This window comes from Elgaria multicarinata, chromosome 16, assembly GCF_023053635.1.
Source record: "Elgaria multicarinata webbii isolate HBS135686 ecotype San Diego chromosome 16, rElgMul1.1.pri, whole genome shotgun sequence".
NCBI classification, from domain to species: Eukaryota; Metazoa; Chordata; class Lepidosauria; order Squamata; family Anguidae; genus Elgaria; species Elgaria multicarinata.
This window is the reverse complement of record NC_086186.1, coordinates 9,147,824-9,381,720: the sequence shown is the minus strand read 5'-3', so window position 1 is coordinate 9,381,720 and position 233,897 is coordinate 9,147,824. Positions and strand designations below refer to the sequence as shown.

Here is a 233,897-nt window from a genome sequence, read left to right as displayed (position 1 = left end):
AGCGCCCCCAGCCCTCTCCCCCGCCCCGCGCACTGCCCTGCTATTCTTACCACGGCCCTGTGAAGCAGGCTAGGCTGACGGCTTCTGTCTTGGCCCCAGAGCTGCGGCATCGGCTCTCCGCCCGCAGCCGCCGGGATGCGTCGCTTCTCCGCTGAGATCGGATGGTCACCCAGGGAAAGGCAACGGACGCAAAGCCGGGGAGGGGTCTTCCGAAGGGAAGTCGTGGAAGGTGGGCTGCCGCCATCCCGAGTGCTCCTTGCCTCCTCTTCCTCCGGCGCTCGGCCTTCCCCCCCGCCCCCCCCCCCCGCAGGTCCAGTTCCGGGCCACAGGGAGTTTGGACGGAGCCATGCAGCAGGCAGGGGAAGCTTCGCCCTTTTGGCCTTGGACCCCCGGGTCGTAGGCGTCTGCTACCCCCCTAAGAGGGAGGAAGGACAGGTGCGCCAGGCACACACCCATTTCTTCCCCTGCCTTGAACCAGGCAGCCGTAATGCAGCGCTCCCCCGCCCCCGAGACCCACACGCGGAGAACTGGCACTTCATTTTGGGCAGGCAGGAGCCGGCGCCGACAGGGAGGGGGCAGGGGCAGGTGAAAGTTCAGCGCAGCCGAGAGAAGCAGGCAGAGGCTGGGGTGGACGGTACAACTGCAGAGGAGAAGGGGAGGGGAGGGGAGGGTCCCCAGTGGAAAGGAACTCACAAGGACGGTAGACTGGGGCTAGACCTCGAAGGCCACCTCCCCAGCCCACCATGGCAGCTAACAGGAGGAGATGACAGAGGCTGGACGCCCATCTTGACACCTTTGAAAGAGCACCAATTCCATGGCCTGAAATTCCGGAGAGAGGCCACCAGCCTGCATTTCAGATTCCTCCTCCACCTGCCCCATGAACTGCACCGCCAGCACACACAAAAAAAATGGTCTTGGCACAGAGGGGTTGTGGTGGCTGGGCAAACCCAAACATTGAACCTCCAACCAACCGACCAACCCCCAAAGGAGGCACAGCGCTTGCTCTGAGTTCTTTACCACAGGGTCAAGGGTGCTTATTGGCTAGTGCTCGTGATGCTAAGGATACCCACTTCCACACTCTCATCCAATGCACCCCATTTCTTGAGTGGAATTCCCGAAGGGCCAAGGGCTTGCCTACTTTCCAGACTTCCTGTAGAATTTTTAAAGAAAGAGGAAATTTCCTCCAGCAAAGCCCACCCCCTGCCAACAATGCCTTTAGACATGTTTTCAGTTGACAGATATGTTTTCTCATCAGTGCAGAGAGAGAGAGAGAGAGAGAGGGAGACAGAGAGAGAGGGGGGGGGAGAGAGAGAGAGAGAGAGAGAGAGAGAGAGAGAGAGAGAGAGCACAATACCCATCTCCAGGGTGGGTGAGCATTTGCTTCTTTTTTAAAAAAAAATAAAGAAGTAGAGTCGCTACAGCAAAGCCACACAGATACAGTCACTAACACACACACACGCACGCACACACACACACACACACACACGTTCTCCCTCCAGGCTTCCTTTGTTCAGACAACTCTTGTGGGGAAGGGCTGACATCACCAGGGGCACCTAACCAGTCTGCTTATCAGCTAGAGAAGGGTGAAGCAAAATTCTAGCTACACTTCCTCACTTAGGACTAGAACAATGCACTGTGTACTGAGGAAGTCCATTTTGAATAAGAAGAGGGGGGTGATGGCCAATGATGGAAGAAGGTACCAAGCAAGGCCAAGACAGAGACAGTGATGGTGCCTGGGCAGTGATTGAAGGGCAGGGGCCTACATCCAGTCACAAGAGGTAGTGATGGCCACCAATCTGGATGGGTTCAAAAGGGGGTTGGATAAATTCTTGGAGGCAAAGGCTATATCACTGGCTACTAGCCCTGATGGTTGTGTGCTATCCACACAAGGTATGGATTCCAGGTATTTGAGGCAATAAGCCTGTGTGCACCAGTTGCTGGGGAACATGGGTGGGTCCGCCCCCTGCCCCGGAAATCTGCCGTGCAAGCCCGCACAGCCCGGAGCGCGGAGGCACCATGCCCTGCTTGTGCATCCTTGGCTGATGGCTGGTTGGCCACTATGTGATCTGAGTGCTGGACTAGATGGACTCATGGTCTGATCCAGCATCAGGGCTCTTCTTATGTTCTTATGTTCTAAGGTGGAGATCACACAGCATGTGGTTGTGATGTGATAGAGGCCATCATGTATGTCTGCAGTACATTCCCCCCCCCCCCCCGGAGATGGCAATAAATGAGGCATTCAGCATGTGAAATAAGCACTATCTTATGAGCACAACGAGGTGGTAACTCTGGGGAGCCTAGAACCCCTCCATGGTCTTTCCACACAGACAATAAGGCCATGGGTGGGTGTGTTTTGTCCTCTCCCATATGTGTCATTTGAGTGTAGGGCAGGATGTCTGTGGTGGCAACTCAAAGACAACTTTCAGGTCCTTTGTGAATGTCCAGGAGCAGGTTAGGACATCATCATTTCACTAAATTCCTGTTGGATTTATGAGAACCTCACTGTTTCTACAGCAGAAGCGACTAGGACGCCCATTAATGGTACAGGCAGAACCCAGTGATCATGACCTGTTTCCCTTGTTGAATGTTCCCATTCTCTTCCCCTCCTTATTGTTTTACTATGATTTTATTAGATTGTAAGCCTATGCGGCAGAGTCTTGCTATTTACTGTTTTACTCTGTACAGCACCATGTACATTGATGGTGCTATATAAATAAAATAATAATAATAATAATAATAATAATAATAATAATAATAATAATAATAATAATCTGGCAGGCAGAGACCTTTTGCCATTGTGCCATCACAGGAAATCCTGTCCTCACAAATTCTCCCCCTCTGCCTTTCTCACTGCTGCAGTGTAACATACGGAGCTGATGTTTTCACTGATTACCAGAAACACAAAGATAGCTCAGACTCCATTGGCATAAATATAATTTGAAGGGTCTGGACCTCCATGTGCATCCTTTTGCACTTTTTAATTATTATTTTTTACTGACTTTGAGTCTCATCTTCCAATTCACAGCCCATTGACCCTGATGAACGGAGCTCTGCTTGGTACACTTTGCTCTGCTCTGGATTCCTGTATGCCCTGGACTTAAATGGCTTAAATTGCACCAGTCAAAGGAATATCTTTGTGCTTTATTCCCTCCATTGTAAAAAAAATTAAAAATTAAAAAATGACCATTTATTCTTGACTGCTCTGTAGCATAATTTAATCAGTTACTGGTCCATAAAAGGAACTTGTGATTGTTACATTCTCTTAGGAGCCTTTGATGAGACTTCCTGAAAATCATTTGGAAAATCCAAGTGTAAAGGTTGACTGACACACTAAGAAGGATCAGGAAAAATTGGTGAGGCAGGATTTGCCTTTGGAGAAACTGCTGTAATTCTTCTTCAGGAATGGATGAGAACACTCACGGTAGTGTATTCATTGTGAATACGTGATGATAAAATCTGATGAAAAAATAATAAATCAATTACATACACATAGAGAGAGGAGTTGGAGGCCCAGAGACCTCACGGATGCATGAAGAGCTGGGCTTGCCTGAAGATGCAAAGGTTCTGAAGAACATCTGTAAAGGCCCTTCAGGTCTTCTTGGAGTAGATGTCATTTTTAAAGTGGAATACGTGTACAATTTCCATTTCAGATACATCGATGAATGTTCTTGACATTGCTTTTACAAGTTATTTTTCCATTCCACCTCCAGTAAAAATGAATAAATAAATTGTAATTTACCCAGTTTAACTCTAAAGGAAATGGTGGGCAACTTGCCACCCTCCAGGGGTTTTTTTTTTGGGGGGGGACTACAACTCCCATCAGCTTTAACCAGTAGAGCCAAGGGTGAGAGATGATGGGAGTTGCAGGCTCCTTTTGGAGGCCCACGAGTTTCCCACCCCTGACCTAAGATCTCAACCTGTAGCATGGGGTGGGCTCAGGGGTCCAGACCCACCAGGCAAGCAGGTTTTGCTAGTCTCTCACCTGAAGGAAATGTCAGCTTCAGCCAGAGGTCTTCCCTTGCTGGACTTGGTGGATATATGCAATGCATGCGAATGGAGCCACACATGAGAATCTGGATAATGGGGAAAGGGTTCAGCTGCTAAAATTTATTTATTTATTTTAAAACATTTCTTGGCCACCTTTCATGGCAAAAAAACTCACAAGCTGGCTTACCACAATAAAATACATAAAAACAGTTTAAAACATGAAAAGCAACAAAAACATACCCAGTAAAATAGCAGTTTAAACAATAAAAGCTAACTATAAAATCATCAAGAAGAACAGCAAAGCAGCATTCATCATGTGAAGGCCACGGGAAATGGCCTTCTTTTAAGGACTTCTTAAAAGCCTGCAAGGATGGTGCATGGCGGGCCTCCAAGGGGAGTTTGTTCCACAGGTGTGGGGCCACTGCTGAGAAGGCCCCCTCCCGTGTGGACACCCACCTAATCTCTCTCACAGGTGGGCAAAACCATGCCCATCCTCAGTGCTTCTATCCCAGCTCCCCATGCCCCTTAGCATCCTTTCCATGGCTCAGTGATTTGGAAGTGCCCATTTGTTACCTTGCTCTCCATGCTTAAGGGGAGGGAAATGTGAGGGGAATGGTCTCCTGTTTCCAGTGATGCATTGTCCTCCACACCCATTGGGAGTACTGGGCCTGCCCTTGGGGGTACTGGGAGCCCAGGCCTGCTCCATTGAGGCAAATACAGCCACAGTGGCATTGAGGAAGTCAATCAATAGGGCCCAGTGGCCTATAGGAATGTCACAAACATACAAGGAATCCAGAATTCATGTTGGGGTGGGGACTGCATTGCTGCTCCATGGTAGGGAAGTTTCTACCCATGAACACATGAACTGTTGGATTCCACCAGATCTGCTTCTTCTGGGTTTTGCAAGATTTATTTAGTGTCCTGGGCCCAGAGGACAGCCATGCCATGCAGCTTGAAGATACCACAGGGCATACCAGTTCAGGGGAGCCAAGTCACCTACTTGTGGGTCCCTGGTCAACAGCTGGTTGTCCACTGTGTGAACAGAGTGCTGGACTAGATGGACCCTTGGTCTGATCCAGCAGGGCTTTTCCTATGTTCTTATGAGGTGGAATCTGCTGATACTTCATGAGAAGACAGGCAAGAAGGACCAATCGTAGACACTAGTGGTCTATATTGGGGTAAATCATTTTGGTCAAAGTTAGAGGTGGAAGTTCATTAGCAGGATTCTTGGTTACTAATGGCACCTGCCAGACAGCTGTCCCAAAAGAAGGGGCTAGTTTGGGGAGAAATGGTGCCACAGAGTGCAGAGATGGCCTTTGAACATCCATCTTGATGTTGCTTGTTGGGCTTGTTCCAAGAATTCAAACTCCTCACTTGGCTGCTTGACTCCATGACGGTTTGTATAGTCTAGTACCATGTATTTAACAGAATGGTCTGGCCTGACCTTGCTGGAGTGTCTGCTGGATCATCAGCTCAGAGAAGAACCGGAATAGCTGAATGCACAGACGTTCAGCTTTACCACCACCAAACCGAGACGCAAGCAACCCATCCAAACCTTGGGATCCCCGACTGAAATGACCAGGTCCTGCCCCATGAATTGCTGTGGAGTGATAACACCGAAATGAACAGCGAGGGCAGCAAAATCTCCAGATTGTCATTCATTATTATTACAATCAAAGCACCCAGGAGACAGAACGTGGCTGCAGCATGTGTGAAAATAGAGCGAAGACGAAGGAGCAGATGAGGGTCGAGTGAAGGGGGGGGGAATCAGTGAAATGGAAGTGAGGCCTGGGCATTGTGCAGCGCTCCCCAATCAGCTGGCCTTTCCTGGCCCCCAGGCTTTGTGAGGGCTGTTTATTCACAGCTGATAAAAGATGACTTTGCTGCTCTTTGGTGGGTGACAGCTTGCAGTGGTCAGTGGATGGAGGCCGTTTCCCTTTGCAAAGGAGAAGATGTCAAAGGTGACGCTTGAAGACTCCAAAAGCCAACAGCTGCCAGAAAGAGATTAGCAGTGGTGACACTTTCCCCTGTTGAGAGGGGTGGGGCGGGGAAAGGTCAAGGGCAGGAGCAGGGAGCTTTATAAAGCTGGAACAAATTGGGAGGGGTGGGCCTCGGCAGCCCTTGATATATGCAGCAAAGGGAGCAGTGGCCAACAAGCCCTCCAAGCCTTATAGCAAAGGCCGCACATGGCTATAAGTTTCCAGCAGGCTAGATCTCACACCCTGCCACAGCCAGCATCCTCAACACTTTTAGGGATCTAAATCCTTCCGCTCCTGAGAAGTCCTCGACCAAATATCTGAAATGGACTGAGAAGAGAAATGTGAACTAGCTAGAGCAGGATGGACAGAATCTGAAGTTGCTCCGTTCTTCCCTGCGCACTCAAGAGCCCCATGCTGTACCCCGCACCAACTCCATCAAACCAGGTTTTGCAAGGAAATGACTAAGGCCACAGCTAGACCTAAGGTTTATCCTGGGATCATCCAGGGTTCGCCCCTGCCTGAGCACTGGATCCCCTTTGTGTCACCTAGATGAACACGTTTGACCCCTGGATGATCCTGGGATAAACCTTAGGTCTAGCCATGGCCTAACTCTGGATTAAGGGGTTTAATGATTCTATGTTTTGGAAACTATAAATCTGGAGACCACCCAGCTCCTCGTGGAACGATCTGGAAGTGTGACACCAATGTCATTTTCAAGACATATGGGGCTTGTTCAGACAACACGCAAAGCCATGGTTACACCGTTAACCCTTTTGCAGCAAATGGTTAGTGAGCATGTTTAAACTGTGGTTATGTAGCCACCGTGGTTAAGAATGGTTCACATGACATGCTAACTATAACAATTAGCTCAAAATGCTTAACCACTGTAACTTAGCGTGTCATCTGAACAGGGTCATGGTGGAATGACAAAGCATCCAGGAAACCAGATTACACTTTAAAAATGTAGGCTGTAATCCTTAACACATTTACTAGGTATTAAAGCCCATTGAACACAATGGGACTTGCTTCAGAATAAACATCCATAGGATTGTGCTGTCAAACAAGAAAAAGTTTTAAGAACATAAGAAGAGCCCTGCTGGATCAGACCAAGGGTCCATCTAGTCCAGCACTCTGTTCACACATCGGCCAAGGATGAATAAGCAGGACATGGTGCAACAGCACCCTCCCACCCATGTTCCCCAGCAATTGATGCACACAGGCTTACTGCCTCGAATACTGGAGGCACTTTATTTTATTTTTATTCATTTTATTTTTTATTACATTTAGATACTGCCCCATAGCCAATGCTCTCTGTATGGTTTACAAAGATTAGAGGCAAATTTATTATGGCAGACATTTTGTGGGCTCTAGTTAACAATTTGCTCTCTGGCTGTACTCCTGTGAGTAACACGCCTTGAACTCAATGATGCTTACTTCAGAGTAAACATGCATGGAGTTGCACTGTGATTCACTAGTCTATAACTCATATTTTTATGGAACATCTATAATAAAATGGCCTATGTAGCAGCTCAATGCCTTTTGAAAATTAAGCAAAAAACAAAAACAAATTCTACAATGTATAAAATGAGCATATGTTGGTGTATGCCATTTTGTGTGTTTGTGTGTTATCGTGTGTTATAACATTTTGTGTGTTATCACACTATAACTAGAGTACTCTTCGAGATGCCAACAGACCAGTGGCCATCCACTGAGGGGGGAAAGGGGGGATGTCTGACATGCAGGAGAGAGAATTAATTTGTTATTTAAATATGGTGTGCCTAAAAGGAAAAGGAGGGAGGGGAGGAGAAGGAGAAGAAGAAGAAAAAGGAGGAAGAGGAGGAGGAGGAGGAGGAGAAAGAGGAAAGAAAAAGAAAAAGGAGGAGGAGGAGGAGGAGGAGGAGGAGGAGGAGGAGGAGAAAGAAGAGAAAGAGGAGAAGAAAAAGAAAAAGAAAAAGGAGGAGGAGGAGAATGAAAAAGAGGAGGAGGAGAAAAAGAAAAGGCGGAGGAGGAGAAAAAGAAAAGGAGGAGGAGGAGGAAGGGATAGGGAAGGAGGGAGAGAAGGAAGGAAGGAAGGAAGGAAGGAAGGAAGGAAGGAAGGAAGGAAGAAAAGAAAAGAAAAGAAAAGAAAGTATAACCACAAATTATTATTTTTTTAAAAAAATAGTTTTCCCCTAAGGTAACCCTTTCCCCTTTTATTTCAGGAATAACATGTTTAGAATGTAAGTTCCAATGTAAAATATATCGTTATTTTTCTTTCAGAGATCTTAACGTAGGGGACACATCTTACCCACGTAGAAATATGCTTTGCCCTTTCTGTGCCCCTCCCCACTCGATTTTTTTTTCCTTGGTGCTCCTGCTACCATTCCCAAAGCCAATGAAGTACAACACGGAGCTATTTCTGCCCTCCATGGCCAGCACAATCCCCTGATAATGCCAGGTGTCGTGTTTTCTAGCCACAGATGCAACAGATATGAGGGAGCCTCCGTTATAGGGCAGTATAGAAATGTAATAAGTAATAAATAATAATACTGAACCTCTCTTTATAGTGTTATGAATAAGTTGTTTCTTATTAAAGACACAGGAAAAAGCCCTTTGAGCTGGAATATGACTGTTCCCTTCCCTGATCTCTCCAGGCACAGTATTGCTGGCTAACAAAGAGGAAAGACTGCAGCCCCCTCCCATCCCTCCTCTCTGCCTGGCTGCTGAGAGAAATTGCAGACATGGTTAACCCTGTCACCTGTCTCTGCTGTGGGCAGGCCAACCCCGAAGCCCATGAGGTCATGACAGCTTTGCCTTCTGAACGAAGATGTTGATTCTTTCTCCCTTCTTGTTATCTTTCTGATGCCAGACAAGACGGTTCTTTCTTTTCTCCCAGGCTTTTTAGATTATTAAAAAAAAAAAATGGCTGTTCCACCCTTTTTCTTGTCTTTTGTGTCCTATTCTTTGAGCTTCTTGTAATCCTCCCAGAGAAGTTTTGTTAGTGGGCAGATTAAAAATATCATAAATGATAAAATAAAACAATAATTCCTGTTCTTGAGCTCCTACTGATTGGATGAAGAAGATGTACCCAGTCGATAACTTTTGGCTAATGGTGGCGGGTCTGTTTGATGCCCATGAACTCCTTGCATGCTCCTGGCATGAGCAAAGCCTGCCCTTGTAAAATCCGGAGCGACAGCACGGGGCTGGGGGGGGGGGAATCAAATGAGGCAATTAGGCAGGTGGACATGGTCTTAACAGTTTCCCCCTTTTGCCCCTGTGCTGTTCCGTCTCTTGTCATTAAACTGCTTTTAAAAGAATTAGGGTCTGGCTGATTATTCTGAGATTGTTCTAAGTTTAGGGCTGATCATCCCTCTTCCCCCTGCAACACACACACACACACACACACACACACACACACACACACACACACACACACACACACGATTAATACAATGAATGTAACTGCGAGTAAATAGGGATCATGCCAGATCTACACCAAGCAGGGATACAGCACTTTGAAAACATTTTGAAAACTGTGTATGGAATGTGTTCTGGGCCCCAACGGTTGTCACTACTGTTATAAACCATTTTAAAGCAGTAGTCTAGATCCTGCCCCTCTCATGTCTGGGCTCAGAGACCGAAAGAGGACAAGATTTCTCAAATTGCTGTGATCAACCTCACGATACCTTCCTCGGGTGTTTGATCTGGAATGTTTGATGAAAGAAAGAAAGAAAGAAAGAAAGAAAGAAAGAAAGAAAGAAAGAAAGAAAGAAAGATTCTGCACCAAAGTTACTCAAATCTGGAGCCAAAATGAAATAAAATAAAGCTGGATTTTGCTTCTTCTTAGAGTGCCTTCTCCTATAGAAGGTTAGCTATCGTTACAGCTATTTTTGTTTTTGACGCTGCTGGATTTTGTATCCTGACTCAGTTATGCAATTTAATGGAATGCACATATATTGGCTCATTTAGCACAATTTATTTTGTTTACTGTATATGTGTGTGGGTTTGCAGAGTTATGCAGAGCTCTAAAGTGGTCCTGCTGCCCCAACCCACCCACACCCACCCACACACACACACACACACAAAATTTTGGAGATGGCACTACACAGTTCCCAAACAGTTTCAAGTCTTCCTTTGCTGCTACAAAGGTGGGAAACAATTCTCAGAACGCCTGTTCCGGAGCCCATCCACCACATCCTGCGTTTCTCCACATCTGTGTAGAATTGTGCAATACACATAGTCCTGTCCCCAAAGCTCCCGAGAAATCAAGAGGGGGTCAGCACTAACAGCCAAACTCCAGGGTGGGGAGGGGAGAAAGCGTGGAAGGACACAATAGACCGAAACCAGGCTTTTGACCCACAGCTGCTCCGGCATAGAACAACCAAAGCGAGGATGCGCAGACAATGGTAGAATTCAAGGTTTCAAACAGGACTGCAGTGGTTAATCGATTAAGTGCTTAATGCCACAATCCAATACGTGTCTACTAAGACGTAAATTGTGTTGTGTTTAATTGGACGTACACCTTAGTAAGTGGGTAGAGGATCTCAACCTTCATTTTAGAATTTTGGCAGGCTGCCTCAGATAGCGGATTTGGGGCTTCATGAGAAGGCAGCACATTCTTAGTGTATTATTTATTTATTTTATTGTATGTTACCTCCCAGAGAGAAATGCTTGTGAGAGTTTCTGCCTCAGTGCCAAAATGTCTTTCCTAGCCTTTGGCATTATTATGCACCTTGACTGAAGGAGATGGGGGGATGGGTTTCCTGTCCCACCTCAGGCAGCAGAAAATGCCTTGAGCAAGCGCTGACTGCACGTAAGTGGGTATAGGATTCCAACCTAGCAGTGCAATCCTATACCTGTCTACTCAGAGGTGGGTCCAACCATCTTACTCCCAGATGAGTGCGTATAGGATTGCAATTTAAACCCATGTCAAAGCTGTCCTAATTAACCGGGCAGCATATATTTCATTTTTTTAAAAAAAAGCATTAGAAAGCACCATTCTAGACAGAGGACTCATTCCTCTACACATTCACTCTCTTCAAGGCCAGAGAGGAGGGTCAGTCCTCTTCTGATACCTCTTATGACAAAAATCGTCTCTGCCCAAAGGAATTGTGTTTTTCGACTTCGGAAGAGATGGTTTGTTTGTTTTGATAATATACACACGCTTGCAAATTTACTAGATTAATCAACTGATCAAGAATGCAATTAAACGGATTTATTTTATTTTTAAAAAAATGGGGTGACGGCTCTCATTTAGACAGCTAGGAGCAATACTCTCCCACCGTATTAATTGCAGTAATGTCAGCTGAATCATTGAACAAGCTCTTTTCTGGCTTCCGCTTTTGTAGGTTTATTTTATTATTTCATATTGCAGCACCAAAACACCAGGCTTGGAGCTGCAGCTGCAGCAGCGGGCAGGCGGTAAGGGGAACAAAATAGCTCGATTTTTAACTTCACAGCGCCTTACTTGGCCTTGAAACCCTCACTCTTTCTTGCTCCGTGTTTGCAACTGGATTTTGATGCCTTGTTTATTTGTTTGTTTTGAAGTAGCCAGACACTGCCGACACACTAGAGGCAATGGGTTGGATCGGGAGATTTAGTCATGCTTAGAGCAGACCCACTGAAATTATTATTATTATTATTATTATTATTATTATTATTATTATTATTATTATTTGTGAACTGCCCTGAGAGCTTCGGCTATGGGGCAGTATAGACATGTAATAAATAAATACATAAAAATAGGACTCGTTAGTCATGACTAACTTGCCCCACTGTTTTCAATAAGTCTACTCTAAGCATCTCTAAGTTTGTATCTAACCCGGTATATTTTTTACCGTCTGATATACTACTAGCCAGAATTAATATTCCTCTGATCCTGGTAGAAGATTTTTTTTTGGAGGGGACACATTCCTTTCCCTTCCACCCGCCATCATCAGGTCCCTCTTTTCCTTCCGTGTTACCCACTGATGTCATAAGATCGTAAGAACATAAGAGGAGCCCTGCTGGATCACACCAAGGGTCCATCTAGTCCAGCATTCTGTTCACCAGCTGTTGACCAGGAACCCACAAACAGGACTCGACTGCAACAGCACCCTCCCACCCATGTTCCCCAGCAATTGGAGAACATTCTTCTGTCCCCATGCACCATCCATGAAGATTGGGCCCTCACCCATGTAAAGGGGACCCTGATACGAGGAAGAAGAGGAGGGAGCTTTGACCAAAGATGGGCAGGTGCTTCAGAGAAGGTCCCACCAGGTACAATTCTAGGTGCTTAGAGGATCCAGTTACACCAGTCATCCTGCCAGGGGCTCATTCACCTGCTCACACCCCAAGCCGATGTGTGCTAGCACCCGTGACAATGACCGAGGTCCACAGATGTCACATGGATCAGTCCCTGTGCCAGAGAAGAAAAATGACAGCTGACCTTTCCAAAAAAAAATAAAATGACAGCATTGAGAACTCCGAGGGAGAACTGGACACTGAGATTGTACCTCATAGTTCACTACTGTTAAGAATGTTCCAGCTCAAATGGTAGAACTAGACGGTGTTGGCAAATTCGATTTTATTCCGTTTGGACTTAATCGAGTCGGGATTGTGCAATGCGTTTGTGTGCCCGGAATCCTTCCAACTGAAGCTAACGCGCTATGCAAATGAAAGTGGGCTCTAGTCCACATGAAAGTTTCTTCTACCACAGAGGAAGGCAACAGAGTGCCCTGCCTATTCTACAACAACAGATGCAATCTCACATAAACTGAATAATTCAGTCCCAGAAACCCGGTTTTGCATGCCGGAGGTCCCAAGTTCAATTCCCCCCCCCCGCCCCCGCAGCCTCTCCAAGTGTGTGTGTGTGTGTGTGAATCCTAACTGTGGCACATAGCAATGCACTGTAAGTCGTTACTGAGGCGGTGGCATTTCCCTTGTTTTTGCAGCAACAGCTTAAAACGACTCCCCAGTTTGGGGATTTTACCCGAGAACGATTAACAGACCCAATTTCTTGCGGTGCTTGGAAAAGCCTGGGAGCCTGGGAAATCCAGCCTCCAGCCTCCACCAGCCTGACTGCCAAAGACAGGTCTCTGCTGAGCTCCAGGGAGCCTTTTTCCAGCCTCTGCCCCGCAACCACCACGTACCCCACATGCAGACATCTAGTTCGTGATCATGTTACATTTTGCCTTTATGGCCAGTATCCAAAGAGCCATCACGTGAAACGTTCAACTTCTGCTTCTTGGAATTCAATTTCCCCAAGAAAAGAGGGGCCTGAAACTCGGTGGTCCCAGTATTTAAAGCCCATCAGGGCCACGTGGACACACCCAAGGCAACTCGCCGGATTCACGGTTCTGTCTCCAGCATGGCGATTCGTTTCTACTATTAAAAGCCTATACAGAAAACAGTGTGGCCCTCACCCTGACTTTTTAATGAGATTGCTCCAGAGTAACTGGCCTGCATCCTGGGAACTCCAACCATTTACACAGAGTCCTATCTACAAATCCTGCGGACAAAGACAGCACAATTCTGGGCGGACGATTAAGAGGGAGGGGACAGACACTCCACCGCCCAAACTTAATCTGGTTCCCGGCTGGGCGAAGTCAGTCCCAGTGGTGGAGGTGGGGAGGGGGGCACACAGTTCCCATCTTCTCTTCCGACCTGGGCCGGGAAAGGGTGGACAGAAGCCATCCCTGCACATTTTGCCTAGTCTTTTCTAGCGCCCTAGCCGGCCTCTCAGTCCGTCCATCTATTCCTTGAGGATGCCCGCAGGTATCCTCATTCTGCACACACACACACACACACACACACACACACCCAGCCCCGAAATGGCCCAAGTGCAGCATCTGATAATGAAGGAACTTATAGAAGCTTGCAAAACAACGTAAATAATTTAGCATGATATTTCAGGGGGAAATCGCTATCTTAAATCACCCCCCTATAAATTGCAGACTTTATAAGTAGGGGGCTGGTGAGCCTACATTTTTAAAGTAGCCATATTCAAAGAGACATAGATGTCTGTATTAATTATTCATCGGCTGGTGCCTTCCTTCGTTTCTAACTTATTATTAATTAGGCGCCTCCAGTCTTTTCGCAGAAAGCTGGGCAGAGCCGGTTGCAGCTTTAAATATGAATTAAAAGCAAATCCAAGTGACTGTAATGCGAAAATTATTCCGTGTCTTCCTTGGCAGAGATGAAGAGGCGCGCGGATCAATACTCGGTGGGACTTGGCTCCCAACGACAGGGGGTTATTGATAGCGTAGATTAATGACGTTAATGATTGAAAAAGGGAAACAAAAAACCCGAGCAACTTATAAACTTTTTATCTGCTGGAGCTCCAGCCATCAAGCATGAATTAAAGGGCTGGTTGAGGAGGGTAATCAGGACATTATTTATGAACCTGGAGAAATTCCTCCGGTCCCTTCGATGCTTTTGTATTTCGGGATCTCGGCTCCAGGCTAATGGGGTTGCTACCGCACCGCGAGCAAAACCGGATCCCAAATTACATTCCGAAGTGCTAGAGAGGGAGGGGGAGGGGAGGAGCCTCATTTGAAGCCCCCCCCCCCCAAATGCGAACAGCAAGCGAAGCTCTGGCCCGTTCTACACCTAAGGATTATCCCAGGAAAATGGAGGGATCGTCCCTGCCTGCTCCTGGGATCCCTCTGTGGCATTTGGATGCACAAGGACGATCCCGGGACGGTCCCTGGAAAAAAGGCAGGTGTAGAAACAGCCTCTGAGGCCAACAACTGCACCAAGGGGCTGAACCCTCATGCCAAAGCGAGGGAGAAAAGGCAACCGGATGGAAAAGGAACCAGCGAGGGGAACAGAAGCACGGAACGACTTAATTCTGCTGAACTAAAGACTGAGAGAGAAATATCAACGACCGGCATCAATTGCAGAACACGGAAATGATAGGAAACAGAAATGAGACCTTGGCCCTTTTTACACCTAAGGATTATCCCAGGAAAATGGAGGGATCGTGTCTGCCTGCTCTTGGGATCCCCTGTGTGGCATTTGCATGCACAGGGATGATCCCGGGACGATCCCTGGAAAAAAGACAGGTGTAGAAACGGCCCTCGTTATCACGGTCTAGAGCAGCCTTCCTCAACCTGGGGCGCTCCAGATGTGTTGGACTACAACTCCCAGAATGCCTTCTGGGAGATGCAGTCCAACACATCTGGAGCGCCCCAGGTTGAGGAAGGCTGGTCTAGAGAGAGTGTTTAGCCTTGTCTCATATTTCAGCACCTGGACGGTGTCCTGGGCTGAAAAACACACACAAGACCAGCAGGAAGTCTTAGGAGCGAAAAGTTCTGGTTAGAAAGCGAAGGCGTTTGCCACCCAAGCCAGCCTGCGAAGGAGGCAAATCCAGAACACTAAAGTCCCATTTCCACCCAGAGGCTGTCCATTGGGAAATCTCACCCCATATCCTCAGCATATTATTATTATTATTATTATTATTATTATTATTATTATTATTATTATTGCCTGTTTCAGTCTTTCTGGCTGGCTGCATTTCATGCTTTAAATACCTGCTTTAATTTAACTTTGACTATTGGGAGGTATAGAAATGTAATCAATCAATCAATGGCAAAACACACAGATTGTGTGTCCAATATTGGTGAATGGTTGGCAAGAATTGAAACTCTAAGGAGGAAACCTCCCAGGTTTCAAGATGGCAAACTTACAGTAAAGGCTGACATATGTGGTTTCAAACCTATTTAACTCCACTAAGGATCAAGTGCAGAACTCACATTATACTATTAATAAAATGAGACTAAAGGAATAAATGAGCTCCCGGTACAGTAGGAAAATGAGTGATAACTGGAACAGAGCTTTGAATTTTTTAGAGACTACACACACAAAAATAACTTTAGTGATAGTTAAACAATGGGTTCCTTAATCCAGAATAAGGCAATCTGGCTAATTTGTCCCATTGATTAATTTCTACAGAGACTTTGCTCACTTCCTCTGCTGTCCTTCTGCCAAAGGTAAGGGCGGAACCAAGGAATCTTCTGCAATAATATTATTGGTAAAGGGTTTTCGCACTTGTCCGTCTGCCAGCCAGCAGAAAAGTTTTCTATTCAAGCAGGCCTTGAGCTCCTAAAATGCCCCATAGAGTGGGGTGCGGTCTTTATTCTATAATTTGTGTTGTGTGTTGTGTGCATGCATGTGTTTTGTGTGTGTGTGTGTGTGTGTGTGTGTGTTTTGTGTGTGTGTTTAATATATTTGTTTTATTATTGTTTTTGACTACAGTGGTGGAGTTGGTTTTGATTTTTAAAATATTTTTAATGATTGTTAGGAGCCTGGAACGCCATTTTCTTGGTGGCAAGGTGGGGGTATAAATCGAATCAAAAAATAATAAACAAGGGAGGATGGTATAGCATTTACACACACAGCGATAATGGCCAAGGCTGCCCCATCCATGGCGTAAGGTTGCCCAAGGAATGATGGGGCAGGAGGGAGAGGAATCGTATCATTTTTCGTTTTGGTTTGTTGCTTGTTTCTTTCCTTTCGTTTTCCCGAGTATGCACAAGAAAGGACACCCTAATACGTTTGCAATGGATTTTGTAATAAAATGCAAACGGACACTATTGTGCTTGCAAATCACTGACTCCAGGCTTCCTTTTCTCTTCAGTTTTGTATCTTTTAAAATATTGATGTCGATATAATTGGTAGGGATAGATCTGTCTTCGGAAAATCAATGTCCGCCCTTCCTTCCTTCCTTCCTTCCTTCCTTCCTTCCTTCCTTCCTTCCTTCCTTCCTTCCGTGGGAAAAGGTTAAAGCCTTCGAGCTGTGGCGTCCCGAACTAAAAATCGTTCACGACCAAGACGGCGCGTCCACAGAAGTGGCCCGTCTGGGAAAGCTGGTAGCTCCAGAGAACAGCGGCTGAGCCGTTCGCCATTTCTCACGCCTGACCTTCAGCCAAACTTTAAACCGCGGAGGTGTTCAAGGGCTCCCTTTGAAAACAGAGCTCGGGGCTCAGATGTTGGCCAGCCAGAGGTTTAAAATGAAAAAAAGAAAGGGGGGGTCTCTCTCTGTCACCTCGGAGCTGCACCTTTGACTATTTGCAAGGCGTTTGGTGCGTAAAGAGGCAGAATTAGATTATTCATTGAGAGGCATTTGGGAGCAGGGTGGAGGGTGTCCAACCAGGGGATCTGGGGTTGAACGTAGAACTAGTTCGAGAGGCTTACAGCCTGGGCAGGTTGGGTGGCGTTTCCTGGTGGACGGGAAATCTGAGACCAGTCCAACCTGGGCCGAATTTGCTAATCCCAAACCACGGAGAGCCAAATTCTCGGGATCCGGGGGCAGAGAGCGAGCGAGAGACCTTATTTTCCCCGTGGCTAGGAGGCGGATGCAGCAGGTCTTCGGACGCCCCCCTGGGCAAATCGGTTTCTCCCAGCAACAGACGCTCGCCCATTCGCAAACGACTGAAATGCCTGAGCTCTGAGACCATCCAGATCCCAACCAGGTGGAAATATGGGTATTTCAGCGGAACTTCCTTCCTGGTATTGGCTATCCTTTAATCCGCAAGGGGTTGCCGTTATTTTCTTAAAATCAAAGCGGCTGTGTGGTTTCCCCTGAAAAGAAGCGTGTCCTTTCACTTTCAAGGATGTTTTAAAATCCTCCCAAGAGCTCTCAGCAGCGTGTAAACGTCCTAGGAAGTTACACACAGGGAGATCCTTTTTTTCTCCTTCTTCCTTTTTTCTTCTGATCTATGCCTGGAGAATACTAGGTGTACTAGTACAACGGGAGAACTCGTTGGAGTTTGCTAATATTGTCAAATGTAAAAAGAGAGCCGACCTGGAGACGCATTTTTAGCGTGTTTATAAACACACAATTATCATGAAACTTTATTTTCCAGATATTGTGCCGCATACTAATGAATAGGTAGGAAAAGTTAACTTTACAATATGACCTTGGCATTGCCAACGTTTAACTTTGATTTTTTGAATGTCAATTACTACGAAAATATCTTGCAATTTACAATACCTGCCACCTTTCAACGACAAACGTTGAAATCGAGTTTCTAATTCATGTTTTAAAATCTGTTGTAGGAAAAAGGATTTTTTTAAAAAAAAAATCAAAAATCAAACACGAATTAACAACTGAAACTTTATCTGTCATTTCCTTCCTACAAAAAAAAAAAAAAAAAAAAAACAGTATGAAATTGTACTGATGTAGCACTGGCGTTGTTCAAGCATCAGAATAACTGCATCTCTGCTATATATTTGAAAAGTATAAAGAATACAACTTCTTCAACACGATTTGGGCTCCGTGTACATCAAAAACAATCGACCTTGGAGAAAGTTTGGCTAATCTTACGTGGCTGATGCCTTTTTCTGCATAAGAAAGAAACCTGGGGGGTGGGGTAGTGAGGGTTTAGTTAAGCTGCCATTTAAAAAAATCCCCTCCTGCTTTAGTGTGCAAATTGTGCATGACAATAAAGTAACAAAAGAGGTGGCGGGGGTTGGTGCTTGTAGGTAGTAATTTTTCGGAGGTTTAGCAAAGAATCCCCTGCAAATCCGAGCTTCATTCACAGGCCAGTAAAACCTCTAAACCAGCCTTCCTCAACCTGGGGCGCTGGGGCATTCTGGGAGATGCAGTCCAACACATCTGGAGCGCCCCAGGTTGAGGAAGGCTGCTCTAAACCCAGAGATCAGCCCATTCGGTTTGTTTCCTTGGTCTTAAATTCGCTACTGAGCCAGCACGTTGTGTGCCCAGAGTGTTTTTACACCAACCTGTGCTGCGGCTGTGTGCCCAGCTCTGCTCAGCTCACCTCCAGAAGGCTATCGCAGAGCTAAAAGGGGGGGCAGAGAAGAGCAGGGGTCTCTGCACCAAACTCCCTAAGAGGAAAGATTGCATCCTCTGGTTGCAGCTTAGGGGGAGGCAGGGAGTAAAGGGAGCAAAATCATGCCTGGGATGGAGACAGTGGCCAGGGAGAGATTTTTCTCTCCCCACCATAATTCTGGAAGCCACAGGGGTCATCCCGTTAAATGGGACATTCAGGACAGCGAACGTAAGAAGAACGTAAGAGGTGCCCTGCAGGATCAGACCGAGGGTCCATCATCTAGTTCAGCACTCTGTTCACAGAGTGGCCAACCAGCCATTGACCAGGGACCCACAAGTAGGACATGGTGCAACAGCACCCTCCCACCCATGTTCCCCAGCAACTGGTGCACACAGTCGTACTACCTTGGATACTGAAGTAGCACATATCCATCAGGGCTAGTAGCCATTGATAGCCATTGAAAAAGAAGGACTTCTTCACACATCCTAAGCTATGGCTTTAAGGATGTGGTGGCTCAGTCAGCTTTTTTAAAAAGACAAAACAAAACCAGGTGGCTGCATTGATGGAGGATCCACTTGTCAGTGGGACCTACTCAGGATGACTATGGATTAGCTCCAGTGTCGATCTCTGGGGAACATGGACAAGGAGGTGCTGTTGCCCTCATGTCCTGCTGACCACCAGGGCATCAAGTAAGTCACTGTGCAAACAGAAGGTTGGACTAAAGAGACTTCCCTCCCCCCCCCCCGCGGTTTTCATCCAGCCCAGCTCTTCTGTTGTTCTTAGCCAGACTGCAGGCCACTTCGGCAAGTGAAAGACAGTGCAGGCTGGTGGCTCCGATGTCAGTGAGGCAGTGAATCCGCTCCAGGTTTCAGTCAAAACCAGTCTGAGCTCTAAAGGAGCACCCCACCTTGGATAGCTCCTGACTGAAATCTGGAGCGGAATCGCCATCCCACTGACATTGGAGCCACCAGACTCCACTGGTGAAAGAGCCACAGGTGACCGGGTCATGTATGATGAATAGCAAGTCACTCATGACACACACACCCTCTTCTTGGGGTGAACACTAGAGGGATGACTCAGAGGCCGGTGGAAGGCTGAGCGGCCACCTCTCCACAATTCCTGCCCCAAGGTAGGCCAGCAAAGAGGCTGGCGCAGCGCCCCACTCGATCGGGGGTGGGTGTGTGGAGGCGTTTAGTGGGAACGCTTCCTGTTGGCACACTCACAATCGCGGGTTGCCTTTATTCAGTGCTCTGCTGTAGTAGCAGAAGCACCTCTGCGTTGTGCCATTTGTTGACTTTCAAACCCCTCGATTTTCAACACAGCTTCCTTTTGTATCCTAAACCTCTTCGATTCTATAGCCTATAGCCAGGCTCATGCTACAGCTACTGTTAGCTTTATGGGACTCCCCAGAGTGTCCTGTTAACAGTACGGGGATGCAGAGAGAGGAGGAGGAAAGATGGAAGGAAGAGGAGGAGGACACAGAAGAAACAGGGCTGGTTTCTCCCAAAAAGCAGGTTCAGAGATACCCAAGAAACACAGGGGAAAAGAGGGTGGTGGAAAGGAGGCACACACACACACACACACATGCACACCCAAGGGCCACACTCAGTCAGACTGCGCTCAGGTGTAGGTAGGGCAGAAGAGCCCTGCTGGGTCAGACCAAGGGTCCATCTAGTCCAGCACTCTGTTCACACAGTGGCCAACCAGCCATCGGCCAGGGATGAACAAATAGGACATGGTGCAACAGCACCCTCCCACCCATGTTCCCAAGCAACCTGGGGCAGCGGAAGGTGTGTGTGCCTTCATCCCTCGGCTTCTCTCTCCCATTCTGTGCCCCCTTCTCAATAAATACTCCTGCCCCTCCTCCAAGTCCATTTTTCACACTGCTCCACCACAGTGTATTGCCCAGAGCAGGCAGAAGGTGGGGAGGGGGGAGAGAGACAGTCCCTGGGAGGCAGGCTGGAAATCCAGCTGCCATTCCTGAATCCACGGCCCCTTTCTAGTTGCCAGCCCCTTGTGTCCATCATGATACTGGAATGAAACGTGATGAAAACTTGATGAGATATGAACTACCCACTTGAGTGACTTCTACCTTGCAAGAGGAACTAGAGACAAAAGAGCCTGGGAAGGCAGGAGTTAAACTCCCCCCCATTTCCTCATGTGCCCCCCCCCCGCAGGCCTTTGTCCTGTTCCACCTCACAGGCCACTGCAGACTGGGAGGGGGGTAAGGAGGAAGCGGGGGGGGGGAGATCTACACCAAGCAGGATATTGCACTATGAAAGCGGTCTATCATAGAATCATAGAATAGCAGAGTTGGAAGGAGCCTACAAGGTCATCGAGTCCAACCTCCTGCTCAATGCAGGAATCCACCCTAAAGCATCCCCGACAGATGCTTGTCCAGCTGCCTCTTGAAGGCCTCTAATGTGGGAGAGCCCACAACCTCCCTAGGTCACTGATTCCATTGTCGCACTGCTCTAACAGTCAGGAAGTTTTTCCTGATGTCCAGCTGGAATCTGGCTTCCTTTATCTTGAGCCCGTTATAAAAGGCAGGAGCCAGACTCCTGCTTTATAGCGGTGTTGAAGTGCACTGACCACTGTTGGGGCCTATTGACACATGCCATACACTGCTTTCAGACCACTTTCATAGTGCAATATCCTGCTTGGTGTAGATCTGGCCTGGGTCTGACTCTGCCTTGCTTAAATGCATATCAGAGAATCCCTTGGAGAAGGTGGGGAGCAGGGGCGTTCCCTTGATTGTGCCTGTCCTGGGATTCTCAGCCAGGCTGTGATCTACACCCAGAGGCCATGGCACTTGGAAAGCAGTTTGAAAACGGTTGTCGAAACCGCTGCAAAGCGATAGTGTGTAGACGTTGCATTCTATGCACTCTTTGCCCACCTCACCCAGCTTCTCCTGGGCTACAGGTGAAGGCCAACACGTGGCAGGGGCCCTGAGAACTGGCCTGGCTGCAACTCTCTCAAGGAATAGGCGGCCCTCGGAGGCACCCTGGAAGGCTTTCCTGGAATACCGAAGCCCATCGGAGGACCGTGGAGGAGGGGAGGGGACGGGAGAGCAAGCAGCGCTGAGCCCGATCCTCCTGTAGGCGAGGCGGAGTCCAGAAAGTGTCGCTTCCAGGGAGTAAGCTCTATTGAATTCAATGGGGCTTACTTCCTAGTAGACCCCTAGGGGGTTGCACTCGAAGCCTGTAAGCAATCCGGGGCTCAGGAGGGCCAAGTCCGAGCAGAAATGCAAAACGAAGGACCCCGCGCAATGCGGCCAAATGCAGCTACAGCAAGGACGTGCATTTTGGACGTGAAATAACGCCTCCACCCCCACCCCACCCACCCCACTCGCCCCTCAAGCAGCGCACAGCAGGGCGGATGAAAAAGAGGGGGGCCCACCCCGCCCCAATCCCAAGGACCTCCGCCTCAGAAGAAAGGCAACCCCGAACCGGACCCCGCAGTGCGGCACGAACGAGGCAGCCAATGGAAAGGGGAACCACCAGCGGCTCCAACGCTCAGGGCAAAAGCTCAAGGCCGCGTCGCTGCTTTGATTCTTTCAAAAACAATCCATAAAGCCAGGAATGGATTCTTGGCGGCTGTTAAGAACGGGAAGGAAGGAAGGAAGGAAGGAAAAGGAAGGGAAGGAAGGAAGGAAGGAAGGGCCCGATCCGACGGCACCCCCGGGGGCAGAGGCCGACGGAAAAAGGAGCGGACGCGCCCCGACAGCTTTTCGTTCCACGTCAGCGTTCGGTGTCTTCAATTCACATGGGTTTATGACGTCGTGTGTAATTTTTCTTTACCGAGGATGAAAGGCGCCTCTTTGCCTCCCGAGCTGGGCCTGGCGTGGGGGGGGGGGCGCTCGGGGCTCCCTGCGGCCACGCGAAAGGACGGAGGGGTGGAGGGAGGAAGGGAGGGGAGCGCAAAGGCTGGCCCGGAGGGAGGCGGGGCGCTCCTCCTGCTGGCCCCCGCAGCAGCGCCCAAGGAGCGAGGCGAGAGTCCCGGCCTCCCCAGCCCTCCCAGCCCGCCTGGCAGCCCCAGGACCCGGCCGCCTTCCTTCCCCACCTTCCCCGCCGCCCTGGGGAGCCGGCAGGCGCGCGCGCCCCAGCCCCCCCCCCCCACAAGGTCTCCGCCTGCGCTCTCAGCATCGCGGCCGAACTTCTCTTGCCCGCGCCCTGCAGGCAGCGAGGAGATCCCGAGACCGGAGCGCGCCAGGCAGGCAGCGGGGGGGAGGTGCCGCTCGCTTCCCCGTTCCCCCGCCCCCCACCACCAACCGGCCGGCCCGGAGACGCTTACCGCGGGGGGGGGGGAGGCTCCTAGCGCGGTCCCGGAGCAGATCTGGAGGCAGCAGGCGCCCCCCTCCCGGGGAGGCCCGTCGGCTCACCTGGCACGGGGGGAGACGGGGGTCCAGTCCCCGCCGTCGCGTTCCAAGCCTCCGGGGAGGGGAGCCCGGCCAGGCCTCGCGCTCTTGGAGGGGGGCAGCCGCTTCTGCCGCGGGACAGCCGCCCCCCCCCAAGGTCCCTCTGCGCCCAGCCCCAGCCCGACGGGCCCGTGGAAGGGCTGGCAGCAGCTCCTGCGCTGCGGGCTTCCCCGGTCCTGCTGCCGCGGAGCAGCGCCGCGGGCCCAGCCTCGCCCGGGCGGACGCGACGTGCCTGTGAATCGCCGCGGCCGCCTCCCTCCCGCTTATGGATCGGCGAGGCGCAGCCGGATCAGTATGCAAATGGGCGCACTGGCAATCGAAGCGTTCGATACCACGCGGCGGGGGAGGCGGCGGCGGCGGCGGCCCCACGGAAGGGGCTGTCAGGGCCCGGTCGCCCCGGCCTGCTGCGGGAGGTCCGGGGAGGGAGGGGGAGTCCCCCTCCCCGCCCCCAGTCAGGCTTGAGAACAGCTCGCTCAGTGGGTCATTAAAACACGCGCTGGCAAATGAAGAAGCGCCCGCTTGCACGTGTGTATGTGTGTGGGGGGGGACACGGGTTTGCTGCTCTTGGCAATTCAGAGGCGGCGGCGGCGGCACGTGTGACTGAGCGGCACCGGGCAGCCGTGACGTGGTACTTTTTGCACACACTCACACACACGCGCCCAACCTGGGTCGGATCAGTGGAGGCCCCGTCGTGGCAGAGCTCCGCGGCCGAGCGCTGCGCGTGGGGCAGCCCCGAGTCCCCTTGAACTGGGGGCAGGCGGAGGGCGGCATCCGAAAGCTCGGGGGCCCTCCGAACGCGCGCTCCGGAGGCCTCCCCCGAGGGCAGGCGCAGCGGGACCCTGGGCCCCTCCCTCGCCGGCAAGCATCGGTCCTGGCTACCTGCTGGCTCTCACCTGAGCCGGCCCGCTGCGCATGTGCAGCCATCAGCCAATCGCCGCCCAGCAGCTGCCCTGACCTCCGGCCTTCCGCCGCGACCCGTCGATAGACAAAGGCTGCGCCAGGAGAGGGGGAGGGGGCGGGCTGCCTCTCGGCTTCTTGGAGCCCACCGGGTCTCTCTCCAGGGAGTTGCTGGGGAACATGGGTGGGAGGGTGCTGTTGCACTCTTGTCCTGCTTTGGTGGTCCCTGATTGTCAGCTGGTTGGCCACTGTGTGTGAACAGAGTGCTGGGCTACGTGGACCCTGGGTCTGATCCAGCCTCAGGGCTCTTCTTATGTTCTTATGTCCCACGACCATCGCCTCCCCTTTCATTTCTCTGTCATTGGAAGCATTTCTTACTCCTAGCAGGGCTGGGACACTGTTGGCCTGAGATACCAGCCCTACCCTTACGCAGCCTGGGGCAGCTGATTTGGGAGTGCCATCAAAGGGCAGCAAATTGTTCCTTAATTTGTTGTTGTCGTTTATTGCCAAGTGAAGGTTTCCTTTGTCTTGGGTGCAAAAAATACCTTGACCAGCCATGAGTCGATTGGGAGAAGGCAGCGGCAGGGGAGGGGGATTTGCTGCTCTCCCCAGGCAGTCAAATGTTTCGAGCAGGCCCTACTCCTTGCACGGCGATGCCTCTTGCTATGGCGGACGCACCCTTGACTCACCCCACAGGTGCCTCCTGGGATGGGAACATGCTAAAGCCCCATATCGGTTGGCTCATTTTCTTCCGTACTTAGAATCATAGAATAGGAGAGTTGGAAGGGACCTCTAAGGCCATCGTGTCCACCCCCCTGCTCAATGCAGGAACCCATCCTAAAGCATCCCTGACAGATGGTTGTCCAGCTACCTCTTGAAGGCCTCTAGTGTGGGAGAGCCCACGACCTCCCGAGGTAACTGGTTCCATTGTCGTACTGCTCTACCAGTCATGTTTTCCCAGTTCTCTTGATGGCATCGTTGCTTTTTGAGACCGAACATTACATAGCATTCCAAATGCTTCTGATCCAGATACCTATTAGAATTTGAGCCATTTTAGCTTCAAATCCTTTGCTTAATAATCCCTAGCATGGAGATTGCCATTTTTCACCTCCACGGTGGTCACACCCTTGGATTATTAGAAATTGTTGCACGTGACACAATCTGCCTCTCTCTCTCTCTCTCTCAAAACTGTCTTAAGAATGTTTCAGAAGGAATCGATGAATGCCAGTTCCATGTTTATGTCCCTCCTTTAAAAGGCCTGTACAGACAACCTTCAGATTTTAATGAATGGGTGTCTGAGGAGTGAAGCTGACAATATGCAACTGTCAAATGGCTAACTATCCTGAAAAGATGACCGGCCCAGAGCCGCCCTCTTATTAAATGACACGATTTCAGATCAGCAAGGCTACAAAGCAATACTGGAAGCAGCAACCTTTGCTTTCCATTTCTTTGGTGACTAGGAGATGCCAACTAGCAAACAGAGCTCTGCAGTGGGGGTGCCAGACCCCCACCCCACCCAGTGGGAGAGAGACAGCAATTATGCCCCCAAAGCTGGGCTGAGCTTATAATTGCATTTGCCACTGGAGCAGCACACAGCAAGGTAGTTGCAGGTCCACAAACTCAGCCACAAAACCCACTGGAGAGATTCATGCCCAGGCCTCACCCTGGGCGAAAGAGTGGGGGAAGGGGGTTGTTATACAACTGCCATGAGAAAGGCACCAAGAACAAAGCACTCAGGAGGACCGGGATGCCTGAAATGTGTTTTGTTGCCAGAGGAACAGTAGGAGCAGCAGCTGTTTGATTGACTGCTGACATCATTAGGCACTTAGGTCAAGGTTCCTTTTTAGGGTTAGAAATTGGCTCCACCTGCAAAGGCCTTCAGCTGCAGGAGGCAGAGGCCTAGAAGACGCCAGCTTTTCTGGGTGAGATGGAAACAGACTGGAAGTCACAGACTGTTCAAAGAAGGTGCATGCTTCCCGAGGGCTAAGCATTCTGGGAAAAGTTAGCAGCTAAAGCGTTGGGGCGCTGGCCCGGAGCCTGCAGCCTCACAGTCCAACCAGCAAAAGGAAGTAAGGTATGAGGAGGGAAGAGGAAAGTGAGCGTTGGTGCCATCACTCCTTCTCTGGCTGATGGATGGGGCTGGTCTCCTTCTTTGCTGTGGAGGTCTTGCTTGCAGGCAAGGGATACACCCTCCCAGTGGCCCAACGCTTGGGGCAGAGGGGAGGAGTTTGTCTTCCTAAAGGCCAGGAAAGTTATCTTAGAAGTCCTTGCCTTCTGTTGTGTTTCAGCCCAGCCTGCAGTTTTTAGGCCTCTTTACTTCTTCATGGGCCGTTCATTAGAAATCTCAAAGGCTACTGAGCACTGCCCATCGCTTCAGTGGATTGGCATACAGTGACTTGGCAAATCATAGAATCATAGAATAGCAGAGTTGGAAGGGGCCTACAAGGCCATCGAGTCCAACCCCCTGCTCAATGCAGGAATCCACCTTAAAGCATCCCTGACAGATGGTTGTCCAGCTGCCTCTTGAAGGCCTCTAGTGTGGGAGAGCCCACAACCTCCCTAGGTAACTGATTCCATTGTTGTACTGCTCTAACAGTCAGCTTCTGCAGTGTGCCATTGCTTCACCGCATGGCTTGTCCCAGCTGGATGGGAGTAGTGTGTCTAGAAAAGTGATTCGGTCTTCTAAGTTTAGACATCATTCAGTGGGGATTCCTCTAGGGGACATGATGCCTCTAGGACAATTATGGCATTGTTTCACTCTTCCCATTTATTTATTTGTTTGTTTGTTATGTTTATATCCCACGTTTCTTCCATTGTGGAACTCATGGTGGCTACATGTGGTTTCCAGATGGTCTCCCCTCCAGGCATTGACCAGACCCAGACCTGCTTAGCTTCAGCAAGGTGGCAGCGTCATGTGCCTTCTTCAGACCATCAGCTTCATCACACAGGGGGAAATCACATTTGCTTGGCATCACTTCTTTTCAAAGAGGAAGTAAACAACGTGCACATGGCCCATTCAGTGGGCCATTTCGATCCCGCTGCTTCTTCTGCACACAGCAGGAGACAGCGGCAACTTCCATCTTTTAAAACAAGTCAGACTTACTGGGGTGTTTCTTTTGTGCAGTGGAGAAGGCTAGAAGGGGCGGGAGGCGAGTGGGAGGCAGACCACAACATAAGAGGGACCCGCGAAAATCCATGATTGCCCAGTAATGAGCATGCAATAAAACACTCATCTGATGGAGTTCCATGTCTTTGGAATTACAGGCTAGTTAATTCCAGATGTGGGTTAACTGTTTCAGAGTCATTTGTCCTTAGACAAGTGCATAGTGGAGCCCTGTAAGAGTTCTTTTGTATTAAAGCGCTTCACGTTGAGCGGAAGAGGAGCACCATTTTTGTGCTACAGAAGCACTTGTAGAAACTTAGGGACATAAAAAGTCATTTCTTTTCATAGGTCCTTCCCCTCTAGAGAGAAGGTGTTTTGTTTTCGAGTGGGAAAATCTCCTATAATGCACTCCTATGTTCTGGGCAATGCCTGGAAGGAAGGGGAAAAAACCACTTTGCAAAACAGGCACTTGCAAGCAATTACAAACAACTATGCTTTCAAAGAAAATATGCAGAAAACTGCTTAGATATTATGTTAATTGGGATATTTTCTATCAATTGAGAGTTTGGGCACTAATAATAATTAAGTCCTTCTTGTCAACAAAAATGGCCTTAAATGCCTATTTGTCTAATGTCCCCCGAGGGTGCCTTTGTTCTGAATGGGCTAGAAATGTAACAAAACAAAATAAAAAAACCTTTAGCTGCAAAATAAGCAGGTTATCTGGATCAATATAGCTAGAGGACTCCATTGATTACAATGAACTCAATTCCTTAATTATTAACCCTTCTGTGTATGTCAGAAGTTGCATAGGATTATTCTGAGCTGCTGCAATGCATCGAGAAGGGCTGGCTCAGAGATAGGAGGATGGGCTGGGATAATTGTCCTCCCTTTCACCCCTCCCTCCTCAGGTGGAGCCACCTGGTGGTGGCAGCAGAGGCACATAAGAAGATTAGGAGCTTCATCCCACATACCTGTTTCCTTCGAATTATCCCTTACAGCATTTAGCTTTCATTGTTGTTGTTGTACCCCAGGCCACAGCGCTTTGCATACCAGGAAGAGGGTTTAAGGGGGGAAATGTAAAAAAAAATATTAAAAAATCAATGGATGACCCAATCTGATTCAAATTTGGTATGCTTAAAGCTCTCCTTAATATCTATTACTGTGCCAATTTTGATGTTTCTCTCTTTAAAGCTTACGCAGATGTAAGCATTTGTTTATTTTATTTTTCATAAACCTGCTCCTGCACCCCAGTGGCCGCTTGGAAGATACGCTCAAAACTAGTGGCTAAATACAGCGAGGCTTTTCCCTTTATAGCATAATTAAAGTAGGATGCATGGGAGTACTTCATAGTCAAAGCAGATTATAAGGTGGAAAACTTTGGAGTCCTTTGCACGCAATTCACAGTGATTGCACAGTATAATGCTGGTGTGATAAAAGCTCAAGATGTGCCCTGCTGGATCAGACCAAGGGTCCATCTAGTCCAGAACTCTGTTCACACAGTGGCCAACCAGCCATCAGCCAGGGATGGACAAGCAAGACATGGTGCAACAGCACCCTCCCGCCCATGTTCCCCAGCAACTGGTGCACACAGGCTTACTGCCTCGAATACTGGAGATAGCACTCAACCATCAGAGCTAGTAGCCGTTGCCTCCAGGAATTGATCCAACCCCCTTTTAAAGCCATCCAAATTGGTGGCCATCACTACACATCCTGTGTAACACCCAACAAGAATTGTGTGTTAGGTCAAGTTTGTTTGATTGATTGATTACTGCATTCATATAGCAAAGCCATACCATACAATCTCCCCATCCACAGCCCTTTTATGGAACAGCAGGAGACGTGCTGCCCACTAGATAAAGGGAGATGGTTCAAGGCTTATAAAATGTGTTTGGCCAAGAAAGGCTGTGCTGGAAAGGGAGCCAATAGAATCTCACAAAATCATATTCCTCATCACTAATTGAGATGATCACTAATACCATTTCTACCAATGGAAATAGCCAGTGGCGTTGGAGAGGTGTCCATAAGGCTGTTGTGCATGCAGGCACCTTGAACCTTCTGGGACCTTCCCAGCTCCTCCATATTTAGCTTCACGGAAAATAGGAAACCTGCTTCTGAGATCGTTTTTCGGTTCCGTTAGCAGATGCCTTTCACATGAGAAGGAGCAGCTTGGGAATGCAGAGAGGCCATGTTTCACCAGAGGTGTGGTATGGTGGGTGGATTATATTCTGGTTCATCAGATTTTGAACTCGCCGTCCCAATTACAGCCGAGGGGGTGGCCATTTCATTGTCAAGCAATGTAACCTCCTGATGGATTTTAGGGCAGTAAAATCTCGGTGAGAGAAGTTGGTTTTGGTTCAGTCTGGGCTGGTTGGAAGATGCATCGTCATCAGCAAATGTGGCTCCTTTTGCCTAGGATCGAGGATTCCGACAGCGCTGAAAGAATGCAAACAAAAATCAATGATTCACTATAATCCTCTGGCAAAGGTGGCCTGCATGGAGCCAGTGTGGTGTAGTGGCTAAAGTGTTGGACTGGGAGTTGGGAGATCCAGGTTCTAGTCCCCACTCAGCCATGGAAGCTCACTGGGTGACTTTGGGCCAGTCACAGACTCTCAGCCCAACCTACCTCACAGGGTTGTTGTTGTGTGGATAAAATGGAGAGGAGGAGGATTATGTGTGCCGCCTTGGGTTCCTTGGAAGAAAAAAGGCGGAATATAAATGCAATAATAAATAAATGGTGTGAGCAAAAGAAATGGCAGCTGGTGGTAGTGGAAATGGACCACTCAGCAATACCCCCAGAAATGGACAGAGTTGGCAGCTAATACCGTATTTCTTCGATTGTAAGATGCCATTGATTGTAAAATGCACACTAATTTCAGTACCACCAACAGAAAAAAAAAACCCTAAGACACACCTGCAATTCTAAGACGCACCCCATTTTTAGAGATGTTTATATGGGGGGGAAGTGCGTCTTAGAATCGAAGAAATAGAGTAACTGCTGGCAATTATACATGAAAAAATGAAGCATTTGGAAGGGTGCAGTGCAAAGGATCACATGTCTGATCCAGATCCTTTACAATATGGATCTGATTTGGATCCATTACAGGCCAGGCAGGGTTTGGCACTGGAACATACATCTGTAGGAAGCCAAGGTCCTCTGGAGATTTGGGCTGAGTTGTCATCAGTATGCAGATGACATCCTGTTCTGTTTCTCTTCGTCATCAGTCAGGTGAGGCTGTGGAGGTGCCAAACCACTGTCTAGACACGCTAATGGGTTGGATTAGGACCAATCAACTGGAGCTGAATCCTGATAAGATGGAGGCACTGTAGGTTGGTGGTTGCTGGGACCACGCGGTTCCTGAAGGAGCAGGTGTGCAGTTTGGGGGTATTCCTTGATCCAATGTGGTCACTAGAGGCTAAAGTTGTCTCAGTGTCTTAGAGCTCCTTTCACCAGCTACAGTGGGTTCTTCAGCTGCCACCTCTTCTGGATCGGGATAGCCTGGCCACGGTAATCCATGCTCTGGTAACTTCCAGTTTGGATTACTGCAATCTTTTGTCTGTGGGGCTGCCCTTGAAAACAATTTGGAAGCTTCAGCTAGTACAGAATTTGGCTGCTAGAATTGTGGCTGTTATATCTAGATGGATTCATATTACATCACATCTGGAGGAATTACATTGGCTGCCGTATTTGCTTCAAAGCCCAGTTCAAGGCATCAGCACTTACCTGTTAGCCATAAATGGTTTGGGTCGCAAATATCCAAAGAAGTGTCTCTTCCTCCTATATCAACCTGCCTGTGCATTACAGTAATCAGAAGAGGCCCTTCTTTGTGATCCAGCTTTAGAAATGTATTAGGCATGCACAAAACAGGGCCTTCTCTGTGGTGGCACCCCCCAACTTTGGAATGCCCTCCCAAGGGAAGCACTCCTGAAGCCAACACTGGATTCATTTCAGCATCAAATTAAAACCTTTTTATTTGCCCAGGCTGCCTTCCTGTTAGAGCAACAGATATAAATATTCATGTGAGTGTATGATTGCACTGAAATAAAGCAATATCCAGGAAACAGAAACCTGATGTAGCAGTGAGCCTGCATTGTCTTGTGAACCGGGCTCTTGCACATATTCTTAAAATAAGCAGATAGTTGTCAGACATTTGTTCACATCTCTAGTTACCTCCCTTTTTCTCTTTCCGTAAAATAGGAAAACATGTCTAATATAATAATAATGTTGTGTAGGGGAAATAGGAAAGAAACTGCCATGCATGGCAAGAGGGTATTTGTAAGGGCTGCAAGGCAACAGAGGAGACAGAAGCAACCCCATCCTTTTGGGTGCTGAGCACGTCCATCCGCACCACGGGACTCCTGCGCCACGGTCTAATTCCTGGTTTGCCACAAACTGCAAACATTGCTTGGGTGAAGAGGGAGGGGCAGATCTATGCTGGAGCCAGTTCTGAGCGCCTTCCGCAGGCAGGCAAGAATCAATAAATCAATATGAAATGTTTGTTGGCTCTAAAATGGGTTGAGAAGCCAGTTTCAAGCTGCTCCCAAATGGAGGAATTGTCGGCAGGAGGCTGGAGAAGTCTGCCTCTCTCCTTGAAATGAGACCAGCACTGGAGATGGAAAGACTTGAAGACTTGAAGGGTCAGAAAATCTGCTGTGAAGGAGGAGGCCTACTTTGGCCTGGTGCGTGGTCAGCCAATGCCCAGCTGCAGCGGCTGGCCTCGCCTTCACCTGCTCGTTCAGTGCATTGCTTCTCCTGAGCCTTGTCTCACTTGCCAGCATTCCTCTTGAAGCCTGAGACAGAACAGCATTGCACCCATGACCTGACACTGGCAGGATGAATGGAAGCGATGTATCTCTTGCTAGGTAGGTGAGCAGGCATCAAGGCAGGACAGGGCCTTTTTGGTTATGGCGCCCAACTTTGGAATGCCTTCCAAAGGGAGGAGGTCCACCTGGTGCAATCACCGCTCACCTTTTGGCGATCAATGGACGTTCCAGGTAGAGGACTGTCTTTCTTTTTTGGATGCTCGTGTCTTTAACTGTTTAATATCATTTTACTGATCTCTTCATAAGCTGTTTTAACCCTTCTTTGGCAGGGAGAGGTGGGCTGTGAAGCACTGTAAATCAATAAATTAACTCACAGCACTATAACCCTTCATGCTCCTCAGACATGCTTCTTCTGCCCCAAGTGGCAACAGCAAGTGGCACCAGGAGGAGCTCCAGCACCACTCTGGGTACATCTGAATTGTCCTTGCGTTGTTGTTTTTCCAGTGAGCCATTTGTCCTGGGCCCATGGCTCCCTTGTGTAGTCTCTTTGGTCCACATCTTTTGTAGCTGCTTCCCTGTGCTCCAAGAGTCAGGGGGATGGATGGGATAGGACACGGGTGGGCCTAAAAGCCAGGAGATGCTGGTTCTGTGAGAAAGCCCATGCTGGGATTGAACCAGGGCCACTTGCTCTGAAGGATAGAAAAGCCAAGTGCTGGCAGCCCAGGTACAAATCTGGAGTTTCTACAGATATACGGTATCTTTCCAGGGAGGTGGGTGTCTGCTGCTGCTGCTGCTGCTGCTTCTCCTTCTCCTTCTCCTTCTCCTTCTCCTCCTCCTCCTCTTCCTCCTCCTCCTCCTCCCTCCTTTCTTCTCCTTCTCCCCATCTCCTGTCTCCTTCCTTCCTTCCTTCCTTCCTTCCTCCCTCCCTCCTCCTCCTCCTCCTTCTTCTCCTCCTCCTCTCCCATCTCCCTCCCTCCTTTCTTCTCCTTCTCCTTCTCCCCATCTCCTGTCTCCCTCCTTCCTTCCTCCTCCTCCTCCTCCTTCTCCTTCTCCTCCTTCTCCTCCTCCTCCTCTCCCATCTCCCTCCCTCCTTTCTTCTCCTTCTCCCCATCTCCTGTCTCCCTCCTTCCTTCCCTCCTCCTCCTCCTCCTCCTCCTCCTCCTCCTCCTCCTCCTCCTCCTCCTCCTTCTTCTTCTTCTTCTCCTCCTCCTCCTCCTTCTCTCCTGTCTCCTTCCTCCTTCTCCTTCTCCTCCTCCTCCTTCTCCTTCTTCTCCTCCTCCTCTCCCATCTCCCTCCCTCCCTCCTTTCTTCTCCTTCTCCTTCTCCCCATCTCCTGTCTCCCTCCCTCCCTCCCTCCTTCCTCCCTCCTCCTCCTCCTCCTTCTCTCCTGTCTCCTTCCTCCTCCTCCTCCTCCTTCTTCTCCTCCTCCTCCTCTCCCATCTCTCTCCCTCCTTTCTTCTTCTTCTCCTTCTCCTCCTCCTCCACCACCACCTCCTCCTCCTCCCTCATTTCTTCTTCTTCTCCATCTCCTCCCTCCCTGCTTCCTTCCCTCCCTTCCTCCCTCCCTTCCTCCCTTCCTTCCTTCCTTCCTTCCTTTCTTTCTTCTTAGCTCAACATTTAGGAATTCAAATTTATACATTGTTCTGGTTGGAAAACAAAAGTGCAGTGTGAAAGAGAGAAGTGTGGGAAATTAATGGGGGTTGGGGGGAAGAGGCAAGCCCTCCCATGGGCTCCATCTCCTGGGCACTGAGGCCTTTTCAACCTTCTGCACAGCCATAAGGGCTAGGGGTGCGGGATTCTCCACCAGTCACCCAATTCTGTCCAGTTCTGTGGAAAATTCCACATACCTGTTTATTATCTATGTATTTCTTTAAAGCATTTATAGGCTGCCTTTTAGGGCACTGCCCTGACAAGGCACCATAAACAACAAGACACGTTGGAGATGTCAAATCGTCCTGCAATTTTCAGCAATTCAAAAACCAGCAGTGCAAAAATGCTATTATGGTAAGGTGCCCTAGAACATATAAATCCAAAGGCCTACACCTCGGGGATCATGTGCAATACAGTTGGAAGGGAGTTCCATAAATCTGGGGCCACCACCAAGACGGCCAAGTCTCATGTGCCCATTGACCTAAGTTGGTTTTAGTGGGTGGGAGGCATATGAGGTCAGAAGCTGATCTTAACACATAGGCAAGATCATATGGGATGATAGAGTTCTGTCCAAACTGCTTGAACTTCAGGTGAGGTCACAATGGGCCACAGGTTAGAGCCAGAATGCATATCTTGGTTGGAAGGGCTGGGAAGGGAGGGGTGGTCAAGAGGAAGGAAGCGTCCAAAAGTGCACGATAGGACAGGAGGAGGAGTTCAGGTCTGAACTCCATGGCTGTGAGAATGTCAAAGGAAAGATATGAGAATTCGATAGGGGGAGATGAGGGCTAGTCAAGTCTTCAGAGGCCAGGCAACCCCTGTACATGCTCAGAAGCACTCTTGTCTTGACTATGGCCCTTTCTACACCTAAGGGTTATCCCAGGAAAATGGAGGGATCATCCCTGCCTGCTCCCAAGATCCCCTGTGTGGCATTTGGATGCACAGGAATGATCCTGGGACAATCCCAGGATATAGGTCTGGTGTAGACATGCCCAGAGATTTCACATCTTCCAAGGTGCAAGTCAAAGAGCATCTGGTCCTCACAAGTCCCAGCTTATTTTCAAATAAAGCCCCAGCAACAAAGAGCCAGTAGCAAACATTGATTTGTCAGCTGCAGGTAGATACCCCCTTCAATAGCCCACATCAACTTTCCATGCATATTAGATTTTCCTTGAATAACTCTTGGCAAATGCTTGACATAAGTTTTCTCTAATTAATTCCAGCAGTTCATAGACCTGTGTGTTGAAAAGCTTTCATGGCTGGTCATGCTTGCCTCCCACGCTTCAGTCCTGAAGTCTTGGAAGGCAAGCTGCTCTCCTCAATGGAAACATCTGGAGAATTTTTTTCTTTTAAGAAAGGAAGAGATGCTTGAGTGTCTGGCAATGTCAGAGAAAGGATCCAGAAGGACTCTTATCGCTGCATCCTCACCATAAAACCATGCTGCTACTGCTGCAGCTGCAGCTACACTGCTTGGACCTTCTGGTGCTCCTATTCCTCCTGAGCAGGGCTGGTGCCAGACTATTTTGTGCCCTAGGCAAGGCGAGCTACTTGCGCACACACACACACACACACACACACACACACACACACACACACACACACACACACTCACTCACTCACTCTCTCACACATACACAAAATGCCCCCAAAATGCCAACTTCGATTTTTAAGAACAGATATTTTGTAGAAAAAAAATAAAAAGCACAAAACTTGAACTTATTACGTTTTTTCTTAAAACAGCTAATTTGTATAAAACTGAGGTCCTTAATGGTCAGTACTGCACCCCTCTGAGGTCTGCACCCTAGGCGGCTGCCTAGTTGGCCTAATGGTAGCGCCGGCCCTGCTCCTAAGAATGGGTGGGGGCGGGGGGGATAGGAGTGCCAGCATGGCCAATGGTCAGGAATGCTGGGAGCCGAAACCCAAAACATCTGGACATCTACATTCTCCCCAATCCCTGCATTATAGGACTCTCCCAGAACCAAGTTTCTATCTTATTATGTGTTCTGGATGGGCAAATGATAACAGCAGCCAACGGCCTTTTAGGTGTGCATAAATGTACGTCCTTTGCATTTTTTTCGACAGCAGCTAAGAAAACTTGAGCAAGTATTGCGACGTGTCAGTGGATTGTAAAGATGATTCTGTTCATTTATTTATTTATTAGATTTCCACGCCGCTCAATAGCTGGAGCTTTGTGGGCAGTTTAAAGCCGCTTATCTGAGCCAGTCGTCTTTCTAGACATTTTAACGAAGGATATATTTTAGTTATTTTGTTTTACGTTAGATGAGGACTGGGAAGGCCAATGACTCGTGTTTTCTGCCTCTGTTTTAGGGATTTTCACAGTTATGTTTTCTGCAATGGCCTATAATTATAAGCAATACACATTGTGCTCTGTTTTTAATATATGAAGCAGTTACCAAAGGACAGATGAACTTCTGCACCATGTGCACAGGGGCTCTCTTCTGAGCAAAAGACTGCATGGTCTGTTAATTGTGTTAATGAACAACGGTGTTCATCTCCTGCTGCTCATGGTAGCCAACGCCCCCCCCCCCTTCCCCTTTGGGTGCTCCAGTGCAGCCTGATCCCACAGCTGCTCTTCACAGCATTCTCTTACCAATCTCATCTGCATGCCAAACATCCACTCAGCTTCCTGGCCTGCTGTTTGATCTCTCTCCATGCCTCCTTGCACCATCAGACTGCAGAGCGGGTATGATCTATAGATGCTTCCCTGAGCCTAGAGAGTGGTGGATTCATGCTAATAAATTGATTTAATGCAACCTAGCCTATCTATTCATATTAGTCTCCTGGGGAAAGAGAAATTGGGCCAGCAGATTTAGACAGCAAAGCTTATGCCACAATGTATTCTCAGTCTTGTTTTACATGGTAATCATTAACCATTCAGATGTGGGCGGGCGTATTTGTCGGTGTACGTGTACTGTGGCTGGTTTGCCCTCAATGTTATGTGCCTTGACAATCTGCTGCACTTCAAAGTGCACCCAAATCCCAGCACCTGAGCTAGCCACCTCATCTCATGATCATAGAACAGAAGGACATAGAAGAATACAGATGGCTTTTTAGGGAAACACATTCTACAATTCTGGGGCCACCACAGAGAAAGCTCTGGAGTTGGATCCAGACATAGTCATACCTAGAATAGGCTCATAGGCCAGGTTCACACAATATGCTAATTCACCATGGGTTATTGTGTTGTTTGAATGCAGCACATTTTCCACACAGTGGGTAAATGAGTTGTCTGAATGTAGTGCATTTTCTGCAAGATGGCTTGTTAATCATGCAGGTGATTTATTTTTCTTGAACAAGACACCTTGAGAACCCAAGGCTTGTTGCTGGGTTGTTCAGGGTGGTTAACAAGCCTTACTGCATAGTTAAAGAGCAAACTCATGGGAAATACACTGTGTTCAGATTACATGATAACCCACCCTGTAGAAAATGTGCTATGTTCAGATAACACATGGTTCAACAACAGCTCACACTGGGTGGGTTAGTGTGTTGTGTGAAACCAGCCATAGAAATTAATGGGATTTAAGTTAATAACTTTCTTGTCCTATTGATTTCAATGGCTCTACTCTAAGCATGGCTAAGTTTGGATCCACTTCCTGCTCTGCTAAATGACCATCTTATACACACACACCCCAAGGACAGGACCTCTTTTCCTTTATGCAAGATCCAGTTTGGTTTGTGAACACTGAAGGGTTAATTGGTCCACCCATGCAGAGCTCTAGCCACACCCATGACTGAGTACATCATCATGTGGTGCTTACCAGTGCTTCTCCACCCTGTGTGTTTGTCCCTCATTACTTCCTCTTTTGAAAGAGGAAGTAAGCAATGTGCCCATGTCCCATTCAGTGGCTCATTTTGATCCCACTGCTTCTCCTGCACACAGCAGGAGGTAGAAGCAACATCTTTAAAAACAAGTCAGACTTACTGGGGTGTTTTTGTTGTTGTTGTTGTTGTTATTGTTGTTGTTGTTGTTGTGCAAAGAAGGCTAGAACGGGCGTGAGGCATGCAGAAAGCAGACGATATTGTGAGAGGGACCTGCAAAAATCTGTGAGAGCCCAGTAATGAGCATGCTATAAAACCCTCATCTGATGGAGCTTTCAACTCTGCCACATGAAGGGAATTTTACATTTCCATTTTGATCACACACACAGATTATTTGCACTAGGGCTGTGCTCCGCTTCGCATCAGAGCATAGAAGCAATAGCGAGGCGGCCTGATTCGCCTCCGACAAAGGCGGAGACAAAGCGGGTCGGAGGGGCTGCGGATCGAGGCGAAGAGGATCGAGATCAAGCGAATCCTTCACCTCGATCTGGAGCGCCGAAAAAAAGGTAAGTGGGGGCTTACCTGGCGCTGCCACAGTCCGTGTAGCGATGGCAGCAGAGCCAGGTAAGGGGGCAGAGGGAGCGGGGCTTACCTGCCTCTGTCGTGGTCTGGCGGCAGCTTCAACTGAGGCTGAGACTCAAACTGGAAGACCAGGCTGCAAACGTGGCCTGGTCTTCCTGTTTGAGTCCTTGGGCTCAGTTGAAGCCACCGCTGGACCACGACTGACACAGGTAAGAAGGGAGGGGGCCTTACCTGGCAGCGGCACCACCACTGCGGAGCTCTGATTCGGAGCCGGAGCTCCACAGTGGAGCAAAGTGGCCCATAGGCGGATCGACGCTGGTCGGATTGGGGGCGGAGCGGATCGGGGGTCCGTGCACAGCCCTAATTTGCACAATGACTGGCAAGAACATTGTTAACAAATACGTGCAGCCAGGTTAAAAGGTAGATCGTCACTCTCACCATTTTATGAATGAACCTCCTGCTCCCTTCTGACATCTCTTTTTAGCATCTACGCTTATTGGTGCATTTTTTCCCCTACATCGGCACACCCTTCTGACATGACCATTATACTGGTTTTTCTTCCCTCTCCCCCACCCCGCCCCAGCTAATAAAGCCAATTCCTAATTTTCTCTCTCTTATCTTTTCTACATTTTTGTGAGTGTCTTTGGCCTTGTCAAAACATATCATTCAGCTAGAGACCAAAAATAATTTTCCTATCGATCAGAGCTATTGATTTTTTTTTTAATTGTACTTTGGCTTAGAGAGAGCCTTGTTGAAGAAAGGTGACAGTTCACCGCCGTTCCCTTCTCTCTTACCTGGGCAGCAGAAAAATTTATTGGTGCAGCATCTGTGATTTACCTTGTTGGCCAGAAGCAGCCTTTCCATCCAGTGGAAAAACAGAACCAGAGAGAAAGTGCGGCTGCGTGTTTGTACATAGAGCTTTATCTTGAAAGTCCTACCTGGCTACTGATTTCTCTTTCTCTTTTCAAAAGTCCATGTTTTCCTTCTCATTAACATGAATGTATCAGAAATTAGATACTTAGCAGAGCCATATTGATCCTTCCTAAACTCCAGAATACTTTGGCTGTGTAACCATTGGTTGGCATTGCCAATGTCAACCTAATTAAAGCCCAGGCCAGCTAAATGACATCTGTAATGATATACGGTGTGTTTAAAAAAAACAAAAAACACCATTACTATTTTTTGTTGCAAGAATTGCAATGGATTTGGAGGGAAACATCTCAAGGGAAAATAATAATAATAATAATAATAATAATAATAATAATAATAATAATAATAATTTATTTATTTATTTCTTACCTGCCTCTCCCTTTGGATCGAGGCGGGGAACAACGTTAGTACAGAAATAAACACATCTTAAAAATTCTTGATTTTACATTGATCTGAGTAGGCCTGCCGGAAAAAGCTAGTCTTCAAAGCTGCCTTAAAATCACAGCGAGAGTTAATTTTACGAATCTCTTCCAGCACAGATTAAGCCACAGATCTTAAAGCAGCACAGTTGGTTAAAATCTGCCACAGCCTTGTCCTCTTCCTCAACTCCTGTGCTCCTCAGCAGCACAAGTGTACAGTCCAGAGTCCTTCCCAGATATTTGCCTCTGGGCATGAGATGGTCCAGTGTCCAAGAGATGGCGAGGCAAGCTGGGTCTTCCAGCAGGTGTTTTGATTCAAATACGATTGCACAAAATTAATTACAGACTCTAAGCTTCATCCCACATACCTGCTTCCCTCGGATTATCCCCGTACCACTAAGCTTTCATGGTTGTTGTTGTTTTTGCTACCGGGCGACAGCGATCCTTTGCATACCAGAAAGTGAGTTTAAGAGAGGAAATGTACCAAAAATCATTAAAAAATCAATGGATGACCCAATTCAATTCAAATTTGGTATGCTTAAAGCTCTCCCTAATATCTATTACTGTGCCAATTTTGGTGTCTTTATCTTTAAAGCTTACGCAAATGCAAGCATTTCTTTAAAATCCTCCTCCTGTGTCCCAGCGGCAGCTCGGAAGATACGCTCAAAAAGTAGGGGATAAATACGGCAAATCTTTTGGCTTTAATGCACAATTAAGGCAGGCTGCATGGGAGTACTTCACAATCAAAGCAGATTATAAGGTGGGAAACTTCGGAGTCCTTTGCATGCAAGTCGCAGTGATTGCACAGTATAACGCTGGTGTGATAAAGCTCTCTGTAGCTTCAGTGATTGACCAAAGTCAAGCCAAATTTGGAGCCCTGGGCAAAGATTGTTTACTATCTAATCTCTTTAACCAAAAAGATGTGGGAGAACTAAAGTGGTTTCCAGTAGACATTGTAGGATCCTGACCAGATGTAAACAACATCCAAAGAAGAAAAAAAGCACGTGTCGCCTGCATCATTTCCATAACTGCTCGTGCAGAATTGCCTCTTTGAGACACCAAGAAGAGTCTTTTCAGAAACTGTTTTTGAGAAATGTAGATAAATAATGCACCTTGCTTAAAAATGAGCTTCAATATTTATACAAATTGTAGAGTGGGGGGGGAAAAATCAATGTCCTATTGACAGCTGGGGATGATCACATTCGTTTTGCCCTTTGTGGTTGGCGAAATCCACGCTGCAATTACAGAGACTGGCCGGCAGCAGAGGGGCTGTGTTGGGCTTTTAGCTCCACATTAATCCAAAACTCACCATTTGAATACAGATAGAGATTGCCAGGAGTCAATAGCTGACTACTTGAATTGTGAAGGAGCCGTTCCGTTGCTGTATTGGCAGGAATTGGCAGCGGCCACAGCTTCAAGCCTGTTTGAAATTTCAAAGTGTTTCTCCGGGAAAGCAAAGAGCTTAATCAACATCAGAGAAGACAGGCTTTTGTATGGGTGCCAGGGCAGTCAATTTTGCTTATTGGATCTCCAACTGTAAAACGTATAGTGTATGATAAGGGATCAAAGGCATGCTTCAAACTGCACAAAGCTTTGAGCGAAGTTGAGCAATCACTGGCAGCCTACACTCCAGAGGTAGACCACGCCACCCTGTTCCCAGCCTCTAGCATGTCAAGGGGTGTGTGTGGCCCCTGTTGCGATGGGGTGGCTGCAGGCCAAATGAGGTTGGAAGCAACCCTTGAGGCTCTTATCAGATGCTTTTGGCCTGGGTGATGCCAGTGCCCCTCCCTGCAAACTGTCAGATGGGTGAGAAAACTCCCACCCACGTTTCATTTAGCTGATGTCCCGCGGCTTCTACATTTGCACAGGGGCCTCTAGTGCACCCTCTGGTGGTGGTGGTGGGTGCGGCTGCTGTCCAGGTTAGACGAAAAAACCGAAGTCACTCTTGGGCAGCTGTTTGCTGTAAGCAGAATTGCTTGTGAAGTTTTCCTGGCAAACAGAATCCATCCCATTTTCTCAGACGCACATAATTCATAGCAGAAACGGTCTATCTTTTGAAAGGACCACTTTTCCTCCCTGCAGACAACTGTCAACATCAGACTTCTATAACTCCCCCCCCCCATTGACTTTAAAAGGGGGTTAGATAATTTCCTGGAGAAGGCTACCAATGGCTACTAGTCCTGATGGCTAGGTGCTACCTCCAGTATCAGAGCCTATAAACACCTGTTGCTGAGGAACATGGATGGGAAGGTGCTATTGCACTCATGTCTTGCTTGTGGGTTCCTGGTTGACAGCTGGTTGGCCCATGTGTGAACAGAATGCTGGACTAGATGGACCCTTGGCCTGATCCAGCAGGGCTCCTCTTCTGTTCTTCTATTCCTCTGTTCACACAATGCATAGTTAAACTATAGAATGTGCTACCACAAGATGTAGTGAATGTTACCAATTTGGACGGTTTTAAAAATGGGTTAGACCAATTCCTGAAGAAAGCTATCAATGGCTACCAGTCCTGATGGCTAGGTGCTAACTCCAGTATCACAGACACCAATTGTTGGGGAACATGGGCGAGAGGGTGCTGTTGCACTCCTGTCCTGCCTGTGGGTTCCTGGTTCAACAGCTGCTTGGCCACTGTGTGAACCAGAGTGCTGGACTAGATGGACCCTTGTCTGATCCATCATGGCATCTTTTGAAAGGTCCTCCTTTTCCTCCCCAACACCAGTCAGCGTCAGTCTGCTATAACTCTCCCCACTCCAAAGGGGTGTAAAAACATTTCCAATAACATTGTGGCAGATGTTGGGTAACAGCAAGATTTAATCATTCACAGAGAAGACCCACTGAAATCAATGGGGCTTTTTTTAGTCATGACTAACTGAAGTCCCACTGAAGCCTCAGTTCCAATGGATAAGTATCATAGAATCATAGAATAGCAGAGTTGGAAGGGGCCTACAAGGCCATCGAGTCCAACCCCCTGCTCAATGCAGGAATCCACCCTAAAGCATCCCTGACAGATGGTTGTCCAGCTGCCTCTTGAAGGCCCCTAGTGTGGGAGAGCCCACAACCTCCCTAGGTAACTGATTCCATTGTCGTACTGCTCTAACAGTCAGGAAGTTTTTCCCGATGTCCAGCTGGAATCTGGCTTCCTTTAACTTGAGCCCGTTATTCTGTGGCCTGCACTCTGGGAGGATTGAGAAGAGATCCTGGCCCTCCTCTGTGTGACTAGAGGAGGATCTAGTATGACTAGATCTGGACCCAATCCCTTCGTTTTAACCATCGCACAATATCCCTTTGCATAGCTTGCCAAGATGTCATTACTAAAATGAACAACTATTTGTTGACAGTCTTCACCAGCCTTAATTGCCCCATGTGATATGTGAAGCTTAATTTATAGCCTAGGTCTTGGCTCACTTCCTTGAGGCATCTGTAGGTTATTTCTTGTATTGCGATTCTGGCACAGTGATCGTCTGGACTGTGTTGAACTAGGAGTCCTGACGTAGTGTGTGGATGGAACCAGCACACACCCCTGCAATAGCTCCACCGCTGTGGTGCAAAGAAAGCTTTCGATGGGCCTTACAACATGATTGGCTGAACTCTCTAGGCTCCCCCACAGAATCCAGCCATTTCTTGCCATGGAAGCAGCTTGGCACGGCGTATGGAGGTTCAATGCCACCACTGGTAAGCAAGCCGGACAATAGATTTGGTTGCAATGATATAACCAAGCCTGGAAAGACCAAAAGGAATGTCAGCAACAATTTCTTTCCTGCCCAAACAAGCCGAGACATTGATGGGAGGCCTCCCTCCACTAGCAAAAGCAGGGAAACAGGCCACTGATTCAAGGGACTGTCAATAATCATTGTACAATTGAGGATTTTAACCGATGCCTTATTAAGTTACCCTTTCAAAGGAAACATAATAAACTAGAAGTTCACTGCCCAGATCTTTATGTTGAAAGTCCAAATGAGTAGAGGATTTATTTAGAAGTGGAAATAAATGAGCAATGTAGGATGGGGTCCAAGCAGATCCGACATGTTTTTAAAACAGGGTGGGGTTAAAAGATACTCCGGGGGCCCTAAATTCATCCAGGCAAACTAGACTCTTCCTCTTGCATACATGGCCCTCCAGGAGGATAGACAGCAGTGAGGTCTGGTCCTCACTTCCCATGATACTGCCACTACTGTGCCATTAGAAGCCAACCATAAAGCCAAGAGCAGCAATCCTAAGAAAACATTGTCTTCATTTTACTTTTCTGTTCCTCAGCCCAAGTCTGTCCATGCCTGGAGTCCATGGTCCCGCTGAGTGACCCAGATAATCAGCCTGTGCAGTCGGAGTTGAGAAACCGCATCACATAAATACGATCACCCCCTTGTTCGCTTCCCCAAAGTGCACAGTCGCTATAGGATCAGTTGACAATGGTCCTTTTAGGAAGAAATGTGTCGAAATGTTGCATAAATGGAGGGGATATCCAGTTTCATTGTCTCTCCCTTTTGTATTCAGATCTCGTGGATGGATGGATGGGTGGTGTTTCCCATAATGCCACATTGTCTCTTTCTGTAAAACTTCCAGCAAGAAGGCAGCTAATGTCTGACCCCTCACTCTCACATTACCACTCTGAGTGGCCATTTTCAAGCCAAAAGGTCACCCACAGCCACATCCCCATGGAGCTGATGTGTATCAACCCCATAACCTTTGCCACAGAGAGACGAGAACTCTCTGGGCAGCCGGCCCTTCATTGCAGATGGTCCTTAGATTGTGTGGTAGGTCAAAGGGAGAGATGCGATTTCCCTTCAAGACAAGGACCACTTCCCATATGGTGATGTCTTTGTGCCCACTAGACTGCTCACATGGTGTGTTCTCTGGGCGTACCCCAGGAAGTGAAATGTTCCACACGCACACACATGCTTGGTGGGGGGGGGACTACCATTTTAAGAATCTCTGTCTTTGATTTTCCTTTGGACGTTTGTATATTTTAACATGCTAGAACTACCTGCCCAGCCCAAAAGACACTAAATCAAACAAGAGACACCAATATTCCAGGGCAGGGTAGGGGAAAGTTTCCAGGTTGTTCATCTTGCATTTCATGTTCCTCCTTCTCAGCCTCCAATTGCCTGCCACTAGCTATATTCCCAAATGTGACCGCATTATTTAATAAGAAAATAAGTATCTTCCTATATTTTCTTTTTGCAAAGAAATGTGTTGCAGAAATGTGCATGCAGAGGAAAGGCATCCTATTTGGATGATTTCCTCTTAGTCTGCACAACATGACTGATTAGCAGCATATATTGACATCAGATGCTAGTGCCTTTCTTCTGCTGTTCTCAGGCCAGTGATAATGATTTTTGCAGTTAAAGCTTTGTCACACCAACGTTATACTGTGCAATCACTGCAAATTGCATGCAAAGGACTCTGAAGTTTTCCAGTTTATAATCTGCTTTGACTGTGAACTACGCCCATGCATCCTGCTTTAATTGTGCTATAAAGCCAAAAGACCCGACCTATTTTGCTACTAGTTTTGGAGCGAATCGTTTGTTGTTTTCCGAGCGGCCACTGGGGGCGCAGGAGCAGGATTTGATATGGTTCAAGTATAAATTAAACAAATGCTTACATCTGCACAGGTTTTAAAGATAAAGCCATCAAAATTGGCACAGTAATAGATATTAAGGAGAGCTTAAAGCATACCAAATTTGAATCAGATTCGTTCATCCGTTGATTTATTATGATTTTTTTTACATTTCCCCCCTTAAACACTTTTCCTGGTATGCAAAGGATCTTAGGAGCGCTGCCACCTAATTGCTGCCACGCTGATTTACCTAACAACAACAGCGACAGCTTAGCGCTGTAGCGGATAATTCAAGGGAAACAGGTACGTGGGATGAAGCTTCTAGAGGGTTTCCTACCAACAGAAGGCAAAAGACTATATCTTGAGCTCCATCAGAGAAGTGTTTTATTGCAAGCCCATTGCTGGGCATTCACGGATTTTCACAGGCCCCTCTCACAACGTCATCTGCCTCCCACTTGCCTACTGCCCCTTCTACCTTTCTTCGTGCCACAAAAAAAACCGCCCCAGTAAGTCCAACTTATTTTTAAAGATGCAAGTTGCCGCTACCTCCTCCTACGTGGAGGAGAAGCAGCTGGATCAAAATGGCCACTGAATGGGCCACGTGCACACTGTTTACTTCCTCTTTCAGAAGAGGAAGTAATGAGGGACAAAGTGCGATTGGAGAAGCGCCGATAAGCAAACACGATTTTCCCCTGTGTGATGTTGCTCCTTGTGTTTGAGTGCTCTCAGGAGATGGGAATTTCTCCTGGTGAATGTGAAAGTAACAGTTTAGCTTGGCCCTTGCAACTCAATATTTACATAAAGGACATAAGAACATCAGAAGAGCCCTGCTGAATCAGACCAAGGTACTATCTAGTCCAGGACTCTGTTCACACAGTGGCCAATCAACTGTGGACCAGGGACCCACAAGCAGGACATGGTGCAACAGCACCCTCCCACCCATGTTCCCCAGCAACTGGTGTATACCAGTAAGTTTCATTGTCACTGAATATAGACAATGAAACTTCACTCTTTCAGCTGCAGACCTACAGCCACTTCCCTGGAGGTAAATCCAATGGGTCTTCGGTCGGCATAGACATGTCTAAGTTTGCACTGTTTGTGATAGCAGTATGACATCTGATAATCAAAATGGAAATCTTTGGCTCTGATGTTAGCATAACCACCTCCATTTTTAACAGGAAACTGTAAAATCTCCATTGCACACCAAGCAAAATGTCATAATGCCCTGTATGAGAATGTCTCCTTGAGTGCATCCTTCTTATCTAATATAAACAAGAATCCTGGCTCCAGCTGTCTCCAAGTGCTGCTGTGTCGAAGTTAACTTCTATAACTTACTGTCAGGCCAAAGGTATTGTTCACAGGACTGTTTAGCATAATTAGCTATGCCTCAGTGTTATGTTCTGATTGGTTAATGCTGCTACTGGGCCCTGCCCCTTGAAAGCTCAAATACTGTACCATATTCCCTATGTCTTTTGTCTGATTGCTCCCTTTGAAGAGACCAGGCCTTGATTACTAATCAATAAAGCGCTTTTGAACCCTCTGTCGCTGGAATGGTGGAGTCGTGCTTAAGGGCTGTTTGGATCTCGTCCTTGGGTGAAAGAACATTGATCTAACACTGATGCAGACACAGAACTAGCCAACTGCAGCATTGCTAAGAAGACACACCCAAATATGCTAATAAGGATTTAATCCTTATTCAAACTATGGGAATAACGAAGTCTTCATGAATAGGTCCCTGGGGGACACAGGAAACTCCTCTTGAACATGCTCAGCAATGCACTACTTGTATGTGATAAAGAAAACACAGCCAAACACCAAATGTGCCTGTTCTTTGCAGCTTCCTATAGAAGTGACAGGAACAACATTTCCCGGTTCCCCCCTCCCACCTCCTGATTGAATTTTCACTTAATTTGATTTCATGGGAAACCACAGATGGTGTCATTGAGCAGCTAGAGGTTAAAAGGGGCATTTTACATACTGAAAGTCAACTTATGAAGTTATGATGAGCCGACAGAGCAAATGGGGGGGGGGGGATGAATTTTTCCTGTAAATAACATGACACGGACCCTTATTTCCTGTGGGCTCAGATTTTCCACTTTAGGTCATCATGTTGCTCTTGGAAAAAAAGCAAATGCCCCTGAAAGATTATCATTATATCATTAAAGGATTATGATTTGTTATCTGGGAAAGGAGAAGTGACTGTCTATACAAATCGATGGTGCGACCACACTTAGAATATTGTGTACAGTTCTGGTCACCACACCTAAAAAAGGGTATTATAGAGCTGGAAAAAAGTGCAGAAAAGGGCAACTATAATGATGAAGGGGATGGAGCATCTCCCCTATGAGGGATGGTTACAATAGCTGGCATTGTTCAGCTTGGAAAAAAGGAGGCTAAGGGGAGACAGGATAGAGGTGTACGAAATTATGCCTGGTGTGGAGAATGTGGATAAGGAGACATTTTTCTCCCTCTCTCAAAATACTAAAACCCAGTGGGGTCATCCCATGAAGCCGATTGGTGGGAGATTCAAGACAAATAAAAGGAAGGGGTTCTTCACACAGCGCATAGTTAAATTATGGAATTCACTACCACAAGTTGTACCGATAGCCACCAATTTGGATGGCTTTAAAAAGGGGGTTGGATAAATTCCTGGCATAACCTCGCATAACCTACACTGACCGGATTCACACAACGCAACAACATTGTGACCACACGTGCCCCACATATGCTGCAGCCTTACCATGGATTAAATCATAGAATCATAGAATAGCAGAGTTGGAAGGGGCCTACAAGGCCATCGAGTCCAACCCCCTGCTCAATGCAGGAATCCACCCTAAAGCATCCCCGACAGAAGTTTGTCCAGCTGCCTCTTGAAGGCCTCTAGTGTGGGAGAGCCCACAACCTCCCTAGGTAACTGATTCCATTGTCACACTGCTCTAACAGGAAGTTTTTCCTGATGTCCAGCTGGAATCTGGCTTCCTTTAACTTGAGTCCATTATTCCGTGTCCTGCACTCTGGGAGGATTGAGAAGAGATCCTGGCCCTCCTCTGTGTGACAACCTCATGTCTCCTCTCAATCTTCTCTTTTCCAGGCTAAACAGGCCCAGTTCTTTCAGTCTCTCTTCATAGGGCTTTGTTTCCAGACCCCTGATCATCCTGGTTGCCCTCCTCTGAACACGCACCAGCTTGTCTGCGTCCTTCTTGAATTGTAGGACCCAGAACTGGACGCAATACTCTAGATGAGGCCTAACCAGGGCCGAATAGAGAGGAACCAGTACCTCACGTGATTTGGAAGCTATACTTCTATTAATGCAGCCCAAAATAGCATTTGCCTTTCTTGCAGCCACATCGCACTGTTGGCTCATATTCAGTTTGCAATGTACAACAATTCCAAGATCCAGGGTGCACTGTTGTGTCATGTGAACAGCTCATACATACCATTTAGAGTTTGCCTAAAGTTTATAGCTCTCCCCACTCAAACATCTGCCATCCCATGCTTTACAGTTGCTTAAAGTCACCCCCCTTGCTCCTAGGAGCAGATGCCCACGAATATTTAGTCTCATATACATAGGGAACATATAGACAGCACCCACTTACTTTGGGGTGGCGCTATTTTGCTTCCACACTGAAACTCCCAACCGTCTGAGTTCGTGCCTTTAAAGGGGATGCCCATGGCCACTTAATGGCTCCACCTCCATGTTGAAAGGCAGAATGCCCCTCCGTGGCACGGGCTGGCAGTAAGGGAGAGAGGGTTGCAGCTACCAAGCCCTGATTCTGGAAATCTAAGAGGTGCCTTGCTTTCGCAGAGCGGTAAAGCAGCAGTTTCTGCAGCTGAAACTCTCCCCACGGCCTGAGTTCGATCCCAGCGGAAGCTGGTTTCAGGCAGCCAGCTCGGGTCGACTCAGCCTTCCATCCTCCTGAGGTCAGTAAAATGAGTACCCAGTTAGCTGGGGGAAAGGTAATAACGGCCGGGGAAGGCAACGGCAAACCACCCCGCTATTAGGCCTGCCAAGAAAACGTCAGCGAAAGCTGGCGTCCTTCCAAGAGTCAGTAATGACTCAGTGCTTGCACGAGAGGTTCCTTTCCTTCCTTTTCCTTGCTGGGAAATGGATGGATGCTCTAGGTGGACTGCTGTGGTCTTGTTAGACGATGATGATGAAGAAAGTTATTAATATCAGGACTCTCCCTGGTAAGTGCAGCCCAATTGGTGTGTGTGTGTGTGTGTGTGCTGCTGGCATAACTCACATCTCCATTAGGGTCTCTCTCTCACACACAGTTCACCAGCTATCTGCTATATTTTAGTCTTTATTTATCAGCCTGCATAATCTGATTATCTCTCATTAGCCCAAAAGCTGATTATTTCATTTATCTTTGTAAATGTGACAACAAAAAGTTCAATTAAGCTGATCAGCAATTAGCTGTTTTTATAGGCAGTCTTAAGCACCCTTGTACAAATAGCAGCTGGGCTGATTGGAATCAGCCACTCAGGAGGCGTTGTGAATGGAGGCGCTTTGATGGATGGCGCCATTTAGGTTAAAGCCGCCCGGGCAAAAGGAGCTTCCAAAGGAAGAAAGGCGTAGGAGCCACAACCCGGTCAGCAGGCCAAGTGGCCAAACCTGCTGCCAATCAGGAGAAGCATAGAGTTGTGGGGTGGAAGGGGGCCAGTTGGTCATCGATCCTGACCCCGATGCCTACGGTGGTCCTCAGCACCACTGGAAACCTCCTGTGGGACTGGAGTGGGAGGACATGTCCACAAGAGCAGCCTGCAATGGCAATTCCTTCCTGGACTGAGCTGAGTGGACACCTGGCAGTTCTTCCACCTTGTGTCCAACCTTTGCTTTGTGTCCTGCCAGTGGTAGCGAGGAGGGTGGCCTGGACTGGGGTGCGATCAAGAATGAATCTGTAGGGAGCAGATCTTAACACAGGGGAGACATCTTGCCCACCTAGAAATAGACATTGACCCTTCTGTCCCCCACTCCAGATCTTTTTTCTTTCTGATGCCACCACTGGTGGTGGTGGTGGCCAGGGATGTAGGTGAATTTAAAAAGGGATTCCATGAATTCGTGGAGGAGGAAGAGAAGTCAATCACCGTCCATCAGTCATGAAAGCTACCTGGCCCTTCCACATTGAGAGGCAGTGAAGGTCACTCAGTGCTGGATGCTGGGAGATAAAAGTAGGGCTCCTGCCTTGATACCCGGCTTGTGTGCTTCCCTTTGGGGCATCTGCTTGGCCACAGGGGGGGACTGGGTGCTGGACAGGATAGGCCCATTTTGGTCTCTTCCAGCAGGACTCTTCTTAATGAAGGCAACAGGGAGATCATGACGTTTCTGCCTCCTGCAAGTATCTTGCCCCCATGTCTAGACTGACCACTCTTCCCCCAGACCTCTCCATTGCCTTCCATGGGCAGCTTCTCTGCGCTGAGTCCTGGTGGCTGCAGGGACTGAACCGGCAGAGCTCCTTGGCCTGAGGTTGCCGCAGCAGCTGATTTGCTGCCTCTTTGGTCCCCTGGTCCTCCATGCCTTGGCTGACCTTGCGCAAGTGACCTCTGCTCGCTTTGTCTCCGGGGAGCTGCTCCTTCAGGAGGGGGGGAGGGCCCGCTGGCGTGTGCTCTGCATAACCTTCCACAGAGCCACACTTGGAGAGGCCGGGCCCATCTGCTCCTGCCTGCCCCACCCCGGCCTCTCTGCTTGAAATGTTGACCCGTGGAAGCAGAGAGCCTTCCGGAGAGATTTTACAATGGAGAGGAAATATTAAGAGCTCCTTGTTGTCATCCTATGGGCTTTTGCAGGGCTTGGCGCAACGCTGCAGCTCCTAACGCCCTGCTGAATCGAGTCTTGCTCTTTCACAGTTTGAGCTCTGCACATGCCTCTTCAGCCCAATGAGAGCAACAGATAAAACGCAGACACACACACCTCCTTCTGCTGCTGGGCTGCCTATATCTTCACATCCTCGCTCAAACAAGTCATGTCTTTTCCAAAATGCTTGCAGCTGAGAGCGTTATCACGCCAGCGTTATACTGTGCAATCACTGCGAATTGCATGCAAAGGACTCCGAAGTTTTCCATCTTATTATCTGCTTTGATTGTGAAGTACTCCCATGCAGCCTGCCTTAATTGTGCTATAAAACCAAAAGATTCGCCGTATTTAGCCCCTGCTTTTTGAGCATATTTTCCGAGCCGCCGCCAGGGCGCAGGAGTAGGATTTTAAAGAAATGCTTACATCTGTGTAAGCTTTAAAGATAAAGACACCAAAATTGACACAGTAATAGATATTAGAGAGAGCTTTAAGCATACCAAATTTGAATTGAATCATCCGTTGATTTTTTAAATGATTTTTAAAATTCCCCCCCCCCTTAAACTTACTTCCTGGTATGCAAAGGATCGCTGTCGCCCGGTAGCAAAAACAACAACAACCGCGAAAGCTTAGCGCTACGAGGATAATCCGAGGGAAGCAGGTACATGGGGTGAAGCTGAAGCAGGTTCTGGCCGAACATTCGGGGGCTTCCCTGCCAGTTCCCGGAACAGCTGCCCAGACAAGCTGCACGGATCACATTTCCCAGAAATCCTCCATATTATTATTCCTTTGTCCTGGTCTTGAGGCTTCCTCCTTGATGGATTTAAAGCTCCCCATTGAAAGACAGAGCAGTTTGCAGGGGAAATGACAATGGCATACCTTTAGTAATGATTGTATCGCAACAGTCCTATTTTAGAATTGCTTTTCTCATTTCTCTACCTGGTCGGACCGGCAAAATCTCCCTAAAACTCTCACCACCACCACCACCCCAAAAAAATCCCCAAAATGAATTTCGGAGCCAGGAAATATTCACAGGTTTACTGAAAAAGCAAGGCTTTTGAAAAGGAGAAGAGGAAAAGGGTCTCCTCTTTGCCATTCCTCTTCTGCCCTTGAGCCAGTCAGCGTTTGGAGAATGATGGCCTTGCATGTTGATTGCTGCCCCTGGGCTCTGATGCTCAGGACAGCTAGAAAAAGAAACAGCGGGTGGATCAATAGACCTGGAGGGGATCTACACAGCGTCGTGAAGGCGCTTGCGTGCGCCTCCAGTGCGCCCCGAAACTCATTGTGTAGATCCTGCCCTACCTGGCCAGAAGAGGCGGAGGAGGAGGAGGACGCTCCGCATCGCCCCTCGCGGGGACGGGGCAGCAGGAGGCCAGCGGGGAGGTGGGCGGCGGCAGCAAGGACTCCCCAGCGAAGCTGCCAAGCCTGGAAACTTTTCGCCCCATCCCCGCGAGGGGCGATACGGGGCCGCCGCTGACTCCTCCGCCTCTTCTGGCCAGGTAGGGCAGGATCTACACAATGAGTTTCGGGGCACACTGGAGGCGCACGCAAGCGCCTTCACGACGCTGTGTAGATCCACCCCTGGACAGCGCCTGCCGCCTGCTCTCAGACCTGCACAGCAGCCAGAACAGCGCCATGAAGAGCCAACCTTTGCATGCGTTCAGTGCACAAAAACGGTCCTCCGTCAGGTGGGTTACTTAGTGAGGCTACTGGCCATCCCATTCCAAAGGCAGCCATAAGGGCAGACCTTGCCTGGGACTCGCCCAGGCCTCCTCAGCCCAAGGACTAGGCGCAAGCAAGCCATCAGAGCCTTTGTTGCAGGGGTGTGCTTGGCTGCTCTCTGCTTGTAGCTAAATGTGGAAGGCCAGGATTTCCACAGCCCCAGAAGGCCTACATGGAGCATAACCTCATGCAGCTGCTGACCCTACAAAAGACTGGATCTTTGCAGCCTGCCCCAAATGGCCAGATTCCCTGCTTCACCCCCACCCCAGAATTAGAGTGACCTTTGCCTGCACCCAGAGCGAGCCGCGTATGACCTGACCTGACCCAACGGCCAGGGGGTGGAGGAGGGGGCTTGCTGCGGGAGGGGGGGCAGTGACACAACCGTTTCCCAAACGGCAAGGGTCATGTGTGGCTCAGGACTCTGTGCCGACACCACATCCCTCCTACCCCAGTGACAAACAGAATCCCCCCACCTCAAAGGGGAAATTCTATTTATCAATGGGAGAGGATGCCTGGAACTCAAGCAAAGCTATACTAACAACTGCATGTTTATTGAGCCAGATGTACGGAAGTAGGAGGAATATTTGTCTCTTAATCCTGTTGTCTCCGTGTCTACGGCCGTAGCTAGACCTAAGGTTTATCCCAGGATCATCCCAGGTATGTCCCTGCTTGAGCACTGGATGCCCTGTGTGGCACTTAGATGAACAGGTTTGACCCCAGGACAATCCTGGGATAAACCTTCGATCTAGCTACGGCCCTAGTTTATTTCTACAATTCTTTCGATCCAGTTTTCTACTGAACTTTTATACCTGCATGACAAAGTTTTGAAATCCCCTTTAGCGTGTTTCATCTTGAGGACAGAATGAGGTACCTCTAGAGACATTTTACTTTTGGATGATTTACAAGGGGTTTTGGTGTCCTTAAACATAATAACTTCCTTGATTCTGAAATAATATTCCTCAAAATGGATGGCTCGAACGTAGAGTTGCCTAGAGTGAAATCACTTGCCGGGTTCCGCTGAGGAATTCTCAGGGAATTCCGAAAAGGTTAGCCACATTTCTCCAAAGGTTTTTCACAGCTCCCATAGAAATCAATGGGTGCATGTTTTCCCTATGGACGTCCCCCTCCATAGCTTTCATTAGGACTGACTCCTGGCTAATACCTGCCTGGTTGTGCCCAATCTGGTTAGGTGGAGAGATGTCCTTCCTCTATTCTTCCCACCATACAAAGGAATAACGCACTTGATGGCTTTTTACTGACTCCTCCTTTGTGCTTCTAGTGGTAGCATGGCACAGAAAAGGCCTTTCACTCTCCGCTGCATTTCCTTTGACTATCAGGGCCATTTCTTTTAATCCACAAATGAGCCACCTGAGGCTCACTGATCCAGAGTGAGGGAGGACAGACTGAGAACTGCAGGGAACGTGTTGGTTACAATAGGAATTCAATTGTGAGTTCTTAAAGGGCTGCGTCTTGCATCTGTGATACAAAATGGCATCATAAAAAGTTTAGGGGTTTTCTTTTCTTTTTTAAGAGTATGATTCTGGTCCTTATGCCAGTGATTTGGAGCTTAAAGACATTTGGGCTGGATCTACACTACTGCTTTAAAGCGCTTTATGACAGTTTTGAAAACGGTATATGGAGTGTGTCCTGGGCCCCAACAGTTCTCAAGATTGTTATAAAGTGCTTTAAAGCAGTAGTGTGGATCCGGCCTTGAACAATGAAACAAGAGTCTTGTTAACACCTTAAAGACCAACAGGTTTAATTTGGCACAAGTTTTCATTGGTAGATTTATACGCACATGCTTGGGCGGGAGGATTGTAAACCGTGAGGTCCGAAAGCCACCTGGGGAGATCCTTTTGGGATCAGGTCTCCGGTGACTCTGCAGAGCCCTGCAGAGGACCACTGACCATTTCTCCCAGTGCCCACCATCTTTCCAGGCCCAGCCAGCAGCCACTTCAGAGAGACATTGGGAGCGCCATTAACCAATGTGCTTACCATAAGCATTCTCTGCTCCAAAGTGGAGGGAATAATATCTCTCTGCCTTTTAATAACGTTAAACCCTTGAATTGATTTCCTGCATTGTTTAACATCTGGATGAACTAAAGGGAGTTCAACAAACACCTCTTTCCCTCTACTCTGTTACTGCATAATTCATCATATATTGTAATGTGATGCCCTCTGCCCAAAGGCTTAACATGTACTCATTTAGGTTAACAAACAAACAAACAAAACCAGCAGTGACTACAGCATCATTACACTCTAATGCACCATGCCAGAGCATCATCTTGGCATCCAAAGCACTATTTCTATACTCACTCCAAATGCAAAAGGGAAACCAGAGGCGTGGCATCCCCAGCAGTGGCCGGTGGACCTGCCAAGTGCTGTGTTCTTCCGCTCGATGATTAGAAGACAAACGGGGAGGGAAGATAGGCCTCTGCCAGCATGCTAGAAGCAGCAAAGGAGGAGGAGGAGGAGGAGGAGGAGGAGGAGGAGGCGGTGGCGGCAGCGGCAGCAGCCTCCTGTAGCAAGAACCAAAGGGTTCCTCTAAACGAGCAATTTATTGCACACTCGTGATTGGCCACTCACGAAAGTTTGCGGGTCTTTTAAATGATGTCGTGAACAGCCAAGACATCTGTTGAAAATTCCTTCATGAAAAGAACTACTTTTAAAGTGATGACGTTCCGTGGGGGGGGGGGGGGGAGAGAGAGAGAGAGCAGGACCCTCTGCCACTAGATGGCGCTGTCTCAATGGAACTGAATGGAAGTGAATGGAGGGGAAGGATTTAATTCAAACCACATGGTCGCCCCTCTCCGTCCATGTAATTAATCCCATAACAATCGCGCCAAAAGCAGGAAGCACAAATGCCCTGAGTAAGCTACATGATTTCCCATTAATGTAAAGATGCCCAAAGAGGCCATTTCTTTAGCACTGTGCAGAAGAGACCCCGAACCAAGGCTTGTTGAGTCACTCTGTTGTGCAAGACCACACCACTCTGGGGTGGTGTAGGTGGAATGCTCCAGTCCTTCTGGCCTGGCTTCAAGTCTAGCCACTCTCGTCACTCACCCGCCCATCTCTGACGGGGCCTTGACTCCTGCTCCTGCCATTGCACCCTCCTTGAGTCACCTGCATTTTCCTTTCTTTGTTCCCTTCTCCTTGCTGCCACATTGCTTGCTGCGTCGCCCCCAGCTCCTCCAGTTTATGGGTTACAAGGATGATTGGTTCCCTAAGAACCGTGAGACCTCTTCAGAATGTTATTATTATTATTATTTATTTATATACCACCATCAATGTATTGTTTATCCTGGATGTATTTGTCTAATGCAGAGAGGCTGGGCCCATGACCATCACTGCCACTTCAGCATCAAGAAGAACATGTTTTCTTTTTGTTTAGCAATGGAGTTCTGTCCTCCTCTGCGTCTTCCTTGCTGCTTTCATGCCTGCTATCATGGGGCTGTGTAAACATGTTCAAAGCCCCATGGTGGCTGCAAATTGGCGACGCGTCAGTTATATGATGCAGCCACAGATTCGCAACCACCATGGGGCTTTTCTGTGAAGCGGTGCGGTTAAAAAGTAAGGGACTTATCCTGACTTTTTCGGTGGGAGCCAGGTCAACCCATCTGACCTCACTCTATGGCCAGTCCTGGCAGATGGCAACTGGTGACTCATCTCCAGAAGCCAGGAAGAGGGGGGCAGCTCCAGAACACAAATGACCACTGGAAACCCCACACTCCCTCCTTGGCGTGGGGATTAACAAGTGCAACCCCACAGGGGGGAAACCGCAAGTTTTAGGGGGAACACAGCACCAACGCGGTGCCATCAAGGCAGCCCCCATGTCTCAGGCTCAGCAAGGAAGAAAAGAATTCTTTTTTTGGAAGGAAGTCAGTTGGAACTATGCACAGCCCTTGGGGTGGTGATGGAGAGGAGGAGGAGGAGGAGGAACATAAGAACATCAGAAGAGCCCTACTGGATCAGACCAAGGGTCCATCTAGTCCAGCACTCTGTTCACACAGCAGCCAAACAGCCATCATCCAGGGATGGACAAGCAAGACATGGTGCAACAACACCCTTCCACCAATGTTCCCCAGCAACTGTTGCACACAGGCTTACTGCCTCGAATACTGCCTTGAATACTGGAGGAGGAGGAGGAGGAGGAGGAGGAGGAGGAGGAGGAGGAAGGCCCCAAGTCAGAAGGCAGCACGATCTGCACTCTGTGCTAATTGCAGATACTATATGTGGGAATGTCTGTCTTTGGCAGAAGCTGAAGCCACAGCACATGATTCCCAGCCTGGCTTTTGTGTGTCTCTGTGTTGTGTAAATGGTGCAATGTGAATTGATAATGTGCTTAAGCACGGGTTGTTTTTTAAGCCCTAGCGGTGGGTGTCAAATCAATGTGGGAAGGTCCCCCTCCCCTCACTGTAAATAGGACGAACAGATTGGTGTGCAATGGCTTGTATTTGTGTCGAAGGTCTAACAAAGGTGCTCAAAAGTCAAATAAAGGTGATCAGAGGTGCTGCTCGTTTACCTGTTTCAGAGCCAGGGCTTGGGCAATAATTGCAGCCAAAGTAGATTCCTCCCCAGCTGCCTCGTGCTCTATTGAGTTCACTCAAGATGTAATTGGGAAGCAAATACAGCCCCAGCAGCATTAAGACAGACACACACGTGCCTCCTCGCCCCGGGAATGGCTTGTTGGATAATGGGAGGGGACTTATTCCAACTGACACGCATTATTTGCAGCTAATATAAGAGCCGTGCGCCAGGCCAGGCCCAGTGACTCCCTGCATGGGAATTAATCCTCACCGAATTGCCATCCGGTTGAAAATTCCAAGGAGTATTTTAATAAGAGTTAAGGGAGACATAGAAAAGGGGGCTTCATTCATGATGGCTGAACTTTAGGAAGTCTTTTGCATTCATGAGCAATCTCTAACTGACAGAGAAATCCATTGTAAGCACCAGAGCAATTCAGCCAGAAGTGCAGTCCATAAAGCCACCAGAAAAGGTACCAGTCCATCTTCAAACTTCTGTCCTCACTCCAAGTCCCTTGTGCATGTGGGCAAATGGAAGGATTCACTCAGGCAAAAGGAGCAAGATGAAACCACCACATGGCTATCAGGTCTGTACAGGATGGGAGAATGAACTGGAAAGAATGAGATTTCCAATATCCGAGGCAGTAAGCCTATATTCACCAGTTGCTGGGGAACATGGGTGGTAGGATGCTGGTGAACCATGTTCTGCTTTGTTGATCCCTGGTCTACAGCTGGTTGGTCACTGTGTGAACAGAGTGCTGGACTAGATGGACCCTTGGTCTGATCCAGCAGGGCTCTTCTTATGTTCTTAGATTCTACAAAGCCATGTTGTATAGACAGTTGGGAAATGCAGCAAAACATGGGGTTTGAGAGATTTTGGCAGAGGAATGTCCATAACAGCAGAGGCATGAGACAGTTCTCCGAAATTAGCAAAACGCTGATGTCTGACCTTAGCCTAAACACGCAGGGACCTGACTCTTCTCTCTGAAGAACTAATTCTTCCAAGTAGCTGGGAAGAGCTTGTATCCCTCCTGACAGAGAACTGTCCAAAGAACAGCATTCCAATGCCTTCCACAAATGGGGAACCCGTGTTGTGACTTCATTGCTTTGTTAAAAGAAGACTTGCCGACCACTTACACAGACATTTTAAACTTTATGGCATTTGAAAGCGGGCAGCCTTATGAGTAGCGCAGCGTTTGCAGGATGGATAGCAAAGCGAGGTTTTTTTCTTAATCTCTCCTCCTTCTACTCTGAAACAATAATCAATTTCCCTTATCCACCTGCACCATCTCATCTAAGTTCATTTTCAAGATGAAGTTTCTACATTGGATAGTGGTTGTCCAATCGTCTCTCTGTCCATCATGGGCTACTTTAGAGCTGTCCCCAGATTGACAGCTTGAGAGTGAATCAATAATAATTATCAGGCTGCAACTGCTGTGAGCAGAGTAAGGACTGAACAGCCCCCAAACTCTCTCTCTCTCTCTCTCTCTCTCTCTCTCTCTCTCTCTCTCTCTCTCTCTCTCTCTCACACACACACACACACACACACACACACACACACACACACACACACACACACACGGGCCCAGGTCAGCTGCATTCCCCATGTCCACTTCAGGGGGCCTCAGACTGTTCCAATCAACTCCTGGGATCATGTGATTAGTAGGAGGTGCAACCCCCACCCCTCCCACACATGAAAACCTTTTAAGACGGGGTGCTGCTTTGGGTGATGGATGACGAGTGGCGTGCAGGCAGCGTTTCATTATATAAAAAGCTCTCTGCTGGTTGACACCAAATAAATCAGTGGGACACAGAAGAAGATAACCGCAAAGGAGAAGGATTTGCTTGTTTCTGTCTCTTGTGATGAAATGTGGGAGGGCAAGGGCCCCCAGGAGCCTGTGAACTTGGCCCCGCTCTCTAGGAGAAGAACTTGGGGGTCAGGAGCAACCCCAGCCTCCTGACCGAAACATGGTTCTCTGCTCTGTTCTTGGATCTGTTCATACAGTGGCCAGCTACCAGATGCCCTGTTGGGAAACTTACAAGCAGGACAGGAGCACAATTCCAGTGCCCTCTTGCTCATGATCTCCAACATCTGGTCTTCGGAGGCATAGCTCCTCTGATCCTGGAGGCATCTAGGGGTCCATCTAGTCCAGCACTCAGTTCACACAGTGGCCAACCGGCTGTCGACCAGGGATCCACAAGCAGGACATGGTGCAACAGCACCTTCCCACCCATGTTCCCAAACAACTAGTGTGTATATATTATTGCTTCTATTACTGGAGGTAGCACATAGCCATCAGGACTAGTAGCCATGGATAGCCTTCTCCTCCATGAATTTGTCTACTCTTTTAAAGCAATCCAAGCTGGCAGCCATCACCACATCTTGTGAGAAGGGAGGCTAATTTTCTCATCCCCCAGCACAGATGTCTTCATTATTTTATATGCCTCGGAAAACAGTATCATATTTAGCCATTCAGTAGGCATTCTTCTACTAGAAGAAGGTGATATTCTATCGCCAGAGGAAAGTCTTCGCGTTTTGAGGGTTCCAATCCTCCAACTACTAGGTAATACAATGGGCTTTTTTAAATCCTAAAATTAATCTTTGGCTGACACATTTCTCATTGCTTCTGCACCCTACTGACTGGGGAACATGTGTGTTTTAGACAAGGCAAGAGGCAAGTCAGAGTCCCAACTGTCGGTTATGTTTTCAGAAATGAGGCTCAGCCTTTGCTCCTTTGTCCCAGAATGCCAGGTGTCATCTGATGCCTGCAACACTTCTGAGGGACTCATTCATTCAGTCTGCAGTCTCCTCCTGGAGACCTTATGACCACAATATCCAGCCTAGTCTTTAGACTGTCCTACCACCCTTTGCATTGGTACCATCTGGCCTAATGAAGAGTTCTGGATAACCCCAAAGCTTCCATATTCCTTGTGTCATTTTAGTTGGTGCTAACAAATGGTGGATTTGGGATTTCCCCTCTCATGGACCAGTGCAGCTGTTTTTCATTTTCTGAAGAAAGCCTCTCTCTCTCTCTCTCTCTCTCTCTCTCTCTCTCTCTCTCTCTCTCTCTCTCTCTCTCTCTTATAGCTTCCTTGACTCTGCTCATCAACCCTGCTGGCATCCTTTTGGTTTGGGTCATTCTTTCCTGATCTGCAGCACACATTCTAGCTGAGAATCTATTATTGTGGTTTTGAGTAACCCCCAAGCATTCTGGACAAATTTGACCCTCCTAATTTCCCCTTTCAACTTTCCTTTTTCCAATCTCATTTTTGAGAACTTTTCTCTTTTGAAAACCTGGACTCTGTCATGACTCACCTTTCCATTGGGCTGTTGGCATCCAAGAGCCCTGGTCTTTTGCCCAGCACTGGACACTGACAGTTGAGCAGCTTCCTATCCAAGGCTGGTGACATGGCTCTAGTGAACAAGTCTTTGGCAACTAATATCCCAAGGTTGGGCAGCAGTGGAGGAGGAGCAATGGCCAGGCTATCCTGCTGGCACCGGAGGGCAGCTCCTGCCACTGATGGGTCCAACTCCAGCAAGACCCAGGATATGTTGTAGATCACAAGCTGAATATGAGCCAACAGTGTGATGTGGCTGCAAAAAAAGCAAATGCTATTTGGGGCTGCATAAATAGAAGTATACCTTCCAAATGGTGTGAGGTACTGGTTCACCTCTATTCAGCCCGGGTTAGTCTTCATCTTGAGTATTGCATCCAGTTCTGGGCACCATACTTCAAGAAGGACACAGACAAGCTAGAGCGTGTTCAGAGGAGAGCAATGAGGGTGATCAGGGGTCTGGAAACAAAGCCCTATGAAGAGAGACTGAAAGACCTGGGCATGTTTAGCCTGGATAAGAGGAGATTGAGGGGAGACATGATAGCACTCTTCAAATACTTGAAAGGTTGTCACACAAAGGAGGGCCAGGATCTCTTCTCGATCCTCCCAGAGTGCAGGACACGGAATAACGGGCTCAAGTTAAAGGAAGCCAGATTCCAGCTGGACGTCAGGAAAAACTTCCTCTTAGAGCAGTATGACAATGGAACCAGTTACCTAGGGAGGTTGTGGGCTCTCCCACACTAGAAGCCTTCAAGAGGCAGCTGGACAACCATCTCTTAGGGATGCTTTAACCATCTGTCAAGGATGCTTTAAGGTGGATTCCTGCATTGAGCAGGGGGTTGGACTCGATGGCCTTATAGGCCCCATCCAACTCTATTATTCTATGATTCTATGTCGTACACAAGGGGGAGGAGAAAGAAGAATGGGAGCTTTTGAGCTGATGAGGGGAGTGTTTTCTACACTACCCCAGCCATGCTACTCCATCCCTTTTCCTGGTTTCTGGCGGGGGGAAATATTTCCTGTGTTTTCATGCATGTGAGTGAGCCATTGCTCTCTATTGAAAAGGGGACGGAATGAAATGGAATCAGGCAGAAGCACAACATGAATGCTGAGTGGATTAGAAGGAAGAGTGATGACCAGGAAGGGGCAGTGACACATTGATAGAATCCATCACCCACAGTGGGGCTCGATGTCATGTTGGTGAAAGAAAAATCACCCTGTTTACATGTTTACATGAAGATCAATCATGGTTTCTTCTATTCTGCAGGACAGACACGCTTGCGTTTCCCTCCTCCCCCCTCCCCCTACATTATGACCGAGGCTGTGAGAAAAAATATTTTGTGTTCTAATCCTAATGAACTTATTCAGTAAGTATGGCTTGGACAGCAAGTCCAAGTTTAAAGCTTGTGCTAATCTCAGATTTTTTTGATTTTTTTTTTAAATGGACTTTGGGGCAGCGGTGGAGAGGTTTTTGAGAAAAGAAATTTAATCAAAGGGAGGCACAGAGTTTCAAGTTTCTGGGGTTAAAACCAGAACAATACCCCCCCAAATCCTAAACTTCACATTCTTGTTCTAACTGAGAAAAAAAATGGTAGATAAACAGAAATGCCAATAGATAAAACAGATAAACAGAAATACAAGGAGGCCTATCAAAGGAATCCCTAGGAAATCTGGCTTGAAGCAGGCATCCAGTGTGGGTTTTTCAGAGCTTGCCTGCTTGTTCATTCCTAGCGATGACCTATTGGCTCCACATATATACTAGGAAGAATGCACTGATGACCCATCTCACATCTCACAGTTCATCCCAAGAGCAAAGGGGAAAGAACCAGAGACTTTACTAGAGCTGCATCCCTGCTCCTGTGGCCACCCCTCTCTCTCCTTCCCCATTCCTCAAAACATCTTGCGCAACACAACACATCACTGGCCATGAGGTCATCAGTATGCTGCCCATTGCCCCACCCACTTCCCATCCTTGGCTGTCAGTGATGGTGCATCACACAGTAACATGACATCACAACATCCGCAGTATCCAATGAAATGTTACAGAGAAGAAGAACCATGGAATGGCATCTCATAATGTCTAGTTAGACCCTCACCCTACCTTCTGCTGTCGTCAGTGAGAAAGCAGGGAACCCATGCGAGCAGATACGATGACCCTCCTTGAGAAAGGTGCTTCTCTGGAAAGAGGTATACATGGTTTTGGTCCTCATCGTATTGTTAACCAAAAGTTTCTCAGGCCCATCAGGAGTGACTGAGCAAGAGCAGATGCTGCACACCCTCCGGGCAGGATTGTAGCCAGACACACCTGCCATGGTCCTGGCCTTGCATTCAGCGTCACAGGAGGAGGAGGACCTGTCAGAGGACTGAGCTGGGTTCCTGATGCTGAGATTCATTCATTATTATTTATTACGGTCACAGACCAGCAAAATCAACACCAAAACATACAAAGGATAGATAAAAAGTGACATCAAAATAAAACACAGCTTGGTGAGTTGCTTCTCTCAGAAGGATAGCAATGTTATTTTTCTAATTTGCATTGAGGTCATGAGAAACTTAGAGACCCTTTCAGTAATATGGGAGGACACATCCCTTAAACAGATAATACCAACGTTGTGGGGCTATATCCAGAAAAGGCTGTTAATAAAGGAAAGATTAACTTTTTTTCTGCATTCCTCATACATGTTACAATGCAAAATGACATGTTCAACAGATTCTATTGCTCCAGAACCACAGGGACATATCCGTTCATTAACCGGGGTCTTACTAAATCGTCCTTCTAGTAATGCTGATGGCGACACATTAAAGCAAGCAAGGGTAAATGCTCTCCTATACTTGGGAATGGCGAAAGCATACAGATATGAAGCTGCAGTGAGCCCATAGTTATTAAAATTATTGTAGAGCAGTGGAGAGCAAGATTTGTTAGCAGCAGTTCTTAAATGCTGTAGATCTAGATCTATTAGTCTTTGAACAACAAGAGATTGGGCCTTCTGGAGCCCATAGTTGCCCACAGCTTCCACAGAGAAGCCCAGCCTAAGTAGCTTCTTCTCCATCTCTCTCATCCAACGAGTGACATAGGAATCTGAGAGCAGTAGAAAGAGATAGCTACCCGGAGCTGCAAGGAAGTGTAGCCGTAGCCACCATTTAAAGGCCTCGATCCATGCCTTGTGTTCAACTGATCTAATACCCACTTCCAGATAAATAGCTGCATCCCCCACACAGGAAGGGAGGCCCAGTAGTTTTCTAAGAAATATAGATTGGACTCTTTCAATTTGGGCATTAAATCCCAGTATCCAAATAGGAATACCATAAGTAAGTTGGCCCAGAGTCTTAGCTTTGTAAATTTGAATTGCAGAAGGGATGAATTGACCACCTTGCATGAAAAAGAATCTTAGGATCAGCTGCTGACTAGAATTTGCTGAATTAATTGTCTGCCTTCTTTGTTCAGACCAAGCTTCAGTGCTCTGCATTTGTATGCCTAGATATTTTATATGGGCAACTTGCTCAATGATATTACCATTTAACGTCCATCTGTATTACTTCCGAGCTTTAGAGAACACCAAAACTTTTGACTTGCTATAATTGATAGCCAAACTATTCTCAGAGCAATAGGTCCCAAATGCAGAGAGTAATCGTTTTAACCCAACTGATGCTGAGATTGGGCCTGGTGCTCAGGCGACTGCAGAACCCAGGCCAGGAATTAAGAAGGAGTTTGAGGAGTTCTGGGATTAGAAGATGCTGTGGCAAAACCAGTCATCTCCCCGCTCTCCACCTGGGATGGCAAGGTGAATGCTGCTGCTGTTGCTAGGATATGCCACCATATCATCGCTGATCTCGCTTGTGAAAATTGGCGCTGTAATTTCCCAGAGGCCTGAGCTGCTTGTGACTTAGGCCTCATTTCAGTTAATCACCCTGTCATTCTGGCCGAAGATTGCCTTTTGACATCCCCATCGCCATCATCAGCAAACAGAGCCACTTCCAGGGGTCGCTCGGTCCTTCTCTAGGTGGTCTGCCTTAAGCAGCAGCAGCAGCAGCAGCAAGCGCCTCAGGCAGCCTTCAGGACTGATGCGGTGAAGGCCCTTTCCTATCTCATGTAACTTGTGAATGTTGGTTAATGTGGCGCAGAGTTGATGCAGGGAACAGCCATGTTGGGGAACAGCCATGTTTAAATACAAGTGCTTGTTCCTATGAATCCCTGTTGATGTTCTGAAACCTTTCTGAATGCTTCTCGTACAGCTGTCCTTGGAAACTATTTGGTATAGAACATGGCCATCAGTTCTCCTCCTCCGTCTCCTCCACCATGTCCTCCTCCTCCTCCATCTCCTCCTCACTGGGGTGTGTGCTTCATACTGGTATTCACCAGCACCCCTTCTCTTCCAGGCCCAGTTCAAGATTCAATTTCTGGGAGGGCCATGTTGTTATCTGCCTGCCCAAAGGGACTCTGGCAGGCATCCTTGTACATTGTTAAGAAGACCCCTTTAACCATAGAGGTTTCTGTATGATAGTTTGGAAAGACATCTAACAAAGCTTGCTAGTAAATAAGTGAATGGTTTGGGCCCAACAGTGCAGTAGAGACCTCCTCCCCCATCCAGATGTGCAGTTGTGATCCCTGAGACCAACCTTGGGCCCGTCTACACTTGTCTAGATGAAACGTAACAAGTTGGCAGAGATGACGTCAGCAGTCACGTGATGCTGTTGTTGTTACGTTTCTTCTGACTTTTAAAACCATTCCACTTTCTGTTAAAATCGTTTTAAAACTTACAATGTGCCCCAACCTTTCATTGTATTCAATGCTGTCTTTCAAAGTCATGTCTCGTGACCATGGTCTTTGCTTCCTGATTAGGACAAGTGAGGGCTTTTCTAGGGGAGGGAGAGCTGGCACAACGCGACAAGGGGGAGGGGGAGGGGGAGGGAGGGCGGTGAAAGAGGGGACAGAGGCTTAATTTTTTAAAAAAACTGCTTATCTTTCGGGGCGCACGTGGCCCCTTTAAGATGCTGCAGGGCTTCCCTCATCCCTACGCGTCGCCCCGCCTCCCTGCCGGCTTATCCCGGCAGGTCTAGCTCAGAGTCACAGGAAGAAGGAGGTTTACTTCAGAGCCGGTATGAGCATAATGAAGAACGTTCTAAAGAAGAGTGTGCCGGGGTAAAACGATAGAAGAAAAGGTATTTCGATTGACTGGGCTCAAGTTGCATTTTGTAATGTAGCAAGGGAGGACACAACAATGCACTTAAACAATGGTGTAATGAATAGTGTAGATCCTGCCCAGGTCAGCTTTCTAAAAGATGCCATCTATGCATCTGGAGTACATAAAAGGTGTAGAAGAAGTAGTGATGGGTGAACTTACCCTGGTCAAATTTGTTGTTTTCTTGGTGCAGGTGGTGAAGCCCCAGAAAGCAGGATTCTGCTGGAGCTGTCCTTCTCACAGGATAGTTGTTTCTGCAGCCAGCAAAGTCACATGTGCCTTTCGTAAACCACCTACAGAGCTTCAGCTATGAGGCAGTATAGAGATGACGATGACAATGATGATGATGATGATGATGATGATGATGATGATACCAAAATACATCCACACCAACATCCAGAAATCAGTCATACTTAAAAAATGCTCAATTGTCAGGAAATTCCAGAATCAGTAAAAGACAGCATGACCTGGCAAAGCCTGTCATGTCCATCTAGAAAAAACGCCATGAGCAAGAAAAGAGATTGATGATGATGATGATGATGATGATGATGATGATGATGTTGATGTTGATGTGTCTGCAGGGTTTGATTCCCTGATTCTGGGACTCTGCCTACACAGTGGCCCACTTCTACTGCCCTGAGCAAGGAACTCAATAAGAGCTGGAAACTCAGCAAAGGCCTGGGAGAGGGCAGAGGGCAGTTCCAGATTCAGCAGTTTATTTATTTATTTATTATTTATTTATTTATTCCATTTCTATAGTGCCCAATAGCCGAAGCTCTCTGGGCGGTTCACAAAAAGTTGCCTGGCATCTGGTTAGAAAGGAACGTCCTACAGCTCAGCATTTCTCCCCTTCCCCTGGAAGATGTGACTTGGGTCACTCACTTGAGGGAGTGGGGGTCCTAGCTTGGTGGTAGAGCCCCTGCTATGCAGTCAGAAAGTTCCTGGTTCAATCTCCGGCTTCTCCAAGTAGTGATGGGAAAAATCCTGCCCGAAACCGTGGAGCGCTGCTGCCAGTCAGTGTCAACAATACTGGTCTGGATTGGCCAAGGGTCTGACTCAGTCTACGGCAGCTTCCTATGTTCCACTGGTATTTCTACAAATCCCAAGCTGAAATAATGAAAATGCTTCACAAGTTTGGAAGAATGAAACAAGGCCTGGCTTTTGCTCAGAGGTTTTCGTGCTTTTTACAGAAAGTTCCTCTCCTCTTGTCTCTGGCTTGCGGCTGGTGCATTTAGTGGGACACAATGGTAGGCTCCTCAAAGGCACCCCCAGACTGTCCTATATGACAGGCAGGATCTCCTCAGCCTTCCTACCTTTTGGGCCCTTTTGGCAGATAAGAGTCCATTGAAGGCAGCATCACTTGATGGAACAAAAAAAGAAGACTTTCCTGCTGTTCTTGTGGAAAGAAATGCGATGTGATCGCCCTCCCTCTTCTCTGAGTTCAGCTTTAAGGGCAAACTTTAAAAAATACAAACAGCTGTTTCGGAGCACATCTATATGCACTGTTTGGGGGACCACAGAAGGCTGAGATGATCTTGTGGTGAAGACGTCTCTGTTCCAAAGGCATGTCGTTCTGGTGCAATTTGCTAATTGGAGTGTGAATGTGATGCCCCCTTTCACCTGGGACTCAAGCTCCCTCCCTCCCCCCCACCCCACCCCCTTTGCTGCATGATTTACGACAGGAAGTTAGTGGAGTCATTAACCCCCCAGTAACGTTGTGAAATGGCTTCTAAAGTAGGGTGACACTTTCAAATAATTAGATAATCATTATTAATTCATTTGTATTCATTTTAACAACTGCGGTTGCAAGCTGCTAATGTGACATTAGCACGTTGCTGAGACGGGGATCTGAAGGAATCCAGAAGGCAGTGAAAGACTGCGGGACGTGCATATGGGGAAGATCCTTGTTCCAGGGAGGAAAAGAGGCCAGAACGAAATGGAGAGGGAAGAAAGGACATCCCTTAATGTTTCATGCTCCGGTGCTGTTGTCTTCAGTGCAGCTTGATTATTTTTGTGGGAAGTTCTAAGCTCTTTATCCCAGAGTGCAGGACTGGAACATTGGGCTCAAGTGACAGAAAGCCAGATTCCAGCTGGACATCAGGAAAAAGCTTCCTGACTGTTAGAGCAGTACGATAATGGAACCAGTTACCAAGGGAGGTCCTGGGCTCTCCCACACTAGAGGCATCCAAGAGGCAGCTGGACGACCATCTCTCAGGGATGCTTTCACCATCTGTTAAGGATGCTTTAAGGTGGATTCCTGCATTGAGCAGGGGGTTGGACTCGAGGCCTTAGAGGCCCCTTCCAACTCTACTATTCCAACTCTACTATTCTGTGGGCAACAGGATGATCAGGGGTCTGGAAACAAAGCCCTATGAAGAGAGACTGAAACAACTGGGCATGTTTAGCCTGGAGAAGAGAAGATTGAGGGGAGACATGGTAGCACTCTTCAAATACTTGAAAGGTTGTCACACAGAGGAGGGCCAGGATCTCTTCTCGATCCTCCCAAAGTGCAGGACACGGGATAACGGGCTCAAGTGACAGGAAGCCAGATTCTGGCTGGACATCAGGAAAAACTTCCTGACTGTTAGAGCAGTATGACAATGGAATCAGTTACCTAGGGAGGTTGTGGCCTCTCCCACACTAGAGGCATTCAAGAGGCAGCTGGGCAACCATCTGTCAGGGATGGTTTAGGGTGGATTCCTGCATTGAGCAGGGGGTTGGACTCGATGGCCTTGTAGGTCCCTTCCAACTCTGCTAATCTATGATTCTATGAGTATTTGGAGTAAGAAGAGACCTTCCCTCAATTGCAATGGGGACACTGACAGAACACGCAGTTCCCATGGAAAACACATTGGAAAGTGACTCGGGGGCAGGCCAACGCCAGCAGAAGTGCAAACAGTGCAAGAACCGCCCAGAGAGCTTCAGCTATTGGGCAGTATAGAAATGTAATAAATAAATAAATCAATAAAATAAGAAGAGCAGCCGACGCAGCCAGAGGGCTCACAGGTCAGAGGGCCATGGACTCCTCTGGCATACTCTAGGCCTGCAGTTCGAGCAGGGTCCATGCCTCAGCCGTAGCATCCACCAACCAAGCAGCCGGGGAGGGGGGGGCTTGCATGTGCCAGACATGCAGCAGAGCTCTGGGTGCTGCCACAACCATGTGGAGGAGTGACCAAGGGGCTGCCTATATGGCGCTGGGTTGCTGCCCCCTGAAGCAAAACCCTGTGCTTTCTTTGCAGCGGGGTGGCAGCGGGCAGCTAATTCCGACACAGAGGAAGGACGCTGGGTTTCCAGCAGCCATTGGCACACCCGGGTGGGCGATGACCAATCAGAGGTCACCATCTGCCCGGGAATGCCTCCGCTGCGACTCCAGAGTGAGGATACATGGCAGCTGTACCATATTCACCTCGATCTGGAGGGGAAAGTTGGTGTTAAGTCCCCCACTTTTTAAAGTTGCAGCTTTGTGGGAAAGCCTGAGATGGCTGCGAGGCAGCGGCTGCGTCGTATAACCAATGCAGTGCCACTGCACATCCAGGCCCTCCCGAGCTGTGCTCCAGGTTTTGCCCCATTGAATGCTATGAAGCACCTGGTGTGAAGAGCCTTGCAGGTGACAGAAATGCACCTTCACTTTGCTCCTTGGCACTGGGATCCCTGAGTGTGGGGGCCAGACTCTCTGGAGGGGGGAGTGAGCAGGCCTCAGCAGGCTTGACTTAAACACCTGCAGGATCCCATCCACCCTGCTCCTAGCAGGTGAAATCATGGAACCAAACCAGCTGGGTGGGAGTTCGCAATGAGAACCCGATCAAAAGAGGAAGTCAGTGGCTTTGAGAAATTAAACCCTGCTTTCCATGTTCTATCTGGATCAGACAGGATACAACCCTCAACCCCATTCGGTTATAAAAAACACACAAGCAGTAATTTGCATTAAACAAAAGGGATGTACAAAATTTGCCAATTTGCAAGCAAATATTTTAAATGCAATTGTACACGAATCAGTGGAGAAAGAAGCAGGAAGCAGGCAGTGTCTTCTCTCCCACCAGTGAAGAGTCCCATGCGTCCCGGAGTTGACGACTTACTCCCTATTTGCCTCAGGTTGTGCTGACGCCTTCCATTAAATTGCCCCCCAGCCTATAAAGACCCCATTGGAGAATCCAGCCACATTAACTCATTAAGTCAATAATTCATGGATTCTTTTATCTAAAGTGGCAACATCACACCATCAATTCGCAAAACAGCCACTTCTACAAAGTGTGTGTGATGATAATAATGGATTTTCTAACTACACGCTCTCGGAACAAGGTCACGAAACGCCGGCGCGGCGGACGCAGGGCTCTGACCCGCGTTGGCAAAACAAGCTTTCGTATTGAACCTAATTATGAACTCTCAAGATAATGGCCCACACTAAACTGTTTCCTGGGGGAGTCTGTGGAAATGTGTCAGCCTTTTGAGGCTTAAATCTGCAGGGAGGAAGATGTAGCAGAGGAATGGAGTACAGGATACGTTATATGCAGAGTACATCAGAGCCTGTGTGTTAGGTTGGGTGGAATTCAAGGTGCTCATTGTGTCTGCAAAGCTTATTAATGTGCTAATGATGGAGTTAAGAAATATCACAGAAACCTTCCCAAATGTGTCAGAATGTTCATAGAATCATAGAATAGTTGAGCTAGAAGGGGCCTATAAGGTCATCGCATCCAACCTCCTGCTCAGTGCAGGAATCCACCTTACAGCAGGTGCACCTTGAAGGCCCCTAGTGAGGGAAAGCCACGATGTCCCTAGGTCTATTTATTTATTCATTCATTTATTGCATTTCTATACCGCCCAATAGCCGAAGCTCTCTGGGCGGTTTACAAAATTAAGACGATTCAAAGTATAAAACAACAGTATAAAACCATAATATAAAATACAGTATAAAAGTACAACCAGGATAAAAACAGCAGCAATGCAAAAATACAAATTTAAAACAGCAAAGTTAAAATTAATTTATGGATTGTTAAAATACTGGGAGTATTAAAAGGTCTTTACCTGGCGTCTAAAAGAACATAAAAGGTCTTTTATGCCAAGCGAACCTCCTTAGGGAGCTCATTCCACAGCCGGGGTGCCACAACAGGGAAGGCCCTCCTCCTGGTAGCCACCTGCCTCACTTCCTTTGGCAGGGGCTCACAGAGAAGGACCCCTGAGGATGACCTTAGGGTCTGGGCAGGTACATATGGGATGAGGCGTTCCTTCACATAGCCTGGCCCCAAGTCATTTAGGGCTTTAAATGGTTTTATTGTCATTGGTTTTATTGTCATAATGCTCTAGCAGTCAGGAAGTTCAGCCCAGGAAAGAAACGGGAGGAGAGCTGTGGAGCCGTTTGCCCACCTGTGCCCTGCTCCTTTCAGGAGAACCACCCTGGATGATATGACATCCACCCGTCTCCCTGAATGTGTCCTTTTGCAGTCCAGCACAGGATCAGCTTCAACCAAACAGGGGCAAGTAAGAACCCCAGTCCAAATGGGAGGACTTGCTTGGCTCCTCTCGCCATGTGAGGCTGGAGTCCACAGAGTAGATGGGGTGATGGCCAGTGTGCTAGAGTGTTGTACCTCCATGGGTATTCTCAAGCCATGTGGAAGCAGCATGGGACTACTCACACATGGCCATGAAATTGCTTTAGGCTGGCAGAGGGAAAAGGAATGTTTTCACTTCCAAACGGTAATGTTGAGCTCTTGCTAACTTATTCAGATCACAATATTATCAAGCAACTGCCTACCTAGAATGAATGTTGGTTCAAGATACAGGGATGGATTCATTTGGCCCTCCAGTGAAAGATTTTCCAATTAGAGTTTAAGCCATCGTGTTTCTTGTAGGCCACTGAATGATTTGGCCCATTTGTAGTTTTTAAGGCTGTATTTTTGGTGTGTGCGTTTTAATGTGGCATGCCCTCCCCCTCCCTCCCATGTCCCTGATGGTTTTAATAGGATGTCCTCCCAAGGCAGGAGATGTCTCCTTCCTTCGCTCACAGATGGGCTCCAGAGGACCAACCAACTGGCTGGCTGGCTGGCTGCTGTTGGCCTGCAGCAGCTGCCTCCACTTAGGCTGACCCTGCTGTGTGCCGTAGATGTGCCCACCGCCTCTGTGTTCACTTTGCTTCACTTGGCATGCCACACAATGTCACATCCCAAGTTTCCACGTGAGAGCACAATGTGCATCCAAAACTTTAGACCTGGAAGGAGGGAGGGAAGGAGGGAGGAAGGGAGAGAGAGAGAGAGAGAGGAGAGCTGCTCTTGACAATGACAGAAACACAGTTATTCTTCATTGTCATCAATTTCACTTGGGCCCTGATGGAATGCTGAGCGTCCTCTTTCATAGGAACTCGTCCATCTCCTGTTTGCCCTCTCAAAGTCCGGAATGGTTGTTAACTGTAAAGAGTAGGACATGTTTTCCAGTGGCCAATGGAATCTTCCTCTCATTTTAGCATTCAGAGTTGGATAGAAGCTGCTTCATGGTTGAGTATTTTGTTTGCTTTCAGTGTCTTGGTCTCTGATGTTTTGTACTGGAAGTATGATTCCCCCCTGGGTCCCTTTTTAAAAATGGGTGTTACATTGCCCATCTTCCAGTCCTTTGGTCCAGAGGCTGATCTTAGGGACGTGTTGCATATTTTTGTTAGAAGATCAGCAATTTCATATTTGAGTTAAGTGCCTTGCAAGGTGCATTTGCATTTGTAGTAGGCTGGTTTTTAAACTTGCAGTCTTAAAGCTTCTGCCCAAGGAATATGAGAGAAAGCTTCATCCCATGCACCTGTTTCCCTCGAATTATCCCCTACAGCGCTAAGCTGGCATCGTTGCTGTTGTTAATCACACCCCAGGCAGCAGCGCTCCTAAGAAGGAGGCTTTAAGGGGAAAATGTAAAAAAAATAATAAAAAATCAACAGATGATTTAAAGCAAAGGTTTAAGGGGGAAATGTAAAAAAAATCATAAAAAATCAACAGATGACCCAATCCAATTCAAATTTGGTTTGCTTAAAGCTCTCCTTAATATCTATTACTGTGCCAATTTTGATGTCTTTATCTTTAAAGCTTACGCAGATGTAAGCATTTGTTTAAATTTTCTTTAAACATATCAAATCCTGCTCCTGCGCCCCCTGTGGCCGCTCGGAAAACAACAAATGGTTTGCTCAAGAACTATTAGCAAAATACCTCGATTCTTTTCCCTTTATAGCACAATTAAAGCAGGATGCATGGGAGTACTTCACAGTCAAAGCAGATTATAAACTGTAAAACGTCAGAGTACTTCACAATAAAAGCACATTATAAGCTAGAAAACTTCAGAGTCCTTTACATGCAATTCGCAGTGATTGCACAGTATAACACTGGTGTGATAAAGCTCTTACACAGATGGCCCGATGGCCGAATGCCTCTCTGAGCCTCATATCCCTATGTAGTGGCAGCAGCAGCATTCAAAATACTACAATCCATGTGTGATTGCAGATATATTTTCTTGCATCAGGTTATCCTGCCTTTAATCTAGACAAACAGATCTTTCTTTAGTACCTAGGAAAGGAGCTGAAATGGTTTCTTCACATAAATCTGTAAGTGGCCTCCATTTAAAAGAAATTCCTACCAATTTTGGGATGCTCAAAATGGCTACGATTATTGCTGCCTCCTGTTGACTGGAGCAATTTGAACTTCATCTGACATTCTAGGCTAGTTTTCTGTCAATATTACCACTGAATGGCGACCACTATTCAGCAAAGCAATGCTGCAAGAAATGGATTTGAGCCTAAAGAAGACCGGGTGGGGGGGGGAATCCTCTTGTTTTAGATGTCTTTTTTCTGGACAGAACTCTTTGTGGTGCATGTGGGCCCTGCCCAATCCAGCCAGCACCCCAGGTGCTGGAGGACTCACTTTAAGAACAGACTCCAGAGCTCAAAGGACAGGTGCTGCACTTAGCCTGAGGCCACATCTACAGGCTGGACCATGTATCTGTGCCCAAACCAAACCCACACTGATTATTGCCTTGTAAGACTCTTGACTTTGTAATGAAAGGGTGTCCCTAACAGTCTGGCTTCCCTTCGGCACTTCTTGGGAGTGGAGGGAGAGAGTCAAGGGGGGACTCCTTAGAGGTCTGTCTCAGGTACTCACGAACAACCTGTTGGAAGCCCAAGCCAACTCTCCTCATCCCAGCCCTAGCAGATGGCTCGCTGGTTTCTGAATTGACGTTGATTATGCCAAATTTGTATCCTTTTATCCTTTTGCATAGAACTTGGCCTCTTTAAGCTTCATCACACCTACACATTTGTCCTGGTTTTCCCTTGAATTATCCCACTTCATTTCCATAGCGTATGAAAGCTCGCAGGTTCACCTTAACAATCACCATCGCGTCCGCCCATTGATGTCCTTTGTACCACCCCCTACAGTTTATTGGTGGTTAAAAGTTGGACAACTCCGCCCCCATTCATCCTGTCGGAAAACCTCCCTCCCCACTTCCATGAGCTTTCACATTACTGGAAGAACTAGACTTTTCACGCACCAAAATACGTCGCTAAGAGGGGGAGGAACAACCGTAATCACAGCAGGACATGGTTGACATCATCTGAATCCTTTGCATGCAATTCGCCATGACAGCAGACTATAACACTGGTGTGATAGAGCTCATTGTCCTACATAGAATACAGAAGAGCATTGGTGGCAGACACTGTATATATCAGATGGGAAGATGAACAAGTATATGAACTGCAGGGGGGGCACAAAGCGGTGCTTTGATTAGGGGGCTGTCTTCATGGCTCCAGGTTGGTGCTGCCTCCCTCTAAAACCCCACGCTTTCCCTCTCCCAAAGAAGGCATTGAGTAATCCCAGTGTCGAGGATGGAGATTGGGGTTTCCGAGTGACCATTTGGGTACCAGAGCTGCCCCCACCCTCGCCGGTCATCTTCCACCAAGCACTGCCCCTGCATTGATCCCAGAGCAACATCAGATGTCAGAAGTACTATATTGATTAGGGTGACCATATGAAAAGGAGGACAAGGCTCCTGTGTCTTTAATAATTGTGTCATTTGTAGGCATGCAGCACCTGGTGAAATTCCCTCTTCATTATAACTGTTAAAGATGCAGGAGCCCTGCCCTCTTGACCAGATACAAAAGAGGGCAGGGCTCCTGCAGCTTTCACTGTTGTGATGAAGAGGGAATTTCACCAGGTGCTGCATGCCTACAAATGACAACTGCAGAAATTCCCTTTTCTAAACAACTATTAAAGACACAGGAGAGCCCTGTCCTCCTTTTCATATGGTCACCCTAATATTGATGTTGCTCTGTTTGAAAAAGTCAGGGTAAATGCCCTCCCTTTCAAACTGCAGCTTCACATGAAAGCCTCACGGCGGCTGTGTAAACCTGCACCTGCATCATCTAACCAACACAGCGCAGGTCTGCAGCCCCCGTGGGGCTTTCCCCATGTATAGGCAGCCCCAAGGACCCTGCTTCAGTGCTTCAGAAACTGCCCCCCTTCTACTTGGAATGATTGGGGTGTTTTCTCTTCGAGGTCTGTCCACTAGTAGATTATTTCTAGGTAGCCGCCTGCCTTTTCTTTTTGACTTTGTTAGATGTATCCTTAAAGAATACAGAGTGCTATCATTGTTTCCCTGCCCGAAGGAGACATTCCTACCCCTCTGTTCCTGCATCTGGGGAAACATGCGTTATTTTCCTAGTTCCCCTGAGAGGCCAAATGGAAGGGTCCTTTCCACTACTTATCCATGCTGCTAGCTAATCCTCTGCAGCTGAAGGAAGCGAAAGAGCAGCTATTAACTTCCCATGGGATGGATTTTCTGCAGCCCTGTTTAAGTTCTTGCTAGCCAAAAGAGATATTTTCTGTCCCCTGTATTTCAGTACTGATTCGGCGGGGACACACCTTTTAGATCTGCCGTTTCTCAATATGGATCTCCAGCTTTCCTTTTGGTTTCTTGGATCTTCAATGCCTTAACCTGCAGTATCATACAGGATTGCTTGGTAGAAGCCCACATTCATCAGACATTTAGGCCATAGCTAGACCTAAGGTTTATCCCTGGATGGCCTTGTAGGCCCCTTCCAACTCTGCTCTTCAGTGTTCTATGATTCTATGAGTCCAATCCCCTGCTCAATGCAGGAATCCACCTTAAAGCATCCCTGACAGATGGTTGTCCAGCTGCCTCTTGAATGCTTCCAGTGTGGGAGAGTCCACAACCCCCCTAGGTAACTGATTCCATTGTCATACTGCTCTAACAGTCAGGAAGTTTTTCCTGATGTCCAGCTGGAATCTGGCTTCCTTTAACTTGAGCCCGTTATTCCGTGTCCTGCACTCTGGGATCATCGAGAAGAGATCCTGGCCCTCCTCTGTGTGACAACCTTTCAAGTATTTGAAGAGTGCTCTCATGTCTCCCCTCAATCTTCTCTTCTCCAGGCTAAACATGCCCAGTTTTTTCAGTCTCTCTTCATGGGGCTTTGTTTCCAGACCCCTGATCCTCCTGGTTGCCCTCCTCTGAACTCCGTCCAGCTTGTCTGCATCCTTCTTGAAGAACTGGATGTGGTACTCAAGATGAGGCCTAACCAGTGCCAAACAGAGGGGAACCAGTACATCATGAGATTTGGAAGCTATACTTCTATTAATGCTGCCCAAAATAGAATTTCCCATTTGTTTTTTTGCAGCCACATCACACTGTTGGCTCATATTCAGCTTGTGATCAACAACAGTTCCAAGATCCTTCTTGCTTGTAGTTTTGCTGAGCCAAGTATCCCCCTGTGTTGTAACTGTGCATTTGGTTTCTTTTTCCTAGTTGTAGCATTTGGCATTTATCTCTATGAAATCTCACTCTGTTGTTTTCAGCCCAGCACTCCAGCCTCTCAAGATCACTTTGAAGTTTGTTTCTGTCTTCCAGGGTATTAGCTATCCCACCCAATTTTGTGTCTCCTGCAAATTCGATAAGCGTTCCCTGCAGCTCCCCATCCAAATCATTAATAAAATTGTTGAAGAGCACTGGGCCCAGCACTGAGCCCTCTGTTACCCCACTCATTACCTCCCCCCATTTTGAGAAGGTACCATTCTGTAGCCAACTGTGGATCAACCTAATAGTTGTTCCATCTAGCCAACTTTTAGCTAGTATGCTAATCAGAATGTACTCAACATGGCTTTCAGTTATTTTCCATTTCAGAATTGGCTGGGATGCATTTTCAGGATGTAAGACCTCTGCCCAAAATACATTTCCGTAAATACAAGTCCCATTTAATTAATTCCACATAAATACATCCCTTGTGAACTGTTCCTTCCAAAGCCATTTCATCAGACAAAAGCTGACATCCCATTCTGAGCTCTGTGCTCAAACCTTAAGAATCTAGGAAGCTGCCTTAGACTGCGTCAGATCCTGGATTCATCTGGCCCAGTGCTGTTGACACTGACTGGCAGCAGCGGATCTCCAGCGTTTTCAGGCAGTTTTTCCAGCCCTACTTGGAGATGCTGGGGGTTGAACTGGGGGCCTTCTGCATGGAAAGCGGGGGCTGTACCACTGAGATGCAGCCCCTCCCCTATTGAAAGCCTTAAGAACTGGCTTTGGAATCTGCTCCAGTCCAAAGTTCGCTTCCTTACGTGGGCTTTGCTGTTGAACTTGCGAGGTGCTTGCAGAGTCAAAGTGAGCCCTGACGCCTGGCTATGAAGCAGCAGCCACGGTCTGTCACTGTGATTGGAATCAATAGTTCCTGCACTGTCATTTGTCACCTATTTACAAGGCTGAAACATAGTTAATTTTGTTCTGATCCCATAACTCAAAAGATTGAACCAGAACCCTGGAGGGTTTTGCCCCATGCTGCATTCACTACTGACAACTACTCTTGGTGCTGCTCCAATCACAGCTAGACAAAAGCAGAATTCATTTGCAGGTGCTCACGTTCCTGTGCATGTCTGCCTGTTCCATGCAATTAAAAATGACACAGGTCTCCGATGGCCATGGAACCAGAGAGCTGTAGGGGTCCTTGAAGGCCATCTAGACTGATTCTTTGCTCAGTGCAGGAGCATCCCTGACTCTGCTTGAAGACTTCCGGTACGGAAGACCACACTGCCCCTCTAGGTAATCGGTTCCATTGCCAAAACAACAATCCCCACATTGCATTTCTGCATGCAACGTGGGAATGACTGAAACTCTTTGGGCGTTGTCCCGTTTCATGTCTCGAGTAGCAGCTGCCAAGAACGGCTTACCAAAGCAGGGATCAGGCCCCAGCAGGTTGCAGGGAGTGACTTTCAGAAGGCTGGACTTGTTAGCAAGAGCGGTTGTGGTTCCAAATAACACTGGCCATCTTTTTGCCATTTCCGCCCATGGTTCAAATATTTCTTCCTATGATATTTCCTCCAGAGCCGTGCCTGCATCTGCAATTAGAGTGCGCTGGGTCATGTCGTTATGGATAGAGAGAGAACAAAAGTCGGTCATTAACTACTGCAAACCCCACCCCAAAACATTTTTGCTATTAAGACTGCTAGGTTCTAAGAACATTGGACAAGGACCGTATTGTTATGGGTCTCGTATGTTGCCTACTTTATTGTGGGCTGATGTTTTTGTGTTCAGAAACAGTCATTAACGCGCAAGACCTGGTGTCACCTTGATCTAAGATGGGCAACTTCCACCTTCCTCCTCCTCCTCCTCCCCCCCACCCCTTGACCTTCCTCTCCAGTCGAGCATGGCGCTGCGCCTCTCCCACTCCTCACAGGGTCTCCCTGGACCACTTCAGCTTTCCTGGTCAATGGGTTTGCATTTCCCTTACAAGCCTTGTACAATCGCTCTGTGCCGGGCAGACAAAGGCAAGGTTTTGAAAGTGGGACGGAATGTGTGTCTGCAGGGCAGAGTGGGGGAAGGCTCAAGTAGCCAGATGCAGAATGGAGAAAAGTGAGGAGGGGAGGCGGTTTCTTGGCTGGGTCTAGAAATGTGTCAGAGTTCAGAGAGGCTGCTGTTTTTCTTCGCTGAGAGATGGGCTGGAGCGGAAAAATGACTAGGGGTGTGCTCCGCTCCGTTTCGGATCCCTGAATCCAAAGCGGAGAGGGCTGATCCGGACCTGCTAAACCCGGTTCTGGAGAGGGTCGGGGGAGGTCCGGATTGACCCGAAGCGGTTCGGAATGGTCCAAATCAATTCAGACTCTTCCGAAGCTTCGGAAGCAGGTAAGTGGGGAAAGGGGGGCTTACCTGGCTCTGCTGCCACCACAGTCCATACAGCGACGGCAGTGGAGCCAGGTAAGTGGGGAAGGGCAGCAAAATGGCATCCGAATATCGATCCAGACCTCCGGATCTCGCTCCAGATCCAGTTCCAGAGCAGGTCGGGGGGGGGGGTGTCCGGATCGACTCAAACTGGTTCGGGCCCGATCCGGAAGGTCCAGATCAGGATACGAAACCGTTTGGGTTAGGGGCCTGCACAGCCCTAAAAATTACAGGGAGGTAACAGCAGCAGCCACAGCTGTTACATTCAGGCACTGTTACAAGAACGACTCTGATGGGGCAGCACAGGTGAGCACCACCACTTCGTCACAGTGCCAGTTCTGAAAGATCATGGGGAGGGGGGGGTGCAAGAGAGAAAGAGAGGGACCGGGGATCTGCTTGCTGAAGGACAGCCTGCTTGCATTCCATCTGAACCTGTGACAAAAGAGACACCTAACCAAGAAGGGGGGAAAAAAAACAAGAAAAGGAGCAGCCCACCCACCCACCCACCCACCATCTCTGTCAGCTCTTGCTCCCTCCCTTGTAATACGAACATAAGAAGATCCCAGAGGCTGGATCAGACCAAGGGCCCATCTAGTCCAGCCCTCTGTTCACACAGCAGCCAACCAGCTGTTGACCAGGGACCCACAAGCAGGACATGATTGCAACTGTATCCCCCAACTGGTGTACCTCGGCGTACCGTCTCTGCTACTGGAGGTAGCACATCAGGACTAGTAGCCATTGATCACCTTCTCCTCTAGGAAGAGCGATCATCCTTGAGCCCTGGGCCTCCAGACACGCCTACTGTCCTACTGCTTCCACAAACACAGGACTGTCAGGAGCAGCCTTCACAGGCAGGGCAGTTTCCTTTGGAATACAGAACACTGGAAGCTTCAGAGGCAATCTCTTTATTTGCAAGTAGAAAGGCTGAGCACGGGGTGCACAAGGAAGTATACAGGTGATACTGTATACTCTATTCATAACAACATCCCCAGATCCTAAAAACTAGCCACCGCCCCCCACCCCCAACAAGTTCACATCACTGCTCATGTTGAGCTGTTTTCCCAGGTGACAATGACTGAAGGTCTCATTAAACAAAGGAGAACCTGCCATCTATGTTGCTCAGGTTCATATCTGGAAAATCATTCAACCCTCTATAAAAGTGTGTTCTCTCTCTCTCTCTCTCTCTCTCTCTCTCTCTCTCTCTCACTCACTCACTCACTCACACACACACACACACACTCAATTGTTATCCAAATTCAGTTTCTGAATGTTTATTTCTGTCTGACCTGTTCACTTGCAATATTTTCTTGCTTCAAGAAGTACCCATAAAAGTGTGCTGTAAAGTAGAGACATGTCCACGCAGTGCTGATGCTGCAAAGCTGCCAGAAACATGTAGTTGAACTTTTGTAAACACATCTCACAGCTGAACTACTGCTACAACAACATTGCCTGGAGAGTGTGTGTGTGTGTGTGTGTGTGTGTGTGTGTGTGTGTGTGTGTGTGTGTGTATAAATGTGCAAACATCCACATCTTCAAATGATTGGCAATCACTTTTGCTGTGCAATTGCACTTGCTCCTAGTTGTATCATGTAGCAAAATTGCTTTGTGGATGAGACCTTTCCCACCTCTCCTGTGAGGGCTCTGTAATATTAGGCTGCCGAAATACCTAAAATACCTAAAGGAGGACAGGGCTCCTGTGTCTTTAACAGTTGCAAAGAAAAGGGAATTTCAGCAGGTGTCACTTGTATGCATGCAGCACCTGGTGAAATTCCTTCATCACAACAGTTAAAGCTGCAGGAGCCCTGCCCTCTTTTTTACCTGGTCATGCTAGGCAGGGCTCCTGCAGCTTTAACTGTTGTGATGAAGAAGGAATTTCACCAGGTGCTGCATGCATACAAATGACACCTGCTGAAATTCTTTTCTTTGCAACTGTTAAAGACACAGGAGCCCTGTCCTCCTTTCCATATGGTCACCCTTCCTAAAAAGAAACACAAACCACATCCTCAAATGTCCACAGGCAATTTGGTGACTTTGGAAGAAGAGACTAAATGCCTGTGCCTTTAGTACAGCCAACTTTCTTTCTTTTTTCTTTTTTTTAATTTTTATTTAATACTTCAAACAATACATCAATACAAAATAAAACAATACTACATAATACACAATAATATAAAATAAACATTTGATAACATATATTCTAACTTAATTCTCTTAACATAATCATACTTAACATAAAAGTGCTCCCCCCAACCACGGGATCTTATTCATGTTTCCAAAATCTCATTGCTTCCTCTGGAGGTGTTTTCCCTCTCCCCTTTGATAATACAAATTCTACAAACTGTTTCCATATTCCCTCAAAATCATTCATTTTTATCATTCCTCTTCTAACTTTTGTATTACATGTTAGTTTATCGTTAATAGCAATATCCCATATTTCTTTATACCAATCTTCTATATGATAATCCCCTTGAACTGTACAGCCAACTTTCAAACAGTCATTGCTTCCACCACCTCTTCTCAGTATCAGTTCCATTCTGAACTTTTGCCGATAGGAGCTGCCAAACATAGCTCACAAAAGACATTATGGGATGGCTGTGTGACGTAGGCCACTGAGCATTTTGGGCCAAGCTCTTTTGATAGCTAGCAAAATCTGACTCTTCAGCTACCAACACCACTCTCTTCTTGGCTGCATTCAAGCCTGATACATTTTATCTCTGTATTTTATATTATTTGAATGTTCCCCATGGATATATAGATGGCAGACTGGAAATGTCCGTCTTCAGTGACACACCCTCCAATAGTGGGAGGGGTGTTCCCCTCTCCCCCGGCCTGTTCTCAGCCTCCTTTTCCTGCCTCTGCAGAAAACAAAAAGAGACGAGACACTCGAGAAATAGCGATTATGTCCTACATAGGGAGACAAATTGGGATTCCCAGTTAGTCACAGATGTTTAATTTAATTACAATTAATGAATTACAGTTTACCCTAAGGGGGAATTGGCTTCCTTTGCCAAAGAGGTGTTTAGTGAAGAGCATTCAAATTCATGACCTAGACCTCAGATTAACAGGCTGTCCATTAAGAATGCATGAGTAGCTTTAAAGGCTGCATTTATCTGTTATGGTCCTTTTAATCACTTGTAATGTCTTAAAGAAGACCATCAAATGGTAAAATACTATAAATTAAGATTCTAGCTTACCCTGCCTGTTAAAGGGGCATTTTCCCCACTGACAAGAATTGAAGGGGGCAGCTCCGTAACATCAACAAAATTCGTGTACGAGTACAGGAACTCGGAAGCCATGGGCCCTTGAGCTTCCATCCCAGGGCATCTTCGAGCAAGGAAATGCACATGCTACAGAAATCATCATCACTCACACAAACCATAATAACTAAGCACCTCGAAGGCTGGGCAGCGAACAATAATTACGTTAAGAAGCATACATCCTGCTTGCAGATTCGTTCGCTAAAGAGGCCATGGCCTCAATCCTCACAAATAAAGAGGCTTCCTGTGCACAAAATTTGTAACATTTGAACAAGAGAGAAAATAATAATAATAATAATAATAATAATAATAATAATAATAATAATAATAATAATGGATTGGGGCGGGGAACAACACTAAATAAAATATAATACATAAAATTAGTTAAAAGAGCATATAAAACCAATACAGTATTAAAATAACAATCACAGTATCTTAAAATTCTTAGGTTTAAAATTCATCTGGGTTGGGCAGGCCTGCCAGAAGAGACTAGTCTTTACAGCTGTCTTAAACTCAGAGGGAGCTTTAAGCTGATGAATCTCCTCTGGCAGCCCATTCCACAGTCTGGGGGCGGCAGAAGAAAAGGTCCTCTGGGTAATCGTTCCCAGCCTAGTTGTGGCTTACTGGAGTAAACCCTTCCTAGAGGACCTGAGTGTGTGGGGCGGATTGTATGGGTGTGTTAGCCTCTTCTGGGGAGGGGGGTGCTCTGACTGGGAGAATATTTATTTACTTACTTACTTACTTACTTACTTACTTACTGTATGGATGTATGTTCTTTGGGTGGGGGAGAGGGACCGCTGGAACTTCATCAAGTCTTTAGGACCCCAGTTTGAGCAATTGTTGTCCCATTCTTCTGCAAGGATGTCTGAGGTGTGAAGGGTACATGCATTGCCTATAGACCCACACAGGTTTAATTCTCTAGGACTACAACCACAGAACTTCATGCCTTCAAGTAGACATTTCATAGAATCACAGTTGGCGGGAACTTTCTGCAAGAGCTCTGCAGGTGGCTGTTTCCCTCAGCATTGGGGCAGTTGGATGCCATCTACAAGGATTGCATGGACTAACCAAACACTGCCCCAGAGAGTCTTCCATGGAGTGGAGAGGGAAGCGGAAGCAGATTCCAGGCAAAACAGAATACTTGGCAACTTCACTGAGCCAGAACAGTGGCGTTAAGTTGGACTGGAACAGGGGAGATGCAGATTCTAATCCCTTCTCAACCCTGAAGCTCACTGGGTGTCTTTGGGCCAGTCACTGACTCTCAGCCTAACCTACCTCACAGGGTTATTGTGAGGAGAAAATGGAGAGGAGGGGGAACATGTAAGCTGCCTTGGGTTCCTTGAAAGAGGGGAAAAGCCAGGATATATGTGTAATCATCATCATATCATAGAATAGTAGAGCTGGAAGGGGCCTATAAGGCTATCGAGTACAACCCCGTGCTCAATGCAGGAATCCACATTTAAAGCATACATGACAGATGGTTGTCCAGCTGCCTTTTGAATGCCTCTCATGTGGGAGAGCCCATGACCTCCTTAGGTCATGGGTTCCATGCTCTGTCAGGAAGTTTTTCCTGATGTCCAGCTGGAATCTGGCTTCCTGTAACTTGAGCCTGTTATTCCATGTCCTGCACTTTGGGATGATCAATAAGAGATCCTGGCCTTCCTCTGTGTGACAACCTTTCAAGTGCTTTAAGATTGCTATCATTTCTCCCCTCAATCTTCTCTTCTCCAGGCTAAACATGCCCGGGTCTTTCAATCTCTCTCCATAGGTCTTTGTCATCATCATCATCATCATCATCATCATCACCATCTGTGAAGAAAGAGTCCTGGCAGGTTTGATGGAAGAAGTGTTTTTGAACACTTGCAAAATTTCATGTAAATGCTAAGCTTTCAGCTTTGTCTGAAGAAGATGGTGCATCTTCTTCAGTCCAAGCTGCAACCACAACCACAACCCCCAAAATATGCAATAAAGTGAGAGCCATGAGGCGTGAGGGTGAGCAGGAGACTCCCCACCCACCTACTTGATGCAACCTGGAAGTTTCCCACCTCTCTGATGGTGTGAACATGCTTCTGCTTCTCCCAAGTGGAAACAGAATGGTCTGGTGATTATTTTCCTTAGCCGTTGAGTATTTATATCTTTGCGGTCTTGGGGCCGGTGCAGGCATATAAAGAAAACACCCTCATCCGCATTCTGATTTCCCCTAGCTTTAGTCAAGGGACTTAAAACATGTAAATCAAAAAATATCCCTGAGGTGAATTATATTGACGTGACTCTGGCAGCAAATAATGCCCTTGTTAATGAGATAAAGGAGGGAAGCAATCCCTTTCCCAAAGAATACGTCAACTGCTGCGCTCTGCTTTTCGCTCTTGTTGCTGAAGCATTTCCTGACACAGTCACAGACGCTTGCCTCTCTACTGAAATTTCAGAATTCCTCCCCTTGCTGGCCAAGAGCAATAAAGTCACAGAGATGCATAATGTTTAATGATTAGAATCACCCACACTCACCCACAAACACACACACACACACACATCTATTCTGGAAGCCTTTGGACTGATGTGTATATTTTGGGAACTTCCCCCTGTGAACAAGACTCTGTTGTTCTTTCAGCACTGAGAATAGTTTCAAAAACGATATTGATACGTTAGGTGGCAGCCAGCCAGACGTGTTACAGGCTGCCCTGTGCTACTTTCCAGTCAGAGATCAGAATAAACGCACAGAGCCTAAAATGCAATGTGGGCACCAGCACCACCATTTATATGTGGGGCTGTGGGCCTTGTTCTGGCTCTTGAGCATAGCGCCCACTTGGATTCAGAGGGGAGGCTGTCCAAGCTTTGCAAGGGGCAGAAATAGCCCATGGACGCCTGTGCCAGTCGCGGAGGGGTCACGACCTTCACTCCTATTGATCTCCCCTCTCTAATTTCCAGCGCGGGCTGAGGCGTGTTCTTCCAACCTGCTGGTGTACATTAGAGCAGAAATCCATAACATGGCCCTGTTCATCCAAGCACAGGAAGAAACTAAATTAAATGGTAAAAAACAATCTCAGGCCAGGGTTGGAGACAATTCATCATGATCCTGAATGTCACCCAGGCGGGACAACCGAGGGGGCTTCGACCAACAGCCCCAAAAGAGAGGCCAAGCAAAGTCTGTAGGACAATCGCTTTGCCCCTCCCAGAAGGCTGACTTGAGATATTTTCATCACCGCTAGCCAAAAGAGAAGGAAATCCTGTGGGATTTACATTTTCATATTTCCCAAGTGAATATGACCATTTGTGTTCAAATAAATAAATGGAGACTCAAAGACAAATTTGACACAATGTTTTTGGGCTAAATTGAAGCAAGAAGGGGCTTGGGTTCAGGAGAGAGAAACGTTCAGGTGCTGCCCCCATTTATGTATGTATGACCCTGTTCGGATGACATGCTAAGCCAAGGTGGTTAAGCATTTTGAGCTAAACATTATGGCTTAACAATGTGTTGTGAACCATTCCTAACCATGGTGGCTACATAACCGTGGTTTAAACACTCTCACTTGCCATTTGCCGCAAAAGGGTTAGCAGCCTAACCATGCCTTAGTGTGATGTCTGAACAGGACCTACGTATGTTATCTAAATGTATATCCTGTCTTTCCGCACATTGGTAGCCAAGGCACAAACCCTAAACCAAAACACACCCTCTCATGTAGACACAATGTGTGGTGGCCAAATTCATTTCAACCTAGAGAAATGGTTTAAACAAAACAGTTCCCTCGATTGTCTGCCTACGCTATTTTCTGGCAAACATTTAGCATCACAGGGCCCCTTTGGGGGTGCAGACAGGGTCTCACGTGCTAAATAAAGGCAACGTCTAAAGTTTTCTATTGAACATCTGGAGGTGACCTAGATGCCAGATCTCATAAGGTTCAGGGAGCAGAGCCTGAGAATTGGTGGTGGGGGAGAGAGAGATGCCTAGTAGAGCCTAATGGTGCCCAGAGGGGACTGAGGGTGATATCTTGTGGGTGAAGGGGTGGAGCATATCAGGATAAATGCCAAGTTCTACATTTAGGAAATAGAAACCAAATGCACAGTTACAAGATGGGGGATACTTGGCTCAGCAATACTACAAACGAGAAGGATCTTGGAATTGTTGTAGATCGCAAGCTGAATATGAGCCAACAGTGCGATATGGCTGCAAGAAAGGCAAATGCTATTTTGGGCTTTATTAATAGAAGTATAGCTTCCAAATCCCGTGAGGTACTGGTTCCTCTCTATTCGGCCCTGGTTAGGCCTCATCTAGAGTATTGCGTCCAGTTCTGGGCTCCACAATTCAAGAAGGACACAGACAAGCTGGAGCATGTTCAAAGGAGGGCAACCAGGATGATCAGGCCATTGAGTCCAACCCCCTGATCAATGCAGGAATCCACCCTAAAGCATCCCTGAGAGATGGCTGTCCAGCTTCCTCTTGGAGGCCTCTAATGTGGGAGAGGCCACAACCTCACCAGGCAACTGATTCCATTGTCGTACTGCTCTAACAGTCAGGAAGTTTTTCCTGATGTCCAGCTGGAATCTGGCTTCCTTTAACTTGAGCCCGTTATTCCGTGTCCTGCACTCTGGAAGGATCGAGAAGAGATCCTGGCCCTCCTCTGTGTGACAGCCTTTTAAGTATTTGAAGAGTGCTATCATCTCTCCCCTCAATCTTCTCTTCTCCAGGCTAAACATGCCCAGTTCTTTCAGTCTCTCTTCATAGGGCTTTGTTTCCAGACCCCTGATCATCCTGGTTGCCCTCCTCTGAACACGCTCCAGCTTGTCTGCATCCTTCTTGAATTGTGGAGCCCAGAACTTTATGCAATACTCTAGATGAGGCCTAAGTATGATTTGATGACCAACTTGCTAGTGTGGTCACTGGAAGCTTCATCACACTTCCCCATTTCCCTCGAATTATCCCAGAGGCTCATGAAAGCTGTCGTCGTTGTTGGTTTTGTTAGCCCCATCACACCACCTCTGCCCTGCTCCTGTGCATGCCCCGGGAGCAGCCATTTCCCCCGGCAGAGGGGGAGGGAGAGGAAGGAAACTTCACACGGGCGAGAGGATCTCTTTATGGGGAGGGTTGGGGGTGACAAGGGAGAGATGCTCCCTCACCCGCCCGCTCTGCTTTTTCTGTGTGTGTTTTTACTCAAGTGTAAGCACACGCACACACCCCGCACACACTAGCAAAAGCAACTGCAAAAGAACTTACTATTTCTGTGATTGGCAGGGATAGGATTTTGCTGTTACTATCTTTACTCAAAAGTAAGTGCCTTCCTGATGTGGTGGGACGCGAAAAGGCGGGTCCCCGTGGTTCACTGAGTGGTGGTCACAGACTCTCAAGGCACACTTTCTCTCTCTTTAGAAGGTTTATTACGAGCAGCGCTGCAAGGTGACAGTCTCAGAAGACCTGAGGACCTGCCCAATAATTTCAGGAAAGGCTAACATATTTATAGGGTCAGTTCCCCTCAGATACAATGGCAGAACCTTCCCACCAATCATAATACAGTTCTGCAATATAATAACCAATGAGAAGCAAGGCATTTAGGCATGTACAGAGTGTAAGTACTTCTCTGCCTAGAAAAACAATACATAAATGGGTATTGAAATAGTTACAGCAACCAAATCTCCATCTGTTTCCTTTGCGGTTAGCTTGCCTTGAAAACATCTTACTCCACCCTCTAGCTGCCTGTGTTGACACCGACTTGTGACATGATTCCAACATCAGCTATGAGTTGTGAAAGTAGTTGCAGTCTTAAAAATATGTTTTGGTTACGCAGAAAGCCATGAATCTTATGATTATGATTTATAGAGCCATTTTCCTATACCTGTGGGCATAGGTAAAAGAACCACCCAACTTGATTTCCTCGACACTGAGTACCAGAACGCTTTGGCTGGGCGACTCCGCTCTCGTCATCCTCCTGCGCCCCCAGTGGCCACTCGGAGAACAACAAAAGTTTCGCTACTAAAGGGGTCCAAAATACGTCGCTTCTTTTAGGGAAGGAGCGCAATCACAGCAGGAGGCATCGGAGTACTTCACAATAAAAGCAGATTATAAAGTAGAAAACATCGGAGTGCTTTGCATGTAATTCACAGTGAACGCACAGTATAACGCTGGTGTGATGAAGCTCTTCGTGCCTTCTTCAAAGATATTTTCAAAAGGGGCTGATTACAGGCGGGTGCCAGGAACATTTGGTGAAATGAAATGCAGATTTTGGACAAACAAAGCAATGTAACAACTAGAGGGACAATTCAGGTGTGTGGGGGGGGTGAGTTGGGGGGCTGGCTGGTTTTTCTTCATTCAGTTGCTGACTGATATAAAAGTTACAAATTGGATGAGATTCCTTAAGAGATTCAGCTCTTTTTCACGACCAAAATGTCTTCTTTTTCTTTGTAAGCCAAATAGGGCCCCCTCCCCTTCACGTCTCTTGAAAACAGCAGCTTCTGCAATCAAAAGAACAACATTTACCATGGCTTTTATCAAAGATTTCAACTGCCTTCATCTTAAGGAAAATAACCCTTTTATTTTGTTGTGGACATAAAATTATGGCCTTGGGAAAATTGGAAGCATTTCTGTTGAGGGAAATCAATTTTCTCACTGCCACGTATGCTCAATATGTCACAGCCATTACCCAGAAAATAACAGCCAAGTACAACTGAAATGATGGGTAGAACAAACTCCAGCTTAGCCCACAGAGCAACAATCCCACCACCACCACACACACTTTAAAGAGGTGTATTTGTATCAAATAAAATGAAGGGGTATCAAATAAAATGAAGAATCCCCCCCCAAAAAAAAGGCTTTCTTTTTGATCAAGTATTTCCAGACATCCAAAGTATGAGATGTTGAGAAATTTGCTCTTTGGTTAATCCATCTCAGTGTTGCCACTGTGTTGAAGCAGGGCTTCTGTGCCATGAAGCAGCAGGCAGAAATTCAACAGGGAAGTTTTTTGCCATGACAGAAAATTCCAATATAAAGTTTTTTTCGTGGGGGGGGGGAACCCTGTGATGATCCAAGAAAATAAATGTTCCTGAATTCACAAGGATCCCAGTTCTACTCATCCCTGAAACTAAAGAAAAGTAAGACACTCTTGTTCTCTCCGCACTCCCTGTGTTCCCCCCTTCCCTGGTGATGGCTCTGAGTAGTAAACACACATTTTAGGTTTTCTCTTAGAACAGGAGTCTAAGAACTAAGGGTGCACACGGACCCCCCAATCCGCTTCGCGCCGCTCCGCCCGTCTCCCGCTCCGCTCCGTCCGTCTCCCGCTCCGCTCCGTGGATGGAGATCCAGCTTCGCCGCCATCACTATATGGATGGCAGCTGTGGCGCAAGATAAGCCACCCACCCTGCCCCTTTACCTTCCTCCGTCACGGTCTTCAATTGAGGCCCCGGTTGAAGCCGGAAGAGGCCTCAGCCTTCACTTCCGGCTTCAACCGGGGCCTCAATTGAAGCCCACGACAGAGGAAGGTAAATGTCCCTCCTCCCTGCTCCCTTACCTGGTGCTGCCGCTGCCGCCGCATGGATGGCGGCGCTAGCAGCGCCAGATGAGTCCCCCTCCCCCCCCCCACTTACCTGCAGGCGAAGCTCCGGATTAAGGCGATCCCCTTCGCCTCGATCCGCAGCCCCCCTGACTCTCTTCGCCTCTGCCTTTTCTTTTTGATCAAGTATTTCCAGACATCCAAAGTATGAGATGTTGAGAAATTTGCTCTTTGGTTAATGCATCTCAGTGTTGCCACTGTGTTGAAGCAGGGCTTCTGTGCCATGAAGCAGCAGGCAGAAATTCAACAGCCTCGCTCCTGCTTCTCTGAACCGAAGAGAAGCGGAGCACATCCCTACTAAGAACCCTGCTTTGACCTGCCTGCTGCTCCCAGAAGATCCAAGGCTGGTGAAGACTGGAGAAAGAGGGTCTTCTTAGTGGTGGCTCTGGGCCTCTGTCCTCAAGGAAGCTCACCTGGTGCCAAGTCTAATCTTCTTTCAGCATCTGTTAATCCACCTAGCCCAGTATTGCCTACTATTGAAATTGTGCATCTTTGGAGAAAGGGGTAATTGTGGGGCGGAAAGGGGAGGTCCCACATCTGTGACGACAATGGGAGCTGCCCCTGTAACTACGCGCACTAGATTAACTCTGAATTAAAACCACCACTGACACATGGACAAAAATCCACAGCGACATCGGAGCAAAGGGAAAACACACGTGGAAAATCGATACTTTGGAGAAGGGCAGTTGCTCAGGGAAAAGCCCGATGGGCTTGTGAGTTGGTGGCTGCGGCATATAGACAATGCACACCGAAAGCACTTCTGCCCTGTGCATTCAGAGGCCTCAGTCCCTGAAGCCACATTTCAGAGTTCAGGTTTATTCATTCAAAACCCAGTCCGTCGCCTGATACTGTTAGGGAAATTCCCCATACCTGGTAGGGAAGGGAGGGACAACTTCACAACCAGTCCAGAAATAGAGTCTTTATTTACTGTGGACACAGGAGAAAAGCCCCACGCCTCGTCCAAACCGATGGCAGAGACTGTTTAACCATTAGCTACATCAGCATACGTTTATACTTCATCCAAGTTGCTCTAATGAAGTCATACTTTTCCCTCCTCCCTCCTTTGACTGATCACAAGTCCCATACATGTTCCATAAACAGAAACCCATTCATACATAAGCAATGCCATATTTTGGCAGCCTATGACTGGTACAAAATGTTGCATTCTGTTTCTTGATAAGCACCACAGGGAGAGAGAGGAATTCTGACCCTTCAGTAATCCCTGGTCAGAGGGCTTTCAATGGTTTGGATGCCTCTATGTCTGGGGAATATGGAAACTTGCTTCTGGGCTCAAGGCCCTCTTTCTCTGATATGTTTTGCTATGAGGTGTGGGGCAAAGGGTTTAGGACAACCTGGAGCCTTAAGTGAAGACTAGGCACTTTATTATTTTCCATGAGGAGACACAAAGGTGGAGGCCAGGGCCAGAAGTGTGCATGCTTTTGTACTTTTATTCACCTTGGAATAAGGGGCTTCAGGTGGGCTTTTCAGATTTCTTTATCGATATGTATCAAGGAATGCTTGCTCCTAGCTAGTCAGGCTTGCTAAATGTTCAGACTAGGCAGGAAATACATGTGTCCCCAAATCTTTCATTCTGGAACCTCACCCTGCTGTTCTTGCAGTAATTTGTATGGATGCAGCCACAAATATTTGGCTTTGGACAAGAGGAGGAGGAGGAGAGAGAGAGAGAGAGAGAGAGAGAGAGAGAGAGAGAGAGAGAGAGAGAGAGAGATCCTTGCCCTGGCAGGGGAAACAAAGGGAAACTTTATAGCTGGCCTTGAAGAAAATAAGATAAAGTCTGGATATAATAGGTCTTTTTTCCCCTCTAGCCCAAATTAAGTAAATGTTCTCTAGTCAGCTATTAATCTTTTCATTGTAAATAAGTTTGTTCAGATTAGTAGGAGATCGTTTTCAAGAACATTTCCTAACATGCTCATTATGTTATCAGGAATTAGAAGGTAACATGAATCAAACATTTACAGCATCTATTAGTTAGGACAAAGAACAAACATAATGCACTCATAAATAGTGTCGCAGCAATTCCAGATAGCTATGCTATTGGCTTCTTGTGTTTTGGACCCTTCTTCATGGTGTGCTCTGTCAAACTGTGGCTATGGAACATCCTCAGCCACAATGTCACAGCCAGCCTCAGCAACTTCCTTATGCTGCCTCTCTCTCTCTCTCTCTCTCTCTCTCTCTCTCTCTCTCTCTCTCTCTCTCTCTCTCTCTCTGTGTGTGTGTGTGTGTGTGTGTGTGTGTGTGTGTGCAGTGCACCACCATCCACCCTCTTCCATCTCCATGCCTTCGCTCCTGCTCCTCTGCTCCTCCCTGCATGAGCAGCGGAGGTTTAATGCTGCATCAAATGGTTTGTAAACTTGCCAGGTTTCCAGACCATGTCATGCATCAAACATTGAAGCCTACAACTCTCAAGAGAAGCTGCCTTGAAGACAGTCAGACCATCAGTCTCCTGGGCCAATGATTGAGTTGACTACTTCAACTGGCAGGGGCACTCTGATGTTCCAGCTGGACATCAGGAAAAACTTCCTGACTGTTAGAGCAGTACAACAATGGAACCAGTTACCTAGGGAGGTGGTGGGCTCTCCCACACTAGAGGCATTCAAGAGGCAGCTGGACAGCCATCGGTCAGGGATGCTTTAAGGTGGATTCCTGCATTGAGCTGGGAGTTGGACTCGATGGCCTTGTAGGCCCCTTCCAACTCTGCTATTCTATGATTCTACTGCAGAAAGAAGACTTTTCCAACCCTGCTGCTACGTGGGTTTTTTTTTTTAACCGGAGAAACCACTGATGGAAGGAACTAGGGCCTTCATCTACTCAGAAGTCATGTCCCCTGCCACCACTGAGCTGGGTCACCTCCCTTGTGTCACAACAAATGTTGAGGTTGGTTTTATTGCAACTGGCCAACACGGCTGCACTGAAATCTCACGAGCTGCATGAGCGATGCAGTGCTGCGCAGGGCCAAAGGTTGACCGTTCCTGCAGGAAGTGTTCCAAAGAGTTATTGCCCTTGGCAAATGACAGGGATGTAAAATTAAAAGCAAGTGATGAAACATCATGTTGCAGAAATGTAATTATTAGTATGGCACCCAAGAATTCTATGGACAACTGCCAATTACAACTTGGCCACGGCCAGTCCTGACTGATCGTTTATATCATGAAAGTAGCAAGAAGGGATTGCAAGCTGGATATGTTTTTATGGCCTCAACATTGTACACAACTAGTTGTCCATGGACATGATTTCCAAAAACACATACATTTCAGAGGCCATATGCTAGTCATAGATAAGCTTTCTCATTCTGTGATGATGAAGCCCAGCAACTCCTATGAACTCAGAGCGCAGTAACCAAGATACTTGACTTTAGCTCAAGCTGATCTTCCGCATCAAATATTTCTTTTAGAATAAGAGCATAAACGTTAGAACATAAGAGAAGCCCTGAAGCTAAGACAGACCTCTCTAGGGAAAGGCCACAACCAAGATGCGAGGTGAGCAAGAGCCCTCTGGAACAATTGCTCCCCAGCAATGAGTATTCAGAGGCATGTGTTGGTGATAACCTCTGTTACTTGAATGGTTAAAGAGCCACTGATGTTTAAATAATACAATTGCTTAGGATGGGTATTAAAACCTGCTAATCCAAGGCCATAGGTAGATGGGGCGATATCCCGGGGCAATCCCCGGGATCATCCCTGTGTGTCCACATGACGCACAGAGTAGGGTGACCATATGAAAAGGAGGACAGGGCTCCTGTATCTTTAACAGTTGCATAGAAAAGGGAATTTCAGCAGGTGTCATGTGTATATATGGGGAACCTGGTGAAATTCCCTCTTCATCACAACAGTTAAAGCTGCAGGAGCCCTGCCCTCTTTTAAATCTGGTCACTCTAGTATAGCTCCTGCACCTTTAACTGTTGTGATGAAGAGGGAATTTCACCACGTTCTCCATATATACAAATGTCACCTGCTGAAATTCCCCTTTCTATGCAACTGTCAAAGACACAGAATCCCCCTGTCCTCCTTTTCATATGGTCACCCTAGCACAGGGGATCCTGCGAGCAGGGAGCGATGATCCTTCCCTTGCCTCGGGATCTTGCCCTACCCTTTGGCCTGTTTTTTCTTCAGTCTCAGGCTGATCCTGAGACCGTGGAACATGTGTGCGGGCGTTGCGGTTTGTCCCAGCTCCTCGCAGTTACTCACGAGGAGCCAGGAGCCGCACATGGGGCGCAGAGCTCCTCAGGAGCTCAGCACCCATCAGGGGTTGGGTGGGGGAGCGGGAAAACTTATTTAAAATTAAAAAAAACCTTACCTTTTGCGCATGAGTATTCGTGCGCTCTTCTTTGACAAAAACAAAAAACAAAATGGCGGGCGCAACGTCCTCTCTCTCCGAGGTCATTGTGCGCCATGTGTAAACAGAGGGGGAGATCTCATAATAAAAATATTGCCAGATCTCTTCACCCCTCCATCGCACTAGACCAGGTAGGTCTAGCTGAGACCCAAGAAACATGTAGAAGGTACCACTGCTTACCTTTATAATATAACACACACACACACACACACACACACACACACACACACACACCAGTCCAGGTGTCAGTGCTGAAAACATATTTATCATTTAATAGCATTAATAGCTCCAAGCCTTACAATGACATTGATGTGCTCCTCTAAATGTTATTTATTTGTTATACTGCTTTTCAGACAGATATTCAGTCCCAACATGGCTTATATTAATGCAAGAAAGAGAGACAGGTAACCAGGTGTGTCTCCTCATTTGGGGCCCAGATGCTCTTTCCTTTTCTTGGCGTTTTTCCTGGCAGGGGACAAGCCAGTAGCCTTTTCATCTCTGCCACTGGCCAGACGCACAAGTGTCCATCGCTTGGCTTCTGCAGTTCCAGGGCAAACTATTAAACACTCCTGTCCCAGAATAAGTACAGAAATCAATAGGAAATTAATCTTCTTGTTCTTTGTAATGTTGCAAGTAAGCCAAATCATGTTACTTTTCATGAAATGACATATTGCCATTGCTATTTTGAAACAAATGATCGCTAATAAAGCTGCGTGCTTTTGCTCAAGTTCTATTTCGCAGGGGCTTACCCATCAGCAAGGGGCTGTGGGTGTTTGGGCTGATGGAGACAGGAGGGAGTCAGACAGTGGTTTGCCCTGAAACATTTCTCAAGGGAGTGGACCTCTGTAGGGCTTACTGAAAACATCTAGAGCAGCCTTTCTCAACCTGGGGCGCTCCAGATGTGTTGGACTACAACTCCCAGAATGCCCCAGCCAGCTGGCTGGGGCATTCTGGGAGATGCAGTCCAACACATCTGGAGTGCCCCAGGTTGAGAACCACTGATCTAGAGGAAGCATTATATCAATACTGAGGATCATTATTCATATTCAACTTATTATTTATCTCAGGGGGTTCTATCGAGGACCACATTCCCTTGGGGGTGATGTGATGAGGGCTGTATGCTTCCAGTAGGCAGAGCCAAAGTGGGCTGAGAATCCCCAGTCTCTTCCTTTGTCATCCCCCCCTCTCTCCCCCCCATTCCTGTTCCTCTCCTTCTTCCTTCCCACCAGTGGACTCTCAGAGGAAGGACAGATCACTCATGGCTGAGGGTCTGAACTGAATGCCTGCAGCGAGAGAGCTTTTGAACTGAGGCCAAGGGCAACAGGTTGTCGCAGGTCGCCCACCTCTGATTTAGTGTCCCACTGCACTGTTTCCTATGCAGTAAAAGCCTACCAGTCATTCCAGGCCAGTAAGTCCTGAAGGTGCCACACTGCTACCAATGGAAAGAGGAAACTTGTTCCAGTTCTTAGGACATGGAGGATAAGGCTGTCAATGGCAACTAGTCATGATGGCGGTGTATTGCCTCCATCATCACAGGCAGCAGGTCTTGCTGAATACCCGTTCCTGGCAGACACAAGTGAGAAGATGCTTTTGTGCTCATGCCCTGCTTTAGGGATTCCCAGAGGCATCTGTGTGGTCACTGCAGGAACAGAATGCTGGACTATAGAAGCCTTGGGCCTGATCCAGCAGGGCTCTGCTGGTATTCTTGTGGCATTAGAACTGCATGGTTGATGCAGTAACTTGGAGCTGGGAGCAGGAAGCAGACACATGGGAAGTCTCACTGGGTAGAGCAGTTGAATACAGTTTGCACAAAGCTCAGGAAATGGCCAGAATCACCCAACAAATGGTGCATGTATTTCAACTTCTGCCATAGCCTTCCATCTTCCTAGTTTCCTTGGAAGAGTGATACTGTTTTCTAGCACACCTTGCAGGAACACACCTTGGACATCCAAGGATATGGCTTCTTCTCATCTGCAAAACAAAATATTAATTATATATTTTTTTACTTTCCCATCAGTTTTGGACTATTTAAAAATGTTATCTCTCTTTTACTCTCTCTGTCTGGAGCCATGTCTACACCAGCCCGATAATCCGGGCTGGTCATGGCTGACTCCCTCCTCCCATCCGGGATGTTGCGCTTCCATTTAGACACCCTGGGACGATCCCGGAAGCACTGTTTTTATGGGGTGGAGGGAGAGCAATACTCCCAAACCATAATCCTACATCATAAACCAGGCAAAAGTTTTATTTAAACGTTCTGATCTCACATAAGCACAGGGCTCCTCAAAAGGACCGAATGTATGAATGAACTGGGAGGACTTATCTAACAGTAGTGAATCTAAGTTTGTGAAAAATGATGATTCTCAAGAGGAACATTTATTGGCTGGATTCATTCACAGTAAACAAACTGTGTGATCCAGGTGACATTTCATAGTCAAAAGTCCAATGTAGCCAATGCTAAAAAGTGTGCCTGCCATCAACAAAATATGGAGGATAAGGCTATCAATGGCTATTGGTCATGATGGCTGTATTACTTCCAGTATCCCTCTGAATACCAGTTGCTAGGGAACAGAAGCAGGAAGATGCTATAATTGTACTCATGTCCTGCTTGGAGGCGTCCCATTGGAGCATCTGGTTTGTGAACAGAATGCTGGACTACATGAATCTTTGGTCTGATCTAGTGTGGCTCTCTATATGTTCTTAAAATATGCCAAATTATGGCACCCTTCCAACCCAGCATGGCAACTCTACTCCTGGTTGGAAGATAGTACAATATAAAATACTGTGTTTTGCTTGTTGCCGTTTCACAGGAAAGGATACCTGTAGTAGTGAAAGCACATCTACCCATAAAGGGTACAAAAACTGGGGAAAGTCTATCAAGAATGATCTGGGATGGACGCCTCATGACAGAAATGCTGCCCGCAAAGACGGCATGGTGGTTTGGGAGAGAATAGACAAACCCGGACATAAAGTGTTCTGCCTAATTTGTTCATTTGGGAAATCATTGTGTAGGGACTTGTTTGAAAGCCTAATCTGACTTTTTTTTTTTTACCTTATTAGAATTTGAATTTGGCTGGTTAATACTTGCCATGTAGAAACAAATGATACCACCTAATTAGCGCCATCAAATCAATAGAAGAAAATGAGTTTAGGATGGGAGGATAGATTTGACAAATGCTGTTATTTCTGTTTTGGGAATCTAACGTACAGGATGCCGAATGCCCATCCAGAAATGCACTTTGTCCCTTCTGTACCCTCTTTAAAAATATCCTGGTGTCACTACTGTCCTGTGGAGATGGGGATGGAAGGCAGAGATGGAGAGGCTCAGGTTAAAACATGGTGTTGCCAAGTAAGAGGTTTTGAGGTTTTGTTTTCTTCATACCAACTACACCTATCATTTCGCTGGATTTTGATTGCCAGGCCCCTCCTGACATCATCCACCACCACTTCCTGCCTTACCGTTGGGGTGGCCGCCCGGGGGCTTTCCTGCCAAGGAGTTGAGAGGCAGCCTCATGCAGGCTGTGGCTCATGAAATCACCTTTCCCAACGAAGGGCTTCTGACAGAAGTGTCTTAATTTCGGATCACACAATTCCATCCGCACAAGCAGCAATAAATAATTCATGCTCCCGGCTGGGCCTTTGTTTCGCGCCCCCCCCCCCAAACTGCACAGCCCTAGGAAGCTGACAGCTGCATCAGGACAAGCACCACAGATCCGATGTGACAAGTGACTAACAAGTATTTTTTTCCCACTCGACGGTAAAATAAAAAAGAGAGAGAGAGAGTCACCCATCGCACAAAAGCGCGAAAACAAAACCCCGAAACGAAATGAAGCCGTTGCTTTCTCTTTCTCTAGGCGTTGGCTATCGAGCTGATTTCCAACCCATAAGCTCTGGTCACATTAGGGGACTTGCCTGCCCTCTTTATTCTTCACACTCGCCTGTCCATTTACGCCTGTCCGCGGATCAATATGAGCAATTCTGGGAGAAATACGATGTTGCCAAGGCAACCAAGCCACAAATTCTCAGTGGGAAGCAGTGAGACCCGTAGAGAACTCTCCAGAGGTTTCCCGACCTATGAAGCAAGTTCCTTAAAATTCAGGAATGGACAGAGGCAAAAGCTGGAGGAATCCGTAGCTTATTGCAAAAGGTAACGACTGCAAAGAGAAAACGGGGCTCTCACGTTAAGCTGAGATTCTTTATCAGTAAATATTTTTCCCCCGCACCTTGACACCTCCTGTGTGTGGAATAATCCTCAACTCTTCTCTGCCACATTCTGCCACTGAACACCTCTCAGATTTCAAGTCATACATCATCAGAAGAGGGAGGAAGCAGCTCCATTTCATTGGAGATAATTGCAGCAAAGGAGCAAAATATTCACTCCTTGTTGCTTCAATCCAGAAACAATCAAAGAGAAGCAGTCAGTGCCTGGACATCATTTGCTGTTACAGACTATTTGATGCATTCAAACGAAGCCACAGAATGTGCTCTTTTTATTTTATTTATTTATTTATTTATATAGCACCATCAGTGTACATGGTGCTGTACAGAGTAAAACAATAAAATAGCAGAACCCTGCCGCATAGGCTTACATTCTAATAGAATCATAATAAAACAATAAGAAGGGGAAGAGAATGCACCAAACAGGCACAAGGTAGAGTAAAACTAACAGTATAAAAGTAAGATCAAAATCAAGTTTTAAAAGCTTTAGAAAAAAAGAAAAGTTTTTAGCTGAGCTTTAAAAACTGCGATTGAACTTGTCGTTCGCAAATGTTCTGGAAGAGCATTCCAGGCGTAAGGGGCAGTGGAAGAAAATGGATGAAGCCGAACAAGGGAAGTAGAGACCCTTGGGCAGGTAAGAAACAAGGCATCAGAGGAGCGAAGAGCACGAGCGGGGCAATAGTGTGAGATGAGAGAGGAAAGATGGGAAGGAGCTAGACTGTGAAAAGCTTTGTAGGTCAACAGGAGAAGTTTATATTGGATTCTGAGGTGAATTGGAAGCCAATGAAGAGATTTCAGAAGTGGAGTAACATGGTCACAGCGGCGAGCCAAGAAGATGGTCTTAGCAGCAGAGTGCTGAACAGAAACAAACAAACTGATCTAAGAAGAAGGAAGGCCAGTGAGAAGAAGGTTGCAGTAGTCCAACCGAGAAATAACCAATGCATGAACAAGAGTCAAGTCAGAAGAGACAGACAGTTTGTCAGTTTTTAATTATCCTTCTGAGTGTGGCTTGAGATGTAACTTGGCTGCTCTTGCCATTCACTGATGGAGCATCAAAACAGTTGCTCCTCCACTGTACATGAGCCATGATAGAAAAGAAGCAGAGCTCAGAGCAGGTAAATTACAGCTGCTCCTACCCATTCCTTCCTGGAGAGAATTGTGCTCTGAAATCCAATCGCATAGCAAAGGGCCCTCTCTAGGTTCTGAGACGACTTCAGGGACCTGACATGGATTTCAGGCTGCACCCTTTCACTGAAAATTAAATCTCATCCATGCTCCTTGGGGAAGGATCAGGGAGGCTTGGCAGCTGCCTGTGTCAAAGCAGGCTGCTAGATTTGGGGAGCTCTTAACTAAGCTGACAGACCACAGAGCGGACGGATTAAAAATATGATACACAGAATGGCACAAGGATGCAGAGGGAGGAAAAATCAGGCCCAAAATCAAGGATGTTCAATGCTCTCTACAAATTTCTCTGCATGCAGTCCTGGCTCAATTTGAAAAAGCAGGACCAATGCACTACATTTTCAATAAATTGTGCAGGGATTTACAGTGGATGATGGGTTTTCCCATTCCCTTGGTTTATTAAAATATTAATAAAGATTAATATTTTACTTAATCACTTAATATTAATCATTAACTTATAACTTTATGTAATCACTTAGGGCACAATTCTATGCATGTTAGGCAGAAAAAAGTCCAACAACTCCCACATTCCCCATCCATCCATGCTGACTGGGACATGCTGGGAGTTGTAGGACTTCCTTTCTGTCTCAACATGCATAGGATTGTGCCCTAAACCATGTTAATTTACAACTAGCAGTGCAATCCTATACATGTATACTCAGAAATAAGTACCATTGAGTTCAGTTGGATTTGCTCCCATTTAAATTGGTTAGCAACGATGCTTAAACAGAGTATTTATGACCCTGCTGTTTCTAACTTAGAACCATCTCTTTGTCCTACTGTATACATTTCCCAGCTTTTCCTTTTCCTTTTCTTTTTTACCTATATGGGAATGTCTTTAAAATATTCCCTTATAAGATCTTTCTTATTATTTATTTATTTATTTACCATATTTATATACCGCTCCCCATTGAAAATTTCGGAGCAGTGTACAAGATCAAATGAAAAAACAGAATAAAACACTTAAAACAGGTTTTAAAAGAAGCAAATACAGTGACTCATGGCTGGACATTAAGGAAAGGCTTCTTGGAATAAAGATGTTTTCAGGAGGCACCGAAAGGAGTACAAAGTTGGCGCCTGTCTGACCTCCAGAGGCAGGGAATTCCACAGGAGGGGGGCCACCACGCTGAAGGCTCTTCCCCTGGTGGACTCCAATTGGAGGATGGATCTATGTAGAGCCACCAGAAGCAGACCCTCAGATGACCTCAGTGACCGGGCAGGTTGGTAGGGGAGAAGGCGCTCTCTCTGGTATCCAGGTCCCAAGCTGTTTAGGGCTTTGTACACAAGTACAAGAACCTTAAACCTGGCCCAGTAGCGAATAGGCAGCCAGTGCAGTTCCCTCAGCAGAGGAGTTACATGCTGGAAAGGAGCAGCTCCAGACAATGTTCATTTCTTATGACCAGCACCCATGGTTACGTATGGGAATACAGGAACCTGCAGTGCACCGGAGATTTTTGTCCTCTCTCATTGCCTACAGTATTGCTTCTGTCCTGTTTTGCTCTGCTTTGGCCTAGCCCCAGCCTCACAAAAACAACATCACAAGCAAATGAATATGAAACACATTTCTGATAGGCTAAAGCAAGGGCTGATAGTTACCAGGCAGGCAAGGCCAGTTCATTTCCATGAGGTGAAAACGAGATGCCTTTGTCTGGTAGGTAGACTATAGATATCCGTATCTGAGAAATGATCAAATTGGTTCTTCATTTACATCGAAGAGTCTCCATTAACTCAATGGCAAAGGCACTGGTTCCATTTAGAGATTAATTGAAAGTCTAATATGCTTTATTCAGAGGATATAATATGAACCTAGTTATTATTTAAGAGAAACATAGCATTTTCCCTTTTAAAAAATAATAATTAAAAGCTGTTTTTAGTTTTTAAAATCAATATAATTTCTTTTTCAAATCCAACTTATTCACTCTGTTTGTTGCTGAACAGCCATACCCTTTGTTCAGGAACAGAAGGGACCATCCATTGGAATGTTTCATCATCCTGGTCTCCATTCAAGGGAGAATATTACTAGCGAACCAATTATTATTAGCCAAGTAATTTAGTCTAGAGCTAATTATTATAATGAACTTGCCATATCAGCTTTTGCCTGGCCTGGACCTAGAGAGGCTGGATGAAAGAGGCTCCAAGTCCTGAACTGCTTGAGCGGTGACTGACTGACTGACTGACTTATTTATTTATTTAATTTTTTATACCGCCCAATAGCCGAAGCTCTCTGGGCGGTTCCCAGACTTGATGCTGCTGGGAATGAGGACCGGGTTCACTGCAGTGACCTGCCTTGTGGCCTACTTTATCGTACGACTGCATTGAACTGGCTCAGCTCACCTGGGTTTTCTGACTCTTCGAAGACCTGTTTCTCACCACTGTCCTGTCCCTCTTGGAAGTTTGCAGAGGTGGTACAGCCATCACACTTGACCGTGCTGGTGGCAGCTGTAAAGAAACAGAACAATAAAGCTTTAGCAAAGATCTAACATTCTCTCTCTCTCTCTCTCTCTCTCTGTGTGTGTGTGTGTCTATCTATCTAGCTATCTGTCCATCCATAATATATAATAATAATAATCTATTTATTTGTTACCCGCTTCTCCCTCTGGATCGAGGCAGGGTACAACACAAATGAAAACACCATAAAATACATACAACTAATTCAAACGTTTAAAACCAGTGCATCATTAAAAGCAGCACACCATTAAAAAGGCATCTTAAAATTCAACTGGGTAGGCCTGCTGGAAGAGATCAGTCTTTATGGCTTTCTTAAATTCTGGAAGACTGTTAAGTTGACGAATCTCTCCCAGCAAGCCATTCCACAAACTGGGAGCGGCAGAAGAAAAGTTGTCAGCCTTGCTGGGTAATAGTTGTCAGCCTTGTTTTTGCTGGCTGGAGTAAATTCTTCCCAGAGTACCTGAGTGTGCAGGGCGGATTGTACGGGAGAAGGCGATCCCGCAGGTAGCCGGGACCCAAACCATGTAGGGCTTTAAAGATGATAACCAACACTTTATACTTCGCCCGGAAACTAATTGGCAGCCAGTGTAGAGCTTTTAAAACTGGTGTTTTAAAATCTACCTACCTATCTATCTTGATATTTAGCCTTTCCAATCCCAGTGGTTCTGAGTGGGTTACAATAAGTTCAAAATATGTGAACATTTACATGAGACAAGGGGGTGTCTTTATGTCTTGTTTAACCCACAGTGGGGTGTGCAGGTGAGACTATGGTCATCCATTGAAGGATTTGTGGTAAGAAAAGCTATTCAAGGAAAGGGAGTCTGTACCACACATAGTATAGTAAAAGCTACAAAAGTAGGAGCGAATGAAGTTAATTTCAGATACATTGAATGTCTCACTTGTTCGTTATATTTCAGTGATTTTAACATTAAGGTATTACATAGAACAGGTTTGTCTTAATTGTGAGCTGTAGAATCAGACATGTGACCAATACCATGTTGGGGTGGACACAGCCCTTGGAGGACAGCCATGTTGGAGTGTCGCCCTTTTTGGTTTCCAAAATATGGTCACCCTAGTCATATTCCTGTTGATGGAGGCACTCAAAGAAGGGGCTCAGTTGATAATCTAAAGATTTGAGCATGTACATATTCAGATCCTGAGCTCTCAAGATGAAAAGGGCCTTAAAGCTCAAAACCAGAACTTGTGGTGGATTCCTGCATTGAGCAGGGGGTTGGACTCAATGTCCATACAGGCCCCTTCCACCTATACTATTGTATGTATGTATGAGTTTTTCTTTTCTCCAAGGTCACCTCAGTTTTCAGCCATGGAAATGGGAAGTGTGATACTCTTCATCTTTTCCACTACTCCTTCCCTAGCCACTTCCACCCAACAAAGCTGTTTCCCCTAATCACTATGGTATTGCGTTCTCCAGCCTTGACTCATCTTCTCACTCTGAAGAGGACTCAGAAGCAGAGCAGACTCCATCCATTCATCCAACCCCAACTATGCCAGGGTCTTCTCAACCAGAGGATATGCAGAGGACACTCCCCCATTACAGCCTTCCCCACCACTACCCCGTAGGAGTCAACAGCTACAAATCAGTAGACCTTTAAGAAACACACTGCTTCTCTGAGGGGGTGGAGTTAACTACGTATCTTCAGCTTCTGGCCTTTTATAAGGTTTCAGAAAGGTTTTGACTGTTGCTGAGTTAACAGGTCCCCTTGCTTGAGTCTCAGCTATCTTGGAGCTGGCCAAGGTCCTGAAAGACCCTGCCTGGTCTAAATTGCCTGGCTATTCAGCACTGTAAACTGAACTTGACGGAATTTGCCTGACCTTACTTGCTAAATCCTTGCCTGGACATGCCTTGCTTGCATTAGCACCTCTGGGCATCATGTAACCAAGCCTTTTCCCTGATCCATTAACACAGGACCTTCAGCTTCTGAGGATGAGGGACAAGAAGCTAGGACCATAACAACTGTATCCTTTCTGATATGCAGAAAGTTTGAGTCAAAGTCTTCTGTTAAAGTCATCTAATGGGTCAAAGAATCCTGGCACTAGAAAAGTTTAAATAAAAGAGAACAAGCTGACCTAGATAAGCAATGATTTTCAGAGCAGTTATGCAAGAGCAGCACCAACTTGGGCAGGCAACTAAGAACTGCTGGTGTACCCATTCAGCACTGTACTTGAGAATCATTCTCTCAAGGTGATGTGGCCTCTTTAGCACCATTGTTTTCAACAGAATGGAGTCAGGACACAATGTTTATCCAAAAAAATGCTGCTGGAGACAACAGCAATCTCTGCAGATGCACAATTATTATACGTGCTGCTGAAATAGAAAAAAAAAGAAAGAAAAGGATTTTAGCTGAATATTTCAGCTTTGCCGTTTTCCACCACTTGCAGCCATTTATAAGTGTCTGATGATGAATCGGTCCATGAATCCCCACCATGTATATTTGAGATTAAACTGAAAGAAGGCAATGAATATTAAGAGCAGTTGTTGTGGCTATACCTTATCCTAAGCTAAATTACCTGTACAGTGAAAAATGTCCCCCCTTTTTTTGAAGCAAAGGCTTTTGACAACCAACCCACTTCAATAAAACCCATTCTGTTCATTTAAAGATTCTCCTGGACATTCAGAACACGTCATACATGCACCACTTCAGTCAAATTTATGACAAGGCTATAGAGGTAGGCTAGTTGTATTATCCTGCTATGATAGGTAGCAGAGAGGTGGCCAGATGTGGGCTTGCCAAAGATGACCCCCAGTGGCTCCAATACCCTCAAGTGAGATATCAATGGGACTTATGTATGAATGACTTCAGTTGGGCCCAGTGAACCCATGACCAACTGGATCTCAACTGGGGTCTCCTAAGTTCAGTTCTTAGGCAGCCTGCTTGCTAGTCCTATTCAAAGAGAAAGTAGAGCATTTAAAAATACATGCACTGGGAAAATCCAAACATGAATTCATGGACTCTTCCTAAGGGGATTGCCACAATGTTCATTCCTTTGCAATATGGCTCAAATTTGCAAGCTCTTCATATTGATTTGCAATACTGGGACATTATTGGGTTAGCCAGTATTACCTTCCAAAATATGAGGACTGGTTGGAGATTTGGGAGAAGATTTTACCATTTAATTTAGGGACTGTGTATCAGTTAGTGGAGTAGGCAGAGCTATTTGTCATTGGTCAACTTAAGTTTGACTCAATCATGCCCACTGCTTGGGAAGGAACCACAGTAATATTTTGCATTATGCACAAAATAGGGAGGCACAAATTATTCCCAAAAGTGATTGGCCATTCACAGAAGTTTTCAGGTTGATTTCATGACATTGTCAACAGCCAGGACATCTCCCACAGAATCCTCTAGAAATCCCAGGATAAAAAGAACCACTTTTATAGCTTCATCCCATATACTTGTTCCCCTCAAATTATCCCCTACTGAGCTAAGCTGTCGGCATTGTTGTTGTTGTTGTTGCTAGCTAAATCACACCCCAGGCAGGAGTGCTCCTAAGATCCTTTGTATACCAGGAAAGGGGTTTAAGGAGGGAAATGTAAAAAATCATTAAAAAATCAACAGATGACCCAATCTGATTCAAATTTGGTATGTTTAAAGCTCTCCTTAATATCTATTAATGTGCCAACTTTGATGTCTTTATCTTTAAAACTTACGCAGAGGTAAGCATTTGTTTAATTTTTCTTTAAACATATCAAATCCTGCTCCTGCGCCCCCAGTGGCCACTTGGAAAATAACAAATGATTTGCTCCAAAAGTAGTACCAAAATAGGTCGGGTCTTTTGCCTTTGAAGCACAATTAAAGCAGGATGCATGGGAGTACTTCACAGTCAAAGCAGATTATAAACTGGAAAACTTCGGAGTCCTTTGCACGCAATTCGCAGTGATTGCACAGTATAACGCTGGTGTGATGAAGCTCTTACAGTGGTAATAGCCAGAAAACAGCAGGATCTTTGACCATTCCTCAAGAATGGCAGTGATAGTGATCTGACACTGGCCTTAAGAGGTATGTGGACAGGTGGACAGCATGCAGCCCTGACCACAATCAGCGCTTGGACATTGGCGACATTCTGGAGTTGTCCTCTTTTGTTCCCAGTTTTCACTTTGCAGTTCACTGATCTGATCACTAACCCCAGGCAATTAGCATATGCTATGCCACTGTCTTATTTGTGAAAAATGTAGGGATTAATATACTGCAATTATGAATTATTAGTGGAATCGGGAGGTTGTTGTGTAGTATTATACACGCAAAGCATTAGCGGGAACTGGAAGCTGATGAAAAGAAAAACATGTGAATGACTGAAGCCAGGCCTCAGGGCACTTTAGAAAGCTACTCGTAGTGGTCTGAAAGGCTTTTCAGTGGACAGCACAGTGCTGGCATGGCAGCGTTTGGCACTGATGTTTGGTGATGCATTGTCCTTTCAAGGGAGTTCACTGACATGTGTCCCTGCTCTCTGATTGAGTAGCCGGCTGTTCCTATTCTTGTGATTAAATGCCAGGTTGTCAATGTCTTCATTACTATTTATTTATTTTTTGAGACAGATTAAGGAATTAATTCCAAGAGACCCTGAAATTAGGACTCTGAAGTGAATACAGCGCCATATGGCAGCAATAGGGAATATCTCTTAGTAATACCAATGTAGATGGGGCCAGACAGGAGACTGGTGTGAACATTGACCCAGAACAAAGCAGCAGGCGTGAGCCTGGCTGGGCAGGCAGTAGCTTTCAGCCTAATCTACCTCACAGGGTTGTTGTGAGGGGGGAAATTGAGGAAAGGGACCCTGAGCTTCTTGGAGGAACAGCTGGGTGCAAATGTGATACATAAATGAAGTCGCAATGACAACAGCAAATGGCTGAAAGTGCAAGTCTCAGGGTCCCAGAGGCAATGCATATACATGATGGTCCAGCTGACATTTTGGTGACACTACAGCATCCTTGGCCATAGTGGAGAGTTTCTTGCTAGATGGAGGAAGATTCATGCAAAGTCTAGCTAAACAATATGCATCCCATTTGAGTGAGGAAGGGTCTCGGCTTAGGCTTAAAGCACCACACTCCAGCTCTGTGGCAAACCATGGCTATATCTGCCGTTGCCCAAACCCTTGGTTTAAAAGACATGGGGGGCAAAGCAGAGCATGAATAAAGCCTCCCCTCCCCACTGCCCTAACCAAATAATGCACCCACACTCACACAGGTCCCCATGAAGGTAAGGCGTGCTCGTATTGTGGAGGGAAAGGGATGGGGTCTTGATTAAATTCACAGGTTCTATCCACATCACATCCTCTACTAAAAGCAAAAGCTAAGAAGGGGCATCACAAAATATACACACAATGCCCCCCCCCCATGGTTAAGCACATACTTATTGCCACCCAGCTCCAAAATTCAGTCTCCTTTCTTTTTCCTGTGGCCAAATTCAAGCGGATAGGTAGGTGGGGTGCAAGTAAGAACAGGACCCACCCCCATCAATTGCTAGGCAAACTTCAAGAGAACCGGCCACTTCCTACAAGCAAGAGGATGCTACTAACTACCATCACCGATCCAAGGATCATGCAAGGGGGCAAGATTCTGCTTGCAGGGCAGCTGCAAGCAGGCATGTTTAGCCTGGAGAAGAGAAGATGGAGGAGAGACAGGATAGCACTCTTCAAATACTTAAAAGGTTGTCACCCAGAGGAGGGCCAGGATCTCTTCTCGGTCCTCCCAGAGTGCAGGACACGGAATAACGGGCTCAAGTTAAAGGAAGCCAGATTGCAGCTGGACATCAGGAAAAACTTCCTCTTAGAGCAGTACGACAATGGAACCAGTTACCTAGGGAGGTTGTGGGCTCTCCCACAATAGAGGCATTCAAGAGGCAGATGGACAACCATCTGTCAAGTATGCTGTAGGGTGGATTCCTGCACTGAGCAGGGAGTTGGACTCGATGGCCTTTTAGGCCCCTTTCAACTCTAATATTCTATGGTTCTATGACCTTCCACTAAACCACACCAGCCAAATCTCTCATGGTCATGAATATCCAGCTGCCAGATGTGGCACAATCTCACACCACATGCAAACCAGGTGTTCAACAAAACTATATGGAAACTTGAGAATCAAGACATCATGCCTCTGAATGCCAATCCTTGGAGAAGAAGAGGGGGGGCTATTGCCCACACATCCTTCTTGTGTGCTTCCAAGCAGCCTCTGTGAAAACAGGATGCTGGACTAGATAGTCCTTTGGTCTGATGATACAGCATGGCTCTTCTGATGTTCTTGGGAGGTTTTTATTTATGTATTACAGTTCCAACCTGCCCTTCCTCCAAGGAGCTCAGAGACACACGTCCAGTTCTTCCTCTCCTTGTCCTTCCATTCAAGGCAATTCCATGAGGTAGGTTAGGCTGAATGAATGGCCCAATGTCACCCATGACTGAGTGGGGATTTGAACTAAGATCTCTTAATTCCAGCATGACACTCTCTACTCACTACTTCTGATACAGGTAGCAAGCTGACAACTGTAACATGAGTGGGGCAGATGGGCAGGATCTACACTGACAATTGTTCAGGCCCAGGACATATTACAAATACCATTTTCAAAGTGTTATGTCCTGCTTGGTGTAGATCTGGCCCTGTTGTCTTCAAGATTAGAAGAGGGGAAGGCTTGGGTACAAGATTTAAGATTCTAACTAAGAAGAGTTCAATGCATGTTTATGCTGTCATCAAGAGATCAGCAGTTTTCTAAAAGCAATGGTCCTTTAGAGAAAGCACATGGCTGTCTTAGTAATAGAGGGGAATTAGGCTAGTGTTCACCCTTGCAAAATGTAAAGGGGCAAGAGACAGACAGACACACACACACACACACGTGTGCACGTGAGAAACATGAAGCCAAACTCATGCTTTTCAGGCAACCTCCTTGGCCTACAAATGTGAACAAGTCAGAACACAATTAATAGACACTTTTGTGGTTAAAGACTCAGTGACAGCAGAAGCTGATGAAAAACTGGGATTAAGGCCTTAGTGTGAGTCTTCTTCGCATGATCACGTTATCTGTCTGCTGCCTTAAGCTCTGCAAAACAGTTGGGATCATCTTCTTACAGGCTCTAGCTCCAAGATGTTTCAGCCGCTCCCAATCCAATTAAATAGAAGTTAAATACAAAGAAGGGCCTATTGAGTCCGATCGTCTTAATTTCTTTTTAAATGAAAAGCTGTGTAATTGTAGGTTATACAACAGCTTAATCTGACTTAAAACCTAACATCAACCTGGTTCCTTATAATGCATTTGGTAAGCTAGTTTGTGATACCGGAGCACTCAGTTTGCAGGGGAACATCATTATCCTTCATAAAAGCAAACAAGGAATTTAAATGGTCTGGAATGACCTGTTTGCAGTTGGTGTGTTACATTTTGCATGGTCCTCAGCTGCAGGTTATAATCAGCTGGTTGGCCACTGTGTGAACAGAGTGCTGTACTAGATGGACCATTGGCCTGATCCAGCAGGGCTCTTGTGTTCTTAATTAGCCTCCTGTTAATTCTGGGAGTAAAGCAAATGTGTTGAGACCCAACAGCAATCTCTGCTCAAATCGGCATGAGACTGCAAGCTATAACATCAGGAATTGATTTTATTATAACCAAAAAGGCCTTAGCAACAGTGTATTTTTCTTTAAGAGGCAATAAATTAACTCAAAATGCAACCTATGATCTTGTTTAGGTAGGGTGACCATATGAAAAGGAGGACAGGGCTCCTGTATCTTTAACAGTTGCATAGAAAAGGGAATTTCAGCAGGTGTCATTTGTATATATGGAGAACCTAGTAAAATTCCCTCTACATCGCAACAGTTAAAGCTGCAGGAGCTATACTAGAGTGACCAGATTTAAAAGAGGGCAGGGCACCTGCAGCTTTAACTGTTGTGAGGGAATTTTAACTGAGGGAATTTCACCAGGTTCCCCATATATACACATGACACCTGCTGAAATTCCCTTTTCAATACAACTGTTAAAGATATAGGAGCCCTGTCTTCCTTTTCATATGGTCACCCTAGTTTAGGAGTAGAGCAGCCTATAACTTTTTAAATGTTCTTCACCAGGTAGACTATGTTTATGCAGGCATGTTAGCATTTTACATGCAGAGAAAGGCCAAGTCACATGTTGAGAACATGAACATAGCTTTGCACAAGACTCCAAAGTGCCCCATTAAAGCCTCTAACTATGCCCAAAAGTCAGAACATGCACAAACATTATTATTATTATCATTATTATTATTTACTTGCAAAATGCCTGGCAAACACGTTATCCTCTGCACTAGATAAGACTGCCATAGACCCACGACTTTGAATGGCTTCATGACTCCATGCAATAATAATGATTTTTTTTATTTTTATTTCTAAACCCGAACAAAGGAGATGCCATCAAGGGCAGTCCTTGAGACGAACTGTCACATGCCTGGTCAGAGGTCACATGACCCAGCTGGGAAGAAGCGTCATGACAGTGGCATTCTAAGCCAATGATGAAAAGGGAGAGAAACCTCTTCTCAAATGAACACTGAAAGAAGGGATGTCATGATGGCAACGTTTATCTTGGCACCATCACCTTTGCTGACAGTTTGGGGACAAAAGGAAGACATAATTAAAGAGACTGGATGGGGAAAAGTGAGAATACTGTTGGGAATATTGCAACCTCATTTGCACCTTACTGGAAAGGGGGAAGTGTTGCAGTTAGTTCATGAGAATTTGGACATAGCTAGCCTTATGATCTCTATAGGCTCCAGTGTAGTTTCCTGCTCATCTTCCTTCCTCCCCCCTCTCTCTGACCTCCTCCATTGTTGGGGGCTCATGTGCTTGGTTTCTGTCCTGCCAGTGTTATAGAAAACAAGGAAATGGACTGAACAAACAATTTTTGAAACTATACTTTGTACCTCCATTTTTATGCAAGAATATTGTGAGTAAACTATTTTACCTTTTCTTCACTAAGCATGGTGTGCATGAGGGACTGGTAAATGCTCATTCTGCCTTTTGATTTTTTTCTGTTAACTGCCTTTTTAACAGGAGACAGCAATATCAAATAATTCCCATCAAATACAATGCTGACTCTATTCTTTTAAAAACAGAAGTGTTGGGGAAGGATGTCTGATGTGAAAGACCTCTAAAAATGCAAGAACTAAGGGGTGAGAGTTTCAGAAGTCAGGTATACTTTCTGATGAGAATCACAAATGCCCAGATGTGGAAAACTCTTTGCTGTGTTAATGAAGTGATGTGCAATTAGTGCCATACAAGGTGTCCTCAGTTATTCCTTAAATATAGAGTAGAATCAGGTTTCCAAAGTCTGTTTTTAGCTTCTTGGTTTTTTTCTGGCAACGCATTACAGTTCATTTTGATTCTACAATAAGTGCTGGCTGTTGAGAGGCGCTACCAAACAGGAAGGAGAAATGAACACCAGCAAGGTTTTCCTACAAGCCTACAGGCTTGCAGTTTTAAAGGTCATCATCATCTTAGTATTTATATGTCAGAATTCAAATGTTCACATCACTCCACAGACTGTCTCAGGGTCAGATGAGGCAATAACCAAAACGAAATGGTAAAATTCCAGACCATCTTACTTTATGTAAATTTGGGCCTGGTCCATAACTGCACATGCTTGCCTCATTATAACGGGTTTTTTAAAAGTTCTGAGCCACCCTGGTTAAAATTAAAGTGACATAATACAGATTTCATAAGCTGCCTTGCCATTGCAGTAATGTTTAAAATGCATTTTTCTCAAGACGTATAATTCATCATGTGAAGATTTTTAAGAGCTTTCTATTACTCTGTGTGTGTGTGTGTGTGTGTGTGTGTGTGTGTGTGTGTGTGTGTGTGCATGTGTGTATGTGTGTCATGTGTCATGTGTGTTCAGTGCAGTGCAAAAAAATCTCATGCACAAGACATTTGTGTTTGGTTTATGGACCATCCGCTCAACTAGGTGACAACAGCATCCTTTGGCCTGGATGAGAAAAGGTCAGAAAGCAATTCTGAATAATAAACGAGACCTGCTGACCTCGTGACACAAGTCTGGCAGGGTCGGGGGGGGGGGGGGAGCCCTTTTCACCAAATGCTGAGAGCAGATACATGGACAGTTCCACTAATGAGCTCCTGGATAAAGCAGTTGCCAATTTGGTGACTTGGGAGGGAGACACAGTGCGGAGAAGCTGGCCTCCTCCTGCTGCTGCTGTTTCATATAAATGGGAAGTGATCTATTTCCATGGAAGTGCAAACCAAGATACCCAAGGATGCAAAGATTTTTGTTTCTCCTCCTTTTGTTTCTCCTCCACCATTTCTAGCATGGGTGTGATCTTGTAAGCAGGGAACTTTTTAAGTGGAAAAAGAAAAGACTGACAACACTCATTTGTGAAGTTGCCTTAGGCTCCCCGACTCCTTTATCTGAGATGCATCAAGAAGAGACATAGCACCCCTCAGATCTGTGCTGGATCAGACCAAGTGATCACCTGGATGCTTTTGTATCCAGCATGATATAAAAACACACACTGTTAACCTATTTCAATAGGCCCTTCTATGAGAGGGAGAGAGTGAAATGTCTCTCAGTCCAATCTCTGCACACCTGCGTGGTTTGATAGACTTACTAAAATTCCCTCCCTTGGTTGCTTTCTTTCTAAACCCAAAATCCCCAAACACTTTAGCCTTTCTTGGCAGGTGAGACACTTCAGCCTCCCAGCTCATTTTGCTTGCCCTCTTCCAGATCCGCAATATCCTTTATGATATGACGAGAGCTTCGGCTGTGGGGCGGTATATAAATGTAATAAAATAAATAAATAATAATAATCCTCTTTGCAAAGCAGGAACCAGAACTGTGCATTTAAGACAGAGTTCTGACCACATGATTCACTGGAGACCTTCCAGCTCCCTTGGGGATTTAAGAGACCTGGAGTCAAATTCTTCTACAGCCACCGTCTTTGGTGGATTTTCCTGGACACATTTCTGAGACTCACAAATTCATGCCACAAAAGGCGCCTCAGGCTAGCTGGATGAATGTGTGTGGCACTATAGAAATGATTAGTAATAATTAATCATTAGTTTATACCTGTGTGTCAATGGCACCACGCTATGTTCATTCTGCTCATGACAGGGAGTGGGAGGAAGCTTAGTTAGGTTTCCACCCATCCCACTACAGATATCATTATTATTATTATTATTATTATTATTATTATTATTATTATTATTTACATTTATATACCACCCCATAGCCAAAGCTATCTGGGCAGTTTACAAAGATTAAAAACAGTGAACATTAAAAACAAATATACAAAATTTAAAACCATAAAAAGCATAAAAATAGACAATATCCATTTAAAACAATTATTCTGGGGTCAGTTAAGAAAAAAAACTCAGCATATGTTGTTACATGCCTAGGAGAAGAGAAAAGTCTTGACCTGGCACCGAAAAGATAACAAGGTTGGCTCCAGGCGAGGCTCATTGGGGAGATTGTTCCATAATTGAGGGGCCACCAAGGAAAAGGCCCTGTCCCTTGTTGCCATCCTCTGAGCTTCCCTCGGAGTAGGCACTCAGAGGAGGACCTTAGATGCTGAGCGTAGTGTACGGATGTACCTGCAGTCCTCCATAAGCCCTCCCCTCCCACATGGCCTGCCCACCCCTATTTTGCAGCCAGTGGGTCACAGAGCAGCCTCACATCCAAATCTTCCCTCTTTTCCTCCGTCTAGTCAAGCAGCAGCCACACAGTGACAGGCCCACACTCCAGCTGCCCTCTTATTACCACCTCGCTGATCCAATGTTGCTGGGACCTCCTTCCCACTGCTAGCCCTTGTCTCAAATGACAGGCATCCTCCCTGCCCCCCTCCTCTTTTTATGCCAGTGGTGACAGGACCCCTTCACTTTCCAGGAAAACTCCTCAGTCTATCAGCTTCAACCTTGCAAAGATCTGTTTTTAGTTTGGAACACACACACACAAAAACACTATGAAAAGCACCTTGGGGGATTTTCTAAATGCAGATTTTCCACATCGACTAGCCGCTAAATTTTTAGAGTTCAAAGTAAGTGCACACATTGTGAGTTCTCTACTACCACCACCATCCCCAAAGCCTTCAACCCTGTTTGAGCCATTTCTGGCAGCAAGTGTTGCCAGGGCTGGTGCTACCATAGAGGCCACTCAGGCAACTGCCTAGAGCACCAAGCTAAGAGGGGCGCCGGGCACAATGCAGCACTCACGCGCGTTGGCTGTGAGCCGACCCAGCCCAAGGATTCAGCTGGGCCTGAGTGGGCGAGATGGCGCCCCACGCCCACCCAGCTGAAGCGAAGCCAGGGATGCCGGGGTGGGGCGGCTCCACGTTCGGACTTCCGGAATGCGCCCAGGAGAGAGAGAGAGAGACAGAGAGAGAGAGAGAGAGAGACAGAGACAGAGACAGAGAGAGAGAGAGAGAGAGAGAGAGAGAGAGAGAGAGAGAGAGAGAGAGAGAGAGAGAATGCATGGGTGAATGGGGTGCATGGGGTCTTTGAGTGAATGCATGTGTTCATGTGTGTGTGTGTTTGAAGTGAGTGATGCTGAGTGCGTGTGTGCGCGCATGCGTGTGAGTTGGGGGGGATGATTTGGAGGTGATATTCCTATTAAATAATGCATTTTAGACCCATAGACATTCCTTTCCAATTTGTTTGCTATAAATGGCATGACGTATTTCTTGCACTTCAAAATAAATTTAGCAGTTTCAAGTTTTGTGCTTCTTATTTTTTCCAGGAAAAATATATTCTTAAAAATCAAAGTTGGCATTTTTTGGGTGTGTGGGTGTGTGGGTGTGTGGGTGTGAAAGTAGCTCACCTTACCTAGGGTGCAAAATATTCTGGCACCAGCCCTTAGTGTTGCCTTGCGGTGTGGGTAACGCGAAGGTGCTGGTTCTATACAAGCCTCCTAACCTGTTTGAATCGAAGGCAAAGCGGGCACACAGGCAGCTGCAACGTCAGCCTCCATGTCCTGCCCTGGCATTGACCTCCCACCTGATCTGAAAGAGCTACCTTCGTTCTGAGAGCAAAGTTATTCATTTGCTCTAATGGCTTCCTAAGCCACAACAAACAGGCCATTGTGTCTAGATGGGGTTCTGTGAGGCTTCCAGCTTGAGAACCAGCAGGATGCTGCTGCAGCTGGGACAGCTGAAGTCACAAAAGTCAATCGTTAAAAGTATGATTGGTGAGTGGAATTAAAAGGGGAGGAAATGGTTCTCAGTGGTGTGTGTGTGTGTGTGTGTGTGTGTGTGTGTGTGTGAGTGTGTGTGTGTGTGTGTGTGTGTGTGTGTGTGTGTGTGAGAGAGAGAGAGAGAGAGAGAGAGAGAGAGAGAGAGAGAGAGAGAGAGAGAGAGAGAGAGTTATAAACAAGAGTTCCTATCATATCACCTGTCTTGATTCTCCATTTACTGTTCTTAAGAGGAAATCTAATCTTCTCTATTGGGAAATGAATGGGGAATCTGTGGTGCAGCTTTCAACTGGCCCAGATATAAATGCTCTGCTTCTTGTGCTGGGCAAGTGCAAAGAAATGAAATGCACTGGATGGAGAGAAAAAATGAGGCTTTCGTCCTGCAAAGCTGGGCTGCAGCTGACGGTGGAGGAGACAGTTTCTGAGGCATGGAGAGCATTTATCACATCCCCCCAGACAAGTTATTGAGCTGTCTGTGAAAAACAGGAAGGGTTCCCGCAGAATGCAGCAGTTGAAGCCCTTGATTGATAGAGTGAGATGATGCAAAGCTGTCTGATGGCCTCTCTGTGAAATAAAGCAGAGGAACTCAAGGTCTTTCGTGACAATCTCTGACCACAGATGAACAGCTACTTTATTACAGCACAGAGAAAGGTTGCACCTTGCTCCAGACTTGGCTACCTTCCGATGCACACGGTTAACTTCTCCAACAACCCACTGTGTGTTTAACGTGTCTGCCGTCTTTTTAGGATTTAGAGGGACAGCAGATTGCATTGGTTAAAAGGCTGGCCTTTCCCCCCACCCCTCGCTCACCTCTGCCTTGAACAGCAAGAGCTGGAAATAATAACACAATGCCTTCTCATCAGCAGGATGGGGCAGGTTGTTCTGGGCCCTGCCGAAATATCTCAGAGCTCTATCCCAGCTGCGGTGCTTGCTCTTTGTGAAATCTATGGCATTGTCAGCTTCTCTGAAATGCAGGGTCTTTATTTGCCTTTTAAACTAGGGAGTGAAAAGGGCTCTACCAAGGTTGGACGAATTCCAAGTTGCAGTTGCTGACCTGTGTAGCAACTCCGTTGTCACTGGTTTCATGAACTCCTTCCGAGTTACTTGGGATGTTGGGACAGAAGAGATTTTAAGAGCAAACACGCAGGACTGTTGCAAATAGATTAAAGAAATAAATGAAAGCAAGGAAGTTAAGGAAACAGGTTTAAAAAATGCAGTTTTAAAAACTAAAATATAATGTTAAAAGTAACAGTCTCGGGACTGACTTAAAACTTCCAAACAATCAGATGTCACTTCCCACAATATACGGTATAATTCCAAATATTCAAAGGAAGCCCATAGCAGGTATTCTAAACAGCCACTGCTCACAAGCACGATAATGCTGGTATCTCCCAAGAAAAATTAGCCCACGGTACTAATCAGCTTGGCACACTGGCCGTTGAGGAAGACCAAGAGTCGAAATGCATCTGGCCAAATTGATTAAGTCTACTGAGCATTTTCTGTCTAGCAGTTTGATTGTTTTATTGTATTATTGTACATGTGAAATGCTCTGTATATGTTACTTTTAACATTATATTTTAATTTATAAAATTTAACCTGTTTCATAGAATCGTAGAATAGCAGAGCTGGAAGGGGCCTACAAGGCCAGCGAGTCCAACCCCCTGCTCAATGCAGGAATCCACCCTAAAGCATCCCTGACAGACGGTTGTCCATCTGCCTCTTGAAGGCCTCTAGTGTGGGAGAGCCCACAACCTCCCTAGGTAACTGATTCCATTGTTGTACTGCTCTAACACTCAGGAAGTTTTTCCTGATGTCCAGCTGGAATCTGGCTTCCTTTAACTTGAGCCCGTTATTCCGTGTCCTGCACTCTGGGAGGATCGAAAAGAGATCCTGGCCCTCCTCTGTGTGACAACCTTTTAAGTATTTGAAGAGTGGTATCATGCCTCTCCTTAACTTCCTTAACTTCCTTGCTTTCATTTATATTGTGTTAGGTTAAGTTTATCACCTTTTTGTTGCATTTGCACATAGATAAACACCTGCAAAGGCTATTTGCTAATTCCAGCAAAAAGTCCCAAAACCGCTTGGCTGGGCTATGACAACATGCTATTGCCCTTCAAAAAAAATCAAAACAAAACACCACCTGGTGTACTACCATTGATGGCAGTGGGGGTAGGAGTCATTGACGACACATTGCATAAAGTCATTGAGATTCAAAGATCAAATATTGCATTCAGCTACCTGGACCCTCTGTGACATCAGAGAAGACCAGCCACTGACAGGAGTTTAGGAAGAGAGAAGAGCTGTACCTTCTACAAGAAGGTCAAATGATGCTCTTGGCTGAAGATAGTAAGGTAGGGTGACCATATGACTGGATTTGCCCGGATTTGTCCGGGTTTTTGATGACAAATCCGGGGGGGGGGGGAAATCCGGATTTTTTCAAAGAGCAGCTCTAATGGGAATTAATAAAAATGCTTATAACTCCATCATTTTTAAAGATAAAGACATGAAACTTGGCCCAATGGTAGCTCTTAGGAAGGGCTTTAGTCATACCAAATTTGAAACAGATCCATTCATCCATTGATTTTTTAGGAATTTTTTAAAAATTGAGGTTTTAAAATTATTATTTTTAAAATCGTCATTTTTAAAGTTAAAGAGATGAAACTTTGTACCATGATAGGATTTAGGTAGATCTTTAGCCACACCAAATTTGAAACAGATCTGTTCATCTATTGGTTTTTTAGGGATTTTTTAAAAAATTAGGTTTTAAAATTATTATTTTTCAAACTGTCATTTTTAAAGATAAAGAGCTGAAAGATGGCACCATGAAAGCTTTTAGGTAGAGCTTTAGCTGTACCAAATTTGAAGCAGATCTGGGGGCAGTAGCAAACCCTGTTAACAAGAACAACAGCTTGCAATGAGTGAAGATACAGTCAGAAAAGATATTTGAGGGAAGGGGAGAATGTAACACACAGAGTATAGCAAAAGCTTCAAAGTACAGCAAAACCTACAAAAGTAGGAGTGAGTGAAGTTAATTTCAGATACATTGAATCTCTCACTTGTTCTTTATTTCAGTGATTTTAACATTAAGATGTTATGTAGAACAGATTTGTCTTAAATGTGTGCTGTAAAATCAGACATGTGACCAAGGCTATGTTCGGGTGGGCACGCCCCCTTGGTACTGGACACGCCCCCTTGGGGGCGACCATGTTGTCCTCCTTTTTGGTTTCCAAAATATGGTCACCCTAAGTAAGTGGCTTTTTGAAACCTCATATATATAGCAGGAATGTGGACTGTTGCGATGCAGATGGTTTTGACTTCATAGAATTCAAACACGAACTGTTGACAAGCTCACTTGTAGTCTTATGAGATGTCCTTTATCTGTACCAGCATTAACCAGCATTTTATCTTTACCAGCATGGCCAGCTGGGGAATACTACAAGTTTTTGGACTTTTTTCTCTCTCTAAATTTGTATAGGATTGCACCCTAAAAACCTATTTTATTATACTGAGCTCACTGAGGCCTTAGCTAGACCTAAGGTTTATCCTGTGATCGTCCCTGTGTGTCATTTACATGAACAGGGATGACCCCGGGACAATCCCAGGATAAACCTTAGGTCTAGCTAAGGCCTGAGTCTTTTAAAACAATGGTACATGTAATAGAACTATTTATTTATTTATTTATTTATTTATTACATTTCTATACCGCCCAATAGCCAGAGCTCTCTGGGCGGTTCACAAAAATTAAAACCATTCAAAGTATAAAACAACAGTATAAAACCATAATATAAAATACAATATAAAAGCTCAACCAGATAAAAACAGCAGCAATGCAAAATTACAAATTTAAAACACCATGTTAAAATGTATTTATAGATTGTTAAAATGTTGGGAGAAAAGCATATAATGTAGGTGCCAAGCGAACCTCCTTAGGGAGCTCATTCCACAGCCGGGGTGCCACAGCAGAGATTTAACCCATCCCATTCTAAAAACTTGGGTCAAGAAATCATAGTGTTTTTTTTAAAAAAAAAAAACATGTATTCCATTAAAATAAAATCTGACTGAACAGTGAAAAATGTAACATTAAATTCACACCCATACAAGCAATGTGTTTCACCTCTACTGGTTATCTCCCAAAGAGCAGCTCAAATTGTAAAGGTCTTGCACTGATTCAAATCCATGTTCAACAAAAGCCCTGATCTTGCACATACAAATGAGAAAATGTGTAGTTTCTCAGGACAGACGTGTTCGTGTGTGAATGTGGATTGAGAGTGCATGAGTGAGTGATTCCCTTGTTCTGGTCTTGAGCTATTTTCAGAGCAATGGTTCTGTGGGGAGTGCCACGACGCAGGCTCTAAACAACAGACCCGGCCGCGGCTACTCCCTGCTCAAGCCAAGCACCACCGCTTGATACTCCTGAGGCAAGGGATAAAAACCATCTTCCTCCAAACTATGTGGAGAAAGGGGTTAAATGGAGAAGGATTTCAATATATAAAATAAAACACTGTGAGTTAAATGTGCTGAGGTGAATTATTGTCAGAGTGGGTGCTAAATGTATAAACTTCAGATGATAAATGCCAAACAGACACGTGGGATTTTTGTGGTAGTTAAAACAAAATAATTGAAATGAATTTTTAAAAGTTCACAAGCTTTGTTTCAAAATAAAAATTTTAAAAACTTTTTTGAAACCTTCCATCCAATCCTTTCACTCATTCACATACACGCTTTCCTTTCTCTCACACAATCACTCTTGAGCTTTCTTTATTATCAGTATTATTTAATATACATCAACTATGTGCACACCACACTCCAAAAACACCACTCTCTACACTGAACCTCAAATTCTCCAGACCCAAGTACTCTAAACACAGAGAGCTAACACAGAGAGAGCCCTAAGAGGACCCAAAAGTCTCTTCCAATCCCCTCAGTCATTCCCTTATATATCACTCCTCCTCCTCCCCAGACATTCTAACTCCGCCCACTCAGGCCAACATTCTAAAAACCACAGACGTACAAACTTCAGACATACATTTGGGAACTGACTTGTGAGGTGTGACGCCACAGGGAGTGAGTTGGTTGGCTGTTTGGTTGGCTTCCATTTTCCACAGACTGCCTGGCATAAGAGAAAACGAGAAAGAGAGAGAGAGAGAGAGAGAGAGAGAGAGAGAGAGAGAGAGAGAGAAGGTAGGGGGAGAGAGCTGTAGTGAACAGCCTTCCAGCCACTTTGGGCTGAGTGCCTAGCACATTAGCCATCACAGGCCTTAGCTAGACCTACCTTTTATCATGCGATGGAGAAGAAAAGTTCTCGCATTGTGTTTAACGCGAGATCCCTCCTCCGTTTACACACGACGCGCGACGACTTCAGAAGGAGAGGTGTCGCGCCCGCCATTTTAAAAATTTTCTTAAAGAGGAAGGAGCGCACGAACGCTCGTGCGCAAAAGGTAAGTGGTTTTTTTAAAATATAATTTAAATTCCCACTCCCCCCACTCTACCCCCCAAAATAAAACCCCATCTAGCTAAGGCCTCAGACTGACCCAAAGGAGGGGAACATCCACTCTGCATATATAGTAAAGGGGGGGAACGTAATCACTGTATTACTGGTTGTGAGTGGATTCAGTTGTAATACAGCTAATTTGATGTCTAAGCAAAGAGTTCTGAAATGAAATGGGTACCAATCACACTGTGGACAAAGTGTGTGTGTGTGTGTACTGGTGACTGTAAGCAGTTGTAACAGGCAGGAATATATTACCGGCAGTTTTAGCGAAGATAATTCAATAAACAAGATTTTTTAATGGGCATTACTCTGCAGGATTCTGAAAGATAGAGCAGACAAGCCTGGTGCTGCAGTGCAAACCTCGCTTTGGTGCATTAACTCCCTTTTCCCCCCAGTGCAGTGTGACAAGGACATCATCTCATCTTTCTCTCTATGGGAGGCTCTCTTTTCCTTCCATAGGGCTGGGCTGTGTGTCCTGGGTTCTGTCCCCAGTCCCAACTCTTTGTGCACATTTGTTGCACACACAAACAAACAAGAGTTCTTAAAATCCAGATGCTGGGGAGCACAACAACCTGGAAAAGACCCCTGCCTGACCTGGGAAGAAGAACGAGAAGAAGGAGGATGTTGCTTGATCTGAGAGTTTATAACAAAAATGCCTCTCTGAAGTGTTGCTGTTATATCTCTGTAAATGAGTCCTTAGAAGGACAATACCTGTGGCTGGTATGAAAATGTTAATCTTGTACAGTATCTGCACAAGATGAACATTTTCCAGTAACAACAGAGAGCCACACACACACACACACACACACACACACACACACACACACACGAGCCCCAGCTGACATTGAGAGAAGATAACAACAGAAGTAGAACAGTGCCAAAGCGCTCAGTGCTAACCTCAGCAACTCTGACTCTTAGAGCACCATCAGATGGGGGGAGGGAATCATGTTTCCCTATCGTTGCTTCCCCCTCCCCACTTCTGTCCCACAATATTTCCTCTTTCTTTACACAGGGAGAAAGAAGAAGTAAACAATGGCCACATGGCCCATTCAGTGGGAGTTTTTATCCTGCTACTTCTCCTGCACACAGCAGGAAATGGTGGCACATTTCACCACAGCCGAAAAAGTCAGATTTTCAGGGGGGGGGGTGCTGCAACAGAAAAATGAGGCAAAAGGGCAGGAGGCAGATGGTGGCATCAAAAGGACCTGTGAAAAGCTGTGAGTGGCCAGTAATGTGCATGCGATAAATCACTCGTCTGACCCAAAGTTTACATCCAATCTTATTAGTGAACCTTCTCTGTGATAGCTAATTTATAATCTCATGTTTTCATGCCTGTCATGAAAATTTGTGACTAGCATGCTCCCTCCAGGAATCTTAGGCCATAGCTAGATGGGGCGAAATCCCAGGGTGATCCCCGGGATTGTCCCTGTGCATCCACAAAATGCACACGGGATCCCAGGATCAGGGAAGGATGATCCCTCCCTTGACCCAGGATCTCACCCTCCCCTTTAGGCCCTGTTTTTCCGTGTCTTGGGCTGAGGCCAACATGTCTTGGCCAACATGTGGCCGGGTGCTATGGTTTGTCCCGGCTCCTCACGATTCCTCGTGAGGAGCTGGGACCCGCGCACTGGATGCAGAGCTCCTCAGGAGCACTGCGCCCATCGGGGGGGAGCAGAGAAAGTAATTTAACTAACAAAAAAATGGCGGTCGCAACGCCTCTCCGTATGAGGTTATTGTGCGCCGCGTGTGAACTGAGGGGGAGATCTCGCGATGAAAAAATCGCAAGATCTTCACCCCTCCATCCCGCTAGACCGCTAGGTCTAGCTAAGGCCTTAGAAAGGTTCCCTGTGTTCCAGGCCCTGCCCATACAAGTGCATAAACAGCAGGGAGGAAATGGCCTTTCAGTGCTCACACAGACCAGTGTTTCTCCACTGAAGTTTGGTTTGAAGCATAAGATATGCAGACATTTTGGCATTACTTTGCATAACAACAATTAAACATGTCTAATTTGCGTGGTGCTGCAGTAACAGCTATTGGGACAGTTCACACAAACACCTGTCCTGGGAAGGTCTTCGGAGAGGTATCAAACACCCATGAGAGAATTTTCACAATAGACGAGAGAATGTTTTTTTCAAGCAACAAATGCGATGCACTGGCATTCAAAATATATGCCTTCCATAGGGGGCTGAGCAACATCTAGCAGAATCGTATCCTTCCTAATGTTTTGGACGAGTCTGCTATGGCGCCGGTACAATTGGATTTTGTGTAAAAATACACAACAAATCTGATTTCTGCTGCATTAAGGGGTTCTCTGGTAAAATATATGAAGCAAAGAATGAAATAAGCTGCAGTTCTATAGAGTCTTCCAGTTCACTTCCTTCAATACTTGACCACTAATATTAGAGAATATTGGATCAAGGGTACCGTTTTAAATGAATGTCTATGAGATAATACAGTAGCCAAGTTAAACCACAGGTTAGACGATAAAATACAAAATTGAGTTGTGTTACTTTACAGGAAAGGGTTGAAATTTGAAGCAAGATCCTAATGGTCTCAAACGGTTGCGTATTCTACAGGAGAAAGAGAGAGAGAGAATGGACCTCTCTCTGCAAACTACATAATAAGCGCAGGGAGGTTCCACTTAGCTTTCAGGCCTGTTGACAGACTAGCTCTTTCTCCTCTGTGAATTTGCTGAACCCCCTTTAAAGCCCTCTAAGCCACTGGCAATCACCACATCATATGATTGTAGAAGTTCCACCACGACCATTATGTGCTATGTTAAGAAGAAGAGACCCAGCAGTCCAGAGGCCTGGCTCTGCTACCTCCAGGGCATGAACTCCTGGTAGACATCTTTCTGGAGCCAAGCTGAGAACAGGTACACAGGCATTAGTGTCACCTAGGAGCAGAAGCTTTATGGGGCACGGGCCAGTGTTCAACTTACCAAAGTATGGCAGGAGGGGACCAGATCTCCCCTAGCTACTGTTTTCAGAAGACTATGGAGGGAGGGGCACTGTTTTCTGAAGCCCCTTCCTCCCCCACTCCCAGAGGGATAACAGCTGCGATCTAAGCACCTTCAGGCTACAATCCCATATGTGCTTACTTGGGAGTAAGTCTCATTCAAAGCAATGGAAGTTGCTCCAAAATGCAGTCTGAGTTGCATGCAAAGTTCATAGACTTCCTTCCAAATGTATCGGGGTAGAATTAAGGTGAAACTGATTGAAGGCAGTGGGGCGGGGGCAGATCCAGTGTAAACAAAACATAATCCCTCACATAGCTTCAATTCTGGCACTATTACAACAATCTTGCTAATAGACAGCCATGTTCTTTATGGCTTCAAAAAAGGGGACCGTTCTCAGATTCCTGGAAGGAGCATGCTAGTCACAAATTTTCATGACAGACATACGCACACCATGAGATTATAAATTAGCTATAACAGAGAAGGCTCACTAATAAGATTGGATGTAAACTTTGGGTCACTTAATTTTAAGGCTCAGCTAATGGTCTAAAGAAAATTGGATATCACCTCGTAACATAAATTCAGATTCAGGCTTTCCTGCGCCATTAAAAGTTACAGCAACTAGGTCTGTTGTAAAATGAAATGATCCAACTGTAAAACTCATTTCCACCGTGTGGATTCTTCTATTACTAAAGCGTAAAGAGTCCACATTTCATATTACGAAGTTATAAAATGGAAGCAGTACATTTTTAGCATAAGTCTGATCTCATTGATGAAAGATAAATCTGAAAATGTTGGCTCATTTCCATATAATTTGTACTTCACTAAGGTTATCTATAAAATAGCAGGCATCAATTGTTTCCAATCATATTTCCAATAAGACGCTGACATCTAATAAGGAATAAATACCGGAAGCACTTTGAGCATTTATACAAAGCAACAGCCTCTTTGGTTCATGTCTTAAATATGCAGATAATCAACCAGAACGACAGCAAAAGTAACCTGAGAAAGCAGTGAGATTAGCAGCAGATCCAAAACAAGGTATTTGCTTGGCTCCTCTCGGAAAGAAAATGTTCAGAGCAGTAATTGTCCTCCTTAACCGGCCCAAATAGTCCTCACTCATACCTTACCCAACAAAGGATGGCTCTTCGTCATCTCTGGCTGGTCAGTCTTTGGCACCTCCCTGCTGACACTTCCTTGCCCATGGCCATTCGCCAATGTCTTTCGCCGGCTTCTCAAACCCCACTGAACTTCAGCCATCAAAGCAGCTTGGACAGCCGTTGTCATCTGTTGTAGATGGAGGTTATTAGTGAGGAGGGTGTTAGACTGTTCTTAAAAAATAATCCTACTTCTAGTTGTGTTTCATGCCTCCCCCATCCCTTCTTCCCCAAACAGAGTTTCTAGATTTGGTAGGGATGGGTGTGGTTCTTATCTCCAGTTCTGGGCCTGGGACCACGGTCAGATCAGGGGAAGGAGAATGGGACAAGGCCAGGTTTGGTAAAGCTGGTCTGCCCTTAACCTTGTGTGGCAACGGCCTCTGTGATGGATGGGAGAGCAGAGTGGAGTGAAGGAGGAGGGTTGTCAACATGCTACAACTGGAGGGGTGGGGAGAGAACTGGGACCTCTCTTGCCTATCAAACAGGACAGGCTGAGAATGTTTCAGCCACCAGTTGCGTGCAGCACAGCCAGTTCACAGTATTCTCTTTCTTTCTTCATACTTTGAGCTGTCAAAAAACACCATGCACACAGGAAACAAGTACATCAGGCTAACACTTTCTTCCTGATATGTCAACTTTTTACCTGCAGGGATATTTTTTTTTACCATGAGGTGTTTGTATGCTCCCCCAACATCAAATAATCTCCTTCTATACAAAACTAGCATAACCGGTGCCAGCTATTCTGAGTTGCTAGGCTTACATGTGTAGGGAGCATTTTCTGTGGGCCCCAGCTCCATGCTGGGAACTGTACTGGACAGCTACCTTTCATGGATGGTTTAACTGGTTTTTCTGCACATTGCAGAGGGTTGGACCAGATGATGCTTGTGGTCCCTTCCAATTCCATGATTCTATGAAACACCTGAGCCCAGCAGTAGCTATGTTGCTTGCCTGTTTCAGCTCTGAGAAGCTGGTGAGCTGGCCCTGAGCCAAGGCATGGATCAGAAGGCTGTGGTCCTTCCTATTACTACAGATCTGCTTTCTGTAGCAGCTTCTTCACTCAGACATTGCATGCCAAATTGCCGCTGCAGGCAATCAGACTCCAGACTCAGCCAAGAGCGGTCAATCTGGATGGATTTTGGAACTGCATGTACCATCTCTTGCATATGTCTAGGGAGAGGGTCCTCTGACAGTGATAAACTAGTTGGCACTCCAAATTGCCAGGCTGTCAGGAGACTGGTTGCCAAATTCCACCCAACAAGCCAACAACTGTCTGCGTGTATATGGGAATGACAAAAGAACATGCCCAGGGCTGTGCAATCCAGGTGGGCCATGGGGTGCCAGCCACTCAAGATCCCTTCCAAGGATACTCAAACCACTGTAACATTTTCTAAATTACTATTGCCAATTAAGCACTCTGAATAACATCACTTTCCTACCTCTATGGATTGGTCTCTCCAACAAGAAATAAGTTTGACAAGTGAACTATTATCCAATTCACGAACAGGAGGAAACCCATATGTGTCTGAAAAACATAGAAAGCATTACTTGTCAGATAGCATCTAGTTCAAAGAGAATTAACCCCAGAAACAGAATCCCTTGTCCCGATGACTATATCAGAGACCATGGCGAGAAGAGAAACGGGGTGACAAGGGGCCTTGACACATTAAAGATGGACAACTAAATAGGAAGCTCATGCAGAATTTAACAATCCTGATATCGTTGACTATGTTTGAACTTTCTGTTGGTAATATACACTTTAATTTTTGTGAACTGCCCAGATAGCTTCACCTACTGGGGGATATAAAAATGTATTAGATAGATAGATGGATGGATGGATGGATGGATAGATAGATAGATAGATAGATAGATAGATAGATAGATAGATAGATAGATGAGAAAAGAGAGGGGATGGTGTTATATATCAGGGAGGACACCTGGGGCCTCAAGGGCTTTGTGAGGGCTTTAGGGTCCAGAAGACAGAAGGATCCCATGGAAACCCAGGCATCCCCTCACAGCCCACAGCATGAAAAGGAAGTTGGTTTATGAAATACGGTTCCTCTCCTATCACACCTAGAAAACAAATACAGATTCTGTCTTCACCGCTCCCTGATACTCACATTCAGCAGACTCGTTGGAAGTGCTGGTGGTCCCAAGGGATGGTGTGGGTCTCCATTTGTTGCGTGTAGACTCCAGTTTCTGTGGACTAAAGAAAAGTGCTGTCACTATTTGTCAATGAGATCACTGCATGCTGGCAAAGATATCACTAGCTGTTATTGGAGTGTGCCCAGATAACTGGAGGAAAAGTGTCTTCTTCAGTGAATAGCTGTCTTCCAGATAGGCAAGAAAAGGTGAAACTGGACAGTCTGCTAACAACTCCCTCTTTCTAAAATGCCAATGGAAAATCCAGAGTGTCCAACAAGACATTTGCTAGAAAATACCTACCTTGATAGGTGTCCTGCTTGGTGTAAATCTGGCCCTAGTCCTCCCAGCAGCAGCATCTTAAAAGCAGGAGCCAAGCTCCTGCTGAGATCCGGAGCATCAGACGGGGCACCAACGGGCACCAACCCCTTTAAATCCCACCTAATGCCCTATCCAGCATCATGGCACTGGAAGTGGGGCTGGGACGGGGATTCCCTGCTGCTTCATCTGGTGCTCTGGAGTCAAGTGGGAGCCTGGATCCAAAATTAGAAGGTGATGGTGGCATAAGCTCAGACAGGTGATGGGTGGGCAGGGGTGGATGCTCATTTTGTCACCCTTCCCAACCCACCAAATGAGGCATGGGAAGCACTGAGACTGGTAGGGCTGAGACTATCCCCCCCATAGTAGCAAAGACCCTGTTAGAATTTAGAGTAAGATGCTGCCATTACATCAATAGCATCTGGCTCTGCTTCCCTCATGTTTTTAAAGCCTGGTCTTATGGTTTCTATACAGTTGAAACCATAAGCTTGCGTCTGAATCTAGGCAAGACTAAGGTCATGATGGTCTTATGGTTTCTATACAGTTGAAACCATAAGCTTGCGACTGAATCTAGGCAAGACTAAGGTCATGATGGTCTTATGGTTTCTATACAGTTGAAACCATAAGCTTGCGTCTGAATCTAGGCAAGACTAAGGTCATGATGGTCTTATGGTTTCTATACAGTTGAAACCATAAGCTTGCGACTGAATTTAGGCAAGACTAAGGTCATGATGGTCTTATGGTTTCTATACAGTTGAAACCATAAGCTTGCGACTGAATCTAGGCAAGACTAAGGTCATGATGGTCTTATGGTTTCTATACAGTTGAAACCATAAGCTTGCGACTGAATCTAGGCAAGACTAAGGTCATGATGGTCTTATGGTTTCTATACAGTTGAAACCATAAGCTTGCGACTGAATCTAGGCAAGACTAAGGTCATGATGGTCTTATGGTTTCTATACAGTTGAAACCATAAGCTTGCGACTGAATCTAGGCAAGACTAAGGTCATGATGGTCTTATGGTTTCTATACAGTTGAAACCATAAGCTTGCGTCTGAATCTAGGCAAGACTAAGGTCATGATGGTCTTATGGTTTCTATACAGTTGAAACCATAAGCTTGCGACTGAATCTAGGCAAGACTAAGGTCATGATGGTCTTATGGTTTCTATACAGTTGAAACCATAAGCTTGCGACTGAATCTAGGCAAGACTAAGGTCATGATGGTCTTATGGTTTCTATACAGTTGAAACCATAAGCTTGCGACTGAATCTAGGCAAGACTAAGGTCATGATGGTCTTATGGTTTCTATACAGTTGAAACCATAAGCTTGCGTCTGAATCTAGGCAAGACTAAGGTCATGATGGTCTTATGGTTTCTATACAGTTGAAACCATAAGCTTGCGACTGAATCTAGGCAAGACTAAGGTCATGATGGTCTTATGGTTTCTATACAGTTGAAACCATAAGCTTGCGACTGAATCTAGGCAAGACTAAGGTCATGATGGTCTTATGGTTTCTATACAGTTGAAACCATAAGCTTGCGTCTGAATCTAGGCAAGACTAAGGTCATGATGGTCTTATGGTTTCTATACAGTTGAAACCATAAGCTTGCGACTGAATCTAGGCAAGACTAAGGTCATGATGGTCTTATGGTTTCTATACAGTTGAAACCATAAGCTTGCGTCTGAATCTAGGCAAGACTAAGGTCATGATGATCTTATGGTTTCTATACAGTTGAAACCATAAGCTTGCGACTGAATCTAGGCAAGACTAAGGTCATGATGGGTTAGCAGGCCCTGAAGGAGGTCATTCTGACTGTCATTCACAATGCTCAGCCACCTTCATCACTCAGGCTCCCAGGCTTGGAGAGCCCTCTTTGTAACTGTGGCCTGGTGGCACATGTTTCACTAACTCCATCTGGCGAGAAGGCTGAAAGCCTAATGATCTTCATTCACGTTTTCAGAAATCTAGAGTGCTGTGAAGTGTGAGGTTGCCCTAGATCATTATTAGGCATGCTCTTTTTCAGTGGCAATCTACCTACAACGACTATACAACACAGTTCAGTCATGATTATGGCCCAGAGAATCATCTGAAAGGAGATGATACAGTTAATCTACTAAAGCAAAGGACGTCGGCTGCTGAGCAGCGCCCATATGGGGGACTAATACCTGAAAACCACACACAAGTTCCTCTAGGCACCTTGGATGAAGAGCATGGCATCCACATCACAAACTATATTAAGGAATAATATAAATCAATCAATTAATCAAAAAAATTATTTAAACCAAGTCATTGGCCATTGCAGTAATATAAATTATTATCCCCATTTAATGAAGCTGAAATTGGAATGGAACAAAAGGTATTTGGTGCATCAATGGATGGATGTGAGAGTTACTTAAGAGTAATTGGAAAAGCTCCTCTAAGAGGCCTCCAGGGTATAGCACTAGGCTATCACATGGATGTGAAATGACAGCAAAACGGAGGAATGCCTATCTAACAGTTCCATCCAACATAGCCTATTTTTATTTAGGGAAAAGTTAGAAAGGGAAAGTTCTTACCTGGTCTTTTCTAAAGGCATGCTAATTATCCTTTGAACTAAACATATCCTGCTCAATAAGGAGACCAGACTGGTTGATCTTTCTTTGGCATCAGTGCTTTTTGTGCCTCCCTTGATCTTCCCTGTTTGCTCCTGGGCTACAGCAACGTACTTATTACGCAAATCCAGCACTTTACTGGAAAACAAGTTGATCACCTTTTGTTGTTGTCCTACCACAAGATTAGCATTGCTCCATCCTGGCAACATCAGAGACAGATGATTGTCTTTTGAAACTAGTCCAAATGAGACCGGATAGAGAAGTCTCAAGATATCTAAATATTGAACACAAAGATCATCCAATTCCCTGTCGACACCCCAAGGCAAGAGACATGACAAGATGAGTTTTGCTGCATCTGTGGTGACATTCATATTGATTTTTCCTGATGGCTGCCTCCTAACCTTTTTTGAACTCTTCGGTTTTTTGTGTCTTTTGATGCCACCACTTTGTTCCAAAGATCTAACTGCATTGTTCTCCCCAAAGATTTGCTCTTCACCAGCAATTTTGACTTGCCCGTCCAACGGAGAAAGAGATCCAGAAGTTCTATTTCTTTTCAACATCAGTGTCCTTTTTTCTGCTGTGCTTTTGCCTCTCTTTAAAGTGTCATAGCTGTGGAATGAGCTGGAGGCCTTCAGTCCGCTGAGCTGAGCCGAGTGTAGCAATTCTACCAGTTTTTCCAGATCAAAGAATAGTACATGAAAGTTTATGTTCTCCCATTTTGTCTTCACTGGTAAGATGGTAAAAGGCCATCGGGTATGGCAGACAGTGGTTAGCTAAAAGAAATAATAATAATAATAATAATAATAATAATAATAATAATAATAATTGTATTCCACTCTTCTACTAAGATTACCCACAGTGGTGTACTACATAAGCATAAAAATATATAATAAATTAAAATGCAAATACCACAAACAATTTCTAAAAGTAACAACAAACTAGAAACCAATACTTAAAACAATGCAAAACACAACCCTACTGTCAGCAAAGTAAAAGCTGTTGTACATCAAAACTAGAAAGAATAAAACTGGTTGCTAAATATTAAAACCTGTCAACATGCTAGTTTCTTCAGATTCTGGTAAAGGCACACAAAGAGGACCCTTACACATTTCCATTGGGAAATGATGACACCACTAGGACACCATAGACTAGGACACCGCTACAGAGAAGGCATTGAGCAAGAGGTTGGCCTAGATAACCTCTAAGGTCCCTCCAAACTCTACAATGTTATGATTCACATGGTCACTCATCGCATCTCTTGAAATGGAACAGAGAGTAAAGCCTCTGACATAGAACTTAATTCTGGAACAGGTCTGTATGAGAACTAGTCCCTAAGACAACCTATTTGTGAGCCCTTTAGGACTTGAAAGGGTAGATCCAGTACTTTCAACTCAGCCCAGAAGCAAATAGGAAGACAATGAAGGTGACATAAAAACAGAGTTATATGCTCTGATCTGTCAATGCCAAATAATCATCTGTCTGCTGCATTTTGGACCTACTGGAGTTTCCAGACTGTCTTCAAATGCAGTCCCACATAGATTGCATTGCAATAATCAAATCTGCAGGTAGCTGACTCATGGAGGCTGGATGGAAAGTCTGCCTTTTCGAACTACCACCATAGCTGACATATCAGCTAATGCTGATAAAAGATAGAGTGTTAACTATGAGCCCTGAAATCTGATATCCCCTCAAAACAAACAAGCCAGAGAAATCTATTAAAAATAGCCGTGGGAAAGGGCCAAATGTGAAAAGAAAGAGAGAAAGAAAAAGTGGCACAGAGATTAGGTTCGTGACGTATTTCAAGAAAATCTCTTTATCAAGGGCACCTACAAGAAATACAAAATTATGTCCTCTTTAAAATATAGAACCAATAAATTATATGTTCTAAAAAGACTGCGCCCAAATTGCATCTGTAGTTGAACTTTATATTCAATTAAACTGCATGTAAATATATAATTTATAATGTTTAAAAGTGATAATCACAGTAGTTTCAGGGCTGGGGAGGGATATTATGTGGAAGTGTTTCTATGCTCATTCTCACGGGTGATTCCCCAGCTGGGAGTCAGCCCTCTCCAGAGCTTATCAAGGCCAAATCCTACTCACTCAGTGGGAAGTGAGTGCGTTCCGACAAACTAGCTGATGCTAGGGTCTGCCGGAAGCTAAAATGCACAGAGAGGAAGGAAGGTGTGAGAAAGTCGGTCCGACTAGGATTGCACCAGAACCTGCCTCCACACCAGGCTTTCTGAAGTTACGAGTGTTTGGGAAGGGGCTTCCTGTTCTCCTTGGTCAGACAATTGTCTCGCTTAGTTTGCATAGTTTTGCCTAGGGAGAAGTTTCCAAGAGATTAGACTCTCTTCAGGTAGAAGAGATGTTTGCTGCTTAATAAAAGCTTTGTGGACCTAGCAGGCCTCGTCATTTGTCTCCCACCGAAAGCAGGGGCTTTCTGAGAAACACGACACTCATGCTCAAAGCCTCCAAGCCAAGATGTGGGAGCTGGAGTGTTTGGTTTTACAGGAGAACATAGATAGTGACCATAATGGAAACCTGGCAGAATGCAGAGATCCAGTGAGATCCCGCCATCTCTGAATATAAACAGGATACAAACCAGTTGGATCCAGTTATCCCACCCCCATGGCAGTCTCCATTCTCCTATACTTTGCCAAAATCCATTTAAGCTATAACCAGTAAAAGTGTGGCCAGTTTAACCCACTCAGGTCTCTGTGCCATCTTGTTATGTCTCCAGTCCCCTTTCCTGAGCCAATCAACACTGCATCCCCAAGTGGTTTAAACTTTAAAGGCTGCAATTTGCCTTCGCTTTGTTTCTCCAACCGAGTGCACTTTGGTCATCCCACTGATATCTATGGGTTGGCCTGCCTTCTATTTCATATCGAAAGTTTCTTACCATGAGCCAACAGTTTCTGATCTACAGTCTTGATAGAAATAGGTGTATAAACGCATCCAGATTTCATTGTTTTCCACTGGTATAAATAACTAGCCAGTGGTAGTGCCGCTGGGAATCCATTCCTGTATTTAAAGAGCACTAGGGGTGAGGTGACCTCTCACTCTAATGGAGGGGCAGGTGGGTGGTTTACTTTACAGATCTACCACCTGATTCTATCTCTTGGCTCCCTTGTGGAAGGTGAAAGCTCTGGGTGCTCCCATAGCATCTCTTTTTAGCACTGATCCCACCATAGGATGTCTTGGTATGAGGAAGCCGGAATGCCTGTGGAATTCGAATACTTTGCTTCCTAATGGACATGTGCATTTTAAGTGGGCATGGTAGAGTTTCCTAGAAGCTGGTGAATCCCAGCAGCAAAGAGCCTTTGGAGATTAAAAGGTCACCTGGTTAAAAAAAAGAGAGAAGAATTTCCATTGTTCTTTCCATAAAATGTTTATGTGGTGGGTCCGACTCAGACCAGTTAAGGTTAATAGCACTTATTGATGTATTTGGGGATGAGGGAAAAGGAAGAGTGACCTTTTTCCTGCAAACAGGAGATTAGCTGTCTCTCTCTCTCTCTCTCTGCTGAGTTTTTCCTGAGACTCTCTTTCTCTGTTTAGTAATGGCATAAGCAGTAAGTGCAGCAGAAATGGTTGACTTTTGTTGAATTGCATGAAGTATCTCTCCAGTGAGGAATTGAAGCAGGAGGAACAAAAATAGCTGAAGATCCATTAGCTAACGCAGGCTTTTGTGTGCCAATCCTCCCAAATTGTCTTCACCTCTCAATGAAAACGCAAGGATGGTCATGATTTCACTGCCAATCTGTAGTTCTGCCCATTTTATAAATGGAGTTTTGGAAACATTTTAACTGCAGCTGCAACCTTACAATCCACTAGGAGTTGTGGTCTTCATCAAAGAAGTTGGACTGGCCCTGGATAATGAATCTTTAATGGTATAGTCAAAAATTATAAATTTTATTTAAAAAGCTCAACGTTTCGGATGCCAAGATCCTTGGTCAGGAGCAAATGTTAAAACTTTTTTCAGTGGCGCATCCTCATCGAAAGCTGCGTTTTCTATCCAAAAAACTGCTTGTCAAGGAGGACACTCCGCAGAAAAAGTGTTAACATTTGCTCCTGACCAAGGATCTTGGCATCCGAAACGTTGAGCTTTTTGAGCTTTTTAAATAAAATGTTTAATTTTTGACAATACCATTAAAGATTCATTATCCTGCACAGCACCAGAGCCAGTCTCTCTTCTCATACCACTTGGTGATGCTTTTTCTCCTCCCCCCCCCCATCCTCATCAAAGAAGAACTTTTTTTTCTATTCTATTTCTTCAGGGGCATTCCTAAAAAAAAAATTTTAGTGATCCAGGAAAAGCCAGAGAAAGTATTCCAGACAAGGCATGGTTTTATTTAAATGGTTTTAGTAGAAATAGGCATAAAAACCGAGGCCTACTTGAATTTTTCATGGCTGCCTAATCAGATCCACCTTGTAGGGGAAGAGAGAGATGGGAGTTGCAGTGCTCTAGATTCTGATACTGTATGAGGGCCAAATCAGATATGACATGTTTTGATGCTGCTTATTTGGCACCAAAGAGGAATTTCCTCCCAACACAACAATGATTTCAGAGGAGCAACTTTTGTCAGAAACACAACAGAGAAGGAAAGGGTTAAACTCCCTATCCCTGCCTCCTGCAATCCCAATAATTATCAGCCCCCCTCAAGCAGCTGCTGTTTGCATTTTTTAAGAATACGCATATTAGAAGAAAAGACACACTTAACATTGCATCTAGTTTGGTCTGTGTATCTACTAGGAAAGCACAGGTTGGACATTTATTTATTTATTTATTTATTTATTTATTTATTTATTTATTTATTTATCATATTTATACCCCGCTCCTTAGCCAAAAAAGGCTCTCGGAGCGGCTTACACTTAGCAAAAAAGACAGTCCCTGCCCTCAGGCTTACAATCTAATAAAGACATGACACACAAGGAAAAGGAGTCAAGGAGGGAGGGAGGGAGGGGAGAGAAAGAAAGAGAGAGAGAGAGAGAGAGAGAGAGAGAGAGAGAGAGAGAGAGAGAGAGTCCAGCAGGAGCAGGCCCCCGATGTTACTTCTGCCTGCTCCTGTCCCCTCGGTCCTTCTGAGCACTCCAGGCACCACTAGAGCAAAGGCACACTTTGTTTTTACTCCATTGTGGTTTTATTCTACATTGGTGGACATAGAAGCAATGCATAAATACTTCTAATAAATAATAAGGTGACCCTTCAATTAACTTTCTGATGACAGGAATTGCAGGGAACGGATTCCAAGTTGCAAAAGTGTTTTCACATGTGAGGCTTAAACCACATGTGAGCCTCTCTTGTCAATGTGGAAGGGAGGCTTTTTGTAATATATAGAATGAAGGTTTTGGCCACTGAGTGTTCTAAGTCCCAAGTGTGAAAATGCCCTGGCTGTGTTTTGCAAACCCTCTTGCAGAACTATTGGGTCAAAGAAGCATCTAAGAAGTCCGCATGCAAAATGGCCAGCAAGATGCATTTGTTAAAAGATTAGCGATTCATTCTGAAATCCTCTGGGCTTGCTGGCAGTGAAAAGCAAATGCAGAAAATGACCAAGTCCCCATTTCCATGAACTGTGTCCAGTGGACGGCAGCAGCCTAATGACTGGCAGCACAAATCAAAGGCAAACAAGCCAGCCAGCAATTGCAGCTGATGCACAGAGGAGGAGGAGGAGGACCTGGGGAGCTGAGCCGACAATAGCTAAAATATTATCAAGCTAATAGCAGAGGCAATCTTTGGAGCACCACGCCTCTCCACAACAGCAAGAGCCCCATTTCGTGTTAAGTGCAAGAGCACTGTTTTGATTTCTCCGGCCACGGCAGGGGTAAGACAACCAAGTGTGTGAAACCCACTGGCTGGTAATAAATTACTATATTGGATGCCTTTTGTTTTTTTCCAGCAATGGTTTTGCTGTGTATTCCTGCTATCATTACCAATTAAAGTAGAGACTGCTGCACCTCGTAACTGTGTCTCAGTCCCTCCGCTCCAATTGCGCTGGCAAGAAACACGAGGTCAAGATGCTCCTTTGACCTTTCCCAGCTAACTCCCAATGACCACTCGCTATGGGAAGCAATCTCCGCTGAACAGATGGACACTTTGGCAGACTCTATAAAGCTAAAGAATATCAAGATAAATGGAATTGCGCCTCCACCTTCCAGGCAGTTTATGAGCATAAAATATTGCTTCGCAAAATCAGCAAACATTTTGAATTGGAAAGCTCACAACCCGGCAAGCCATTTACTCTTGATTACAGGGGCCAGCAGAAATTTCATTTGGCGGTTTGATTCTTTTAACTAACTAAGATCACAAAAATAGGTCTGGATTGATATGATGAAGAAAGTTTGGGATTGTATTTTCAGGAAGGGGTTTACAAGCTGCATATATATACATATATATATATATATATATATATATATATATATATATTTACATCCATTTCCAGGTAGAAAGAAACTAATACCAACCCCATCATTAAGCATTCAAAGGCCAGATAATTTAATATAGAAATGACAGAGCAAGTGCCATGCTGGATCAGACCAAAGGTCCATCTAGTCCAGCACTCTGTTCACACAGTGGCCAAACAGCCATCGGCCAGGAATGGACAAGCAGGACATGGTGCAACAGCACCCTCCCACCCATGTTCCCTCACAAGCAGACTAGAAAAGGAGTTTTATTTGCCTTTCAAAAACCTTAAAATAACTACACTGTATTACCATTTTTTTAAAAAAAAAATGTTATAGTCAAATTCCATGTAAAATCATGTTCTTATAATTTCTCCTTTTAAAAAATGTTCATGTCCTTGGAGAGAAGTGTTTTGTTTGTATTTAAACGGCATTGCCCTTTTGTGGGAAAAGGACACCTGTGTAACCTCCTGAGGCTGAAAGTCTCTCTCTGGATTCAAACACGGAGCGTTTAGGAAGCTGTTCCAAATTTTAGGCCCTACTTCAAAAAGGCCGACTCTCTCTCTCTTTTTGAAGAGAAGATTGAGGGGAGACATGATAGCACTCTTCAAATACTTAAAAGGTTGTCACACAGAGGAGGGCCAGGATCTCTTCTCGATCCTCCCAGAGTGCAGGACACGGAATAACGGACTCAAGTTAAAGGAAGCCAGATTCCAGCTGGACATCAGGAAAAACTTCCTGACTGTTAGAGCAGTGTGACGGTGGAATCAGCTACCTAGGGAGGTTGTGGGCTCTCCCACACTAGAGGCCTTCAAGAGGCAGCTGGACAACCATCTGTCAGGGATGCTGTAGGGAGGATTCCTGCATTGAGCAGGGGGTTGGACTCGATGGCCTTGTAGGCCCCTTCCAACTCTGCTATTCTATGATTCTATGATTCTTTCACCCACACATCATACACCCAACAACAGCCAAACGGGACCTGTGCTCAGGCAGGATAATAAGGAGGTTCTTGAGACACTCTAGTCCCAGGCCATTTAGGATATATAATGCAAATATGCACATTATCGCGTTAAAAACTGCGACGAATGGACGGCTGCATCATGTGTCCTAAAACGCAAATCTGTGCATTTACATCGGGGTAAAGAAGCGGTATAGACGGGGGCCACGTGATGAGCTAACCAGTTTGAGGAATGTGCAGGGAAGAGCTGGAGCATCTCCCCTATGAGGGAAGGTTACACCAACTGGGATTGTTTAGCTTGGAGAAGAGGAGGCTAAGGGGAGACAGAGTAGAGGTATACAAAATGATGCGTGGTATGGAGAATGTGGATAGGGAGACATTTTTCTCCCTCTCTCAAAATACCAGAACCCAAGGGGATCATCCCATGAAGCTGATTGGTGGGAGATCCAGGACAAATCAAAGGAAGGACTACTTCACACAGCACATAGTTAAATTATGGAACTCACGACCACAGGATGTGGTGATGGCCACCAATCTGGATAGCTTTAAAAAGGGGTTGGATAAGTTCCTGGAGGCAAAGGCTATCAATGGCTACTAGCCCTGATGGTTGTGTGCGATCTCCAGTATTCGAGGCAATAATCCTGTGTGCACCAGTTGCTGGGGGACATGGGTGGGAGGGTGCTGTTGCACCATGTCCTGCTTGTTCATCCCTGGCCGATGGCTGATTGGCCACTGTGTGAACAGACTGCTGGACTAGATGGACCCTTGGTCTGATGCAGCAGGGCACTTCTGATGTTCTTATGTTCTTAAAGAGGTATGTGAACCTCTTCATGTGAACTGTACTCATTCATTCATCTCGGTGCATGGAGAATGCTTCCTTTGATGCCTCTTCCATCCAACTTGCTTGTTCATGGCTCTTTGCAGAAGCCCCCTCCCCTGTCTTTAATTTAACTAGTTCTCTACAACAGTGCTAATAAAGAGAGACACCTCACCTGGGAGCCTGGGATTTGAAAAGGAGAAAACGAGTATGTTGTGATTGTCTAAAGCATTATTTTTTGTTTCATAGCAATGCTGTTCCAAAAAGAGTATTTGTCTCTTTTTTAAAATAAAATATAATAATAATAATAATAATAATAATAATAATAATAATAATGAAAGCATTCCCTCCTGTATCAATTTGTTTCAGTTGTCCTAAGCACACACATAGCTCTGCAATGTCTGCAGACATACAGAGGGATCATGGTCAGAGGAGTCAAATTCTGGCACATTTAGAAAGGAGATGATTCCCTTGTGCCACTGTGCTCTTGTGCGGTCCCCTCCCCACCCCCATTTGAGTGGCACTTCCTGAGGCGTGGATGATGAGCAACATCCCCATCAGCTGTAGGTTGCTTTAGTGATGCTCATGTTACACCTGGGTTCTAGAGGGAATAGCTAATTGAAGATCCTTTTTTTTAAAAAAAAAACTATTAACTATGGGGCTTTTAACCAATGACTTTAAAAGGGGATTAGGATTAGACAAATTCATGGAGGAGAGGTCTATTGATGGCTACTAGTCATGATGGTAATACACTGCCTCCAGGCTTAGAGCTAGCATGCCTCTGAATACCAGTCGCTAGGGAACAACAGTAGGAGAAGGCTGTTGCGCTCATATCCTGCTTGTGGTGGGCTTCTTGGAGGCATCTGGGCCAGATCTACACCAAGCAGGATATAACACTTTGAAAGCAGTTTATGGAATGTGTCATGGGCCCCAACAGTTGTCATTACCATTACAAACTGTTATAAAGCAGTAGTGTCAAAAACACTGGACTAGAAAGATAGGCCTTTGGTCTGACAGAGCTTCAGGGGTCTTCTTGTGTTACTAATCAATAAAAGTAGATGTATGGATTGCCTAAAGTCTTTTTGAGAAACCTTCAGGAAGAAGATTGGTGGGACATTCAGGACAAATAAAAGGAAGGACAGCTTCACACAGCACATAGTTAAATTGTGGAATTCACTACCACAAGATATAGTGATGGCCACCAATTTGGATGGCTTTAAAAGGGAGTTGGATAAATTCCTGGAGAAGGCTATCTATGGCTACTAGCCCTGATGGTTATGTGCTACCTCCAGTATCTGAGGCAGTAAGCCTGTGTGCACCAGTTGCTGGGGAACATGGGTGGGAGGGTGCTGTTGCACCATGTCCTGCTTTGTTTGTCCCTGGCTGACAGCTGGTTGGCCACTGTGTGAACAGAGTGCTGGACTAGATGGACCCTCGGTCTGATCCAGCAGGGCTCTTCTGATGTTCTTAAGAAGATAGCTCTCTCCCTAAGTGTCAGAGAATATGATGGCGTAATAAACAAAGGTTTATTCATCTGCACTTGTGATTAGTTCATTAAAACCCCAGAACTAAAATAGCTTCAAAAACAGATCCATTTGGCATCCGGGTCTGTAAATGTACTGGCACATCCAGATTCAAAACTTGTCATGATGAACATCTATTTTTGCTCGTTTGTGCCTGGCTAGAGAGAGTATATAGCATTTCATTGCTAGAAGAAAGGAAGGAAAGGAAGGTCATCCCTGCCAGCTCCAGACAATGCAAAGGAGGAGACAGATTGACAAGCCTACACCAATGTTGAAATCTCCACTGCTTTCCCCTCCTGTGTCCTCCAGAGACAATGCACTGACAAGAAAATTAGGGTAGAGGCTTTAATACTTGCATAAATTCAGTTCATATTCCTGGAATATGTGCCAAAAAGCATAAACACTTAAGCTGCTTGACAAGTCAAGTACTAAACTCAAGCATTATTCAGCTCTGCTTCTAAAACACCATCTAGGCATTCTTGTTTGTAGGCAGAGGGGTTAATTTTGGCATTAAGAAAGTTTGCTAAACCTGAGTAGTAAGATCTGTTCTGGTTTAGCATGGGAGATCTTGCAACATGCCCATCAGAATGTCAAAGGGTGTGTGGGTGTGTACGCGCACACATGGAATCTGTGTCTAGAAAATTGCACTCCTGTGTACCCTGAAACAGAACTCAAAATGCTAGTGATCCGTCATGAGATGGAATAGTTACTTTCTAAAATGTTTCTCCATTGAATTTCAATTTTCTTTTTCCTGGATTATCAAAAAGAGCAAGATGGAACTTAAGAGGAGCAATCAGAAAATTGGATGTGTGCACGCCCACACATGTGAGCACACAAGCATGTGTGTATGTAAGAGAAAGAGAGAGAAAGAGGTTATACATGCAGCTGTTAAGCTGATGTTAATATACAAGATATAACTAAATGTACCCCAAATTGCAAAACTATAGCAGGGGCCATATTAATCAAAACCGAGGGAGAAAACCTTCTGCTAAAGTAAGCACATTTTTTATACATCTGGAGCACCAGAGTTTTCTATCAACCTCCTCTCTTCTTTTCTTGGGGAAGGGGAGGATTTTTAAAGGTTATCTACCTGGTATTTTCACAATCAAATTCTTCCAAGGAAACAGCAAATCTGCTGCTGTGCTAAAGCAGACCAAAAATCTGGTCTCCCTTATAGACTCTCTGGTAATTAAAGCCCTGTTTCCAACCCCTCTTGCTACTGGCCAGGTACCATAGCAACTGAAGAGAGCCCAGCCATAGCTCCGCACTCCCAAGGCACCTCCCTGCCATATGGAGATCAGCACAAGAGAGATCCTTGCCACTGCTAGAGGCACAGAAGAATCCTCTATTTTTCGCAATAGTCAGGAAGGAAAAAGAGGGAAACGACTTTGCCAGAGTTATGGGATTGCTCCCATTCTAAAACTTGATTATAGGAACAACGGATCTTATGTGAAATTGTGATAAACACTCCCAACACTCCACTCTTTGGTTTCAGATTTTCATGAAATGATGTTTAGGCTTGCAAATCTATAAACTCGCTACCTCTGTAGCATTTGTCTCTTGTTTTAATCTGAATAATATCTAGATCTTGCTTTCTAAATAGCAGATCACCTTATATAAACCCAGTAGGAAAACCGAACAAGAAAAAGAGCAGGTTGCTCTGAACAAGAAGAGGCCAGTATTGATTTTTCCCCCCCTCCCATGCAGCAAAGCCTCACCATTCTATTCAGCGGCTGTCAAAGCCTCGCTTTAACAGCTGGAGTCAAATTGCGCTATTTACAGCAAAAGCTCTTGTCAAGTGGACCATAAGTATCCTAACAATACCCTATTCAAATGGGCCTTCGACGCACAAATTGCTGACTCTCCGCCTTGTCAATGACTGAGGCCGGTCAAACATGTTTGATTTTGTGAAAATACCTCCGTCCGTGCCTTTATGCGCTGAAGTGGAGCTTTCTTGCGCCAGCGACCACACTCCACATGAGTGGGGTCTTTGGACACCGAAAATTAAAATCTGTTTAAGTATATCAAGGGGGGGGGGCGGAATTTGACAACGTGCCCGTTTTATTTTGCATTGACCGCATCGGTCACACCAGGAGGAACAGGGCCTTTCTCTTCTTGGCACACGCTCCACACTAAAAGGGCTCCGAGCAGCATGAAATCGGAGCAGTCATCCTTGGCGGCTGCAATTTCCATGAGAACAAACAAGTTAATACGGAGGAGCCGCCTTTGATGCTGCACCGCGAGGTGCATTAAGGGCATGATCCACCCTGAGTTAAGCACTTAATCGTCCCATTGATTTCCATGGGAGAGATTTAAGCACATGGTTAACTCTGCCCTGGGATTCCGTGGGACTTGGAAGCACTGAAATTTGGTTTGATCATATCCTGTCGTTTTAGGGGGTTGTGCAATTGTGTTTTCAATGCATTGTAGACATTTCCAACCTTAAAACAGGTTCATTATACTCATTGTTCTAGTTTTTAAATACAAAACCTAGTCCAGATTCATTTAAATAACATCGTTATCGAACTACTACTGCTTTACACCTCCCACTACATAAATAGTTTTACATTAAAGATGGCGATGATCATACTGTACATTGCCATCTTTAAGGTCCTTTCAAAAAGCACCTTCATAATCCCATTCTCATGAGCTAAACACATTTTTGTGTCTCCCCTTTTTGGGGGGGGGCGGTTCTCTGTTTTCCTTCTCAATACTTGATTCACATATTTTAAAATTTCACTGACCTTGCTGAAAGATTGGAGGAATATAGCAAGAAAGTTATAACTCTCATGTTGCCACCACTTCAGTCGGTCTGAACATTTGCCCTCTGAAGATGCATGTGCTTTAATACACTGATGGACAAAGATGCAGCCAATTTCTTTGTAGATTAAGAAGCTATTGAGTTCACAAGACTTTCTTGTAGTACACAATGTTAATTTTAAGTCAACGTGTTTTTGCAATGGAACATTGGTGCCTTCTCCCCTTTCCCCCCCCCCTCAAGGATGCAGCAGTGTCCTATTTATGAGCCCTGTTGTCATGGGATAGCTGTTATTGATATTGGTATAGAAGAGGTAGAATCATAGATTCATAGAATAGTAGAGCTGGAAGGGGCCTCTAAGGCCAGCGAGTCCAACCCCCTGCTCAATGCAGAAATCCACCTTAAAGGATCCCTCACAGATTGTTGTCCAGCTGCCTCTTGAATGCCTCTAGTGTGGGAGAGCCCACAACCTCCCTAGGTAACTGGTTCCATTGTCGTACTGCTCTAACAGTCAGAAAGTTTTTCCTGATGTCCAGCCGGAATCTGGCTTCCTGTAACTTGAGCCTATTAATCCATGTCCTACACTCTGGGATGATCGAGCAGAGATTCTGGCCCTCATCTGTGTGACGACCTTTAAGTATTTGAAGAGTGACCCTGAGAGGACTTTTCTCTAGAGAAGTTTCCTCTGGCTTCCTAGTGAAGAGTAGCAAATAGTGAGAGTGGCAAGGCATGAAATCAAGGAGAGGGGATGTAGCATGGTGGGAGAAGGCAAAGGGGAAAGAATATCTTAATGGAATGCATGTATGGGACACTATGTTAAGGTGGTCAAAAGACCCCGTTCCTGGGGGGAAAGTGTACTCAAGGCTCTGCCACCAGACTTCTCCTCCTTTCCCTCTGTTCTTTAATAAAGAGTCATCAGAAGGCAGTTGGCAAGTTGCTCAAAGTTGCCTTGCACTCACCACCCCCAGAGCAGGGTTTAGTCTGCTCAGCAAATGTAGCAGTTTCCAAAAACACAGCTGCTAAGGCTTGGATCCTGGATCCATGTTGTCATTATCCCAGACACTTCGGCGCACCGCTCCTTGTTATCACGGGGGAAAAACCCCAATGGTCAGCAAAGTCAGCTTTGCCTGCCCTTGCATGGGGGGCTTACCTGGTACAGTAAGTTACATAAACAGGGCATAGTTGTCCACAATATTATGTGTTGTTAGCTGTTAGAAATAGTTTCATTTATGGAAAATGTATAACTCTGCAATCAATAAGGGTTGGGAGGAGGGAGGAGCAATGAGCTCATCAGGAGGGTCATGGAATGTTATAAAAGATGTTGGTTGTGGATGATGGGGAGGGATGCTCGTCTTCAATCCATCAAGGGTGAGTTTCCTCCTACACATGTAGTTCAGTAAAATGGTCACTGAATCTGGACTTGCCTGGTTTTCCTGTTCCCTCCCTTCTGGTTGGGTTTTTTACCCTAACAACTGTTCACATTCCCAGTGAGGCCACCTGGAACAGTGTTCAGAGGAGTCCATTGCCCCTGTCTACGTACTCACCCTACGATGGGACAACTTTTCTCGATGATTGAGACTGCTGTAGGAAATGTTGCCGGATTTATAGGAGCTGCAGGACTGGCCACCTACATATTCCTGCTTATCTAAGTCTTCTCCAGAGATGGGGAGCACAGAATCTGCAACAGCTAGAACCGAATCTTCGCAGCAAGCGAGGATTGCCTTGGCCATTTCTCCACTTTCATGGCGCTCTAGAATTCCTAAACAAAGAGCAAAAGAGGTCTGAGACATTTCTAGCCAGTATTATTCCATGTAATATTAGCACATTTGCTGCAATTTGCAGAATCAAGTCAAGCCAGTAAGGGACTCAAGAGCTTCTCAATGGGGCCAAGAAGAGGTAAACAAATATTCAAAGCCAGCAGTGCTGCCACAGTTGAAAAGTCAAGGCAAAAACCCAATTTATCTCAGGGCCTGGTAGAACTAAGCATGAGAAAAGGGAATAATTTAAGTTACTCATGGGGTTGGTTGTCTCATACGCAGCTGCTGCAAAGCTAGAGCCCAGCCACGAGGAAGTGGATTTTTGGTGGCTACCAACTCACTATGAGAATGTAGGTATGATCGGATAGGTATCAGTGAGCCTTAGTGGGATGAAACTCATGGATGGACTATAGCAACTGAAACTCATGAATGGACTATAGCAATTGGTTCAAAAGAAATAAACCCAATAGAAAATGTAAAGGGTGCATGTACATGCATGCATCTGAGATTGGAAACCCCTGTTGAATGCATCTGCATAAAGATAGAAAGAAAGAGAAACAAAAGTGAGATTGTGGCAGTAAACTATGGATTTACTGATATATATATATAAAAATAAATAGCAACAGTAATTAAACTATTCAGTACCTATTTTGCCTCAATCTTCTCCCACAAACAATACAAGGAGTGCATTGCAAGGTAGGGTAGGTAACATGGTGGTCAAAGAACACAGCTTCCCACCACAGAAACAGCTAAAGTGGATAGCTAGGAAGCTGAGATTCTTCTTGCATCAAATATATCTTGTGCATTTGTGAGTATTGCATGAAACAGGGCCATGCTGATTAGCACGTATTGGCCAGTGACTGTAGAATCACCAGTGACACAGTTCCTTCCCCTCTCAATCCCAGCAGCAGGGGGTAAGTAGGATGCCAGTTTTCCACAGGGGAAAGAGGAGGGAGAAAAAATTTCCAAATCCCCACAAGCACATCTTTGCACTAGACATATAAGAACATAAGAAGAGCCATGCTGCATCAGACCAAGGGTCCATCTAGTCCAGAGCTCTGTTCACACAGTGGCCAACCAGCTATCGACCAGGGATCCACAAGCAGGACATGGTCCAACAGCACCTTCCCACCCATGTTCCCCAGCAGCTGGTGTATATAGGCTTACTGCCTCTGATACTAGAGGTTTCACATAGCCATCAGGACTAGTCGCCACCACCACCCCTTTTAAAGCCATCCAAATTAGAGGCCATTACTATATCTTGTGGTAGCGAATCCTATAGTTTAACATTTGTGCTATGTTAAGTAGCACTTATTAATTATTTATTTAGAATATTTTTATCCCGCACCTCAGCCAAAAAGGCTCTTGGAGTGGCTTACGATTGATCAGTAAAGAAGACAGTCCCTGCCCTCAGGCTTACATTCTAAAAAAAGACATGGCACACAAGGAAAAGGGGTTGGGGAGGGAAGAGGGGAAAAATAAAAAGAAATTAAGGAGACTGTTCAGGCTGGTGGGAAGGCCCTGCTCCGTCCTCTCATCTCCCAATAGAGGGGCAGATCAACAGCTCCTTCTTCTTCCCCACAGGGTGAAGATGACAGTTAGCCCTGGGGGGGGGGGAGGGCAGGGAATGAGGTCCAACTGAAGCAGGCTCTGAAGGTCTCTGCCTGCTCCAGTCTCCCTTGCTTCTTCTTCCCCACTTCCTTTTATCTGTCCTGAATCTTCTACCAATCAGCTTCATGGGATGATTCCGGGTTCTAGTATTATTCGAGAGTGAGAAAAATGTCTCCCTATCCACATTCTCAACACCATGCATAATTTCGTACATAGTTTTCTGATCCTGCTCAGGGCAACCAATTGGCAAGTGAGAGGCTGGGAGGATGGCGCTGACAGAAGGCCTATTTCATTCTCCCATTTTTACGCTGAAAACTGCTTGCCCAAATTGTCGCCCATCTCTCTGCAGAAATACTTCATAATTTATACATTAGTACAGATACTATGATCAATAGCCAACATTCATACCACATTTGAATGCTGTCCTCTAGTGTTCCAGGTATCAAATAACAGGATACAGGAGATCACTTTTTACTGTTTCCTTTCCTTCTCACTCACATCTTTTCCATTAGCAATAAGTGCTTCTACTTAGTTATATTTGCATAGAAGTCAAGGCCAGGTTCTGACTGCAGGAGTCTAATCAAGATACTCTCTGGTTCACGCCTTGGTTATAATTTTTTTGCAGGCAAAACAAAGCCCCTCTTAGGGAGCTCTTCCTTTTTTCCTCCTTCCATTTCTGCATTTCCCCCAACCTATATTGGCTTTCTCTGCTTCATTAGAGCCTTTCTTCATGAGGCTTTTATTGTACGCTTGTGATTCCTCACTCACAATAGTTTGCAGATCCTTTACACAAGCTCTAGAACCTCCTTTACACAACTTTCAGTCATCCTCCAGGGCCTCTCCTGTGCTTTACAACCATTATTGTGTGTCCCCCCACCCCCAGGAAAGGCTGGTATTTTTCTAATTGGTGTTATAGAATGCTTATGTATTTCCACAATTCCACTGTACCACAGCACCACCTAGAGGTTGTGTAATGGAACATATATACTGTACAGCACCATGTACATTGATGGTGCTATATAAATAAATAATAATAAATAATAATAATATACAAAGGCCAAAAAAGATCCACCCACCCAGAAAAAAAAACACATGTACAGAAGCTTATCTTAATCCTCATGTAAAAATCCCTTTACCTTTCCAATAATCTCTCTTAGCTGTAGGCAGAGAAAATGTGTGTGTGTGGGTGTTTTCCTACAAAAACTGCTGCATGAAAATTCTGGCACAGCACATATATATATATATATATATATATATATATATATATATATATCACCATCAGTGTACATGGTGCTGTACAGAGTAAAAAAATAAAATAGCAAAACCCTGCCGCATAGGCTTACACTCTAATAGAATCATAATAAAACAATAAGGGGAAGAGAATGCACCAAACAGGAAAAAGTTAGAGTAAAACTAACAGTATAAAAGTAAGATCAAAATCAACTTCTAAAAGCTTTAGAAAAAAAGAAAGGTTTTTAGCTGAGCTTTAAAAACTGTGATTGAACTTGTAGTTCGCAAATGTTCTGGAAGAGCGTTCCAGGCGTAAGGGGCAGCGGACGAAAATGGACGAATCCGAGCAAGAGAAGTAGAGACCCTTGGGCAGGTAAGAAACAAGGCATCAGAGGAACGAAGAGCACGAGCAGGGCAATAGTGTGAGATGAGAGAGGAAAGATAGGAAAGAGCTAGACTGTGAAAAGCTTTGTAGGTCAACAGGAGAAGTTTATATTGGACTCTGAGGTGAATTGGAAGCCAATGGAGAGATTTCAGAACCATCTCAAAAGGCATAAAATGTGAATTTGTTCATTTAAGAAAGTTTAAACGTGGGGGAAATGCGTGTCTCACAACCCAGTAAAATAAAAAAGTTTCTTTTAAAACAAGCAGCACAGGAAATGTCGAAGTTCTCATTTGCCTGGGTTTCTTAAATATCAGTTTCGGTGAGGGCAATGAACATGTAATTAATTCCCTGTACAAGTTTGTGTCTCTGCTCCTGTGCCATTGCTGCACTAGTTGAGCTGGCCAGGCCAGCCTTCGTGACTGATGTGGTAGAGAATGAAGCACTACCCCAACAAGGTAAAAGAGCCATTGCCACCACCATCCTGTGACTCACGTGAACCAGAGCTCTCAGAATTCACACCTAGTTTGCTATATGTAGCTTGGATGGTTGTTTATTTGGGTTTGTTTGTTTTTTTAACGAAAAGCATTAGTATATAACATAAAGTTGAAACAATGACTAAAAGTGCAAACAATAGACATGCAAAAGTCCAGCAAACTCAATGCACACAACACAGACAGACGCTGCTACAGTCAAACACTCTTAAGTATCACAATGTAGATGTTTCGTCCAGGCTCGCTCCAAATAAAGCAGAGTGTGGGGAGATGCCGTAAGCCTGCAAAGCTCCCAGGGAAGACCTAATGGCTTCATAATTGGATTTTGCACCTCTCTAAAAGAATGTCAGCTTTCCCATCAGGGCAAAGTTTGTTAATTCAGTAGGCTGGATGGCGGGGGAAGAGGAAGGTATATTTCCAGCTTCTAAAGATTATCTGCTTGGAATGGAGTGCCGGAATTCACCTTTGGGCATTGTTCTGAACCAGTTTCAGGCCTAGAGTGTAGTATGCCATAGTAAGAATCTGCCTTTGAGCATGTATGGAGTGTATTTCCCTTTACAGCTCACTACAAACAACCAGCTCCTACATGCCCAATGTTAGAGGTCCTGGGCTTCTACCAGAGCAGGTTGTAATGACCCCTGAAGTTTGAACCTTCTTGATACTTCATAATGTAGCACCACAGCTTGAGCAAGGGAGATGGGTGGGAGAGGTCTGACTCTTTCACCCAAGCCCGGTCTTGTCCTAATGGCTTCTTTCTTTGCATCAAGAGAACTGCAGTCCCATTGAGCCAACAGCCTGGTATTTGGCAGGAAATGGCCCAACAATGTCAGCAAACTGAACCTTTTAAAATAGCACAGCTCTTGCTTGCCATGACATTATATTTCTATTCTTTATTTTATTTTATAGATTAGCAAGCATATCTCGTCTTCTTCTAGATGGTAAATAAATAGCGTTGGTAGGCAGACTATAAAGGTACTCCTCATTTCTGCGCTGAATTATGTAGGGTTTACTTCATCAGTCAACCCTCTCCACGGTGCAAAATACAGGCAGAGGCCCTGATCCATGGATTATTGGGTGCAGCAGCAGAGCAGATTGTGTTCACATTACAGAACGTGAGGATGTCCCCACCGGACAGCACTTACTGCCAGTGTGTCCGAGGGGTACCTGGACTGTGTGTTGTATTCAAGCATTAAAAAAAACCTGTCCCCTCCTGCTGCCATTGGCACAAAGCAGCCTCCAAACTCCCCCCTCCTTCTTTTCAAGGGAGAAACTCAGAGGTAGGCTCCATTAGAGCCCTCGCAGGGAGCCATATGAGACCCTGGTAACTGGCTGATGAAGTTTCTAACACTAGTGCTGAACCTGAACCAGTTGTCTCAAAGTTCAACACAGCACAGATAGCTTCCCCTTCACTCACCTACCAAACCAGACTGCTGCCCATCGTTTTGATCAGCAATTGTGAGCCAGCAAAGAGCACTATTTAAGCAGCAGGGCAAGCTCTCAGTTTATGCGGACCCTGAGCAAAGTCTCCTCTCCTTTGTAAGCAGGCCCTAGCAAGCTCAGTGAGCAGTGCTTCAAGTCAGCTAGGTCTATCCACCCTATTAATTTCCCTCAAAGCCCCAGAGTGATGCCCTTGGACCCCCCGGTGTGCATCAAAAGATTCTGATGAGGATGAGACACAAGCAATGTCCTTGGTATAGGACAGTTAGGGCCTAAGTCAGGGTCCTCCCAGCCAGAGGAACCAGCCCTGCTAACATCTTCTGGCTCAGCACCCATCTCCCTAACCTCACAGAAGTCTCAGGCTCCAGTCAGCTCCTCCAGTAGGGGGCAGAGTTGACCACACTACAGGTCCTCTCAACCTACATATGGCTTCAGTTGGCTTTACCTCACTACTGAGACAACATCCTCCTGGTGTTGTGAGTTTCAGCCACCAGGATCCTCTTGGAGCTACCCATAGCCCTATTTTCTCCTTCTCTTGTTCGGACTGGCATTGGATTGCTATTCCTGCAAGAGTCCTTTGTATATTGCAAACAAATCAAAACAGAAGATGGTGCAGAAGCAGAGAAGCCTTTCATTTACCTGTCTCAATATCCCAAATATAAATGGAATCGTTTTCACATCCAATAACCAACAGGTTTTCCACTGGGTGCCACCGTAACATCTTCACAGGGAAAAGATGCTTCCTGGCATGTAAGATGCAAGCTCGCTCTTGAATGTGTAGAAGCACGACAGAGTGGTCACTGCACATGCAGCACACAATCCGGTGACCTTTAAACTGCAAAGACAGATCAAAATAATGATTCTAAGGTGTATTATTCACTGGCCTGCACAAGTGCACATATGGTCACACACACCATGGAAAGTAAATAACCCCTCTGTCATTGAGTGAATTACCTGACTACGCCACACCTCTAAGCACATTGAGTGAATATGTATAGATATGCTAAATTCATAAAGAGATCTGACCTCTCTTTAATGGAGGAAAGAGACCTTGGGATATTTAGCCATCAATATGAAGCCACTGCAAAGAAGTCAAATAGAGGTTTGGAATGGGTTGCATTAAGCATAGCATGCCAGGTGGGTCAGAAATGCATTTGCAAATGGCAGAGACCAGGCCTGAAAACTGTTCTGCAGTGCAAGAGGGGGGAAATTTCTGATTTCTGCCAAGTTGCCTGCTTCTGCCTATGCTTCCTGGGATCCAGGAAGAAGAAGAAGAAGAAGAAGAAGAAGAAGAAGAAGAAGAAGAAGAAGAAGAAGAAGAAGAAGAAGAAGAAGAAGAAGAAGAAGAAGAAGAAGAAGAAGAAGAAGAAGATGATAAAGGTCTACTGAAATCTGGTCTTAACATTTAGAATTGTATTGCTATCATTTTATTACATTTTCTCACCATTCTATTTTAGAACAAGATGGGAAGGAAAACGTTACAAAATATAATAAAAAATAACAATGAGATTCTAAATAATGGGTAAAAATTACTACACCTATTAACAGAATATACTTACTACATGTAATAGCTCCGCATAAATTATATTGATCATAGAACTTGAACCACCTTGCCAGATATATTTAAGGCACTGAGAATGAGATCAAGCAAATAATTTTATCCTTCTGTCCCAAGATAGGAAAGCAGACCCCACAGAGACATGACTTACTCTGGTTGTCACACAGAGGAGGGCCAGGATCTCTTCTCAATCATCCCAGAGTGCAGGACACGGAATAACGGGCTCAAGTTACAGGAAGTCAGCTTCCAGCTAGACATCAGGAAAAACTTCCTGACTGTTAGAGCAGTATGACAATGGAACCAGTTACCTAAGGAGGTTGTGGGCTCTCCCACACTAGAGGCATTCAAGAGGCAGCTGGGCAAGCATCTGTCAGGGATGCTTTAGGGTGGATTCCTGCATTGAGCAGGGGGTTGGACTCGATGGCCTTTTAGGCCCCTTCCAACTCTACTATTCTATGATTCTTGAAATATCAAAGGAGGGGGATAGTGCAACTCAATTCCCTGTACAAGAGGTCTCACATTTGAACAGCTTGAATCCGTCCCTAAATATAAAATGATCATCAGCAGAAGCAAGAAGATGGCAGAAATCACTCTGCTAGCCCTTCCTTTATAAAATCTTTTTTTAAAAACAAACTTTAGTGTTGTTCATAGTTCTTTGAAATCAATTTTAAAACATAACGAAATCTAAATCTGACCAGATGAGGGCACCCTTGCAAGTGCTTAAGCACAGAAAGAAGAAGTGAAGTCTTAATCCTCATAAATTCCAATGTCAGGCCATAAGCTTTATTTATTAATTTGTTTATTTTGATTTATTGCGTAGTACCCTATACCAATGGTTCAGAGCACAAAGTAACTGCAACTGCAAGCTACTTCTCCACTGCATAAGGAAGAAGCCTAGTGGACATAAGAACATCAGAAGAGCCCTGCTGGATCAGACCAAGGGTCCATCTAGTCCAGCACTCTGCTCACACAGTGGCCAACCAGCTGTCGGCCAGGGACCCACAAGCAGGACATGGTGCAACAGCACCCTCCCACCCAGGTTCTCCAGCAACTGGTGTATATAGGCTTACTGTCTCTGATACAGGAGGTAGCACGACTAATAGCACGACTCCTCCAGGAATTTATGCAACCCCCTTTTAAAGCCATCCAAATTAGTGGCCATCACCACATCTTGTGGTAGCAATTTCCATAGTTTAACATCGCACTGTGTGAAGAAGCACTTCCTTTTATGTGTCCTGAATCTCCCATCAATGTCTTCCTCTCCACATTCTCCACACCATGCATAGTTTTGTACACCTCTATCATGTCTTTTCTCACTTGCCCTTTTTCTAAGGTAAACAATCTCACGCATTCTAACCTTTCTTGGTAGTCACTCCAGCCCCTTGATCATCTAAGTGCAGTGACCAGAACTGTACAACATATTCCAAGGGTGGCCGCACTATAGATTTGGGGAAGGGCAGGATGATATTGGCCATTTTATTTTCAGTTCCTTTCCTAATTCTGCGTAACATGGAATTTGCCTTTTTCACAGTAGCTGCACACGGGGATTGATATTTCGATCGAGCTGTCCACCACAACCCCAAGATCTCTTTCTGGAATTATCGGGTGCTTCCAGATGGAGGGATCCTAGCATTAACCATCTAAAGGCACTGAGAAGCCATCCCGTCTTTTCTTCCTTAACTAATTTTTCTGGGAAGGCATAAAGGTGGAAAAAGCAGTGGGGAAACACTGGAGGGCTACAGATGACAGCGTTGTCATCTATGTGGAACACCTGTCATAACAGAAGCCTCACCTGGGGCTTGTCCACACGGACGCTTTGCCCCTGGATTGCTTCAGAGCGTCAGCACATGATTTACATGATGCAGCCACCACTCTGAATCAATCGAGGGGCAAAGCCCCGAAGCTCCGCACTAAAGAAGTTGTGGAGTTACTCCAACTTTTTTAGATTGAAGCAAGGCTCCGCGCCTCTGCAGAGCCTTGTTAAGAAAAAATAAATAAAATTTAAAGGGAAGGTTGGAAATCCTGCCAGGGAGGGAGCACCCCATTCCTCCCCCCTTGTCCCCCCCCATTAGCTGTAAATGCAATCCTTCGCATTTACAGCTAACAAAAAACAAACAAAAACACGTCAGCCCCATTTTCATAGAATCATAGAATAGCAGAGTTGGAAGGGGCCTACAAGGCCATCGAGTCCAACCCCCTGCTCAATGAAGGAATCCACCTTAAAGCATGCCTGACAGATGGTTGTCCAGCTGCCTCTTGAAGGCCTCTAGTGTGGGAGAGCCCACAACCTCCCTAGGTAACTGGTTCCATTGTCATACTGCTCTAACAGTTAGGAAGTTTTTCCTGATGTCCAGCTGGAATCTGGCTTCCTGTAACTTGAGCCTGTTATTCCCATTATTTTCCCATTAAAACCCCCACTAACCAGCACGGATGCTCCCAGGCACCCCCGGACTAGCCTCGTGAGCGCTCAGGTGGGCGGGCACAGTGGCAGCAGCTCCTGGAAACCCTCAACTGTAAATGCTGGGAAGGAGCATCAATGCGGATGCGCACCGTCAGGCGCAGCGTTATTTAAGTCATATAGACAAGGGCCCAGAAGGACCCTATGTACTTAAGGATGCAATCCTAGGCATGTTTAGACAGAAATAAGTCCGACAACTTGTAGGTATTATTTCAGTCTAAACATGCATAGGAATGTGCCCTGAGCCACATGTGGGTGACAGGAGTGCAAAGAATGGTGGTTTGTACTTGGGGAGTGTGTAGTTTCCTCCTCTTCACATGTGGAGGCTTCCTGAGGGAAATAAAATCTGAGCTGCTGCTTTCTGTTTCGAAAAGAGGACTAAAGAACCGAAGGGAGAGAAAAAGCTATGGTTCCAATCCTCCTTGCTGACACACTTCCCTCCTCCTCGTCCTCCTCCTTCCACCACTACTCACTCTGTAATTCTCTGAAGACAGCAGCAGATTCATGACGGGTCCAGCCAGCAGAGAAAAATGATGCAACATTTCTCCGGTGAACATGTCCCACCAGATCACACAAGAGTCCTGGCTACCAGATAACAGCCAGCTGGAATCAAACCTGGCAGACTGGCCGTGGAGATAAAGTAAGGAAGTCACACTGCTGCTGTGACCACTGAGTATCCTGTGAGGCAGGGTGTCTGGAAGGAAGGAAAGGAAAGGAAAGGAAATAATAAAAAGGTCAAACAGTGGTTGTACCTGTCCTGGCAAAAAGGAATCCTGTGGCAAGACAAGAGAGGATCATCAGATGGGGGGGGGGGAATTGAGTTTCCCTACTATTTATTTATTTATTACATTTATATACCGCCCCATAGCCGAAGCTCTGTGGGCAGTTTACAAAAGTTAAAAACAGTGAACATAAAAAACAAATATATACAAACTTAAAACCATCAAAAGCATAAAAACAGACAATATCCATTAAAAACAACTATTCTGGGGTCAGTTTAAAAAAAAACTGATACAGTCGCTCACTTCTGCATTGCGAATGAGCTCAAATTATACGAGGGAGTGTGCAGAGACCACATGGCCCCTACAGAACAACGGGAACAGAACACTTTATAACGGAACTTTCCATCACATGGCAAGAAATCCCGATAAATCCCGACTCATTTAAAAGAAGTCGGGTTTTCTGTGGCTTATTTTAAGACGCAAAAACAGGGAAATGGAGGGGGAGACGTATGGAAGGATCACTGCGTCATCAAAATGACCCGCGAAGGTCTGTAAGTGGCCAGTCGCGAGTGTGGGATAAAACGTTCGTCTAATGACGCAGTGTAACAAACCATTCATTCACTTTAATTGCTGTGCTCACTCAAAGAGAAGTTTAGAATTTATTCATTCATTAAATTTATATCCTTCCTTCCTGCCAAAAATGGTGCTTAAGAAGGATGGCATGAGGAAAGGAGCGTGACTTCGTATTTATACAGGACCATGCATTCCCCACTCCTGAATTGTGTATTCATGAACACAATTGCAGCATAGGATGCCGTTGAGTGTCATTACACAGGGGAAAACCGCGATTACTTACCGTCGCTTCTCCGCCCCACGCGTTTGTCCCTCATTACTTCCTCTTTTGAAAGAGGAAGTAAACAATATGCACATGGCCGTTTTGATCCCACTGCTTCTCCTGCACACAGCAGGAGAGAGCAGCAACTTCCATCTTTAAAAATAAGTTAGACTTACTGGGGTGGTTTTTTTGTGGCGCGAAGGCTAGAAAGGGCGAGAGGCATGCAGCAGGCAGACAACATCATGAGAGGGATGCACGAAAATCTGTGGGTGCCCAGTAACGAGCTTGCAATAAGTCGCTCATCTGATGGAGCTCATTTTCTGCCATGGGTGAGTGACATGGCCCCATTCCGAAAATCAAAGCAGAGGAGAATTTGGGGATATCTCAATGCACACACCCACACTCCTCGTCTTCAATGAGTACCATTGTCCGATGGGGACAGGTCAATCCCCTAGACTTCTTCCCCCATGTCCAGTTTCCATGGGATCTCCTCAGAGGGGAGACTGAAAGCTTCATCCCATGTACCTGTTTCCCTCAAATTATCCCCTACAGTGTAAAGCTGTTGTCGTTGTTGTTGTTGTTGTTGCTAGCTAAATCACACCCCGGGTGGCAGCGCTCCTAAGATCCTTTGCATACCAGGAAAAGGGTTTAAGGGGGAAATCATAAAAAAAATCAACGGATGACCCAATCTGATTCAAATTTGGTAATCTTAAAGCTCTCCTTAATATCTATTACTGTGCCAATTTTGAGGTCTTTATCTTTACATCTTACGCAGATGTAAGCATTTGTTTAATTTTTCTTTAAACATATCAAATCCTGCTCCTGCGCCCCCAGTGGCCACTCAGAGAACAACAAATGATTCGCTCCTAACAGATAGCAAAATAGGACGGGTCTTTTGGCTTTATAGCACAATTAAAGCAGGATGCATGGGCGTAGTTCACAGTCAAAGCAGATTATAAACTGGAAAACTTCAGAGTCCTTTGCATGCAATTCGCAGTGACTGCACAGTACAACCCTGGTGTGATGAATCTATGAGTCAGTCTCTCTTGGAAGAGGGGGCTTCCCCTCTTTTCTTAGCCCATGTTCGGTGGGGCAGGAGTTTGGGGAAATACGCAGTTGTGGAAAGAAGGTTCTAAACTGTGGAATGGCCTGCCGGAGGAGACTTGTCAACTTAAAAGTCTTTTTGCATTTAAGAAAGCTATTAAGACTGATCTCTTCCGGCAGGCCTATCGAGTGGAATTTTAGGATGTTTTTAGGCTGTATTAATAATGTGCACTATGTTTTTAATCAATTTTATGTATTTATACTTATTGTTGTTCCCTGCCTCGATCCAAAAGAAGAGGCGGGTAAGAAATAAATAAATTTATTATTATTATTATTATTATTATTATTATTATTATTATTATTATTATTATACCTCCCCTAACCATGCATGGTGGCTTCAATCTGGATGGGGGTGGGTGGGCTTCAACTTACTGCTGAGCAAAAAAGAGAGGGTGGGAGCGGCACGCTACATGCTTAAACATATTATGTGGTGTGATACTAGGTCCCAATATTTGCCTCACACCGATAAGATTTTTTCCTCAGCCTCAGCCTCACCTACTTCCTCACCCATCTCTGTTTTGTTTCAGCCAGTATCAACAAGTCAAGTGTATATTTACTTTTTCTAGTGTTTACAGTAATCTTCTTTCCTTGTATTTAGTTACTCTTGCAGGGGAGCCTCTCCCAATATCTCTCCCCATATCTACCCCCACCCCGTGCCTCACAGGAGCTGCCTCTCCTTCCCTGACTGGATTTTTGCCTCAGGAAAAAAAAAGGCCCTCCCCCCTGCCGCCATAACTCACCACGCTCCCTATTTTTGCCTCAGCCAGTGTGGCAGGCCAAGGGTTTCCACTGTTTTCTAGTATTTTAGAGAATAGAAATGGGGGTTTGGTTCTGGTCGTTTTATTTGGTATTTTTCTAGCATTCAGCCATTTCCTGGTCGCCAGTGTTTACAGCACAAAACAATCTGTTGTAAACAAATATCTCTGCAAACGTTGATGCAACCCTTTGAAGAAGGTCTAACAATAAAGAAAGAAGCCAAAACACGTTGGGCTTTCCATCAATAAAATTGTGTTTTGCAACCTAAAGTCCTTCAGTTTTGGAGAAAAACTGTGGTGAAGGCTTTCACATCTCTAAACCATGCCTATTCCCAGATGTAATACATAAATAAATGGGGTTGGGGGTTAGCATCCTGTAGAACACTCTGAATACAACAGATACAAGTTATAAAAAAAACTAGGGTCATGGTATTTGAATTCATAACATATTTAGCAGAGAACATTTCAGTTAAACCTGCTTTGTTGACCATATTTGTGACAATTCACAACTCACTGGGCCTCTGAATCCCTGTTGCTAAGGAGCAACAGGAAGGGCTTCCCATGGGGCATCTGGTTGCCCACCATGGGGAAGAGTAGGCTGGACTCAATGGCCCCCCTTCGGTCTGATCCAGCTGCAGGGCTATTCCTATGTTCTCGAAGGTGGATTTCTGATCTAGATTTGCCATGGTCGGTTTCATTAGCTGCCTTACAATAACATCACAGAAATGAATTGAAGGCACACAGAATGGTACATTGTTGGTCTCCATCAAAATTGTTTCCAAAGAATATCAGCTCAGTCCTGAACGCCATCAGGCAGCAAGAAGAGGTCTTCAAGAGAGATCTCCAAAGTGCCCCACCTTGCCTTTATTCAACATTAAGCAGTGGTTCCCAAACTTTTTCAGGTAACTCATGCCCAGTGTCCCCTACCCTACACTATAAAAATCATTATTCAGAATAGCGGTTTTCAACGACCCACTAAGGAAGATAATAACAATAAAATTCAAAACAGTAACAATTAATTGAATATTTATTCAAAATCCAATTACATTTTTTTAGTTTATTCCATTAAACATAATTGATGAACTTGATCCAGTGATATCATCTTTTCAAAGTCTGATAGTCATTTAGCAAGAATATTAGATATCACATTTAGTAACTAGGGTAGAGTACCTCACTATTCTGTAAATTCTTAATGTGATTGGGTGGGCTTGATGAAGTGATACCAGTTTCCCAATGTCTGGTTTAAAGTCACTTAACATAAATCACCACGTTTAGTAATCTGGAGTCGATTTCTTTGCTTGGAGAGAAGTAGGCAGACCACACTAAAACCACATTCCACCAAATATGATGTTGGAAATGCAACCAGGAACTTCTGAACCACTCTCCATAGTGCAGGATAGTGATCAGAAATTTCCTTCTGTAGCCAAAACTCCTGGTACGGAAAAGACCACCTTGAGCACCCCCTTGCCGCCCCCCTATGCAATCCCACCCACCCCAAGGGAGCGGTACCGCCCACTTTGGGAACCACTGATAAAGCATCAGTCAGAATTCTGACCAACCTAAGTTTCTACAAGTTTCTCTGCTCAGCAACTCACCTTTCAACAAGGAAATATCTTCCAACAGCCAGGCCTTGGCAGCATGCAGAGCTAAGACTATGACAATCCTGCCATCTTCACATCCACACACCAACTTATCAAGGCTGGGAATAAATACAGAGGAAGTGATGGTGGTACTTTTATTCCCGGCATCAGCTCCAGAGAGGTGATCGACGACCGTTGCGGCCATTGGACTGTGGCCATCAAAGTCATTTTGAAGAGTCCAGGATGCTGCTATGGGGATCTCTACACAGGAAAACACATGCAGTGAGATTCACAAAGCCTAAGTGCTCAAGGATGTTGAGATGAAATTCACTCGGAGATCTGCCTGACTTTTCCTGATCAACTGCAGGCCATACCTCCAAAACTCAAAATAGTGTTTCTTCCAATCCTGCATTTAAAGAACGTCTTATGCCTCACTGTGACAGAAAAGTCCAACAAGAAGCCCCTGTGCCCAGCCTTGTCTCTCTGTCCAGTGCTTGTACTGTGTCAGTCTTGTGTCAATTTTGGTACCCCAAATTTTGGCACCCCAAAAACAAGCAAATCGATTTGAAAGGTTGGGGCTTTAAAAAAGATAATAATGTTCCATCAATCAAACTCTGGCATTTCTGCCCCTCTAGATCTGCTCCTCTTCCTCCTGAGACCTCCAGCCTTCACCCGTTTGCAGTTCTTTTAGCTCTGCAACTTCTGAGAGATTCCAAAGTTGTCCTAACCTTTTGGTGACCCATCTAGAGTTGAAACTGGTACATCAGGAATATGCCACAAAGTGATTCTCCCAGAAGCTTCTCCAGAATAAAGGATCTTATAAAAAGGTTCCTTTCTTTCATTCATGAAGCCCATAACGTAAGAGAAACTCTGTTTAAAAAAAAAAACAGGCGTAACTGTGTTAGTCAGTTGCACAAAAAATAGCAAAGAGTCCTGTGACACTCTAAATGTTAACAGATTTATTGCAGTGTAGGCTTCTGTGGGCCACAGGCCACTTCATCAGATGCATCAAGAGTTAACTACAGTTGCCTATCTACATGGATGGGAGAAGCAGGACTGGGCCCACTGTTCCTGTCCTTTATGCCAGCCTGCACTTTGGCCATATCCCAATCATTCATGCACTCAGCTGAATGTGCAGCTTTCAGGTGTGGCCGAAGGACTGCGTCAATGTCAGTCTTGCTTCCCACCACCATGTACTGTCTGAATGCACAGAGGAACAAATTCGCAGTGCTTCGATCTACAAATACACAGGCATAGAAAAGGAGTTGTTATTACAACGTGAAGTCGGAAAGCCCAGCTATCCAAGAGAGATGCATGTCCCATTGCTGTGCAGAGTCAAAAGCAAGCAAGGTGCAATGAAAGAGGTGAAAGGCACTGCCAGGCTTGAGGGTCACTGGAGCAGTGAGGGAGCAGTAGGCCAAAGGGGCTTGGCCCAACCCTAATTGGCTGTGCACTCCCAAAGGTGTTGGCTTGGCTTGGCTTGCTGCCACGCTCCCAGGCCAGGAAAAATGTTTCGTATTGAAATCGTCCATGGTGGTAGCTTCAAAAATCAGCTGGTGTACCACTTTGCTTCACAAAACGTGCCGGCATGACCTCATGGCTGCTAGACCACCACCTTCACTCTGGTGTCATTTGGGGAGCCCCTGGGCTGCAGGACCCTGGACCTCTGCTACGGTGCCCAGTGGTAACAGCACCACTAGAAAGATCCAGCCACAGGAACACAGGAGGCTGCTTTATATGACATTGCACTATTGGAATGCAGAAATAGCCTGGCCAGCTGACACAATGCCCTGGTTCAGATGACATGACAGCCCACTGTGAGTTAATTAAACCTCAGGGCGTTGTGCACGTGCCATCCTCCGTTATGAAAATGCAAGTCCTAATCAGGAGTTGCCATTGCTTGTCGTGTTGTATGAATAGGGTGACCATATTTGGGAAACCAAAAAAGAGGACACCTAGTGTGTGTGTGGGGGGAAGCAGCTTTCTGAGTCCTGCAGAAAGTACGTTATTCCCCCGCCACCTTAAAGAACCCGATTGGAGTGGAGGAGGGGAAAGGATTTCATTCTGCACCACCACCATCCACTCCAATTGGGGCCTTTTCTATAATGTCCACAAATGACCCACTTTCCCCCTTAAGACCTCAATTGGAGCTCGGGGTGGGGGAATGATGTGCCTCAAGAAAGCATGTCATTCCCTCCTGCCATGCTAATGGCAGACTTAAAGAGGAAGGTGTGTCATTCCAGGACATTATTGAAAATTATAGAAAATCCCCCCTGACACCATTGAAAGAACAAAAACCACGACAAATCCTGGGAAATCCTGACAGTTGGTCACCCTATGTATGAACCCAACCCGTGGGGGTTATTGGAGAGTTAAGCAACCTTTGCTGAACCCATGGTCTGTTTTGTTTGTTTGTTTGTTTGTTTAAGTATGACCTTATTGGAAAGAAAGAACTAAATAGCAGTACTTGTTTAAAAAATGTGTCTAGGTGGCACTTGTGAAATTGCCCTTGGGTTGCCTTCCAGTCTCAAACTGCATAGTTCATTTAGGTTGTTCACTCAACATGGGAAGTGCAGAATGGAGCGAGATGCTTTGAAAGAAGTGGTGAAGCCATGCTGAGTGCAGGGTTGCGCTTTTGTTCCAGATACACAGGCAGGAGATTCATGCAATTTGAAAGTCCTTTGTGAACCACCCGCACCACCCCCAAGTTGGTGACCATATGGAAAGGACAATAGGGCTCCTGTATCTTTAACAGTTGCATAGAAAAGGGGATTTCAGCAGGTGTCATTTGTATGCATGGTGAAATTCCCTCTTCATCACAACAGTTAAAGCTGCAGGAACTCTGCCCTATTGACCAGATATAAAAGACGGCAGGGCTCCTGCAGCTTTAACTGTTGTAATGAAGAGAGAATTTCACCAGGTTCTGTATTTATACAAACGACACCTGCTGAAATTCCCTTTTCTATGCAACTGTTAAAGGTCCAGGAGCCCTGTCCTCCTTTTCATAGGGTCACCTTACACTGGCAGTACCTGCATTTAATCGCCTTTGGTCTGCCATGGATGCAGCAGCGGCTTGCCATCAAGGAAACACAAATTAGCATTAGAACCCCAACCATGTTACCTTGTTATCTTCCACATCAGTAGAACAAAGTAAAAGAGGATAAACAGTTTCTTTGAGGACTCTTCCATTGGATGGCTGTATGCTCCGGGAAAGGCCGCTAAATAAACAGGAAGTAAAGTCAAAAGTTTGGAAATCCATCTTTGGGACAAGCAGGGAGCATCTCAGCCTCCCAAGGCCAGTTCAACATAATGACATGCCCTTCCTCCTTCTTCTCCGCGCCCCAGTGCCAGCTGCCTGTGCCTCACATGGCTAATCCCACCCCCTGCCAGGCCAAACAAAAAAACGACGGCTGGCAGACCCCAAGGAAAACCTCTCGTGCCAAAGTGTGTTTGTTCCACGTTTTGATCACTGGTAACAGGGGAAGGGTTTTCCATAATAAGCCTCCCAAAGTTCAGCTGGTGCTTGAAACTGTGTGCGTGCGTGTGTGTGCGCGTGTGCGTTTCCCATCTGACCCCACCTGTTCAGCAGCTGGTAGATATAGCCACAGCCATCTTCTGTCCAAATGATCAGCCTGTGCGCAGCAAGGACTTCACCTCCAGCAAAGCACTGGCCACTTGAGCTAAATTCAGTCCACAGCAAGGAAAAGTCGCAGTAATCATACACCTAAAGTCACACGGAATGAGAGAAAAAGATGTTTGCTTTCCTACCAAGATGCTTCCATTGGGCAAGGTACAATAAAGCCAAAAGGAGAGAGAGGGGGGTTGTCTCATAGCCTAATCCAGATCCCCACTTGGAACTCCTGCATGGGGCACATGGAGTGCCTCATTAATTACCATAGCAATTCCAAGAATTCAAAGGGCAAAGAGAAGTGCACATAATGGGGCATCTAAAACTGCACAAAATTAAAGAAGGCAGTAGTTGATATGAATAATAGCAATCAATGAGTGCCAAAGGCACACAACTACTATAATATAAAATATTCTAAATACTAAACATATTAACAAAGAGGTGATAGAAAATCTCAATACTGTTGTTGTTTTTTAATTTGACATAGACTTCTTTCAATAACAAAATCTCACATTATTTTTTGAATTAACATAAATTTCTTTCAATAGGCTTTTTAGGCTTTTAATATAAATTTCTTTCAATAGGCTTTAACAGGCTACCGGTGTAAATTAATCCTGTTTTCGCAGATTTGCTTCTTCAGAATTACACCAACCATAGGGATAATGCCGTGGCCAAAAAGGCAGGGGTTCCAGACATCGTTCTGTATCTCCACTTGAATGCTTAAGCCCGGCAGAAAAACTTCAAACAGATTTTTTTCTTCTAACAGCTGTTAGAAGCTGTTAGTATTTAGAGTCTAAAACTGCTACATATCTTTGCCCTGATCCAGAGCTGCATTTGTGGCATACAAGGAGCTCCTGCTTGGACAGAATGCTTGCGTGGTATTGCCACCTCCTCTATAAGTCACAGGTGTGTTGTAGGTGAGGGGGAGCTCTTTGGGCCAGAGAGTGTCATGTAAACATTGGAACTCCCTGGCCACAGTAAATTGCTTGGTCCAGGTGAAAAGCTCTTGCACAGAGACATTAATTCATAAAAGCTGGAGGAAAATGCTCAGACTCGTAGACGTAGTTTCGTAAAGTTGACAGATTTAACCTAGAGGAAAGGCTGCTTCAATTCTCTTACAGATAAACAAATAGCATTTGAAGATTTAAGCCCCGATAATGCTTTAGTTTAGTTTCTCAAACTGGGCAAAGTTTGATCTTTATTTGAATTAAAGTAGCACAAAACATTAAATGGTGCAGTTTGTCATCTTATGGTTTTTTAATTTCATGTTACAGTTTTTATATGCAGTCATTTCACTTCCCACTCATCACCACCACCACTCCTCATCGCCTGGGATTCCATAAGCTCTTGAAATTCTGTGTGAAGGAGAGAGATAATATTTCATGTACCTTCCAGCAGGTGGAGAACACAACTAAGAGAAGCCTTTCGGTATAGGTGCAAAATCGGATTGCTTTGCAGGGGACACAGTCCAGAGACTTGGATTCCCTTTCGTTAATACTTTGCTTCTCCTGCGTATCACAAGCAAAAAGAAAAAGAACATGGCAACAGTCTGAAACCAAACAGCAAATTTCCCCTTCCACAAACAAGGCTTCATCACACCAGGGTTATACTATGAAGTCACTGCGAATTGCGTGCAAAGGACTCCGAAGTTTTCCACCTTATAATCTCCTTTGACTGTGAAGTACTCCCATGCAGCCTGCTTTAATTGTGCTATAAAGCCAAAAGACCCGTCCTATTTTGATACCCCTTTAAGAGCGAATCATTTGTTGTTTTCCGAGTGGCCACTGGGGACGCAGGAGCAGGATTTGATACTTTTAGGCATTCAAATTAAACAAATGCTTACATCTGCGTAAGTTTTAAAGCTAAAGACATCAAAATTGGCACAGTAATAGATATTAAGGAGAGCTTTAAGCATACCAAATTTGAATCGGATTGGGTCATCCGTTGATTTTTTATGGTTTTTTACATTTCTCTGCCTTAACCCTTTTCCTGGTACGCAAAGGATCTTAGGAGCGCTGTCACCCGGGGTGTGATTTAGCTAGCAACAACAACAACGACAGTGTTCTGCTGTAGGGGGTAATTCGAGGGAAACAGGTACGTGGGATGAAGCTATCACACACAGCAAGGATGCTAGAGCATGAGGATAGGGAGAGGGAACCAAGTCTCTAAACTCTGTGATGAGTATATCATCTCTTCCTTGCATCCTCCTCAGTTCTCAAAAGCCACTGCAGTTGCGGAAAGCCAAGAGGATGGTGTTCCAGCTGCATTATCATTACCATCACCACCAGTTGATTTTTATGTAGCTTTTCCATTGTGAACCAATTTCAAAGCAGCTCACAGAAACATCGGAAGAGTTTGCATAATAAAGCAAGTTCACTAACAGCTAAAAAGCATACCAAAATTTAAACAGCCATGCAAATATTAATAAGCCAATCAAAACATCTCATATTCACAAATATACGCTAAGATTAAACAATCCACTAATAATTCATACTGAAGCCCAACAACAGAAATGTGAAAATATACTCCAAATAGCAAAAATGAAATTTGACCAGGGAAGAAGAGGCTACTATGAGAGTAATAAGAGGTGTAGGGTGTTGTAGCATTCAACAGTGAGGGGTCATTCATGCAATAACTTCTGGGGGCTGCTGCCCATTCTGGTCTGTTGCCCGGCCTCAGTAACGCTGTTGGCTTCTACACAGTCTTGGAAGTGCTGCTGTAAAATGTCTGGCTGGTTACTGGGAAAGCAACAACTATCTATGAGCGTGTCCAGGAAGAACATGGCAACTTGGCATATGCAACAGAAACCTGGTTAGATGAAGGAGGAGAAGTGAATCTCTCTTTCCCCCCCCCAAAAAAAAAAGATGTGTCCACTGGGTAGCAATCAATCAATCTAAATTTAGCCTTCAGAATTACAATGGGAGCCACACAATGGGAGGAGCTCCACAATGGGATATGCTCCACAATGGGAGCCACACAATTACAGTGGGAGCCACACAGCAAAAGACCAAAGAAGTCTCCAGATTTCAGACGCGTCAGAGGTGCATGCCCTTTCCCTTGTGGCCACTAGTGATGCTTTTTCATCCTCCTTCTCCTGTCCCTGTGCTGCCAATCACAAATGACCCCCAAAATCTATGTCATTAATTGTCTGATTCAGAAGGTGGGGGAAAGCCCAAATTAAACAGCTCTGCACAGCTCTGCATAACATTTCACACCTTTCAAAATTTGGAATGTAGAACTATGGGGACGGATCATGGCCTTTTGCAGCTGCTCACCTGTATCCTGCTGACTGAAGAGGACAGATCCCAGACTTTAAGGTCTCCTGCTGCAGATACTGCTATTAAGGAATCCTCTGTGGGGGGGGGGGAACAAAACAGGTGCGCTCAGTATGGAGAGAGAGCTGTGCTGCAGGGAAAGGTTCGAGGTGGGACACAGGTGTAAGGCAGAGGAGCAGGCGAGAAGATTTGCGTAAGTCCCGAATGTCGGTGGTGATGAGGAAATGGAAGAGCAAAGATTTCTACTCAGCTGAAGCAGGAGAACAGGGGCTCGTGCCAGTGCTCACCTGTGCATCCCCACCCAGCCCTGTCTGCCACCCAGCTTTTCTGTCTGTCTGCCAGTGGAACAGGCCACCTCAGGAGGTGGTGGATTCTCCTTCTGTACAATCTTGGGTCAGGAATGCTGTACCCACGTCTTGCATTTCAGATCCTACATTAAGAAGGGGGTTGGACTAGATGACCTTCAAGGTCCCTTCCAATTCGATGATTCTGGAAGGGAAGGGAAGCTAGGTCTCTGTTTCAACAGTGGCTTAAAAAAGGAGGAGGAGGAGGAGGAAGCAGGGGCCAAGGCAAGGGAGATGGCGATAGCGAGGGCTAGAAGGGCAGGAGTAGGGGAGTCACCCCGAGGCCTAGTTTCAGTGCAAAGGCAGCACATACATTTCATTAATAAATACAGGATGCAACAAGAGTAGGAGGAACAAAAGCGGGCCCAGAAGAAAGCAGAGAAAGCTGAAGTGAAAGCCAGCTCGGAGAGACGAGGCAACGGCAATGCAGGTGGGTGCCCTTGCCCACTCACTCAGCCCTGGCCCCTCTTGAGAGCCCTCGACACCCCATTGCATGACACATCGCACAAGTAGCACAACAGGACCCCCACCCCACCCCACCCCCACTGCAGTTCCTTCCAACTCTCGTGGTTTTAACAGCAAGTGTACCTTGGATCCTGGGTGAATGTACTAAGCACATGCAGCTGATCCAGTCCGAAGAGTGAGAAGATGTTAATGCGTGAAGCACGGCCAGTGTTTTGGCATCAATGATGAGGATGTTGTTATATTGCCCACAACACAGGAGCCAGCCCTCTCCCGTCATGCGGAACGAGCTGTGGTAATACTGAGCAGAGGGGGGGGGGAGGAACCACAACAGGTTAACCAGCAAGACCACACAAAGCCGTTTCCTCTTATAGGCTCCAATCGGTGTGTTAGAAAGCAAAACCTCGTCAAGCACATTAAAATGCCTTTTGGCTACCCTCAGATATGGAGGCAAAGAACTCGCTCACTCCCAAGAGGGATGTGGCTGCCCAAGCCCTGGTTGGCATTGTGAAGTTCCTTTAGCAGAAGACCACCGCCAACACGTGCCCAGTGTGACCATTTCCCTTCCCATGCCAAAGCCCACCCCACCATCATGCCATGCCAAAGGTGGGCAATGAGGAGATTCCTAATTGTGGCATCTCCCTGGCAACTGCTCACCCCTCCATAGTGTTAGGATCAGGCCTGATCTCCTTAGTGTGGGAACGGGCTTTCAGAGCCTCCATTGGACTCAGAAGATGATGAAGATGAAGAAGGAGACGTAGACCAGTCAAGACAGGAAGCAGGGAGGGAGAGTCTCCAAGACTCTTTAGGGGTCAAGGAGGAATCTTCCCAGGAGCTTATCGGACAGGATGCTCAGGCTCAGAGATCGCCCTCCCCCGCCCAGTTCCTGGGAACTCAGTCTTTGTTGGAGGGGGAGGGAGAATCGAAGTTGACAGACCCCGGAGTCCGCTGCAGGTTGAACTGGGCAGAGTTGAGAGGGGATAGAAGGTGGTCTACTAGGTTGGCCACTCAGCAGAGGCTTCACCTCGGAAACCCTTCCTGTAGGAGGGAGTTAGAAAAGCCTGTTGGGTCCTGTGGAAACTACCCCTTGGCCCTCAGCCAGTACACATCTTCTCACGATCCCATTGTTGAGAGAGAAACCCCAGTGCAACACTGATAGGCACCATGAGCATCTCCACATTTAGCAAAACTTCCACAGCCCCATTGGGTCAACAGACAGGTGGGCTCCATCCAGACGCTGCTGCACTTACGCAGATTGCTGTGTGCCTAAAGGGGAGGCTCGTATTCTCGACACACTGTCCGCAGGTGACGTTCCAAATGCACATTTCCCTGTCAAAAAAAAGAGGGGGGTATCATTTCTAGTCAAGTGGCTGGAATAATAATCCCATGCAGCCCTGGAGGGTTTTCCTCCGTGTAGATGGACCATTCTAGGGTGACCAACTGTCAGGATTTCCCCAGATTTGTCCTGGTTTTTGTTCTTTCCATAGTGTCAGGGGGGATTTTCTATAATTTTCAATAATGTCCTGGAATGACACACCTTCCCCTTTAAGGCTGCCATTAGCATGGCAGGAGGGAATGACATGCTTTCTTGAGGCACATCATTCCCCCACCCCGAGCTCCAATTGAGGTCTTAAAGGGGAAAGTGGGTCATTCGTGGACATTATAGAAAAGGCCCCAATTGGAGTGGATGGTGGTGGTGCAGAATGAAATCCTTTCCCCTCCTCCACTCCAATCGGGTTCTTTAAGGTGGCGGGGGAATAACGTACTTTCTGCAGGACTCAGAAAGCTGCTTCCCCACACACACACTAGGTGTCCTCTTTTTTGGTTTCCCAAATATGGTCACCCTAGTATAGTCGTCTTGCAACTGAAAATCGGGATGAAAATGCTGCTGCTTTTAGTGTGTGTGCAGGGGGGGATCTGACAGAAGCACCAGCACCGCTTCTGGGTCCCTCTTTCGTTTTGTTTTGATTAACACACCCTGCTGCTACCTTGCAGCAAAGCAAGGCGAGCCTAGGACGAAACAGCCCTTATGGTACCCCTTACAGCTCATCAACATGTCACCACAGCTAGCATTTACTGGAAGAGCAGAAAATGATTTTCCTTTCACTAAACTTAAAACTGCATGTTTTGCAAAGCATCATCTGCCTGGTTCCCCCCATACCAATCTGGGCTGAGAACAAACAGTGACCCCCAGAGGACAGCAGGGGAATAATTTGTGCATTATAGAGCACAGCATCTCAGAGCATCATCACACAGGGGGGAAATCACGTTTGCTTACCGTCGCTTCTCTGCCTGCATCTTTGCCCCTCATTACTTCCTCTTTTGAAAGAGGAAGTAAACAACTTGCACGTGGCCCATTCAGTGGGCCGTTTTGATCCCGCTGCTGCTCCGGCACACAGCAGGACATAGGGCCAACTTCCGTCTTTAAAAATAAGTTGGATTTAATGGGGAGGGTTTTGTTGTTTTTGTCGAGCGAAGGCTAGAATGGGTGGGAGGCGCACGGGAGGCAGATGATGTCATGAGAGGGACCCGTGAAAATCCCTGCGTGCCCAGTAACGAGCGTGCAATAAAACGCTCGTCTGATGGAGCTCTCAGACATTCCCATAAAACATTATAGTTTGTTTTTTTAATAGTGACTCCACTTTTGGCATATAAATTTGATAAATAAATCATCTTGGCCCCAATCCCCACTCTTACCCCCACCTTCATATAGAGGTTGAAGCCATTCAGCTATTGGACGGCATAAAAATGTAATAAATAAATAAATAAATAAATAAATAAATAAATAATCCTTGGACTTCCCCCCCCCCACCTTGGGGAACCCATAAGCCACTTAGGGGTTTATACCTCAAAACCTCCACCTTGGTGACAAACAGGGAGCCAGTGCAACAGGTGGGATCCTTCCTTGCCATTCTGGGACTTCCCACCATTGAAATAAAAAGGTGAATGTTTATAGGAAATGCAAACTGACTGACCCGTTCTCAGTAGCACTGACCACGTAGGGCTGCTTCTCAAAGTCCCTTGCCTTGGCCAAACATGTCACAGATGCAGTGTGACCAAAGAGCATTTGCTTTGATGAAATCTAGAATGGAGAAAAAATAATAATCATGCACTAATGTCAATAGGGCTGTTTTCTTATGACACATTTCTTACATAAGAAGAGTCTGAATGCTGGTCAGGCCAAGGGTCCATCTAGTCTAATATTCTGTTCTCACAGTGGCCAGCCAACTGCCCAATGGAGGGCCCACAAGTATAGAATCATAAAATTGTGGAGTTGGGAGGGACCATAAGGATCATCTAGTCCAACCCTCTGAAATGTGCAGGAAAACCAATTAAACCATCCATGAGAGGTAGCTGTCCAGCCTCTTCTCCAGAGGAGGATCCACAACCTCCAGAGGTAGACTGTTCCACTGTTGTACGGATCTTGCCATCAGGAAGTTTTTCCTTATAGTTAATCAAAATCTAGGTAGCTGTAACTTTTAGCCATTATTTCAGGTCCTAATTTCTGTGGCAATGGAGGATGTGAGTGTTATAGCACCTTCCCGCTCATTGATAGCAAGACTTGTCCTCATGGATGAGAGAATAGCCATGGGGAGTGGTGTTCTTCTAAGAGGAAATGAAGAGGGGCTGGAGACAGGCAGTGATGGGTTCTGGTGTTATTACGACACACACACACCTCACGTAATAGCATAACTTCATGCGTTTTAGGTACCATTTCCCACCCACCCGAACTCATGACCTTGCTGTGGAATATGGGTATTCAGAAATACAACTAACACCAGGAGACCACGGTTTCTTCAGCTACTGGGAGGGGGGCAGGAATGAGAGGGTGCAAGGAAAGGAAGGAGGACAGGATTGGGTGGGGGGACGGAGCTACAGCTGGCCTGCGACATCTCATACCTTTAGTTCCGATGACATATCCCAGAGACATAATTGCCCCTCTTGACTTCCTGTAACGATGGTCCTCTGGTCCTCTGTGATCAGGATGGCTGTGATGCTATGGGCCGGGGCTCGTTTCCCCCACAACGTCACAACCTGAACAGAGCCCTTCATGGTGAGTGAACCTGGAAATAAAAGGAAGGCCTTTCAGCAGCAGGTGGAGCAGATAGAGGTATGTCATAGGCTTGGTGAGTGGCCATGAGTGGCAGGGCCTTATCAGTCATGGCATCACCTCTGTGGAATGCCCACCCCTGGGGCACGCCACCACTAACTGTGTGTATTCCATTGCCCGGGAAGAAAATATGGTTATTTGGGAACAAACCTTATTTGTTTCATACATTTATGGTGGAATTGAGGTGGTGGGGCGCTCTCGTGGGGAGCCTTCAGATCCTGCCTAGGATAATTTGGGATTTTTCCTTCTTCATGGAAAAGTAAGTGGAATGGGGGAAAGAAGTGGGAGCTATTACTCCCTGACAATTTGCTGGAAAAGGGCACCAGGGGATGGGCAACCCAGAATGGTTCCCACACCTGAAATAAAAGGAAGGAGGTGTGAATGGATCAGAAAAACAACTCGGTGTGTGACCAAATAAATGTGATAGACGAATGGTTGGAGAAGGCAGAGTTCTTGGGTCCTTTTCAGACCACAGGAGATGGGAGGGGGTGAGGAAATAGTTCAGTGACTTCTTCCCTTTTGCTCTGTAGCTTCAGTCCTTCTACACTGATCTTTGTCCAGGAGCTTCATCACACCAGCGTTATACTGTGCATTCACTGCGAATTACATGCAAAGGACTCCGATGTTTTCTACTTTATAAGCTGCGTTTATTGTGAAGTACTCCGATGCCTCCTGCTGCGATTGCGCTGCTTCCCTAAAAGAAGCGCCGAAAATAGAATCGGGGAAAGAGCGACTCTTCTTACTCCCCCACAATCCCAAGGCTAATTTTAACATACTTCCTTGCCCTTCTCCGAGCGGCCACTGGGGGCGTAGAAGGATGATTTTTAAACTTCAAATTAAACAAATGCTTACATCTGCGTACGTTTTAAAGATAAAGACATCAAAATCGGCACAGTAATAGATATTAAGGAGGGCTTTCAGTATACCAAATTTGAATCGGATTGGGTCATCTGTTGATTTTTTAATGATTTTTTACATTTCCCCCCTTAAACCCTTTTCCTGGTATGCAAAGGATCTTAGGAGAACCGCCACCCAGGGTGTGATTTAGCTAACAACAACAACAACAACAGCTTTACGCTATGGGGATAATTCAAGGGAAACTGGTACATGGGATGAAGCTCATCCTTGCTGCTCTCCTTTTATCTTGAACCCAGAGCTCTTCTAGCTTCATCCCACGTACCTGTTTCCCTCAAATTATCCCTACAGCGCTAAGCTGTTGGCGTTGTTGTTTTTGCTACTGGGCGACAGCGATCCTTTGCATACCAGGAAGTGGGTTTAAGGGGAGGAATGTAAAAAAATCATAAAAAATCAATGGATGACTCAATCTGATTCAAATTTGGTATGCTTAAAGCGCTCCTTAATAGCTATTACTATGCCAATTTTGAAGTCTTTATCTTTAAAGCTTATGCAGATGTAAGCATTTGTTTAATTCATATCAAATCCTGCTCCTGCGCCCCAGTGGCCGCTCAGATGATACGCTCAAAATCTAGTATCAAAATACGGTGAGTCTTTTGCTTTTATAGCACAATTAAAGCAGGATGCATGGGAGTACTTCACAATAAAAGCAGATTATAAACCGGAAAACTTCGGAATCCTTTGCATGCAATTCGCAGTGATTGCACAGTATAACGCTGGTGTGATAAAGGTCTTCCTCTCCCTTAGATTCTACTCTAAGCATGCACACACACCCTGGAGCCTGAGGAAGTGGTCCCATAATTGGTAGTTTTAATCTTTTTATTATTTCCAAACACTAGTAAATAAAAAACACTAACAAAACAGAATATACATATAAACACACGCCCACAAAAATAAGTCAAAACAAAGCTAAACAAACAAACCAAACTCCAAATAAAATGTTCTTCCAATATTCTCCTCAGCAAAAATATATAACAATGTTGTCGTTGTTATTATTGTTTTTCTTTATCACTGTCAAATCCAAATCTCTAATTTCTCTCTCCACATTTTCTATACTATTGGTTGAATCCACAGATATACAAGTCATCTTTTTCTCGTCCCTTCATAAAGTTTACAAAAGGTTCCCGTTCAGTTATAAATCTTACAGTCGATTTTTCCCTCATTATTGCCGTGAGTTTCGCCATCTCCGCTAGCTCAAACATCTTCAGTAGCCATTCCTCTGTTGTGGGCACTATTTTGCTCTTCCATCTTTGTGCATATAGCAGTCTTGCAGCTGTCGTCATATATAAGAATATAGTCCCATGGTTCTTTTTCATCTGCTCATCCATAAATCCCAAAAGAAAGTATTCCGGTTTCAATTGGATATTAATTTTTAGGATTTTTTGGATTACAGAATGGATTTGTATCCAGAAAGTCTTTGCTTTTTTGCAGGTCCACCATGCATGGTAGAATGTAGGAAGTGGTCCCATAATTGGTCAGAGGAGTCCCTACTGAGTGGCAAGACCCCCAGGCAACCACACATACATACACACACACACACACACACACACACACACACACACACACACGGCAGTCAGCCTGAGCTGGAAGCCGGGTCCAGGAATCAATACAGGCTATTTCAACTAGCCTGGGCCTGCTAGTAATATCTTGTTTGTATTTCTAGAATGAGTGGCACAAGAAACACTTATTTCATTCCCCACAATAATTCACCACAATCAGAAGGAGCACTGAGAGGGCAAAGCCCATCCTGCAGCTGCTGATTACATCAAAGGTTTGAAGCACAAATTCAATTTTATGATGTTAATCTCAGGCCTGCCACTCAGAAATTTTCTCAGAGGGATATGATTTTTTCTCTGGATTTCATTTTAAGAATGATTTTCTTCTCCGACAATCAATAAAGATATGTTTTCATCAAAATACTCTATCTTGGTGGAATTCAATTGGCCATCTCGAGCCCTTTTGGTGACACAATATTAATTAAAATACTTTATGTTGCTCCTAACCTGGGAAACAGGGCAATGAAAACAGAAACATCTCAGAACACGTCTCCTACAACCATGCAGTACACAAGACAGGACTCACCCACACCCACGTCCAGGTTCTAAGAGTTGGTTCTATCTTTCTGCATCATTTAACTGTTGCCCCCACCCCCCAAATGACATTTTTTCAATATCCAAAGTTTGAACACAGATGTGGAGAAGCTGTACAGCACCGTAAAATGGGTAATGAAAGATGGTAATGTACGAACTAGTCTCTCTCTTTGGATACTCCAAGATGGTTTCTGCAAACTCTTAAAAGAGGGCCATCTGTTTAATTAGGGTGACCATATGAAAAGGAGGATAGGGCTCCTGTATCTTTAACCATTGTATTAAAAAGGGAATTTCAGCAGGTGTCATTTGTATATATGGAGAACCTGAGGGAATTTCCTCTTCACCACAACAGTTAAAGCTGCAGGTGCCCTGCCCTCTTTTAAATCTGGTCACTCTAGTATAGCTCCTGCACCTTTAACTGTTGTGATGAAGAGGGAATTTCACCAGGTTCTCCATATATACAAATGACAGCTGCTGAAATTCCCTTTTCTATGCAACTGTTAAAGATACAGGAGCCCTGTCCTCCTTTTCATATGGTCATCCTAGTTTAATGGCAGCTCCTGAGTGTTATTCATGTGGGAGATCTGTGCATTTCTTTCAAATAAAAGCTTAAAAAAGAATCAGACTCATAGAACAGTAGAGTTGGAAGGGGCCTATAAGGCCATCGAGTCCAACCCCATGTTCAATTCAGGAATCCACCTTAAAGCATCCCTGACAGATGCCTGTCTGGCTGCCTCTTAAATGTGTGGCATTCAAGAGGCAGCCAGACAGGTAATTCATTCTATTGTAGTGCTGTTTTAACAATCAGGAAGTTTTTCCTGATGCCCAGTCAGACAGCTTTATCACACCAGCGTTATACTGTGCAGTCACTGTGAATTGCATGCAAAGGACTCAGAAGTTTTCTACCTTATAATATGCTTTGATTGTGAAGTACTCCCATATGCAGCCTGCCTTAACTGTACTATAAAGCCCAAAGATTCGCTGTATTTAGCCCCTACTTTTTGAGCGTATCTTCCATGCCGCCGCTGGGGCGCAGGAGCAGGACTTTAAAGAATTGCTTACATCTGCGCAAGCTTTAAAGATAAAGACACCAAAATTGGCACAGTAATAGATATTAGGGAGAGATTTATGCATACGAAATTTGAATTGTATTGGGTCATCCGTTGATTTTTTAATGATTTTTTTTTTTTACATTTCCCCCCTTAAACTCACTTCCTGGTATGCAAAGGATCACTGTCGCCCGGTGGCAAAAACAACAACAACCACGAAAGCTTAGCACTACGGGGATAATCCGAGGGAAGCAGGTACGTGGGATGAAGCTCAGAATCTGGCTTCCTGTAACTTGAGCCGTTATTCCGTGTCCTGAACTCTGGGATGATGGAGAAGAAATCCCAGCCTTCCGTTGGTGTATAGACATCCCCTGGGTTATCTCTAATACAAGTTCTGAGGGATTCTGAAATTTGTGGGATTTGACACCATCCTCACCTTACTTGTTCTCAAGAGGAGAGTTGGGCCAAGTCCAATCCCCACCCCCAAACACAGACCCACTTGAGATATTAAATTGGGGAGGTCTTGGTATAAGGTATCCGTTGTTACAACAACGGATGGCTTGCAACAGAGGGATGGCTTGTTCATCTGCGGTGTGAGCAGCAAAATCAACTTTTGTAACAGCCTCCCTAAAGATGTTTGCCTGGCGCCTTCATTGCATTTTTGGTGGCAGGCAAAGACCTTCCTTTTCTCCCAGGCATTTCAGAGACTCAGTTGTTTTGTTTTAGATTTTATGGCTCTTTGTCCCATGCTCTTTCTTGTTTGCATTGTACTGTATTCTTCTAAATATTTGCATTGTATTTTATAGTTTTAAGTGCTTGCATCACACTGAAGTGCCTAGCTGTTTGCCATCCGCCCAACCAAAGTTAGTTATAGGATGGATTGAAAATATAATAAATAAATATAGCCAGGGCAAGGAGGAAGCAGCAGCAGCCCGATGGAAACCACGAAGCGTCCGAAGCAGAGCCCCAGTTGGCCAAGAACACACACACACCCCGGTGCCATGCCCTCCCAGGTCTCCAGCCAAGGCCGGCCATGGCGGGGCACAGACAGAAGGGTGGAGGGGGGTGCCCGCAGGGCCGGCGCTACCATTAGGCCAACTAGGCAGCTGTAGATCTCAGAGGGGTGCAGTACTGACCTTTAAGGGTCACAGTTTTATGCAAATTAGCTGTTTTAAGAAAAAACATAATAAAAGGAAAATATAATAGTTCAGAAACTCTTCTTGAACAGCTGAATTGAAGTTGGCAATTTGGGGGTGGGGGCAGGTGCAAGTATCTCGCCTTGCCTAGGGCACAAAATATTGTGGCACCTGCCCTGGGTGCCCGCCTCCCCTGGCCTTGAACCTGACTCCACGCCCCTCTACGCTGGGCGGTGTTGGTTCCTGCTGCATCGAAGTAGCCACCCTCAGCTCCTCCATGCACGGGCGCTCTTCTTCTCCTGTTGTGATGAGTGGGTAGGTGGGAGATGCAGCTGCATCCCCCTCCGCCCCTCCCTCTCTGGGCAGCCGCTCTTGGGCGTGGGCCCCTCACAAGCCAGCGGGCCTAGCCTCCAAGCCTGAGCCGGCAGTCCCTCTGCAAGCCAGAGCGCCGCGCCATTGGAACTCTACAAAAGGTCGTTTGAAACCCAGAGGGTCAGTCGAGGAAGAGAGCGCCCCTTCCCATGTGCAGAGTGCTTTTCGTCTGGGGTTAGCGAGCGGGCAGGCAGGCAGGCAGGCGTGAGCCCAGCACCTCTCTCTTTAGAAAGCAGCCCAGAGGGGAATAGATCGGGCCAGGCCCTCGGAACACGATCCCTCCCTGGCTTGAAAGGGGTGCACAGCGAAGAAGCCCCCAAGTGCCTGTGCCTCTCCCGGCACCATGGCCTCCTGGAGCCCCCTTTCCCATCCCCGAACAAAACCCACAGACAAAACTTGACAGCATCAGCTCTTCTAGGAGAAGCGTGTGTGTGTGTGTGTGTGTGTGTGCGCGCGCGCGCAGAAGGCGGGGGAACCTGGACAAGTTTCCGACAGGTTTCTGGACCTGCCTGAGTTCTCCACCACCACCCCAACCTGCACTTCTGTCCAGAACACTCTACCTCCCTTTGCCCCATCCCCCAAACGCCCCAGCTACATGCAGAGGGCAGGCAGGATGCAGAGTGGGTGCCTGTTTCCTTCCCCAGGGGAGCAGCCCCTGCTTAGCTACCAGGGGGTGGGCGGGCAGGCAAGCACAAGCAGTCCCCTCCTGGGAGGAGTGGGTCTGGAGCTATGCCCAGAGGCGTTAGCTGGGCGGTGGCCCAAACCACTCAGCTGGGACCCTTTTCCTCCTGACTCTCCTGGGCTTGTGTTGACTCTGAGCCGGAGAGGCTACTGGGGCCGGAGGAATCCTCGCTGTCTCCAGGCTGGCTCTGCGATCACCACTCACCAGCATGCAGGCTGGATGCGTGCTTGTGGTCCTGTCTGGATGCTTTCCCAGGCTTGGCAGAGGATTCTCCTCCCGACGTCTAGCCAGATGTCCGAGGAATTGCCCGTGGCCTCTCACCCTTCCTTCTCCTGAATCTCGGCCTCTTCTTCCTCCACAGTGGCAGAGGTTCTTACTGTGACTGTTCCTGCTGCTGGCTGGAATGCTTTCCACCACCCAGAAGAGCCTCACTCCGCCCCTGGACTGGAGCTGACCTTTGCTGGGGGTAGAACAGGTTCTGAAGCAGCAGTCCCAACTGGTGGGAACTGGGCTTTGCCGGCTCCTGCTTCCTCTCGCTCTGCAGCTCAGCTCTGGCTGAGTCCTAGCCGGCAGGGGTTCCCTCTTCCGCTCTCCTTGAGTTGCAGGAGCTCAGCTGAGCCCACCTAGGCAAAGACAGGAGTTGTAGGTCCGTGCGCATGTGATGACTGTTGGGGTCAGCATTAGGGGTGTCCGGCCACACCTATGTTTTACTGGATTCCCTTGCTCTGTTTCGAAGCCATTAGCCTCGCGACGGTGGCATTTCATGTTGAAAAACGAAGCTGGGCAAAAATGCCCTTTTTAAAGCCAGATTTCCATAACCTGTGACGAAAGAGAACATACGTTTCCATAATTGACAGTCGCTTAAGAAGAAAGGGAAAGAGTTTGTGTGGGACCCTCAATAGCCACAACAGATAGGCCCCAATGAACTCCGGCCTCTGGAGCTTTGGGATACAAAAAGCTTTTTGCAAATGCCAGGAAATAGTTTCTCCTGAACCACCTCTGTATATATGTGTTACTCTTACACCGTTTGGAAAGAGTGACGAGCCAGAATTTCTCTTTGCATCCAGAAGCCATGCTGACTCTTCCTTGGCAGGGCTTATTCTCCCTTAGGTCGAACAGTTCTAGCCTTTACCTGAGACAAAAGTAGGGTGGGCAGGTCGCATCCTGAATTTTCTCCATGAGGTTGATTGGTGGGAGATTCAGGACAGATCAAAGGAAGGACTTCTTCACACAGCACATAGTTCAACTATGGAATTCACTGCAACAAGATGTGGTGATGGCCAGCAGTTTGGATGGCTTTAAAAGAAGGTTGGATCAATCCCTGGAGGAGAAGGCTATCCATGGCTACTAGTCCTGATGGCTAGGTGCAACCTCCAGTATCAGAGGCAGAAAGCCTATATACACCAGTTGCTGGGGAACATGGGTAGGAGGGTGCTGTTGCACCATGTCCTGCTTGTGGGCTTCCTGGCCGATGGCTGGTTGGCCACTGTGTGAACAGAGTGCTGGACTAGATGGACCCTTGGTCTGATCCAGCAGGGCTCTTGTGTCCTTATGATGGGTTAAAATACTTGTAATAAAATAATCAGCATTCCCTAGCTCTCTCTGACAAGCCTTGAAGGTCTCCATTGAAGTTACCTTGCTGATGCCACCTCTCTAATGAGGTAGCGGGGAAGGCTTTAAAGAAATGTGTAAATGGTCAGAAGATATAATACTTATTTGTAAAGGAAACCATCCCTACCCCACCCCACCCTACCCCCTCCCTTCCTTTGGTAATCTGGGCAGGTTTTCTTGGGCTGCACAACACCAATTAGCGGTTAACAACCTTGTTGACAGATGACAGCCCCCTGAAACATGAAATAGCCTTAGCACGGATTCCATCAGGGAAGACGGCGTGTCAAGGGCAAAGGATTTATTGTGTGATCTTTTATATAACGTGATGAAATATTGATGAAGAATCCCCTCACCTGCTTTTTATATATCAATACTTTCCCTTGTTTTGGAAACATAAACAGAAGGCCTGCTGCACCCCCTAGAAGCCCTCCTGGGCATTTCCCGTAGCTGTTTAAACACCGTTGGGTTTTTTTATGAAGGGAGATATAATTTCACAAATTGACACGGGATAAATGGGAGCAGCATGTAGTGACGGCCACAAGATGTAGTGATGGCCCACCAATCTGGATGGCTTCAAAAGGGGGTTGGATAAATTCCTGGAGGCAAAGGCTATCCAGGGCTACTAGTCCTGATGGTTGTGTGCTATCTCCAGTATTCGAGGCAGTAAGCCTGTGTGCACCAGTTGTGGGGAACATGGGTGGGAGGGTGCTGTTGCACCATGTCCTGCTTGTTCATCCCTGGCTGATGTCTGGTTGGCCACTGTGGGAACAGAGTGCTGGACTAGATGGACCCTCGGTCTGATCCAGCATCAGGGCTCTTCTTATGTTCTTCTGTCTTTCCTGCTTTTTGGAGTTAAAGCGACCCCATCCTAAAAACTCTGCATCACAACTTGCCTTGCTTCTTGCATTGGGATCTTGAGATAATACAAGTAGATAAAGAGGGTGGATTTAGGATGGATTCCATTTTTCTAAAGGCACATAAGTGGTGCTTGCTTGGGAGATCTCTTTGCCTGGAAGAAGGACTCATTTCCTCACCACCTCATCAGCACCTACCTACCTCCTAACTAAAAGATTAAACCCTAACCCCCCTTTCCCAAACTCTAGATTTTTTTTAAAAAAAAAACAATTGTAAGGAAAGGAAAGGAACCTCTCGTGCAAGCACTGAGTCATTACTGACTCTTGGAGGGACGCCAGCTTTCGCTGACGTTTTCTTGGCAGGCCTTATAACGGGGTGGTTTGCCATTGCCTTCCCCGGCCGTTATTACCTTTCCCCCAGCTAACTGGGTACTCATTTTACTGACCTCGGGAGGATGGAAGGTTGAGTTGACCTGAGCCAGTTGCCTGAAACCAGCTTCCGCTGGGATCGAACTCAGGCCGTGGGGAGAGTTTCAGCTGCAGAAACTGCAGTACTACATTACACAGCCAGAAATACAAAATGCACAAGGATCAATCACAGTGTTACCAACTGTCCTGCTCACATTAAAAGCTCATACATTTATTATGGCAGACGAATTCATGGATTAGAGCCATCTAACCCAGTATTGTCAACAGGAATTGGTAGCAAGAGCCCTCAGGCTGAATTCCTTCCTGGCCCTGTGTGGAGATGCCATGGGATCATACCTGGGCCTTCTGCATGGAAAGCAGAGCTCTTTCACTAAGCTATGTCCCCTTCCCAGTGAGCACATGGGTGTGGTGGGGAGAACATAAATCATGGGGCTTAAATGCCATCAAATGCAAGAAGAGCTGCATCCTTCATCATTTCTGTGCAAAGCTCAAATGTATACAGATTAGTATAGTGACCATTCACAACAGGTGTAGGTGATAATGCAGTCTTGTTTATTGGTTCAGTCAATCGATCAATCAACTCAGCTTTGCTGTGCTAAGTAAGACACCAGTCTGAAACTGCCAAATCAGAAAGTACCAGGAAGTTTCATTAGCCTTGTTTAGGCCTTGCTCTAGACAATGGCTTCCTCTCCAACTACCCAGGTTGAAAGATCATATCTAAGAAGATAGCTTTGCATAAAAAATGTCACAGGTTCTCATGGGTTTTGTGTATCCCTGTTAGTCTGCGGTAGCTGCAAAACAATAAAAAGTTCTGTGACACCTTGAAGAGTAGGTTTTGCAACCCTGTATAGGGTGACCATATGAAAAGGAGGACAGGGCTCCTGTATCTTTAACAGTTGCATAGAAAAGGGAATTTCAGCAGGTGTCATTTGTTTATATGGGGAACATGTTGAAATTCACTCTTCATCACAACGGTGCAAGCTGCAGAAGCCCTGACCTCTTTTGTATCTGATTACTCTAGTATAGCTCCTGCAGCTTGCACTGTTGTGATGAAAAGGGAATTTCAGCAGGTGTCATTTGTATATATGGAGAACCTGGTGAAATTCCCTCCTCATCACCACAGTTAAAGCTACAGGAGCTATACTAGAGTGACCAGATTTAAAAGAGGGCAGGGCACCTGCAGTTTTAACTGTTGTGATGAAGAGGGAATTTCACCAGGTTCCCATATATACAAATGACACCTGCTGAAATTTCCTTTTCAATACAACTTTTAAAGATACAGGAGCCCTGTCCTCCTTTTCATATGGTCACCCTAACCCTGTACCCATTTACCTCAGAGTAAGCCCCATTGAACCCAATGGGACACAATTTTGAGTCAACATGTATAGGATTGCACTGTTGTTCTTGAAGGTGCCAGAGAGCTCTTCCTTGTTTTTGCTGCAAAAGACTTACAAGGGTATGCGTTTTCGGAAGTCAATCACAATATGTAAACACACTCGTATATATGCATTTCTAATCTAAGCACATTGCTCAATATATTCCTTAATAAGGAATGTGCTAGATATGCATATAAAGGAGTGTGTTTACATATTGTGATTGACTTCCAGAAGTAATACACGTTTATCATATAATCAACTAGATCCAAGAAAGGAAGTCCGGTTCTGTCAGAACCATTTCGGGCACACTCCAGTCTGGATTGCACAGCAAGCTCTTCCTCCTAGGATGCTATGTTGCGATGCCATCACACACGCATACACACACACACACACACACACACACACACACACACACAGAGCTTCATCTCACCTACCTATTATCCCCGCAGCGCTAAGCTTTCGCCATTGTTGTTATTTTTGCTACCAGGAGGCAGCGATCCTTTGTATACCAGGAAGTGAGTTTAAGGGGGGAAATGTAAAAAAAAATCATTAAAAAATCAACGGATGACCCAATTCAACTCAAATTTGGTATGCTTAAATCTCTCCCTAATATCTATTAATGTGCCAGTTTTGGTGTCTTTCTCTTTAAAGCTTACGCAGATGTAAGCATTTATTTAAAATCTTCCTCCTGCGCCCCAGTGGCGGCTCGGAAGATACGCTCAGAAAGTAGGGGCTAAATAGGGAGAATCTTTTTGCTTTGAAGCACAATTAAAGCAGGATGCATGGGAGTACTTCACAATCAAAGCAGATTATAAGGTGGAAAACTTCTGAGTCCTTTGCGTGCAATTCGCAGTGATTGCACAGTATAACGCAGGTGTGATAAAGCTATCTTTCTGGTCCTTCTGGTCCCTCCTCAAGCTACGCTGAAAGAAAGAAAGATTGCATGATACCCCCAATAACATATATATGGATCTGTATGGCTGAAATTGCCCCTGACGAAAATGCAACCTGAGGGGGAAGACGGGCAAACAGTACGGGCAAAGGAGCCCCATTGGACTTGGCTTGATGCAAAGACGGCTGTCTAAAGCCTCTAGAACCTCTGCCTCTCCAGCCTCCATTCCACTTTCCCACCTCCAAGGGAGACAGTCTTTAATTCTATTCATCCCAGGGCTGCCTTTGCTCCACATGACGTGAGGGGGAGGGAGGGAGGGAAGAAGGAAGGAAACACCCACAAACACACACCCACACTGAGAGAAGAGAGAGGACCAGCTCAAGCCCATCCGAATGGGCTGCTGGTTTTGGTGGCTCATTTGAATAGTCTTCTGCCAGAATGGAACTTCTCTGCATTAAAGGTAAGCTTTCAAATTGGCCTCATCATCCAAGTTCTGGAGGACTCGAGTTCTTGACATGTCTCTCTGTTGAGATGCTTAAGTGGCTTTTTAGAGCGGGATGCACACCACGCTCGCTCCAAATCTAAGCATCCTCCTGCCATTTGGAAGGGCAGTGAGAAATTGAGATGGGAATGGAGGTGAAATGATCCACATTTTGAAGAAACTCTAAACTGGTACTTAGAAGAACAAAAAGCTTCCACAACGGACAACAGGGAGTATATGCTGTGGAGGTCTTTGGACCCAGATGCATGAGGGGCCACGATCCTCACAGCCCTCCTGCATAAGGAATACTTTCCTTTTAAAAGCCCTTCCCTGTGAGAGCTACAAGTGTCCTGCTTTGACAGACTGGGCCAAGTGCCATTTAAAACATAATTTAATTGTTCCGATGGAATGAGTGTTGTTGTTGTTTATTGCATTGCAAGGTGTTTGCCATTGAGGTGCGATGTTCTATTATTTGCTCACTTGTCCTAATAATATATCCAGTGGGTGACCATAGGAAAAGGAGGCCAGGGCTCCTGTAACTTTCACAGTTGTATTGAAAGGGAAATTTCAGCAGGTGTCATTTGTATGCATGCACCCCCTGGTGAAATTCCCTTTTCATCTACAATAGTTAAAGCTGCAGGAGCCCTGCCCTCTTTTGTATCTGGTCACTCTAGTATAGCTCCTGTACATCTAAACGATAAAAACCTACACTCTGGAATGCCTGGGCAATGCACATTATATACAAAGAGAGGTAGAAGGGATTGGGGCCATTTTGATGAGAAACTCAAACATGACGTAATGATGCCCTTTTGATGGCCCTGAGGAGTCCCCTGTGGTGGACAGAAGTATGCCAAGACAGCCAAGATGGAGGACTTGTGAGGGAATTGCATATAAAAGGCAAAGAGAAACTTTGCAGCAGTTTGTAGCCTCAGTAATTCCTGTGAGTTGTTATTAGTGATGTGGGTTTTCTGGGTGGGGGCGGGGAGAATTGAATGGGAAAATATCAAAATAAGGCTAATTGGCCCATTTCTCTTGTTCTGATGGATCACTCATTATGAAAGGGGTGGGAGAGAGAAAGAGAGAGAGAGAGAGAGAATAATTTAATTAGGCTGTCCAGGGTTAAGAGTTCAAGCGGCTTGTAAGACTTTTGCCACATTAGGCTAATTTGCATTGGATATTTTTTTTCCTGATGCTCTAGAGAGCGATCTAATTTAGTTTTAAAACCCTATGCCCACGCTTTCTCCAAATCCGATTCTCTGGCTTTGCTGGAAGTGAAAGCTCCTTGTCTGTCAGCCAGTAACCACCTCCTGCTTCTCTAACTGTTAATCAGTTCTTTGCAGCATTCAGGTCCTGCAAATTCAGTGTCCTGAGCATTCCTCTATCCAAGGCCTTAGCTAGACCTAAGGTTTATCCTGTGATCGTCTCTGCCTGCTCCCGGGATACCCTGTGTGTCATTTACATGAACAAGGATGACCCCGGGACAATCCCGGGATAAACCTTAGGTCTAGCTAAGGCCCAAGTCTCTTCACACTCGTGTGAATTCTCCTCCTCCTCCTCCTCCTCCTTTTCCTGCATCCCAGGGCCTCACCAGTGTTGGCTTTTTCATCTCTCTGCCTCCCTCCCTGGGGCTTTGGCTCTCTTCACCGTCTCTTTATGTGGGGCATTGGGGGTCCTCCTCTCTGTCCCCTCCCTCCCCCCACAATGATACCACTCTCCTATTAGCGGGAGGAACAGGAGAATCCTTCAAGGATAACATGTGGTTGGAGGCTTATCTTATGGCCATAGGCTTACAAGCTGCTTGAACTCCAGTCTTGGACAGTACAATTAAACTTCTCAATCTCCAGGCTCCTCTAAAAGAGCTAATTCTTGTATACTCATGGAATTTTTCAGGTCAATTTCATGACGTTGTCAACAATCAGGACATCTTCCTCTGAATCTTCCAGAAATCTCGGCCTAAAAAGAACTACTTTTAAAGTGGTAATAGCCAGGAAACAGCAGGATCTTTTGCCACTAAATGGTGCTGTCTTGATAGAACTCAATAGAACTGAATGGAGGGGAATTATTCAATTAAAACTCCTTGTTGCCCCTTTCCTCCCATGTAATGCAGCCCATAACAGTTGCACCAAAGAACCAGGAAGCAAAAAAAAAACCCTGGGTAAACAATGTGATTTGCGTTAATGTAGAGACATGCTCTCTCGCTCGCTCTCGCTCTCGCTCTCTCTCTCTCTCTCTCACACACACACACACACACACACACACACACAGAGAGTCCCTCAATCCCCTGTTTTCCTTCCCCAGGAACTAAATATTGACCCACCGACTTAAGCAGAAGGATTGCACTGAAGTTTCCCTCGCTGCCTCATAAACGTGGCCCAGAGCCAAGGCAATGAAATGTCATTTGATTACAGAATTTAAAATAATCTAAACATCCATCACCAAGTGGTGGTATCATAGGAGTGTGGGAGCAGTAAATATTTGTTTCTCTGGGCCTGAATGTCATCATCTCTCAGAGCAACAATTTGTTAATTAAAGAGAGCAAAATGAACCGTCATTAACGTATTTATTGCATCTGCACTCCAGTCTTCTTCCAGCCCTCCTCCCTTCAAGGAACACATGTGCAAGCTAAACACAGGCTGGGACTGAGCCAAGTTGCTGGTGCCTCCACAAAAGCAAGAGCAGCAGAAGTGCAGCCTTTCAGGGAGACCACAAACCACAAGCCAGGTTCGGCCGCCACGCCGTGGCTCCTCATGGGTGATTTAACCCATGGCAAGCCACAGCACCCACAGGCCCCAAACTGCATATGCAATCCCACATAGGGGTTACCGTGTCGTGTTAACCTGGCGAGCATGAGTCAGCGGGAGTTAAAACAGACCACAAGTTATGTGAGGGTTCTTTAAGCCTCACATAACCCATGGTTGCCGGGTTCACATGGCACAACAACCCTCGGGGGGGTGTTGCATTTTCAAAATGGCGGCCATACACATGCCGCTGCCTCACCGTGGGCTGTCGTGTTGTGCAAACAACCCCAGTGTGCAGCAACACCTTTGCACATGCTCATTTATATGCACAGATGCAAGTTTAGAAATAATTATTATAATTTAAATAAAAATCCATCTCTGCATAGTGTGGAAAACAGTGACCAGGTGATCATTTGTGTACCTGGCTGTACAGTCCTCTGCACAGGTGCTGTCAATGGTCCAATTCTAGGAAGCTAAATCTACACTACTGCTTTATAGCAGTATTGAAGCACACTGATAACTGTTGGGGGCACAGGACACATTCCATCTGCCGCTTTCATAGTGTCATATCCTGCTTTTTAGTCCACATTTGTAAAGGTTTGACACAAGGGGTAGATCTGGCCAGAGGCTCCTTGGACAATGTCTCTTACGTTTCTTTTTCTTTAAACTGGAAATGGACAGGGCGACCTTTCCAACAGAGGACTGTTCTCTCTAAAAGAGGAGCTATGGCAAATGTGCACAGTCGCTTGGCCCTGCTCTTACTGGAGGTGGGGAAAGTGAAGGGATGGCCATTGGGGGGGGGGGGGGAGCCAGCAATGAATGCAATGGAGAAATGCCCCCAAAAGTGAGGGGATGGCCATGGGGGTGGGGGGGAAGCCGGCAATGAATGCAATGGAGAAATGCCCCCAAAAGTGAGGGGATGGCCATGGGGGGGGGGGGGGAAGCCAGCAATGAATGCAATGGAGAAATGCCCCCAAAAGTGAAGGGATGGCCATGGGGGGGGGGGGGAAGCCAGCAATGAATGCAATGGAGAAATGCCCCCAAAAGTGAAGGGATGGCCATGGGGGGGGGAAGCCAGCAATGAATGCAATGGAGAAATGCCCCCAAAAGTGAAGGGATGGCCATGGGGGGGGGGGGGGAAAGCCAGCAATGAATGCAATGGAGAAATGCCCCCAGAATTGTTGTTTTTAAATGGATATTGTTGTTTTTATACTGTTTTTATGTTTTTTAATTTTTTGTATACTTTTAATATTTACTATTTTTAATTGTTGTAAACCGCCCAGAGAGCTTCGGCTGTGGGGCGGTATATAAATGTAATAAAATAAATAAATAAATAAATAAATAAACTCTCATTGATGATCTTGCCTTCTCTCTCTCTCCTTCCTTTCTGCAGTGAAAAGAGCACGGCTCTACGGGGATGCTGCAGGTGAGTCCCCAGGTCTTTGCCTTGAGTTTAGGCAAACGTATTTTCTCTCTCAAAATAGCAAACTGAGCTGGCATTCAAAGAACAGCCTAAAGTCGCCGTTGTTAGGGTTCAGCACAGACCAGTTTTTAGGAAGCTAAATATAGGCAGTAAGCCTGTGTGCACCAGTTGCAGGGGAACATGGGCGGGAGGGTGCTGTTGCACGCATGTCCTGCTGGTGGGTCCCTGGTTGACAGCTGATGGCCACTGTGTGAACGGAGTGCTGGAATAGATGGACCCTTGGTCTGATCCAGCAGGGCTCTTCTGATGTTCTTACAGCAACGCTTTCCAATCAAGTCCCAACAGTGGCAAGGCAGAATATCCCACAATTTCCATCCCGACGGAATAAGGTGGCAGGGAGGATGGGGGGAGGGGAGCACTTTCCCAAATCAGGCAGGTGTCTCAGCAATATACATAAAACTGAGCAGGTGGGCTCAGAAATCCTGCCGGGCAGGTGTTTTACCACCTGGCAGAGCAGTATTCTGTATTTCTTTACTTATTACACTTATATCCCACCTTTCCACCCAAACAAATGGCACTCAAGGTGGGTAATAAAACACAGATTAAAAACAGAATTGTGGTTAGAACATCTCATAAAAGCAAATCCATTAAAAACATAGCAATAAAAGACCCAGCTGGTACTCAGCTAGTTAATGCCCCCACCCTGCCTTTTCAGCAGCAAACCAGCTTCTATGCCAAAGGGTGGCCCAAATTAAAAGGGCAATGGAGAAGGGGACAACCCAGCCTCCCTTAGAGGGAGTTCCAGGGAACGGCCACCAAGAAGGCCCTGTCTTGCATCCCCACTGAGGCATAGCAAGCGAGGGAATGGACACACCTAAGCCTAGTGAAGTGGGGCAGGGAGATGCCAGCTTGGAGGTCCAGAGGGACCCCCTCAGCAGTGCATCTCAGGGCAAGGAGTGGCCCTCCACATATGGAGGTTCTCCAGAGTCTTCACCTGAGCCTTTCTTGCCAAATGAAGGGCTTATAGGGCAGCAAACGCTGGCTGGAGTTTTGTATGACTCACAGGCTTCATGTGGTGGTTGTGCAAGTAACTGTGTACACACAACAGTGGCGGACAGTAAAAAAAGGGGGGGGTTGGGTTGCTGGCCAGAGATTCCTTGATGGCCTTTCCCTCCTGGGCAGGTCTTTGCCAGTGGTGTGAACCGAGCAGTGCGGTGGCCTGGGTCCTTCTAAGGCCGCTTTCTTCACACCCATTTTCCCTACCTCTCCCATGACGTTGTTGTGTGATCTCTGAGATGTTGAGTGACCCCCGCTCCTCCTCTGTGTTGACAAAACCGCAGGATGCTCTCTAGTGAGCATCAAGTTACAGGTGCAGAAGGAGAAACGCCGAACCCACAATATTTACTTCTAAATACTTCTGTTCCTGCCCCTCCCACCCCTTGCGCAGAATGTTCCCAGCCACTCCTTGGAGCCGGCTCTTTTCCTGGAGTGGGGAGGGAGGGCTGATTTGCTTCCAAGAAATGGCCAGTTCCAGCCCTCCAAGCTCCTGTCTGCCAAACAGGGTGCTGCTGAGCTGTTTTGGGGACATGCTGCAGAAGTCTAGAAATAAGCAGGTTTCAGCAGGAGTTCCATGAATTTGCAGTGGTTCTGGGTGGGGTGGGTGGCGCTCTATAGATGCTGGAAATAGCCCTGGACGTTGCTGAAAAGCCCCTCCCCAATGTTCTACTTCAGGGTCTGCTGTGGAGGGTAGAGGGTGGGGGGTCATGGTGAAACCACCAGAACTGAGGAAGCTCACTTGTACCAGATCTGTATTTATTTGGAAAAACACGGGGTGGGGTGGAGGGGTGCCCCCTTCACGTTGGCCCCTCCAAGGATTCTGCAATTTTAGAAATGGTCATGCCCGCTCTCCAAAAGACATGACCAGCTCCTCTCAACCACTCTCACCTGTACCCCATGCAGACCAGTGGCTAACACTGTTCCTCCCAAATAAAATGGGAGCAAGGGCTCCTTCTTACCTCCTGTGGAGGCTGTAAGGATGGAGGGGGGCGGTCAGGGCTTTGGAAGCAACCTACACCCCAGATTGACTCCACCTGAAGTCTCCCAGTACTGGTAGGATTCAGAGCTCAGGTTGCCTGCAAAGCAGCCTCCTTCGAAGACAAGTCTGACCCATGAAGTCCTCCAGCTGTATATAAGAGGCTGCACTGTGCGTGGGGTGGCAGCCCTTAGCCTGAGCCCATGCAAGCTTACTCAGAAGGAACTGCCATTGTGTGCAGTGGGAGCTGCTGCCTAGGAAGTTAAGAACATAAGAGGAGCCACGGCGGATCAGACCAAGGGTCCATCTAGTCCTGCACTCTGTTCACACAGTGGCCAGCCGGCTGTCGACCAGGGACCCACAAGCAGGACCCAGGTGCAACAGCACCCTCCCACCCATGTTCTCCAGCAACTGGTGTACATAGGCTTACTGCCTCTGATACTGAAGGTAGCACGTAGCCATCAGGACTAGAATCATAGAATAGTAGAGTTGGAAGGGGCCTAAAAGTCCAGTGCTCAATGCAGGAATCCATCCTACAGCATCCCTGACAGGTGGTTGTCCAGCTGCCTCTTGAAGGCCTCTAGTGTGGGAGAGCCCACAACCGCCCTAGGTAATTGGTTCCATTGTCGCACTGCTCCAACAGTCAGGAAGTTTTTCCTGATGTCCACCGGAATCTGACTTCCTGTAACTTGAGTCCGTTATTCCGTGTTCTGCACTCTGGGATGATTGAGAAGAGATCCTGGCCCTCCTCTGTGTGACCACCTTTTAAGTCTTTGAAGAGTGCTATCAGGTCTCCCCTCAATCTTCTCTTCTCCAGGCTAAACATTCCCAGTTGTTTCAGTGTCTCTTCATAGGGCTCTGTTTCCAGACCCCTGATCATCCTGGTTGCCCTCTTCTGAACACGCTCCAGCTTGTCTGTGTCCTTCTTGAAGTGTGGTGCCCAGAACTGGACGCAACTGGACTAGTAGCCATGGATAGCCTTCTCTTCCAGGAATTGATCCAACCCCCTCTTAAAGCCATCCAAATTAGTGGGCATCACTAAATCTTGTGGTCGTGAATTCCATAGTTTAACTATGCGCTATGTGAAGAAGCCATTCTTTTTATCTGTCCTGAAACTCCCACTAATCAACTTCATGGGATGACGCCGTTGGGTTCTAGTATTATGAGAGAAGGAGAATGGTGAGTGGCCATTATCCCCCCTCCTGCCTTCACACACATTTAGGGGGCCCAATAGGACTAAAGAGATGCCAAAACACCTGTTTGCTTTGATCCCTTTAAGTTTGCATCTCCCTCTAGGAGTAAACACCACTGCACATAGCGGGACGTAATTCTGAGTAAACATGCATAGGATTGTGTTGTTCATGTATTACAGCCTATTCAGGGAGCAACTTGTGGCCTTCCAGCTGTTTGGGCCCATGATTGCCATCTGCCTCACCCAGCAGAGCCCATGCAGCTGCAGGCCAAAACATCTGGAGGGCCTGAAGTTGCTCACCTCTGTTCTAAGAGGACTACGTGCCCTGAGCTCAATGGGTCCCAATCTGGAGAACCACAGGTGTACCAAAAGGGCCCATGGTGGTGGTGGTGATGGTAGTGGTGGCTGCACCGCTCGTGGATCAAGGGGGGCGCAGCAGTGCCCAGCCACGGAGCACGAAGCCCACTTCCGCTCCCACATGGCAAAAATCTCTTTCCACATCTGGCCTCAGGGTGACTCCATTTAAGGTGGTGCTGGTGGTGGGAGAATGCGCCACGCCGCCGTGGTCCTTGAGGAAACCTGTTCAGCTGCCAGTTTTGCTTCCAGGGTCGCTGAGCACCTTTGTGGTCGTCAAAGTCCAAGATGCGAAAAGCCTCACAAGAGACAGGCGGGGAGCCGAGCCCTGCTGGGAGCAAGACTTCATGTTGTAAGTCAAACAAAGTCTCTTCCTTTGCCCACCCCCCACCCCCACCCCCATCCCATCCCTGCCGTATTTACAAAATCCCAAGATGTATAAGCAGTGCTATGGACAAAGCAAGGGCCAGGAACAAGGAGCAGAAGAGTGTGAGCAGGGGAGGGAGGCCAGGGCCCACTCCGCTAGAGCTAGAAGGTAAAGAAGTGTCACCTCTGCAAAGCCATGGTTTCGGGGGGGGGGGGGAGATTGAAGGAAAAGGTTTCCCATCCCAGAGGCAACCCCCACCCCCAGCAGCTAGCTGAGCCGGAGCCAGAGCAGCACCACATGAAGGCCAACAGAAGATAGAGGCACCCTGGGGTGAAAGCCTGCACAGAACAGGTATCAGCACCCAGGTAGGTTGGGCTGAGAGTCAGTGATGGGCTCAAAGTCACCCAGTGAGTTTCAGGGCCGGCTGGAGACTAGAACCCAGATCTCCTGAGTTCCAGTCCAACATTCTAGCCACTACACCATGCTGGCATATATATACACACACACATACATACATTATTTTTGTTTCCTAGTGAAATTAATGGTGCTGGAAAAGGATTTGTGGTAGAGCTGTGGAGCAAAGGCTGGCTCTGGGACCGTCTTCTCGGAACGGCGTGGATCCCTCTGACAAGGGTGGGATACGCTTCAGATGTAAGTGGAGACTTTTGGCAGGGAAGCTGGATCCAAACTCTCTGTGTGCCTCCAGGCGAGCCTGCTTTGAGGGGTCTTCACCCTGTCTCCTTCACAGGACCTGTAGAGCACGCCGTCTTCCACTTGGAATGCTCCCATGTTTTTCCACCACTTCTTGCATCTTTTTCTCTTAGCACAGATACAGATGATGATGATGATGATGATTGCATTTATATACCACCCCATAGCCAAAGCTGACTGGGCAGTTTGCATAATATGAAGACCCATAAAAAAAAAATCTACAAAACTTAAAAACCACAGAAACATACAATATACACATACATTTAAAACCAATATAACAACTTTAAAAACTATGAGCCTAAAAAACAGACCCAGGCTCATTTCATATTGCTAAATGCCTCTGAGAAGAAAAAAGTCTTGACCTGGTGCTGAAAAGATGACAATGTTGAGGCCAGGAGATTGTTCTACAGTTGGGGGGCCACCACGGAAAAGGCCCTCTCTCTTTTTGCCGTCCTCCGATCTTCCCTCAGAGTAGATACCCGGAGGAGGACCTTAGATGTTGAATGTAGTGTTCGGGTAGGTTCATGTCGGGAAAGGCGTTCCGTCAGGTATTTTTAAAGTAAGAATAGCTGTTAAAGTAGGAATAGCTACATGGTATCTTCGAATCAGTAGAACTGGGAGCGCTCTCTGTGGAAGCCCCTTCCCTCTCAATCCCCTTGGGGAGGGGGTCAGCAGGATGTTGCTCTGTGCCATTGGTAGTGCAAACCTGTGCACGCTTGCTCAGAAGTAAGTCCCACCGGGTTCAGTGCAGACAGGAAAACGTGCATAGGGGTGCAGTCAAAAGATGGCAACAGTCGTGACTAGGCCTGTTCCCCTTAGGCTGGGGGGAGGAGTTGTAGGCGATCAATCGGAATCCAATTCTGAAGCAGAAGAGACAGTGCCAGAAACGTACCCGCCTACCCGGGAAGTGGGGGACGTGACTCTCATGGGCTCTTCACCAACTGGGAATGAACCTTCACCAGACCTTATCACTGAAAACGTTAGCAACACACAGTCTGTGGGAAATCAGTGTTCTTCAGAGGGGGAGAGCACTTCAGAGCCAGCTGATCCTAGAGTCCGCCATAGACTCAAATGGGCGGAGCTAAAGGAAGATGAGAGAAGGTCTGCCCAGCTAGCTTCTCACCAAAGGCTTCTTCAGAACCAGCCTCCTTGAAGTTAAAAGGTTCTGGGGAAAGGCTTCCCCTTTTTCTTGAAAGGACAATTGTCTCGCTTAGTTCACATAGTTTTGCCTAGAGGAAAGTTCCTGGAGGTTAGACTCTCTTCAGGTAGGAAGAGGGGTTTATTGCCTGAATAAAGCTTTGTGGATTACGTGGCAGACCTCTTTATTGTCTCCCATGAAGGCAGGAGGTTTGGGGAAACACGACAGCAACCGAGTGGGGCGACAGCTAGAGGCCTCCTCTGTGCTCCTGGGTACCTCCTGTTCATGTCAGTTCCCCGTGAATCATCCGCTGTGTGTGTCTGTGTGTGTTTAGGGACAATCTGGATTTTCCACCTCCAGCACCAAATTGCCAGCTCTTTCAGGTTTCAGCAAGCTATGTCAGTCCCTCCCGTTCTGTTTATACAGCAACCCTTTGCATGCTGCCCTTGTCCTGTGGCATACTTTTCTTTACATAAAAAGGGCTGCTACTCAGTAAAGCCTGAAAAAGGTAGGGGATTCCATCCTTCTCCCATCCTTCTTAGCAAGTCCTGACTGACCACGTTTCCACCAGACACTGAGAGCGAGTTCGGGCACAGCTTGGCTAAACCCCAGGATGGTGGATCTTGAGCCTAATTGTCTGCATTTTATTCCCCGGGTGATGGAGGCAGGCAGGAGCACATGGAGCTGGCTGTTGACTGCTCTTGTGTGGCAGATGTTGTAGACTAGCTTTAGCACATTTCTACATTAAGGGGGGGGGACCTGCATCCTTACCAGGCTTTTTTTCCTCGGGTCTTTCCACCCTCGCTACGGGCACCTTTAGACAGCGACCAACAGCAATCACATGATTTCTAACTGAAAACTTCCCCTCTGGGCAAAGCTCCATAAATTTCAATGAAACAGCACCATCTAGTGACTGTATTATGGCACAATGCCAACTTTACACACTGGGGATATCCCGCAATATCCTATGATAATTTGAAATAACGCATTGTCTCTGATCTTTTTAAAAGTGAGAGTACTGGGGGAAGGTGCCGGAGAAATCCCGGGAGCTTGATGGCATCATGTAAAGGACCCACAAACATCTGTGAATGGCCAATCATGGATGTGCAATAAATCGCTCATGTAGAGAAGCTCTTACTGTTGCCGACTCAGCAGATCATCAGGGAAGCCATGATGATGATGCGGCATCTTGCACCAGTGGTGCCACTAGGGCTGGTCTTCAGGGCAATGTCCAGGGCCCCACAGGGTCCTCCAAGTAACAACCCAGGAAGTGGTGGGCAATGGGGCAATAGCCAACGGAAGAAGAAGAAGAAAACAGTTTGTGCTTGGAACCAACTTAAACCGAAGCCACTTTGTATGTGAAAGCAACCTACATCTGTGCGCCCTGTCTCTGCTGCTGGACAGCCTATGGGAAGGAAGGGGCAGCCTCTGAAAACTTGCTCTCTTGATCACTCCCTGTGTGGTTTCTGCAGGAAGGACCAGGAGTGTGGCTGGCGTTAGACTCTAGCACTGTCAGGACAGGAAGCAGCATCTTGGGCCCAAAGACACCAGTTCCCCACGAGCTCTTATTGGATGTTCACCTCACACGGCTGGCAGGTAAGTGGCATCAGGGCTGGCAGGTGATCATGGGAAGCTTTTCCAGCCCTCTCCTGGTTTGTGATCTGAAGGGGATCTCCTTGCACTCGCTAATGCAGCCAGTTTGAAGCAAATGGGTTTCTTTCTTTGCTCTCACCACCCCTGCTGACACTCATTGTTTTGAACTCAGGCCAAAAAGTTTAGGAGACGCTGGAAAAGGGAAAGTTTTGTTCAGAAACTTCTTAACTTTTCAGCAAAACCTGGGGTACCTAGAAACCTCTTCTATGTTCCTGGGAATTTGTTACGGCCACACTTAATGGGCAAACGAAGGGGGAAACTAAGGAACCTGGAGGGAGGAATCATGTCTGTAAATTGAGGTTGAAAGGAAAGCGTAGCTCAAGGACCCCCTCTGCCCAAATCGCCATGGAAACGCCCAGATGAAAGCAGCTATTGAGAATTCAAGATAAGGCTGGGGGGCTTTACCTAGAGACATAGGCGTGCACAGCACATTTCATTAGGTGGTTCGGCCAGGGATTATTCTTTTAAGGTAAACATTGATTGAATATACAGTAATAAAGAACTTTTTTTTATTCATCAAACAAACGAAATAAACAAAAACTGAAGTAAACTGTATTTTTTTAATTAACAAGTAATCTGTACTGCACTGTTGTAATTATTTGATTGGGACTGAAGTAGAGGAGCACTAATTTTACTGTACTTATTGTCTTGAAATATCCCACAGTTACCTTGCTATTCTATTTCTACAATTCTTTTTCTCCTGTCTTTTCTTCATCCTCTCTTCGTTTTCAGGTTGCATCCTATGCACATTTACCTCAGAGTAAGTTTGATTGATCTCAGTGAGGTTAACTTCTGAGTAGACGTACATAGGATTGTGCTGCAGCTCTCTTTTAAAGTGACACAAGATACACACATACCATGTTTACCAAAAGAACGGCTTGAAAAAAGGGGGTTGGACACCCTAAAATAAGCAAAGGCAGATAGGAATTGTTTTAGCAAGCATTCTGAAAAAGGTGCTGCTGAATGAACCTTCCTTAGCCAGGAGGTCCTGGGGGGCATTGCAGTTCTCCCCCCTTCCCCCTTCCTTTTCTCTTGCTGGAGTCCAGACTGGGGTGGGCAGTGGGGCAGCGATGAGGATAGAAGGCACGTAAACATACAGCTTCTCTCTCTCTCTCTCTCTCTCTCTTTCTGCCAAATATTACAGTACCTGCAGGGCTGATGAGGAGGAGGAGGGCAGCAGCTCCAAAGGGGGGAGGGCCCCAATCCACAGCTCTGGGCAATCTTACTACTTACAGAAACAGCCCTGCTCCTCACCCGGTGGGCCAGCCTGCCAGCCTGCCTGCCTGCCTGGGCGCTTTACCTCCCGCCTCCCCTCCTCAGCTCCACCATGTGCTGCTTCCTGGCCCCAGCATGGCTGCTGCTCCCACCTTGTTCAGCAACTGTCGCGAGAGGTCAGGCAGAGCAGTTGGGAGCAGGGAGTGGCTGATTGAGTGAGTGAAAGAGCGAGCAAGTGAGCTGGGGGGGGGGGGGGCAGCGGCTGCACTGGTGAAAAAAGCCTTCCGGAGGAGGAGCAGGGTGGGGAGCAGCTGAATTTGTCACTCTTCCCTACAGCTAGCACCACGGCCATGGCAGCGGATTAGGGTGTTCAACTGAACCCTTTGTACCTGTTGTCCGCATGCCAATGCCTAGAGATGACTTTGGGCTCCTTCTAACAGGTGCTCCAGATGAAGCATCTTTCCTGGCTCTCTGTAGCGGGCTTGGCGGTATGGAAAGATCAAAATGCCGCCTGGCCTAGCTAGGCCAGTTCCCTCAGGATCTGGTTTGTTTCTCCTTCCCCCACCCCATCTTTTTTTCTTTGGTGTGGTGGGGAGAATTCCCAGTCTCCTAATTCTACAGCCTATTAACACTACTCCCCCCTCCTTCCCGGGTGCCTGTGGAAAGCGCAATTCTCCAGTAATCCACCAGGGGTCCCTCCAACATTACTTTTCCGGAGAATTCCACTCCAGCACCCAAGCTTCTGGGGAGGCCTCTTTTCTGCGTCGTGATCTACACAACTGCTTTTAAAGCACTTTAAAGCACTTTGAAAACGTTTTGAAAACTGTATATGCAGTGTGTCCTGGGCCTCAACAGTTGTCAAAACTGTTATAAAGCGCTTTAAAGCGCTTTAAAGCAGAAGTGTAGATCCCCCCCTGCTTGCAAGATGAATTATTTCCCTCTCTGTCTGGTGCAGCAAAGAACTTCTTTTGCCTTCCTGATGATTGTAGATCACACTAGTAGCGTGACCATATGAAAAGGAGGACAGGACTCTTTAACAGTTGCATAGAAAAGGGGATTTCAGCAGGTGTCATTTGTATATATGGAGAACCTGGCGAAATTCCCTCTTCCTCTAGGGTGACCCTATGGAAAGGAGGACAGGGCTCCTGTATCTTTAACAGCTGCATAGAAAAAGGAATTTCAGCAGGTGTCATTTGTATATATGGAGAACCTGGTGAAATTCCCCCTTCATCACAATAGTTAAAGGTGCAGGAGCTATACTAGAGTGACCAGATTTAAAAGAGGGCAGGGCACCTGCAGCTTTAACTGTTGTGATGAAGAGGGAATTTCACCAGGTTCTCCATATATACAAAGGATACCTGCTGAAATTCCCTTTTCAGTACAACTGTTAAAGAAAGAGGAGCCCTGTCCTCCTTTTCATATGGTCACCCTACTTCATCACCACAGTTAAAGCTGCAGGAGCTATACTAGAGTGACCAGATACAAAAGAGGGCAGGGCACCTGCACCTTTAACTGTTGTGATGAAGAAGGAATTTCACCAGGTTCCCCATATATACACATGACACCTGCTGAAATTACCTTTTCAATACAAGTGTTAAAGATACAGGAGCCCTGGTCTTCTCCTGCCACCCCTTACGTGCTTGATCCCAAGGAAACCTGCAAATGGACTGGATAGGCCCATTAGCATTGCACCAGCACCACCATCCTACTCCTGTTGCGGCTATGTCCTATTGAGCGTCCTATTTTCCCCTTGGCAAAACAGCTCCTTCCTTGTACCAGTGTGTGTGTGTGTGTGTGTGTGTGTGTGTGTGTGTGTGTGTGTGTGTGTTTCCCCCTCCCTAAGCTACACCCAATGAATGATGAAAGAGGCCAAACCGGACATGCTGGTAGGTTTTAGTCAAGCAGGGGAAGCCGCAGGAGGTGCAGTCACAGATCTTAAAAGGGGGGCAGAAAAGAAGACGGTAGTCAAAGGACGGATCACCACAGACCTGCTGGGCTTGTGGCCAAGATGTCTGGACCCAGCAGTCCTGGCCTGGCTCCAGGCAGCATTTCTTGTCATCTTAAGCAAGACAGCAGACTCGGGAACTCTTGAGAGGGATTAGTGATGCCTTGATGGGCCACAAGATCTTGAGTTGCGCGTTCCTCCTTTGTAAACCTAAACCGCATTGCTGGATGGATTCTAGGCACGGGATACAAAGAAACCCATACTTTTTATCTCACACTATTGCATTTGTGGAGAGGAGGTAACTGAAGATCTATCTATCTACGTTTCAGCAGATTCTTTATGTAAATGTGGTGCATTTATGTATTTATTTATTTAGGACATTTAGATGCTACCCTATAACAAAGCATTCTCAGGGCAGCTCACACAACGAAGCAGCTTACCATCAGGTCAAAAACAACAAATACAATAAAAAATGTCGAAGGCCCCAGAAATTGAAATTGCAATAATAATAATAATAATAATAATAATAATAATAATAATAATAATAATAATAATAATAATATCTGAAGCGGGTGCTTTCTACTCTGCAATAATCCATCACTCTTTCTGGGGCATCATCTACTCATTGCCCTCCTGGTCTCCTCAGGGCTTCTTCGGTCTCTGCTTGAATGGCTGATTGGGGGCAGAGGTTTCCAGAGCATGCACAAGTTCAGAACCAGGGTGGCTGGAAGGCCAGGAACAGAGTCCAGGACTGCTGAGGTCAGGAAATGCAGCTGTCTTTTCTCTCCTTGCACCTCAGGTCAGGGACAGGCTCTGCTGTTGCTGCATTACGTCTTCTTCTAGGTTCAGCCCACAGAGATGCAAATGCCAGAGAAAGCCCAAATCTGCTCATTGGTAGCCACACACCCCTCGGAGTTTGATGCACAGGGTTGCTTTACAGTCAGGCTGCATCAGAGAGTGGGGGTGGGGTGGGGGGTTGAAATGTCATTTTTAGCTGCTAAGTTAAGAGAGCACATTCTCCGTCCCCGGGTGGCTCAGAAATTTCCAGAAGTGCCAGTCACAGCCTGAGTTTTGTCTCATGCCCCTGTCAAGAGGAAAGTGGTCCATTTCACTGTCAGTGGGGATCACATTCTGAGCCCTACAGGAGATGATTAATTCAAGGAGAATCAGCCCAGGCAGCGGAAAGCAAAACTTTGGCTTTTGCAGCTCATGGGAGGAAGAGATGGGAAATTGGCATGTGGGAAAATTGGACCTTTGGAAAGTGAAAGGAGAGGATTTTGCCAAGGGGAAGGGGTGTCACAAACTCAGGAGGGAGCTTGCTACCCCAAAAGTCCTCCAGCAGGGGATATTCAAAATATCCCCTACTGTCTGCAGAGAAAAGTTTGAGCAGTGTCTGGAAGAATCCAGCAAATGCTTCTGTTTCATTGGCCAGGAGCTGCTGGTGTTTCCTTGCCCTGAGTGGCTCTTTGGCTGTCTCCAGGGACTCCCATTATCATTACCTGGTTGATGCAAAGCAAGCCTGGGGTCAGTCTCTGCCTGGATGGGAGACCACCAGGGATGGACGCACACACACACCCCTCATGTGCTGCCTTGAGTCCCATGGGATCTGAATGTGGTCCCTGAATAGCTTATCATAGAATCATAGAATAGTAGAGTTGGAAGGGGCCTAAAAGGCCATCTAGTCCAACCCCCTGCTCAATGCAGGACCCCAGCCATGCCTGTCCAGCAGCATTCACAACCCAACTGATGCTATTCAAGCAAAGGAAGGATTCACACACAGTAAGCCGTTTACCAGGGAACAGGCACACAAGAGATGCGCTGCCTTTCCTCTCCTGGTTGTGGGCTTCCCAGTGGGCCATCTGGTTTGCCACTGGGGCAACCTGATCAGTTTAGTGCCGAACACAGGGAGGTTTGCGCATCCCTCTTTGCAGGCAGAGAAGGAGGTGGGGGTGGAAAGAAAGACTCCAGCTGCTGCCAGAAAGACACTTGGGGATCTTGAAAGCTCTTGGGATGCTGACGGAGAACAATGAGGAGCAAACACAACTGAGAACTCTCAGGTAACTGAAACAAGCTCTGTTAAAAGGAGGAGGTAACAGCAGATGACGTCTATGTCTCATCTACAATTGTAATCACAGAATTCTATGTGTAGATCATTTTTGTGAACTGCCAGTGAGCTTCAGCTATTGGGCAGTCTAGAAATGAGATAGATAGATGATAGATAGATAGATAGATAGATAGATAGATAGATAGATAGATAAGATGTTGATGGAGTTTGACCTGTCCAAGCATTTTCCTACCATAAATATATCTAATCAAACCCTCAATGTAATTTCATTACTACCTAAATTCCCTTATAATGACAACAGCCCTAACCAGATGGGACAATGGAATAATCCACCCAGTCTTTCTAAATAAATATTAATGTCCTGCCCAACGTACCTCTGATGAAAATCCAAAGCCAGATGGCAATGTTCTGTTAAACGCAGTATTTTAAAAGATGTAACTTCAACAGGACAAAGATTCCAAAACTTAAACCACGAAGGTAGCTGCCATCTGTCACCGCTATCTTATCTTGGTCTTGCAGCCATATTCGTCGGCCAGAGAGAAGAGATAAGGCTGCGTTGCTTTCTCTAGCAGACAACTCGGTGATTTGGCAATCTGTCAAGGGAAGTGGACACCCAATTTTTGCTCCAACTTGATCAAACAGAAAGACCATTATATGATTGACATTAGATGGACTTCTATCATGGATGCTTAAAATGCTTAGGAAATGGAACACCTTTAGAGGGTCCTTATCCTATACAACCAAGTACATTTCCTTGCCTAGCTTTGCAGTGTGGTCTTCGAGGTTACACGATTGGGTGTGTATCTCCAGAATGTGAATGATCCATTTCTAGTCCAGTTCTCCTAGGAGGTGTATAATAAGGCACAATGAGTACCAAAGCCCATGAGCAGGTCTAGCAATTGCTATGGGCCTTTCCCCCTGATGTTTCCCAGCTGCTTCCTTTGACCTCACGAGTCAGAAAGGAAAAGGGAAGTCCTCCAGCCATTTTTGCTTCCTTTCCCTCTCTGGCTCTGCTTCTTTTACCCGATTATGGCTGCAGAGATGTGCATTTGACGAGCATTTGGGGCCAGGCTATCTGAAGGAGTAGAGCCTCATGTGGCGCAGAGCAGTAAAGCAGCAGTTTCTGAAGCCGAAACTCTCTCCACGGCCTGAGTTCGATTCCAGCGGAAGCTGGTTTCAGGCAGCCAGCTCGGGTTGACTCAGCCTTCCATCTTCCCGAGGTCGGTGAAATGAGTACCCAGTTAGCTGGGGGAAAGGTAATAATGGCCAGGGAAGGCAACGGCAAACCACCCTGCTATAAGGCCTGCCAAGAAAACGTCAGCGAAAGCTGGCGTCCCTCCAAGAGTCAGTAATGACTCAGTGCTTGCACGAGAGGTTCCTTTCCTTCCTTATCTGAAGGAACGCCTCCTCCCATATGTACCTGCCCGGACCCTAAGGTCATCCTCAGGGGTCCTTCTCCGTGAGCCCCTGCCAAAGGAAGTAAGGCAGGTGGCACCGGGAGGAGGGCCTTCTCTGCTGTGGCACCCCAGCTGTCGAATAAGTTCCCTAAGGAGATTCACCTGGCACCTACACTATATTCTTTTAGATGCCTGGTGAAGACCTTTTTATTCACCCAGTATTTTAACAGTCTATCAATTAATTTTAACTTTGCTGTTTTAAATTTGTATTTTTGCATTGCTGCTGATTTTATCTTGGTTGTGCTTTTATATTGTATTTTATATTATGGTTTTATACTGTTATTTTATACTTTGAATGGTCTTAATTTTTGTGAACCGCCCAGAGAGCTTCGGCCATTGGGCAGTATAGAAATTCAATAAATAAATAAATAAATTTGTGGCATACTCACGACTGGCCACTCACGGATCTTCGCAGGGCATTTTTATGACACAGTGATCCTCCCGCACGTCCCCCTGCTCCTTGTGTCATTTTGCCCCGCTTCAAAATACCACCCAGAAAATCTGATTCTTCTGGCAGTAATGCTAATCGGCGCTATTTCTGGCAGTTCACAATGCGCCAGGTGGTTGTTGCTTGCTTCCTCTTTCTTCCCTGTGTTAGCAGAACCACCTCCATTTTTAACAGGAAACTGTAAAATCTCCATTGCACTCCAAGCAAAATGTCAAAATGCCCTGTATGAGAATGTCTCCTTGTGTGCGTCCTTGCATCCTTGATTACTAATATAAACAAGAGTCCTGGCTCCAGCTGTCTGTGTTGAAGTTAACTCTCTGTAACTTACTGTCAGGCCAAAGGTATTGTTTACAGGACTGTTTAGCATAATTAGCTATGCCTCAGTGTTATGTTCTGATTGGTTAATGCTGCTACTGGGCCCTGCCCCTTGAAAGCTTTAATACTGTACCATATTCCCTATGTCTTTTGTCTGATTGCTCCCTTTGAAGAGACCAGGCCTTGATTACTAATCAATAAAGCGCTTTTGAACCCTCTGTCGTTGGAATGGTGGAGTCGTGCTTAAGGGCTGTTTGGATCTCGTCCTTGGGTGAAAAGAACATTGATCTAACACCTGTGTGAAGAAAGAGGAAGCTGCTGGTAGAGAAACATGACTCCCCACACACACACCCTGGTCTGATGATTCTAATTGATTGCCAATCTCTCCCTTCACATGTAGATATGATTTTAAAACTCTCTTCCCAGGGAAGGGGCAGAGAAGGAGTACTAGGTGATGGAGCAATATATATATACACCCATTTTTCCTAGGTGATTTCTTGGGCATCAGGCTTTCTAATCATGCAGAAAGCAATAACAGTTTGCAGACATCTGGCATTGGGAGCATGAGGAGTTATGTCTAGTGCAAGGAGAGGGTAATTTGTTTTTATTTATTATTTATTTATTTTATTTAAAATATTTATATCCCGCCCTATATCACTAAGATCTCAGGGCGGCATACAGATAAAAACATACAGTATAAAACAATAAATATACACAGTTAAAAACAAATTACACCATGATCCAAGTTAAAACAATATATAATTTAAAAGCAGTTCAAACAGTTAAAACAATGTGCCAGTGAGTTTAACCATCAAAGGCTTTGTTAAAAAGCCATGTTTTTACTTGGCATCGAAATGAAATCAACGTTGGCGCCAATCAGGCCTCCAAAGGGAGGGCATTCCACAGTTGGGGTGCCACCACAGAGAAGGCCCTCTCCCTTGTCCCATCATAGTGAATGTGTTGCATTGGTGGGATGCGGAGAAGGGCTCCTCCAACAGATCTAAGGTCTCGGGCAGGCATATATAAGGAGAGGCGCTCCCTCAAGTATCGAGGTCCCAAGCCATTTAGGGCTTTAAACATCATTACCAGCACCTTGAATTCCGACCGGAAGCATATAGGCAGCCAGTGCAGTTCCTTTAAGATATTCACATTATTTATATACCACTCCATATCTAAAACAGATTCTGGAGTGGATTCCAGAGCGATGAACATAAGAAACGAAAAGTTTAAAAAAAGAATTAAAAGAATTAAAATACTATTTGTAAAATTATTCTTTTAAAAACAGAATGCCAATAAAAACGTGGCTGGTTAGTTAAGGAATGTGACCTGGGGAAGAGCTGCTTTCATGAAGCACTGAAAGAAATACCATGTTGGTGCCTGCCTGAGCTCTAGAGGCAGGGAGTTCCAAAGAAAGGGGGCCACTACAGTGGAGGCCCTTCTTCTGGTGGACCCCAATTGGGCCATAGGTCCATGTGCAATTCAGCATTGCATTCTTTCCAGATGTGCTTGTCAACATGCTGGATGGCTGAATTCATACTAACATTAACAGCTGTTGCTCCTTGCTATAAAGGGAAAATACCTTCTGCCATGTAGAACATGGGCACTTCTGAGGTGTCAGTCTCATAGCATGTGAAATCTGTGTTGTTGTTCTTCTTCTTCCTTCCAACCAGAGCCAGAACACAGAAGCTACACTGGGTGCAGTGGTCCCCCACAGGGAGCAGAAGGTCTCTCCCTGGCCACAGGCAGAAGTCCAGCCTCCATGAAGGATGCTCCCTGTGCCCAAGAGAGCGCACAAAGGTACAGACTGATGACCAAGGGGGCAGCCAGCAGATAAGGGTGCCCAAGATGACCCCCCACTTCCTTCCTCCCATACCCTGCTCCGATGCTGGTAGCATCTCCATGGCAGGACTCCCTAATTTCTCGGATGGCAACCAAAGGATTCTCCAGCTGACTCAAACTACAGAGTCATCCTCTGCCCCCTGGCCTCTTTGAGGCCCCTGGGTCTCCAGTGCTCTCTGCCCCTTATCCTTTCCCCCCTGCCTGTAGCACCCAAGAGCACAGCATGGTGGGAAGTCAAGAGAGGTTTGCCTTTTTGGCAAGGATGTGCTGGTATCTCCTTCCTTGTCAGGTCCCCTACCTTCAGTCAGATGGTTTGGCTGGATGAGTCTCATTCATCTAGGGTGACCATATGAAAAGGAGGACAGGGCTCCTGTATCTTTAACAGTTGTATTGAAAAGGGAATTTCAGCAGGTGTCATTTGTATATATGGGGAGCCTGGGGAAATTTCCTCTTCATCACAGCAGTTAAAGCTGCAAGTGCCCTGCCCTCTTTTAAATCTGGTCACTCTAGTATAGCTCCTGCAGCTTTAACTGTGGTGATGAAGAGGAAATTTCACCAGGTTCTCCATATATACAATGACACCTGCTGAAATTCCCTTTTCTACACAACTGTTAAAGAAACAGGAGCCCTGTCCTCCTTTTCATACGGTCAGCCTAATTCATCTCTATAATCTGATGGCGACCCTCTGCCTGGTCAAGCCAGGACCAAAGAGGAGCTCAATCGAAGGAAGGGAAGTGCTTGCAAAGGGGGGATTGTGAAGAAGAAGGGACCCCGAGTCCAGTTTGGTGTCACAGCCAGGCAGCAGCCAGACCCTACAGATGACTATGGCCCCATTCAGACAACACGCTAAACCATGCTGCTTAACCACAAAATGGTTAATGATTGCATTCCGTTAACCATTTTGTGGTTAAGCAGCATGGTTTAGTGTGTTGTCTGAATGGGGCCTGTGTGGGTCAGGATTATTGCTGCTGTTGCCCCATAGGATTATTATTATTATTATTATTATTATTATTATTATTATTATTTATATAGCGCCATCAATGTACATGGTGCTGTACAGAGTAAAACAATAAAATAGCAAGACCCTGCCACATAGGCTTACATTCTAATAAAATCATAATAAAACAATAAGGAGGGGAAGAGAATGCACCAAACAGTAGGGCTGGAGACTGCTCTCTCTCTCTCTTTCTCTCTCTCTTTCACACACACACACACACACACACACACACACACACACACACACACACACTTACTTTATCCAGCAGAGTATGGGGGGGTGGAGAGAGTTGGCAAAACCCTCCGCATGAAATGCATTGTGTTCAGCAGTTAGGAACGGATGGAGATGATCAAAGTGCCTTATAGTTTGCACAAATCGCTTCTCAGAAATGATCTTCTTGCAATCCTTACTCCATCCTAAAATGTCAATCAGGAATTCTTACAAGCATCTTGCAGAACGAGTTACTGGAACCAAAAGAGCATGGTGCGACTTAAGGTCACCTAGCACGTTCACAACAAGAGGCGAGATTTGAACAGGGGATATCCTGATTTGTTGTTCAATCTCTTAGCTGCCACAGCACACAAACCTTCCTGTAATTCCTAAGAATAAATATGGATCTGTTTGTGAATGGGAGGAATAAATGTTGGTCTGAATGATGAGCAATGGATGCTACTCATCCCACAGCTTCTACCCCAAGAAGAGATTTGATCCTCAAAATGGGGGAACAGACCTGATGTTCTTCTTTTTTCTGAGTCCCATGATAAATCAGGCAGGGTGGTTTGCCTAAGTGTCCCCAAGGAACTAGTGGTGCAGGCAGGATTTGAATGGGGGGCTTCCTGATTCATAGCTCGGTCTCTCAAGGGAAATGGTTCTGTCTTTGGCCACGGCCCACCTCTATAGGCAGTGGACTTTACAGGGCTGTTATTCCGCTGACCTCCAAGGGCCCTCAGATGAGTTCAACACCAGCAAGAACTCCTAACTCCCAGGGAGAATGGATCAGGGCCCACTGATGGAACTACCTCCTTGAAGACGTCCAAGGAGAGGGCTGGCTGGCTTCTGATACTGTTTCTACTTTTAGTTCAGCGGAAACAGGAAGGACTGTGAGAGGGCCAGCTAGGATCGGAGCACATGGGCCTCTCTTGCAGGTCACCCAGCCCTGTGCTGTTCTACATTTTTCTCCCCCTTTTGAAATGGTAATTTGCTCATCATTAAATGAACAGCTGGAGTTGCAAACATAAACCATCTATTTAAGGATTGGGAAAATACTACGGGACAGGCAGGTTTAATTGCAAGAGTAGTAAGCGCTAAAAAGGCAATTATCAGAGAAACTCATAGAGGTATAGAATCATAGAATAGCAGAGTTGGAAGGGGCCTACAAGGCCATCTAGTCCAACCCCCTGCTCAATGCAAGAATCCACCCTAAAGCATCCCTGACAGAGGGTTGTCCAGCTGCCGCTTGAAGGCCTCTAGTGCGGGAGAGCCCACAACCTCCCTAGGTAAATAAATGAGTTGGTACCCTGAGACAAAAACTCACAAATGGGGAATCCCCCAAATGAGAGCACAAAATTGATACAAGAAAAAGAGAGGCATAAACATAGACACACACACCACACCACCATATTTCTTTCCTGTCTCAAAACACGGTATCTTTGGACCATTGTATCTGTGAGGGGGTCATATTCATAATGGCGCCTGCAGTTAGGTCTTGGTCTCTCTCTCTCTCTCTCTCTCTCTCTCTCTCTCTCTCTCTCTCTCTCTCTCTTTCTCTCGTGGATGTGTCACACAAGAAGCTTTTCTGCTCTATGTTGGATGTACCAGCACTTGCCTCTGGTGGCAATTGTCATCCCACAACACTCTGACTGGGTTCAAACAATTGCAAAGGCAAAAGAAGTCTGGACGACGAGGACTGCATTTTTAAAATCCCAACCTTCCTCCAAGGAGCTCAGAATATCTACAGTGGACCCATTCAGAAGACACCTTAAACCATGGCTTTAACCGCGGTGGTTAAGCCAGAAAGCCAGGCTGTGTTCAGAAGACACTTTAAACCACAGCTTTAACCACAGTGAATAAGGCTTTTTGTTTTATTCACCATGGTTAAAGCCGTGGTTTAAGCTGTCTTCTGAACACAGCCTGGCTTTCTGGCTTAACCACCATGGTTAAAGCCATGGTTTAAGGTGTCTTCTGAACAGGGCCAGAGCCTCTCCCAGCCACTACCACCACCATTTTATCCTTACAACAAAGCTATGTTATGCTGAAAGATAAGAGTCTGGCCTAGGGAACGTCCGAAAATATGTCACAATGTCCCACTAAAGAGAGACAGAGACAGGCTGGGTTTACATGTCATGCTAAACCATGGTGGGTGGCAAGCTACGCTGGGTAGGTGGTTACACAAACAACCTACAGATAATCAGGCAAACAAATGGTAGTTTATTTCACCTCCCCTATACCTTGACCCTCTTCGTCCTGTAGTTCTCCCACCCTGCCAGGCTGCTATGCCAGGTTCTTTTGTGGCAGGAATAGAACAGTGGCAGATGGCCTTTGGCTCTTGGTGCTTTTTCTGTGCTGAGTTCAGAAAGACTTGCAGAAGCCATTTGTTGAGCTACCTCCAGTATCAGAGGCTGAAAGCCTATATATACCAGTTGCTGGGGAACATGGGTGGGAGGGTGCTGTAACACCGTGTCCTGCTTGTGGGGCCCTGGTCAACAGCTGGTTGGCCACTGTGTGAAGAGAATGCTGGACTAGATGGACCCTTGGTCTGATCCAGTAGGGCTCTGATGTTCTTCTGCATCTTCTGCTACGTACAACTGCTGTTGCCTTTGCTTGTGCAGACATCCGCGGCCACCAGGCTGAGACTTGACTGAGGATGCACAAACATCTTTGGAAGCAACACTTCTGCTTGGCCATGTGGCCAACTGTATCTAAGATGTCCTTCCATCAGCTCTCCTCTCCTCTCCTTTTCTGATTGTTTAGCTGTAAGGTTTGGTGCTTGAAATTGTTAGTTGCTTGGTGCTGATGACATTTCAACAGGAATGATGCAATTGGAAGCTTAAGCTCTTCTGCAAAGATTAAGAACTTAGGAGCACCAGAGCTGGCTTATATTGAGTCAAACTTTTGCTCCATCTAGCCCAGTATTGTTGAAACGTACAGGCAACCACGTCTCTCCTGGGTTCCAGGTAGAGTTCTTTCCTCGCCCTACATGGAGATGTCAGAGTTCAAACCTGGGACCTTCTGCATGCAAAGCAAGTGCTATATCACAGAGCCATAATCCCTCCTATGGATTGCCTGTACCTGATTGGGTACCCATTATCCCTCACCATGGGCTCTGCTGGCTAGGAAAGATGGGAGGTGTAGGTGGAGGACACTAGGCGGAGGACACTACATCTGGAGGACACTAGGTTGCACAGCCCTGGCTCCTTAGCCAATTGTTGCTGTGAAAAACAAGTGTTAATTGTCAAGTTGGTCCCATAACTGCATGACTCTTAAGACCCTAAACATTAAGCTCTTCTCTAGGGTTCATAGAATCATAGAATAGTAGAGTTGGAAGGGGCCTATAAGGCCGTCGAGTCCAACCTCCTGCTCAATGCAGGAATCCACCCTAAAGCATACCTGACAGATGGCTGTCCAGCTGCCTCTTGAATGCCTCTAGTGTGGGAGAGCTCACAACTTCCCTAGGTAACTGGTTCCATTGTCGTACTGCTCTAACAGTCAGGAAGCTGTAACTTGAGCCCGTTATTCCATGTCCTGCACTCTGGGATGATCGAGCAGAGATCCTGGCCCTCCTCTGTGTGACAACCTTTTAAGTATTTGAAGAGTGCTATCATGTCTCCTCTCAATCTTCTCTTCTCCAGGCTAAACATGCCCAGTTCTTTCAGTCTCTCTTCATAGGGCTTTGTTTCCAGACCCCTGATCATCCTGGTTGCCCTCCTCTGAACACGCTCCAGCTTGTCTGCGTCCTTCTTGAATTGTAGGACCCAGAACTGGACACAGTACTCTAGATGAGGCCTAACCAGGGCCGAATAGAGAGGAACCAGTACCTCACGGGATTTGGAAGCTATACTTCTATTAATGCAGCCCAAAATAGCATTTGCCTTTCTTGCAGCCACATCGCACTGTTGGCTCATATTAAGCTTGTTGGGTTGGTATGATTTTGTGCCCAAAAACTGGGAAATCTGCAGGGTAGGAAATATTTTTTATTCATTTGAAAGTCTTGAAAGGACTAGGAATTGATCAAACCAAAGCTCAGTCCAAGGCAGAACCTGCCACATTTAGCTCCCTTTTTGGTCTCAAGAAAACCATTGAAAATCTCTGTTTCTTTATTTCATCAAAGCTTTGTGTTGCATTAGATCACAAACTCCAGTATGCACTGTGGCTGTGAATGAAACACACATGTGGAAGGTGTTGGCAAAACTCACTACATGCTGCCACAGCAAGCAAACATGAAAGATCAATCGAACTGAAACCTACATAGAACCAGCCAGGGTTAGGGAAAGGAGTGGGTGGGTGGACGTTGTGTAGAAATACATTCCATGCTTGTGGAAATGAAATTGGCAACAGAATTCCTCTGGGAGCTTTTACATTTCCCTAGAAGCACATAAATGGGTATTGCATTATAAAAGTGTTCCTAGAAAGAATTAAAATCATGCAGTTCATATTCACCTCACATTTGTATGTGCTGTACAGAAGAGAACACTGGGTGTGCTTAAAGATGTTACAAAATGAGCAATGACTATATTCAGATATGCGGATTCATATTTCTGGATGGTTGTTCTGTTTTCTCTTCTAGGAATGTAGTGCATGCAGCAAAAGCGAACTGGGCCAGAGCAATTCAAAAGGTAAGGAATATTATCATTTGTTTTATGACATTCTGCTGCAATTTCAGGATGTTCAATTGAGGGAAAAATGCATAGTGTTTCATCTCCATCATAATTATCTGTGTTCAAGCCCATTCTACTTGGATGTCTGTGGTTGGTGGAAACACGCCTCACTTCCTGCTCTTTCTCAAAGATGATCATTCTCAAGGAAATGAAATTACCAGTTCATTTATTCGGGAGAGAGTCAATTGGCCCTAAGAATCACTTCTGATATATAAACACGGGCTGTATCTGGAAATTTTAACCATGGTGCACAGTGATTTAGGATTTTATACCCTGTTTGGAAAGTGGTTTTGAAATGATAAGAGAATGGTTCAGTATCTCTAATTTTAATGTAGTTGAAAATAATCAATTGCTCTGAGATACTTTGTTTTCCACCTATTCCTAATAAGCATATATTGACCGGGGTATTGAAGGAAAATCCATTTGGCTGATGCAGACAGTATTGGAAAGGACTTAACGCCACTTACTTAACTCTCCGGCTTCTTTTAGTGGTTTCTGACCACTGTATAAGATAAGAAATATTTCAGTTATAAAGTGAATGATATGTATGCAAGGCAGAGCGGTGGTTTGTACAGGTTTTGTTAGCTGCTGTGTCTGTTCTCCCACATGTTAGGGCTCTGCACCCTCTTTGGTCTCTTGAAATTTGATTTCCTGGCTGTGCCTTTGCTCTGATAAATTCCACTGACATAGAACAAGGCTGAATGCTACTGCTAATTAGACTGTTGAAGTTGCAACAAGACACTTTGCTACACAGCTCAGTTCTGCTGAAAGTGAATGAGTCACTTTCTGTGTGGCAGAATGCCCAGCTCAGCTCAGCTTGAGGAAGTTCTTTCTGGGTCCTTCCTTAATAACCTACACAAGAGTCTGGGGCCATGGCTAGATGGGGTGATATCCCGGTGATCACCCAGAATCTTCCGTGTGCATTCACATCACACACAGGGGATCCTGGGGGCAGGGACGGGTGAGCCCTCCATTTCCACAGGATATCACCCTACCCTTCTAGCCTGCTTTTTCCACTGTCTCCGGATGATCCCGAGACCGCGGAACATGTGGCCGGGCGTTGCAGGTTGTCCCGGCTTCCATCGGGGGTGGGGTGGGGTGAGTGGGGAAATTTGGGGGGGGAAATACTCACATTTTGCACAGAAGCACTCGTGCGCTCCTTCTCCTTTAAGAAAAAACAAAATGCCGAATGCGACGTCCTCTTCTCCCTGGGACGTCATGCACCATGTGTAGACGAGGGTGACGGTCTCGCGATCATAAAATTGTGGAATCGTCGCCCTCAACCCCTCTCATGTATCCATGTCCTTAGAGGCCAAAGCAAGTAACCCTCAGCATCTCTCTTCTTTCACAGACCTCTAGCCGTTTCAAGTTAGGTTTTGCTATTGAGCAGGTGTTGTTGACAGTCATCGGAGTAAAAAGTTCGGTGATGGAAGGAAGTTGATGGTGGGCTTTTCTGTGGGGCCACAGACTGTCTGTATCAAGGCAGAGGATGCTGATCGATGCATGAAGATGACCATGATTTGGGGTGCCCTGGTGATATGGCTGATTTGGCCTCAAAGAGTCAGGGAATGTTTCCAGTTGAGGGAATGCAGGAGGCTCACCCTTGCTTCTTTCATTTGCACATGGCAGGGTCTTCTAAGACTCTCACCAGCCTCTTCCCAGAGAGAGGACTGGCAGGGAGCCAGTCAGTTGAAAGGAAAATAATTGAGAAGTGATCCTGGAAATTACTGGCCTGTCAGCTGCAGCTCTGCTCTAGGTAAATTGGTAGGAAGCCTCCCTGTCTCGAAGGCATGGAATCCAACTGGCACTGCATGAGGGGAGGGGGAAGCACAATATTTGGGCATTGTTGTGGTACTAATGAAATCCTAGGTGGTAGTGGCACCATGAGGGGGGGAGTTAAAGGGGAGCCCAGCTCCCCCAATGAAACAGGCAAGCCACAGTGTCAAAGCATTGCAGGTTCAAAACCTTACTGTGTGGGCCTTACTGGGTGCTGGGGATGAAATTGCCTCCAGAGATGATGTTGAGGAAACCAATGGATGCATTCTGCAATATGTGAACGCACCTTGGGTGCTTATCTAGTTTCACCCTCTGGGCCTGTCCTCAGGGCTGGCCAGCAGCCTGGTAGAGGGGTGTGTTCCTATTTTCAGGTGACATTGGGTCATTCAGGAGTGGATTCGAATGGCCGTGGGTGATTGCAGTAGAAGCGTCACATCAGGCTTGAGTGTTATTTCAACGCCGGTCGTGCTATTGCCGTTAAGACAGGATGGTGCCATTCTTAAGGGCAGGGACGCTCAGCTATCCGTGCCCCTTGACGTGCAGGGCCAAATGGCAGGATGCCTGGCTGTCTCTTCTGGCACACTGAGTTGTGGGATGAAGTTAGGTAGAAGATCTGGTTGGCCAGAGCAGATTCTGCTGCTTGTTTTCGGTCTGGTAGTCAGGGCCCCTCCAGGGCCAGCAACATGTGCTGTCCAGGGTGCTGTTCAGGGTAGAGCTCCTCTAACTTTTGATGCATATTTTTCAACCAGGTGTTGGAGAACCAAGCCTTGGTCAATAGTAGATTGCCCAGACCTAAATCCTGCCTGTTCGTCTTCTAGAATATTTTCTTGATCCAGCCACATAACTAGTTTTTCATGAAGATAGCTGGCATACAATTTACTAATTATACTTAAAAGGCTGATAGGTCTGTCATTTGCAGGGTCCGATCTTTTCCCTTTTTTGGATATTGGGATGATAATTGCAAGCCCCCAGTCTTCTGGGATGCAAGCTGAATGACCGATGCAAGTGAATAGGGCTGCCAAAACTGGCGCCCACCACTCTTTATTGGCTTTAAGCAGTTCTGGAGGGATGTTGTCTCCACCTGGTGCTTTACCCTGTTTAAGTTTCAGGATAAGGTTATTTATTTCAGAAACAGATACAGGGGGCCACTCGGGAGCACTATTAATTAAAGCTCTTGGAAACTGTTGGGAGACTTGCCCACTTGCATACATAGTATAGAAATGGGATTCCCAAACTTTAGCAGGGATAAGATACTCCGGTCTAGCTTTTATATTTGGCCAACCCCTCGAAATAACTTTCCAAAAGGTGGCTGAATCACCCGCCCTCGATGCATCTATTAAACACTGCCATGCTTCCTTTTGGGCTTGCTTCTTTTTCTCTTTAATCAGAGCTTTATACCTCCTTTTGTGCTGTTCAGGGTATGTCTGAGGGTGCTTCTTCCTGGCCTTTCAAGAGCATCACATGATGTCATGCAGAACACACACACACACACACACACCCTGTCTGAATCTGGCTCAGTGACGATGCGGCATTGCCATGTCTCTTTGACAGCACTAACTTCCAGTCATAGAAAGCTCTTTCGTATGCTGCATTGATGTGCTCAGGAATTCCTGCATCATTTATATACCAAACATTCTTTTATGGATTGCCGTTCTGTGAGCTTTATCAAACCTAATGCAGTCGGGAGTCCTTTAGGAAGATGGATTAGCTACCTTGAGGGATGTTTGCCTACAATAAGCAATAACAACTACAGAATTCTACAAGAGCCAACAAAACAGCACAATGAATGCAGAACTTTGAAGACCTTCATCTCACAGCACTCAGACAGCAAATGGGCAGTTTTTAGGACAGTTAGGACTGAGATGCTTCCTTAGTTGGGTCCTTTTCATAAATCCAACCATGCAATTGGCAGCAATTGGCTGGCTGCTTCCTTCTGGTGGTACTCTGGTGACTTACGACCAATGCTTAGAAGTTCCAGCAAATGTAGGTTATGGACACCATCCAGCCAAAGAGAAGCACTGTGAAGCCACAGTGTGGGAGAGTTCTGCACATGTGAAATGTGGCTGATCGTAGTCATCTGTGTCTGCTCAGACACTCTCCTTTTCTGAATTAGAGGGACCCTTTGCTCTTTTACCCAGAAAGACTGGAAGGGCCCCTATGATGACAGAAATTCTGCCTAGACGATCCACTGACTCCCAAACATCTTAAAGACTCATCCAGCTGTTCTCCTGGAAGGCAAGACAGCGGCATCATCTCTGGTGGCTGTTCTACAGCAGCCATTCCAGTCAAATCCGCCATGGTGGGTGAGTTGTTATGGTGCAAACCATGGCATGGTGGAGCATTCTTCAGGCCCAAGAACATCACTACCAAAATGCAGGGGCAAAAGCGCCCCCCGCCCAGTACCCTGAGGAACAAGGCTGTTAGCTCTGAAAGCTGAAGGGAGCTTGCAAGGAAATGGAACCATGCAACAGTCAAATATATTATTCCACATTTGTGATGTTTGACCTCCCAATGGGAGAGAGAGTGGGGTTGAGAGAACAAGATCCCCACAGAGTTGGGGGTGGGAACCCCTTTGGAGGAGAGAGAGAGGCTGGCTGGGTGGACACTCCCCCACCCCCAGGGGCTCAAGCAAGAGTCTCACTTTGTGGCTGGGCAGCAGGGCCTGGGGTTTGAGAGTAAGACTAGACCTTAAGCAGGTTCTGGAGAGGAACACCCAGACAGATGCCCCTTTCTAGCGAGGCCTGTGCTGAACGGATGTTATGCCATGCACTGAATGGAGCTTTCGGAGCAGCTGCACCAGCTGGATGTATTTCCATAAACTAACAGATGAATGGTGATGGCAAATACAAGAAGTGCTTTCCCTGTTGATTATTGTAATGTATTATAACATGTTTTGTAATGAAAAGGCATGGGGAGATGAGTTGTTTCGAAACACTTTTAAACATTTGAAGGGAAATGGTTGGCCTGCTGTTCCCCATTCAGTCAGCTCAGTAAGAGACAACTCCTCTCACACTATCTTCCAAAGAGGGAAATAAAAATAATGATGATGATGATGATGATATACTGACCTATTTTATAGGATTGTTATAGTCAGGATTGCTGAAAGGATGCGTGAGAAGCCAATGCAAGGCAGCAGGCCTTTCGCCCTTTGCCTGTGCAGGAGGAAGGGAGACGGGGGAGCCCAGAGCCCTAACAGCCATCAAAGCTTGCAGGAAGCTGATTGGTGGGAGATTCCAGACACACACAAAAGGAAGGACTTCTTCACACAGTGCATAGTTAGACTATGGAATTCACTACCCCAAGATGTAGTGATGGCCACCAGTTTGGATGGCTTTCAAAGGGGGGTTAGATAAATTCCTGGAGGAGAAGGCGATCCATGGCTACTAGCCCTGATGGTTAAGTGCTACCTCCAGTATCCGAGGCAGTAAGTGTGTGTGCAACAATTGCTGGGGGACGTGGGTGGGAGGGTGCTGTTGCAACTTGTCCTGCTTTGTTGGTCCCTGGTTGACAGCTGGTTGGCCGCTGTGTGAACAGAGTGCTGGACTAGATGGACCCTCGGTCTGATCCGGTGTGGCTCTTCTGATGTTCTTATGAAAGGAGGTGCAAAATGGAGCTCCGGCTTCATTGAGCTGCTTTGTTCCAAAGAGGGTAGACCTAAATTCAGCCAGCCAGCCATTTGCTGGAAGGCAAACTGGCTTGCTGCTGCTGCTGCTTCCTCTGGCGTTGGGCTCAAGGGAGCCTGTCCTCCTGGTCTGCGTGGGTAGAAACGGAGGTCCCCTCCAGGATGGAGGGCCTGCCTCCCGTGGAGCCCTGGACAGGCTGCCTTGAGGCTTGCTTGTTTGGTGGGAATGTCCCCCAAAGGCTCATTTTCCACCTCCATGCTGGGGAGAAGGTGCTGTGGACTTGCACTTTGCTCCAGCCTGGCTGGAGGATACCTTTCAGCTCCTCCTTTGATCTAGTTAAAGACCAGACACCAGTCCATTCCATCAACCCTACATCTCCCACCCCCACCCGATTTCTGTTTACACACGCTCTTTGATCAAGATTTGTGGGGTGTTATTTATTGCTGGTTTTATGGTCAGTCAGTATATTAGAGTGTTGTATGGCTCCCAAGGCAGATCTATAATTGAATTACTGGCTGTCTAGTGCATGTTCTGGATGGCTGATATTCCCAGTGCCCGGCTGCCACCAAAGGCAGACAATCCGTTTGCCTCTGTGAGCAGAGACCGGGGCAGGGGAAGCACCGGGAACCTGCTGGGATCTGTGCCAGTAAATGAGCCAAAGCAAGACGACTCAGCCACCCTGCAGAGATTAGCTTGCGTGGGGGAATCCCTCACGGCATCTGCTGGGGGAAAGCCCCCTCGTAGTAAGGAAGTGATCTGGGACTTTCATAGATTTCCAATTCATCTTAGAGAGAAGAAGAGATACCATGCACAGTATTGGATAGGGTTGGAAATCCAGCCCCCTAGGGGGGGGGGTTAATGAGTGGTGGGGCAAATACACACCTTTGCACCCATTCAAAACCTACCATTTGGAGGATTGAATGTGAAAAGTTTGCAGGCTTTACATTTGTCAGCAAATCTTGACTGCTTTGACTTGGACAATGTGGAATATGAAGGCTTGGCAGCTGTCAGTTGTCACTCCATACAGGAAACTGTTTTATGCAGTCAACCCCACCTTGGCCCATCCGGCCCAGACTTGTCGACACTGACTGGCAGCCGTGGTTCTCCAGGAAAGCAGGCAGGATTCTTTCGCAACCTTACCTGGAGACGCTGCCGGAGATCAAACCTGCAGGAGATGGGTGGTGTGTGGGTGTGTGGGTGCAGGTGTGGGTGCGTGTGTGTGTGCGTGTGTGTACAAAGGTGATATTGCTTTAGTTCCCACACAGACCTTTGTTTTGCTGGCAAAGGGATTCTTCCTGCTGGTCATGATCCAGCGCATCACAGCACGGCTCCTGGACTCTCTCTGGGATGGGCCAAGAGGGTTGTGCAGACAACAGATTTAGTTTTGGGGATTTATTTATTTATTTATTATATTTCTATACCACCCAATAGCCGGAGCTATCTGGGTGGTTCACAAAAATTAAAAACATTCAAAGTATAAAACAACAGTATAAAACCATAATATAAAATACAATACAAAAGCTCAACCAGATAAAAACAGCAGCAATGCAAATTTACAAATTTAAAACACCGAGTTAAAATTTATTTATAGACTGTTGAAATACTGGGAGAATAAAAAGGTTTTCACCTGGCGTCTAAAGGCATATAATGTAGGCGCCAAGCGAACCTCCTTAGGGAGCTCATTCCACAGCCAGGGTGCCACAGCAGAGAAGGCCCTCCTCCTGGTAGCCACCTGCCTCACTTCCTTTGGCAGGGGCTCGCAGAGAAGGACCCCTGAGGATGACCGTAGGGTCCGGGCAGGTACATATGGGAGGAGGCGTTCCTTCAGATAGCCTGGCCCCAAGCCGTTTAGGGCTTTAAATGTTAATACCAGGACTTTGAATCGGGCCCGGACCTGGACTGGCAGCTAATGAAGCTGGAAAAGGACTGGCGTAATGTGGTCTCGTCGGCCAGTCCCTGTTAGTAAACGTGTTGCCCTGTTTTGTATCAGTTGAAGTTTCCGGACCGTTTTCAAAGGCAGCCCCACGTATAACGCATTGCAGTAATTGGCCCACAGGGCTGGGGGTGGTCACCCCGATGATACGACCACATCCACGACCTTGCTTTTCTAGAAGGCTTTGAACATGACTAGAACCTGATGTAAGAGTTGTGTCTTATTCACCATAAGAGACACACAACAACCATCACCACTGAATCCATACCAGGAAGTGGAAACGTTTTATCACCAGTTCTGAATGCAGGAAAGATGTAGGCAGACCTGACCTGTAAAGTGCGGTGGGGGGAATGGGATGTGGGGGCACTTTGATCTTCATGGCCACGACTTTCTCTTGCCCTGTAATCTTGCCGCCTGAGCCAGGTTCCATCCCCAACATTTTGCACATGGAATTGCCACAGAGATATTTCTTCCCTGGGGATTACTAAGCCTTTTTTGGCTTAGTTCTCTCCAGTAAAGGAAACTGATGTGTAAGAAGGCATTCTCCCCCATCCCTCCCTCCCATCCTCAGTACACATTTTGCTCCACGTTTTGTGAGCTGGTGATACTGATGAGGTTGGAAAGTTGTCTTTTAGAGTTAAGGATCAACCTCGGTCTTAATTATGCTGACAGCAGTTGCTTTCTGTAGGGCTGCTGGGAGGGAGGGGAGATGAGTGGGTGTCCCTACAGCAGGTGAAAGGGAAGATTTTATTTCCTGCGAACTATTCAGCCTTCCAGGCTGGAAGTCAACATAGAAAAATCTGGCTTCGTTACATCTAGAATTTCACTTGCAGTAGAGCGGTTTTGCTGCAGCAGTGAACCATGTAGAAATTACTCTAATTGTGTAGTATAAAATGCCATCTATTAGTACTTGATGACAGAGTATTTGTCCGGGAGAGCTGCTGGCTTCCATGCCTGCAGTGTAACTGTTTTTATTAGGATGGCAAGGGATTCCAAGTTGCCTTTGATGCTGAAGTCCCTGAGCAATGCAGCCAGTTTCCACAAACTCTCTGAGGCTCCTGGCCAGGCTGGCTTGCAAGGGAGCCGCCTCTGAGAAAGCCGCTGGGCTGCTGCCACCTTTTCACTCAGTAATTTTTACACCATCCAGCATCTTCATGCAAAATGACAAATCATGTTTCTCCACCTCTCACAAAGAATAGGGCCATGCAGCCGGCATTCCTTGACAGCAACACCCTCCAGGGCCTGGATTCAATGAAGTACTGGAAAAGCCATGACTTAAAGGAGTGCTCTTGGAAACAGGAGGGATTTCTCCCCACAGAAATCAGAAGCTCTGCAGTTCTGTTGCTCCCACAGTGAGTTTGTTTGGACTACACGCTAGCCCATCGGGGGTTAATTCACGCTTGAGGATCTGCAACCCGTGCCGGCCCCTGCTATGAATACGCAACTCTAGACCAGAGGTTGTCATGTCAGGCAAACCTGGCCGGGGGGGCGGGGCTGCTTGAGAGCTAAACAGCCCCTGCATAACCCTACAACAGACTGTGGGTTATGCGAAGGTTGTTTAGCCATCAAATAAACCACACCGGACAGGTTGTCAGGACAACCCATGGTTAGGGATTGCATATTCATCATGGCGGCCAGCACATCTTGCATCTCCTCCAGGATTCATTAACCCACGAGGGGCTGCTGTGTCATCCAAACCAGATCCGTGGGTTTGGCCATCCCTGTTGGAATGACACCGATCCAAATGCGACTTCATCTCTGTTTAGCATTGGTGATATGCAGGGATGTAGAATGCACAAATGGGATGACATTCCTTGCAGGTATCAGGCAGGCCTATCAACACCTTCCTTTGATCCACGTAGACAGGCAAGCGAGGTCAGTTGGAAGATTTGGCCCTGGCTGTCTGGCTGAGGAGGGAGGCATAGAGCGGGACTCCCCTCTTGGTCCATCTAGGCCAGTAATGTCAGCACTGACTGGCAGCTACGGCTCTCCGGAGTTCCTGGCAGCAGTTTTCCTGCCCTACCTGGAGAAACCAGGGATCGAACCTGGGGCCTTCGGCATGGAAAGCAGGACTCTACCACTGAGCTACGCCCCCTCCTTACAGGGTAGTCAGATCCTTTAGGGAAGAGCAGGGATGGTTCACAAAACGTAGCTAATCACAAGGTAAGCAGGGTCTCTGCAGATGTCAGTAAGTGGCCTGAAATGCCCCCCCTCCCCATGCACAACCCTTTTACAAGACTCTTTTACAAGTCAGAGGAGGCCCCTCCCCTTCCAGGCCTTATCTTGTTACATGCCATCCCATAAAACTCCCCAGGCAGGAGTGTTATGATTGAAAGAGACAGTTTGCTGGCAAGACTACTTCTCAATGGTCTTTTAATTCCAAGGCAGATCAATAACCTTGTAATTGACTTTAACAGATGCTCTTATATACTCCTTGGGGTTCTTTTATAGCCCCTGAGCTGCAATGGTGCCATCAGGGCAGGACTCTCAGGGCCGCTCTCACAAGAATGACCAGGAAGCTGCCCCTGTCCCCACCCCGGGAAGCACAGCTGTGTTGGCATCCACGTTGGGATACCATCTGAACAGGTCTCTTCCATTACGTCTGGAGCCTAAGAGCATCATCAGATGGATGTTTTATCACACACTCATTACCTGCCACTCATGGTTTTTCATGGGTCCTTTTGACGCACTCGTTACCTGCCACTCATGGTTTTTCATGGGTCCTTTTGATGTTGCCATCTGCCTCCCGTACGTCTCCTGCTCCTTCTGGTCTTCTTTAGACATCAAAATAAGACCCCAATAAATCAGATTTTTGGATGGGGGAAGCGAAACATGCCACCATTTCCTGCTGTGTGTAGGAAAAGCAGCACGATAAAAAATGCCCACTGAATGGTTCTTGAAGTGTGGTGCCTCATTGTTTACTTCCGTATCATGGGACCGAAGTGTGTGTGGGGGGGAGTGATGGTAGGGAAATGCGACCCCCACCATCGCCTGATGAAGCTCTAAAACTGCTCAGCTACAGTTGATCTGACAAGCTGAAGCCCAGGACACTTCTATAGAGGAAGATTCAGCCAATGAATGGAAGTGATGAAAACTCAGGACAACTGATTGATGCAACGGTGTTAGTTTTACTTCTCTCTCTGAATGCTGAGTAGGTTATAGCAAGCTATTTATTTATTTGTGTAAAGCCATAGCATGTAAGGAAAAGGAGAGGGTAGGAAAGAGGAAAAATGAAACAGTTTTTACCTTTTGTACAGCATACTGGAAGGGCTGCTGGAGTTTTATATTAAAACAAATCTCTTCCATGTAAGTGTTGCACCCCTAGGATGTTCACACAGTACTTCCCATGAATTTTCAGGATGGGGAGGGAAGGAGCTCAAATAGGGAACAGTCCCCAAGGAGTTTCATGGCTGTGGGCATTTTCCAGTGCAATCTAGCTATGGGTCTTACTCTCAAGTAGGGCTGTCCGGATTTTGAGAAATCTGTCCCACGCATGTTTCGTGGCTTGTGCAGCGTTGTTTGTTCCAGCATCCGTTCACAGATAGATTCGAAATTATTATTATTTTAACGTTATGTGGGAAAATATGCAAATCATTTAGGGTGACCATATGGAAAGGAGGACATGGCTCCTGTATCTTTAACAGTTGTAGAGAAAAGGACATTCCAGCAAGTATCATTGGTATGCATGCAGCCCCTGGTGAAATTTCCTCTTCATCACAACAGTTAAAGCTGCAGGAGCCCTGTCCTCTTTTGTATTTGGTCACTCTAAAATGATTCCCTAAGGAAGTTCACAACAATTTACATAATTTTTATTAGTGTGTAACATTTAGTGTATTCTCCCCCATTCTCTTATGTTTCTGAGCTAAGCTGGAGCCTCAAAGGGGCAGAATCATGCACAACAGTTCAGATTTCTTGTGTGTGTGTATGTGTGTGTGTGTGTTTCAAAGGAACTCCCAGCATTCCCCCTCTCCCTGTCTATTTGGTTTGTTAAAACCATCTGAGGCATGGGCTCAAGCGATGGCTCCTGAGGGTCCCAATTCGGATCCTCCCCTTGTGCTTCAATGACTCTCCTTTTGCTTACAAATGACCGTGGGACTTCACTGGTCTCCCTTCCCTAACTTCACATAAAAATACATTCGTAGAGGCATCACCCTAATCCCACAGAACAGCCGAAGAGAGCTGGGTGAAGTAAGCAAGTGATTAAGGGCTTTTCGGCTACATCCAGGGGTGTGTGTGTGTGTGTGTGTGTGTGTGTGTGTAATGGCATCATCTGTTGGATTAGAGGAAGAAGCGCCTCCCGAAAGAGAGATAGGTGGCAGCTGCAAAGATGTGCCTGCCCACTTCCTCTTCTTCAAGAGAGGACAAGAAAAGGCAGATTTTCAGCAGAGGGTTGGAAGAGATGGCTTGTTTATTTAATTTACTACTACACCTCTATAAGGAAGGCCCTTTGATCCAGTTCCCAGGGAGGTTTACACACAAGCATTTACAATTACTAGTACCCATAAGAGAGAAAAACTAACAAACAAGCGAACCTCCACCCAGCAGAAAGCCATCAACAGAATTCAATTTAGACTAAAAAGCTTGGTGGGATGGGAGAAGAATTTTCTCTGGCACCGAAAAGGCGACAGGGTCCAAGGAGCCTCTTCAGGGAGAGCCTTTCCCCCAGTTTGGACCCGCTGCATCTCCGAGGGCAGAAGACGCTGGGAAAGGGTCACCAGTGAGGCTCTCCAAAGCACAGAGAGGCACATGGGGCGGCAGGAGGTCCGTTGGGTCTCTGCCCGATCCAGGAGTCTTTGGCGAGCCTGCAAATGCATCCCATGAAGGCAACAAAGACCAGGCCTTCTAAGTCCTGATGGCTATGTGCAGTAAGGCTGTATACACCAGCTGCTGGGGAACATGGGCGGGAGGGTGCTGTTGCACCATGTCCTGGCTTGCGGCAGCTGGTTGGCCACTGTGTGAACAGAGTGGCTGAGTTTGGACGACACGCTAATCAATGGTTGATTTCCATTTTGTTCCTATCACACACACACACACACACACACACACACACACACACACACACACACACCCGTTGATTAGCGTGTCGTCCGAACTCAGCCAGGGTTGGCCTAGGCGGCCCCTTGGTCTGATCCAGCAGGGCTGCTCTGATGTTCCTGCCCTGGCTACAGCGCCGCTTCCTGTGGAGGATGCCGAGGCTTCGAGCGCCAGGGAGGGCCCCGGGCTGCCTTCGCGACGCCGGACCCACCCAGCACGTGGCGCGCCTGCCCAGGGCTCGCGCTCTCCGGCGGGAGCGCCGCCTAGTCCACGGCCAGGCGCGCCGGGGAGTTCCTGGGCTGGCGGCGAGGCGGCGCGGCCAGCAGGGGGAGGCGGCTGCGTCGGGGCGCCCGAGAGCGGCGCGGAGGAGGCGGCGCTGCAGACGAGGGCGGCGAGGAGGCGGCGCTGCTGCTGCTCAGCTCGGTTCCACTACGTTACGCTGCTCTGCTCTGCTCTGCCTACCGGGCGACGCACGAAGGAGCCGCCGCCGCCTGTTTGCGCTGCCGGTGCGCTGTGAGCGCGGAGGGCTGAGGCGGCGCTTGGCGATGGAGGTGCTCCCGGAGCAGCCGCCGCCGCCGCACCAGGAGCCGCCCTGCCGACGGCGCACGTAGCTGAGCGAGGCGGCGGGGGCTGCCGCCTCCCCTCCTGCCAGCCAGCCCCGGCGGCGCCTCGTCTTCGCCTCGGAGGCCGGCGAGCGCCGGAGCCCCTTCCGCCGCGGGGACGCGCCTCGCCTCGCCTCGCCTGCCTCCTCCCGGCTCGAGGGAGCCGCTTTGTTTGTCGCCTCGCCGCCCGCGCCCTCCCCAGGTGGAGGAGAGCGACCCGCCGCCTGCGGCTGCCCAAGTTTGCCCGGTAAGTTGGCGGAGGGGCGCCCGCGGCTGCCGCAGCGAGCCGGGGCAGGGCAAGGCAGGGCAGGGCGGCGTGGGAGGGGGAGTCGCCCGGGAGCCCCCTCGGCAGCCCGGGTCGCGTCCTCGGAGGAGGAGGAGGCGCGCGCGCGGCCGTGGCCTCTGGCCCGGGGGAGAAGCGCGGCTTCGCCGGGGAAGCGCTCCCAGCCCCTGGCCCTCGCCAGGCGCCCCGGCAGGGAGCTCGGCTGAGGGCTGCTTGCGCGGCCTGGCCCTGGGCGTGGACCCGGCGCCAGCCCCTGGAGGCCCGTCTGCGCGTCTCGCTCGCCTGCCCGTTCGCCCGCCCGCCGGGCAGCACCAGAGCCCGCGCCATCGCCGGCCAACGGGATGGGCTCCGGGGCGGCCGCGGGATGCCGCTGGCCGCTCGGGTTGGCAAGGAGGCTGCTGCTGCTGCGAAAGCTACGAGAACTCCCTGCTCGTTCTCCTCCACGCGGGGCTCCTAGCGCAGCGCTGCCTTCGGGCTGGGGGGGGGGGGGGCGGGTTAAGGAACCCCCCCCCCCGCTTTGCCCAGCTCGGTTCCGAGGCCGCCTGAGGGCTGCTTTGGACGGGAGCGGCAGCGGGTGGGGGGGCGGTGTCCCTGGGGAAGCTGCGAACAGGAGCGGCCCCTTGGAGATGGCTCTCTTTCCCTGGAGGAGGCCGAGGTGCTCACGAAAGCGGCAGCGCCAGCAGGTGCCGGCGGCGGCGTTGGGCGGTCTCAAAGTTGTGGCGGCGGCTCCTGTGCCGAGGGCAACCCCCCCCCCCGCCCTGCCCCGCCACATCAGGCCCTGAGCCAGGCTCCCCTGCACCCCATCTAATGCAGACTCGGGGGGGGGGGGCGCCGGAGCCCCTGGAAGCCGGCGTAAGAGTGGGCTTTGGAGAGTCCCAAGAGAAGAACTCAGAACCTGCATCCCTGGCAGAGATTGGGGCGTGGGGGGGTGAAGCAGCTTTTGGGGTTCACAGGATTCTCCTCCATACTGCAGGATAGAGCTCTCTGTGCATTGCAAATAAGTGCGGGGTCGCTGGTGTCATCATTTCAGATCAAAAGGTGTGTGTACGGGGGCGGGGGCTACATCTCTTCCATAGGGGCTCTTTCTCCCTCAGCTGTTCTACACCACTGCTGTACTGATTTGCAAGAGCAGCTGGAATACTATGCTGTGATGGTGGAAGAGAAAGCGGCTTAAAGTGTTGATGGAAGTTCTCTTATGCACCCCTCCCCTCCCCAATCAATCAATCCCTGACAATGAGAAAGGGGATCTTAACCTGATTACAGATTTAGGGCTGAGAAGGGAAAGCGAAGAACGCTGAAGTGATGTCATCTTTCCATTTTCCCTTGGAGCCTAGAAAAGCCAGAATGGAGCGTGTTCTAGTTTCGGGGGGGCGGTGGGGGGGGAAGAGAACAGAACTAAATGCCGACACCCCCCTCATCACCAGCAGTAGATTAATAGAGCAAAATGTTTAAAGCCTTATCCGATATCGATGTTCTTTGCTACTGCCAGCAAGTTATGAAGCAGTCAATAAGATCAGAGTATATTAAAGCAAGCATGAATTAATAAGATGGAAAGGACTCCTAATTACTCTTTAGAGCCGGCTCCGAAACAGCATGTTCGCAGGAGGCGCACGCACAGTCGTAAATAGCCGTGCGTTTGCTTACCTTTACGATGGGCTCTTCTGTTCAGTTCCTTGCGCCCCAAGAACAGTGGCATTTCAAGGGATGCCTGACACAGCCATTGCTGCCACCCCCCACCTCTCCCGCAGGCACACGTACACTCATTCTACGGTCGGTCCTAGGATTTTTCCACGCAGCTCATCCTGGTCTTGCGCCGACGCTGCTTAAGAGCAAGGTTGAAGGGGCAGACTGAGACTTGGCAGGCAAAGGGCCGAGGTCCTTCAGAGCCTCCAGGTCTGGGAAACCTTGATGTGTTGCAAAGCAAGGGGCTGCTGGTACAGAGGTTGCTCTGTGGCACGCTTGCCTGGGAGAGGGAGGGATTGCCTGCCCCCCAATCCCTCCCTCCTCCAGGCAAGTGTGCAACGGGGCACCTCTACCTGCAGCCAGGCCGCTCGGCAGGGACATTTCTCCACTGCTCATTGCAGTGGCTCTGTAACTTCATTGCTGGTGCTTCAGATGCTTCCGCAAAAAGAGGGTTGTGGGAGAATGGACGCAGGCTAGCTGAGCCATGCGACGGTCACCTTGTTTGCGGCCTCAGCCTCGGGAGGGTTGTGGCTGCAGCTGCGTTGGACCCTGGGGGTCTTCTCACGTAATGCCTTTTAATATCTCTTATGGAGGTTTTGAATGCCGTGTAGAGGGATCGGGTCAAAAGCTGTTTTTAAGCCTGCCAGCCATCAGTCATGGTGTCCCTTTCATGCGCCTTCCAACAAAGGGGGCCCAAATTTTATATCACGGGTGGAAAGACACCTCCCCATGCGCCTTTTCACATTTGCTGGGTCCGAATTTTGAGTCCTTGTTCAGGTGCCGCTCAGCCAGGCTCCTCTGCAGTGACACTTATTTCTCTGTCCTCTGGAGAACTTAGCTGGAGGCATTCATCCATAATGCATCCGCTTTTGGCCAGCCTGTGGAGCAAAGTCGGGTTTCCCTCGCCACGGCCAAAGTCAACCGGGCTCTCCTAGATGGGGCGTGCAGATTCCTACAAGCAAATGAAGAATCTGGCCCCCTTGTTCAGAAAGCACGGTTGACCGTATTGCAGCATGACTCCGCAGTTTGTGGGGATCCACCAGTTTGGCGGGGGTTGGGGGGGGAGAAATGGATAGAGGCAGCAGTCAAGATCCCTCGCCACTCCCCCAAAGCGTGGTTCGCGTGAGCCTTTCTCCATGAAAGTTTGGAGGCATTGATAGGGTCCTGCTGAGGGATCGACCCTGCCCAAGTGAACAAACCCAGAGCAGGCAGAGGGACGCTCACACGGGCCTGTGCAGCTGTTTTAAAACTCCCAGGGTCTCTGCTTTAATGGGGCTGGAGATCCGGCTAAGAGAGGTATTGAGTGGACTGGCTTGGCCAATTGCGGACCGGTCAAGGGACAGGTTAATGGCTACCTTCCACGCTGTGCAGTTGGTTACACCCGTCCGGTTGCTAGTTTACGCTTTGTCTCGCCCGCATCAGATCAATCCAAAGAACCGCGGCTGCAGCCCGATTATTTCAGCTGAGAACAACAGTGCCAAACGGACTTGGCTTCAAGGACTTCTGCTGAAGTGGTTGGGGGCTGGGTTGCCTGTCGGTCAAAGCTACAAGTCAGTCGCCTAACCAATTAATAACACGTCCATTGAATGTGGCTTCCCATCTATTCCAAACCAGTCTCTAGAGCTGCATGTGGCAAGAAGGGTGTGTGAGGGAGCTTCTGCAAGGAAGCGTTTGTTCTTGGCCAGCTCCAAATTGAGCACCAGGATCCTGCAAGGAGCCTCAGTTTCCCCTTTGACCATTCGGTCGTCTTTCCTGGGAGAGGTTCTGTTCTGCTCAGAACCAATCTTGGTAGAGTCCCCACACACACACACTCCCAAGCCCTGCCCGATGTCTGGCAGTTTAATAATGGGCACTGTTTTTTCCTGAGCTTACCATATCTTGGAAAAAGGCCAGCTCCCCTCATTTCTTTTCATATGCCCTGGATATATTAAGCCATTTTTGTTTGAACTCCCTGGTAGAACTCCCTCTGAAGTACCATTTTTGCAGTTTTGGAGTCACTTAACAGCTTTGAAGGGATCTGAGCGCATCACGGAATACAAGGGACCCTGCCCTAACAGGAAGACTTCCCCAGGTATTCTTGTACCTGTTCTTTCGTCATTGTTGTTATTCCCTTCTTGCTACTATCTGGTTTCAAATGGCTACCTAATCCCTGTTGCCTGCTGGGTCTCTCTGCTTTGCAACCGTGCATAATTCTGGGTGGGTGGTGGGGGACATATTTCGTTTGTGGAATGCTCCCCCCACCACCACCAAATGGGAATTGCACTTTTGCTTCCTGATTGGCCTGAGAGAGGCGTCCTTTGAAACAGTGCCTGCAATTACAGATTGCATAACCGCATCTCGCCTTGTGCGAGTCAGTGCCTTGCTACGGGAAGCGCTTCTTTGCTGCTCTCATTCTGGCTGATGCAAAGAGCAAAGCGGCTGAACACACAGAGGGATCTGCAGACAGAGGGGGAGGCATGAGCAAACCAGGCTACCGGTTGAGTTTGCATAAAGTTCTCCTGGGATCCGAAAAATTACTGATGTCATATTTAAACGTGTGTAATATATGTAAATACACGCACACTGCGGAGTGTACAAACTGCACGTGCCTCCCCCAAGATGACACCTAACCTGTGCGTGTCCTGCTGTATTTAGTGGGACTGATTTTCTAGTAAAAATGCACAGCATCGAGGGGTTGAAGATGCTTAATGTGGAACATTGCTTGCTTTTTTTGCTGAGGAATCTCTAATACCAACACTCTGTGTCGGAATATGTCAAGCCATGCCATAAAATTGTCTTGCATGAAATAACTTTACCTCTTAATGGGAAGTGTGATTTTAGCAGTGGTGCCTCTCCCAAGATCAACTGCTTTTCTTAATGTGCATAGCAAAAATACTGGTTCTGCAAATGTAATAATTTCTTTTTAAAAAACAAAAACAAATCCACATTGTATAATGTCAGCATTTCTTGGACATGTATGTAAGAAGTATGAATGTGGGTTTGCAAGTCATAGTAACCCCTCTCCTCCCTTCCCTGCTTTCTAGAGTCTGCGGAGTGTGATGGGAAGCAGAACCGGAATTTGCCTCCTCTGTGGGTCTCCTTCAAGGGTTGGTTTGTAGCCTACTGATCTACTGTCGGGTTATACAGAAACCTTGAGAGCACCTGGGATTAGAACTCTCAACTGTCATGGATGGTTCAGGGGCTCCGGCCAAATGAAGATGTTGGAAACCAGGGGACGTTCTTGTGGATAGAAGCCAGCCATCTTTGTAGGGAAAGTCCAACTGAAATTGTCATCCATGGTTTCTGCTCTCTTTCAGAGCCTGATCTCTTCCTACATATATAAGATTTACAAAGGAATGTTTACAAAGAAATTGGGGAATAGTACAAAAAAGACAGAGAGTTGTCAAAGCAAAAAGGAACAAGACATCCCCAAGGTTGGACAGATAAAGAACCCCAAATTCTCCAACACTTTGAAAAGCACCGTGAAAAGGCTTGCCAAGTGCTCTTCCGCTCGCAATCTGTCAACCGAAGAGGAGGGAGGCAGCCAAGAGTTTTCCCTGTCTCCAACGTTCAGCTACCGGGTAGCAATTGCCAATGGGCTGCAGAAGAGTGTTTTCCTAACACCTAAGAATGAGGATCCGTTTCAAGACCCCTCTTCCAACGAGAGCTCATATTCGGAGTCCTTAAGCGAAGCCAAGAGCCTGAGTAGGAGCAAAGAGTTTTCATCGCACACGATGCCGGTGAGACGCAACCGGAAGAGCTTGAGTAGCCTCGCCCCCTCGGACGGCAGCTCCGATGGGGAGCGCACCTTGCACAGCCTGAAGCTCGGTGCATTACGGAAGCTGCGCAAGTGGAAAAAGAGCCAGGAATGCGTCTCCTCGGACTCGGAGCTCAGCACATGGAAGAAGACCTGGGGCCTGCGGAGCAAGTCCTTGGACAGGACTGCCCGCCCGCCGAAGTCCAGCACCCTGGAACCGAGCTACAGTTCGACGGGTTGCATCAGTCAAACCCACGATGTCATGGAAATGATCTTCAAGGAGCTTCAAGGCATCAGCCAGATTGAAACGGAACTCTCCGAACTGCGGGGACACGTCAATGCCCTGAAGCAGTCCATCGACGAGATCTCCAGCAGCGTGGAAGTGGTGCAGAGTGAGATTGAGCAGTTGAGGACAGGCTTTGTGCAGTCCAGGAGGGAAACCCGGGACATCCACGACTATATCAAACAAATTGGGCACACGGGGAGCAAAACCAGCCTCCGGTTTTTAAACGTGCCCGAGGAGAAATTTGAAAACGTTGAACACGTGGTGTACAGAACTTTAATCGAGAAAATGGGCTTCTCGGAGGCACAAAATTCCATCAAAATCGACTTTGCCCACCGCTTGGGCCATCACAGGGAATGCCCCAGTGCCAAACCCAGGCCCATCCTGGTTTACTTTGAGACGCCGCAGCAGCGCGATTTAGTTTTGAAAAAATCTTACAAGCTCAAAGGGACTGGCATTGGGATTTCGACAGATATTCTCTCTTCTCATGACACAAAAGAGCGGAAAGATCAAGGTCTACCTTCCTCGCAGACCTACGAGAGCATGGACATGAAACTGCCAGCAATGGATCTAAAAGCGAAAAGACATGACTGGGAGTCGCCCGACAGCAGCGACAAAGAACTGGAATCGGATATCAATCGGAACAGTTACGCAAAGATATCCAAATCAGCCCCCCAAATGAAAAGAAGTCCTGCGAAGGCAAGGGAGGAATCTTCGAGCATCCGGATCCTAAAAGGAGCTCCTGACGGGAACAGTTTCCCAAGTGAAATCAATTATAAGGAAAGGTCGCCAGGAGCAGAGAGCCGGCAGAAGGAATCCAAGGCGGGCTGTTATTCCAACATGACCCCTCTCTGGCAGTCGCAGAATGACTTTGCAACTCTCAAGCTCAGCCGTTCAGAATCTGATTTTTCTAAACTGTGCCAGTCATACTCTGAAGATTTCTCAGAGAATCAGTACTTCAGCCGAACCAATGGCAGCTCGCTCTTATCTTCCTCCGATCGAGAGCTCTGGCAGAGAACGCATGATGAACCGTCCAACTGGTGTGGCGGTTCTCAAGAGCAGACATTTAATGAAGGTCAGCCTTATAGAGTGGAGAATGAAGTGGAGAACACAGAAACGGTGGACAGCGGACTCAGCAATGGGATAATGTGTGTGTCTGCAGACAGGAGTCATTATAGCAACTCTCAAGTCTCCTTAGAAGATGACCTTTCACCATGGAAGGACTGGAATCAACTGGAACAAAACACAGACCTAGGATTAGATTCATCAACCCAAGACGTTTTGGCTTATGATTTGAGCAGCTCTTCTGACCAACAGACAGACTATGGCCAACAGGTAGATCTATCCGACGTCCAGTATGATGCAGAAAATTATGATTTTGCCCTGGAGGGCAATTCTCCCTCTTGCTTGGGGGTCAGTAGTGAAACACAGGACCAGTGGATTGGTCAATATGATGACTACCAGGAGACAAATGGCAATACCCTGTATCAAAACCAAAACAGGAAGCCCATGATGTATCGAAGTCAAAGCGACCTGCCGAGCGATGATTCTGAGGAAGCGCCTCCAAAATCTTGGCACAGCAGGCTGAGCATTGACCTTTCAGACAAGACCTTCAGCTTTCCTAAATTTGGGAATACTCTACAGAGAGCAAGGTCGGCCTTGGAAGTGGTGTGGACTAAGAGCACGCAAAGTTTAAGTGGGTGCGAGGACAGCGGATCGTCTTTTATGGGGAGATTTCGGACTTTGTCCCAGTCAACTGCCAATGAATCGAGCACGACCCTGGATTCTGACGTTTACACGGAGCCTTATTATTACAAAGCCGAAGATGAGGATGACTACAGCGAGCCCGTGGGCGAGAACGAAACCGATTATGTGGAAGTCATGGAGCAAGTTCTTGCGAAACTGGAAAACAGAACTAGTACCAATGAATCAGAAGAACAGGCCCAGGGCTATGAGCTGGAGCAGACTCCGTACGAAAGCCCCTGCGCCATTTCACAGGAAGACACTCCCAACGGGTATTTCGAGAACTCCATGGTTAGTGAAGATGTGCTAGAATTTGTGGGGGATACAGTTGTTGAAGCAGAAGCGGAAGTATGTGAAGACGAAAATCAAAATGTCCCAGAAGTCCCTGTTCAAACTCCAGTGAAAAAAAAGGTCCGGCCCTCATTTAAAGACGCTGCGCTGAAGGCCTACAGGACACAGATGAGTGAACTGGAGGAGAAGATCCTTGCTGGAGGTATGGCATTTTTAGTATTTTATATTTAAAGAGAAATAGCAACGGCAGCAACAAAAGTCTGTTGGTTTTGTGGGTGCTGTTTTTCTCCCCTGGAATTCAGTGTCATAGGGTTAGTCATATTTAGAGTGGACTCATTGAAATCAATGGCATTTAAGTTAAATCACAACTAAGTCTGGGGTGATGTTGGATCCTGTGGGGGGAATCCATGGCTAACACCAAATGATACCAGTCACACAAACAAATCAAATGCCTAGGAAGGTGGTGGGCATTCCAGCAGAGACTGGACTGCCATCTGTTAGGGATACTTTAAACTGGGTTCCTGTATGGAACGGGGGGTGGGCTCAATGACCTCAATGGCCCCTTCCATCTCAGATTCTACACAACCTGATCCACAATCCAGTTCAGCCCAAAGACTTGAGATGCTTAGTCCAATTGAAATGGATTGAGTAATATGGCTTAAAACCAATGATTGTGGTTTAACTGCATTGAAAAATGAATGGTTAGGTTGTATCTCAAAAAGACAGTTTCTGGATGGGGTCTTATTTTGGAATAAATAGTTACAATTTCTTATTATTTTAACATATCCAGCTCTCTGTTGAAGTTTAAAAAAGAGTTTCTGCTATTGAGTGGTATAAAAACTTAATAAATAAAATAAAAGACTTACATGTAGCATGTTCTCAAACTGTTTTAGAGCACCAGGGCAAAACAAGATGGGTATTAGTAATGAAGAGCCTTATTGAAAGAAGATGGGTCTTATTTCAGTGACACCTGTGTTGGGTACATCCAGGCTAGTCTACTATAATGTGCTGTAGATGGGGCTGCCCTTAAAGACATGTTGGAAATTCAACTGGTGTGGAATACAGAAGTGAGAATGCTTGTAGGAGATTGCTGTTCTGGTCACATTACATCTATTAAGTACCAGTTACATTGCCTGCTGTTTTGTCTCTGAGCCCAAATTAAGGTGCTGGTATTACCTTTGAAAGCCCTACACGGTTTGGGACCAGGCTATTGGAAGGACTGCCTACATTTCTGGGTCCCTGCCTGAACCCCCATTCTCTGAGCCTCGAGTGAGAGCTGTTAGGTTGATGGGTACAGGGACAGGGCCCTTCTTTGTGGTGGCCCCATGCCTTTGGAAATATGTTCGTCCTGTTTCTTGTTGGCTTTAGGGAGGGCTCTTTATATTCCAACCAGTTTTTGAACGATTTGTGGTAATGTAGCTGTTATTTGCTGCTGGGTTTTATTTGATAGTTTTATCTGATTTACGTGTTGCTGTTGCAATATTCTAATGTTTTTGTGGAATCTTACTACATTGTTTACTCAATATTGTAAACTGCCTTGGGAGGATAACTTATCATGGAAAATATATAAAGAAATATTACAGAAAAATGGGTGAATTCTAGGATTGAGTCCTAAATATCTTTCTGACCTGCCCCATTTGTTTAGCAGGCTACTGGAATGTGCTTTAAAAGCAAGCGGCCCAGATCCTGTTTTAAAAGGGGAAGAAACCAGACTGTGGGCCTTTTTGCCTGCAGGAATCGTATAGGCCTCAGAACAAAGTTTAAGCTCCACCCACCCAACCCCAACTATCTGGTCCTAATCACCATCTTGTTCCAGGCCATGTTGAGCCAAGGGCTCCTGCTCTAGGGCAGGCACAGCCTGTGCAAAATTCGCAGCATGGGCTGGAATAAGAAAGTTGGAGGAATCCAGTTTGTGGGTAGAGCTTGGCAAATTTCCCCAGCTCAACCCCCAGATGCCAGCTCATAGATCCCTGGCTTGACTCACCACATGGCCAGGCAGGCAGGCTCACAGTTTCCCACTTTTAAAAAAATTGTGCAACTCCCAATTCAAACAAATTTGGATTTGCGCAAATTTGTGGCTGGGAACGTTTACGTTTGGATTTGTGCAAATTTGTGACCACGTTTGGGAGATTTACGCAAAATTCCAGGCTATGTTATGCAAATGGCACTATTTATGGCTGTGAATTTGTGCAAATTCCGAGTTCGGTAAATATTTCTAGACACAAATTTGCGCAGATCACGGTTCGTGGACAAAAAAAGAAGAAGAAAAAAAGATTCAAGCTCTCACCAGGCACCTGCAGACCATCTGGTAGCTTGCTCCTCATGCCCGTGGGGGTCGGGCAACTGGCGGGAGTCCAGCGAACAGAGCATGAACAGGACACGGGGGAGTTCGCCCATCCGTAATGCTGGAGGAGGTTTCTTGGACGGGAGGAGTAGGTTTGATGCCTCCAGCTCATTTAAGCTGCTAGCATAAATGAGACATTTCTCTTGGGATTTGTGAGGGGGGAGTTGCCTAGAACATCACGTTTCTATTGCTTGCTACTAAATATTGCCTTTGGAAACTCACGAAGAAGGGCTGTTCTAATGCTGCTTTCAGGGCTGCAGTGCCCTCCCAACTCCTGGCACCGCATCATTCCCACCCAACTGTCACCTTGACTAAATCTTGGCTGCATTCAAGTGAGAGCCATGCGGAAGGATAAGCGGAACAGAAACGGATGCTGGGATGGATTGGTGTTGATTTGGGTTTGCGTAACATTGCCTGGAGTTTTGCGCAAATTCTCCAAACAGGGTCACGAATTTGCGCAAATCCAAACGTAAATGTTCCCAGCCATGAATTTGCGCAAATCCAAATGTGAAAGGATAAGAGGAACAGAAACTGATGCTGGGATGGATTGGTGTTGATTTGGGTTTCAAATCAAGCTGTGCCTTTTGAGAAGGTAGTGTCTGTTTTGTTGGATCCTATGGGGGGGGGGAGTTCTCTCTAACAGCCACCACAGTGGGGAAACGGCTCCTTCGGTGGGTAATCCCACCTACAGGGTTTCTTATTTATAGCAAATATTTATATTTCTGGGCCTAAGGAACTCTCTGCTACTATAACACAAAGTTCCTCAGCTGACCATTTCCTGCCGCCACCAATTTGCTTAGAATACTTTAGAACCTCCTAGTAGCCTGGTATAAGGGGCTTAAGAGTGACTCCCCTGTATCTCTTCCCTCTTTGGGCCAGGTGTGCCACAGATTCCGGGCTCCACCATACCTTGCTGATTGGCATATCCCAGGAGGGCTCCCGGGGGAGGCATGGGGGTGTATTCCGCCACCCAGTAATTGAGGGACAGGAAGCTCTGGACAGGGTTTGCCTTGATCCGATCTTGTTCCTTGTGCGTGAGTTTGCACGTCCAGTCTCTGCTTTTCTTCCTGACGAAAACCTGGATGACACGCCTGAACCCGCAGCACATCCAGAAAGGCCAACGTGGAATCTGTCCATCACAGATATTTGTGGCACTGCAGCACCAGGGATGTAGGTGTCTCCTCATGCGTTGGCCGCTGGCTGTGATGGACGGAAGGGCCTTCCGCTTCCCTTCAGCTCTCAAGTCCTTCACTGTGGCCATAGCTAGACCTAAGGTTTATCCCTGGATCATCCAGGGGTCAAACCTGTTCATCTAGGTGACACACAGGGGATCCAGTGCTCAAGCAGGGGCGAACCCTGAATGATCCCAGGATAAACCTTAGGTCTAGCTGTGGCCTGTGTCTGACAATCCCTTCTCAGAGTGTCCTCCATCCCCATCCCATGTTTGGGACTGATTCTAATCTTCCTTTGTCCACTTCCTGGCCTCTTTAAGATCTTTTAAGACCCCACCCCGCTGAACCCAGCGCCATGGTAGCCGGTCTCCCTGGCTATGGAGAACCACCACCAGCTGAATTCAAGGTGGGTGACTTGGCTGGCAGAGTGGCGCATAAACCACATGGGATGCTGCACATGAGCCAGCGTGTGCCACAAGCTGTGTGGGTCACAGACTGAGCTCTTTCCCCATGGATTTTCAGAAGTTGCCGTGGCTTCCCAAGATGCTGTGAGTTCCCCAGGAACTGCTCCAGCCTTCAAAGGTAGATTTGCATCCATGTATATCTGCCAGTGCTTCTGAGCCTGCAACGATTAGCTATTCCGCCCCAATGTGGCATCTTCAAGCTTCTCTGGCCTCTTGATGGAAATAGATTAAAATATATTCACCAGAGCTGAGAGCATACCTGGGCTGGAATGTCAGCTTCAAGGACACCTCTTGACACTGCCATGTTCGTTCCACGGTGCAAAGGAGCACAAATTAATATTTTAACGCTTGGATGAAAGGCTGCTCCTCTCCTCCTTCGTTGCAAACTGTTTGGATTTTTCTTGAGCGGTGCGTTTTGGAAGGGGAGAGGCGATCACCGATCAAACACAGCCCATGGCAGAAACAGCAAAATGGAATAGAAGATTCATGCCTCTTCCTGAATGAGCACAATTGGGGTGCTTAGCACTCAACCACAAAAACTCACATTTGAAGTGAAAGATAAACGGACATTTTTATATATTTCTACTGTGGGTGAGTCATATTTACATCAATCCTACATATGCTGTCTGAGGATACTATTAATCAGGCACACAAAAAGATATGGTCTTCTTGTTGATACACAACTTTTAACACATAGAAATAAATCCAACAGGGCAGAAGCCTCCAGTGCATAAGTAA

General features: G+C 46.5%; 2 protein-coding genes and 1 long non-coding RNA gene across 3 annotated transcripts in view; 1 reads left to right on the top strand and 2 right to left on the bottom strand.

Annotated features, from left to right (window-relative positions):
- Positions 1-3,208: 3,208 nt before the first annotated feature.
- On the bottom strand, positions 3,209-23,183 carry LOC134409505 (uncharacterized). Its single transcript, XR_010026189.1, has 3 exons — positions 23,100-23,183; positions 3,983-4,073; positions 3,209-3,456 (listed from the first exon to the last, which is right to left on the bottom strand). It is a non-coding gene; the product is annotated as an uncharacterized LOC134409505 (long non-coding RNA).
- A 241-nt stretch (positions 23,184-23,424) lies between these two features.
- On the bottom strand, positions 23,425-169,484 carry WDR72 (WD repeat domain 72). The gene is given in 19 exon segments (XM_063142637.1): positions 23,425-23,536; positions 23,747-23,882; positions 24,029-24,127; positions 101,416-101,520; positions 124,267-124,423; positions 125,730-125,815; positions 143,349-143,558; positions 149,350-149,545; positions 153,200-153,420; positions 157,738-157,983; positions 158,451-158,592; positions 160,844-160,940; positions 161,301-161,446; positions 162,739-162,858; positions 164,626-164,702; positions 165,558-165,732; positions 166,682-166,760; positions 168,407-168,543; positions 169,332-169,484. Coding segments are annotated over 19 exon segments (2,694 nt in total).
- Positions 169,485-226,359: 56,875 nt separating this feature from the next.
- UNC13C (unc-13 homolog C) overlaps positions 226,360-233,897 on the top strand; it is a 127,275-nt gene continuing 119,737 nt past the window's right edge. The window contains exon 1 of the mRNA XM_063142235.1: positions 226,360-229,381. Coding sequence (XP_062998305.1) covers positions 226,402-229,381 — 2,980 coding nt within the window. The 5' untranslated portion in view covers positions 226,360-226,401. The remainder of the gene's footprint in view (positions 229,382-233,897) is intronic.